The sequence below is a fragment of the Mesoplodon densirostris genome, chromosome 14, assembly GCF_025265405.1.
Source record: "Mesoplodon densirostris isolate mMesDen1 chromosome 14, mMesDen1 primary haplotype, whole genome shotgun sequence".
In the NCBI taxonomy this organism is placed as follows: domain Eukaryota; kingdom Metazoa; phylum Chordata; class Mammalia; order Artiodactyla; family Ziphiidae; genus Mesoplodon; species Mesoplodon densirostris.
This window is the reverse complement of record NC_082674.1, coordinates 19,002,138-19,238,965: the sequence shown is the minus strand read 5'-3', so window position 1 is coordinate 19,238,965 and position 236,828 is coordinate 19,002,138. Positions and strand designations below refer to the sequence as shown.

At 39.9% G+C, this 236,828-nt stretch overlaps 5 protein-coding genes and 1 pseudogene across 17 annotated transcripts; 3 read left to right on the top strand and 3 right to left on the bottom strand.

Annotated features, from left to right (window-relative positions):
* The first annotated feature begins 4,467 nt into the window (after nt 1–4,467).
* Nucleotides 4,468–169,655, top strand: ITSN2 (intersectin 2). 8 transcript variants are annotated; one of them, XM_060116782.1, is made up of 39 exons: nt 4,553–4,624; nt 31,110–31,170; nt 52,940–53,032; nt 55,146–55,209; nt 56,423–56,586; nt 57,905–58,111; nt 58,245–58,341; nt 59,166–59,305; nt 64,570–64,633; nt 65,173–65,310; nt 65,753–65,838; nt 66,532–66,794; nt 67,877–68,026; nt 70,242–70,382; nt 70,816–70,903; nt 76,645–76,784; nt 87,703–87,839; nt 91,487–91,623; nt 92,665–92,762; nt 101,368–101,537; nt 101,843–101,987; nt 104,570–104,775; nt 106,964–107,028; nt 109,257–109,423; nt 123,065–123,110; nt 123,191–123,312; nt 125,034–125,130; nt 125,555–125,746; nt 144,223–144,344; nt 147,285–147,391; nt 148,634–148,817; nt 160,985–161,083; nt 162,709–162,876; nt 163,280–163,495; nt 164,079–164,200; nt 164,929–165,011; nt 167,626–167,709; nt 168,157–168,330; nt 168,841–169,655. In XM_060116782.1, exons 2-39 carry the CDS (start codon nt 31,143–31,145, stop codon nt 168,996–168,998), a joined length of 4,962 nt encoding a protein of 1,653 aa, XP_059972765.1. In that variant the 5' UTR covers nt 4,553–4,624; nt 31,110–31,142; the 3' UTR covers nt 168,999–169,655. The 8 variants fall into 8 exon arrangements, with proteins under 8 accessions (XP_059972768.1, XP_059972765.1, XP_059972763.1 ...); XM_060116780.1 differs by lacking the exon at nt 4,553–4,624 and adding an exon at nt 4,750–4,823; XM_060116781.1 differs by lacking the exon at nt 4,553–4,624 and adding an exon at nt 4,891–4,970.
* On the top strand, nt 153,322–154,927 carry LOC132501805 (importin subunit alpha-1-like; annotated as a pseudogene).
* A 1,962-nt stretch (nt 169,656–171,617) lies between the features above and the next one.
* Nucleotides 171,618–183,717, bottom strand: FAM228A (family with sequence similarity 228 member A). Its single transcript, XM_060116924.1, is given in 9 exon segments — nt 171,618–171,860; nt 173,504–173,527; nt 173,530–173,650; nt 176,536–176,692; nt 176,811–176,898; nt 178,238–178,318; nt 180,259–180,447; nt 181,439–181,507; nt 183,542–183,717. Coding segments are annotated over 9 exon segments (1,062 nt in total). The 5' UTR covers nt 183,632–183,717.
* An 899-nt stretch (nt 183,718–184,616) lies between these two features.
* Nucleotides 184,617–210,457, bottom strand: FAM228B (family with sequence similarity 228 member B). Of its 6 annotated transcripts, none has more exons than XM_060116789.1 (8): nt 210,330–210,457; nt 206,042–206,110; nt 204,066–204,257; nt 203,314–203,394; nt 199,616–199,703; nt 199,365–199,521; nt 190,488–190,595; nt 184,617–184,921 (listed from the first exon to the last, which is right to left on the bottom strand). In XM_060116789.1, exons 1-8 carry the CDS (start codon nt 210,423–210,425, stop codon nt 184,915–184,917), a joined length of 798 nt encoding a protein of 265 aa, XP_059972772.1. In that variant the 5' UTR covers nt 210,426–210,457; the 3' UTR covers nt 184,617–184,914. The 6 variants fall into 6 exon arrangements, 5 of the variants coding, with proteins under 5 accessions (XP_059972772.1, XP_059972774.1, XP_059972773.1 ...); XR_009534199.1 differs by lacking the exon at nt 184,617–184,921 and adding an exon at nt 196,746–197,354 and having other exon boundaries at nt 190,523–190,595; XM_060116791.1 differs by lacking the exon at nt 190,488–190,595.
* Nucleotides 210,458–212,294: 1,837 nt separating this feature from the next.
* PFN4 (profilin family member 4) lies at nt 212,295–216,960 on the top strand. Its single transcript, XM_060116794.1, has 4 exons — nt 212,295–212,437; nt 212,727–212,864; nt 213,675–213,780; nt 216,763–216,960. Exons 1-4 carry the CDS (start codon nt 212,321–212,323, stop codon nt 216,789–216,791), a joined length of 390 nt encoding a protein of 129 aa, XP_059972777.1. The 5' UTR covers nt 212,295–212,320; the 3' UTR covers nt 216,792–216,960.
* Nucleotides 216,961–219,935: 2,975 nt separating this feature from the next.
* On the bottom strand, nt 219,936–220,714 carry LOC132501841 (chromobox protein homolog 1-like). The gene has a single exon (XM_060117594.1). It carries the CDS (start codon nt 220,602–220,604, stop codon nt 220,047–220,049), a length of 558 nt encoding a protein of 185 aa, XP_059973577.1. The 5' UTR covers nt 220,605–220,714; the 3' UTR covers nt 219,936–220,046.
* Between the last annotated feature and the right edge of the window lie 16,114 nt (nt 220,715–236,828).

Sequence of the window (236,828 nt, the reverse complement as noted above, 5' to 3'; positions counted from 1 at the left end):
TTTGAAATATTGTGAGAATTACTAAAATGTGACACAGAGACACAAAATGAGCAACTACGTTTGAAAAAACAGCTCCGATAGACTTGTTTGATATGCAGGGTTGCCACAAAACTTCAATTTCTAAAAAGGCAGTATCTGTGAAGCACAATAAAGTTCAATAAAACGAGGTACATCCGTAGGTGTCAAATGAAGCCCAAGGCCTTTTCCTGGACCCTGACCTCCCCTATTCCTGGCCTGCTTTCATCTGTTTTTATATTCAGAAACTAGGGCAGCCTCAGCTTGGTTTCCCAGGTTAAATTTGACTTTAGTTCTTTATGCAAAGGACCAGTCAGCACATCTACTCTTTCATGTGAGCTTTAAGAGGAAAAAGAAACTAAAAAAGGGACAAACCTTACTTTCCATCTATTTCTCAGAAGGGATAGAATCAATGTGACAGTATATAAGTGTGTGTGTGTGTGTGTGTGTGTGTGTGTTTGGTAGTGGCATGGAAAGACTGTGAGGTTGTGTTATTTTCTACAGGAGAACAGAAGAGACACCCTAGCTGGAAAGTACAGCTGCTAACAGCAGAGGCAGATTAACTCCTACCAAAGACAGAAGGTAGAGGGGGCACAGCTTTAGAATCATACTACTCACCACTTCTATCTCCAGGTGCCCTGAGGATCAGGAGGGTAGAGCCAGGTTTTTCTGGTGTTCAGTGGTGGAACACTGCTTCACTGCTAAAGCACATCTTACATGAACCCCAGATGGTATCAAATAGTCAAATATACATGTAACTGGAATGCCAGAAGGAGATGAGAGAGAATGGGGCAGAAAAAAAGTATTTAAAAAAATAAAGGCTAAGATTTTTCTTAATTTGATGAAAGACAGAAACTTGCAGATACAAGATTACAAATGAACACCATGCAGAATAAACACAAAAAAGTTCACGCTGATGTACATCAGAGTCAAATTATTGAAAGCCAAAGAGCAACTCTTGAAAGCAGCAAGAGAAAATAACATATTACACAGAGAAAAAAAATGATCTGCTCAACAGCCAACAGTCATCTGAAACCATGGAGGTCAGAGAGAATGGAAAAACGTCATTAAAATGCTGAAACTAAAAAAAACCCCTGGGCTTCCCTGGTGGCGCAGTGGTTAAAAATACACCTGACGATGCAGGGGACATGGGTTCGAACCCTGGTCCAGGAAGATCCCACATGCCACGGAGCAACTAATCCTGTGTGCCATAACTACTAAGCCTGCTCTCTAGAGCCCACAAACCACAACTACTGAGCCTGCGTGCCATAACTACTGAAGTCTGAGTGCCTAGAGCCCATGCTCTGTAACAAGAGGAGCCACTGCAATGAGAAGCCCGCACACTGCAACGAAGAGTAGCCCCCACTCGTCGCAACTAGAGAAAGCCTATGCATAGCAATGAAGACCCAATGCAGCCAAAAATAAATAAATTTTAAATAAATAAATAAATAACTCCCCTGGCAATCCAGAACTCTATATTCAGGGGATATATCATTCAAGTATGAAAGCAAAATAAAAATATTTTCAGATAAAATAAAACTAGGGGCTTCCCTGGTGGCGCAGTGGTTGAGAGTCCACCTGCTGATGCAGGGGACGCAGGTTCGTGCCCCGGTCCGGGAAGATCCCACATGCCGCGGAGTGGCTAGGCCCGTGAGCCATGGCCGCTGAGCCTGCATGCCGGAGCCTGTGCTCCGCAACAGGAGAGGCCACAACAGTGAGAGGCCCGCGTACCGCAAAAAAAAACACACAAAAAAAACCTAAAAAAAACTAAAAGGATTTGTAGCCAACACACCTGCACTATAAAAAACACTAAAAGAAGTTCTTCAGCTAAAGAGAAATATTATCAGATGGAAACTTGGACCATCAGGAAAGAATGAAGCACATCAAAATAAGTATCTGAATAAATTAAAAAACTATTTTTTGCCCCTTTTCTCTTAATTTCTTTATAAATTGTTTACACCACTGTCTTGGGAGATTTATTACTAGTAGAAGTATTACATATGAGCTCCAAGTTCTTCCTACTCTATATTTATCTTATGAGATGCTTAGAGTCTGGAATTGCTTCTGTACTCTACTCTAGCCTCTTTCCATTACTATGAATTTTTTTTTTTTTTTTTTCTTTTTGCGGTATGCGGGCCTCTCACTGTTGTGGCCTCTCCCGTTGCGGAGCACAGGCTCCGGACGCACAGGCCCAGCGGCCATGGCTCACGGGCCCAGCCGCTCCGCGGCATATGGGATCCTCCCAGACCGGGGCACGAACCCGTATCCCCTGCATCGGCAGGCGGACTCTCAACCACTGCGCCACCAGGGAGGCCCTTTTACTATGAATTTTTATGTGGGTTGACTGGGTAGGAATGGGGTGAAGGACAGAATCTTTGAAAACTAACAGAAACAGAGATTGCTAGAACATAGGATATATATGGTTGGGAGGGAGGATCAGTGCAGGGAAGGAAAACATACTGAGATTAAATGCTCCCATGGTAAAAGCTAGGTTACCAGGAACACGCCTTGAATCTATCCTAAATTGTGGCAGAACTTGGGGAAGAGAAATGCAACATACCTAGCCCCCTACCTAACTTCTCACCCTACAATAATTCCTAAACTTCTTTAGACTTGGCAGGTACATCTATATGCCTTAGGTACTATTTAGTTCCTCCAGGTATCTGATTTCCAGTTGGTGCTGGAGATGAAAAGAAGAGATGGTGGGATTTGGGAAATACTAAGGAGAGAAATTATAGATAGAGTTCCAAGGCATGCCCTATGGAGAGAAGAGGAAGTCAAAGACCTGGGATGGTGGAGGTGAATCATCAATGCTGAAGAGTAGGATAGGATGGACAAACTGGGCTCAGAGCTCTGAATGGAATGCTGGGATATAACTGTTTTAGTGTTTGGGGTACTATAGGCTCCCAGTTGTATTCAGGACCTCAATTTCCATCAGAGGTTCTTAGCTTTTTGGTCTATTTTACGAAGACTTTTAAAATGTTTTTTTACTTCTTTATAACCATTCCTTTCTATAAAGTTCATTTTTCTATAAAGTTCATTTTTGTCTTGCCAAGGAGTTGGCTCCACCTTCAGAAAGAAAGAGGACTCAGGGTGAATTGTATCAGGTCCAGAACGCAGAACACAAATGACATTGATCAAACGATGGGAGGGAAATGGAGACTGGCTAACAATCTGCCTATCGGGAATTAAAAACAGGTTTCACCTTACAAGCCAACTCTCTGGAGCACTACGTTGAGAAGGATTCAGAGGCCTGGACTGAAGTAGGGGCTCTGAAAGGAATCACAATTAACTGGTGATGTCTGTCATGGGAATGAGACCATGTGCTCAAGAGTGCTATCTCTAGCTTGGATGGTTTGTTTGCAGACTGATTAGTCCCCAGCAGATAAGGGATAGACTGACTGGTCCCTAGTAGATAAAGGACTTCCTAGGCTAATGCAAAGGACTCAGGTCTCTCTGTGTCACTGAAGCTCAGGACCTGTCTGTCAGGCCTTGGTCAGGTCCAAACCCAAGAGTTAGGAAAAACACTGAGTGTGAGAGCGGGAAAAGCCTGTTTATCATCACTGATGTTTGCTAAGTTCCTCATATACTTCGTTGACTAGTTCAGATAGGCCTGGGCTTTGGAGTCATGCCTCTCAAGCCAGCCTTGCTACCTTCACATGCCCCAACAGGTAGAATGAAAGCAAGCCATGGGATCATCTGATCTGCACAGATTTCTCCTTTTCCAACAAGTCATGGGGATATGAGTTTTGCACATGGGACCAGCCCCGCCCCTGCCTCTGAAAGCCAACAGAACTCTTGGGTCTCGGACCCCCACTCTGTTATGCCCAGAGGAACCAACGACTCCTCTAACCCCAACTAACAAAAAGCCTTTCTCTTGTAGGAGCGCTGTGTCAAGGGCAAAACCTTCATAAATGGCGGTGACTTGTGTTATCTAGTCTTTTGCGAAGAGACTAGGAGCTGAAAGGGGAGAAAAAAGAGACACTGAATTTGAGCTTCACCTGTCAGGCAGCTATCAGGCGGGGAAGAACGTCCAGCATCCGCAGACCCGCAGGTCGTGGAGTTCACGGAGAGGTGACTAGTTTCTTACTGCTCGGCCAGAGTATACAGGGTAGTTGCTCTGCGCGTGGATGAGGGTTGGAAGGCCCCTTTCTTGCCTTTTTTTGTTTGCGATGGAGGAGGGTGAGGAACGCTGCATGGACGACCGTTGGGTACGGTGAGTCCTTCTGCGCTACCTGAGGGAAAGGCCTGTAACACACCCATGAGCAAGGGTGGGAACAACCTCTTCCCGCCCCACTCCCCATTCCAGGGGAATCGAGCTCCCAGGTCGGCGAAGATACTGTAGTGAGTGAGAAGGCTCCAGGGAGAGCGCCACGGGAGGTGCCGCAGGCACGCACCACACACCATTTGGCCCTTTTCCAAAACTGTGGGGTCTGCGGTGGCGGGAAAAGCACCACCCAGCCTCAACATGTCACCTCGCGGAGGAGGAGCCAGGTGGGTCGGCGCCCCTCCAGGAAGGGCTGCCGCGTCCGGGCTTCGGGGCTTCCCCGAGGGGAGAGCGGAGCACTAGGACCAGGCCCGCGGGCTCCGCTGCCCTGGGGTTCTGGGGGTGAGGAGCCGCGCCCGGGCCAATTGCGGGTTCCCGAGGGTGGGGGAGTCGGTGCCCGGCAGCGGGCGGGCAGCCAGCAGCGCGGACCGTCGCCTCCCACCCCGCCCCCCGGCTTCCTGCGGAGGCCGCGGCCGCCATGTTGTTGTGGGGCTGAGGCGGCGCCGCGGAGCCCGAGCGGCCGTGACAGGCTGCGCAACAGGTTCGTTGGCGGCGGCCTGACTACGAAGCGGGCGCGGCGGCTGCGGCTGCTGGGCAGGGTCTCCCGGCGTCCGCCCGCGCCCGCGCCGCTGGTGCCGAGGGGCGCGGGGCCGCGCTGTGACGCGCGTGAGGCGCGGTAGCGCGCCAGGTGGGTGAAGCTGCTGCCGGGCCTGCTGCAGGGCGCGGGGCAGGTGCGGACGCTACCGTGTCCGCCGCGGGGAGACTGGCGGGCCGGGCTGGGCGCCCCGCACGACGCGGACGGGCCCTCGGGAGCCCGGGCGGTCCCCGAGCTAGGCCCCTGGCGGGCTTGGCGGCGCCGGGCGGAAACCTCCGGCGCCGGGTTCCTGTCCCCGCGGCGGGGCCAGGGCTGACGGCTAGGGGCCGGGGCCGGGCTGCCCCTTCTCCACGGCCGGGCTGCCCCTTCTCCACGGCCGAGCCCCGGCCCCCGGCCGCGGCCTCTTCTGGCAGGTGCGGACGCCGCGGCGGGCCGGGGGCGGCGTGCCCCCCCTCGCTTTCGGGGTGCGGGCAGAAGAGAGCCAGCCCTGAGGGGCACCCGCGTGCTTCCTTGGAGCCCCATTTTATTTTCACGGAGTTGGTTTTCCTTCTTGGTAAGGGTTGGTGCGGAATGTCAGGTGAGCCGCATCCCGGTGCGTCAAAGTAGCCCGAGTCACGAGAGGCCAGTGGGCGGATGCTCGGCGTCCACTGCTCAACTTAAACCAAAGTTGGGACATGTTACAATTTGACTTTGGCGTTATTGACTTCCCAGGGTGTACAGGAAGCACGGAGAGATGTAATCTCTTGGACCAGAGTAAAGTTTATTGCTTTTATAATTTTTTTTAAAAGACGCCTGCATATGCATAGTGAATGGGTAAACCGAGGGCTGAAACTGCAGATGGCTTTGCATTTTGTAGAAAGATGCTGTATTTGGATTTATTAATCCTGTGCTTTATCGTCGAATGATTGCTGATGGCAAGTATGCTTCATTTGAACCTTGTATTATTTAGGAATTAGGAATATTTTTGATGGAGCCAACCGCTTTGTGATAGGAATTAAGGTTAACACAAAAATGTTTGCTTTACTAAATGCTCTAGTTTGTTTTTACTAGTGTTTACTTGCTTAACCAGAAATAGGCGAGGTGTGCCTTGAAATTTTATGTTGTCCCAGTCAGCTTAATTTAGGCAGCCTAGACTCTGTAGGTTAAGCCTCTTAAGCCTCTTAAGAAAATTAATTGCCTCTCTCCCTGTGCTTGTTTGCTTTGTTGTTAATCAGTGGTAAAACCTAAACGCAATCTAGAAACATAAAGTAGAACCTTTACATAAATTAATAATGACGTCCCTCAAAATTTAAAGATAGTAGCAATTCTGATGTGCTAAGTTTCTTTGGCTGTGCCTACGATTTTCTTGTAATTTCTTTATTTCCCCCATCTTTACTGAGATATGACTGACATATATCCTTTATTATTTCAAAAGTATGTAAGGTGGAAGTTGTTTTTAAAAGCTTCGTTTAAGGACAGACAATTTTGTGGTTTTTTTGGAGGACATGGAAAAAACGTGCATGGCTGCTGTTTTAGTGTAGTATTAATGAGCCTCAGAAAAGGTTGCATTTTATACTTTAATGCATGTAATTGTTCCTTTTGTTTACCTTTATAACGAAAGGTAGAATTGTCTGAGAAAACTTGACCTGTACTGAATTATTGAGCAGGGAGGTACTATTGTTAGTTCAGCACATCTCAAGGATAAAATCCTGATCTCTCCTGAATATGAGGAAATGTGTTAGGCATGTGCTGGGATTGGAATTATGGTTTTAAAAATTTTTGTATTTTCACAAAATCAGAATAGTAAAAGGAACCGCTTATACATCCATCACCCAAACTCAGCAGCTTTCAAGATCTCCTTTACCCATTTCTTTCTTTCTTCCTTATCTTTATTTTTTAGTTTTTTCACTCTATATACTTATCATATCCCTTTGTTAAAGTGGAAATTTTCTTACATAACCCTAAGATTTTTATTTTATTGTATCTTTAATACAGTTTCACAAATTTCTTTCTAGTAAGACAAAAAGACCATTATTGGCCATCTCCCTTTTCAGCTACTTTCCTCAGTATTAAAATGTATTTACCATTCTTGTCATTTATTGAGCACTTACTGCCTGCCAGGCCTTGTGCTGTGCTATATAATCGTTTGAAGCTCACAAAGACCCTATGAGTAGTTCTTTCCCTCCCATCAAATAGATAAATGAAATGTTAACCTGAAGGTTAACTGACTACTCTAGGTTAACTGAGCTGCTCTAGGTCACTGAGCTAGTAAGTACAGGAGCCAGGTTGCAAACCGGGATCCTTCTAACTTCAGCACCTGTTCCCTTATCTGGTACACTCATCTTGGTTCAGAAATTAAAACAAAAACAAAAGCTTATTTGGGCATTCAATAAATATTTGTTGAGTAGATGAATGAAAGTACATATTATTCCATCGGTAAGTAACTAGCATTTTTATATACTATATTTATTTGTAAAGCATTTATATTAACAAGTTCTAGGAATGATTCAAAATAAACTAATTACATTTCTCAAAATGTGGTATTTTATTACCATACAACAGTGCCTTTTCTTGTTTTTCTTTTTTATATTCTGATCTTTTCAATACCTTATTTATGGAAAAATGTATGGAATAACTATTTATGAAGAAAAGCTTAAAAAAGGCAGACTTTTTTGTGTGTTAATTGTTAAAGGTGGATTCCAAGTATGAAGTAGAAAAATCATGTTTAGGATTAGTTCTGTAAAAGAATAGTTCTAAAGATGGAGATGCATCAGAAATGCTGTATCTTTTACTTGAGTTCATTCCTGACTTTTTATCATCCTTTAACTACAGAGCATAGCGACTAATGTTAGAGTCCTATTGAGTAAGAGTATGCATATAGGTATTGTTGAGAAGGAGGAACTGAACGGGCCTTAAAGGATCTGAAGGCAGAGAGGAAGTGGGGGAGGGGGGAGGAAACTGAGCAGAAATAGAAGTAGGGCAGTGAATACATCAAGAGATAATGTATTTTTACAACTCTAAGAGGGCAGCATATTTCATCTGCAAATGTATTATTTTGAGAGATTCACTTAAAAATTAATTTCACAGCTGTATCAGGACCCTGAATGATTTATTTATTTGTGAAGCTATTTATCCCTAAATTGAGACATTTAGGGATCTAATACCAGATGGCAGACATTTAACTTGTTTTACTTAAGCAACAGTTTCATGTTTTGTAGATCTTTTTCTTCACTAATACATATTCATTTTATGTGTTTCAATGAAAATTTTATTTATTTTTATCTTAACTGTGGTAGATAAGAGTACAGGCTTTCAAGTTAAGCCTCCTACTCCCAGCTCCAACACTAAATAGCAACCTTGAGCAACTTATTTTAATTTTCTAAGCTTCTGTTTCCTTATCTGTAAAATGGGGGAAGTAACATTACCAACTCATAGTGCTGTTGTATATAATGTAAAGTGCTTAGCACAGTGACTTCTGCTCAGTGTAAGTGCTTAATAAATGTTACCTGTTATTATTCCAACTTCTGTCGATGAGAAATTTCAAAACTAAACTTAGTCTCCTTTTTATTTTTTATTTATTAAAAAATTTTTTTAACCTAGTAACTGGAAAAGAAATTAGCTTTTTAGGCCTTAATTTTTTTTTAACATCTTTATTGGAGTATAGTTGCTTTACAATGGTGTGTTAGTTTCTGCTTTATAACAAAGTGAATCAGCTATACATATACATATATCCCCATATCTCCTTCCTCTTGCATCTCCCTCCCACCCTTCCTATCCTAACCCCCTAGGTGGTCACAAAGCACCGAGCTGATCTCCCTGTGCTATGTGGCTGCTTCCCACTAGCTAGCTATTTTACATTTGGTAGTGTATATATGTCCATGCCACTCTCTCACTTCGTCCCAGCTTCCCCTTCCCCTTCCCCGTGTCCTCAAGTCCATTCTCTACGTCTGCGTCTTTATTCCTGTTCTGCCCCTAGGTTCTTCAGAACCATTTTTTTTGGTTTTTTTTTAGATTCCATATATATGTGTTAGCATATGGTATTTGTTTTTCTCTTTCTGACTTGCTTCACTCTGTATGACAGACTTTAGGTCCATCCACCTCATTACAAATAACTCAATTTCATTTCTTTTTATGGCTGAGTAATATTCCATTGTATATATGTGCCACATCTTTATCCATTCATCTGTCGATGGATATTTAGGTTGCCTCCATGTCCTGGCTATTGTAAATAGAGCTGCAGTGAACACTGTGGTACATGACTCTTGTTGAATTATGGTTTTCTCAGGGTATATGCCCAGTAGTGGGATTGCTGGGTCGTATGGTAGTTCTATTTTTAGTCTTTTAAGGAATCTCCATACTGTTCTCCATAGTGGCTGTATCAATTTACGTTCCCACCAACAGTGCAAGAGGGTTCCCTTTTCTCCGCACCCTCTCCAGCATTTATTGTTTGTAGATTTTTTGATGATGATTAGCCCTTAATTTTTAAGCTTACCATCAAAACATTCCTAAAAGAAGGCTGGAAAATAGAGTAGAATTTAGCCACAATCCCATCTCCCAACAAAGAATCTGCCCTTTTAGTCCTCTTAATTTGGGGGTGGGGGGTGGGGAGATGGGGAAACATAGCCTGAAAGAAGAAAATGTTGTGTATCTGCAAAAGAAAAACAGCTTTGGATTATTACTTCAAAGTCTTTGAATCCATATGCTTAAATAACTTCTACTTTTCAGTGTGAGGAGTGCTTGGCTAGTGAGGTTGATAATGGGAAAGAATGATCAAGGACGGTGGCAGTGTGAAACTGCAGAGTCCACACAGATAAGGACCCAGCAGGGTTTGCTCCGACAGTTAGGAGGACACTGATAACTGTTGCTTTATCGTTCCATTTTTGCTTAAAATACGTATTTGGACACTTTCTTCACCCCCCTACCACTCCTCCTTCACACTTAAGAATGACTGCTTAAATATAAGAATTAAGTAGGTCAAGTTAATAATTTCTCAATTTATGTAACATTAGGTGTCTTTAATTTTAGTAAGTATGAGATACTTTTTGGTGAATATAAGTGAGAACTTCAGGATTAATGAAGTTTGCTGAGAATGATGCAGGCTGGGAACACTTGTGTAGCATTCATTCTCTAACTTTGTGGTAAGCCCTAAAAACCGGAATTGTAGAGGAGAAGCCACGGTTAAGACTTGAAATTTCATTTCCCTTACTCTGTTCACCTCGCGAGAAACATTTTAGGCTTTCCCTCTGCTAAAGTTCCAGTGAAATGCTTAGACAACCTGTATTGGAAGGCTTTCCCTCACCACCTCTCCTTTCTTCTGGTGTCTGGTCTTCACTCCATGATTCTGATGGGAGTTTTTGCCGCCTTCTTCCAGCTCACTAGCTCCTACCTCCAGGATCCGGGGTTCCACTGGGTCCTGGAAAGCTAAGTCACTTGGATGATTGAGATGGAGAGAGCCATTTAGGTTAGAGGCAGATAACCCCAAACTTTCTGAACACCACTTTCCAGTACCTGGGTTTTATCGTCTTTGTAACCTGGTGGTAATCCCATTTTGAAAAAGTACATACTGCAGCTCTCTCTTAAATCCATCTTTGCTATTGCTTTCCTCATTAGGTTGACTTTACCCCATCTTTGTCTTTCCAAGGGCTTCAGTGGAAAAAAAAAGCCCCTCTTCCCACCTTTTCTGCCACCTGCTTTAACTTTCTTTTCTTTTTTCTCAAACACTGTCTTTCCTCTTTAAAAAGTTAAACCCAACAGAAATCACTTGTAATTCTTGGTATCGAATTAATTCTTTTAGCAAATAATGAGTGTCTACATGCCAGGAACTGGCCCAACCACTGAGAATATAAACAGTGAAAAAAATACACAAAAACCTTGGCCCTTGTGCTACTTGTATTCAAGAAGGGGGAGCAGGGCTTCCCTGGTGGCGCAGTGGTTGAGAGTCCACCTGCCGATGCAGGGGACACAGGTTCGTGCCCCGGTCCTGGAAGATCCCACATGCCGCGGAGCGGCTAGGCCCCGTGAGCCATGGCTGCTGAGCCTGCGCGTCCGGAGCCTGTGCTCCGCAACGGGAGAGGCCACAACAGTGAGAGGCCTGTGTACCGCAAAAAAAAAAAAAAAAAAAAAAAAAAAAAAAGAAGGGGGAGCAGAGACAAAATGTCTAGGAGTTAGAATTTGTTAAGTGCCATGGAGAAAAGTCAGGTAGGAAATGAGGCTAGGGAATGTGTGGGTAGGTGGGTGAGGGTAAATTGAGAGAAGGAAATTGGCCTCATTCAAAATTATTAAGGAATTCAAGATTGGGGAAGGATTATTGTACACATTTTATGAGTAAACTTAATAGTATTTCAGGTCATTGTATTTAACAGAAATGTTTATCATTTACTATTTGGTTTGGACCCAGCAGATCTCAATATTTCTATTTTCTAGTAACTTAAGCCAGAAAACAAAAAACAAAAAACCTCAGGCACAATATGAACCTAGAGCAGAGATTTATCAAATAGTTTAGAATAGATACCTTAATTTGGTTTTTTCTAAAAGTGCTATGTTGTGTTTGTTTTTAAATTCTATAGACTTTTTGTTTGTACCATTTTTATTGTGATGAGTAATATCATGTTCCTTGTGTAAAACTGGAAAGCTGCAGGGAAGTTGAAAGAAGAAAATAATAGTCCCTAATTCATATTACCGGGAGAAATGTTCAGTGTTAATATTTTAGTAGATCTCCTTCTAGAAATTTTTCTTTGGGAAAAATGGAATTATATACTCTGCTTATATAATCTGCTTTTTAGCTTACTAACATTTATCAAAAACCATGGTTCTACTTTATTATATATTTATCTACAATATAATTTTTGTTGGCTAAATAATATTGCCTTGCTACTACAGTATGTTAATAATGTCTAATATTTATTGTGCATTTACTATATCCTGGTTATCAATAGTTTTGAGACACTTTACATATTTTTGCTCATTTAGTCTTTAGCCTCTCTATAAGAGCTGTTCTTTTATTATTTATTTTACAGCTGAGAAAATTGAGCAAGGACAGGTTTAGTAATTTTCCCAAGATCCCACAGCCAATAAGTGGCAGCAATAGGTTATGAACTTAGTCTGACTCTATATACTGTGCTTATATCATTGTCTCATATTGGTTCTCTAACATTAAGGTAGTTTATAGTTTTTTTGTTGTTATTTTAAATTGTGCCACAGTTAACATCCTTGTAACCATATCTGTGTTTACGCCTATGATTATTTCCTTAGAATAAATTTCTAGTAGTTGCAGTGGTATTGGATCAAAAGGTATGGACACTTCCTAAGGCCCATGTAAATGTATTGCCAAGTTGTCTTCTAGAAAAACTTGTCAGTACCAAGGTGTTCTCTTACCAGATGTAATCAGTCCTATTCCCCACATCCTCAGAAACACTGGCTTTTTTTTTCTTTAATAATTTGATAAAGACCCTTGTTTTAATTTTTCTTTCTCTGAATATTAATAAGGTTATACTTAAATTTTTTTTCTTTGAGAAATATTTGTCTTTGCCCTTTTCTCACTTCATTGGCATGTTCATCTCTTGGTTATTTCTAAGAATTCTTTATATATTAAGAATATTAACTCTTGCTTATAGGTGTAAATTTTTTTCCAAGTTTGTTTCTTAGTTTTGTAAATTGATTCTTATCAATGATAATGATAATAGCTAACATTTATGTAGTAATCCCCATGTGTAGCACTATTCTAATTTGTTATATTTATTAACTCATTTAATTTTTACAACACCCCTGTGATGTAAGTGCTATTATTAGCTCCATTTACAAAGTCCTCTGACATTATGTTTTAAATTTTCAAACAGTTTTTTCTTCTGTGTCCTTGACCATTTCTGTTCCCAATTCCTAAAAATCTGTTTTCTCTTCCTAGCCTACTGCGTGATACCTATTGTTTAGTTCTTCATTACTCAGTTTAGGAGTCATTTCCTCTGGGATTACTCATCTAACAACTTTCTAGTCTTAAGGCAAAGTTAGGTGCCCATCTTCTGTCTTTTCTTTATACCTATAGCACTTACATGCAATACTCAGTTTTGGTCTTATTCCTCTTGTGTATTCCCTGCACTTACACATCTTATACAGGTGCTATACCTCTGATGACTCTGTAAAGATTTGTTGGTTTGAATTGAAGGTGCTCATGATGATGTTGGTGATATCAAGAAGGAAATCAACCTTCCCAGTATGTAAAATAGAGAAACTTACACTGAGGAAGTAACCTTGGAACTGAGCTTTGAAGGCCAGTGGGGAAGGAGGGAGAGAGGGAGGGCCCAGAGACTAAAACCGAGTGAAAACAGATGTGGAAGTTCCCCATTCTGGGAACCGCAAGTTATTTAGAGTGATTTTGAGGATTATCAACCTTGCCTCTGGGAAAGCCTGATGAAATAAGTTCTTCTTTCACCCAGCATACCTGGTCTAGTGTTCAGAATATTTAAATCTTCCTTCTAGATTTCTTCTGCTATGAAACAGGGTTCAGTTTCTCTTCTGACTTCCCCCTTTTTTTCAGTGTGAGGAGACAGGGGAAGTTGGAGGGTCCTGGTGTAAACTTGGTAAGATCTTGAAATGCCCAGGGAAGTTTGGTGACTTGGTGGGGTAGGCCCACTGGCAGCCTTTGCCGGAAGTAGAAGCCTTGGGCTTGGGAAGAGAAGGAACCATGCAGCTTTTGTCTGTGGAGACTTGGGTTTCCTGCACACCTTTCCCTGGCTGTCAGCACACTGGATAAGATCTCAACTCCTTTTTTCTCCAGCGTTCATTACGTTTCTGTTCTTCTAGCTTTGATAAGAGACTAAGGGACATTCTCTTGTTCCACTAGCCTAATCTTGAGGTATACTGACTGCTGATCTAGAAGAATAACAAGTGAGCACTTTTTATATTAACAACGTAATTTATTTGTCAATTAATTTGATGTTTTTTCAGATTTCTTTCCTCTTTATGTCCCATCATGTAACTGAAACTTTTTTTCATTATGAAAATAATGCATGCTGATTGAAGAAACTTTGTAAAATAGAGGGAGAAAAAGTAGGAGAAAAAAGTTATTCCAAGTCCAACAACCAACGACAACCATATTTTGGTGTCTCCCATCCACCCTCTCTTTTCTCTTTCTTTTTGCATATATATTTTTGTACATGTTTTACAATACAACACTGTAGTTAGGAACATGGCTTGTGCTGTCTGGGGTTTTAGTTCCAACTTAGCCTTTCATTAGCTTTGTGAGTGTAACAATCTCACTAAGCCTCAGTTTTCTTTTCTTTAAAAAATGGAGATTTCATAATAATATTTATCCCTAGAGTTGTTAGGAGGATGAAGAGATAATGTATGTTTAGTGTGACCATCTCATAATGACTTTTCAATAAATGTAACCCTAATAATCAGACCTGTCTTTTGGTTAGGTCAGCTGGGGCTGCTCTGGGCTGTGGTTGCAGCGAGGGGGTGGGTCAGGGGTACTGTACCTTTCTTTTTTGAAATAATTAAAATTTAACTTCAAACTATTTTTTTTAATATTCTCAAGGGGCCTATGAACATGTTTACACTGAGACCTCCTTTAAAGTGTGATTTATCCTGGGCTAGCCTCACAGTGGGTGAGTGGCCCTGGGCCTCAGACTTCTAGGATGGCCCTGATAATGATGATATCAATGATAATGAGATAACAGTGACAAGAAGTAAAGACCTGAGTGTCAGGCTTGGTATTTGGTAAGTATTCAGTGATTGTTAGCCGCTGTTATTTTTAATAATGATAAATACACATTTATAGTATATCGTAAGTTATAAGAGGATAACCAGTTTCCAGGTGATTATATGTTCTAGCTGAAATTGTTTTTTAAAAAGTAGGTTATTGAGATATAATTTACATATCATTATGAATTTAAGTGGCAGCATAATACTTGGCTCAGTGTGTTCTCCCATTATTGGATGCTCATATTATTTCCAATTTTTTTGTGTAGTAACTAATAATAACTGCAGTGAATATCATTGTAAGTAAAGTCTTTCCCACATTTATTATTATTTCCTTATGACAGATTTCCAGAAGTGAAATTATTGACTTACAGGATAAGAACGTTGTTAGGATTCTTGCTGTATATTTTCACACTGCCTTCTGAAGAGCTCTACCAGTTTGCACCCGCATGAGTATGCCTGTAGTACTCATCTCTTCTCATGTTTGCTAGCCCTGACTACTATCTAGTGTCTGTTGTTGAGGGTTTTTAAAATAAGTTTATAAGGAGAAACAAAAGAAAACTTCATTTGTATTTTCTTGATTATTAGTGATGTTAACATTTATTAGCCAGTTTTATTTCCTCTTTGGAAAATCGTCTATGTATTTGTTTTCATTATTTTAGTAGTTCTCTGTATATTAAAAATAATGGCTGTCATATTTGTTGTGATTTTTTTCCAATTGTATATCTTTTAATTTTGTTTTCAACAGAAGTTTAAAATACTTATATAAATGAATTTTTACTGTTTCCTTTGTGTTTTCTTGCATGGCTTCAAAACTTAGAAAGTTATCTTTATTTCAAAGAGGTGATATTTTACTTGAAGTTGAAGAATCTACCTGAATTTTTTTTTTTTTTTTTTTTGCTGTACGCGGGCCTCTCACTGCTGTGGCCTCTCCCGTTGCGGAGCACAGGCTCCGGACACACAGGCTCCGCGGCCATGGCTCGCGGGCCCAGCCGCTCCGTGGCATGTGGGATCTTCCGGGATCGGGGCACGAACCCGTGTCCCCTGCATCGGCAGGCGGACTCTCAACCACTGCGCCACCAGGGAAGCCCTCTACCTGAATTTTTTCCCTCTATACTTCTCATTCAAGTAAATAGTTTTGCTTTAATATTTAGTCCTGATATGAGACAGAAGAATAGACCAAATAGCCAGCTCCCCCAACCCTCCCCTTACAGCAGTGAAGGCTGAGTCACAAGCTGTTCTTAGATGTTTTTTCCCGCTTCGTGTGGGTGAATTGTCTTGTTCAGAGTTGTTGACTAATTCTTCTAAAATTGGTTTAATTTAAATCTTTGATATAATTGGAGCACTAGCTACTTCAGTATTAGTTTACCATTCCAGTTCTTTTTTTTTGCCCTGTTTATTGGTTGATTCTTTGTGGGCTAAACTTAACATTTATAAAAGTCCAAACTTACAATTTATATTCACACATCTTAAACTGAAGATGCTAAGTTGAAGAACTAGAACTAAGAACTAAGTTTGTATAGAACAGTTCTCTTTTTGAAGCTTTTGAGTCTCAACATGCTTTGTGTCTTTGGGGCCCTAAGCCTCTCGGTAGAAATAATGGTCACCTTTTACTCAAATATAATCAATATTTGTAAGAAAAACATGTCCTTTTTATTAGTAATTGGTACAACTGTGGTTTGTTATACCAATTCAGTGAAATCAAGCCAACTACAGTAAATTCCCCACATACAAACGAACTCCGTTCTGAGAGCGTGTTCGTAAGTGCAATTTGTTCCTAAGTCCAACAAAATTAGCCTAGGTACCAAACTAACACAATTGGCTATGTATTACTGTACTGTAATAGGTTTATAATACTTTTTACACAAATAATACATAAAAAACAAACAATAAACATGTTTAATCTTACAGTACAGTACCTTGAAAAGTACAGTAGTACAATACAACAGCTGGCATACAGGGGCTGGCATCGAGTGAACAGGCAAGAAGAGTTACTGACTGGAGGAGGGAGAGGAGGTGGGAGATGGTAGAGCTGAAGGACCGTCAGCAATAGGAGACGGAGGGCAAGCTGCAATTTCACCCATGCCTGACGTTGATGGCGCAGGTTCTGGTTCCTTGCTGGATTCAGTTCTGTCTACCCTCTTGAAAAAAACGATCCAGTGATGTTTGGGTAGTAGCTCTTTTATTCTCGTCATAGATGACACGGTAGCACTGGATTGCATTCTGAACTGCTGCAACCTTCGTGTATGATTCTACGTTCAGGTCCTGTACATCAAAAACGAACAGTGCCTCCTCAAATAAAGAAAATCCCCTTGCCATTTCCTGTGTCATGAATCTCTTCGGTTCTTCAGTCACTTCTTCTTCCTCTTGTCGCTCCACTCTCTCAATTATTTTCACTTTTGTTTCCATCGGTATCGCTTGGCGCTTCTTAGCAGTACCAGCTACGTCAATGCCGCTTTTTCGCTTTCTTCCGGACATGCTGGGCTTGAAATAAAGATACTGTACTACTGAACTCTATACAGTACTGTACAGTAGAGTACACAAAAGCACAACCACTTGTAGAGGATGCACGCACGTGACAGTGTACACCTGGCACGTGAACTAACGTGATTGGACATGCAAACACATGTTCGTATCTGAAAGTTTGCAACTTGAAGGTTCATATGTAGGGGACTGACTGTATTATAGTTGAAAATCATGTTGAAATAATAGTAGTAATAGCCATCATTTATGATCACCTTGTGTGTGCCAGATGCTTTACAGACATGATAGGTGAGCCTTAAAACAGCCTGGCATTATCCACATGTATAGGTTAGGAAATTGAAGCTATGTCATGTGGAAGTCTCCTAAACTAAGAAGTAACTGCACTGGGATTAGAACTCCATTGGTTGATCTGCTTTCAAAGTTCAAGTTCCAGACTGTCAACTTGCTTGTCCTCAGTGCAGTTGAAAGGATGCTAATCTCTCAGAGTCAAAGCATTTGTGTTTATTAAAGGATATTTTAGTACCTACCATGTGGCTGACTGCTGAGCACTAGGTATATGAAGATGAAGAGACATTCACAGGAACTCACAGTCTAATAGAGGTGGGCAGGAATGAAAACAAAGGTTACATTACTAGTTGGTATGTAGTTTAATGGAGATATGTACAAGATAAAATGAGAATGTGGCAAAGAAAGCTTTTGTAAGTGGAAGTGTCACTGAGAAGGTAAGTAGTTACACAGATTCATAGAGAGAGGGAATAGGAATAAGATGGGGCAGAGGTGGAAGGGGAAGGTATTCCAAGAGTGGAAAAGTAGGCAGAAGATAAACCCTAAAACACCTTGTATGCCGTGTGAAGATTAGATTAAAAAAAATCAGATTTATTGAGATATAATTCATAAACCATAAAATTCATCCTTTTTAAGTTTACAGCTCTGTGGTTTTTATTAGAGTCACAGAATTGCACAAGCATCATCACAAATTTTAGAACATTTTCATCATCTAAAAGAACCCCCCTGTACCTATTAGCAACCTCTCTCCATTTCCCTCCAATACCCCAAGCTCTAGGGAACCACTAATCTACTTTCCGTCTCTATGAATTTGCCTATTCTGGACGCCTCATATAAATGAGAACATAGAATATGTGGTCTTTTGTGACTAGCTTCTTTCACTTACCGTAGTGTTTTCAAAGTGCATCCATGTTGTAGCATGTATCAGTAATTAGTTCCTTTTTATGGCCAAAGGTTCCATTGTGTGGGTATACCACATTTGTTTATCCATTCATCAGTTGATGGACATTTGGGTTGTTTCCACTTTTGGCTATTATAAATAATGCTGCTGTGAGCATTCGTGTACAAGTTTTTGTATGGACATAGGTTTATGTTTTTATTTCTCCTGAGTTCATACCTAGGGGTGGAATTGCTGAGTTTTATGGTAACCTATGTTTAACATTTTGAGGAACTGCCAAATTGTTTTTTGAAAGCAGCTAAATCATTTTACATTCTCACCAGCAAGGTATGAGGGATCCAGTTTAGTAGGAGATTAGACTTTATACTATTGGTGAGCAGAATCACAGAATCACAGTGGTTGAAAATTATTGGATTCTGTTGCTGCTTTCCAGATAAGTTCAAGACATATGCTAGGTCAGAAGGCTTTTTCTGACGAATGAAACTAAAATACAAGTCATTTCCTCAATTGTTGGGGGCTATTGTTATTCCATTTCCATAGTCTTTGATTTTTATGTATTCCTATAGTCTACTTAAAATCTGAGTTATTAAGGATTACTGAAATTTAGTGTTCATAAACTAAAACTAGCCAATTTCTAGAGCTTCCTGAGGGTTCTTAGTTTTCTTCTAAGAAATCTGTTAACTCTACAAAACTTTGGCAGCACTGAATTGAATTGAAAAATTCCTACTATGCACGCCCACACTGATGGATACTATTTTCAGTGCATCATTGGATTGTCTTGAGTTTGATTTGGTTCCCGTTTCTGCTACTCTTGAATTAACTGTAATTAAAGACTTATGTTAGATTGAATTTTGTTGACCATTTTGCTCTTGTGTAGCTGTTTCATTGCTATAATTTCTTCATCATGGAGTTATTTTTCTACTGGAAAACAGGAGCAAGTGGCTAGGTTGGATCTCTTGTTCCACTTAGGTGGGCCATGTTTAGAATAGTTTGAGAATGAATGGACTACATAATTGGACAGATTCTTTTCCACTCTATCCCACTCTAATAAATTTTTTTTTTTTTTTTGCCGTACGCGGGCCTCTCACCGTTGTGGCCTCTCCCGTTGCGGAGCACAGGCTCCGGATGCGCAGGCTCAGCGGCCATGGCTCACGGGCCCAGCCGCTCCGCGGCATATGGGATCCTCCCAGACCGGGGCACGAACCCGTATCCCCTGCACCGGCAGGCGGACTCTCAACCACTGCGCCACCAGGGAGGCCCTAATAAATTTTTTAAATGGGTATTAGTGTACATTTAATTAAGGGTCTTAACTATGGAATACATGAATCTCTGAAAGTCCACAGATTGGCTTCGGAAGCCTGAAACCTTTGAAATTGTATGCCACATTTTGTGCATTTGTGTTTTTTCCGAGAGAAACTGGGTTTGCCAAATTTGTTTTAAAAAAAAAAAAAAGAAAGTCCATTCCCCCTCAAAGTTAAAGAATTCAGATGGGTGAAGAGAATTTGTAAATTTGTGATTTGAAGTATTTGGGGAAAGTGAGACCTTACTTTGGTTAGGTGTTGCTGTTCAGTCATAAATGTTTTCTGGATACACTTTTTTTTTAAGTGTGACTCATTCCATGTTAGAATATCTCTATTTTATTCTTTCCTGGTAATTTTTGTCCCTGTCAGAACTTGGAGTTTGCCTTTAAAGTCCTCATTGCATATTTATTATTTTATATTCACTTTCTTGAATGATTGGGATGTTCTATTTAAGAGTGTTTTTGCTGCAGTGGTTGCATGCTTTACTTGAAATGTATTGATATTTTAAAAAAGAGTTAATTGGCTTGTCAGAGTAAGAAAATGGATGAATGCTTTTCTATCCATTGGCCACTAGTTTTTCTTTCCTTTACTTTCTTGTTCTGTTTGTGTTTTGGTGGAGATTGGAATTTACCAGTAACCGGTAGAAGCTCTCCCATGTGGGCCCTGCTCTGGTGTGGCATCAGTTTGGATTCAGTCTCTTTAGGCCTCTGCAGTACGGTGTGTGTCGAGTATACTTTTCCTGTTTTAGCACTGGATGTAGCATGGTTGGATTTGAGATGAGATTGGTAATTTCAGTTAAATGTTTTTGGTAAAACAGATTTGTTACTTAATATTGTTTAAAATAGACTAAGAAATTGACAAGGGAGAGGCTCTGGGTGATTGATATTGGCTATAGGGTTAAAAGATGATGTAGTGTAATACCAATATATTTGGTCTTTGTCCCTGATTCCTGGCACAGAGCTCCTAAAACCTTTGGAATTCCCTGAGTGATAGGAAATCTGCTTTCCATCATACATGAGCTTATGTTAATGAGGTGACTGAGAGGGACACCCCTAGATAGCCTCAGTGTAAGGCTGGACAACCAGAGAGACCTAGAGGATTAGAGAGTGGGAATTTTCAGCCCCACTCACCAACCTCCAGGAAGAGGAGGTAGGTGCTAGAGTTTAAACTGTTTTTACACATGCACACACACCCATATATAATTTTTATGTAGTTGTAATCATAGTGTAGATTTTTGTCTACACGTTACATGGAAGATTTTTTTTTCTGTGTTGTTTCATAATTTTCATAAGTTTTAATGGCTGTGATATTTTTATCTAGTAGTAGGCTATGATTTTTTAACCATACTCCTGTTTTCAGATGTTTAGGTTGTTTCAAGTTTTTTGCTATTATAAATAAAACTGTTATGAATATTATTATTTAGTGAATGTATAATAAACATTTATTATATATTTCCCTCAAGAGGTTTTCTTCTAATCCTTGCCATGTGCTAACAATTTTGAATATTTGTATCCTATTCTAGAATTTTGTATTTTTTAGAAACACATTGTATCATAAACATTACCTATCTACTGTGGCCTTGAAATTATCATTTGTAAATAGATGCGTATTATTCTAAGTTAATATAACTTTATTTTCTTGTTCCTTTCTCTGTTAGATAAATTACCTTATTTGTATTTTTTTCTACTGTTGATGACACTGTGATATGCATCTTTGCATTCTATTTTCCTCCTTTGGATTATTTTCTTAAGATAAGTTCTTACAAATGGGCCAAGTGGGTATTTTGTTTTGGATGACTGTTGCCAAATTTAAAGGCACATATTTTACCTTAAACCTTCTACTTCTGTGGTATTTGCCTTCTTTAAAAAATTGATACACTTTTTTTTTTTGGACAGTTTAAAATTTACAGAAAAATTGAGCAGATAGTACAGAGTTTCCCATATACCCTTGTACTCATTATTGATAACTTACAGTATCAATTGATAACGTATTGATAACGTACAGTACATTTGTTACAATTAATGAACCAATATTGGTACATTATTATTAACTAAAGTCCATGCTTTATTTACTTTTCCTTAGTTTTTACCTAATGCCCTTTTTGTGTTCCAGGATCCCATACCATGGTACATTTAATTGTCATGGCTTCTTAGGCTCCTCTTGGCTGTGACTGTTACTCAAACTTTACTTGTTTCTGATGACCTTGACAGTTTTGAGGGGTACTGGTTAGGTATATTGTAGTATGCTCTCCTATTGGAATTTGGCTGATGTTTTTGTCATGAGACAAACAACCATGGACCAAGCAGGCAAATGAACCAGACGTATTCATTGCAATATAAATTTACCAAAATGAATATGTTTCTTTTATATCAAAAATATATAAAGTTAGTATGTCATTTTTACTATAACCATAAAGTACCTAGAAATAAAGGAGATAAGAGGAGGGATCTACTGAAGGATGCAAAAATACGCATCTGAGAATAGCATCAAAAATTATGAAGAAATAGGATAGTGAGTAGAGAGGGATTTGCATATTTGAACACTATGGTAATTAGAACCCTGAGATAGGAGTACACAGGAAGACCCTCAGAACAAAAATATAGGCTGTGAGTAAACTTAGTGTATAAGAAAAGAGATGCATTTTAGATCAATTAGGAAAAGCAAATTATTTCATAAATGGTCTCAGAAAAAGTGATAGACATCACTAGTGCAAGAGTGGAGAAAATAATTTAGACCCATATTTGTCTTTCTGCTCTAAAATAAAAATCCAGATAGATCAAATATATAAATTTTGAAAAATATACAGGTACTAGAAGAAAATTTGGGCAATTTTCTGATGTGAGACAGGCCTTTCTTAGCATGATAGCATACTCAGTATTCATAAAGGAAAAGATTGACAAAAAGGTATAACAAAGTTGGTACAACAACGAACTGGATAAAAAGTATTTGTAACCTGTTACAAGTCTGGGAGACTGAAAGAGCGAAGTGTGAAATAGTTATCTAAGCAAGTGGGAAAGCAAATGGACTAGGGAAATATCGACTTGTCAGGCAGGACGTAGGGTCCACTTGAGTTAGTGCTCAGGAATCTAAAGTGAGACCAGTCAGCAACTTCATGTATATAGTCATGGAATAACTAGAGAGTTGGATTTAGAAAAGACTGAGATTTTGCCAGATCTGTAGTATGTAGGGAGAGAGGAGAGTGAAGTTGAGGGTGTATATAACTAACTCCTTATAATGGTGGACTGTGATATTTAATTTGGGTAAGGAGGGACATTAGGACATCAGGAAGGGTGTGAGGATATAAGGAAGATTGAGGGACAGTGAAAAGTTGATAAGACCAATAGTTTGTAGGTCCAGGTAGGGTTAAAGAATTGTTGGAGTTAGCGAACTGGAGAGATGGGGCTGTTGAGATGGTGCTGGTGAAAGGGGCATGGCAGACTTGAAATGGATTACAGAAGAGTACAGTTATTGGTAATAACAAGGCCTAGGGTGTGACCTGGGAGTCGATGGCTAAGATGGAGGGTAAGATTTTTGGAACAAAGGAGGTCAAAGACTTAGAGGCCAAGATATGGGCAGGATCATCTGTGTGAATATTGACATCACCAAGAATTATTTGGGGAATAATGCTGGAGAGTAGATGGTGAGCTAGGTGTTAAAGCAGTCAAGGAATTACTCTGGTGATTGTAGGGGACAGCAGTGAAGGAGGAGAGCCAGTGGTCAAGTCAGATGCATGAAGGTCAAAAGCTAGTTTTCTTTTTCAGCTTTTATTATGAAAAATGTCAAACATATGCAGAAGTTTGAAGTACAGTGATCATTTATTTTCTATATTACTTCATTTAGTAATCTACTTTTTACTTAAATGTGTTTTGTATTTTTGTGGGGGCTTTAATTCTTTTTGTAATAAGGCCGCCTATAAATATGTTTCCACATTCCTTTCCAGAAATGTTGTGCTGATTTACATTTGTTTTAGCTAGGTATTAAGACTATGCTTTCAGGGATCATTTCTGTAGTTCGTATTAGCTAAGTATTGATGCAATACTTACTTTTACAGCTATTCTTACAGTTCCTTGCATTGTTGTTAGCTCTTCAGTATTTCATATGAATAAGCTGCCGCCTATTTTCCCAGACCACACTCTTCCCTCTGCTTTTGCATGTACTATTTTACCTCTGCCTAGAAAATTTTCCCCCACATTCATTCATTTAACAAATGTTTTGATGTATAAGGCATGAGCTAATTTGAAATGCACATGTCTGGTTGATTCATGGGAACTGATTTGCATGTGACCCTCTCTTTTTTTGGCCTGTAGAGGAGAGAAATTTGTGTTTAGGCACCTGGGGCCCTGGGACTATTGTCCCTTTGAACTCTTGTCTGGGCCCAAAGAAAAGAGAGAAAGAAGGGTTGCAAAGAAAAGCTTTACTTTCTCGTTTTCTCAGCTTCTTTTTCCTCTGCTTCCAAACTTAATGTATATTCATCTTTACCACTTTTCCTGTCTTTTATTCTGTCCCAGAGTCTAACTTTATACTCTAAAGCTGTCAACTTCCACTTTCTCTGGACCCAGACTTTTGTTAGGTAACAACCTTTCCTTCTCCCTTTTCAAAATTAAATCTCTCCCTCTTCCTCTAAAATTAGTTTTGTTCTCCCATCTAAAAAGTAAACCCTTATAATCTTTCCTCTTTCTTAAAAGCCTCTTATCTCTCCTCCCACCCGTTTTTCCCCTTCCCTTAACAACATGCTTCTTAAGTCACCTACATTTCACCTCCCCGTTTACTGCCTAATCTACTTCAACTTGACTTTTACAGCCAGCTCACCATACTGGAACTGTACTCACAACAGATTGCCAAAACTAATGGCTTAGTCATGACTTCTGTAACTGTTCGTGTTTGATGAATAAATATGTGGATGAAAGAAAAAATGAATGAATAGATAGATGGGGAACAGGTATGGAGAATATATGTACTCTGTAAGTTTCATATTACTGCAGGAACTATAAAGAAGTAGGTATTTTGCTTTAATCATTCTCTCATGGAACTGACCTTGATCTCCTTGGGAATCAGATGGGGAAAGAACATTTTTCCAAACTAATCAGCAAGTTTGGAGAGTTGCCTTTTATGTATGTAGCACATGAAGTGGAGGAGGCACTGGAGAAAGTTTTATAAGATATGCCTTCAGGAACTTGATTATGTTGCGTTTGAATGTCAGACCTTCAGTCAAATTATTTACACTAATCAACATTCAACCAACATAATTCAAAGTATAATTGAAAAACCCAAGCCTTTCTCCTCATCCCAATAAAAAGCCTTTAGAATTCAATGGGAAATAAACCTTTATCTCTAAAAGTGTACTTACAAGAAAAAAAATAAACAAGTTACAGGAGGCCCATGTTGCAAGGAACAATTTGGTTTAAAATCCACAGCTCTGCTGCCTGCAGGGTTTCAAGGAAGTAGTTTGGAGCCTGCTCTGCTTTCTTACCAGTTTCTTTTCTACATACGTATTCAATTCAATACTAGCTTTCTCCATGCCTCCCTCACTTTCTTTTTTTTTTCCCCATATCTCAACCATCTTATTCATTTACCCAGTTCATTGTTTAGCAAGTAGATCTGGTTTAGGCACTAGGCATAGAGGTAAATAAAAATGATCTGTGTCTAGAACAAGTGAAACAGGCAAACATGGGAAATTGGGATACAGTATGATAAGTGAAGTTATTGTGGGATGAACAGTGTTATGGGCATACCTAGGAGATAGTGACTAACTACCTGAGAGGACATAAGTCTTCCAAAGAAGAGGTGACATTTGAGTTGGGAGTTGAAGAATGAGAAGAAAGTACGATGAACGTGACAGAGGGAACAGCTCTTTACAAAGGGATAGGGGAGTGAAAAAAGCCTCTCTGTTTCAAGGAGAAAGGTTGGTGTACTTAGGATATCTGAATCTAGGGGAAGTGTCTAGAGATGCGTGTGGTAAAGTAGATTGGGGTGGGATTTTGAAGGGTGCCATATTTCATACTAAGAAGTTTGGGCTTTAACTTGTAATCAGTGGGGGAATTTAAGTAGAAGGACATCAGTGGATGTTGTGGAAAAAACTAGTAGCTCTGTGGAAGGCAGGAAGACCATTTTAGGAGGTTCATGCCCTAATTAATGTAATGACCCACTTACTGAGTCACAACCTCCCAGTGATGGGCCTGGGAATCTGTAGAACTAGGAAATGTCCCAGGTGATATAATCAGGCAAGTTGGGAAACTTAAAAACAAAGCATTGGACATAAGAAATGTGGTTTCTAGGGCTTCCCTGGTGGCGCAGTGGTTGAGAGTCCGCCTGCCGATGCAGGGGACACGGGTTCATGCCCCGGTCCGGGAAGATCCCACATGCCGCGGAGCGGCTGGGCCCGTGAGCCATGGCCGCTGGTCCTGCGCGTCCAGAGCCTGTGCTCCACAACGGGAGAGGCTACAACAGTGAGAGGCCCGCATAGCGCAAAAAAAAAAAAAAAAGAAATGTGGTTTCTAGGACCAGTTTCGCTACTGACTAGCTATGTGAGCTCATAGAAGTCTTTTAGTTTTCCCATCTTGAAAATTGAGGGTTTTAGACTAAATAATTACTGTAATTGTTTCTTTATAATTCTGTGCTTCTAAACAAATCCAACCTTAATTGAACTACTTTTTATTTATAATGGCTACAATTTTTTTTCCTTCTGGGTCTTACTGACGCTTTGTAGAAGAAGGATTTCCTACTCGTATTCAAGCATTTCTACTTTTCTCTGCCTTAGTATGAATATATTTACCACATTCTCCAAATTGCATTTGGATTATATTAAATTGAAGCAGTGGTCTTTGCCTTATGCCTGCTATCTACCACACATATTTTCTTGGTTTCTAAAAGGTAACAATGTCAGTTCTCCACTTATGAGCAGGAAAATCTCCACATAAATATTCTAAAACCATTGATAATTAGCACAGTGTTCAAATTATATAACTGCAAACTGCCAAGATTGCCGATCGTTACATGTTACCCCCTTTAAGGAGTAGAGAGAGGTGTTTATTGGATGCTGACTTCAATCACACATGCCTGAAACAGACATCAGCCCTGTAACTGGGGAGATGCTGATTATCCTTTTCTTGCTCTCAGAGGGTTATACCAAGAGGTAAGAAATAATTAGCACTCCCTAATTTATGTATGTGATTGCTGTAGACCTAAGTGTTGGAGGGCGTCTCTGGCTTGTGTTTCTTTTCCATTAGAAATGTAGCAAGACTAAGTTGATCTGCTGCTTGCAGGAACCTGTGACCCACTCAGCATTAATTATTATCCCCATTTAGGAGAGGAAAAGGCAGATAAAGTCCATGGGAAGTTCATGGGCTTTAGAATTAGACAGGTTTAGGGTTGCATCCTGGCTTCATCACTTACTAAATTTTGGCAAGTAATTTAATCGTTCAGCTTCTTCAAGTGTGAAATGAGTAGAGTATCTCTGTCCTCCAGGGATATTGTGAGGATTATTAGTATTATCAAAGGTACCTAGCATTGTCTGGCACCTGTTAGACTAGTCTACAAGCTCCTGTGTGTGAAGCTCCTTGTACAGAACCTAAAGTATTTTAGATTCTCAATGACTATTGAACAAGATAGAGAGATAATTAATAAAGTGTACTGCATTGATAGTAAGCACTTAGTAAATAGTAACTTTTATGATTATATAATGCAAAAATGTTGATTTTTTTAAAAAAACATCAAATATATCTGTTGTATTTTTCAAAATTTCAATTGTTATTATTTCTCTGCAAATATAGATTAGAATTGTTAAGCGTGAAGTAATTATTCTACAATAGGCCAGAGAGTATTGATATAAACATAACAGATATGAAATGGTAGGCTTTAAAAGCTTAATGGTTCTATGGATGGACCAAGAGAATATCATACTAAATGAAGTAAGTCAGGCAGAGAAAGACAAATATTATATCACTTATATGTGGAATCTAAAAAAATAATACAAATGAATCTATATACTAAACAGAAACAGACTCACAGACAGAAAACAAACTTATGGCTACCAAAGGGGAAAGGGAGTGGGGAGGGATAAATTAGGAGTATGGGATTAACAGATACAAACTACTATACATAAAATAGGTAAGCAACAAGGATTTACTATATAATACAGGGAACTATATTCAATATCTTGTAATAACCTATAATGGAAAATAATGTGAAATATATATACACATACAAACATATATATAAATAAAATTTTTAAAAGTCATCTGAACAATCCAGATATAGTTGGGCAAATATAATATAATATTTTGCATTAAAAATTCCTAAATATAGCATATATAAAAGTTTTAAAAAGAAGCTTATTGCTTTCAACAAATTATGCTACCATATTCAGATGTTATCACAGTCAGTCAGATGTAACCTATGTACATACATGTTATAACGTGGTACCTGCATGCATGGGTGGCTAAACCCCATGTACCAGGTGAAGAATATTGTGTAATACCAGTACCTTCAGCTTCCCTAAGGGGATTTGCCCTCCCTGCCCCTCACATTATTTGATTTATTTTTTTGGTTTTATTTCAGGATTATACCTGTGATTATTGAGCATTTGTTATGTGGCATGTACAGAGTACATGATGACTAGCTAGAGATTCTAGATAGATGATCTGTAAGTTTTGGACCTAGATCTAACTGATAAAGGCTTTGTGACTGTGGGATCCTATTCCTTATTTGTCTTTTGTAAGCCTGTGCTTTTTCTTTAAGCTATCTTTGGAAATGCACATGCTTTTATGCAGTTATAAAATGCATTGTAGGTAATGCTTTTGGAGGATTTCTCCCACATTTAAAAAATCTCAGGAGAGGGGTGTGGGATGAATTGGGAGATTGGGATTGACATATATACACTGTTTGTACTGTGTATAAAATAGATAACTAATGAGAACCTACTGTATAGCTCAGGGAACTCTATTCAGTGCTCTGTGGTGACCTAAATGGGAAGGAAATGCAAAAAAGAGGGGACATATGTATACGTATAGCTGATTCACTTTGCTGTACAGTAGAAACTAACACAACATTGTAAAGCAACTATAGTCCAATAACATTAATTTTTAAAAAGTGGATGCAGTAAACATATTAGAGTGCAAAGTAAATAGTTTGCAATTACAAATTAATCAAGCAGAATGAAGATTAGAACAAAAAGGAGTCAAGGAAATCTTTTTTAAAAGTTATGGTAGCAATTATTGTTAACTCTATTTTCAGATATATTAAAGTATATTTTGCCTAAAAAATAAATTAAAAAAAATTAAATCTTGGGGAGAAAAATTCTCTCCTAATAAAATAGGGGTCTAGCTACTGCATATCTTAAGTCAGTAGTTTCTTTGCAAGATTTGGCTTATTTTGGTTTAACATTACTTATAAATAATTTAAAATTGGGGAGGTAAAAGTGTTATACTTGTTTGTAGAATTTTTTTTTAAATTTATTTATTTTTGGCTGCATTGGGTCTTCGTTGCTGTGTGCGGGCTTTCTCTAGTTGCGGAGAGCGGGGGCTACTCTTCATTGCGGTGGCTTCTCTTGTTGCGGAGCATGGGCTCTAGAGCGCAGGCTCAGTAGTCGTGACGCACGGGCTTAGTTGCTCCGCGGGATGTGGGATCTTCCCGGGCCAGGGATCGAACCCGTGTCCCCTGCATTGGCAGGCAGATTCTTAACCACTGCGGCACCAGGGAAGCCCCTGTTTGTAGAATTTCTGTATTTGAGGAAGTTGTAATCAAAACTTGATTTATGAAATTTCCTTCTGTGTTCACTTTATTTAGCTGGTGACACCACGCTTCACCCAGTCTCACAGAGTATCATTCTGGGAGTCATCTCTTTGCTTCCTTTTTCTCCATGATCTCTTATGTCTAAAGAGTCCTTGAGTTCTACCTGCTTTAAACACTTCATTGCTTCTCCAGTTCATCCCTTCTCTCTTCCTGAGGCCACTGTTCTAGATCAGGTGCCAGATAGCATTCTTATCGGTGCCAGATACTCTAACTGATCTCCCCGGTGCAGGCTTGGCCTTTTCTTCACAATTGACTGTCTTATTTTAAGTGAAATATGACTGTGTCCCTCCTTAAAACCTTTTAAAACTTGTCAGCCACAGGTTCAAGTACAAGGTTCTTAACATTATAGTTTTAACTAATTCTTACTCACCTGTTGAAGCTCTACACAGTACCTCCTCTAGGAGTTTTTGACCACCCCACCATAGTTTAGGTACTATTTTTCTGTATAGGAAGCAACTCCAAACCTGGAGTTAACATTACCTTTTGAGAAAGAAGTGAAGAAAACTAACTGGTACATGGGTAAAATGTCCTCCTTCCTAAGAAGAGTATAGTGACAGGTGAAGTCTAAGTGTTGTAAAAGGTTTAAAGTTCCATTGCAGTGAAGCTTAAAAAAAGAATGTGCACTTTGAGAGGGAGGGTGGTTTATCATGGTAACGTACAGAAAAGCTGGGAGTCAGAAGACTAAAACTGGCAGTGCCATTCCAAGCATTATTGGGGGTTTGCTCATCCCTACTGCCCAGTCCTTGCTTATCCCTGTTGTGTAGGTAGATGTGTTAGACTGCTGATGCCTGGTATCGTTAAACATTTTAATCACAGTTAAATCCCTTTGCTCACCACACAATGATCTGGCCAAAATTTAGTAGATGATCGTTTGCTTTATAGGAAGAAAAGCTGCTGTTTGTTCTCTTAGCCATTAAATTTATCGTTATAAATGAACAAGCTGGATTTATATACCAGTTCTTTAGTGACTTACCTTGGTGGTCCTACTGGTACAGTCATCTTTCCCCTTGAGCACACTGCATTCACTATGATACGGTACCTTGTAACACTTCTTGGCAGCTAGTCAGCCAACTTCTCTGGTGACACCTTCCACCACGACATGCAACTCCTTATGCCTTCTTTGTTCAGATGGCTTGTGCAAACATTTTTCCTCAGGCTTCTAAAAATGTTAATATTTAAATGAGAAGCCTGCGCACCGCGGCATGTGGGATCTTCCCAGACCAGGGCTCAAACCCATGTCCCCTGCACTGGCAGGCGGATTCTTAACCACTGTGCCACCAGGGAAGCCCAATATACATGTTTTAATAGTTACTTTTAGTCCATTTTTATAAACCTGTAGAACTTAATTACAGCTATGCTACATTTATTTTGGATATTTTTCTTGTTTGGGGATTTGTTTTGAAGAAGAAGAGTATTATGCATTTCCAAGTTATTGTACAATTAATTTATAGAGTTGGTTTCTTTGAAATAAATTCTTGCCTAGTTGTAACAACCCTCCTCTTTCCCAAATTTCTACAAAATTGGTTCATGCCAAAGGTTTCTCTTATTAAGTATTTGCTATTAAATATGACTGTTTTTCTTTTAAATAGTTTTATTTTAAAGGCAGTACCATTACCCAACAAAATCTCCTACCCTTCCCCAAATGTAAATTCTGTCTGTTCAGCAGCATCCAAAGCCCTGCATTGTTTTTTGTTGGAAGTGTGAGCTGAAGGGGACAGACATTCCTACTCCTTAGCGGAAGCACTAAGCTGCAGTCTGCCCTTGTTGTGTTATTAATGGCACAATGTTTTCATGTTGTAGATGGCTGAGTGCTAGCAAGGAAAATTCAGGACCATGGCTCAGTTTCCCACAGCTATGAATGGTAAGTAGCTTGCTTGTGGCAAGAGAAAGAGGTTATGAGATTTTTTTTCTTTGGTAGAGGTTATAAAATATCCATTTAGATATTTTTCCTTAAGCTTATAAATGAAAAACTTAAAGTATTCTTGTCGAAAGTATTTAGATAGTTTATTTCAGAACATTGCATGTATCTTCTATTAGAATAATATGCAGTAAATCCTATGGCTCAGTATAAGCATGTTCTGTAGTATCATCTGGAATGTGGTGCTTGCCTTTGAGCAGTTAAGGATAACCTAAACAAACATTGTGTTTAATGCGTAAAACTGGAGGACAAAAAGCTTAGTGCCATAAGTGGAGAATATTAAAGGTGTTTTTGATAGCATGAGATGATTGTAAACTGATTAAACCAGTAAATATTCAATTATTAATATGCATATAAAATTGATTCATTTTCCCTTTTATAAAGGATTATGTATGCCTATATCCAATTGTTTAATAGGAAACATATTAGAGGAAAATGTTTAGGTAATTTCAATAATAAAAAGTTTTTAAAGATCTTTTTTCTGATTCTAGCTTTATTTCCCAGATACACGTTAATTACCCTCAATAGGTCTTGTTACTGTGTATGTTATTTATAATTGAGAAAACGCATTTTTTTTTTTTTTTTTTTTTGAGATACGCGGGCCTCTCACTGTTGTGGCCTCTCCCGTTGCGGAGCACAGGCTCCGGACGCGCAGGCTCAGCGGCCATGGCTCACAGGCCCAGCCGCTCCGCGGCATGTGGGATCTTCCCAGACCGGGGCACGAACCCGTCCCCTGCATCGGCAGGCGGACTCTCAACCACTGTGCCACCAGAGAAGCCCGAGAAAATGCACTATATTTTTAAAATCACTAAACAAATCAAAGATGCTGAGTTCTTAATTTTGAGGTAAATTTTATTAGCTAATTAAAAATATAAAGAAATAGAGGGTCCAGTCAATAATTCTTTAACCCTTGAATTGAAAACCATAATAGTAAAGAACACTAGAAAGAAAGAAAGAGGAAAAAATCACCAATAATTCCACCACCTTCACAAAGGGATTGTGTTAATGTTACCATCTAGTATTTGATCAATTATATTAAAAAAAAAAAGTGTTCTCAGTCATAGGGCCAGATCAGTACATTGTTTTTTTGTTGCTGTTTTTTAAAATTAATTAATTTATTTATTTTTGGCATTGCTGGGTCTGCATTGTGGTGTGCAGGCTTCTCATTGTGGTGGCTTTTCTTGTTGCGGAGTACGGGCTCTAGGCGAGCAGACTTCAGTAGTTGTGGCATGTGGGCTCAGTAGTTGTAGCTCATGGGCTCTAGAACACAGGCTCAGTAGTGTGGTGCACGGGCTTAGTTGCTCTGCGGCATGTGGGATCTTCCTGGACCAGGGCTCGAACCTGTGTCCCCTGCACTGGCAGGCGGATTCTTAACCACTGTGCCACCAGGGAAGCCCAAATCAGTACATTGTTAGTAAAGAAAATATATGTTGTATATCTAAAGTTTTAAGACTCAGGATTGACCTTGTGAGATTTAGAAAAGTTTTAGAAAAATGAATTATTTGCATAAAAAGTAAAAATAAATTCAGATGTGTGATAGGATTCTGTCATTTAAGAATGGACTTGAGATAAGGGTTTTGTTGTTTTTTGCCTTTTCAAATGTGAGCCTTTCTCCTTCTCTAGAAATGGTATGGGATTATAATTATTTGAGGCCATGGATAATTTTTTGAAATTAATTTTTTTCCATAATGAGTGATAAATGTAAATTTAGAGTAAGGGTAATAATTGTAGTAGTAATGTGCTCCACTCAAATTTGAGGGTTTCTGTGCCCCATACAAAGGAGTTTGCTGTAAACACATTGTTTAGTTATAAACTTCAGCCAACATGTTAAGCAGGTTTATAAACAAAATGAACATGAAAGAAACCAGTACACACCTGGTCTTTCTTCATTTTTTTTTTCCATTCTCTGAACATTTACGGATCACTTTGTAGCTCATTGCATTATACATAAAATATTGGAAACAAACGATGTTCAATAACAAAAAAAAAGATTACTTGAATAATTGTCTAAAATGTTGTAAAGTTAATTTAGGAGTAGTATATAGGAATAAAGATAGTAATTTTTCTTAACTTTTTTTTTGAATTTTATTTTTTTATACAACAGTTTCTTATTAATTATCCATTTTATACATATTAGTGTATGTATGTCAATCCCAATCTCCCAGTTCATCCCACCACCACCCCCCTGCCACTTTCCCCCCTTGTTGTCCATATGTTTGTTCTCTACGTCTGTGTCTCTATTTCTGCCCTGCAAACCGGTTCACCTGTACCATTTTTCTATGTTCCAGATAGATGCGTTAATATACGATATTTGTTTTTCTCTTTCTGACTGACTTCACTCTGTATGACAGTCTCTAGATACATCCACGTCTCTATAAATGACCCAATTTCGTTCCTTTTTATGGCTGAGTAATATTCCATTGTATATATGTACCACATCTTCTTTATCCATTCATCTGTCGATGGGCATTTAGGTTGCTTCCATGACCTGGCTATTGTAAATAGTGCTGCAGTGAACATTGGGGTACATGTGTCTTTTTGAATTATGGTTTTCTCTGGGTATATGCCCAGTAGTGGGATTGCTGAGTCATATGGTAATCCTATTTTTAGTTTTTTAAGGAACCTGCATACTGTTCTGCATAGTGGCTGTATCAATTTACATTCCCACCAACAGTGCAAGAGGGTTCCCTTTTCTCCACACCCTCTCCAGCATTTGTTGTTTGTAGATTTTCTGAAGATGCCCATTCTAATGGTGTAAGGTGTTACCTCATTGTAGTTTTGATTTGCATTTCTCTAATAATTAGCGAGGTTGAGCAGCTTTTCATGTGCTTCTTGGCCATCTGTATGTCTTCTTTGGAGAAATGTCTATTTAGGTCTTCTGCCCATTTTTGGATTGGGTTGTTTGTTTATTTAATATTGAGCTGCATGAGCTGTTTATATATTTTGGAGATTAATTCTTTGTCCGTTGATTCGTTTGCAAATATTTTTTTCCCATTCTGAGGGTTGTCTTTTTGTCTTGTTTGTAGTTTCCTTTGCTCTGCAAAAGCTTTTAAGTTTCATTAGGTCCCATTTGTTCATTTTTGTTTTTATTTCCATTACTCTAGGAGGTGGATCAAAAAAGATCTTGCTGTGATTTATGTCAAAGAGTGTTCTTCCTATGTTTTCCTCTAAGAGTTTTATAGTGTCTGGTCTTACATTTAGGTCTCTAATCCATTTTGAGTTTATTTTTGTGTATGGTGTTAGGGAGTGTTCTAATTTCATTCATTTACATGTAGCTGTCCAGTTTTCCCAGCACCACTTATTGAACAGACTGTCTTTTCTCCATTGTATATCCTTGCCTCCTTTGTCCTAGATTAGTTGACCATATGTGCGTGGGTTTATCTCTGGGCTTTCTATCCTGTTCTGTTGATCTACATTTCTGTTTTTGTGCCAGTACCATATTGTCTTGATTACTGTACCTTTGTAGTATAGTCTGAAGTCAGGGAGTCTGATTGCTTCAGCTCCGTTTTTTTTCCTCAAGACTGCTTTGGCAATACAGGGTCTTTGTGTCTCCATACAAATTTTAAGATTTTTTGTTCTATTTCTGTAAAAAATGCCATTGGAAATTTGATAGGGATTGCATTGAATCTGTAGATTGCTTTGGATAGTATAGTCATTTTCACAATATTGATTCTTATAATCCAAGAACATGGTATATCTCTCCATCTGTTTGTATCATCTTTAATTTCTTTCATTAGTGTCTTATAGTTTTCTGCATACAGGTCTTTTGCCTCCCTAGGTAGGTTTATTCCTAGGTATTTTATTCTTTTTTGTTGCAATGTTATATGGGAGTGTTTCCTTAATTTCTCTTTCAGATTTTTCATCATTAGTATATAGGAATGCAGGAGATTTCTGTGCATTAATTTTGTACCCTGCAACTTTACCAAATTCATTGATTAGCTCTAGTAGTTTTCTGGTAGCACCTTTAGGATTCTCTACGTAGAGTATCATGTCATCTGCAGACAGTGACAGTTTTACTTCTTCTTTTCCAATTTGTATTCCTTTTATTTCTTTTTCTTCTCTGATTGCCGTGGCTAGGACTTCCAAAACTGTGTTGAATAATAGTGGCAAGAGTGGACATCTTGTCTTGTTCCTGATCTTAGAGGAAATGCTTTCAGTTTTTCACCGTTGAGAATGATGTTTGCTGTGGGTTTGTTGTATATGGCCTTTATTATGTTGAGGTAGGTTCCCTCTATGCCCACTTTCTGGAGAGTTTTTATCATAAATGGGTGTTGAATTTTGTCAAAAGCTTTTTCTGCATCTATTGAGATGATCATATGGTTTTTCTTCTTCAATTTGTTAACTTGGTGTATCACGTTGAGTGATTTGTGTATATTGAAGAATCCTTGCATCCCTGGGATAAATTCCACTTGCTCGTGGTGTATGATCCTTTTAATGTGTTGTTGGATTGTATTTGCTAGTACTTTTTTGTGTGTGTGGTACGTGGGCCTCTCACTGTTGGGGCCTCTCCTGTTGCGGAGCATAGGCTCCGGACGTGCAGGCTCAGCGGCCACGGCTCACAGGCCCAGCCGCTCAGTGGCATGTGGGATCTTCCCCGACCGGGGCACGAACCCACGTCCCCTGCATCGGCAGGCGGACTCTCAACCACTGCGCCACCAGTGAAGCCCTGTTTGCTAGTATTTTGTTGAGGATTTTTCCATCTATATTCTTCAGTGATATTGGTCTGTAATTTTCTTTTTTTGTAGTATCTTTATCTGGTTTTGGTATCAGGGTGATGGTGGCCTCATAGAATGAGTTTGGGAGTGTTCCTTCCTCTGCAATTTTTGGAAGAGTTTGAGAAGGATGGATGTTAGCTCTTCTCTAAATGTTTGATAGAATTCACCTGTGAAACCATCTGGTCCTGGACGTTTGTTTGTTGGAAGATTTTTAATCACAGTTTCAATTTCAATACTTGTGATTGGTTTGTTCATATTTTCTATTTCTTCCTGCTTCAGTCTTGGAAGGTTAGACCTTTCTAAGAATTTGTCTGTTTCTTCCAGGTTGTCCATTTTATTGGCAGAGTTGCTTGTAGTAGTCTCTTAGGATGCTTTGTATTGCTGTGGTGTCTGTTGTAACTTCTCCTTTTTCATTTCTAATTTTATTGACTTGAGTCCTCTCCCTCTTTTTCTTGATGAGTCTGGCTAATGGTTTATCAATTTTGTTTATCTTCTCAAAGAACCAGCTTTTAGTTTTCTTGATCTTTGCTATTGTTTTCTTTGTTTCTATTTCATTTATTTCTGCTCTGATCTTTATGATTTCTTTCCTTCTGCTAACTTTGGGTTCTGTTTGTTCTTCTTTCTCTAGTTCCTTTAGGTGTAGGGTTAGATTGTTTATTTGAGATTTTTCTTGTTTCTTGAGGTAGGCTTGTATTGCTTTAAATTTCCCTCTCAGAACTACTTTTGCTGCATCCCTTAGGTTTTGGATGGCCATGTTTTCGTTGTAATTTGTCTCTAGGTATTTTTTGATTTCCTCTTTGATTTCTTCAGTGATCTCTTGGTTATTTAGTAACGTATTGTTTAGCCTCCATGTGTTTGTGTTTTTTACATTTTTTTCCCCTGTAATTGATTTCTAATCTCATAGCACTGTGGTCAGAAAAGATGCTTGATATGATTTCAGTTTTCTTAAATTTACTGAGGCTTGATTTGTGACCCAAGATGTGATCTTTCCTGGAGAATGTTCCATGTGCATTTGAGAAGAAAGTGTAATCTGCTGTTTTTGGATGGAATGCCCTATAAATATCAATTATATCTATCTGGCCTGTTGCGTCATTTAAAGCTTATGTTTCCTTATTAATTTTCTGTTTGGAAGATCTGTCCATTGGTGTAAGTGAGGTGTTGAAGTCCCCCACTATTGCTGTGTGACTGTCGATTTCCTCTTTTATAGCTGTTAGCAGTTACCTTATGTATTGAGGTGCTCCTATGTTGGGTGCATATATATTTATAATTGTTATATCTTCTTCTTGGATTGATCCCTTGATCATTATGTAGTGTCCTTCCTTGTCTCTTGTAACATTCTTTATTTTAAAGTCTATTTTATCTGCTATGAGTATTGCTACTCCAGCTTTCTTTTGATTTCCATTTGCATGGAATATCTTTTTCCATCCCCTCACTTTCAGTCTGTATATGTCCCTGGGTCTGAAGTGGGTCTCTTGTAGACAACATATATATGGGTCTTGTTTTTGTATCCATTCAGCAAGCCTGTGTCTTTTGGTTGGAGCATTTAATCCATTCACGTTTAAGGTAATTATTGATATGTATGTTCCTGTTACCATTTTCTTAATTGTTATGGATTTGTTTTTGTAGGTCCTTTTCTTCTCTTGTGTTTCCCACTTAGAGCAGTTCCTTTATCATTTGTTGTAGAGCTGGTTTGGTGGTGCTGAATTCTCTTAGCTTTTGCTTGTCTGTAAAGCTTTTGATTTCTCCGTTGAATCTGAATGGGGTCCTTGCCGTGTAGTGTAATCTTGGTTGTAGTTTCTTCCCTTTCATCACTTTAAATATATTATGTCACTCCCTTCTGGCTTGTAGAGTTTCTGCTGAGAAATCAGCTGTTAACCTTATGGGAGTTCCCTTGTTTGTTGTCATTTTTCCCTTGTTGCTTTCAATAATTTTTTTTGTCTTTAATTTTTGTCAGTTTGATTACTCTGTATCTCAGCATGTTTATCCTTGGGTTTATCCTGCCTGTGACTCTCTGCACTTCCTCGACTTGGGTGGCTATTTCCTTTCCCAAGTTAGGGCAGTTTTCGACTCTAATCTCTTCCAGTATTTCCTCCGGTTCTTTCTCTCTCTCTTCTCCTTCTGGGCCCCATATAATGCGAATGTTGTTGCATTTAGTGTTGTCCCAGAGGTCTCTTAGGCTGTCTTCATTTCTTTTCATTCTTTTTTCTTTATTCTGTTCTGCAGCAGTGAATTCCACCATTCTGTCTTCCAGGTCACTTATCCATTCTTCTGCCTCAGTTTTGCTGCTGTTGATTCCTTCTAGTGTATTTTTCATTTGAGTTATTGTATTGTTCATCTCTGTTTGTTTGTTCTTTAATTCTTCTATGTGTTCATTAATTCTTCTAGGTCTTTGTTAAACACTTCTTGCATCTTCTCGATCTTTGCCTCCATTCTTTTTCCGAGGTCCTGGATCATCTTCACTGTCGTTATTCTGAAATCTTTTTCTGGAAGGTTGCCTATCTCCACTTCATTTATTTGTTTTTCTGGGGTTTTATCTTGTTCCTTCCTCTGGTACAAAGTTCTGCCTTTTTGTCTTGTCTGTCTTTCTGTGAATGTGGTTTTCCTTCCACAGGCTGCAGAATTGTCAGTTTTTTTAAACTTCTGAAGAATTGACAGCTAATGCAGACTGTAGTACTTAGGAGGTACTTATCCTCCTACTTAGTTTATAAAATAGCTGAAGATTGAAGATAATCTTGTATATATCTAATTTATGTCCAATTCAGGGTTTAAGATCTTATTGAAATAAGCATCCATGTATAGCAGAGAACCTTCAAAAGCAGTGTTTGCTCCTTTAGTAAATTCTCAGTTATTGATTGGGTTAAAATTTTTTCATGCCCAGTACCATTGGAACTTGTCTCTAAGTGCCCTCCCTACACCAAGCTGTTTGTCTAAATACTTCTGACATAGTCTTCAGATTTTGCCATGTCTACTTTATCATCCTGAGACTAACCACAGACATTTTAGACTTTTTTGGTTCTTCGAGCTGTGTTGTCTAATATAGTAGCCATTAGCTACATGTGGCTGTTTAAATTTATATTTAAATTAATAAAAATTAAATTTAAATTAAGAAAAGTTAAGTAAAGTAAAAAATTCAGTTCCTCAGTCACACAGCCACATTTCAAGTGCTCAAAGCCATGTATGGCTAGTGACTACTGTATTGGACAATGCATATACATATCAGAAAGCTCTGTTGAACAGATGTTCTTTTCTTAGTCTGTTTGCTTCGCCTCCCATCTCCTTAACAAAACTAAAAAAGATCATTGCATTGTATTTTTAACCACTTGTGATTTTTACTTCTGATGTCTTCTGCACCAGCAGAATCATCCTTTCCAAAGCCTTCCTTAATCATGGTAGGTTTGCTTTCTGCTCTTCAAAAATTTAATGAAATTTTAAATACACAGAGCATGATATATGAGCCATTAGGTGATAGGCAAGAGGCCACTTCAGATACATGTTGCTACCAGTTGACATTGTAGTTTAATGTGGCTTGTTTCAGCCTCAGAATTGTGGGGTTACTAAAGACTGTTTATGTGAGTATGAAGTGCTGAAGCCCATGACAGTGGCTCTGTCTAAAATGTGGAAGAGAGAAGGGAGAGGGAGAGAAAAGGAACAGCTAGTGGCTTTAGGAGGAAAAAAATACCGTTTTTAACTTTAGAGCTTTATTACCTTTTTAGAATTTTAGAGCTTGTTACTGTTTTCAACTGTGTAGTTAAGAAATTTTTGTTGAGCATTGGACCTGTAGAATCAGCTGTAGTGTTGTACTGCACATATAACCCAAGCATTTATTACTCAGGTCCCTACAGTTGAGACTTTAGTTCTATCTAGACCAGTATTCCAGTTGTGTTTTAGAGATTTAAGTTAGTACTGGGTCAACATATATCATTTGACTATTACTTTGAATTGGAGAAATGTACCAATGAAGACTATTTCTGATATCATTTAATTTTTATAGCATACAAGTGGGATATAACCTTTCTGAATCATGTATGTTCAGAACTATGTGTTAGAATACTGCTGTTCCACTACCCAGCTATGCAGCTTAACCATGTGGAACTTATTTGTGTGTGTGTATGAACATATGCATATGTATGTATATCTATATATGTAAAACAGGGATGACACTACTTACTGCATGGGATCTAGCATACTATGGATGTCCTGTAAATGTGTATTTTTCCTGCTACATAGACAATAAGAACATATTTGACAGAGCCAGTAGATGAGACTAAGCAACAGAAATCTTTATGAAAATACCACATTCTCAATTTAGTGATGAATTGGGGGGCAGTGGATAGAATTGTAATAGATTTCTAAAGTGATCATCAGACAATGTAAAAGATTTTATATTTTTAAGGACATATTGAAAACATCAACCTCAAAACTTAGGTTTTCCTGCCTTTCTATAAGACTTATGAATAAATGTAGATTAACCTTAGGATATATTTTACTTGAAGTTCAAAATAATAGACTGTTGGCTCTTTAAAAGGTTCTGTTAGTATATATTCTAAATAAGAAAGCTAGAATTGGATCAACTATTTTAAAATTGGCTTGGAATTACATATATTTCATAGTTTTCTTATTTCTATGTGACTTTTCCTTTCTGTAAAATTCTAGTGCATTAATAACTTATGTTTTAATACGGTCATTTTTGGGGAAGTGTTCAGATTTGAAGATTATTTGAATACTACTTAAAAGTTATTCCTTCTCATATGACTTAGAACATTTTTATTCTGTTAGTAACATTAATCATGATAGTATTTAATCATGATTGTTGTGTGTGACTCTCTTGGCTGGTGGTGTCCCTTAAATATTAGAAAGTCTCTGAGCTCATTTAAGGGGTTCATTTTATTTCTGTACCACTCGTCCTTACACACATTGGTGCCCTATAAATGTTTGTTGAATGAATGTACAATATATTGTAGGTGTCAGGGTTGCTGGTTGGACTCATGAAGAACTAAGCAGTAAGCATTATCAGATAGGGTGAGTTGGCCACTGCAAAAACAGGTACCCAAAGAAAGGTGAGGAGATAGTAGTATATAAGAAAGTGTTATAATGTGATAAGGATTGACACAGATTCCCTTCTGCTGAAACAGACTTCTCTGTAGTCTTAGGATAGCACTCTGTCACTGCCTGGGGATGATGTATGTTAGAGCAGCTCAAGCTTCCCCAACCAGACTGTTCAGACTTAAAATAGTCGTAAGGTTTCTGACTAAAAAGCCTCACTTTCAGTATTTTCTGGCAAGAGTACCTTTATCACTAGAAGAACCTGAGAAAGATTTTAATGCTCTGCCTTCTCCTTAATTATGTTGTTCCCTGGGATTGGGTTGAGTAAGGAAACTAATTTATTTAGCACTCTCCATGTGACAGGCATGTGTTAGATGCTTTATATTTTTGTTTTAAGTTGGGTTTATTGAGATATAATTCACCCCTTTTAAATACAGTTTGGTGAGTTTTGACAAATGTATATAGCCATGTAAATTGGGATATGGAACATTTCCATCACCTAAAATTTTCCTTTGTCCCTTCACCTTACCCTTAGCCACTGGCAACCACTGATCAGATTTCTGTCTCTATAGTTTTGTCTTTCCAGAATATTATATAAATGAAATACACAATAGGTAGCCTTTTGTATCTTTGTGGCTTCTTTCACTTAACAGAATACTTTTGTGATTCATCCATGGCGTTGCATATATTTCTCTTTCTTGTCAAGTAGTATTCCATTGTATAAATGTGTACCACAATTTGTTTACCCATTCATCTGCAAAAGGCATTTGGGTTACTTCCAGGTTTTGGAACTTTAGACATAATGTCTAAACCTGCTATAACCATCAGATGACAGATTTTTATCTGGAAATAGGTCTTTATTTCTCTTGAGTAAATCCCCAAGGGTTATTATTGGGGCGTTATTTTGGTAAATGTATATTTAACTTCATAAAAAGTTGCCAGACTTTTCCAAATTATCTCTTTGCCTTCCCACCAGCAATGTGTGAGAGTTTTGGTTGCCCAGCATCTTTGCCAGCAATTTTTTTTAAATTCCAGACATTCTAATAGGCATGTAGTGATATCTTATTGTGGTTTTTGTATTCACTTCCCTGATGATCAGTGTCATTGAACATCTTGTCATATGCTTATTTGCCATCTGTGTATCTTTGATGTGTCTATTCAGATCTTTTGCCCATTTTTAAAAGCAGGGATTGTCTTCTTATTGAGTTGAATCTGTAGTTCTTTAGATATGCTGCATATATGTCCTTTATCACATATGTTTTGCAGATATTTCCTCTTAGTCTGTAGCTTGTCTTTTCATTTTCTTAATACTGTCTTTATGAGAGCAGAGGTTTTAGATTTTGATGAAGTTCAATTTATCGAAAAATTTTTAATGGTTTGTGCCATTTGTGTCCTAAAACGTCTTGCCTTAACCAAAGTCACAGAGATTTTCTTCTTTGCTTTCTTCAGGAAGTTGCATAATTTAGCCCTTACATGTACATTAGATATGATCCATTTAGAGTTAATTTTTGTATATGGTACAAGTTTGAGATTCTTTTTTTTTTAATATGGATGTCCAGTTCTTTAAGCACAATTTGTTAAAAGACTATTCTTTCCCCAGTGAATTATCTTGATATTTTTGTTGAAGTCAACTGACAACATATTTGTAGGTCTATTTCTTTTTAATTATCATCAAGGTGCAGATTAAGACCCTTAATTAAGCCTGCATGGATTCTAATCCCGCCTTTAACATTTGCCGACTTTATTACCTTGGACAAATTATTTAATCTCACCATGCCTCTGTTTTCTCCTCTGAAAAACAGTGATAGTAATAATAGTTACCTCATAGAATTCTTGTGAGACTTAATAGAAACAATACATGTAAAACTCTTAGAAAAGTACCTGACACATGGTAAGTTTTGTTAAATGTTAGCTATTGTTATTTTGTCAGTCTAATAGATAAAAAATGATATTTAGTGTTTTTTAGTGTGGATATGTTACATATTACGTGTAATATTTACAACAACCCTGAGGAGTTAAGTAATACTCTTGTTTATAGAGGTGGCAATCAAGGTACAGAGAATGTGAGCATCTTATCTATATACATTGGGAGACAGTGTAGTGTAGAGAGTTCAGGCTACCTAGGTTCTAATCTCAGTTCTGCCACTTGTTAGTTGTGTGACCTTGAGCAAGTTACTTTACCACGATGAGTTTTAGTTTCCTCATCTGTAAAATGGGGGTAATAGTGCAGTACCTTATGTATAAGGTAGTGGTGGTAGTCAGTGAGTTACTGTCTTTGAAGTCCCTGACCGATAGGGCTCAATAAAGGTGAGTTGCTTCCATCTTTGTAATCCTTTTTGTTGTGGTCATTATTTTTTTTATCATCAGCATCATTTTTCCAAAGTCATACAGTATTAAATCAGTTCTGTAGCCACACTACTTGCCTTTCTAGTCACAGGAATCATGATTGGTTAATTTATTTATTTTATGATAAACTAATAAAGTAGGTTTTTTTTTTACCATTGTATGGTATTTATTTAACAAGTGTGTAGGGGGCTTCCCTGGTGGCGCAGTGGTTGAGAGTCCGCCTGCCGATGCAGGGGACACGGGTTCGTGCCCCGGCTCAGGAAGATCCCACATGCCACGGAGCGGCTGGGCCCGTGAGCCATGGCCGCTGAGCCTGCGCGTCCAGAGCCTGTGCTCCGTAAAGGGAGAGGCCGCAACAGTGAGAGGCCCGCATACCGCAAAAAAAAAAAAAAAAAAAGTGTGTAGGTTTAGCTATTTTAGGTCTTTAGTTCTTCAGTACATCTGTTCTTTCCTTCCTCCCTCTCTCCCTTCCTCCCCACCACCCCCACCAACCCCACCCCCAGTTCAAGGCTTATGGGATCTTAGTTCCCGGACCAAGGATTGAACCTGGGCCACCGCAGTGAAAGCACCAAGTCCTAACCACTGGACTGTGAGGACATTCCCTGTTTCTTTATTTTTAACTCTAATCTTAAATCTTGTCTTTAAGAGAGGATGTTTATAGATTTTTTTAAAAAATCCAGTCATTTAAGGCTTAGAAATACTAAATCCATCTAGTGTTTAAAATTATAGTGGGCACCTATATTTCAGTGATATGCATTCCTGTAAACAACTTGTAAGGCAGATTTTTATGGACTCTAGTCAGCAAATATGTGTGAGTTTACATACCTAAACATATTTGGTTTCTTATTGGTAGAAGCTGAGTAAACTGAAAAGGTAATCAGAAATGAAGTATAGATGATTATTAGCCATGTTGAATATATAGCTTTAAAGACCTCCACAGAAAGCTGATACAACTATATGTGAAGGATAGACAACAGAAATATTTGTAAATGACTCTTGTCTTTCCCCAAGCCCTGATCTTGCCTCTCTGCTTTTTCTCTACTCCAATTTTTTCAGACATTTATTCCTCAATCATTTTTAAGTGTTTGTGCTGGGTACTCTGCCAGTTCCGAGCATAGAAAGATAAACACACAAAGCTCTTGTCCTCCAAGGGCTCATAGTCTGGTAGAACAGATGGATAGAAAACAATTACAGAACCTTTTTAAGTGCTCTATAGAAGCATGGAGAGGTCTCTTGAGAATCTAGAGGAGGAAGCAATTAATTTGACCTGCAGGTGTCAGGAACCTCCTGGAGAAAGTGACGCCTGCCCTGGACCTTGAAAGAGAAAGTTTGAAATGCAAGACGGTGATATGAATGGCAATCCAAGTAAAGGGAACATATGTCATGGGATGAGAAAGAGGATGTTATGTCTATGGCGTTTGTAAGAATTTACTTTTCTGAGATAGGGATACACTACCAGCATTCTTGTTGTTCTTGGTTTTGTTTTGTATAGATTTCTTTCTTGTTAAATAGTAAATAATAGTATCACGATTTTCATTTTTCTACATATTTTTAATATAATCAGTGTTCAAATTTTTTTTTTAATTTTTTTATTTTTGGCCATGCTGCACTGCTTGCAGAATCTTAGTTCCCCCACCAGGGATCAAACCTGGGCCCCCTGTGCTAGAAGCATGGAGTCCTAACCACTGGACCGCCAGGGAATTTCCCCCCCAATTTTTTAAGATACATTATTCCAAGGGAAAATTTGGTTGCTTTGACATGTAAAAGAGACACATATTTTTAGATTCAAATGTCAATTTATATGTATCTCCTTTACATTTTGTTGCTGGTCTTTTTTTTTTTTTTTTTTTTTGTGGTACGCGGTCCTCTCACTGTTGTGGCCTCTCCTGTTGCGGAGCACAGGCTCTGGACGCGCAGGCTCAACGGCCATGGCTCACAGGCCCAGCTGCTCCACAGCATGTGAGATCTTCCCAGACCGGGGCACGAACCCGCGTACCCTGCATCGGCAGGCAGACTCTCAACCAATGCGCCACCAGGGAAGCCCCGCTGGTCATTTTTAAATTACAAAAATAATACTGCTAAAGTAAAATAAATATCAGAGTAGTCAGGGAGGCAATGTGGTGTAATAGTTAAGAGCAGAAACTTTGGACTTATACTCTAAAGTATAGGAAGATTCTAGCTAAAAATTAAATCAGCTATATGGTGTTAGGCCAGTTATTTAACTTCCCTAGCTTTGTTTTTTTCGTCTGTAACTTGTGTAAACCTTGTTCATGGAACTGTTGTAAAAATTAAACGTAATATTAATATGCTTAGCATGGTTGCTGGTATAAAGTAATAGTAAATAGTAGTTGCTGCTTCTACTAAGTACTACTATTACTCTGCTAATGTTGTTGGACTTTAAAAGCAAATGATAAGAGAGGGAAGGTTGTTTCTCTGAGATGGTCAAGAGTTGAGAGAACAGTAGGGTAAAGGGGATTAAAAAAAGATCTGTGTATATCTCTATGAGAAAAAGTAAGATGAGATTAACTCATCTTTTAACAGGATAGAATTGCAAGATGCCTGTGGCATCCTTAGGAGAAAGAGACCACATAATTCACTTTGACAGCCACCAGTTGTTGCCTTTGGACAGCATTATTTTCTAGTTGTCCTGAATTGGCCTAAAGGGTAGAGGTGGAGCAGAATATTCTTCGGAGTGATAGAAAGAAGAGGAGGCAAGGTGCAAACCTTGTTTGTATAGGACAGTGGTTCCCCACCCTGGCTGCACAAAAGAATCACCTGGAGAGCTTTTTAAAAATTGTGAAGCTTGTGCCTCATTCCCCAGAGATTCTGATTTACTTGGTCTGCTGGAATAGCTTTTTTTCTCCTAAAGCTCCCCAGGTGATTCAGCCAGGGGTTGCATCTCTGGTGGAGGACATTGGCTAGTCAAGTATTGCCTGCTACATACTTTATACTTTTGAAATCACCTTTACATACACCATTCTTACAACAACTCCTAGGTAAGGAAACAAAGGGTGAGGAAGTTTAAAGACCTGCTCAAGTCACAAAACTGGTTAGCACACAGGAGCAGAACCTCCACTGTGTTCCTTTATGCTCCACTGCTGTTTAGCTATGAAAGGGAGAGGGTGAAGATGTATTTGGGGGTAGTGAGTTGAGACTGGGTCTCATGTTCAGAGCAAATGGAAAGGATCATAAAATCATTATTTGTTTTTCATGGCTTGAGAGATCCTCAGACATTTTCAGATTTAGTAGACCATTGTTTGTTTTAACACCTCTGGTAACAAAAGAGTAATTTCTGGTGGGGTTGATTCCCTCTTCATACAGTCCTAACTTTCTTCAAAATGGTGGTCCTTTTCCTAATTCATGAATGGAAAGCAAATAACTACTTCGTATTCTGCATAACAACTTGTAGAAACACTTACAGTTGCTACCATGTCTTCTTTAATGTTTTTTTTTAACCTGAAGTATAGTTGATTTACAATGTTGTGATAGTTTCTGGTGTACAACAAAGTGATTCAGTTATACATATATATATATGTATATATATATACATATTCTTTTTCATTATGGTTTATTACAGAATATTGAATGTAGTTCCCTGTGCTATACAGTAGGACCTTGTTGTTTATTTTATATATAGTAATTTGTATCTGCTAATCCCAAACTCCTAATTTATCTCTCTCCCACCCCCTTTCCCCTTTGGTAACCATAAGTTTGTTTCCTTTTTCTGTTTCGTAAAGAAGTTCATTTGTGTCATATTTTAGATTCCACATATAAGTGATATCATATGGTATTTGTCTTTCTCTTTCTGACTTACTTCACTTAGTATGATCATCTCTAGGTCCATCCATGTTGCTGGCATTATTTCATTCTTTTTAATGGCTGAGTAATATTCCCCTGTGTATACATACATACCACATCTTCTTTATCCATTCATGTGTCAGTGGACCTTTAGGTTGCTTCCATGTCTTGGCTGTTGTAAGTAGTGCTGCTATGAACATTGGGGTGCATGTATCTTTTCGAATTATAGTTTTATCTGGATATATGCCCAGGAGTGGGATTGCTGGATCATATGGCAACTCTATTTTCAGTTTTTTAAGGAACCTCCATATTGTTTTCCATAGTGGCTGCACTAATTTACATTCCTATCAAGAGTTTGGAAGGGTTCCCTTTTCTCCACATCCTCTCCAGCATTTATTTGTAGACTTAATGATGGCCATTCTAACCAGTGTGAGGTGGTACCTCATTGTAGGTTTTTGATTTGCATTTCTCTAATAATTAGCAATGTTGAGCATCTTTTCATGTGCCTATTGCCCATCTGTATGTCTTCTTTGGAGAAATGCCTATTTAGGTCTTCTGCCCATTTTTTGATTGGGTTATTTTTTATTACTGTAATGTATAAGCTGTTTGTATATTTTGGAAATTAAGCGCTTGTCATTCGTATCATTTGCAAATATTTTCTCCCAGTCCATAGGTTGTCTTTTCATTTTGTTTATGGTTTCCTTTGCTGTGCAAAAGCTTGTAAGTTTGACGAACTTATGGTTACCAGGGAGGATTGGTGGGAGGGAGGGATGGTTAGGGAGTTTGGGATTGACATGTACACACTACTATATTTAAAATGGGTAACCAACAAGGACCTACTGTATAGCACAGGGAACTCTGCTCAATATTATGTAACAACCTAAATGAGAAAAGAATTTGCAGAAAATAGATACATGTATATGTATAACTGAATCTCTGTACTGTACACCTGAAACTAACACAACATTGTTAATCAACTATACTCCAATATAAAATAAAAAGTTTTTTAAAAAAACTTATAAGGGGCTTCCCTGGTGGCGCAGTGGTTGAGAGTCTGCCTGCCGATGCAGGGGACACAGGTTTGTGCCCTGGTCCGGGAAGATCCCACATGCTGCGGAGCGGCTGGGCCCGTGAGCCATGGCCGCTGAGCCTGCACGTCCGGAGCCTGTGCTCCGCAACGGGAGAGGCCACAACAGTGAGAGAGGCCTGCATATCAGAAAAATAAAAAATAAAATAAAAAAAAAAGCTTATAAGTTTGATTAGGTCCCATTTGTTTATTTTTGCTTTTACTTCTATTGCCTTGGGAGACTGACCTAAGAAAATACCGGTACAATTTATTTCAGAGAATGTTTTGCCTATGTTCTCTTCTAGGAGTTTTATGGTGTCATCCTATATTTAAGTATTTAAGCCATTTGGAGTTTATTTTTGTGTATGGTGTGAGGATGTGTTCTAACTTCATTGATTTACATGTGGCTGTCCAGCTTTCCCAGCACCACTTGCTGAAGAGACTTTCTTTTCTCCATTGTATATTCTTGCCTCCTTTGTCGAAGATTAATTGACCATAGGTGTGTGTCTATTTCTGGGCTCTCTATTCTGTTCTATTGATCCATATGTCTGTTTTTGTGCCAATACCACACTGTTTTGATTGCTGTAGCTTTGTAGTGTTGTCCAAAGTCTGGGAGGGTTATGCCTCCAGCTTTGTTCTTTTTCCTCTGGATTGCTTTGACGATTCTAGGTATTTTATGGTTCCATATAAATTTTAGGATTATTTATTCTAGTTCTGTGAAAAATGTCATGGGTAATTTGATCCCTATCACATAAATCTGTAGATGGCTTTGGGTAGTGTGGCCGTTTTAACAATGTTAATTCTTCCAATCTAAGAGCATGGCGTATCTTTCCATTTCTTTGAATCATCTTCAGTTTCCTTTATCAGTGTTTTAGTTCTCAGCATATAAGTCTTTCACCTCCTTGGTCAGGTTTATCCATAAGTATTTTTGTATTTTGGTGTGATTTTTAAAAGGGGTATTTTTTTTTACTTTTTCTTCTTTAACCTTTGATTATTCAGGCTTAATATCTTTAGTTCCTTAATTGCCTCATAGAATATTTCTAGACCTCTCATACTACCTTCTTCTCTGGAGCTGCTTTGTTGTTCCTATTGAAATATGCACTCATAACTCAACACTAAGTCTTGTCTCAAGATAGTGATTTAATTCTATGTTATTGGCCTTTCTCTTCCTGGATCCTATTTAAATTATCAAAGAGAACATAAAAAAAAAAATCCAAGGTAGCTTTAGGAAATCGTGTCACCATCGGTGTACCAGAAACTTTGAAAGTTTCTAGAAATTATGAAGCAGATTCGATTGGATTCAACATAGGCATAGGAGAGTCATGTTTGATAAGTAAATGGACTGATGTTTTCAGTAGAGCTGTTGAGTAAAGGGGGCTGGAATGCAGGGTGGAACATGGGACTGATGGCAAATTGAAGGATTTCTATGACTCCAGTGAAGTTGGAGCAGTTCTCCACAGAATTTAACCTCAAACTTTATGGATGCAAACAGTACTCTAAGTAGGGCATTTGTTACAGAAATAAGATAAAATTTCAATGAACTACCGAAAGACAAGTGAGGGCCAGCATGTTGGTGTGGAATAACTGGGGGCCATAGACACAATGGGAGTTTATACTTACAAGCTGTTTCCTGTGGGCATTAACTGGGTGCTCATGAGAAAGATGGAGGCTGTGCAGGAGACCAGAAAGAGCCCCCACCTCAGTTTCAAGCAGCTGTAGGCAGACAGACATGAAGTACCATGCATTTCCTCACATCTTTTTTTCCTATTAAGTAAAAACCTTAAGCCACTGAGAGTGGGTCAGTAAAGACTCACCCCAAGGACACAGGCAGAGACACATTGCTGCTGGGGTAAGGGTAGAAGAAAACCCTGTCTACCCCTGAGCGTGGGGGAAGGAAACCTTGTGTCTAAGATTCTATACCAATACCAAGCAGAGGTATTACTCCTACTACTGCTGGTGGAGCAGCAGGAAAGTGCTTCCCAAGACCAATCACAGATACAAGGAGAAGTTTGGATGCCCCAGGGTGGAGGGGCAGGAACAGAGAAATCCATACCCCTGGGACTCAGGTGCACATGACCTGCCTAAGACTGAGAGTGGATGAGGATCAGATGGTAGTGAAAGCCATCTGGTGGGGGATGGCAGACTCAGAGTCACATAAATTTTAAGGTGCTTCCAGCAGTTTAGGAGAGCCACACCAGCGCATTCTCCTTAGGGAAGAAGACGCCAGGGCCAGTTCTGAAAGAGAAAAGGTCATGCTTCTCCCACTCCCATACCTCTTGGGGTCTAAGGTATGTCTCTTCAGATGCCTGCTCGTTGCTGTCCGCTGCCAGAAGATCTCGGTGTTCCATTTAGCTATAACTTCACTATTTTCTAGTGATCTAGAAGTGTCAGGTGCAAGAGGGACAGGGACATTTTTGTAAACCCTAACCAGAATTAACTGTGACTCCTCTAGGTCCCTTTTTAGCTGAGCTGCCACCTGGAGGATGCACCAACCAGCTAAGAGGCGATGATGATCCCTTTCTTAGGGACAGCACATTCAGTGGCCAGACTGTCTTAGTTTAAGGAGTAAGGTGAACCAGGAGGAGGTTATGGAAGCAGAGTCAGACATCATCAATGCATTGTTGAACAGCTTTTCTGATAAATGATACATTAGCGTCAGTGCAAATAGTCCAGAAAGCTAAAAACATGACACAGATTACTTTCAAGGGCCGCAATAGTATGGACATAGGGGGCTGATTGGTAACCTGAAAAAGTGTCAACAGCTTGAGGAACCACCAGTATAGCCCTAGGGGGAGATCAAAAGTTTGATGTAGTCCATCTGCCAAGAGCCAAAAAAAGGGCAATGCCCTGTGCAGTGAGACCTCCCAGACAGGAATCATTAAGTCTGGCATGCAGTGGTATCCTCTGCATCAGAAACACAGAGTCAGACTTAATCAGAAGCTTGATTACAGTCTAAATTAGAGAATGGGCTCTTGCCATGGGTAGCTACATTAAGTGACCCAGACCATTCAATTAGCAATTAAAATTTGTTTTCAGTTTGCAGCCCCAAAGAGGCTACCTTTAATCTGTCAGTTGTAATTTTCCAAGTGGCAAACCAAACAGCTGGGCCACTGGCAACAGCCCAAGAATCTGAGTTCTGCCCACTGAAGAGAATGACTGTGCCTCCTTTTGGTTCTGCATAGCTCTGAGGCTGAACAGTCATGGCAGCCCAGTGGACCCTGTCAGCTTCAGCTTCTATAAACCATTAGTGAACCAGGCTGAGGCATTTCAGGGAACCTCATTGATCCAGTAGCTTTGCTTCAGACAGTGGAGTAGGAATAAAGTTTCCCCTCAGAGGATTGGCTGCCACTTTTTCATATAAAGCCAAAATGCTGTTGGGGCAAGGCTGTCCTGTATTCTTGAATATACCATTTCCATTTGGCAAGCAAGGCTTTTGGGGATCCTTCTCACCTTGTTAGTTGTGGAATTTAAGTTTGACCCACCCCCAAATGGGACTATCAGGCCAGAGAGTCACTAGGCCTGTCTAGATCAAGCGTTCAGACCCAGCTGGAGGCTGTTTCCCTTTGCCAAAGGCTCCAATTAGCAGAATCATCAGTAACAAAGATTTGTGCTGTTTCCAGTACACAGAGTCTAATTGTGTTGGGGTTCACCAGCTAGTCCTGCTGGTGGAGGTATTTAGTTTAGCCAGTAGTAGTATATCAGTGTTAATTTATGTGTTTTGACAAACGTGCTGTGGTTATGTAAATTGTTAACATGGTGGATATTGGATGAAGGATACACAGGAACTCCATACTATCTTTGCAACTTTCCTGTAAATCTAAAAGTATTTCAAATTGAAAAATTACTTTAAAAAGTACCAGATGGGGCTTCCCTGGTGGTGCAGTGGTTGAGAGTCCGCCTGCCGATGCAGGGGACATGGGTTCGTTCCCCGGTCCGGGAAGATCCCACATGCCGTGGAGCAGCTAGGCCCGTGAGCCATGGCCGCTGAGCCTGTGCTCCGCAACGGCAGAGGCCACAACAGTGAGAGGCCCGCGTACCGCAAAAAAAAAAAAAAGTACCAGATGGCACTCTGTAACTTCCAGTGTAAAGGTCAGATGAGGATGGTAGTTAAGACCCCTTAAAGTTAATTCTTCCTACCTATTTCTTAATCACTTTCCCACACTCACGTGGTGCTTTAGCTATTAGTCTACTCAGTGCAGTTGCAGTGTCTTGAACATGCCTTGACTTCTCATGCTACGCCCTTTTTGTATGAAATGCCCTTATCACACCTCTTCACATGGCAAAATTAAAGCCAAGCTTCAAGGCTGTGCCTTGGTCTTATCTTTCCTGTTAGCTCATCATTGATGCTTCTAACTCAGTACTAGCACAGCTTTTTGTATGCATTTCTGCTTAGGATGCTTCACAGGTTAACATTGTAAATGCTAGTAGTCATCTTCTAGAGTAAGAGTTCCTTGAGGATGGGAGTAATACTTTATTCATCTTTCCATTTCCAGTATTTAGCTTGTTGCCCACTTCCAGTGAGTCGTACACAGTAATTGTTCAAGTAGATGTTAATTGGGTGAGTGAGTGAAAAGCCTTAGGGCCATGCTATGTATGGTTATGATAGAGCTGTCCTTCTTGTGTCACTTCAGTATTAAGTACTGTCATTAAATGGATATTTGTGATTCTTGTTTACATTTTGGAATTGTATTTAAGTATTCTCGTGTATACACTATAAAATCTTTGTCTTTCATTTATGTTTTAGGAGGACCAAACATGTGGGCTATTACCTCTGAAGAACGGACTAAGCATGACAAGCAGTTTGATAACCTCAAACCCTCAGGAGGTTACATAACAGGTTTGTGTTTATATTTTATTTGTAAATTATGCTCCTTTCCATGTAGTATCTTTTAATTAGTTTTAATTTGACTGCCATCAATTTTATTATTTAATGATAAAATTCGTATCAATCAGAATTCTAGCATTTTTTTAAAATGTGACTTTCTTATTTTACCCGGAACCATCTTAATTTTTTGTCTTTGAATTTGGCATAATAGAAGATCTTTTCCTGATCCTAAACTTTAATTGTCCAGTTTCACATTTTAACCTTATATCTGGAAAATTTTCCATTTATTTCTCAAGGTAGTTGAGACTTTTTTCCCCAAGCAAATTTATTAACGTGTTCTTAATATGTTGTGCCAGTTACTAGTATAATGATCAGTATTACTAAAACCTAGTAGAAATATATATATCAGATCAATTTTCTTGAAAATAATCTAGAATTTTTTTTTCTGGAATCTGTTTTCCCAACATTTAGCCCTCTGTCTTTGGGAGGCTTTATAAGCATTGATTGTTGATGCTATAGCCCTTGTTTTGCAAGAAGTCCCCCAGAACCAAAAGAGGATTAATTTAGGTGTGTCTTTCAAATTTTTTTCTATAAGTGAAACTTTCTTTTCTATGCTAAAGCACCTTAGGGCTTTATTTACAGTAGTAGTAAATAGAATGGCTAATATTTACCAAATCTGTACTGTATTTCAGATACTATACTAAATACACTATCTCCTTTAACCTTCACAACAAGCCTGTGACGTTGCCCTGTCGTTGTCTGTATTTAAAGATGATAGAACTGAGACTTTGAGGTGTTCTGTAACTTGCCTAAGAGATGGTTAGTGGTGATCTGGGCTTGGAAACCTTTCAGTCTGACTTTGGAGTCCATCCTCTTAAACATTATAGTTTAATGTTATTTGCACTTCTGTAATAAAAACTACCTGACCTGGTATCCGGGTTGGGATTTGATAACCCTACTTACAAGGTAATAATTTGGTCTGTTACTGTCTCATGGATGCTGGCAGAAGACCCAGAATTCCTGAGTCAGAGACCAAGGACACTCTTTCTAATGGCACGGCTGGTAGCATGAGCATCGGCATATTTCTGTCCATTTCCCTCATCCCCTGAGTCACGTAGGGGCCATGCAGAGGGCCCAGAAGGATGCTGCATATGCAGTGGTTGTGTTATAGAAGAGGAACACTGGGCTTCAGGGAACCTACCATTTTTCAGCAAGCAGTAAGCAAGCTTATTCTTTGTCCCAGAGGGAAACATTACCTCATCCTTCAAGACTGCTCACTGCAAAGCCAGTTCTGAGACATGATCCAGGTAGAGAGCAATTAGGATTTTACGTTCTTGGCATACACAGCAGGACATATAGGACATATCAGACACCCATGAGGAGTATCTTTCCCAAACCTGGTATTTTTTAAATTAGAACTCGTCTAGGGAATAGTGTTTTTAACTGTAAATTTTATTAGATAGGCATATTATCAAATAAGACCCCAATTATGAGGAAAACCTAAGATGAATAATGTAATCTTTCATCACTGATTAATGCATATATAACTTCAGTTGTGACATTTTTGTTTTAAAACCTCTAAGTCTTATTAAAGTAATATAAATAATTTTTCTTTAATAATTGTAATTAGGGACTTCCTTGGTGGCGCAGTGGTTAAGAATCCTCCTGCCAATGCAGGGGACACGGGTTCCAGCCCTGGTCTGGGAAGATCCCCCATGCCACGGAGCAACTAAGCCCGGGCACCACAACTACTGAGCCTCTGCTCTAGAGCCCACGCTTTAGAGCCCGCACTCTAGAGCCCACGTGCCGCAGTTCCTGAGCCTGTGTGCCACAGTTACTGAAGCCTGCATGCCTAGAGCCCGTGCTCCACAATAAGAGAAGCCACCGCAATGAGAAGACCGTGCGCCACAAAGAAGAGTAGCCCCCGCTCGCCGCAACTACAGAAAGCCCGTGTGCAGCAAAGAAGACCAACGCAGCTAATCAATCAACAATCAATTTATAAAAAATAATAATTGTAATTAAATCAATAACATTGTTATTATTGGCCATTATTATTATTCAGAGGCATCAAAGTAATTCCATTTACTAATACGCTGTTTGATTTTTTTGTTTTTATTGTCTTCAGGTGATCAAGCACGTACCTTTTTCTTACAGTCAGGCCTGCCGGCTCCCATTTTAGCTGAAATATGGTAAAATGTTTTCTTTTGTAGATGAGCTTAACTTTCTGATAGTCTGACCTTGTTCTGTTTTTAATACTTAGTGTTAACATAAAGTTGTTTTTACTTGGAGTCTGTTGTTAATAAGAGTATTTCTGGGCTTCCCTGGTGGCACAGTGGTTGAGGGTCTGCCTGCCGATGCAGGGGACATGGGTTCGTGCCCCGGTCCGGGAAGATCCCACATGCTGCGGAGCGGCTGGGCCCGTGAGCCATGGCCGCTGAGCCTTCGCGTCTGGAGCCTGTGCTCCGCAGTGGGAGAGGCCACAACAGTGAGGGGCCCGTGTACTGCAAATAAATAAATAAATAAATAAATAAATAAAATAACAGTATTTCTTCAGCTTTTTAGAAAATAAATTTTATTGAGCAAATGACTAAAAATCAATTGGGGTTTTGTTCTATAGGATAAATTTCTAATGTCCTTAGAATTTCTAAGGAAAGGAAATTTCTAAGTGTTTTCCTATTAAAAAAACACTTCTTTACAATTTGGCAAGAGTCTTGATCTTCATTCTGTTATTTTGTAGTTGTTTCATTTATTTCATCATCTATAAACCCCAAATTAGCCCTCCCTTCCCTTATTCCTACCTTAAAGAAGTTGTTCTTTATAATATCTAAGGTTTTGGTTTTTTAATGTATTTACAATAAACATCAACCCCTACTCCATCCTTCTTTCCATTCAGAATATTCCCGTGCCTGGCAGAGTGCCAGGCACATAGCACGCATTCAGTAAATATTTGAACAAATGAATAAATTGTTTACAATGGTTATACTCTTGTATAATTTCTTTCCATCTGCACTGGTGGAATTCGTCCCAAAGGTATCTAGATACTATATAGACTGATAGTATTTTATTAGATACTATCTTTGGTCAGTATATATTAATGTACAGGTTTTAGCTTTTTGTTATACACATACACATATTTAATTAAGTGATGATCTACATGTAAATGCTATGTCATTGTTTCCATTTTGTCATCCTCCTCAAAAGTAATGTTGACCCTGAATAACAGTCTCTCACCCTCCAAACTAAGTAGCAGATGCATTAGTTTGATCTGCTGTCAGGTTCTGTGAGGAGGGCCCTGTTCCATCCTGAATAAAAGAGTGACTTTGAGCTCTTAAAATCAGGGGAGCTCAATACATCAAAACAAAACAAAATAAAACAAATCTACTGCCCTCATTGTCCTTTTAGGGCTTTATCAGACCTGAACAAGGATGGGAAGATGGATCAGCAAGAGTTCTCCATAGCTATGAAACTCATCAAACTAAAGCTTCAAGGCCAACAGTTGCCCGTGGTTCTTCCCCCTATTATGAAACAACCTCCTATGTTCTCTCCATTAATTTCTGCTCGTTTTGGTATGTGTTTATTAATTTAATTAGATGCATTTGATAGTTAAACTTGATTCCTAGGCATAATATTTGAGAATCAGAAAAAGATTTGTTGGCATAAAATGACAGTCCCCAGACTCCAAGTTAACTTTCATGTCTGAGACTAGAAATGTTAAGTTCGCTGTCATAGCTAGGGAGTCCATGTGTCCCAGTTTTCTAGGGACAGTTGTGATTATGCCTGTTGTCCTGGCATCTAGTCTGGTTAGTGTTCCCTTTCATAATTCCCAATTGGATGATAAATTATGTGATCTGCTAGTTATAGCTGATCCTAAATACTATTCTTAATTAGTTTCCTCTATACTCTGTATGCATAACAAAAAATGTGAACAATTTAAACTCGAAATGGTTTAATTTGGGGGGGTAATTTCAAATTATACATAAATAGAAATTTCTTTAAAGGTTAATTAGCCAGCTAAATTTAGGGCTAAAAGTTGGAGACTTTGTGCTATTTAATTTGCATATTCATCAGAGGTAACTAGTTTTCTATTAATTTTGATTAGCTATTTTCCTATTATTTGTGAGAAGCACTCATTGGAACGGAACATTCAATTAGATATCTCTATGTATCTGAAACATGTTCTTTCACTCCAGATGTTAGACCTTAAAATACTAAATTCTTTCACTATTGCAGTGAATTCTAGAGATAATATCAAATCCTTGTGTAACCATATTTATATAGTGTACTTCATATTCTGCAGTGAGTAAACAAATGAGTCATCACTTTGTTCCTTTTAAAGAACTGTCCTTGAATCCATATGTATTGTGTTACGTATAAGAAAACTGAAACGTGTGGCATGCTTTCTTCTTGCACGTAGTGTATATGCATAACTGGTTCTCTTAAAGTATGCAGTATTTAGAACATCCTTTACGGGAGAGGGGAGAGTTTGGGGAGTGAATGTGTGTGTGTGTGTGTTAACTCAACAGCACTGTATTTATTATCCCTACACAAAACCCCACATTTGATCAGGTAATACATTCTGTCATTGAGGATACTAATATTTAGTTGGAAAAGGCTCTTTAGTTTTATTCATGATACTAGAAGAGAATTTTTAACTCCTTAGTAGGCATTCACTTAGTTCACACAGGTCAGAATATTGATATTAAAAGCCGTGGCTTACCTCCTGCACTGCACTGGGTCCAAGCTGCTTTAGTGAAGTTTTTAAAACTAGCTTGCCGACTGTTTCTGTAACATAGCAGTTGCTCACTGTACTGTGAACTTGTTTTCTGTCATGTGTTTTATAATTGGTTTAGCAGCACTGGGGAATGTGTTCTGTTTTGTCCTTAGGAATGGGAAGCATGCCCAATCTGTCCCTTCCTCAGTCATTGCCTCCGGTCGCACCCATAGCAACTCCCTTGTCCTCTGGGACTTCAGGGACCACCCGTCCTCCCCTAATGATGCCTGCTCCCCTAGTGCCTTCTGTTAGCACTTCATCATTACCAAATGGAACCGCCAGTCTCATTCAGCCTTTATCCATTCCTTATTCTTCTTCAAGTAAGTGCTTTGTTTCTGATGACTCAGTATTTTATATGAAGAAACTGTTATATTTGCATCCCAATAGATAGATTTCCTTCATACTTTGTGAAATTGTTTAGTATGAACCTTTTCTTTTTTGGTTTTTTTTTAGCATTGCCTCATACGTCGTCTTACAGTCTGATGATGGGAGGATTTGGTGGTGCTAATATACAGAAAGCCCAGTCTCTGATTGATTTAGGATCCAGTAGGTATGAATACTTAAAACTTCCAACTTTTTAGGCTTTGAATAAGGAGTATTTAACAAATGACTTTTTTTTTTAAAGCTCTGAGCTTATCCAGGTTTTACTTTATAGTGGCCAAATGTAAACACTTGCTAAATTTACTATTTATAATTCACATAAAATAATTTTATTTAAGAATTATTAACTGTCTGTAGTATTTTACTTTTGAAAAATATATCTTATGTAAACTAAAAATATTCTATATTTTTAATCAGTCAATTTTTTGCACAAAGCTACATTTTTCTTTCAAAAATATTTCTCAAGACATCTCATAATCATTGTACGTTATTATTTCTCGAGCAAAAGCTGCTGATGGAGTGTCTTTGAAATTTCAGAAAGCACAAAAGCATCAATGTTCATTCATCACCACTTGTATAAATCACAATAATACTCTTTAAAGCAATGACCCAGAAGAACAATGTCTGCATCCTTGTTTAAACACTCACTGATTGTGTGACCTTGTTTTTCTCGACATCACTGAGCCATAGTTTGTCCATCTAAAGGATGGAGACAGTAATACTTTTTAAGTTTGTCATGAGGATTAGAAATAATATTTGTAAAAACCCTAGCACGATGTGGGGCCTGGCACATAGTAGGTTCTTGGTATATGATAGTTCTGTACTTCATATGGTATTTGCTTTCCTAAGAATAAGGATAATTGATTAAATTTTTTCAGTGTCAAGTATAAAAGTAATTACTGTTATATTATAGAAGGTATGATTCTTATTGTCTCTGACTTAACTAAACGTATTTTATTTAGTAACAAAAATTTTAAATAAATTTTGTTACAGCTCAACTTCCTCAACTGCTTCCCTCCCAGGGAACTCACCCAAGACTGGCACCTCAGAGTGGGCAGTTCCTCAGCCTTCAAGATTAAAATACCGGCAAAAATTTAATAGTCTTGACAAAAGCATGAGTGGATACCTCTCAGGTAAGCGGCATACGGTGCTTAAGACTGTGCGAGAGTTACGATTTTATATGGGCTTCTATTAAAGAAATTTTATTTGAAGTTGTATTTTGTAGCTCATTTAAAATTTTAACATCCAAAAATTTTAGCAGGCATTTGATAAATACAAATAATGTTTAAGTTGTGTAAGAGTTCAAAGTTCTTATAATCAAATTGAGCACACCCAACTTTTTGGAAAGAAGACCTCTCCCTTGAGAAGGTCAAACCTCATCCTCCAGTGCAGTGAATGGAGAACTTCATGTGATAAGAGAGTGTGGCACTAAGCTTCAGCTCAGTTTCCCTGAGTCTCCTTCCTCAATGGTTCTTTCTCTGCTTGTCCTTCCAAATACCTCATGTGAGCATTGTTCCCCCTTTAAAGCTCCAACCCAAATGTAGCCATAAAACCTGACCTGAGATCCCCTTAGAACATTTGAGTCCATGCTAGAACAAACATCCAAACTTCACTAATTGAGGATAGTGAAGGGGGACATAAACAGAGGGTAATAGGCAAGTAGAATTCCCATCTTCTAACTTTCGCCTCTCTCTTCACTTAACAACGAATTATAGTTTAGACAGAGTAAAATGAGTGTTTAAAAATAATAGAGCTTTAAAGTACTAGGGACATACAATAGGAGATATTAATACTGAAGAAATAAGATAAAACATCTTATAGGAAGGGAGCATTGAAGCCCTATCATGAAAGAAAAAAGTTAGGATTCATATAGAGATTGAAGGTGAGGGCATTTGAGGGTGACAAGGAAGAAATCCTAAGAGCAAAAAGTACACGACATGTTTGGAGGATGAAAAGCAGTATATGAAATGGGAGTATGGGGTCTCTAGTTGTGCATTGGGGCAAGGGAGCAATAAAACTTTTGGAATTGATTGGAAAAGCTAATACGCAATATGCAATATTTTCTTTAAAGATACATATCTATGTGATAAAATCTTTAAAAAAAACAAGAACAAGAGAATTACACACACAAAATTCAGGATAGTGGTTGCCTTTTCTCGGGGAGGCATGGAGATAAAATCAGGGAACACAGATAGCTTCAAAGAATTTAGTAATGATCTAGTTCTTAAGTTGTATAATAGGTTAATGGGTGACTTTTATTAGTATACTTCATAACTTACAACTATATATGTATCAAATATTATATAAGAACTGTAAATTTCTGTAACTTTGTTAAATTATGTGGAACTATACTATATATGTATATATTTTGTGTGTGTTTGTGTGGTACGCGGGCCTCTCACTGTTGTGGCCTCTCCCATTGCGGAGCACAGGCTCCGGACGCACAGGCTCAGCGGCCATGGCTTACGGGCCCAGCCACTCCGTGGCGTGTGGGATCTTCCCGGACCGGGGCATGAACCCGTGTTCCCTGAATCGGCAGGCGGACTCTCAACCACTGCGCCACCAGGGAAGCCCTATACTATATTTTTGAGTAATCCTTTTTTTTTTTTTTTTTGCATTTTAACATCTCTGAAATTGGGATGTGTATTATCATCAGTGGTATCTTAACATTGTGTCATGTTTTTTTTTTTTTTTTGGCAGTGATTTTTCCTTCTTAGTGTTACATAAAATAATGGGGTGTCTTATAATCAATGACATCTTAGATTCTGTGAAATGATATTCAAACTATAGTATTTAAGATTAACATAAAGTCAGGCAGTTCTCATATTTGAAAAAATGAACTTCTTTGGGCCCTACATTTTGCATGGAAGTTTCTTTTTTCAGATTAACAGAAGTGGGCTAAAAAGACATGTACAGAAGTGTTCATGGCAGCTTCATTCACAACATCCAAAAAATAAATAGCCTAAATGTCCATCAACAGGAGAATAGATAAATAAATTATGGTGTATTTCTTTAGCAGAATACCTTGCAGCAATAAAAATGAACTGCTGATACATGCAACAACTTGGATCATTTCACAGATGTTGCATGAGTCAAAGAAGTCTGGCACAAAAGATCCATAATATTTAATCCATTTATATGAAGTTGAAGAACAGGAAGCTGAATTGATGGTGATAAAAATCAGAATAGTTTAGTTACTCTGTTGGACAAGGGACCATGTTAGAACCTTCTGGGGTGCTGGAAACATTCTGTATCTTGAGGTGGGTGTTAGTTGCATGTGTGCATACTCATGTAAAAATCCGCTGATCAGTACACCTAAAATTAGTACCCTTTGTGTATGTACTGCAAACATAGAGTATAAACAAAAGTGGGTTTGTGTTGCAGTATGAAGGGCAGTGGGGAGCCCACTGTGAGGAAACGTTCCCTTAATGTTACTTTATTTGTATGTGACACATTGCATGAAGGGTGTGTATTGTGTTTTCAGAAAATGTTATTATTCTTAGACTTACAAGAGTAAAGCTATATATCGGTAGTTAAGGAAAGGATTGATTTTCTTTGAAAGAAGAAGTTGTCTCTGGTGTCCTGAAACTGAGCATGAGCCCCACGTGTATGAGGACAGAGCTAACCTAGACTTATGTGGTATGCTTTGTTCAGCGAATGTAGCAGTTAGTGGTCTAATTTTTCCCTTTTGTTCTTCCTCCTCTCTTCCCCATAAACCCTCAGTCATGATTTATTTAGATTGATTCATTGACTCAAATATTTCCTGAGTCACATATCTTCTGGGCACTCAGTATGACACTGGAATGCAGACAAGAAGACATGCTCCATGTCTTTTTTTTTTTTTTTTTTTTTTTTTTGCATTACGTGGGCCTCTCACTGTTGCGGCCTCTCCCTTAGCGGAGCACAGGCTCTGGACGCGCAGGCTCAGTGGCCACAGCTCACGGGCCCAGCCGCTCCGCGGCATGTGGGATCTTCCCGGACTGGGGCACAAACCCGTGTCGCTTGCATCGGCAGACGGACTCTCAACCACTGCGCCACCAGGGAAGCCCGGCCCATGTCTTTGAAGAACCCATAGTATAGGTCACATAATCTCAGTGAATAGTGGTTTAAAAGTGCTGTGATTAATATGGATGAGAAAGTGACTAATGCTGAGGATGTAAGAGAGCGTTTCACAGGAGAGGTGACATTTGAGATGGATCTTAGAGGATAAATAAACTGCCTGGTAGAGAGTGGGGGGACTAGCATTTTAGGCGCAGGAAATAGGATATCCAGAGTATTGGCAGACCAGTAGTGTGCATGCTCGAGTGAGCTTCCTTAGTGCAGCTTCCTCTGCTGCCTCTCTTTGGCCTCTGTGTTACTCACATGGCCTGCACACATTTAAGCCTTCTGCCAGTGCACTTTTAACCATTGCATTCCTTCCCTTCCTCCTGTTGTTTGCTCTGTTGCCTAGTGCGAGGGGTCTGCTTTGTTATCTTTGTCCAAGGGTTGAAACTTTAGTTATAGATCCTTTCTTCAGGTTTGAAATAGCCTGCCATTTCTTTATTGGAAGAATCCTCCTTTTAACATAAAAACCTCCTCAAATATCACTTTTTATATGAAATCTATTGAGACGTATTCATTGAGTGAGGCTGTGAGCTATTTCCAGTGTGTTTCCTTTATGTGATTTCTATTAAATGGCCAGACAAAAAAAGGATGGAAAAGATTTTAAAATTATATAATATAAACGTTTGATTGCTTGTTATAATATGTGGTATATTTGAGGTTGTTCCATATAGAATACGTAGCTTTGGTTATCCAGATCTCTGTGTTCAAAGCTCAGTGAAGCAATGGGTTGAACGGCATCTGTGCTGGCTTTGTAGTGCAAGTTGTTGCTGAGGAAGAGCTGGCAGTTGTATCTCTTCTGTGCAGAGTTGTTTGGAGAGTCCTTGACTCAGGCTAAATGCAGGGTAGGGCTGACTCTTCTGGCACTTGCGGCTTAGGCACCTGAGAGTGGGAGGTGTAGCACCTGCTTTATTGACTAGGTGACCTTCTCTAGAGAAGCCTCAGGATTCATCATGGTCAGAAAGCCACAGACAAGCTCACCAGGAGTGAATGCTCCTCTGAAGCAGAGAGGGATTTTCTGTTCTGGATTATATTCACTGAAGATTGGGAGCCTGTAACAGAGACATATTTTTGTTTTCTCACACTGAGGGAGAGAAAAGAAGTTGAACAGTTTACCATGCATAGTAAGCATTCAATGAATGTTAGCTATTGTTATTATCAGTTGCTATCACATAAGTAAGCCCCCGTTGCACCTTAGATAGAGGATAATTTTGGATTACAATTTTCTTCATTACTTTAGCAAATATTAATTAAGCATCTGTTTACTAGGTGTGGGGTATACATTAGTGGATAAAACAGTCAAGGCTTTTGTCTTCATAGAACTTAGCATAATAGGGGAAATAGACAAACAGGTAAACAAGCAAACGTTACATTACAAATTATGGTATGAGATATAAAGGAGAAAAGCAGGAAATGTATTGAATGGTAGGGTGGACAGAGAAGGCCTTTCTGAGAAGGTGACATTAGATTTCGACTTCACAGGTGAGAGGGACCTAGACATGCAATGATGTAGAACTGTAGGACTTGATGTTGGACATGGGTGTACAGGAGAGGGAAGGCGCAGGGGGGACTTTTTGATTTCTGGCTTGAGCCACTGGATGGATTGTGATACCACTCACAGAGAAGGGAGGACTGAGGAAGAATGATTTGGGTGAAGGTTAGGAAGGGAGGCCTGGATGAGGATTGAAAGAATACTTTTATATGTATTTGGTTTAATATGCTTATAAAATACATACATTGATTTTTCAGTTGGATATAGAAGTCTAAACTTAGATGAGAGGTTTGGGCTGTGGATGTACATTTGGGAATCCTCAGCCTCTAGGTGCTGCTTAAAGTCATAGAAATGGATATGAATGCACAGAGAGAAAAGAGTGCCCAGGATAGATCTGTGAAGAATGCCAGCATTTACAGGTCATTTAGAAGAGGAAGAGTAGAGACAAAGGAATGATCAGAGAGAGAAGAGAATTTCTGAAAATGCTTAAGGAAGCTGTGCTTTGAGAGCTTGGCCTCTAATACTCTGTGTCGCTGGCTTAGTCCTTCGTGTCAGTCACTTGTGTGTACCATTATCTTCTGAAAGGACACGGGAGCACTTGATTCTACTAACTGTACACTTTAAACTCCTTGGTCCAGGGAATGTGTTTGTTTTGATGACTACTGAATGCTCAGTGTCTGGTGCATGGTAAAAGCCGATGCTATCCCAGGATAGCAGCAGTGTTATTTCAAGGGTGCAGCTATTTAAGTTTGCGTGACTTTAAGAGGCTAAAGAATTTTTTTATGCTTTTTATCACACCATCAGGTTTTCAAGCTAGAAATGCCCTTCTTCAGTCAAACCTTTCTCAAACTCAGCTAGCTACTATTTGGTGAGTTTGCCTGTTGATTATAATTTTTAACTATACATCTCTGTTATACTGTTCCTGTAAAAGTTCGTGACTCAAAAACATTCCATAAAAGCGGCCATGTGAAAATTAATGCAAACCTGTAAGCAAATAAAATTGCTTTGTAAAATGTTATCCTCGAGAATTTGGCATTTAATTATTTTACAAGTAAAACTTGTTTGCTTTTATATAATGCCTTCTATGGAGAATTAGAGAATATCTCATTTTTAATGTGGAGCTAAATGTGATTTGATGGGTGAATTAACCATGAACCAAGACAAGCCACCTTTTCAGAAGGAATATTTCCCTTTCCATTTCAACGTTTCTTCCCTCTCTTTTGTGATATGAAAATTAAGGGTAAAAATTAGCTCACTTTTCTGTGTGTATTTACTTTTCACTAAAATATGTTAACCCAGCTGTTCTACTGTCATTAATCTTGTTTTAAAAATAAAAAATTGAACTCTTCTGAAAATATTTTACTCTAAATAGACTCTCTAAGTTGTGAATTTTCATATTTTCCTTAGGACTCTGGCTGACATTGATGGTGATGGGCAGCTAAAAGCTGAGGAGTTTATCCTTGCAATGCACCTCACTGATATGGCCAAAGCTGGACAGCCATTGCCACTGACTTTACCTCCGGAGCTTGTCCCTCCGTCTTTTAGGTGAGTGCCTCTGTAGATGAAGGGGTATTGTTTCGATCATGTTTGGCAGACATGATTATTACTTTGAGATTTCCTGAGGCCTCTGCTCTAGTTTCGTGGAAAATCAAACATTTACATTGCCATTTGATTTTGGTATTTAATGAGTTACACGGAGAGAGAATAGATATTAGAAGTAGGTGTGTATTTTCACCATATTATAGATAAGGAAACTGATGAGTAAAGAGATTGAGAATAAATTTACCCAAGAATAGCAACTGGCTGAACCATGACTTGAATCCACATCTCTCTGGCTTGATAATCCATATACTGCTGTACTATATTTTAAATATCTTTAATTACATTCTAATATTAAATTGCTCTAGTCAGTGGTAGTCTATATAGTCTTGTCTAAAAATTCTCAGATCACATGATGCTAAATTTATTTGTTGTTTACTTTTCTTAGAGGAGGAAAGCAAATTGATTCCATTAATGGAACTCTGCCTTCATACCAGAAAATACGAGAAGAGGAACCTCAGAAAAAATTACCAGGTAACATCGAGTGTCCAAGTTGTATGTTTATTGTGAGTTCTCTTAAATTTTACCATGAAATATAAATGAATATTTAGAATTTTTAAATTCTTAATATTTTATATGCTGTACGAGAAACTATTTGATGAATGGGATGGATTTCAACATCAGTAAAATTAAGATAGTCAAAACTGAGAGGAAGAGACAGGTGTGTATATTTGGCAAGAGTGTATGTATTAGGTGTCCTAGTTAAAGTGTTTCTCCCACTTTTGGAAAAATCATTATAGCAAGCTTTGTAACGAAATCTTGAGCTTTAAAAAAAGTTTAAATACTGGTTGAAAAAGTACATGTGTAGATATTTTAAAATATTAAAAAGTTAATGACATATACCAAATATAACAAATATATAGCCATACAACTTTGGTTATCCTTGAAGAAAATGCTGAGAAAAAAAACGAAAAGTATTTTCATTGGCAGGAATAGTAAAATTATTTTTCTCTTGGATGGACTCAAACTTAGAGATTTGTTTTCCAAAAATGAATTCTTGTAAGAAAGTAAATATTTTACTATTTACATTTGAGTTAAAATTATCCTTCGGAGAAGTATCCACAGAGAAGTAGCAGTCACGTGATCACGAGGCATGAGGACGTTGAAGCTAGATTACAGGATCATTAGGCTTGATGTTGAAGAATGCTTACAATATACCTTATCTAGTTACGTTCGAGGACAAGCGGAAAGCCAACTATGAGCGGGGGAACATGGAACTGGAGAAGCGACGCCAGGCCATGATGGAGCAGCAGCAGAGGGAGGCAGAGCGCAAAGCCCAGAAAGAAAAGGAAGAGTGGGAACGGAAACAGAGAGAGTTACAAGAGCAAGAATGGAAGAAACAACTGGAATTAGAAAAACGCTTGGAGAAGCAGAGGGAATTGGAGAGACAACGGGAGGAAGAAAGGAGAAAAGAGATAGAAAGACGAGAGGTTATTTTTTTAAGTTATTTTATTTCCCAGGAAAATCATTTCATTTAGTAAGTGGCTACATTTCATTTGATAAAAAATGGTAATTTTTCTTGTGCTTTTTCTCAGCAGCATTCGTTCATTCTTACCCTGTACGAATCTGAATCTTCCTTCTCCTGTGGAGAGATAGAGGGTCCTTGCTTGTGAGGGGTTTCAGGGCTGACAGCTGGTAGAGAAAGTATGTCTGCAGGTGATACCTCAGTCAGTGCCAGATTGGTTGCAAAGCTGAGTTGAGTGAGGAGCCAGAGGAAGAAGTCAGTGTGATCAGGTCATTAAACGAAAGAAAGCTTAGGATCCAGAGTAAAAGGCCAAGTAATTGGAGAGGCAGAAAGAAGAGCTTGGGGAGTTGAAGGCCTTGAGAGGGATCACGAGAGTGGGCTTGCGCAGGTCCTTGGGAAAACTGGTGCTGTGTGGGGTCCCTGGGAGGCCTGGCTGTGTTTTCAAGGGCTGTGCATGGACCACAGTAAATTACAGTGGCACTGAAATAAGGTAAATAAAATTTTTTTCTTCCCTGATGACAGAATAAAGGTACAGTTATTCCTACTAACATTTGCATTTATGAAGTCATCCTTTTTTTTTTTTTTTTTTGCGGTACGCGGGCCTCTCACTGTTGTGGCCTCTCCTGTCGCGGAGCACAGGCTCCGGACATGCAGGCCCAGCGGCCATGGCTCACGGGCCCAGCCGCTCCGCGGCATGTGGGATCTTCCCGGACCGGGGCACGAACCCGTGTCCCCGCATCGGCAGGTGGACTCTCAACCACTGCGCCACCAGGGAAGCCCTGAAGTCATCTTTTTGTTTATTAAGGGAAAAGTAACTACAGCAAGAGGATGGCCCTATGAAGCAATCAGAAAGTCTGGTGGATGAATTTGCTTTTGTGGAAGTCTTTAGTTTAGGCCCATTGATAAAACTAGGTTTGCCCAGTTACCCTTAGAAACTCAAGCCCACTAAGTGCTAAATGCTGCCTCATCTGTACTTTGTCATTCCATCAGTTTTTGAATGAGGCAAAATTGTTAATTTAAAAATTAACTTTAATTCATTATTTTCAGGCAGCAAAACAGGAACTTGAAAGACAACGTCGTTTAGAATGGGAGAGAATTCGTAGACAGGAGCTTCTCAATCGAAGGAATAGAGAACAGGAAGAAATTGTCAGATTAAACTCTAAAAAGAAAAGCCTTCATCTCGAGTTGGAAGCACTGGTATGGCTATAGGTTTAAGTGAAATTTATCTGAATGATACTTAGAGTTACCTGTTGAAAAATATTATTGTTTTTTAAATCTACCTCATGAATATGTTATGTTTTAATGTAATTAAATAGTCATATTTTCATATGTGCTTTTTAACAGTTTAGACAGTATAGTTTACTAAAAAAGGATAGTGACTCGAAATGCTGAGAATTCTGTTGTGGTCTTAGTTCAGATGTGGATAAACAAGGTACTCTTGGGCAAGACATCTCCCTTCTCTGTGCCTCACTTTGCGTGTCTATAAAATAAAAGTTTGTGCTGGTTCTGTGATTTTCAGTTTTCAAACTGGTCTCTGGAAGGTGGTCTGCGGAGGTGGGAGAGGAGAGCCTAGGCGCTAGGACAGCGTCTCCTCTCCCCACTTCTTCGTCCCACGTTTCACAACAGAGAATCACCACATTTATCTGCTGTACTTTTATTGGAGTTTTATCTAAAATTTGCTTGGAAAAAAGGATTCTACTGCTAAAAAGAAAAAATGATTGGAAACTGCTGACCTAAATAATCTCTTAGGATTCCTTTCAGTTCTAAAAGACTATGGTTGTTAACTAATATTGGCCATTATGCTTATCAGTTTTTATATATCAGATGTCAGAGTACCTGTTAAAAGACTTTGCTTGAAATGCAAAGTGAGAATATAGAAAGGGTCTGAGTAAGGCATACTATTCTACTACGACCCTGTAATCCCATAAGCCTGACCTGATAATACAGTAAGATTTTGCAGAAAATGCATGTGTAGCTATGTAGTAGAGCCATATTTACATCTTGTTTAATTGTAGTCTAATGTTTTATTTGGTTGATGAATTGAATTACATTTTTTAAAAAATCACAATATCTTTCATCAGAAAGGTACTATTTTATGCCTTCAAATGAATAGGAAAGCATACCACAGTTGTTAATCATGCCATAGTACTACAGGACAGTCCTAAAAACTTTAACTTCTTTGTGTAGCTACTTGGGTATCTGTCTGAACCGTTATCTTGACTGTGTGTTTTTCCTTAAAAATACAATGGGAGGAAACCTTTTGATTGTTTTTCCCTCAAGAACTGGGGTAACACACCAAGCAGTAGCACAGATTAATGTGCAGAGTCTGGAAAGGTCCAGGGCCTATACTTATATTTGCTGAAGATAATAACATGATATCCAGGGTGGACACAGCATATTCCCTTCAGCGTGTATTTCTCAAATATGAAACATACTTTTCAGTAAAAACTTTCATTGTTGGCGATTTTTAACCAGGAGCCTCATTTTTCCTCACCCCACTTTATTTGCTAAGGCTGCCATAACAAAATACCACAGACCAGGTGGCAATTTTTATCACAGTTCTGGAGGCTGGAAGTCCAAGATCAAGGTGTCAGCATGTTCGATTTCTTCTGAGGCTTCTCTCCTTGACTTGCAGATGGCAGCCTTTCGCCATGTCCTCATGTGGTCTTTTCTCTGCCTGTGCATCTCTGCTGTCTCTATCGTGTCTAAATGTTCTCTCCTTATAAGGACACCAGTCAGATTGGAGTAGGCCCACCCATAAGACTTCATTTAATCTTAATTACCTCTTTAAATGTCCTATCTCCAAACGCAGTCATATTCTGAGGTTACTGAGGGTTAGGACTTCAACATATAAATTGTGGGGGACACAGTTCAGCTCATAACACCTCACCCTTCTTATTAGCTTCCATTGAGAATCTCTGCTGTTTTTTGTTCTGTTTTTTTTTTATTCTCAGAACAAGGTGAAAGGAATATTGGTATAGGAGAAGAGTAGTGTGGCCCCAAAAGACCCTCCTGTACACTGTTTAATTAGAAGAATTAGATGGCAGCATTGAGGATAGAAAAAGTTCAGAGAATGTAATGCTAATTGTCATATGCACACACTTATTCCTCCTTATTATTCTAAGAGATTGTTTATATTTTAATATTATGAATTAGTGCCTAAATGCTGAGTTCAGAAAAAAAATTCAGTGTGTTACGTTTGTGCTTTCTCATCTTCACATAATAGGCTCTTAACACTCACAGCAGTACGTTTCCTGCTAATAACTCTCTTGAGTTAACTTGGTTTTAGACATTTATCTTAGACTGAGTATAAATGATAAATGACATTTAAAATATAAATAAAAATATTGTTCTCTTGATAAGAACATTTCCTATTAGCATTTTATGTTACCATATGTTTCTCTTCCTATAGAATGGCAAACATCAGCAGATCTCAAGCAGACTTCAAGACGTCCGACTCAGGAAGCAAACTCAAAAGACTGAGCTGGAAGTTCTGGATAAGCAGTGTGACCTGGAAATTATGGAAATCAGGCAGCTTCAACAGGAACTTCAGGTAAGTCCTTTGCTGCTGAATTGTCCTTAAACGTGAGCAGTTATTAGTAATTCTTCCTAATAGAGTGGTTTTCACTTTTGGGGTCATGAACCCCTTTGAGCCTCTGATAGACGTTCTTCCTAAAGGTATGTGGATACACACAATCTTGTATAATATCAGGAATCTCATGGACTCCCTAAAACTGTGCTTAACACCTGGTTAAATTCTGCTTAATATTTATACAATATCTGGGCATTTACCACTTTGAGTTTTAAGTCTTTAATAAATAAATACATCATTTAATTCCATTTTAGTTTATCCATAAGTTGTAAGCAATTTACATATCATTCTATGTATTATTCCTATACTAAGTTTCAAGAGTGATTAAATCATGTTTTTACATTTTTAGAAAATTCTTAGACAACATTACAGAGTTTCTTTTTCTTTTTATAAGGAATATCAAAATAAGCTTATCTATTTGGTGCCAGAGAAGCAATTATTAAATGAAAGAATTAAAAATATGCAGCTCAGTAACACACCTGGTAAGTCTCTAAGGTTTGTTTTGCCTCTTGTATTCTTTTCTGAATGTATCAGTTATATTCTGTTGCGTTTTAAAATAGCATTATTCTGTTATAAATAACATTTTTTGTCTATAGTTAAAGTTTTTTAAATAATGTGAAAAATATTACCTCATGTTGGAGCATTTTTAGCAATAAAATGTAAATAGAAATAAAATAACAATTGTGGTCTGACTTCCTGTCTTGATACCATTTTTATTTATATATTTCAAATATCAATCAAATAAAATGTTACATTACAGTTAAACTTAAATGTTACATTACAGTTAAGCCTCAGTTTGGCTTGAACACAAGACTGTGTGTGCATTTTGGCAAAATCCTGCACTAATTGTAAAGAACTGTTCGTGAGGGGACTTTTCTATGGAGCCAAACCTGTTGGATTCTAGGGTGATAGTGTACAGCAGTGATAGGCCTAAGCAGACTGGTACACTCTTCCCAGACCTTTTATATCATCTAACTTTGTGATTCATGTAAAGAACTTTACCACCTTGCCCCTCTGACACCTGTGGAACAAAATATTCCAGTGTAATTTATGAGAATATAACATTTCTCTTGATTCAAGTCTCAACCAGGAAACTGAAGAAAAAAAAAATCTCTACATTGGATAGCATGCCAATAACAATGTAGCGGAAGAAAGATTTATTTAAAGAAAAGTAACTCTGCAAATGTGTTAAAACTAGCTAAAGTATCCTAAATGTCTCCCACTGAGTATCTGTCAGTTTTTTCATTCTAGGGCTCTTTATTACACTTTTGGTTTTTTAGGCGGGCCAATAAATAGGTTCATCCCTCTTCTTTGCCCAAATTCTGAACAAATTAAGAAATAAGGCAAAGGAGCGAGACATGAGAGACCAGAGTATCACCTCATTATTAATAAAGCTGATGTTAGACAGCATGGCTTATCTGAGCAGTACAGCTGCCCCTGTAAGACACTGGGTGCATGAACAAAAAAGAATGCAGATTCCTGTAGGCACTTCAACCTCAAGAAAGCAAGGGATAGGAAAGGTATAGGGCTGTGTACACCCGGGTCCTTATCTTGATCTCACCAAGTATTTAAGAGTTAGAAAGAAGCTGGGACTGTTGTTCTAGTAAAGGTCCCTTTACATCGAAGGAATACCAGGAATAGAAAATTTGATCTTGTGAACTACTCTTATTATGTCTCCCACCTTCCACTGATGTCTCGTCTCAGACAATCTTCCTTGCACAGGATGCTTTTCTTGGCTGTTCGAAGTGTATCAGCTCCTACCTTACCCCTCACAGGCATTCCAGAAGCAGGATAAGGCAGCACTCCTGATCTGTGCAGGGTAGAAAATATATTGTCATCTTCATTGTTGGTATTTGGATTGTGAAGAGAATGTAGAATATGTCTTATTAGGGGCCTGGTAGAGCTACTCTTTCTCTGTGGAATGTGATCCAATTTAGCTTTTATAAATTTATTAATCTTTGCTGTAGTCCAGTTTAGAATAGGAAGCTTTTATTTGGAGTTTGCAAAGTACCCAGTATCCCTTAGATTCCTCTGTCCATAATAGTAACCATTTAAGATTATCAGGCATGTGCCAAGCACCATGCTAGGCAGTTTTCATGCATTATTTCCTTTCATCTTTACAACAGCCCTGTAAAGTAGTCGTCGTTATTTCCATTGTGCAGCTTGGGAAAACTGAGGTTCACAGAGAATAAGTAATTACCCAAGATCATGTAATAAGTAGGTCTCAAATTCTTGTGTGTCTGACTCCTAAAGCCCACCACACTACCATGTTGCCTCTTTCAGTTACCTAACACAGTGCTCGTAGATGTGATATGATCACATTCAGTATGAAAGCATCCATTTTTACTCATGCTCATTTTCAATACTAAGAATGAATATTCTTTTACTGTTATTTTTCCCATTGCTTGTCTCCCACCTTGACTAGAATAGGACTCATGCCTTATCCTTCACTTTTACCTACCATTGAACAAAGTGCAAGGCCTTGCATATAGCAGATGTGTAATTTAATGATTAAATATTTATTGAAATACTGGAAAACTGTTAGAATTATAAGACAATTTAACAAGGTGCCTGGATACAAAATCAGCATATAAAAATCAGCAACTTTACTGTATATCAAAAGTATTTATTTAGAAAATAAGGGGGAAAAAGATCTCATTCATATCAGCATTCTCATTGTTAAATGAACAAAGAAGAAATGCACAGCCATAAAACTTTACTGATTGACATAAAAGATTCCTGGATAAGTAGATACGTATTATATTCCTGAATGAACTTGCTCAATATTTTAAAGATGTTATTATTTAGTTCTCTACTAATTCATCCACATATTCAGTTTTATTCAGGTTTCCTTAGATGAAACTTGACAGATAATTCACAAATTAACCTAGAAGAGAAAATACACATCATGAGCCAAGACTTAAAAAGAAAAAACATTGGTGGGGGGAGGAGTCTAGCCCTATCGTTTACCGAAACATGAGTTTTGAAGGGTATAGTACCTAAAATAATGTATTATTGATCCAAAATAGAAACAACACTGGAACTAAATAGAGAGTCTAGAAACAAGCCCATTTATATATATATATATATATATATATATATATATATATATATATATATGGCAATTTAGGATTAGATAAAGTTGGCATTTAACATCAGTGGGGAAGGGATGGGCTTTTGATAGTTACTATCTCTTCATTAATTGATTTGAGGGATAGTTGAAAGGGGGGTGAAGAAGCTCTTTACCTCACTTTATGCAGATATAAATTCTAGGTAAAGTGGGAGGCTAAACATAAAATATAACTCTAGAAAAAAATGTTACAGAGGAAAACATTTTTATAATCTTGGTGTCAGAAAAGTCTCTTCAAACAATACATAGAGCTATGAAGGAAAATATTTAGTTTACGATGAAATAAAAATGAAAAAATTTTCATCATCAAGATGTCATAAATAGTAAAAAAAAATTGAAATATATATGATACAACAAGTATTTAGAGCTTCTACAAATCAGAAACTAAGACAAGCCAATAGGAGGGAAAAGCCAGCAAAGGTTGAGACGAGACAATTCAAGATGATGGCTGATAAATGTAAGTAGATGGCCATATAAATAGATGTTTATCTGATTTCAGTAGTTGTCAAGAAAATACAAATTTAAATGACAATAAGAATTTTTTTGCCAGTTAGCAAAAATGAAAAATGAGTGATACAATCTCAAAAATTTACAAGCAGCTCATGCAGCTCAATATCAAAAAAACAAACAACCCAATCCAAAAATGGGCAGAAGACCTAAATAGACATTTCTCCAAAGAAGATATACAGATTGCCAACAAACACATGAAGGGATGCTCAACATCACTAATATTAGAGAAATGCAAATCAAAACTACAATGAGGTATCAGCTCACACCAGTCAGAATGGCCATCATCAAAAAATCTACAAACAATAAATGCTGGAGAGGATGTGGAGAAAAGGGAACCCTCTTGCACTGTTGGTGGGAATGTAAATTGATGCAGCCACTATGGAGAACAGTATGGAGGTTCCTTAAAAAACTAAAAATAAAATTACCATACGACCCAGCAATCCCACTACTGGGCATATACCCTGAGAAAACCATAATTCAAAAAGAGTCATGTACCACAATGTTCGTTGCAGCTCTATTTACAATAGCCAGGACATGGAAGCAACCTAAGTGTCCATCGACAGATGAATGGATAAAGAAGATGTGGCACATATATACAATGGAATATTACCCAGCCATAAAAAGAAATGAAATTGAGTTATTTGTAGTGAGGTGGGTGGACCCAGAGTCTGTCATACAGAGTGAAGCAAGTCAGAAAGAGAAAAACAAATACCATATGCTAACACATATATATATGGAATCTAAAAAAAAAATGGTTCTGAAGAACCTAGGGGCAGGACAGGAATAAAGACGCAGATGCAGATGTAGAGAATGGACTTGAGGACACGGGGAGGGGGAAGGGTAAGCTGGGACAAAGTGAGAGAGTGGCATGGACATATATACACTACCAAATGTAAAATAGCCAGTGGGAAGCAGCCACATAGCACAGGGAGATCAGCTCGGTGCTTTGTGACCACCTAGGGGGTGGGATAGGGAGGGTGGGAGGGAGGGAGATGCAAGAGAGAAGAGATATGGGAACATATGTATATGTATAACTGATTCACTTTGTTGTAAATCAGAAACTAACACACCTTTGTAAAGCAATTATACTCCAATAAAGATGTTAAAAAAAAAAAGAAAGAAAAATGAGTGATAGTATCTGGTGATAGGGATATGCAGAAACAGGTAATTTGGTGTCATTGTTGCTGGTACAGCTTTTTGGAAGGGCAGTTTGGCAGTTTCTGTCCAAATTTAAAGTGTGCACATCCTTTTACATAGCAATTCTTTCACCTCCTAGCCTTTTAAAAACTTCCATGTGTGCATTAAAATGTACATACAAGTATGTTTATGGCAGCATTTTTATTTAATAGTAGAAGATCAGAAACAACCTAAATGGCAATCAAAAAGGGAACAGTTACATAAATTACGGAATAGCCATAATGTGGACTACCAGGGAGCAATTTTAAAGAATGAACTAGATCTAGATGTCTTTAATGGTGAGATGTGTTATTAAATTTAAAAGAAGTTGCCAAGCAGTGTAGACAGCGCGATCCCATTAAAGCCCCATGGAAATGCTGAATATGCACATATCAGGTACCTAAGAGGTGGGTAGGAGTTGAGATGAAGAGAGACTTTTTTACTTTTTACTCTATATGCTTCATTTTATTTGAATTGTGTACTAGATTTCTGTACTTTAAAAAATACAATAAGTTTTAAAATATGTACAGTTGACCGTTGAACAACGTGGGTTTGAACTGCACAGGTCCACTTCTATGCAGATTTTTTTCAATAAGTAAATACTACAGTACTACACAGATCCATGGTTGTTGAATCCAAGGACTTAGAACTCTGGATATGGAGGAACTGCACCCACGTATGCTGAGGGCCAACTGCAAGTTATACTTGGATTTCCAACAGAGCAGAGGGCCACCCTCCAATCGTTGTTCAAGGGTCAGCTGTATTTAAACAGATGGTAAGATTGCTGTCTTAATTTACTGAAATGCAATCTGCATCATATATTTCCATCCAGTTTTTTCATCCTTACCTAAATGTGTAAGAAAAGGTCATATAAAATGAAGCTCTCTGTTCCTACCTCCTAAAATAACACCACTGAATGATCCAGTTAGTAATATTTATTGAGTCCTTGTAGTGAATATTCCCCTATTCTTGGGAGCACTGAGAATAAATAGAAAGCTACTTTAACAATAGGTGCTATTAATTGAGTATTTACTATGGGCCAGACTCTGTACTAATGGCTTTATATCATCACCCCATATATGAGGTGGGTGATATAATGCCCATTGAATAGGAGAGCCTGCAGGTCAGATTGGTGAAGCACCTTACCCAGAATGGAGCGTCACTTCAAGTTCTAGTTCTTTTGAGTACAGAACCAATGCTTATAACATTTCCATATGAGGATCTTCCAAGATATGATCCGAAAAAGGGAAATGACTGCTGATTGTTTTTTCCCTTGAGTTGATCCACCTTATGTGTGTATAGCCTTTGGCTCTCTAGTTATACCAATTTGACCAGACAATAAATGTTAATTACTGGTAATGACAGGAACTTCTACCAAATGTAAACTGTATGATGTTTGTATTTCAGATTTAGGAGTCGGTTTACTTCATAAAAAATCATTAGAAAAGGAAGAATTATGCCAAAGACTTAAAGAACAATTAGATGCTCTTGAAAAAGAAACTGCATCTAAGCTATCAGAAATGGATTCGTTTAACAATCAACTAAAGGTATTTATCTTCTATTATATTCATTTTTAGTTAGCTGCCTTTTACCTTCCTTATTTTGATTTAATTGAACGAATAACTGAAGCTATTATTGTTATATGTAGTACATTTCATAATGTTTTTTATAATTTGAGCTATACCAGAATTGCAGGATTGTTTTTAATGTTCTCTGTGTATTATAAACATTAAGTCGTGTAAATAAACATATAATTTACCATAGTTTCCAGTTTTTGATGACTGTTTTTATTGGCACCTATACATTTAAAAAATAATTACCTTTGTCAGTATTAGGATTAGATTAGATTAGATTTGTCAGTATTAGATCTCAGCCAGAATGATCTTAGGCAAATTTGAAAATGGGAAATATGGAACATTTTAAATAGTCCAGGTTGTAGAGGCTCTTTTAACACACTAAATTCTTTTTTTTTTTTTACAATTTAATTAACCTTTGTGAAATAATGCCATAACCAATGAAATCCAAAGCATAATTTGGCACTAAAAATTTTGCATGAAAAGTAGATTCATGATTCATTATTTGCTGCAGTGGCAGAACAGATGTCCAAAACGTATACCATATGCTTATCATTCTGTGCAGTGTTAGTTGTATACTGAAGCCATGCCCGTGAAAGAAAATATTAAAAGCTAGCAACCAGAGTAATGGCACATGATTAGAATTTGGGACTAGTTTCAGTTACTCCCTTGCTAATGAAGCATGAAGTTTTTAGAGCATAACGTATTACGAAGCTTTTCAGGCAGCTCTCTGTCTCTTCATGTGACTTTCATTTTGCTAACTTATTTAGAATAATGTTACACCAACCATAGAGTAAACAGAATGGTAAAAGAAACCATGGTGGCTTCAGTTAAGAAAGGGAAGTTTGAGGTGAATAATGTCAATAATACATTCTACACGAGCATATATTCTGTAGGAAAAAAATTTAAAGAAAACCAAATAATTTGTCCTTGATGGACAGACAAACCAGCCAAGTTATCTTCCCTACATTATTTTTTTCTAAATCTGTACATAGTTTAATTGGCTTTTTATCTGCCTTATCTTACAGTGTGGGAATATGGATGACTCTGTTCTTCAGTGCCTTTTGTCTCTGCTAAGCTGTCTCAACAACCTCTTCCTCTTACTTAAGGTTATTTTCTAATATCTAGCTCCTTTTCTTTGAGTTACTTTACTATTTTCTTTTTTAAAAAACTAGACTATTCTTTGCATTTATCTAAATATCCTTGTTTGAAATAACATATACAGTTTAGACACTTTTCTTTCTGCTTGCTTGAGTATCCTTCTGCTGTCTCACTGCCTGTTTGAGTCTAATGCCAGGAATCAGTAGCGTTGCCCAGAGTAACCTTTCTCATGAGGAGCCCAAGACACTGAGAAATATTTCCTGGTTCCCGTACAACATCCCTGTGAGTTGGGCTAACTGATGGGATGATTACTCATTCAATTAAAAGGGAAACTAAGGGAGTGTGAGATTAAATTATTTACCCATATCACTGAAATTATTGTTTAAAGTAAAACGTATACCTTCTGAAATCTAGTGCAAGGTTATGTCATGTATATATCAGGCTGCTTCCTAATACTGCTATAAGATTTTTCTTTAAGAAAAATCTTAACCAACAATGCAGGTGCAGCTTTAGTTTTGTCTAGTTATCAGGCCTCATATTTAGATACGCTTGCACCACAGATAAAACTGTTTAAATCATATTTATAAATAAGTAGTTCACTTTGTCATGATAGCACAAAGAATATTTTAAAACATTCAATGAATTCCTATTTTAATTTAGTTTAAAGAAAGTTGCTTTATATTTACTACTTGCTGACCCTAGTAGAATTTTGACTGTATTCTACTCAGTACTAAAATGGATGGCAATAGGGCAATTACATATATATACCCAGTGAAGACGAGAACATAAGTAGAGCTCATTTGTTACCTAAGCAAAGGTAGGGCAGTTGGAAAGATGGTATCATCCTTTCCTTTTTGGTTATAGCATGAATGGCCAGATTATCTGGTTTTAGAACTTTTGCTGCAGATCACACAGAAATGTAAACCTAAGTGTTTCTTCAAGTATACAGTGCAGTTTGATGATATTTGTGGACTGTACTCACACACAGAAGTCTGATTCTTTGAGTTAGCATTTGATTCTCCACAGGCTAGCAGGTTATTCTTGTCTCTTGTTTCCCTTTCTTCCTTCTGCCTCCTGCTTTCCAACCTTTCACTGCTTGTTGAGGTTTCATCAGAGGCAATTTAGGAACGTAAAAGGGAATGAGACCTATACTGTCAGAGTGGTCAGGAGACCGAGTGTTGTTACAGAAAGCAAGGAAAGAGGCTTTCTGTAGTCATTGGAAATGATACAGAGCACTCAGTTAACTTAGTACTGAGAAGTATCCATTGAATTGTCAACAAGGAGACCTTTAAAGACCTTTCTCAAAGTGCCATCTCAGTTGAGTGACCAGCAGAGGCTGGATTACAGCAGATCAGGAATGAATGGAAGCTGAGGAGGGCTGGAGTGCGTGTAAACAACTCTTTAGGAGAGTGAAAAGAGAGCATGAGGAAAACTTTGTTTGTTTGTTTAGGAAAGATGACAAAGGATACAAAGTTTCAGTTATGCAAGATGGATAAGTTGTGAAACCCACTGCACAGCATGGTGACTATAATTAGAAAATTTCAACTATACAATGCAGTATTGTTAAGAGTATATATCTTTTTTTTTTTTTTTTTTTTTTTTTTTGCGGTACATGGGCCTCTCACTGTTGTGGCCTCTCCCGTTGTGGAGCACAGGCTCCGGACGCGCAGGCTCAGCGGCCATGGCTCATGGGCCCAGCCGCTTCGCGGCATGTGGGATCTTCCCGGACTGGGGCACAAACCCATGTCCCCTGCATCGGCAGGCGGACTCTCAACCACTGCACCACCAGGGAAGCCCAAGAGTATATATCTTAAACATTCTCCCACAGAAAGGGAGAGAGGAAGGAAGGAAGGAAGGGAGGGAGGGAGGGAGGAAGGAAGGGAGAGGGAAAGAGAGGAAGGGAGGGAGGGAGGAAAGAAAGGAAAGAAAGGGGAAAGAAAGGGGGGAGAGAAGAAGAGAAGGAGTGGGGGGAAGGAGGGAATGGTAACTATGAGGAAATGAATATGTTAATTAGCTTGATTATGGTGATCATTTCACAGTGTATATGTGTATTGAAGCAGCAAATTGTATACCTTAAATATGTACAGTTTTTATTTACCAATTATACTTTAATAAAGTTGAAAAATAAAATAATAATTAGGACCACCCTTGAAAGTGGTATCACCTTTTTGTGCAGCATATGGATACATGAGGAATGGATAGTTTCTGTTAGGACAGGAGAATGGAAATGGAGAAAATTAAGCTTTTTAGGTAACTAACCTTATCCATCTCAGTGTCTTAAAGATGATTGCCAGGCTTAAGCCAAATATTTCGTTGCTGAATTCCCAGCACCTAGAACAGTGCATGGAACATCATGTATGGCAATACACACTTGTCGAATGAATTAATGGTTTTGAATGTTCTCAGTCAGAAAATATACAGCATTTAGAGTTAGTATTGGTATATAGAGTTTATGAGAAAAAAGTAGAAAGAAATTAGTCAAAAAACAGAAAACCATGTATCCCAGGTTTTAGGAAAACTTCTGATTCCATGTAATTTATTCTTTTAAGTAAAGGCTATTTTTTAAATCAAAAAAAGGCAGAAAGAAAAGAAAGACAAGACTTAAGTAGAAGAGAGAGGAAGGGAAGGAGGAGGAAAGTGAGAGATTGAGATTGACCGTATAAAGTAGTGATAACTGATGGAGCAAAGTCCCAAGGAAGCAGATTAAGATATAATCTGGAGCATAGATTGAAGGACAAGAGAAAAAGAATACTTCCAGTGTAACATATGGGGATAAGATAGGTGTGAAGTCGGTTAAATTTGTTGGTGGAGAGTAGGAAGTTGATAGCTTCAAAACCTAAAATCAGAAGCAAGTTGGATCATTACAAGGAGTCTTCATGGGTGGTTGAGGACATGGAATAACTCAAACTAGACTAGAAGGAGATGGATGCAGATGCAGGAAGTTTTATTGTTTTTGAGATGGAAAAATGAGGGAATTCCAGTCTGGCTTAATGAGGCAAGATTATTGGCTGGTAGTGAAAAGAATGAATGGAAGATTGGGAAATTTCAGGAGTGAAAAGTAGGCATGAAATACACATCTTAGTGGGGGTGGGGAGTGCAAGCTTAATAGAGGAACACAGTAGGTGTCCTGAGCAATGTTGAAAGCCTATTTGAAGTTGGAGTTCATGAATTTAAGTAGAAAACAGCAGGCCTAATTGTGTCTTTTTTTTCCCCACCAAAGTTCAGCTGTTTATGTGTAAGTGTGGAAAAGGATGATGACATAGGTTAATAGATTCGTACGGGTTTGAGGTTTTAATAGACATGGGCAGAGAGGGAGGAACAAGGGAGCTACAGATCTTAACAGAGTAACTGTGATAAACATGAACTCTGAAATATGTACTGGACATGAAGGGATATGCAAAGAGGAAGGGGTGCTGATGAAAAAAGAGAGGATGATGGGGTCAGCAGAATGGAGGTCTCAGTGAGGTTGGAAACCTGTTGAAATGGATGTACCATATATAAGAAAAGCTTGAAGGATAAGAACTTACGTTTGGAAAATGGGATACTGATCAGTGGTAGTTCTCTTTGTGATGATGACAAGATTCAGGGTATAATAATGCAAATGGATTAAATGGAGTAAAAAAAAATCATTGTTGAGGAGATCAGTTGTTTTGTTTTTTCTTTTTTTAGTTAAAATGGGAAGTTATATTTTCGATGGATTTTATCACAGTAGAAAGTTATAATCCTCCTACTGTGATGCTCTTAAACTTTATAACCTTCTTAAACCATATATACTTTATTATAATTGTGTTTTATAAAGCTATCTATACAGAAGATCTATTGTCAGATACTTACATTTACATAAATCCTATTTGTGTTTTTCAGTATTTTTTTCAATAATTCTGAGGCAGGAAAGGAACAGTGCCAAGGGATAATTAAGCCTTCTTTTCTGTATAATATTCACTTGGAAAATTTTCCTCCAGTGTGCTGAAATACATATGTTTAGCCCCAAGAATGAACATTGAGAATGCTTTTGAATTCATAGTTTCTGGTCACTTAGAATGACTTAGCAGAGCTGCTCAAGTCCTATCAGCACCCTGGACACCAGTTCTTACAGTTTTCAACTCAGCATCAAATAAACCACATGCTCTTAGTTGTTATTTGACTGATATTTCCCAGGTTACTTTTTCAATCCCTACCTTTCTTTTTTTTTTTTTAACATCTTTATTGGAGTATAATTGCTTTATAGTGGTGTGTTAGTTTCTGCTGTATAACCACCTATATATGAATCAGCTATACATACATCCCCATTTCTCCTCCCTCTTGCGTCTCCCTCCCACCCTCCCTATCCCACCCCTCTAGGTGGTCACAAAGCACTGAGCTGATCTCCCTGTGCCATGCAGCTGCTTCCCACTAGCTATCTATTTTACATTTGGTAGTGTACGTATGTCCATGCCACTCTCTCACTTCGTCCAGGCTTACATTTCCCCCTCCCCATGTTTGAGGAGATCAGTCTGAGTTGAGGTTTTGATGGGGTCATCTACATTGATGTCAAAGACTGGAAGAATAATGAAAATGAATGAATGAGGATCAGTGACCAGGTGATCCATAGATGACAATAAAGAGGAATGGGAGGGTGGTACTGCTGGATGTTATTCTGAGCCTCAGAAAAAGATGGAGTTTGTAAGAGTAAGAAGAAATAATCATCTAGAAATGGCAATAAAGAGCAAAGAATATAGTCAGGCCAGAAACTGGTAAACCATCCTCAACCAAGCAGTCAAATTTAACATTACCCAAATGGCAGAAACTGACATTATGTGTCTCCTGATATGATGCACTGAAAAAGACACATCACTTCTTTTTTTTCTTTTTTTAAAGACATCACTTCTATACTATTTTTGCCAAAAATATTTCATCCGTATAAGTGTAAGGAAATAATTAGACAAACTCAAATTGTGGTTTGGTCTGTAAAATAGCTGACTAACCCACACTCTAAAAATGTGAATCTCGTAAAAGATGGAGGAAATCTTCTCACAATAACGAAATGAAGTGTATGGTCCTTGATTGGATTATGGAGCCAAAAAAAAGCTGTTATTAAGGACAGTATTTACACTATTGGGAGGGAACATCTTTTGAGTATGAATTCTGTATTAAGGTTATTATGTCACTGTTAAATTTCTTTAGTTTGGTACTGACATTGACACCGTAGTTACATAGAATAATGATGAAGTTCTAGGGGTGAAAGCATCAGCGTCTTCAACTTAGTCAAATTTTTTGTAGATCTGAAAGTTTTCAAAATAAAAACTTGGAGAAAAATTGCGTTGCAAAATGTTGTCAAATGTTTATGAAAATGAAATAGTAGAATAAGTCTATTTTTAAATTATAACAAAACACTGGAAAATGGAGAGGAGATAGGGGATAGTGTAAATGAGCAGATTCCCCATAGTCCATATCAGGAGTCAATAACTATTTTCTAATTCATAAATCAAGATATACTAATAATAGTTAGGATTTATTAAAGGCTTTATCTGTGACTGGCACTGTTCTAAATGTTTTACTTATATCAATTTATTTAATCCTTAATATTAACCCGATGAGGTAGGTCCTATTATTTGTTCACATTTCACATAGGAGTAAATTAAGTTGCCCAGGGTCACACAGGTAGCAAGCAGAAATTCAACCCAGAGAGTCAGGATTTGACCTTAAATGGTTATATATTTTTTAAAAAAGATGAAAATTTATAAGCTAAGTGTTCAACTTAAGAAGCTAGAAAAAGACTAGTGTAATAAAGGGAAAAAAGTAGAAGGAAATTAGTGAAACAGAACACAGATATTTAATACAGAGAATCAAGAAAGCCAAAATTTGACTCTCTTTATAGATTAATAAAATTATCAAACCTTTGGCAAGACTTACTTTAAAAGCAAAATAAAAATAAAGGAGTGAAAAGGAGCTATAACTAAATACATTGCAAACAATAAAAGAGAAGGGACTATTATGAAAAATTTTGCACATAAATATGAAAACGTAGGTGAAATGAACAAATCAGAATTTGCTGAAACTGGCTCAAGAAAAATAAAATATTTAGGTAGCTCTATTGTCACAAAATATTTTAATTCCATAGTTTAAAATCTTCCCTAAAAGAGAATCCAGACCCAGAATTTTACTGAAGGAATAAATAACTCCAGACTTATACATCTGTTTCAAAATGTAGAAGAGGGAATATTCCCAACTTATTGTATGAAACTATCATAAACCTCAAAATTTGATAAGAATAGTATGAGAAAGGATCATTATAGACCAATTTAGCATAGAGGCAAAAATTCTAAAGAACATTGAAAAGTTGAATGTGGAAATTTATAAGAAGGATACTCCATTATGACCAAGTTGGATTTATCTTAGCCATGCAAAGATGATTTGACATGTAAAACTGTTGACTGTAATTTGCTATATAAACAGATTAAAGGAGAAAAATAGTATGCTCATCTCACTAAATGCAGAAAACGTATTTGATAAAATTTAACATCTATTCATGATTAAAAAATGAAAAAGTTATTAGCATATTAGGAATAGAAGAGAACTTTCTTAACCTGAAAAGAATGATCTATTATTCCGTTAAGATGGAGTACAATTCTTTTCCTAAGTGCAGATTGTTTACTTCTTTTCAGTTAACTGATAGATTTTTTTTTTAATTGAAGTATAGTTGATTTACAGTGTTGTGTTAATTTCTGCTGTACAACAAAGTGATAGTTAACTGATAGATTTAACCAGGACCTCTTGGAAGCATGACTTAACTCAGAGGAGTGAGTGAGTCTAATGATAAGAATTTCTAGAATCATTGTAAGTCAGGCAGAGGAAATGTTTTTGGGAAGCCCTGTGGTGCTCTTCAAATCTTATTAATATGCATAGACTATGGTTTATGTATTTTCATGCATCCAGTAAATACTAATTAAATACTAATTAAATAACTACACTCTACCAGGCTTTCTCTTGGGTGGGGATACCTTGATGAAAGACAATCCTGTTGTCAAGAAACTCACTCCAGTGGAGACAGTCATACAGTCAGAAGACGCTGCCTGTGATAGGGGAATGCACAGAACGTCTTGGGGAGCACAAGGAAGCTCGTTATTTCACACACTGGAGGAATGGGCTAATGAAGGAAGACTTGGAACAGTATTTTAAAGGACAAGTTAGAGGGCTACCCTTACAGCCATATTAAGATCAGACATTAATTTGGCTCCTCTTCACTCTCCTTTTAAACTTATAATTCTATTTATGACTTCAGCCAATAATATAGCTAATATTTACTGAGGACTTACTATGTGCCCTGCCCTATTGTAAGCACTTTATATGTATTAACCCATTCAGTCCTCATAGCAGTGTTGTGAGGCATGTACTATAATTAACCCCATTTTACAGATGAGGAGGCTGTTAAGTAACTTACCTAAGATTATTCAGCTAGTCACAGATAGAGCCTGATTCAGACCTTGGCGTTCTTATTCCAGACCCGTGCTCCATGTGCCCTTATCACTAAACCACACTGCTTCTCCACAGATTGTAACCATTGTATTCTTCGCTTTTCAATAGAGTTGTTTGATGTTTTTTTTGAACGTTTTTTTTTTTTGATGTGGACCATTTTTAAAGTCTTTATTGATTTTTTACAATATTGCTTCTGTTTTATGTTTTGGTTTTTTGGTCGTGGGGCATGTGGGATCTTAGCTCCCTGACCAGGGATCGAACCTGCACCCCCTGCATTGGAAGGCGAAGTCTTAACCACTGGACCGCCAGGGAAGTCCTGTCAATAGAGTTTAGAGAAAGGTGCAACAAAGAGAACTACAGAAGCTGAGATCTGTGAAAACTTTGCTATGAATGTAGTATTTGTATTCTTGTTGTCTTAAGCTGCAAGTCTTGATCTTAGACATTTTGGGCATAGTCTCTGGATACCACATTTACTCAGATTAGATCTACCATTTCAATCAAGTTAAAAGGGTTCATCTATAAAATATTAAGAAGTAGAGCTTAGGTTGTTTTCGTTTGTTTGTTTGTGGTTTGGAGTTTTGTTTTTGTGTATAGATAGATGCCCCAAGACATCTTTTACCAAAAAATTCTATCTAAATGTTGTTGAAGCTCCCACCTTTGCCATGAAGTCTCTTTTGTTTACTTTAGGTTTTTGTGGGAGTTTCTTTGTTTTTTGTTTGTTTTTCCTCTTCCTTATCCCAGGCTTTTTCTACTCCCTTGTTCAGAATTCTATAGATTCCAAGTAAAAGAAATTCAGTTCAAAATAGTTAAGCTGAAAAGAGTGGTTATTGCAAGAGTACTAAGACCATTGACTGAATCAGTAGACGGGGCAGTTCCTAGACACAGGAATGAAGTTGGAGATTTGGTTCCCCCAGCACTCCCTCTCTCTCCAACTCTATCTCTAATCTTTGCTTTTCTCTTTCCTGTTTTGACTTCATTCCTACCCCTGATGGCCTCACTAGGAAGTGGGGCAGCTCCAGGTTTACCTTATCCCATTTTAATGAGTTTAGTGAAGGAAAGACTTCTTTCTCCCCTCTTCAGTATATCTGAATCCCGGGAAGGGATTGTGGCCCAGCCTGGATCATGTGCACATCCTTTGAACCAGTCATTCTTGCCAGGGAGGTGAGGTGCTGTGATTGTTTAGATCCAGTGACCACACTTGGGTGGGAGTAGGAGCATTGAATCTGACAGACTCATCAAAACCACATAGAAGGGTGGGATTGGGGGGTAAATCAGCTTCCCAAAAGGAGGAAGGGTGCAGTTAGCAGAAGAGGGAAAGGAAATGCTGAACAGATAATCACAAGTTTCTGCGAAGACACTTACCTATATCCCAGATTTTGGCACTTTACTTTGAGACTGAACTCTTTGAAGACAAGGACTATAGACTTGGGAGTCAAGACGGCCTTGGATTGGATCGCTGTGAATCTTTATAGCACTTTGCACAGAGCTAGATGCTCAATAAACAAATGTTTATTTTAATTCCTGTTTGGAATACTTTTCATTATTTTGGCCCATTCCAGTCATGGTTTTAGGTAGACGTTATCTTTTCCATTTTTAGTTATTAAATTATTTAATATATTATTATTTAAATTAAATAAATATTGAATAATTATTAAATTATTGAATAATTGCTTCTGTGTTTAGTTCAGTATTTTACTGGGTAAAAGTTATGGGTAACTTGGTTAAACTACATGTGTCAAAAATATGACTGAACAAAATTCCTCCTCAAATGTTATAATAAGCAAATTGTTTCCTCGTTTTTTTTTTTTTTTCTTTTTGCGGTATGCGGGCCTCTCACTGTTGTGGCCTCTCCCGTTGCGGAGCACAGGCTCCGGATGCGCAGGCCCAGCGGCCATGGCTCACGGGCCCAGCCGCTCCGCGGCATATGGGATCCTCCCAGATCGGGGCACGAACCCGTATCCCCTGCATCGGCAGGCGGACTCTCAACCACTGCGCCACCAGGGAGGCCCATCCTCGTATTTTTAATAGATTGCTTTTTTATTGAAAATGAAGTACCAAATCAAAGAATTGGCTTGTGAAAGATTCTATGTTCCTTAGAAATGAATTAATATAAAAGCAGATGATTTTAACATGCATTTGTCCTCATTGACCACATACCTTAAATACTTACTGTTTTCAAGAACTTTTCAATCATCTAGATTTTGTAAGACTTTTAATCTTTTTACTTTAGTTTAACTTGCTTTATGATTTTTATCTTTTAATGAAGTTGCCACATTTTTGCATAAGACAAAAGTATTTAAATCAATGCCACGTTGACTTCTTATTTTCTCCTTAGGAACTGAGAGAAAGCTACAATACACAGCAGTTAGCCCTTGAACAACTTTATAAGATCAAACGCGACAAACTGAGGGAAATTGAAAGAAAAAGATTAGAACTAATACAGAAAAAGAAACTAGAAGACGAGGCTACAAGGTAATATAATTGATAAATTTATTATACTATATTGCTATTAGAATTCTAATTTTGTTGCCCATATTTTTAGTTTGACTATGAAGAATTAAGGGGAATAAAATGATTATCCTAAGATGCTAATTAGATTCTAAATTTTAGAAGTTCAGTCCTTCTTTTGTGGACTGAGTTTACAGTAACCAATTTTACGTTCCATTAGTGAAAAATACAGACTTTGGAGTCAGCCCTGGTTTAGAATTCTTGATCTACCACTTACTATCTGGATGATCTTGGTTAAGTCACTTTACCTTTTGGAACCTCAGTTTTTCCATCTGAAAAACAGGAACATTAATGCATACCTCATAAGTAACTCAGAATTAAATAAAACTAAAGAACCAAGTATAATGTTTTGCAGGTAATAAGCATTCATTATTTCTGTCTCTCCATAATAAATCCATTACTGTTTCCTGAAAAATTATAAAAACCAAGTACTTAATTTTATAGAGTGTAATACTGAGTGTAGAAATGCCATGTTGATGCAGGCTTCTTTGTATATATCTGAGCTATATCAACTGCCTACATTTATAGCAAGGAAAAGTGAGGCAGTTGTGGTATCTGAAGCTTAGAACCATTCATTTAGAGACTTTGCATGATTTTTTTTTCTATCGGTAAGATTCTATTTCTGATATGTTCCTTTGTTTCTCCCAAGTTCTCTAGTGTCAGAAATTATTATAATTAGTTAACAAGTATCAACAAACCAACATTTCTTTGCCCTGGAGAAGAGTAGACAATAATGTCTATGAAAGAGCTAATAGTTACTGGGAAGGCAAGAAAGACCCATTACCATATAGCAGGCCTCTTTTCTTAATGGCTTTAGAATAACCACTTGAACACATTTTTACTGAGTGGTCACTGTTGACTGCGATGCAGGTAGACTCTGGGTTACGGTTACTCCTTGCCCCTAGATTTCTCATAATTCTAGTAGGAGAGTCAGACAGCTAAACAAATAGCTATAATATTCTTTATTCTAAGACCCCTACTTTTGTGATTCCCCTAACGAGATCCCAGAATAATATAGACATGGAGACAGTAAAGTTCAAATTAAGGCTTTTATTTGCCACCTAACTTGTGCCACTTAACATTGCACAGGGGAACTGTGCAGTGCTGCACAACTAGTCCCTGTGTTAGAATTTTCTTTTTCTTTCTTTTTTTTTAGTTCTATTTGAATTTATTTATTTTGGGCTCTCCCTTAGATATAATAAGTCCATTTCTAAAAAGTAAAATGAGTAGTTGTCAAAGAAGTTGACAGTCATCAAAATAAATCATCAAAATAAATCACAATAAATTAGTCACATGCAGAATGTTCCACAAATATTATTTTAAGTCTTCTGAAGAGCATCCTCAAATAAAACGACTTTTATTCATTCATTCATTAGTAGTAAATAATCTTCTTGATTGACAGAGATGGAGACTGTCATGTGCTAGTAAGAATTTTCTGTTTACACATGCAAGTATCTTGATATCTCTCCATCACTGCTCACAATTCCTTTCAGGCCAACAGACTGTATTAGTAATACACATTTTCATTTTATTCATTGTCCTTGCACATTATCCTGCTTTAGTAGAGGGAAGAAATCAGAACATGTAGAATTGGTCCAGAGCTGGGTCTTAGTACTACATCTTGATTTCTTGGCCATTTGCTACGGTATGTTGCCTTCTCATCCCAAGCTATTGGTAATAGTCAGGTTTTCACATTGTAGATGTGGCCTCTTTGTCCAACTTCTGAAGCATCTTCTGGCCGTGGACCAGTTTCTCATCCACAAACACGCACATAGAAACTTTACCAAAATTTAATTTTTTATTCTCTTAACTCTCTAGTCTTTTCTTTATCCCAGTAAATATGTGGCAGGTACTCTGATAGTGGTGTTTATAATGCTATGGGAATTTAAATAAAGGTAGGTTGGGTCATCCTAGGCGTGGGAGAGTGTCAGGGAAAGTTACTGGAACTGGGAAAGGGAATATTGGTCGGAATTGCTTAAGGACTGCAAGAGAAGCATGCCTCTCAAAGGAGAGCTGGGTGTCAGTTACGGAAAGTGCTAGAGAAAGCACTCTGCAAAGTGATAGAGGGTGTAGGAGGATTTGCAAAGCGTTGAGAGGAAGTTAGTTGTGGGATAATGAACCAGGAGTATGAAGTATAAGACATTTGGGGGATGAGGAGGAAGGGTTCATGACTGAGTGGGTGTACAGTTTTTGGAATTATCCAGGATTTCCAAATTCCTCCAGGAATTATAGGAATAGAGATATGGAATTAAGCCAAGACTTTCACCTTGGTGGGGCATAAATGCCCCCAAATCCTAGGGATGCATCCAGTCACAATCTTCTTAGCCCCTGATAATGTGTGCTGAGACTTGAAGAAGGTGCTAATTAGTGGTGACTGCTCTGCCTCCAGTAAGATCATAAAAAGTATATGCAAGAAGAACTCCAGTGAGCATTAATTCTAATACTAAAACAACTAAGCTGATCTTAGACCATCTTGACCAGCTAGAAACCAAGCTGCAGCTATATCAAATGTCATAGAAACATGTACAGAAGTATGGACCTATAGAGGAAAAATGCTCTATTATCTAAAATCCAACAAATGAAAAAGACTTTTAAGTGATAATATAAGAAGTAGATAATCTGTCCAGCAGCATTTCCTATTTTCACAGCAATGACTCAATCCTGAAAACAGGGATTAGCTAGGATAGTGGGAATAAGAGTTTGACAGCAGTCCTTGTGAAGAATCTGGAGACGAGGGAAGGAAATTTAGATATAATTTTTAGATTCGTTTTCTGAACAATTCCATTACAGTTTTTTTCCACTTTTTTTCTTGGGTTTGGGAGGTTGGCTGGCAGGAAGAAATTTGAGAGTGTGAGAAATTGTTAGTCATACTCCCTAGCTCATCTACTTGTGCTTAGTTTCTCTCTTGATTAATTGATTGATTAATTGGTTTTCCCCTTCAGCCCTGATCCCCATGGTTTCTCCACACCCCCCTACTAATATGTCTTTGCTATATATAATAAATACATAACTGTATAAGATTGTATTTTTTTTATTTTGTTATTTTTGGCTGTGTTGGGTCTTCATTGCTGCACGCGGGCTTTCTCTAGTTGCGGCGATCAGGGGCTACTCTTCGTTGCGGTGTGCGGGCTTCTCATTGCGGTTGCTTCTCTTGTTGCGGAGCACAGGCTCTAGGCACATGGGCTTCAGTAGTTGCAGCACATGGGCTCAGTAGTTGCAACATGTGGGCCCTAGAGCACGCAGGTTTCAGTAGTTGTGGTGCATGGGCTCAGTAGTTGTGACGCACAGGCTCTAGGGTGTGTGGGCTTCAGTAGTTGTGGCCCATGGGCTCAGTAGTTGTGGCTCGCAGGCTCAGTGGTTGTGGCGCATGGGCTTAGTTGCTCTGCTTCATGTGGGATCTTCCTGGCCCAGGGCTCGAACCTGTGTCCCCTGCATTGGCAGGCAGATTCCCAACCACTGCACCACAAGAGAAGTCCCTAAGATTATATTTAAACATATAAGAAATATGTAATTTTTCTTTAGTTTGTCAGGAACAAGATCTTCTATTACATTTTTATTTTGCATAAAAAAAATTTAGGACATTATGCAAACTCTTTTTCTTTCATGTAAAGGAAAGCAAAACAAGGAAAAGAAAACTTATGGAAAGAAAATCTTAGAAAGGAGGAAGAAGAAAAACAAAAGCGACTCCAAGAAGAAAAAACACAAGAAAAAGTTCAAGAAGTGGAGTGGAAAGCTGAGGAGAAACAAAGTAAGGATAAGGATGAAAATAATTGATTTGATTTTTCTGAAACAGAGCAACAAAAGCGAAAAGAAAAAAATAGACTCTGATGAGGTTCAAAAAAAGAAGAAAATTAAAATGAATGCTAATCCTTAGAGTCAGAAAAGACCTTTTTCTAAATTAAACTTGGAAGGGTTTATTAAAACAGACTGAGGAAAAAAAAAAAAACAGACTGAGGGTAGAAATCTTAAAGCAACACAAAGAAAAGAAGATAGGCGTCACTAACAGTGCATAAACCCTGACACAGTTTTCATAAATGAAGTAAATAGTTTAAAATATTTTATTCCGCCGGTGTAACTAAACTGTTTATTTTAATGAAGCAACAGTAAAGTTTTAAGCCTTTGCATACTGAAATTTTCTCAGAAGATATACATTGTTTTTGATACACCCCAGAGTGCATTTCTAAAATACTTTAAATATTATTGTATTTCTTCTGAATGCACAAACCTTTGAATCCTTATTAATGATACAATATGTTGAAAATTTTCTAAGTTAAAGCATTTATTCTACAAATGAGCAAAATAAAATATCTTTCATCTATTGTCAAGTACACTTGTGAACTCTTGTACTGTTTTTTTTTTTTAGAACCATACTGATACATCTGTAGTCAACCCTGTTTACTGACTAACCTTCTGTCTGTGACCTCCCTTTTGTGCTCTTCTTCCCTGTGATATTCTGACCTCCGCAGATCAAATTAAGCCTCTTGCAACTTAGTCTCCCTCCACTTGACACAGCTCAATTACCACCCCACCTTCCTTCATCCATGCTTATGGCACACCCTGCAAACTATCTCTTTGTTTTACTGACTCCTACTTAAGAGGAATATCCTTGTTTGTTTTTATATTGATTCTGTGACTATTGAAAATATTTAAATTCTAACAAGCCTAAATTAAATGGATTTTCATGATACTGTTTGATGCTCAGTTTTTTTCTTTTCAAGCTCTTTATTGAGTCATAGCAAAGATGTGTATATATGAAAGAAGCAAATAATGACAATTATCTTCTCTTTAGGTGAGCCAGCCAGTGCTTTGGTAAATTACAGAGCATTATATTGCTTTGAAGCAAGGAACCATGACGAAATGAGTTTTAATTCTGGGGATATAATACAGGTGGGAAACAAAATCTTTTTTTCTCATGAATAAGCTGAATGCAATGTACTGTATTACTTTCTATAATAATATTGAGTATACTATTATATAGTGATTTACCATTTTAAAAATATACCCTAAGCATTACCTCATTTGGTTCTTATGACATACCGCAGAGCTGCATAGGACAGTTATTATTACTGCCATATTCTAGGTAGGAAGACTTAACACAAGTTGTAACTGTCAGCAGCACACTGGCAATGTGGGGTGCAAGTACATGTCTTTTGATTTCCAAAACCAGTGTTCTTTCCACTCTGCCATACTGCTTTATGTCATAAAAGGTGATATTTTGTTATTTTAATAAATTACCAGTGAAATTTGGGGGAGCTGGTTATTTTCTGGCAACCATTAAAAGAGTTGAAGGAGTTAGGTTCTGTAGCTCTAATTAGATGCAGACCCTTGTTCCTTGGAAAAAAAAGATTTTTATTGTATAATCACAAACGATGTAAAATGAATGAATAAGAGAGGATGCAGGGAATAGCATTTGACAGAGCTATGTGATTTACTAGAAAGAATACAGGCTTTAGAAGCATACCGACTTGATTTTAATCCTGGCTTCAGTTTTCTTCTTAGTAAATAAAGGCAATATTGCCTAGAATACCTAGCCAGTGTCTGTTTTCTTTTTTAACCTGCACTGTCACCAGTTTGGTGTATTTTATCAGGTAGCAAATGTTTAATGATACTTGGAATAAGGTTTACTAGAACCATCTATTCAAATGCTCAAGACAGTCCCCAGCTACACATTCCTTCTGTTGCCATTGCCACACTGACAGTGCCATAGCTGCTCCTCAGCTGAGGAGCTTGAGTCCACAGTCTTCTGGTCCTGCCCTTCCTCCTCTTCTACTTGGTGATGATGAGGTAGTGTCCAAGAATGAAGCAATGTAGCCTAGCTCTGGGCATGTTTGATCAAGAGCTTACTTATATTTTTGGTTATATCCTTTATTTGTTTCAGCAAATACTTGTTGGGAGCTATGATAGGCTAGGGGTATAGTGAACAAGACAGTCTCTGCTCTCAGTGAGTTTATAGTTTAATGAGAAAGACAGACATCCTAAAGAAGTAGAGGAAGGAAGGGTGTAGACTGCTACCAGCTTTAGAGCAGACATCTCCCACGGTCAGAGAGCCAGTCTGGTGGTAGTGACAGCAGGAACATAATGTTAGCTGGAGTTTCTTGAGTGCTTCTGTTCTCTGCCGAATCTTTGATGTAAAGAATGAGTCATGAGTTACTACCAGATACCTGATTTGGACAGCTTGGTTGATAATGGTGTTCATTCATTAAGACAGGAAGATTAGAAGGAGGAAATTTAAGTGGGAATTATAATGAGTTCAGTCTGGGATGAGTTTCAGATTTCTAGGCAGCAGTTGGATATCCAGAGATATCTAGAAGCCAGTTTGGATGTCATCAGTGTGTTGTGATGGTTATTGAAGACGACTGTGGCAGAGCTCATCCAAGGGTGTAATAAAGAAGGGGGAAGATGACTGAGGATGCAATCCCTGAAAAGCACAGACATGGAAGGGATTGTTAGAGGAGGGGGAGCCATAAAAGAATGACTAGAGGTAGGAACAAAACAGAGTTTAGTGTCAGGGACATTTGAGAAGAGTGGTCCACATGTAAAATAAGACAGTACTAAAAAAATAACCATTAGATTAACAACAGCACAGTTATTGTTAACCTTGAGGAGAAGAGTATTAGTTGAGTGGAGTGGTGGGGGAAGAAGCCAGATGTCAGTGAGTTGAGGAACAGTTGGAAGGAAGGAAGAGGAGACAATGAATATATGAAACTCTCTGAAGGAGTTTGACTTTTGAAAGAGCGGAGGGAGCAAAGGTGGTAAATAATGAGGAATGTGGGTTGAGGGAAGTTGTTCTTGCTTTTTGTTTTTTGTGTTTTAACTTGGCAGAAGCCTGAGCAAGTTTAAATAATAGAAAGGATCTGCAGAGGAAAAGGGTTAATGATACCAGAAAGAGTAAATCACTAATGGAGGGAGGTGTTTTTTCTAATTAAAATGTAATTTACATTGAGTGAAGTACACAACCGCAAGTGTACAGCTCAAATAATTTGTACATGTATATAGATCTTTGAAACCACCACTCAATTCAACACACAGAACACAGAGCGCTCAGGAAGGCACCTCATGCCTCCCTGTCAAACCTCTCTGTTCTGACCAATGGATGGAGAGGAGGAAGATCCATGATAATCTGGAGGGCTTGGGGTCTATAGCACAGGAAGAGGGAGAGGTGGAAGGGCTAGATACATTTTCCTTTGTGATTGGAGGGCTGGACGAAGGGATGGATGGGATCATAACTTGTGCTGAAGTAGAGGTGAGGTCAAATCTGAGGGCTTCTGTATTGTTGGTAAGATAGGAGGCAACATCTGGTCAACTTAATGAATGAAGGTGGCCGAGGAGGTTTGAGTGAAAGTGAAAAAGATGATAAATTCCACTGAACCATGGCAACATTTTTCATGGCAACCTATTTTTCTATCCTTATCTGTTAATGCTATTTTTGAAGTAATAGTTTCCCTAGGCCTGTGAGAATTTATGTAAAATTTTCTAGTTTAACTCTCTATGTAAATTGACAACTAGAAATCAGTTAGAATTGTAAATGACAGGTATGAAATTGGTTAAAATTGACCCCTTACAGAGCCAATCTGGTCTAACTCTGAATAATAAATGATTGGGCCTTTTCTTCTTCAGAAGGTTGAAAACATTAGGAAATAGTATTAAAGAAATTTTGCTTTTAAAAGTTTGTAAGAAAAGGAGGAAGTTAGTGTTTGAATGCCAGTACTCATACCTTTCAGTGATTCCTTGCCTTTAGACCAAATATTTAAATCAGGTTTAGGTTGCATATTCCTCACGGTTTATTATGTTCTTGCCTTCATTTTTAGTGCTCTGGATTAGCTATTTTAAACTAGTCTTAACTAGATCTACAGTATAATATTTTATCAATGGTTCCTCTTGTTCTATTTCAGAACACCATTTTATTGTAATTAGATAGTTATGATATTATCTATGTAGTTAACCAAAGCAGCTTAGATTGAGGGATTTTTTAAATATCTCATTCATGATGTAATAAATAGCCAGACATATGGCATTAAAATGACAATTATTTACCATAAACACAAATGAAGTTGCCCGATAATAAATCCATTGGTTATTAATTAAACTTTGAATCTGTTGTTTATCTAATTTAGAATAGTCCAAGTTAACATTTGTTGAGTTTCTAGCCATGTGCCTACTGGGGATATATAAAAATGAATAAGGAAGGCAAAGTTTAGGAAGAAAAAAGAAATATGTATAATTGTACAAAATATAATGCGATATGTTTAGATCAACCATTTAAAGAAATAAAGTGCTATAGGAGCCCAGAAGATGAAGCAATAACACAACCAAATAGCATTGGGAACATTTTCCCCAAGGATAGGATGGAGAAAGGGCTCAAAGTATTATGCTTTATACTTGTTTAGAGCTTTACAGTTTACTAAGCACTTTTATAAATATTCTTAATTTAATCCTCAGAATAACCTGGAGGAAGGTAGGGCAGGTATTTTCCCCCCAAATTTATGGATGAACAAACTGAGGCTTTAGATGATATTCATTACCTTACAGCAGATTACCAGCCACATGGCATGGCTAAGACTGAAACATGGTTCACTTAACTCCAAAGTCTCTGTTCTTTCCCCTAAACCTGACAAAATTCTGGCAGGAGGAATATCTTGAACAAAAACACTGAGCCTGGTGTGTTTAAAGAATGTCACATAACCATTTACCTAGAATATGGGACAAATATTAGGAGATGAAGCTAGAAAGGTAAGTTGGTACTTGACAAAGAAACCACAATTTCAGAGGCCTTGAATTCTACACTAAGAAGTTTGAACTTTGAAGAGCTTAAAACTAGAGAGATGGGATCTTCTAGGATAAAAATCGTAATGGATCTGCAGTGACTCAGCATAGAATAAAAGACATTAAGATTGGAAATGGAGGGGCTTCCCTGGTAGCGCAGTGGTTGAGAGTCCACCTGCCGATGCAGGGGACACGGGTTCGTGCCCTGGTCCGGGAGGATCCCACATGCCACGGAGCATCTGGGCCCGTGAACCATGGCCGCTGAGCCTGCGCGTCCAGAGCCTGTGCTCCGCAACGGGAGAGGCCACAGCAGTGAGAGGCCCACGTACCGCAAAAAAAAAAAAAAAAAAAAAAAAAAAAAAGATTGGAAATGGAGAAGTAAGATTTAATTTGCAGAAGACATGATTGTGTAGAAAATCCCATAGAATCTTAAAAAGAAAAAAAAAGCTACTAGAAGTAATAAGTGAGTTTAGCAAAGTTGCAGGAAACAAGATCAATATACAGAAATTAGTTGTATTTCTACATACAAGCAATGGATATTCAGAAATAGAAATTAAAAATAACATTTACAGTAACATAAAAATATGAAATGCTTAGATATAAAACTGACAAAAGATGTACAAGACCTGTTTATTGAAAATTACAAAGTATTGTTAAGAAAAATGGAAGACCTAAATAAATGGAAAGCTATACCATGTTTATGGGTTGGAAGACTCTGTATTGATAAGAAAGCAATTCTCCTCAAATTGTTCTATAGATTCAAGGCAGTTTCAATCAAACTCCCACCAGGCTTTTTTTTTTTTAAGAATATAAGCTATGCAGTTTAATTGTATACATAGGTGTTAAGATTTTTGGTCTTATTACTTGCGTATGTGATCTGTTTAACACTCTTTAAAACAGAAAATCATTGAGTAGCAATCACATTTCAAAAAGTCTTCCAAGTACAGCCAGACAGTTGTCTATGTGATATGCTACATATGACAGCATACAATGTACAATTATATTAACACAGACTTCTTTTCCAAGGGGTCAGTATTTTCACACGTCTAATAGGTCTCATGCACAAGATAACAGAAACAGCAATATCGGCGTCTCTCAATCACATTAAGTTCATCAGATGTATTAAAAGGGTAGCCCTTTTTAATTGAGAATTTTTATACATATTATTTATTTTTTAACATCTTTTTTTTCCTAAATTATCTCTGTTTTAGATAAATACAGAGCTTAGGAAATAATACTTAAATGAGAACAGTTTGGGAAAATCCTCAGGCTCTATCCTACAAGTGTTCCATTCAGAAAGATCTCAGTACTTCTTTTCCACTTTTTTGTAAAAATTTACAAGCTGATTCATAACCAAACCACTTTGGAAAAAGAAGAACAAAGCTGGAGATGTTATGTTACCTGATTATAAGGCTTGTTATAAAAGTTATAGCAATCAAGATGGTGTAGTATTAGTATCTAGATTGGAAAATAAACAAGTGGAACAGAATAGAATTTACAAGCTGATTCATAACCAAAACAACTTCGGAAAAAGAAGAACAAAGTTGGAGATCTTATGTTACCTGATTATAAGGCTTATTATAAAAGTTATAGCAATCAAGATGGTATAGTATTAGTATCTAGATTGGAAAATAAACAAGTGGAACAGAATAGAATTTACAAGCTGATTCATAATCAAAACAACTTTGGAAAAAGAAGAACAAAGTTGGAGATCTTATGCTACCTGATTATAAGGCTTATTATAAAAGTTATAGCAATCAGAATGGTGTAGTATTAGTATCTAGATTGGAAAATAGACAAGTGGAACAGAATAGATACATGGATCTACACCTGCATATTTATATAACTGATTTTTTATAAAGGTGCAAAGGCAACTCAGTGGAGAAAGGATAGTCTTTTTTTAAATATAAATTTATTTATTTATTTATTTTTAGCTGCATTGGGTCTTTGTTGCTGTGCAGGCTTTCTCTAGTTGCGGCGAGCGGGGGCTACTCTTTGTTGAGGTTCGTGGGCTTCTCATTGCGGTGGCTTCTCTTGTTGCGGAACGCGGGCTCTAGAGCGCAGGCTCAGCAGTTGTGGTACATAGGCTTAGTTGCTCTGCGGCATGTGAGATCTTCCTGGACCAGAGCTCGAACCCGTGTCCCCTGCATTGGCAGGCGGATTCCTACCCACTGCACCACCAGGGAAGTCCTAGTCTTTTCAAAAAAGCAAATGACATTGGAACATTTGGATATCCATAGGCACAAAAATGAATTTTCATTTGTTCCTTACAACATATATGAAAGTTAACTCAAAATAGATCAGAGGTAAATCCTGAAATGTAAAACCTAGAACTGTGGAACTTCTAGAAAAAGACATTGGAGAAAATCCTTACAACTTTGGGCTGCTCAAGGATTTCTTAGACTCTTAGATACAACATAGTACAAGGTTTCTTTTTAATAGCGAAGGTTCTATAATTGATTGTGATAATGGTTGCATAAGTGAATATACTAAAATCCATTGATTTGTGTACTTTAAATGGGAGGATTGTATGGTGAATTATATCTCAATAAAGTCATTATTATCAGTAAAATAAGTTAAACGTGCATCTACCATATGAGACAGCCCTCTCACTCCTAGATCTTTACTTGAGAGAATTGAAAGCATATGTCCATACAAAGACAAATGTTCCTAGCAGCTTTATTTGTAATAGCCAGAAAACTGGAAACAATTCAATCTTCCATCAGTAGGTAAACAGATAGACAAATTGTTGTACATCATACCATGTAATATTACTCAGCAATAAAATGAAATGAACTATTCACATTCACTACAACATGGATGGATCTCAAAATAATAATAAATAATAGGCCGAGTAAAAGTCAGACCCCCCAGAAAGGGATGTATATTGTGTGATTTTATTTATATAAAGTTCTAGAACATGCAGACTAATTTATAATGACAAAAAGCAGACCTGTGTTTTCCTGGAGATGGGGTGTGGGTCAAGTGGAGGAGTGGGAGGGAGTGCTTTCAGTAGAGCAAAAGGAGACATTTCGGGATGATAGATATGTTTATTATCTTGGTTGTGTGATTTTTCACAACTGTATACATATGTCAAAACTTATCAAATTTAATACCTTAAATGTGAATTTATAATATGCTAATTATACCTCAAAAAGAGTGTTTTTAAAAATCTTAATGGATATGGAATCACCATACAAATTCTACATGATTTTTTTTTTTTTTTCTTTTTGCGGTATGCGGGCCTCTCACTGTTGTGGCCTCTCCCGTTGCGGAGCACAGGCTCCGGACGCGCAGGCCCAGCGGCCATGGCTCACGGGCCCAGCCGCTCCGCGGCATATGGGATCCTCCCAGACCGGGGCACGAACCCGTATCCCCTGCATCGGCAGGCGGACTCTTAACCACTGCGCCACCAGGGAGGCCCCTACATGATTTTGATAGGTAAAACACTGTCAAATCTATTTTAGAAAGGTTATCTGAAAAGTGTAGAAAATGGAGTGGAGAACAGAGACATAGTTGGCATATTTATTCAGTGAATTAAGAAAATATGTATTATGCTGGGCAGTGGGTATCAATTAAAAGGCTCACAGACAAATGGAAGAGATACATGTAAATAAAGAATCACACAGTATGATAATGCATGCTGTCTCATGACAGTATGTATGAGATAACTCTGACCTAGTTTGGGGGCAGTTAACAGAATCTTAAAGGATGAGTAAAGATTACAATAATCTAGGTGTGAAATGAAAAAGGCCTGAAGTAGGTTAGGAGGGTAGGGTTGAAAAAAATAATTTGAAAGAGCTTTTAGAAGTGAAATCAACAGTTTGGATATGGAAGTGTGAGAGAGGTAAGAGCCAGAGATTTTTTTTTTAACATCTTTATTGGAGTATAATTGCTTTACAATGGTGTGTTAGTTTCTGCTTTATAACAAAGTGAATCAGTTATACATGTACATATGTCCCCATATCTCTTCCCTCTTGCATCTCCCACCCTCCCTATCCAAAGATTTTTTATTTAGAATGACTAAGTCTTTGATGGTAAGAATAACAGAGATAAAGTAATTGAGGAGAAGGAGTAGACTGGGGAAGAAAACAAGTTCAATCTTAGGCTTGAGTTGGAAATTCCTATGTATCATCCAGTTGAAGATATCTGGGAAGTAGTTGAAAGTACAGGCTTATCCCATTAGAGAAAAGAAGTCAGTTCTGCAAATATATCGTATAAAGAACTGATCACTATAGAAGTGAGTGGGCCTCTTCCAGAAGTGTATAGTGTGAAGTAAGAGAGCCAGTGATAAAACTTGAGGTATCATCAGTGTTTAAAGGACAAAGGACCAAGAAGCGGAAGAAGGGGTGCTGTGAGGACAGAGGATGCCAGACTGTAGGAAGGAAATGTCTGGGAGAAGAAATGAAACTATAAATCACCTCTGTGTTTTACCAGTTGGAAAACAGTATTCAGAAAAAGTTTTCTACTTCTCCTAGAGAGTTCAAAAAGACTCTGATAGGAATGTAAACTATTTTTATATATTAACTTGGATAAAATTAAAAATTTAAATTTAAAAAGGCACCTTGTCCGTCATTAGAGATAATAATCTACTGTAGAAAGGACTTTAGCTGTTTAGTTAGATGGACTAAATTCTGAAAATTAGGCTGCTGGACAGTGGTCTGCATCTCTTTCCTTTGTAAATAAGTGGCTTTCTAACCACTGTTAACCCTACTTTTTGTTTCCATAGGTTGATGAAAAAACTGTAGGAGAACCTGGTTGGCTTTATGGTAGTTTTCAAGGAAATTTTGGCTGGTTTCCATGCAACTATGTAGAAAAAATAACGTCTGAAAAATCTGTGTCGCCTAAGAAGGCCTTACTTCCTCCTACAGTGTCTTTATCTGCTACCTCAACTTCTGAGTAAGTTTTTAGCTAATAATGGAGTTTACACGTCTCTGCAAATGTGTGAACACCTAATATGTATTTGTGTCAACCTGCTACTTAATCATATTGTAATCTGCACTGGACTCTCTAAGAGTACCTTTTGTTCCAAATTTAATTCTGAAGTTTAATAAATATAAACATGGGTCAGTAGTTCATAAATTTTTTTTTTGCCTAAGTTGTGTTTCAACACAATGTATATTATATACAAATAGATAAATTGGTAGTACTTCATTAGATTCTAAACAATTAAGTATACTTTTGTCATATTGTTATATTTATAGATCACTTTCTTCAAATCAACCAGCATCAGTGACTGATTATCAAAATGTATCATTTTCAAGCCTAACTGTTAACACATCATGGCAGAAAAAATCAGCTTTTACTCGCACTGTGTCCCCTGTATCTACATCACCTATTCACGGACAGGTATGTATCTTTAATTTTCTTGTGTTTTATTCTTTGACATTGCTCCTGGTTCACATAAAATGGAATGAAGATTTTTGCACAAGGCCATCATTTACTCATCTAACCAAAGTTTGTATCATTTAGTTTCTTTTCTTACCATTCATATGTGATATGAGGTTGAAGAAATTATTATTAGAGGTTTCTCAACAGTTTATTCTCATAGTAGCAAGTTGCTACTAGCTAAGGTTTCTGAGCTCAAAATATCATTTTTACAAATCTGATTATAGTCTTAATTTGTAGTTATTGTAAGAAGAGCTTGGGCTTGGGGTTTTTTTGTTTGTGTTTTCCTTAAGTAAGTCATTTGTGTGAGAACTGTGTTATATATATGTTTAGCCTCTGGTTTAGATGTAACCGAGGTGCCAGCATTGTTACATTAACATTATTAAAAAGAAATTGCAGACTTCATCAGAATAGGGTCCTTCACTCAAAAAATGTTTATTGTGTGACCACAGGTTCCAGGCATTTATTATGTGCTAGAAATTTAATGGAAAAAAAAAAAACCTCTGCCATTAAGAAGTCATAATCTAATGAAGACAAACATATAAATAAATAACTGTATGAGAAGTGTTGTAATAAAGATATTTTATGAAATCTTGAGGGGTATACAGAGGAGAGAGCATTTCAATTCAATCTGTGGGAATTGGAGCAGGCTTCACAATAGGTAAGGCATTTCAGTCGAACCTTCAAAAATGAGCAAGCTTTCACCAAACAAAGAAGGAAAGTTATTCCTGTGAAAGAACAGTTTGGGAAAAGTCACTGCGGCATGTTAACAAGAGGAGTTTATAGGAAACAAGTATTGTTTATAGTGTGGCTAGAGTACAGGATTCATGAAGAAAGGGTTAAGTGAAGTTGGAGAGAGAGGTTGAGGTTTATTTGTGAAGCATTTAATACCATGCTAAGCAACTGGCAGTGGAAAGCCCATGAAGGTTTTTAAGAGGAGAGTTGAAGTGTATATTTTAGAAGGATAACTCTGGCAGTAGTATAGAGGCCAGATTGGTGGAAGGAAGCAAAGGGAGGAGACCAACAAAGGGAGGATATTACAATAGCTAAGTAACAGATGATGTGAACCAGTAATGAAAATATATAGAAGAGGAGATGGACTTAGAAGAGTGTTAGGAGTCAACATAAAATTGGCAATTCATTGAATGTGAAGAGTGAGGAAGAAGTTGGAGTTAAACATACCTCTTCAGGGTCTTCAGCTTGAGTAACTGAGAGGATGGCAGTACCGGAGGAGTGGGTTTTGTGGGTTCTAAAAGTGATTACATTTCAGACGTGCAACTTAGGTATTTGTAGGAGGGACAACCTGCTGGGAAGGCCCAGCAGGCAGCTTGATTTACAAGTCTGGAGCTCAAAAGATAAAGTTATAATTAAGATACAGATTTGAGAAATCATAGGCATAAATAAGATTAGGGAAATCATGTAAAACAGGAAGGGAAGGAGACTGGACCAAAGAGGAGCCATCAATCACCAGAGAGTGAACTTCACGAACTGCAGGGGTTTTAGTGATGTCAGCACTGTTCAGAGATCAGAGAAGGTAAGGGTTTGCAAGAAGCTTTTGGCTCTGATGTTATCAATGATCTTGTCAAGAGATTCAATATTGTGATGGTTGCAGAACCTAAATTAGAATGGACTGAGGGGTGAAATTGGAAAGCAAGTTTAAGACTGTTCTTTCTTTAAGGAAGTTAGAAGTAGAAGTAAGGGGACTTCCCTGGTGGTCCAGTGGTTAAGACTCCACACTCCCAATGCAGAGGGCCTGGGTTCAATCCCTGGTCAGGGAACCAGATCCCGAATGCCACAACTAAAGATCCCACATGCAGCAACTAAGATCCGGTACAGCCAAATAAATAAATAAATATTTTTTAAGAATTAAAAAAAAGAAGTAGAAGTAAGTAGAGAAGTGGAAAATTAAAGATTCAAGAGAGAGAATTCACAGTGCTACAAAATATTGTTAGAAGGTGGGAAGACATGATAGAAAGTTTAGAGCACAGGTGAAGAGGCTAGCCCTATCAACAAAATGAAAACACTCCTTCCTCTGAGAGGAGAAGGAAAGAAAGAAGGATGAATAAGAATACGAAGACGTTATGAAACAGAAAACAGAAAAGTGGAGGGAGACCCATCACAACTGCATCTCCATTCCTAGTGGAATAAACAGAATCCACTGCAGTGAGGAGACCTTGGAAATTGGAGGAGAGAAAGGGTTTCCCTTTTCATTTGTTCTATGATACATACTTGATGGATCTATGAGTACACTTCTTGCGTACCCAGGGTTCACCTTCCATACCTGTGATACTTAGTGCCAAGATGTTTCCTTGAATGGTAGGTGTTGGGTCTTTAACTTCACAGAAGGCTATTCAGGTGATTGTCTGTCATATATAATTTTAAGTTGGTTATTAGATTAAGTCACCATTGATATTAAGTCACCACCACACCAAACTGGTCTGCTGTTTGAACAGTAAGTATGTTATATACTAGAAAACAAAAATCATGGTTACCATTGTGTTTTTTGTTTGTTTGTTTTTAATTTTGTGATTTTGATTTCACAGGGACAGGTTGTAGAAAACCTAAAAGCACAGGCCCTTTGTTCCTGGACTGCAAAGAAAGATAACCACTTGAACTTCTCAAAACATGATATCATTACTGTCTTGGAGCAGCAAGAAAATTGGTGGTTTGGGGAGGTGCATGGAGGAAGAGGATGGTTTCCAAAATCTTACGTCAAAATCATCCCTGGGAGTGAAGTCAGGCGGGAAGAGTAAGCTTTTTTTTTTTTTTTTTGCGGTACGCGGGCTTCTCACTGTTGTGGCCTCTCCCGTTGCGGAGCACAGGCTCCGGACGTGCAGGCTCAGTGGCCATTGCTCACGGGCCCAGCCGCTCCACGGCATGTGAGATCTTCCCAGACCAGGGCACAAACCCATGTCCGCTGCATCGGCAGGCGGACTCTCAACCACTGCGCCACCAGGGAAGCCCAAGAGTAAGCATTTTTGTGTGTTTACATGAGGCGTGGATGTTGGTATTTTCACTGATGAGTCAGCCACAGTACAGTTGTCTGTGCAGGAAAATTAAAAGTTTATGCTTGAGTTTGATACCAGAAGGGTGATTCCTAGAGTAAAAAAAATCATACCTCAGATGATTTGTACCAATTTTTGAATATCTTTTATTCTAGTTATTTCAGATTCCTAAAGTTTTCAAAGTGCTTAAGATTTTAGATCTGTTGCTTTCTTTGTACTAACATCAGGTCAGTTAGAGAAGTTATTTTTCATTTCCTTTGGAGGTTTCTCCCTTATTATTTACTGTAAATTGTCAATATTTAGACAAATCAATACCGAGGGCCTCGCCTTTGCCAGAGTGAGGCGTTCCCGTCTCTGGGCCTCCACAGTTCCCTGAACATCACGTTTCTTATGGCTCATGACACACTGTGTTGTAGTTATTTACTTTCTTACCTATATCCCTTATTAGGTCATAAACTCCAGGAGGGTGGGATTCACGTCTTTTTTGTTCATTTTTCAGTTTTTCCATACCTAGTGTGATCTTAATGCATAGTAGCTGCTCAATCATATTTGCTTAGTAAATGAGGAGAAAAGCGAATGAAAGGACAATCAAATGAATGAACTTTTGCATGAACAAAAAACAAAACCAGATAAGGTCTCTGGCCTTTGTTTCCCAGTCTGTAAGGGAGTCAGGTCATCAAACATCTTTAGTACAAACAAATAAGTACTTTAATATAGCTGTGGGTAATTATCACTTGTGTTTTATATGGAAGTTGATCTAAATAGAAAAGCAGAATGATTTATTGAAAAGGAATAGGGTCTTTGGAAATCAAGAGCCTTGAGTTCTGATTCTGCTATTTTTGCCAGACTGTGTAGGGTAACCTGCTTGGTCTCTAGTTTTTTAATTGATTGAATGAAAATAATAAACTAAAAAATCTTTAAAAATCCTTTCAGTGCTAAGGTTCTATACATCAATTTTCAGTTCAAATGCAGAAATTTACTTTTCAGACTGACATGGAATTTTAGATTTAGAGTGTGTAATAACAGTAACAACAGTAATACATAACTGATGTGTATGCTGGCACTGTGCTAGACCCTTTATAGTAATTATCTTTTTTAAACTCCATGACATTTTACAGAGAAGGAAAACTTAAACACAAAGGGATTAAGTTTAAATGCCTTAAAGGACATTTCTTCTAACTTTTCATTCAATTACTGATCTTTTCTAACAGATAAGGCATGCAACTCGAAATGCTGCAGTAAGGAGAATTCAGCAAGGCAGTCCATTCAGTGTGCCCATGAGTTGTAGTAAGGGTTCCCTCTTCTAACCTGTAAACTGCTTCACTATACAATTTACTCACAGGTCCTGGAAAGCCCTGGTGTATTCTACAGATGTCTAGTTCTTAAATGCCACAGTTTTCCAGATTTTTGAAAACAGTTTCCTGGGTTAAGTTGGAAATAAAAGCTATGTATGTTCCAAAATGTAAAAATAAAGTTTTGTTATTTTTACATATTTTTAAATGTACTGTGCTCTAAACAAGTAGTAAAATTTATATATTGCCCTTATTTTTCTCTAAACCAAGCCAAGTCCCATGTGTGCTTTACCAAATAATTGCCCATTTACCAATGCCTCATGTCTTTTAAGTTACTTTAGAAAGGCAAAATATCTCACATTTGAAAAACTATTTATAAATCATATTGAAATTACCTCAATAGATTTAAAAAATTAAGTAGTTTGTAAGTAAACAGTGCTTAATCCACTAGGATTTTGCGTATGAGGGTATTTCTAGCCTGTGTACTGAGACAATATTTCAATTAACTTTAGCCCTTAAAAGAATGCACTGCTAAAACCTCCTGTTTTCATCAAATCACCTTTTTTGTTTATTTACTTGTTGATGTCTTTTTTTGTTATTTTATTATTTTTTTAAATCTGTTTGTGTGTATATTTGGCAGACCAGAAGCTTTGTATGCAGCTGTAAACAAGAAACCTACCTCTGCAGCCTGTACAGTGGGAGAAGGTGAGCTTTTGGCAATTTATAAATTAGATGGAAGTCAAATTAGCTACTGACTTCCCACAGTTGTTACTCTCCTTGTTTCTGTGTCTTCAGTATTAAAGTGAGGTTAGGAAAACCTGCTCCCGCTCTATTTCACATGAATATTGAGGATATAGAAAATACATAGCTGAAAATACTTGATGCTTTTAGAAAATCAGTACTATAAAAATTCAGCATAGACGGTCTCAATAAATAAGATCATAGATAAGTGTTGCAATGAGATAGCATGAAGTTTTTTGTTTTCCTTTTATTATATATCTAGATTATAGATGTTTAGAATATAAGGAAATTTCAGTACATTTAGTTGTTTATGAATTGCACTTGTTTGTTGTTGTTTTTTTGGCCATACTGCACGGCTTGTGGGATTTTTAGTTCCCTGACCAGGGATTGAACCCGGTCCCTCAGCAGTGAGAGTGCAGAGTCCTAATCACTGGACCGCCAGGGAATTAATTCCCTGAATTGCATTTTAATTACAGTGTACCATATAAATCATTAAGTAGGATTTGAAATCAAGATACACTTTTTTTTCTTTTTTTTTTTTTTTGCGGTACGCGGGCCTCTCACTGTTGTGGCCTCTCCCGTTGCGGAGCACAGGCTCCGGGCACGCAGGCTCAGTGGCCATGGCTCACGGGCCCAGCTGCTCCGCGGCATGTTGGATCTTCCCGGACCAGGGCACGAACCCGTGTCCCCTCCATCGGCAGGTAGACTCTCAGCCACTGTGCCACCAGGGCAGCCCCAAGATACACTTTAATCATAAATAGTACAAAGACATTTTTTATTACCCTTTGGGTTGTTTGAGTATCTTAATTTTGATAATGTACTGAAAAATGTCTACCCTTATTTCAGATAATATTTTTATTTAATAGTTGTATAGGTTTATAAATAAATGAATTATATATTCACTGTAAAATTAGTTGAACAGTTTAAGTACATTTTGTTTATATTGCTCAAGAAAATCAGTATAATGGTAAATTAAATGGTTTATTCAGTATCTACTACATTAGAGATTGTGTGCTACAGCCTGAAATATACACGGATGAATAAAATACAACTTCCCAAGTGCTCACAGTAAAATGGGAAGGCTAGGCATATAATTGTAATAAATTCTATGATGAATGAACAAAAACATAATTTTGAGTAGGACCTATGAATCCACAGAGGTGTTGAATCATCTTAAACAATGAGTAGGTTCTTGCTTAGTGACGAAGAGAAAGCTTGGTGGACAGAGGGAAAGGTATGAGCCAAGGCTCAGCTGTGAAAGGTTAGGCAACTCGAGTCACCAGCAAGGCTGCAACCAGAGGTTTACTGTGGAATAACTGCAGTGGAATGATCCTAGGAAAGTGGTGAGGAGTATTTTGGAAAGGACCTGGCTTGTTGCAACATACCTTAACCTTGTAATCATTTTTCATCTTGTTAAGTCAGCTAAATTGAATAATATGGGAATGTGGATAGTAAATAGTTTCTGGCCATCTCCAGTTTATGATCTACAGAGCAAATTTCATGTCAACAAATACAAATAGTACTAGAAGAAAGAAAAAGACTTCTAAAACCTGGTCATTGACTGTTTCTTCTAAGTACTAGGAATCGTCTGAACAAAAAAACAAAGCCGGTATAAAAACTTAGACATTTTCCTTAAGGTTATTCATGAATGAACAAATATTTATTGAGCATCTATTCTATGCCAAGCACTGTGCTAAGAGCTGGGCCATTGTGATGGAAATTGGCCTCTCATACTGATGTCAGCTGAATAGTGGGCATTTCCACAACTATGTAAAAGAATTAAAGAGAAAAGAATTTAACAGATTAAACTATATGTAAGAAGGTTAAAAAAAACTTTTCATGTCTTGACTCTCTGTAAAAATACTGATACCTATTTGTAGTTTTGGGGTTATTCTCTGTGACATGATGATGATGATGATGGTGATGATGATGGTGATGATGATACAGTTGGGGAAAAAAGAAACCCTGTGATAAAGTTTTATGTTCAGTCAAAGACGTAATCTTTTTCTAAGAAATTATTAAATAATTACTTCATTCCATTTTCTACCTTAACATCTCTTTACATTAAGTTTCCTTAAGTCACAAGGTCTTTTACAGCAAAATTACTCAAGATCTTGGAGATCAGCAGTTTTTTTTTTTACTTCTGTAATCTTGCAACCAAAACTAGTTTCTTTTTGCTTTGTTTCCTACAGAGTATATTGCACTTTATCCATATTCAAGTGTAGAACCTGGAGATTTGACTTTCACTGAAGGTGAAGAAATATTGGTGACCCAGAAAGATGGAGAATGGTGGACAGGAAGTATCGGAGATAGAACTGGAATTTTTCCATCAAATTACGTCAAACCAAAAGATCACGAGGTAGAGTTATTTTGATATAGAAACAGAAGCATTCCGTTCCTGTTGATCAGAGTTCATATTTAAAACAGATGCATGTATATGGTTTTGGTCAGGCTGCTTTGGTTACAAGGAAACCACTTAAGGTAGCTCCAGTAAAATGTAGTTTATTATAGGGATCCTGTTAGAGAGATAAGGGCAAAACTATTTCTGTGAAATTCCAAGGACAAGAGCCATAGATAGGGCTGGGCCTCATGATAACTGAAGTTAGGGAATGGTCTGGATTCAGGGAGGCTTACAAGGGACCGCCTTGAAGAGTCTGTAAATCTTTAAGGCTCTGACATTAATGTGACCCAGCCCACACTCTTGAGTTCCTGCTGCTTTTCATCCCACCACTAGTATGATATAGTGTAGCAGTTCTCAGACTTTTTGGTTTCAGGAACTTTTTACATTCTTAAAAATTATTAGGCACTCCAAAGTTTCTGAAAATATATGGATTATATCTAGCAATACTTTCCGTATTAGAAATTAAAACAGAAATTTAAAAAATATTTATTAATTCATTTTGAAATAACAAAATTAAACCCATTATATGATGACATAAATAACTTGCTTTTTAAAAATTTTTATTTATTTTTTTCTGTTTTTTTAAAATTTATATTCTCTTGCACATAAAAGTCATAAGCACGTATGTATAAATATATATTTTTTTTTCCTCGTTTTAAGAACCTATCCCACTTTATTTTATTTTTTATTTTATTTTTTTTGTATGTGTCCAATGAACGTTTATTATTACTATTATTATCATTACTGTTACCACTACTTCTCCCCTTTTAGGAATACAGGGAGAGAGGAAGTGTGCATGTAGGTAGAATTTTTCTGCACCTATACTTCTGACAGACAATTTGAGGTTTAGAAGCCTCTGGAGCAGTAGTTCTTAAACTTTTCTAACTCAAAGAGGCTGGTGAAAATTACAACCTCTCCTTGAATAAATTCACCTACACACAAAATATTGTACACAATTTTGCGAGTGGGATAAGGACCCTTAGAAGGGATAAGCCCTTTTAGCATAAACTCTAGACTTCCCAGGGTGGTGGGACAAGGAGCCAGTTGCAGTTCTATAGACAGTGTTTACAAGCACTACATTACATGTGGAGATAGAACACAGACACATTTAAGAGAGACTTTAAAATAGCCACTAACCTCATGTAGCCAACATTCAATGGAGTAATAATTAATATGTGTCCAAGCCTCTGTTGAACATTCTGGAAAATGCAAAGATCTATAAGACTCTAGACCTCAGGGTCTCAGATTCTTGTGGTGGAGAAGTACTAGACCAGAGACATGTTCAAAGTCCAGAGGCATGGAGCCAGGAGCCAGCTTGCTGGAAGTGGCAACTGAATGGCTACACTCATTACTGTAAAACTAATGATGAATTAAAAACATATTTACTGAGCTGCTGCAGTCGATAAAAGCCCCAATTAAGGCACCATTAAGGGACTTAACAGCGTAGTGGTGGGGAAGCATTCCTGAAAAGGTTTAATGATCTCAGATCCTGACATAGCCGGGAAGTCGTTAGTCATTAATGCCACGTCTGGATCTCAATTATGAAGTTCTCTGTAAGAAAACACTTGGCATATAATAGCACACAAGATTATACCTGATTTGTTACAGAGAGCAAGATATACCTTTTCAAACGTATTTTTAAATCCGTATGTGTTCAGGTAAGAAAAGTGGCCAATTATGAGCAGAAACTGCCTAGTGAAAATCCATAGCATGATTGCATGCCAATTAGATAAGCATTACCACTCAAGTAAAAAATAATAATAATGAAAATACAAAATGGAACATGGTATTGTACTGATTAATAAGACTGTGACTGTGCCTATAAAGTAATTCGATTAATTCCCAGTGTAATGTGTGGAAACTCCTTTAACATAAAACTACATTGAATCTAGAGAAAATTAAGCAGGTAGAGTCTCTGCCTTCTTAAGTATTCATGCACTTACTCGTTCATTCAACGGCTGTTCACTGAGAGCTGTGTAAGGCTTGGTCAGGGGCACTGGGAAACAGGTGAACAAAGCAGTCAAGGTACTCATGAAAGGTACAGTCCAAATAAATGATGATCGACTGTGATAAGTACAGTGAAGGAACAAACATGGTGCAGGTAACAACAGACTGAAGATCTTTTAAGATGAGCTGGTCAAGGGAAGGCCTCTGAGGAGCTGGTTCAACAAAGGCCTGAACTGTAAAGAGGCCAGTCTTGAAAAGGCAAGCAGGGGAAGAAATGAGGGGTGGAACTTTTTGGCTATTTAACATCTGAATTCCTTCCCACGGTGTGAGTCTTGGTAAGGGGCAGGCTTCTCCAAAGCCCACCTACTCACTTTCCTAGCCTTCCTTGCAGTTAGAGTTTGGAAACATGACCCAGGCTTGGTCAGAGTCATCTGTCCAAGGCAGTGAATCAGGAACTGGTGATACCAAAAAGCAGAGCTGAGAATTTCTTTTGGTGGCAATGAGTGTGTTAGCAACATTCAGTTTTTGGAGCAGTGATTCCAAGATATCCTTGTCTAAGGGAGCATTGCATTCAGAGGCAAAGGCAACAGAGCCCTCTTCAGGCTGGTTCTGGGTGTGATTTTGGCTGAAGTTCTGTTTGTCCAGCCTTGCTTTGTCTCTTCCTAATCTCCAAACCTCGTATTGCAGCCTTCCTGGAAGTTCTGTGAGCCACCCAATACACTCCGTTTGTCTTAGGCTTAAATCAGCCAGAGTCGGTTTCTGATGATTCCATCTAAAAATCCTGATAGACTGGAGTACGTTGCAGGTAGATGCATATGCAATAGCCCTAAGGTGGGAGGAGAGGGAGAGAGAGCTTGGAGGAACCAAGAAAACCCCCCAGTGGCAGCATTAGTGAAAAAGGTAGCAAGTGAATAAGATGGCTGCAGCCGGCGAGCCAGGCAAGAGCCAGAGCAAGCAGGTATGCGTAGCAGAAGCCGGAAATGTGCTGGGCCTAGCCTTTTCTCAGGGACACTCAACTAGCTCCCATGTCCTCATGGGATGTGTCTCTACTGGTCTCTGAGGACTCTGAGGCAGCGCTGAAGGGTTCTGGTTGGGTGGTTGCCACTCTGCTGTGCCAAGGAATTCCAGACTGTTCTCTACGGAGAAGGCTAAGCCTGAACTTGCCATTTCCAGCTCTGTGAGATGGCTCTCTCTTGCTCTCCTTGAAGTACCAAGATATGTATCTCCAAAGGCATTTATAGCATTAATTTGGTTATATGTTTTTGAGTGTCATATCCATCATTAGACACTAGCTAACTCCCTGAGGTCACAGTGGGGAGGTGGGATGATTGCATGCCTTGGATTAAGACAGATCTGGATTTTATCTCAGACAAGTTGCTTCACTTCTCTGAACCACAGTTTTCTCATTTGAAACATGAGGATACTAGTACCTCATTGAGGATTACATGCCCTGTACGTTGCTATACAGTGCCTACCACATAGTAGGCACTCTGTGATACTACTCCTTTGTTCCTTAGTATTTCATGGAATTGAATAGAATCTTCTGCAGCTAGGAAAACAATATAAAATCCTTGCTTTTGTGCTTACCTTATTGTGAAGTGCTAATTTAGAATAAAGTAACTTACATTGCTTTCTTAGTTCAGAATTTGTTCATGAAAATATCCTTTTTCTTAAAAATTCCCTAAAGAGTTATTGCCATTTATTCAGTTCACTCCAGCAAAATTACTACCCCCCGAGAAAAGGACCATTTTTCCCCTTCCAACATCCTTATATTAATGATGTAGACTACAATTAAAACACTGCATCCAAAACCAGAAGGTAGATTTTGGTTTTTTTTTTTTTGCTGTGGCCCCTCCCATTGCGGAGCACAGGCTCCAGACGCTCAGGCCCAGCGGCCATAGCTCACGGGCCCAGCCGCTCCACGGCACGTGGGATCTTCCCGGACCGGGGCACAAACCTGTGTCCCCTGCATCGGCAGGCGGACTCCCAACCACTGCGCCACCAGGGAAGCCCAGATTTTGTTATTCTTGGGAAACAGAGGAAGATATTACTCAAGCCTGATTGTCTTAGCCAAAATATTCCCTTATGTAATATTCCTTGGCCTTGAGTCTTTTTCATTTTAAGCACTTGAAATCATAGATGTTCTATAGGTTTGTCATTGATTGACCAAATACGTAACTCAGCTCTGAAGATATTAAAAACTTTAAAACATCACAAAACAAAAATCCTAGAGCCTCCCAAGCCCCTTGCTTACTGATTTGAACACCTTAATTTAATCTAATGAGTTGACAGTCTTAGAATCCTTTTCTTTCCTCCTTGGCTGCTGGTCTTTTTTTTTTTTTTTTTTTTTGAATTTTTGAATTTTATTTATTTTTTTATACAGCAGGTTCTTACTAGTTATCAATTTTATACATATTAGTGTATACATGTCAATCCAAATCTCCAATTCATCATACCACCACCACTTTCCCCCCTTGTTGTCCATACATTTGTTCTCTACATCTGTGTCTCTATTTGTGCCCTGCACAATGGTTCATCGTACCATTTTTCTAGGTTCCACATATATGCATTAATAAATGATATTTGTTTTTCTCTTTCTGACTGACTTCACTCTGTATGACAGTCTCTAGATCCATCCACGTCTCAACAAATGACCCAGTTTCGTTCCTTTTTATGGCTGAGTAATACTCCATTGTATATATGTACCACATCTTCTTTATCCATTCATCTGTCGATGGGCATTTAGGTTGCTTCCATGACCTGGCTATTGTAAATAGTGCTGCAGTGAACATTGGGGTGCATGTGTCTTTTTTTTTTTTTTTTTTTTTTTTTTTTTTTTTGCGGTACGCAGGCCTCTCACTGTTGTGGCCTCTCCCGTTGCGGAGCACAGGCTCCGGACGCGCAGGCTCAGCGGCCATGGCTCACGGGCCCAGCCGCTCCGCAGCATGTGGGATCTTCCCAGACCGGGGCACGAACCCATGTCCCCTGCATCGGCAGGCGGACTCTCAACCACTGCACGACCAGGGAAGCCCCATGTGTCTTTTTGAATTATGGTTTTCTCTGGGTATGTGCCCAGTAGTGGGATTGCTGAGTCATATGGTAATTCTATTTTTAGTTTTTTAAGGAACCTCCATACTGTTCTCCATAGTGGCTGTATCAGTTTACATTCCCACCAACAGTGCAAGAGGGTTCCCTTTTCTCCACACCCTCTCCAGCATTTGCTGTTTGTAGATTTTCTGACGATGCCCATTCTAACTGGTGTGAGGTGATACCTCATTGTAGTTTTGATTTGCATTTCTCTAATAATTAGTGATGTTGAGCAGCTTTTCATGTGCTTCTTGGCCATCTGTATGTCTTCTTTGGAGAAATGTCTATTTAGGTCTTCTGCCCATTTTTGGATTGGGTTGTTGCTTTTTTAGTATTGAGCTGCATGAGCTGTTTATATATTTTGGAGATTAATCCTTTGTCTGTTGATTCATTTGCAAATATTTTCTCCCATTCTGAGGGTTGTCTTTTCGTCTTGTTTATGGTTTCCTTTGCTGTGCAAAAACTTTGAAGTTTCATTAGGTCCCATTTGTTTATTTTTGTTTTTATTTCCATTACTCTAGGAGGTGGATCAAAAAAGATCTTGTTGTGATTTATGTCAAAGAGTGTTACTCCTATGTTTTCCTCTAAGTTTTATGGTGTCCAGTCTTACACTTAGGTCTCTAATCCACTTTGAGTTTATTTTTGGGTATGATGTTAGGGAGTGTTCCAATTTCATTCATTTACATGTAGCTGTCCAGTTTTCCCAGCACCACTTATTGAACAGACTGTCTTTTCTCCATTGTATATCCTTGCCTCCTTTGTCCTAGATTAGTTGACCCTACATGCATGGGTTTATCTCTGGGCTTTCTATCCTGCTCCATTGATCTATATTTCTGTTTTTGTGCCAGTACCATATTGTCTTGATTACTGTAGCTTTATAGTATAGTCTGAAGTCAGGGAGCCTGATTTCTCCAGCTCTGCTTTTTTCCCTCAAGACTGCTTTGGCTTTTTGGGGTCTTTGTGTCTCCATACAAATTTTAAGATTTTTTGTTCTAGTTCTGTAAAAAATGCCATTGGAAATTTGATAGGGATTGCATTGAATCTGTAGATTGCTTTGCATAGTATAGTCATTTTAACAATATTGATTCTTACAATCCAAGAACATGGTATATCTCTCCATCTGTTTGTATCATCTTTAATTTCTTTCATCAGTATCTTATAGTTTTCTGCATACAGGTCTTTTGTCTCCCTAGGTAGGTTTATTCCTAGGTATTTTATTCTTTTTGTTGCAGTGGTAAGTGGGAGTGTTCCCTTAATTTCTCTTTCAGATTTTTCATCATTAGTATATAGGAATGCAAGAGATTTCTGTGCATTAATTTTGTATCCTGCAACTTTACCAAATTCATTGATTAGCTCTAGTAGTTTTCTGGTAGCATCTTTAGGATTCTCTACGTAGAGTATCATGTCATCTGCAAACACTGACAGTTTTACATCTTCTTTTCCAATTTGTATTCCTTTTATTTCTTTTTCTTCTCTGATTGCCGTGGCTAGGACTTCCAAAACTATGTTGAATAATAGTGGTGAGAGTGAACATCCTTGGGTTGTTCCTGATCTTAGAGGAAATGCTTTCAGTTTTTCACCGTTAAGAATGATGTTTGCTGTGGATTTGTCGTATAAGGCCTTTATTATGTTGAGGTAGGTTCCCTTTATGCCCACTTTCTGGAGAGTTTTCTATCATAAATGGGTGTTGAATTTTGTCAAAAGCTTTTTCTGCATCTATTGAGATGATCATATGGTTTTTCTTCTTCAATTTGTTAATATGGTGTATCACATGGATTGATTTGCATATATTGAAGAATCCTTGCATCTCTGGGATAAATCCCACTTGATCATAGTGTATGATCCTTTTAATGTGTGGTTGGATTCTGTTTACTAGTATTTTGTGGAGGATTTTTGCATCTATATTCATGAGTGATATTGGTCTGTAATTTTCTTTTTTTTGTAGTATTTTTATCTGATTTTGGTATAAGGGTGATGGTGGCCTCATAGAATGAGTTTGGGAGTGTTCCTTCCTCCACAGTTTTTTGGAAGAGTTTGAGAAGAATAGGTGTTAGCTCTTCTCTAAATGTTTGATAGAATTCACCTGTGAAGCCATCTGGTCCTGGACGTTTGTTTGTTGGATGATTTTTAATCACAGTTTCAATTTCATTACTTTTGATTGGTCTGTTCATATTTTCTATTTCTTCCTGGTTCAGTCTTGGAAGGTTAGACCTTTCTAAGAGTTTGTCCATTTTTTCCAGGTTGTCCATTTTATTGGCATACTTTGTATTTCTGTGGTGTCTGTTGTAACTTCTCCTTTTTCATTTCTAATTTTATTGATTTGAGTCCTCTCCCTCTTTTACTTGATGGGTCTGGCTAATGGTTTATCAATTTTGTTTATCTTCTCAAAGAACCAGGTTTTAGTTTTATTGATCTTTTCTATTGTTTTCTTTGTTTCTATTTCATTTATTTCTGCTCTGATCTTTATGATTTCTTTCCTTCTGCTAACTTTGGGTTCTGTTTGTTCTTCTTTCTCTAGTTCCTTTAGGTGTAAGTTTAGATTGTTTATTTGAGATTTTTCTTGTTTCTTGATGTAGGCTTGTATAGTTATAAACTTCCCTCTTAGAACTGCTTTTGCTGCATCGCATAGGTTTTGGATTGTCATGTTTTCGTTGTCATTAGTTTCTAGGTATTTTTTGATTTCCTCTATGATTTCTTCAGTGATCTCTTGGTTATTTAGTAACATATTGTTTAGCCTCCATGTGTTTGTATTTTTTACGTTTTTTCCCCTGTAATTGGTTTCTAATCTCATAGCGTTGTGGTCAGAAAAGATGCTTGATATGATTTCAATTTTCTTAAATTTACTGAGGCTTGATTTTTGACCCAAGATGTGATCTCTCCTGGAGAATGTTCCGTGCGCACTTGAGAAGAAAGTATAATCTGCTGTTTTTTGATGGAATGTCCTATAAATATCAATTAAATCTGTCTGGTCTATTGTGTCATTTAAAGCTTGTGTTTCCGTATTAATTTTCTGTTTGGGTGATCTGTCCATTGGTGTAAGTGAGGTGTTGAAGTCCCCCACTATTTCTGTGTTACTGTTGTCCTCTTTTATAGCTGTTAGCAGTTGCCTTATGTATTGAGGTGCTCCTATGTTGGGTGCATATTTATTTATAATTGTTACATCTTCTTCTTGGATTGATCCCTTGATCATTATATAGTGTCCTTCCTTGTCTCTTGTAACATTCTTTATTTTAAAGTATATTTTATCTGATATGAGTATTGCTATTCCAGCTTTCTTTTGATTTTCATTTGCATGAAATATCTTTTTCCATCCCCTCACTTTCAGTCTGTATGTGTCCCTAGGTCTGAAGTGGGTCTCTTGTAGACAACATATATATGGGTCTTGTTTTTGTATCCATTCAGCAAGCCTGTGTCTTTTGGTTGGAGCATTTAATGCATTCACGTTTAAGGTAATTATTGATATGTATGTTCCTGTTACCATTTTCTTAATTGTTTTGGGCTCCTTTTCTTCTCTTGTGTTTCCCACTTAGAGAAGTTCCTTTAGCATTTGTTGTAAATCTGGTTTGGTGGTGCTGAATTCTCTTAGCTTTTGCTTGTCTGTAAAGCTTTTGATTTCTCCATTGAATCTGAATGAGATCCTTGCCAGGTAGAGTAATTTTGGTTGTAGTTTCTTCCCTTTCATCACTTTAAGTATATCAAGCCACTCCCTTCTGGCTTCTAGAGTTTCTGCTGAGAAATCAGCTGTTAACCTTATGGGAGTTCCCTTGTATATTATTTGTTGTTTTTCCCTTGCTGCTTTCAATAATTTTTCTTTGTCTTTAATCTTTGCCAGTTTGATTACTGCGTGTCTCGGCGTGTTTCTCCTTGGGTTTATCCTGTATGGGACTCTCTGTGCTTCCTGGACTTGGGTGGCTATTTCCTTTCCCATGTTAGGGAAGTTTTTTACTGTAATCTCTTCAGATGTTTTCTTGGGTCCTTTCTCTCTCTCTTCTCCTTCTGGGCCCCATATAATGCGAATATTGTTGCATTTAATGTTGTCCCAGAGGTCTCTTAGGCTGTCTTCATTTCTTTTCATTCTTTTTTCTTTATTCTGTTCAGCAGCAGTGAATTCCACCATTCTGTCTTCCAGGTCACTTATCCGTTCTTCTGCCTCAGTTTTCTGCTTTTGATTCCTTCTAGTGTAGTTTTCTTTTCATTTGTATTGTTCATCTCTGTTTGTTTGTTCTTTAATTCTTCTAGGTCTTTGTTAAACATTTCTTGCATCTTCTCGATCTTTGCCTCCATTCTTTTTCCGAGGTCCTGGATCATCTTCACTATCATTATTCTGAATTCTTTTTCTGGAAGGTTGCCTATCTCCAGTTCATTTAGTTGTTTTTCTAGGGTTTTATCTTGTTCCTCCATCTGGAATACAGCCCTCTGCCTTTTCATCTTGTCTGTCTTTCTGTGAATTTGGTTTTTGTTCCACAGGCTGCAGGATTGTCTTCATTTTATTTTATTTTATTTATTTATTTATTTATGGCTGTGTTGGGTCTTCGTTGCTGCACGTGGGCCTTCTCTAGTTGTGGCGAGTGGTGGCTACTCTTCGTTTGCGGTGTGTGGTCTTCTCATTGTGGTGGCTTCTCTTGTTGCAGAGCACAGGCTCTAGGCACACAGGCTTCAGTAGTTGTGGCTCATGGGCTCTCGAGTGCAGGCTGAATAGTTGTGGTGCACGGGCTTACTTGCTCCGAGGCATGTGAGATCTTCCTGGACTAGGGATCAAATCCACGTCCCCTTCATTGGCAGGCAGATTCTTATCCACTGCACCAGCAGGGAAGCCCCAAATAACATGCTTTTAATGAAAAACAACTATGTATTCCTCTCTCCCCAAAAAAGTATAGTGAAAAGAATGGTATATTCTTTTGGTTGAAGTATATGAAGAAAATTCACCCTCACACAGATATGAGAGGAAACAAATATATTAATAACATTTGCAGATATCTGCAGATACTCTTCTTCGATATTACTACATCAAAACTTGAGAAGTGCTAAATTGTTGTAGGTTAGTTGCAACATGGAATCTGAAGCCATATCAGTGAACATTTCTTATTGTAACATTAGATTCACCAGTCTGTTTTGCACACTGAATATGATAACACCATTCATTGGTCATTTGGGAAATACTGAATCACTGAAGTATGCAAATATTCCCCATATTGCTACATTTCATCATATAATATTAAGAAAATCACATTTGTGGCCTAAAGACTGAAACATAAGACATGACACCATAAAACTTCTTGAAGAGATCATAGGCAAAACATTCTCTGACATTGATCGTACCAATGTTTTCTTAGGTCAGTCTCCCAAGGCAATAAAAATAAAAACAAAAATAAACAAATGGGACCTAAGCAACCTTACAAGCTTTTGCACAGCAAGGAAACCATAAACAAAATGAAAAGACAACCTACAGAATGGCAGAAAATATTTGCAAACAATTCAACAGAAAAGGGCTTAGTTTCCAATATATACAAGCAGCTCATACAACTCAACAACAACAAAAAACAAACAACTCAATCAAAAAATGGGCAGAAGACTTAAATAGACATTTCTCCAAAGAAGAAATACAGATGGCCAATACACACATGAAAACATGCTCAACATTGCTGATTATTAAAGAAATGCAAATCAGAACTGCAGTGAGGTACCACTTTACACTGGTCAGAATGGCCATCATTAAAAAGTCTAAAGGTAACAAATTCTGAAGAGGGTGTGGAGAAAATGGAACCCTCCTACACTGTTGGTGGGAATGTAAATTGATTCAGCCACTATGGAGAACAGTATGGGGAGGTTCCTCAGAAAACTAAAAATCGAATTACCATATGATTCTGCAATCCCACTCCTGGGCATATATCCAGACAAAACTGTAATTCAAAAAGATACATGCAGGGGGAGGGATAAATTGGGAGATTGGGATTGACATATACACACTACTATATATAAAACAGATAACTAATAAGGACCTACTGGGAACAGGGGACTCTACTCAATACTCTGTAATGACCTATATGGGAAAAGAATGTAAAAAAGAATGCATGTATGTATATGTATAGCTGATTCACTTTGCTGTACAGCAGAAACTAACACAACATTGTAAATCAACTATACTCCAATAAAAATTAAAAGAAAAAAGATACGTGCACCCTTGTGTTCATAGCAGCACTGTTCACAATGGGTAAGACATGGCAGCAACGTAAATGTCCATCAACAGATGAATGGATAAAAAAGATGTGGCATATATACATATATACATATATATATATATATGTATGTATGTATGGAATGGAATTCTACTCAGTCATAAAAAAAGAACGGAATAATGCCATTTGCAGCAACATGGATGCAACTAGAGATTATCATACTAAGTGAAGTAAGTCAGAAAGAGAAAGATAAATACCATATGGTATCACTTATATGTGGAATCTAAAATATAACACAAATGAACCTATCTATGAAACAGAAACAGACTCACGGACATAGGGAACAGACTTGTGGTTGCCAAAGGTGAGGGGGTTGCGGGAGGGTTGGAGTTGGGAGGATGGGGTTAGCAGATGTAAGCTACTGTATATAGGAGTGGATACATAACAAGGTCCTACTCTATAGCACAGGGAACTATATTCAATATCCTATGATAGGGACTTCCCTGGTGGCACAGTGGTTAAGAATCCACCTGCCAATGCAAGGGACACGGGTTCGAGCCCTGGTCCGGGAGGATCCCACGTGCCACGGAGCAACTAAGCCCGTGCACCACGACTACTAAGCCTGTGCTCTAGAGCCTGAGAGCCACAACTACTGAAGCCCGCACGCCTAGACAAAGAGTAGGCCCTGCTTGCCGCCACTAGAGAAAGCCTGCGTGCAGCAAGGAAGACCCAATGCAGCCAAATAAATAAATAAAATTAATTAATTAATTTTTTAAAAATCCTATGATAAACCATAATGGAAAAGAATGTTAAAAAAAAGAATATATATGTATAACTGAATCACTTTGCTATACAACAGAAATGAACACAACATTGTAAATCCACCATACTTCAATAAAAAGTAAATCACATTTGTTAACATAGAAAAGTCCTTTAAGTACTTTGAAGCTGTCAAGCTCATGGTGGTAGATACCAGTTTTCCCAAATTTTAGTTTTCCCTTGAAAGCTTGAGTTTTATTGTTGGCAAAAATCCTGTCAGCTCTTTAACTTGAAGGGACAGGCTTACTTTATTCATCTTTGAGCAAATGTCTGCCAAATCTCAAGTCTGAGTCATTTGTCATTAGTCATTTTTTCAAATAAAAACGCTGTTCCATGAGAAACCTAGTTTAGGACACAATTTAATCACCTAAGGCTTTTCCGTGAGACAACCCTTGTACTTAGTGTGCAGCAGAAATGCTTTGGGCACTTCATTTAGTCACCCAGCCTCTTTAAAAGATGTGTATCTGAGGATTAGGACTTAGTAAAATGTTTACTGCTTGATCAAGGACATGCTTAAGTGAAACTGGCCTTGTTTTCCTTTGAGCACGTGGCTGTGACGAGTATTACGACTACTAGTATTATTTGGCACCACTGCTGTGATTTGTGCTAAGACATCAGCAATTTTACCCACCAGTGTAACTGTCAATACAGCAAAAGAGGCAAATAATAATGTCTTAGTACTGTTATGAAAATAGTTTTTATCTTCCAGACCCCTGAAAGGGGCTAGAAGGACTGCCCCCAGGGATCCACAAACCACCCATTGAGAACCACAGACTGCTTAGTTTGCCTTCTGGCTCTGCCACTTAGAGGCTAGGTGACCTTGGATAAGTTACTTCACCTTTCTGTGTTTCACTTTCCTTCTCTGTAATATGGGGTTGATAATCATAATTACTTAATACTGTTATTGCAAAAATTAACTAAGTGAATATATGTAAAATTCTTGCAACACTACCTGTTACATAGTAAGTACTCAAAAAATGTTAGCTGTTGACTACCATCAACTCTGCTTGGGTGCTTTTACTACAGCTGTGTTCACTAAGAGAAAAAGAAATTTAACCGCTTCCCTTGTCTTGCTCATCCTATAAAGTCAAACAGGTCATAGTTGCTGGGGTATGCATTTTTTGTTCTTAGGTCAAGTTCAGGAGGAACATGGCAAAAAATTTAAAATAACATTACCTTGTATGCAGCAGGAGCTAAACTCACATATGCCTTAACATACCCAGAGCACATTTGTTTTATGTGGTAGACATTGATTCTAACCCCATTGATAAATGAAACGTATTTGTGTTTACGTTTAATATTCAGGAAAGATTCAGAAAATGAGCTATTCCTGTTGAGTCAGTGGATGCCAACATCAGCTACTTGTATATAATGTATTCTGTCAGAACCAGATCTCCCCATAAGTGTTGGATTCTTAATTTATTTGATTAATGTAAGATTAATCATTATTTTGCTCTTACTTGAAAGAAACAAGGACCCTGGGAATAGAAGTCTCTAGTTCCTAATAGCCTTTGTACTTTTACATCTAGATTGTTGGAAAATAATAAAACAGTATATCTTTTCCTTACAGGATTTTGGGAGTGCTAGCAAATCTGGAGCATCAAACAAGAAACCTGGTATGTATAGTAATGAAGCTGGAAAACTACTAAAGTATTTAATAGTCTTGAATTCAGTTTCTTATTTTTCTTCTTTTCAGAGATTGCTCAAGTAACTTCAGCATATGTGGCTTCTGGTTCTGAACAGCTTAGCCTTGGACCAGGACAGTTAATATTAATTCTAAAGAAAAATACAAGTGGCTGGTGGCAAGGGGAGTTACAGGTAATAACCTTTAAATAACGTTTATTAACTTTATTATAAAAGTAATGCATACTCATTAGAAAAATAAGGTTCATAAAAATTTTAGATCACCTATAATCATACCACTTGGAGGTAGTCATTATTACCATTTTAGTATCTTATGTTTCTCTCTTGTCTTTTGCCTGTTTATTTTTAAACAGTTGATGTTACAAGTAACAATAGGAAGAGTAATTTCCCTAAAGACATAATTGTTTTCCAATAATAGCTGTTTTAATAAACCACAGGACACTTTCTTAAAGGAAAGCTTAGCATCATCTTTGCCTGGGATAACCCCAGGCTTGCGGTATAACTTCCAGGCTGAGTGCTAAGAAAATACTATTCACTGGACAGTCCCCCCTGCCCCCATAGTCTTATGTTTTTGAAACAGCAGTGCAAGGAAAGGAACTGCAGGAGTAAATGAGCCTGTTTTTTTCATAAAATGTTAACAGAGATAGTAATTGCATGTTTTGATACAGAAAGAAGAGTTTTTTCTCATTCCTAAAATTTCCTTACTAGTTAAAACTAAAAAGCATTTTAGGATTAAAAGATGATGACAGGTGTAAGAGCTGGATTTTTACATGAAATTGATATATGATTGTAATATGTAGGATTAACTTAGCATCATTCTTGCAAATCAGGGTCTTACACTTTCTAAAGAAAAGTAGAGGTTGAAAATTCAGTATCTTCTTGACTAACCCCCTGAAATTTCACCTTCTGATTTACTTTGAAGATTGACCCAACTAAGTGGGAGATGTGGCTTTCCACAAATTTTGTTTATGATCTCCTGATTAATTATTAACAAAGCCCCAAGAGGTATTTACTGTGAGCTATATCATTAAGTGTTGACTTGAACTTATTAGGAGAACATTAGAAAGGTTTTTTTAGTTTATAAATGTTATTTATGTGGAATATGCAGAGAAATTTGAGCCTGAAAGATCTCCAAATAGACTTCTACAAATAGTGTTGAGATGCATATTGAATCTTCCAGTTGTTTAATACTGACTTGGAAGGCCGATGCAGAATTCAGGTGTTCACAAGACACCCTCACTTCTAACACCAGTCATAAGTTTGGAGGTCCCCAAGACCACTCCCGAGTTCAGTAATTCGCCATAAGGGCTCACAGAAGGCTGTTATATTCATGGTTATGGATTATTACAGCAAAAGGATTTAGATTAAAATTAGCCAAGGGAAGAGATGTATGGGGCAGAGTTCAGGAGGATTCCAAACACAGAGCTTCCAGTTGTCCTCTGCCCATGGAGTCATGGACATCATTAAATCTCCTGGCAACAATAGCCATGGAGTATTGCCAAGCAAAGCAGCTCACTTGAGCCTTGGTTTCCAGAGTGTTTACTGGGGCCCCATCACGTAGACACAGTTGACTGCCCACATGGCTGAACTCAGTCTCCAGTCCCTCCAGAGGTTGAGTTCATACTATGACCCAGAGGGCCCACCATAAATCACATCATTAGGCTATCTGGCATGGTTAAGGCCCCCACATAAAGTGAGACACTCTTAACAGTCAAGACCTTCCAGAGGTTTAGAGATGACCTTATTACCTTCCAGAAGCCAAAGGCAAAGACCAGACCTCTCTTTGGGCAAGTTTAAATTCTTTACTACACAGCCAGGGTTTTTCTCATTTTTAGTTTATGTCTCAATAATTGTCTTTAGTCTCATCTTTTATATTCTTTTTGCTAATTTTATAGGCCAGAGGAAAAAAGCGACAGAAGGGATGGTTCCCTGCCAGCCATGTTAAACTTTTGGGTCCAAGTAGTGAAAGAACTACACCTGCCTTTCATCCTGGTATGGAAATGGGTTAACTTGTATTTCATCTTAGAGAAGTTTTGTTAAAACTTAGCCCTTCTTAGATTAGCTGATTCTTTGAAAAATATTTTAGAATTTTTTCTTTCCTTACCTCTGCCTAAAAGTAATATTTCAATGAGAACTTCCTTTCTAAAAAGTTCTGTGTAGAAACAGCCAACTGTTCGGTGATACTTGAACTACCTCACTCCTTGAAATATTTTAATTGCTATACCATCATACTTTAAAGCAAACCAGCTGCTTGGATTTCTAACTGCATTTGGGAAATTCTTGTTTTTGTAAAACAGGGAATGGGGGAAGGAGGGTGGGAGAAAACAGCTAAAGGGAAATTTTAGCTGTACTTTAACATATGATCCTTGTAGGAATAATTATTTTGTTTGTTACTTTGTTGTTCTTTTTCTGGTAGTGTGTCAGGTGATCGCCATGTATGACTATATAGCAAATAATGAGGATGAGCTAAACTTCTCCAAGGGGCAACTTATTAATGTTTTGAACAAAGATGATCCTGACTGGTGGCAAGGAGAAATCAATGGGGTGACTGGTCTCTTTCCTTCAAATTATGTTAAGATGACGACAGACACGGATCCAAGTCAGCAGTGTGAGTAATATCAAATTATTTACTTCTTAACTAGTGCATAAGCTTTAATGTGCAACATTGCATTCATTACTGCTCTGAATCAGATCTTAAACTTAGCACTCTTAGCAAATGTTATATTAACGTTTAAAGTAAGAAAATATAACAGGAAACTTTCACAAGTTTAGAAGTTATACTTATTTTTTTTCAAATACTTTTTTCCTAGCTTCAGACCCTACTATTAGATTTTATCTGAAAAAAGTTCTAATTCTCTCATGGGTTCTTTGGTATGATAACAGTCTATACTGCAACTTCCCTTTACACCAGCCTTTTTCAGCTTAATAAAGAGTAGCTGGCAATTACCCTATTTACCTATTCAAAATGACCCTTTTAGTGCACAGGTGCTATTAATTTTGCAACCTTCTCATTTATTTCCCACATTTTTACATATCATCCAGGTTAGGAGAAAATTTAAAAGAAAATGATAAAATTTATTTTATAAATAAAGTGCTTGCAAAACTCATTAGGTGATTTTTTTAGGTAGATAACTCATACTGCAAGAGATATATGAATTAAGATCTATTTCACTACTTTTACAACAAGGGTCCAGATCTCAATGTATGAGATTTGGTATTACATAAAATTATCTCTTGGTAGTTACCTAGCCTTTCTTATATTTGAGAATAAACATAGCATTAATAATTAGAGAATAAACAGTACTTGGAAATATTTTTTACTTTTATAAAATAGATGTCACTTTTCCCCACCCTTTTGATTTTTTTGTCTTCTTAAATAAAATATGTCATGATTTATATTTTTCTCATTCTTGTGAAATTATCTAAAAGCTTTAGCCTTTCGTTTTAACTTAGCTTCTAAGAACATATAAATGGTAAAAAGCTGAGATGTGTTTATGATTCAGTGCAAGTATTGTGAATTTACTTTGTACTATATAATTTTAAAATATTAGTGCATTATTTTCACTTTAGAGCTTATAAGATCGTTCGGATTTTGGGAGAAGACTTTTCTTTAGATAAAGCAACTGAATTTCCCAATTTGGAGGTGGAGTCCAGTTTTTTATGGTTTGAATATTCCTAAAAGTATCTCAGGGTTTTAGGAGAGGTAGTAAAGAAAATTATAACAACTTGGATTACCTAAATGAATGACCATTTTTAAACTCTGCTGATGGTTTGGCAGTTTTCAGTGCTTGCCAGTTTATCTGATTAATTAGAAATACCTGAGGTGTCTTTCCTGGACCTGAGAGAGGAAGGTACTTTTCAAACCTACTGGGTCTGGAAGATCTTTGACTAAGTGATCCCTGGAGGCATTCTGGTTTGTCAGTACATTTGGCTTTTATAGTGTCTACAATGTAAAGTGATAGTTTTCCAAAGGTTTTGTTGTTGTTTATCTTGTTTTTCAGTGGCGGAACTTTTTTCCAATTAAGTCGTATATAATAAGGAATACAAAGAACAGATAAAAGCTGTTCTAAAGGAAGAACAGCCAGGAGTGTATGAGTCAGTGAAAACTGCTTAAGTTTTAGACTATCATTTGTGTTTCTGTAGCCCTTATAAATATTACTTGCATTTTATTATGTAGTTAGGATGTTTTCTAAAGGTTGAGAATTTTAATAGTTCAAATTTGTTGATGTGGCATGTAATCAGTAGAATTTTTTCTCACCCACTTGATTTACTTTATGTTCATTTTATTCCTCATTTTTCTTTTTATAGGACCCAATGTTGTCTTCCAGTGTGAAAGCACCCCAGAGACCCACTATCCAAGTTTGACTCTAGCGTGGAGGCAGGGCAGGCAGCCCTGGTCAAATATCTCCTACACAATTCGTTAACTTCGTTCGAATGTTAGAGCCACTTGTGATTATCTCTTCGTGTTTCTAATTTACAGTTAAAATTTACTTGTAACAAGTTAAAGGATAGTGGGTCTTTGTGTGGCTTTCCCTGCTGTTCACTCTGGCATCCTTTAGCAGTTTTCTTCTTTTTTAATTTGGTAATTGTAGGTCATTAGCATGCATGTTGAGTTTGCCCTTACATGGTGGGAGTTCAAACACACAAAGACCCACTATTTGCACAAACTTTTCTCGCTGGTTTGGAATGGGCTGCCATGCTTTTCTAATGTTATTGCAACATGTATATTCATTACAGAATTCAGAATTGCTTATGTTTTGCTATTATGTTTGATCTAATCCTAATCACAGTGAGCTCTTAATTGGTTCAATATGTGATTTGTCCCTCAGTATGCACTGTTTATTACTTTCTAATATGCCACTATGAGTACCAATATTTAAATTTGTTTAAAGGCCAAGGATTGGAAATATCCTTCTCTCTATTTTCTGTGTATTTTGGGGTGGGAGCAATAACACTTTGAGGGAACTTTTCTTATCTCACAGAAGAGGAAAGTGGCCTGCCCCAGCACTATGTGCAGAGCAGGGTATGTTTTATCTGTTCCGGCTGCCCAAGAATGAGTCCTGTACATGGGAGTTCGCTTGGGATCTCTGTGGTCTGGGCTCATGAAGAAGCTTCATGTGCTGCAGCGGTCAGTTGTTACTTCTTTACTAATGAGCTAAAAATGGATTATTTTTGAGGAATGAAAGGCTCCCTTCATTGACCATGAGATATGAAACCTTCCCTTCCTTAGAGCATTTATATCTGTACATTTTGAAGTCAAAATTCATGTTATCTATTTTAATTAGGTGACTACTTGTCCCAGGTCACAAAGGGACATTGGTTGACACTCTTCTTAATGTATTTAGTAAAGATCATAAGGAATCCTTGAAGAATTTAAATGCCCATGAAGTAGGCAGACAGTCTCTGTCTAGTTGAGAATGAATTCAGTGAAGGAAAGATGTGTGAGAGCTGGCATTCCTCTATGTCCATGAAGCTGCTTTGTGGCTAGAGGGTTGATTTTACCATTCAGAATTCTCTGGCTACTATCTATTCTTCAACCACATTGGCTACTTTGGCATAGGATTTTACTTCTTTTCCTTGAATGGAAAACTTTAAAGATAATAAACATTATTATAAACTAATAAACGTGAGAGTACTTAGCTGAAACAAAAGGGAGTTTTAGTGGTCAGTATTAAACTATATTTGAAAATCAATGAGAAGTTTATGCAATTTAAAATGTTTACAAACTGCAGTGCAATCTACTGTTTATGAATGTCCAAGTATTATCAGGAAAAGTGTACATACAATCACAGAGTCTTATTTCCTCACACAGTTCTTTAAGAAGAGTGAAATATGTTTTTATATATCTGAGTTTTAAGTTACAGGCATATTTGTGCAATATTTGTGTAAATGAGCCTATTCATTATAAATGAATGATTTTAGTCGTACATTGCCTAAATCATAACTTTACAACACTTGAGAAAGAATCAACAGTTTAGTTAGAACGTCACAAAGTTCAAATGTCTGTGTTCCAAAATACTTCACATCATTGGGATGTATGGTGATATGTATGTGTGCTCCCTGAGGCAGGGATTTCTAGTTATTAGACCACCTCAACTTTTAGCATTTGGCATCATCATGATACTTTTTTTTTTTTTTTTTGCGGTATGCGGGCCTCTCACTGTCGCGGCCTCTCCCATTGCGGAGCACAGGCTCTGGACGCACAGGCCCAGCGGCCATGGCTCATGGGCCCAGCCGCTCCGCGGCATGTGGGATCTTCCCGGACCGGGGCATGAACCCGTGTCCCCTGCATCGGCAGGCGGACTCTCAACCACTGCGCCGCCAGGGAAGCCGTATCATGATACTTTTATAAAATATGACATATAGGAAAGCAATAATACCATTTTACAGGTGGCATAACAGATTTGCCTGCAGTCACTAAAGGGTAGAGTGTAAAGACTGAGTCCTTGTGAATTCAGCTGATCTTCTAAATTGTACAGTTTACTTGGTCTTGCCTTTTATTTTCTGAACTTTTTGCTTTTGCAACCATTAGTTGGGTTCAAATTAAGGGCAGTTACTTTAAATCCATTTTAAACCCTGAGGTTAGAAATTAGACCACTTAATTAGTCACATGATTTGGTATAACATTTTCTCCTTATAATTTTGAATTTGGGTTTATTTAATACGCTGATAAATTATTTCAAAAGTATTTTTGTAGCTCAAATTGCTTCACTTTTACACTGATAAATATAGATTATTAAGAATGACATTCAGGTAGAGCTTAGTATCTGTAAATCAGTTTGCAAATAATATATTCATCAGGTACCTATGGACTAAATCACATAATGGCATATTTAAGCTGAGTGTCTAGGAAATAAATTTACTGTATTTACAGAAATACCCCTCTTTGTTTAGGTATTTTGTCATATATTTGAGAAGAAACTAAAAGCAAAGGAAATGGTATGACATATAATAATAACTTGTCCTTCTTAAAAGAGCATGCAGTCCTTTGCAATACCTCATATTCAGCCACATATTTGTTCTCATTCAGTATAAGAGGCAGCTTTCCATTTACTTAGAAAGCAACATTGGAAGGAGTTTATCAGGAAAATAAAATTTTAGAATGAACAAATCTGAACCCTGTAGGAGGTAAAGAATGAAAATTTATTTAAAAATTGCAATATGTGCTAATCATTTTTAAAATTTACTTAAAAATTGCAATATGTGCTAATCATTTTAATCACATATATGATTAAACCTGATGGGTTTTTCAGCAATGAAAAAATCAGTTCTAAGACCAAAGCTGATTTTTTTAGAAAACTTGAAAATCTAAATCAACCCTACCTGTTGTATAGTTTCCTCTAAAACTTTATCCTAAGGAATCATTTTAAAATAATACAACTATTAAAACAAGGTAACTGCTATTTTAGTGTTTTAAAATATAATATGAATACTGATAGTTTAAAATAAAGGCACTGGGGGAAGGAAAAGTAGAGAAAGAAATGCCAATTTCAGTCCAAAGCTTTATTTGCCAAGTTTTCTTAGGATGAATTTTATCAGGTTATAAGTTCTTGTAAATAGAATCTATAATGGAAATACTGAGAGACTTTTGCCTGAAGTGGCATTATTGGATGCTGCTGTGATGCTACTGTAATGTAATAAATTATTAAATTGTTGCAAAGTGCTGTTTTTTTGCCTTAAATTTTTATTTCGTGCGTCTTGAAAACTATAGTATTAAAGGTCTTGAGATTGTGCAAATGCTGGAAACGCTTGGCATGAGGTCATCCGTTTTTATTTTTACAAAATTGTAATATAACTATGCAAGTGTGTTTATTAAAAGGACACAAACTACATTACTTGTATTGTGTATTTCTTTTGAAGCATCCTTTAAACTAATTGTTTATATGTAGTCCTGGTTGAATTTCTTTGGAATGTCTCTTTTTCCTTAACATAGTCTCTGGGTCCAGACCAGCAAATTGTTTTATAGTAGGGGGACAAAAGAAAATTTTAAGTGGTAAAGATTGAGATTTTGATCCAAGATAAGCATATGTATCTCAAAAGCAAAAGAAATTTTGATTTGAAAGTAAAAGAAAATATAATCTAGGATAATAATAGACTACTATGTTATTTATAATTTTTATTCCAACTTTTTCTCCAAAAAGATTGGAAGGAATTTACAATACTCACTGCAAATGTAGACTAAGATATTTTTAGTACAAAATAAGAGTCTGTATGCAGTGAAAGAAACTGAAGTGGTTGCTTGCGGGGTACCAGAGTTAAGCAGAGTTTTACAGTTAAATAATCAAGTTGGTGGTTTCACCTTGAGTGAAAAAAAACATTGATCAAAATCCAGCCCATCCATCAATGTCTGACATCAACAATCTCTTTCCAAAATCTTTCCTCATCTCTGGAAAGTCATTCAATTAACATATGTTGAGTATTTGCATAAGCAAATGCAGAGTACTAGGTGCTGAGAATATGCAAATGAGTGCCAGGTGATCCTGGTCTCAGGTAGTGCCTAACTCTGTGAGGGGATCAGGCACGTACACAGATAAGTATAAAACAGCCTGCTAAAGCACACTGATATTAGATATTACTGGGCACCAAGAGAGTACAGAGGAGGAATACCTAACTCAACCATTAGATATTAGATATTAGATATTACTGGGCACCAAGAGAGTACAGAGGAGGAATACCTAACTCAACCATAGATTGGTGAATTAGAGAGGACTTCCTGGAGGAGGCAACTACCAGAGTCATAAGATCAGTAGGAGTAAGCCAGATTGGAGGGTGGGATGGTGGAGAGTGTGATGGAGACAAGCAGCAGCCGGGCGGAGGAGGAGAGGTGCGTTTATAAGGAGTTCATTATTGCTGGAGTGGAAGTGGAAAGCCAGCAACACTGAATGCTGACGCTTGAGAGCAGACCGAGGGCTAAACCAGAGATTCCTAGCTTGGCTGCTCACTGGAATCACCTGGGGACCTTTAACTAGCTATTGATGCCTGAGTCCCGATTTAAATGGCCTGTGGTGGGGGCCTGGGCGTGGGGATTTTTAAGAACTCCTCAGGTGATTCTGATATGAAGCCAAGGTGGAGAAAAAGTCATGAAACTGAGTCAAGACTTGTTTCTGAGGGAACCTTGGCAGGAGTTGGGGATTGATGGGATGCATGGTCAGGTGGAAGGTCACTTTGACTCCCAGGTTTGTATCTTGGTGACAGGGCGGAATCATGGTGCCACCAGCTACAGTAAAGAATCGGAGCTGGGGGAAGAAGATGAGTTTGGTTTTGACTACAAAGTACCTGTGGAACATCCAGATAGAATTGTCCAGCAGGTAGTGAGATATAATTAAGATATACAGCATCAGATATACATCAGCTGGTGGCATGAATGCCTATTGATAGTTTTTGAGCCACTGAAAGTAAATGAGATGACTCGGGGTAAAAATCAGACCTTTGAGGGTATCAGCAGTTAAGGGTTGGGTAGTGAAAGGAACCCATGAAGAGGAAACAAAGGTTCTGGGGAAATAAAGAGATTGTTGTGCTAATATTGCTACCATTTTTATAAAGTAATGAAGTTCTAGCTATATAACCGTTGCTCATACCAGTAAAAAGAAAAGAGGAAAAGTGCTCTTTTTTTAAAGATTTATTTATTTGTTTGTTTGTTTGTTTATTTATTTCATTTATTTTTGGCTGTGTCAGGTCTTAGCTGCGGCATACAGAATATTCGTTGAGGCAGGCGGGACCTTTCGTTGTGGCGTGCAGGCTTCTCTCTAGTTGTGGGGTGCAGGTTTTTCCTCTCTAGTTGTGGCATGCAGGCTCCAGGACGCGTGGGCTCCAGAGCACAATGGCTCTGTAGTTTGCGGTACACAGGCTCTCTAGTTGAGGTGCACAAGCTCAGTAGTTGTGGTGCGTGGGCTTAGGTGCCCCGTGGCATGTGAGATCTTAGTTCCCTGACCAGGGGTCAAACCCGCATCCCCTGCATTGTAAGGCGGATTCTTTACCACTGGACCACCAGGGAAGTCCCAGTGCTCTTTATTGAGTACTTATTAGTCTAGGCACCTTTCTAAGGCCCTCAAATGTATTACCTCATAACTATTTTCTTTTTACAGGCATGGAAATGAAAACACAGAAGTTAAATAACTTGTTCAAGGTTACATAGATTGTCATTGGTAGAGCTGGGTTCAAACCCAAGTGGTCCGACTCCAGAGTCCATGCTCTTAACCTCTACACTAGGGTGCTAATATTGCCACCATTTTCATAATAAGGAAGTTCCTGAAGTATAACCACCACCTGAACCGATGAAAAGGCAAGAAGAAAAATCAGAAGAGATGAGGAGGCAAGGACTGAATTTAACAAGCAAGGATAAGAATCTCTAAGAATAACATCTAGAAGGCTAAAGCTGAACATAATCACTTTTTTGGTAACAGCTTTATTGAGATATAATTTACATTCCATACAGTTCCCCCAACTATACCAATTCAGTGGTATATTCACAGAGTTATGCAACCATTACCACAGTCAATTATAGGACATTTTCATCACCTCAAAAGGAAACCCAGGGGGCTTCCCTGGTGACGCAGTGGTTGGGAATCCGCCTGCAGGTGCAGGGGTCACGGGTTCGTGCCCCGGTCCGGGAGGATCCCACGTGCCACGTAGCGGCTGGGCCTGTGAGCCGTGGCCGCTGGGCCTGCGCGTCCGGAGCCTGTGCTCCACAGCGGAAGAGGCCACAGCAGTGAGAGGCCTGTGTATCGCAAAAAAAAAAAAAAAAAAAAAAAAAAAAGGAAACCCAGAACCCATTAGTTATCACCCTCGCATCTTCCTGTGTACCCTGCCTGCCCTGCAGCCACAGCTAAGCTGTGTTCTGGCTCCATATATTTGCCTACTCTGGACATATATAAGTGGAACCATAAAATGTGTGGGATTTTTGTGATTGGCTTATTTCACTTAGCATAATCTTTTCAAGGTACATAATGCTGTAGCACATTTCGGTATTGCATTGCTTTTTATGGCCAAATAATATTCCATTGTTTAGATATACCACATTTTATTTATCCATATGTTAATTGATGGACATTCGGGTTTTTACTTTTTGGCTATTATGAATAATGCTGCTATGTACATTTGCATACAAGTTTTTGCATGGACATACATCATCCTCTTTCTTGGGTATATACCTAAGGAGTGAAATTGCTGGGTCAAATGGTTTGACTTTTGGGGGAACTGCCAGACTGTTTTCCAAAGTGGCTGTACCATTTTATATTCCCACCAGCAGCGTACAAGGGTTTCTGTTTCTCCACATTTTCACTGATGCTTGTTATTATTTGGCATTTTATTAAAGCCTTCCTTGTAGGTATGAAGTGACATCTCATGGTTTTGAATTGCACCTCCTCCATGACTAATGATGTTGAAAAGCCGTTGGCCATGTTTATGTCTTTTTTGGAGAAATGTGTGTTCAGATCCTTTGCCCATTATTTATTTATTTATCTATCTATTTATTTATTTTTGGCTGCATTGGGTCTTTGTTGCTGTGCACGGGCTTTCTCTAGTTGCAGCGAGCGGGGGCTACTCGTGGTGTGCAGGCTTCTCATTGTGGTGGCTTCTCTTGCAGAGAACAGGCTCTAGGCATGCGGGCTTTAGTAGTTGTGGCTCGCAGGCTCTAGAGCACAGGCTCAGTAGTTGTGGCGCATGGGCTTAGTTGCTCCGTGGCATGTGGGATCTTCCCGGACCAGGGCTCGAACCCATGTCCCCTGCATTGGCAGGTGGATTCTTAACCACTGCACCACCAGGGAAGTCCCCTTTGCCCATTTTTAAATTGAGTAAAGTATCTTCATAATCACTTTTAAAACTTTATTTTAAATGAGAACAACAAATTATGAAAGATGTGCTTAAGAGAAATGTCTTAATGCTGTTGTCAAAGGCAGAATCAGTGATAAAATCAAAGAGTGATAAAATGAGTGTAATGGGAAGTGTAGTGGGAGGGCTGCTTTGGATCATGACTCTATGAGCTCACCCCTAGGAGCCTTAGCCTCATCTGTATAATGAAGATAGTAATACCTGTATTACAGATGAGACTTAAGGGATTTATGAAACACCAGTTCAGTGTCTAACACATAGATACTAGAAATTACAGTGAACATTTACCAAGCATTTGCTGTGTCCTAAGTGATGGACTAAACATTTTGGGTGTGTGTCTGGGTTAGTAAGTGATGGAGTTAAAACTTGAGTCAGCATCTGACTCCAAAGCTGGTGCTCTTAGCCACCTCTCACTAACTTGGAGTTGCTGTTACTTCAGATCACAGAATTAGAACAATCATCATTAAATTCCAAGATATAGGTGAGAAGAGAGTAAAGAGAATTACCTAATTCATTCTTTAAATGAATTCAGGCTGGTCAAGTTACATTTCGAGGTACTGGGAGGACCTGCTACTGGGATCCCTGTGTCACCAGTGCTCATCTGTTAACCACCACGAAATCAGAGTCAGGCAGTGCCATAGAATTAGTGTGTACTAGACTCAGCAGTTTGGGCACAGTATTATGTAGTCATAAACAAGTTGGAAAATATGGGTTGTATAATCATACCATTGGGTAAAGTAGAGGCGTAGCAGTCTGCTTAGTAATACCAAGAAAAAAACATATGTGCATATGAAACCCCTGTTGCCCCTGGTCAGTACTGTGGTAATGGGCGTACTGATACAGAGTACTGAAGGGTACAGTCTATTTGAAATAAGCTGTTAGATACAAGCTGTTAACTGCATATACAACCAAGTAGAAGGGTATGTAAAGGGACCAATTATGTTACGTAGACACAAAAAAGAGTTAAAGGCGAATAAGGGCCCTGTTGGTTTTCAGTACTTTGAGCTCTTTGGCATTCCAAGTATTTATACTAAAACATATTTTCCTCTAGAATTCAGTTCAACAAGCATAAGACCAGGTTAGGTTTGTACACGCTGCTGTCAGAGTTTCACCTCAACTAAGATTGCAGTGTAAGCATCATTTAAAGTGGCCTGGCATTTCAAAGTGTAAGACTTGAATCAAGAGACCTAGATTTAGGTATTTAGTAGCTCTAAATTCTACAGTAAGTTACTTAACCACCAAAGCCTCAGATTCTCCATGTATTTATACAGTAGGAGTCAAAGTTATATTTGTTAATCAGAGAATTGATCAGAGGTTGTAAATTGTGACACACATGTTGGTTATTAGTATTGTTAGAAAGAAGTTCTGTGCTGGGTGAACATGAAGAAACTACTGTTTCATGACATCTCTTCGTAATATTCTATATTCTGAATAGCACATTAATAGTTGAGTCAGTGATACAGGGTCAAGTCTGGCAGACTAGAAGGTGATGCAAAAATCAGCTTGAATTAATTGCTTTCTGAGGCCAAAATCTGCACTTTTGACGCTTGTTGTGATTGGCTTATTTCACTTAGCATAATCTTTTCAAGGTACATAATGCTGTAGCACATGTCGGTATTGCATTGCTTTTTATGGCCAAATAATATTCCATTGTTTAGATATACCACATTTTATTGGGGGAGTCTTTGCTGTCTTTAGGCTTATAGCATTTTACCGTAGATTCAAAAATAAAAATAAAAAAAATTTTTTTTGATAAATGCAAATCCACTTGCATTTATCAACAGAGCTGCTTTTGTAAGTTCTAGAATGTGTCTGTTTTCTGATAGTCAAATGTTTTGCTTTCTGATGGTCTGCAGCATTAGAATCACACAAACAGCCCAATTTTATAACACAAATAGCCCTTTTTGTGCTTAAACAAGCAACCTAATACCTGATGACATAGAACTTGACAGGCATCAAAAAAGACACAAAAACTTGTTCAAGAATTATTTAAATTTCCAAAAACGAAACCACAAATATGTATGGCTTCATGATGCTACCTGGTACACAGTTTGCACTCAATAAATATTTGCCAAGCAGATAAAAGGCTATTCTCTTACAAAATAAGATACCCAGTAATTTCCAGTGCCCTGATAAAACTTGAGTATTAAAGGCAGCCTTCAGAAAATGCGTGCAGTTGAGTCGTCTGGATTTACTGTTAAAATCTCATCTTTTCACTGAGCTTAAACACAGTGAGACTGAAAGCCATTATGTGATACTTTGGCTCTTAATTTTGGGCACACAGAGAATAGCATTGTTCAGAGGCGTTGGTCTCCTCAGAATGGGCAAGGACTATTCTGGGACTTTATGACATAATCTGAACAAGCCCTCTTTGTATCAGTCATCACAACTTGCCTTTTGTCCTTCACTTTTTGGAATCTTCGCAGATCTTTCTCCTCCTTTCTAAGCTATCTTGTTTGCTTGCTTGCACTGTAATTTAGAACGGTGGTTCCCAGCTGTAGTGGGACACAGTTTTCATAACCCTTATTCATTATTCATGTTTTGCCTCTCAGTCTCCACATCCTAAATACAAGTGTCGGGGGTCTTGTGGCCCAACCTACCGCTAATGATTCCTCTGGGAACTTTGACCTGGTAGTAGCCCTGATCTCTCATTTTCCCTGCTTTTCCGTCCTTCCTGTCCACCAGAAGGAACTTCCCAGGAAGTTTTCATCCTTCTCTCTGACTGCCTGTAGTTAATATCAGTGTACTATCTCAGAGCGTGTCTTCGTATCACATTCTGTAAATACTTGTTGAAAACCTATTATGTGTCAGTCATAGCAGATTATAAAATGTACAAAAATTCCTGCCCTCTGGGAGCTGACATTTGAGTAGGGTAAGACAGAAAACAAACAAAACAAAGGAGTATGTCTTATCTTAGAAAAATAAAGCAGGTTAGGGAAAGGGAGTGATGGGTGGGGAGAGGTGGATCCAGAGGGATTTCAGTTTTAAACAGGTTACTCAGATAAAGCTTCTCTGAAATGGTGACTGTGTGAGCAAAGACTTGAAAGATGTGCTGGCTATCTGGAGGAAGCCATGTGGATACCTGGAAGATCATTCTAGGCAGAGGGAACAGCACATGCAAGGAGCATGCCTGTAACGCTTGAGGAACAGCACAGAGGCCGGTGTGGCTGGAACAAGGGAGGAGCAAGAGGACGAGGAAATGAGGACAGAGAGGTGTCTGCGGAGACGGGGGAGGCCGTCTAGGTTCTTGTGGGCTGATTGTGAGAAATTTGGCTTTTGCTCAGAGTGAGAAGGACCCATTGAAGGGTTTTGATCAAAGGAGTGACAGGATCTGCTATGTTTTAATAGGATAGCTCTGGCTTGCTAGATTAAACTGGAGGTTGGGGGGCAGGGGTCAGAGCAAAGAGACCTGTTAGGAGGTTGGTTCAGCAATCCAGGCAAAAGATGGCAGTGGCTTGGATCAGAATGACAGTGGTGGATGAGGTAAGAAGTGGTCAGATGATGGACCACTATTATCTATTGTGAAGATAGAGCCACAGGGGGGTTGAATGTGAGGTGTAAGAAGAAGGAAAGTGTCAATCCACCTGTTGTGTTAGCTTCAGGTGTACAGTAAAGTGAATCAGTTATACATATACATATATCCACTCTTTTTTAGATTATTTTCCCATATAGGTCATTACAGAGTATTGAGTAGAGTTCCCTGTGCTATACAGCAGGTTCTTATTGTTATCTATTTTATATGTAGTAGCGTGTATATGTCAATCCCAGTCTCCCAATTTATCAGGGAGGTAATTCTATCAGTTTTTTATTTCACACTTTGAGGCTCTCCCATTAGTTGCAAATAAGAGTTATTATATTTCCATGAGTTTTTGTGATGTCATCTTATACAGATCCTTGGAAGCCTCGTTTGTCTGTTGCTAATGAATCCTCCCCCACTGCTCTTTTATATTTTGCATTTGTATAGTTTTTTGCAGCCCTTTCCTTTTTTTCTTTTAGGTCATTCATTCATTCATTCATTCATGTTGGGCCTTGTCATTCCATCCTCCATGTCTTTTAGCTTTCATTTTATGTTTTCCATCTTTTTGTCTCCTGGGCTACGTCCTAAGTAACTTCTTCAGCTCTGTTTTCAGATTTACTAATTGTTTCCTCCATTGTGCTTGATCTGCTGCCTCATCTATTAATTTATTATTTCCTTGATAATGTTTACCTTTTTATTTGTTTCTGTTTCAGATCTTCCTGTTGGGTTTTTTAGACTCTAATTAGGGTTTCAAATCCTTCATATATGTCTCGAGTTATTTTAAACATATATATTTTACATCTCCTTTGGCTCTAATCCTCAGTTTTTTTATGAATGGTGGATTGTTCCTTGTTTTTTGTCATTTTTTACCTTGAACTCATCTTTAGCGAGACTTAGTTTTTCTCTGTAAATCCTGTGGAACCAGGGTCGTGAGAGTGACCCTCCAGACCAGTTGTACATTTTCTTTGGCCAAGCACCCTGAAGTTCTCACCAGCCAGGGACCAATTTTTGTGTTAATTCATCAGCTGAGGAGTTCTTGAACTCCAAGTTTATGTGAGATGCAGCCCCAGCACTTCTCAGCAGGGACTAAATGCTTTCTTGTCCCCTCACCCTTCTGGCAGGAGGACTCTTTCCCTAGTCCACCCTGTAGTCTTCAGTCTCCTCTCATTAGCCAAACCCAGGCAGAAGTCAGCTAAGAACAGAGCTGACAAAAGCGGCCTTAGAGGTTGGCCTCCTTGCCGTGTGGAACAGAGCAGAGGAAAGATGAGACATGGGTCTGGGGACGACACAACAGTCTTCCGCTCGACAAGTATCTCCTGACCTCGGTGGTCAAAACATTGCTAAGCGTGATATTACAGACTGTGTTAGACACAGTCCCTCACCTCCACTGGGACAGAAGGACATAGTGACGATATACAGGAGAACTACAATACACGTTACCTTGTGGGAAGTATTTAAAATATAGATGCAAGCCAGTACCATGAAAACACGAAGGAGAGGCAGTCTGGGGACGGGGATGGAAAAGGTTTCCCCAGAGTAGGATCATGTGAGCTGCACCCTGAAGGGGTAGTGAGATGGCTTCTGTGCAGCAAAGGGCCGTGGACAGAGGCAACAACAGGAGTGGAAACAGCCAGGCCGTGGACCGTTGGTACAGCACATCCTGAGGACTGAGCCCAGGCCAGGGTGGATAGAAGGTGGGCTGCATGGTCAGAGGCAGGCTGCTGCTGGATTACGGAGACTCCGGAGCCCTGTGCTCCCCCCGAGCTAGGACTTCATTCTGCAAAAAACAGAAGTCATTGAACATTCTGTCAGGGAAAGAACATGATAAAAAATGTAGAGGCTGGCTTGAGCTGTTCAATATAAATATAATGTAAGTCACAAATACAAGCCCATATGTAATTTAAAATTTTCCAGCAGCTACATTTTAAAAAGTAAAAAGAAAGAGATGGAATTAATTTTAATAATTATTTTACTTAACCCAGCATTATCCAAAATATCATTTCAGTGTGTAATCGGTATAATAATTTTTGTACTGATGCATTATTTTACATTCTAGGGTGTTTCTACTGGGTCTTTGAAATCCGGTGTATATATATATATATTTTTTCTTTTTTTTGCGGTATGTGGGCCTCTCACTGTTGTGGCCTCTCCCGTTGCGGAGCACAGGCTCCGGATGCGCAGGCCCAGCGGCCATGGCTCACGGGCCCAGCCGCTCCGCGGCATATGGGATCCTCCCAGACCGGGGCACGAACCCGTATCCCCTGCATCGGCAGGCGGACTCTCAACCACTGCGCCACCAGGGAGGCCCTCCGGTGTATATTTTATACTTACAGCTCTTCTCTGTTTGGACTGGCCGTGGTTCAGGTGCTTAGTAGTCACATGTTGCTAATGGCTACTGTATCGGACAGTGCAGGTGTAGAGGATGGCAGAGGGGTGTATTCTGTCCACAAACCCTAATTCCTCAGTTCTCAAAAGATTCACTCTCCCCTCAAAACAGAGGGTTCTATGGTCAAATAAGTGTTGGGAACTCTGGGTTCACTCAAATTAAATGTTTCTTTAGAGCAGGGTTTCTCAGAGCATAGTACGCGGATGTGCCTTGTGACCCTAGCAGAGAAATGCAAAGCCAGATTCGTTTGACCTTGCAGGTCAGGAATGCCAGGAACACATTTTAGTATTTGCTGGATTGGGGGAACCAGAGAGCCTGGAGGCAGGCAGAGGCAGAAATGCAGAAGGAAACACCAGGAAGAGGAGAGTGACAGAGGCTGAGGGAGAGACTCGAGTGTTGGAAGCAGCAGCTCATCACAGGTGTCAGGGCTCTGGGCAGGTGCAGGAGGACGCCAGCTCCCAAGGGGGTCTCTGCATTGGGCGATGCTCAAGGTCATCATTACCTTCACAAGAGCAGTGTCAGTGGAGTGGTGGGAGAGAAACCAGAGTACCTTAAGTTGGAGAAGTGACAGAGAGAGCTGGGGGCGGGGGGCATGCGTGTCAGGCCCCTCTACTGTCAGACATTTGACAGTGAGGCTAGAGACAGGTGTTTGTGGAGGGAGCAGGGTTGCGGGAAGGGTGCTTGTTTGTTTTCAATATTGTGGTAGGAGGGACACAACCATGTTCATAGACTAGAGGGACCGGTGAAGACTGAAGATGGAGGTGTGAGGGGCAGGGAAGGGTCCTGCAGGAGGGGGCGCGTTAGGGATGCTGGCTTTAGAAGAAGTAGGGGCCCCTCACCCCCAGCCACGGGAAGGAAGTACAGGCATGAGTGAGCAGGAAGGTGGGGCTGGAAGTAGGAGGGGCAGCAATCATGCCTTGATTTTTTTCCCCCTGATGTCAGAGGTGAGAGCATCTGAAAGGGGGGTAGGGGTCAGGTTGGAAACTTGGAGAATAAAAACTTAAGAACCATTGTCATGAAATGCAGAGGTGTCAGCTAGGGTTGGAGTACAAGGATTGTCCCACATTCATCCCGATGAAGCTAATGTCATGTACGTCCCAGCCTTAGAAACGATCAACTACCTGAGACTTTTCCTGTTATCCCAAGATACTGAATAGATAGGCCAATGCTTGTGGGTTTTAACATCAATCGATTCCCAAAGTGTGATATCCTGGTGGTGCACAGCACAATGGCCCACAAAATAGTGCCCAGGAGGACTCGAATTATTTTAATGGTTATATGTTTATGGTAGTGACTATTAGAAGAAACATAACCATCACATGAAACCCATGATTTCCTAGACATTTAGCTCAAATATGAACAAAAATATTACACAAATAATAGTAGAGATAATACGTGGATGTGGCAGAATGTGAAGAACCGAGATCTGTAAACCGCTAGCAAAGAGGCGGGGCGACCCTAGAGACTGTTGCGATTGCTCCACCAGCGTCAGCTGGATGGCGACGTGATCAGCAACATTCCCCGTCATCAGGCGTCGGCCTTGGCATCCAGCCTCCTGGCTGCACATAGCCGGGTCAGGCAGGGACCTGTGTTAGCCTTGCTCATCCCTAGCTCTCGCTCATTCCTGCAGGTCTCCTTGGCAGAACAGGATGGAACACAGTCCCCAGAAAAGCTGGATAAGTCTGAACATGAGTGGCACTGCGATTTCATCTTGGTAGCACCAAACGTGACTTTTGCCTTATTCAATTTTTTTTTTTTTTTTTTTTTTTTTTTTTTGCTGTATGCGGGCCTCTCACTGTTGTGGCCTCCCCCGTTGCGGAGCACAGGCTCCGGACGCGCAGGCTCCGGACGCGCAGGCTCAGCGGCCATGGCCCACGGGCCCAGCCGCTCCGCGGCATATGGGATCCTCCCAGACCGGGGCACGAACCCGTATCCCCTGCATCGGCAGGCGGACTCTCAACCACTTGCGCCACCAGGGAGGCCCGCCTTATTCAATTTTTGTTTGACTGTGGGAGTAATTTTTTTTAAAGCTGTCGGCAGCATGTGCAGAAAATAGAACCGCTGTCTTCGTGAGGACTCTCATGAAAGTCCAAATCTATACAAAATACATAAAAAAATCAAAAACAGAAAGAGAACCCCCCCCTTAAAAGGCCAGTCTGATCCTGGCGTTTTCCGCCTCTGTGGCTCGGTGCCTTTGTCCCCGTGCAGGGCGTCTGCCTCGGTCCGAACACTGCGGGCTGCGGAGGTCCCGCAGGGCCGGCCCTGCTCCTGCGTCCTCCGCCCCCCAGACCTTGGTGTTGCCTCCCCGTCTCTCCCGCTTCGGACATGCACTGCTACCGCCTCATGTTGTCCCTTGCTGGGCACCTACCTGCTTTTTCTTTTTGCCTGAGGAAGGGCTTTCTGAGGTGTTTCCCCTCCCACTGGGCGTACGGCAGGCCCTCAGCTTCTTACTGAATGACTCTGGGTTAATGTCACTTCCCAGTGTGACAGTGAGCTCAGCTCCCATGTGCCTGTACATTGATCCGAAGTGACTATGGTACTTCTCACTCTGATGCCATGCAAGATGGCTGGTGACTGCCCTCAAAGCCCCCGTGGCTGCAGTGTACCCCAAACCACCAGTTCTTTGTTCCAGTGGGTTAAGACAGTGCTCTTGCTGGGAACTGCTGGGCCCTGGAGACTTCAGGTTTCCTAACTGAGCACTTAACTTTGAGAAATCTAGAGAAATGTTTCTCAAACATTTTTTTAAACAGTGGCTCACAGTAAGAAATACATTTTACATCCTCAAATACATACCTAACTAAAAATTTTCACAGTACAATACTGACAGATCCTGTACACGTGGTAATTTCTAGTTATTTATTTTGTTTTGTTTTTGTTTAAAAAAATCGATAGAATGGCCCACAATAGCTCATGACCTGCAGTTTGGAAAACACTGGTCTCCAGCATTTGATTCACTTAATCATTACAATGCTTTGAAAATGTCTCAAGATGGTGAGAATAGCATAGATTCTTCACAAGGCTCCACACCGTTCTGGTTTCTTTAAGGCCATTTCTGAAAATCCTTCATTCTGTCATTACTTATCTGGAAAAGAAATTGGGACCACAACGAGCATTGCAGGTGTTGCAACCAGTTATAGGCGTTGCTAATTTGCGGCTCTGGAGCTCTGGAGTGGCCGGTGGTTAATCCCGCTTCCGCAGGTGTGCGCTGTTCGCCCGAGTCCCAGGGCCCTTTGGCAGGTCATGTGGTTCTTTCCCGGCAACGTTTGCAAACCCCGTGTATCTGACGATTCATGTCTGTTTTCTCCGAAGAAGATAAAATAATATTTTGAAACTCTAGCCTGCTTTTCCACAGGGTGTGCAGATCTCCAAACCCTGGACACCATGCAGCCAGTGGAGAGGAAAAGGCAGGGCTACATCCATGAGCTGATGGAGACTGAGGAGCGGTACGTGGATGACCTTCAGCTCGTAGTGGAGGTGAGGGCGCCGCGGGCGCTGTGGGCTGCTTAGGGGGTGGGGCCTCGTAGTGAGGTATCACCTTTGGCGAGTGAATTCTCAGGCAGTGACTGAAGCGCTCACACCCTCAGAATGCTTCCTCTGACCCTTGGAGAGGCCTTGAAGATCTCAAGTCTCCAGATTAGGTAATTCAGAGTGAAGAGAGAGAGAAAAGGCACTCAGTGCCTCAGTCGGATGTGGTAGAGGCCCCATCAGGAACGACCAGGGTACGGAGTAGGTGGGAAGGCTCTACAGCAAATGTATCTGCCTCAGACTTTTCTCTGACGATGTCTGCACTGCTCTTTTGGCACCTGACGCTTTCATAAAGTTTAGTTATTTCCAGAGGAATTGTGAGGCAGTGGGAGTGTTCACCTAACCTTTATATCAGTTTGGAAAACCAAACAGTGTTATGTAAAATAGCTCCCAAATCTCATATATTTACTGTGTTTGTGACTATTAATGTTGCCAGTGACCCCTAAGCAGACAACGGCCGTTAGAGTGGCAGTTTTAAATGGTTCGCGTTTGAGCAAAGTAAGATTTTATACTTTTTTTTTTACTTTTTTTTTTTTTTTTTTTTTTGCGGTACGCGGGCCTCTCACTGTTGTGGCCTCTCCCGTTGCGGCGCGCAGGCTCGGCGGCCATGGCTCACGGGCCCAGCCGCTCTGCGGCATGTGGGATCTTCCCAGACTGGGGCACGAACCCGTGTCCCCTGCATCGGCAGGTGGACTCTCAACCACTGTGCCACCAGGGAAGCCCCAAGATTTTATACTTTTATTATGCTTTTGTTTCCATGGCTTTCAGTTTCCACAAAATGTGTCAAGGCCCTCAGATGAGACCAGTTTAAAAAAAAAAATCTTAAAGAGAACAGGTGTCCCCACTCAGGCCCAATAGGTGCACTGTTTACGTGGCCGTGACCTTGAGAACACACAGTGCAGAAGCTGAGTCCTGCATCTGCCCCAGCAAGGCCTGCCCCCGATTCATTCTCTCCCCTGAATTCGGGCTGGGATCTCAGACGTGGCCCACTTGCTCCTCTCAGACGTTCACTGTCCTGCACTTCTCGGTTGATAACGTCTGTCTTCCCCCAGGCTGTGAGCTCCTGAGGGCAGAGACTGTGTGTCCTTCGCCCTACACCCCAAACGTAGCCTGGCCCTTGACAGGCCTTCCCAGCAGGACTGAATTTATGTGTGGCTAGGTGTGTTTATGTCTGCCTGCACTTCTCTCACCAGGATGGATGGCCTGGAAGAAAAGCCCATCTTTCTGATTAACCCCTACAAGTGTCAGGCCTGCTGCCGGTCAGGTTCCAGTCCTAAGGGGTTGTAAATGGGTGTGGAGAACCGCTCTGACTAGCACAGAAGGTGAACGGGGGCCAGGTGCTCTCCCCGTCTCAGGCCAGCCTCTTAACCACTTGGGCTGGGTTATTCTCACTCTGCGCACCTCACAAGACGCTCTGGGGGGTGAGGCATCATGTGGGGGTTGGGGGTCAGGGTAAAAAGTACTGCCCACAGGCAAAGGCTTCTCATTACCGTTCCCGTGGAGGGCCCTGGAGGACCCAGCCACCTCGTCCTCTGCTTACCTCACTGAGGCTGGCACAAAGCAGGCAGATAGAATGAATAAACAGTAACAAATTAATCATTAATCAGCGAGTGAAAGAACAGACAATCAGATGCTTTCCCTGTCCTTCAGGAGCAACCTCAGAGCTGATGGACCTTGTTTCCAGGGCTCTCTCTCATAGGAGTGTCCAGACATCTTCAGTCTGATTCTGGAACCGTAGAGTTTTAGAGACATTAGTTCATAGCACTTTTATCTGAGTTCTTTGAATCCAGGTTCAACTCAATGCAGTAAACATTAATTTAGAACAGTTTCAATGGAGAGTAACGTCATGTGTATTTTGGAGAGATTTCACGTGAGGAGAGTTGTCTCAGATGACTTCACCATTTCCGTGAGGCTTTTAAAGTCATTCCCTAGTTGTTTAGTGGAAACCTGAATGTAGAATCAAAATGTTGTTTTAGTTCTGGCTCCTCCACATTCTAGCTTTGTGACCTTGAGCAAATTACTCTCTCAGCTTTTATTTCTTCGTGGGTCAATTGGGAATAATAATACCTGACTCAGCATGACCTACATCATCTATGAAGTTAATTGAGAAACACACACACAGGTGTGCATGTACGCACACACAAGCATATGCATGTATGTGCATATCAGAACTTTGTGAAACCTTAAGTGCTATGGATTACCGAAGTGTTATCTTTTTTTTTTTTTTTTTGCGGTATGTGGGCCTCTCACTGTTGTGGCCTCTCCCGTTGTGGAGCACAGGCTCCGGACGCACAGGCCCAGCGGCCATGGCTCACGGGCCCAGCCGCTCCGCGGCATGTGGGATCCTCCCAGACCGGGGCACGAACCCGTTTCCCCTGCGTCGGCAGGTGGACTCTCAACCACTGCGCCACCAGGGAAGCCCCAAAGTGTTATCATTTAACCCCTGAAATCCACATGTGCTTGGTGGCCAGTCTTGAGGATAGGATAAGGCATCACTCTTGTGGTGCACTTCTCACAAACTGCTTCCAGACCCCTGGGGTGCTCAGCCTGACAACGGCCGTGCTCCCTCAGTTCTGCAGGCTCTTCCAGTGTGTGGATGCTTTGTGCCCATGGTTTATTTAACCTGTATAACACCCTGAGGAGGTAGGTATGAGAATCTCCTCTTCTTGATGAGACTACTGGATTCAGTCCTTAGAATCAGCCCTGATAGGAAACAAAATAGCAAAAAGTAGGGAAATTTTGCAATTTAAAATTTAACAGTCACAATATGTTTATTTAAAAGTGCCATGATCTTCCTAGTTTTAGTGTATGAAGATAATGTTTTATTTAGACCACACAGGCTGTGTACTGCACTTAAGCTGACTTCTTTCCCGTGTATTCTGAATTTAGGTTTTTCAGAAACGAATGGCAGAACCAGGTTTTCTCACTGAAGGAGAAACGGCCTTGATCTTTGTTAACTGGAAGGAGCTCATCATGTCGAACACGAAGCTGCTGAAGTAAGTCGCGAGCGTCACCTGTTGTTGCCGCGGACGCCCCCAGCCCCAGGGCTGAGACTCGCACCTAACTCTCTGCAGCCAGGGCTGCTTAGCAAAGAACTTTCACTGTTTTCTGTTCCCTCGGGCTTTTTTTTAAATATAAATTTATTTATTTTATTTTTGGCTGCTTTGGGTCTTCGTTGCTGCACGCGGGCTTTTCTCTAGTTGTGAGCGGGGGCTGCTCTTCATTGCCGTGCGCGGGCTTCTCATTGCGGTGGCTTCTCCTGCTGCAGAGCCTGGGCTCTAGGCACACGGGCTTCAGTAGGTGCGGTGCATGGGCTTAATAGTTGTGGCTCGCAGGCTCTAGAGCACAGGCTCAGTAGTTGTGGTGCATGGGCTTAGTTGCTCCATGGCATGTGGGATCCTCCTGGACCAGGGCTCGAACCCATGTCCCTTGCATTGGCAGGTGGATTCTTAACCACTGCGCCACCAGGGAAGTCCCTCCCTCAGGCTTTTAATTTTATCATCATTTTATGAAATGCTCTCTAACTCTGAAATGCATAATTATTGAAGTAAAGAAATATAACAAAGAAAATATTTGATTAAGCAAAGGAAAAGTTAAATCATTAAACAATATATCAACATATGGTTCCAAAATATACTTGACTCTGCATCAGATAGAGTCAGGAGAGAAGCTGCAGCTCATGGCCTAGACATAACTGGCTGGTCTGGCACTCTCCTAAGTCCAGTGTGAAATTTCGTTGCCTGTGGTGATTTTCTGTCCCTTACGCCCGTGAGGACAGTCTCCTGTGGGGAGGCATGAGCAGTCCCAGCGCTTGCTGCCTCTCCGCCCTCCTTGGGGCTCAGCAGCTCTCTGGGAACGATGCTGCCTCCACACATGGCCTCTGGGCTCCTGCTCCCTTTTTTCCCTTACAGAGGGTGGACATTTTTTTCTTCTTGGTTCAGCTGAAAACAAGTTAGAAAATTTTCAAAAGAAACTTTGCTAAGATACTAAGCTGAATCCAAAACAATTCCAAAGACCTAGGAACACCCAAGTGCACAAACTTCATTTTCTTCTTCTTCTTTCTAGCAGCTCACCCAGGTTGGCTGGGCAGGCAGGGCTTTAGGCCCTCGCTGCCTCCTCCTAGAGGTTTTTAGGTAACTCGCTGGTTGTCATTACCATTAGTCTCGCAAAGTATTCATCCTTCATTTGCAAAGCACATTCAGTTAGAAACGGGAAGTGAGAGTGTGTGTTGGTTGCAGGGCCTTGCGAGTACGGAAGAAGACCGGGGGTGAGAAGATGCCCGTGCAGATGATTGGGGACATCCTGGCAGCTGAGCTGTCCCACATGCAGGCTTACATCCGGTTCTGCAGCTGTCAGCTGAATGGAGCAGCTCTCTTACAGCAGAAGACAGATGAACACGCAGACTTCAAAGAATTTTTAAAGGTAACTCCATTCTGGGAATGTAAGCAGGTCAGCCTTGTTCTGAGCCAGGAGGCAGGGGTGTATGGCGGCATGGTGGGGAATCTCAGCAGTGGAGAAGGCCATCTCCATCACCTTCCAAAGGAAACAGATACGGCAAAGAATTTTCTGATTGCTTTGAGTTGCCTTTAATGTTGAATTGATTTTTCTTGGCACTGGGACCATGATTTTGCCCATCTTAAATAGCAGAGTGTTTTTTTAAGCCTACTTACATACAGCAGCTACTTCATACTCCAAAGAAGTCCAGAATGTCACTTTATTAATTTTGTAAATTGTATTTATTTTATACCCATCTTATTCCAGAAGGAATATAAAATAGCTCACTTAAACATATAAAATTCAACAAGATAAAAAAAAATTTTTAATAAGTGGATGGGGAGTTCCCTGGTGGTCCAGTGGTTAGGATTTGGTGCTTTCACTGCTGTGGCCCGGGTTCAGTCCCTGATCGGGAAACAGAGATCCCACAAGCTGCATGGTGTGGCCAAAAAAAAAAGTGTATGAATAAAATGGGACAAAAGGAAATGAGAGTGGGAAAAAAAATGGTGACACCAGGAATTAGGATAATAAATAAAAAGCGCATCTGTGATCGTATACATATACAAGAAGTGTATGCAGCTGTCATAAAACCTTCCAGAAACCAATGAGAAGACAGAAAACATTTGGTTCTATGATGCCATGGTCATAAATTAAAAACAAGCAGCTGGTAAGGAGAAGTAATGCTAGAACTGTACTCAGAAAGTACACTATTTGTATATTCACTGTGTATAATATAATGAGTCAGCAACAACCTTACAGTGTTACAGCAATGAGCTTCATATGTCTGGTTATATCACTATAGAAAATCACATTTTGATAAGTCATTTTTATTGATGTTGTTCAGTAATAGAAATATTACTAAACATGTTAAAATGATGAGGGAAATGAAAGAAAAATCTGTTTTCTTTTTTTTGCATTTTTGTTGTTGTTGTGAAGTACTTTATATTGGGATATATTATACAGCCACAGTAGTACTTTATGGGAAAGTGCATAATTTAATATTTTTATTATCAGAAAAGAATGGAAAAATAAGCATAAAATATAAGATATATAGGCAGAGGATAAAATTCTAAGAGGAAAATAGAGGAAGTAATAAAGATAAAAGCACAAATGATATCAATATGTTTGCAAACAGGTACAGCGAAAAGAACTGATAAAATATAACTCCGCTAAATCTAATAGAAAAAGAGAAAAAAAAAACACAAGTAAAAACAAGAATAGATACAAAGTTATTTCTTAAAAGTGTATATAATTCAAAATATATGCTAATAAATATGAAAACATTAACAAAACTTGTAGTTTTCTATTAAAGTTTGAAAACTGATTCAGTAAGAGTAGAACATCTAGAGAGAGTCAGGCTCATGCCATCTTGCCCCCACCGTCCGCGCCCAGCCACCCTTTCCCTTTAGACACTCTCAGCCCCCCACCCGCCCCTTTCCAAGCATGTCCCAGGCCACCGCCGCAGAAACCGCACCATCTCTACCCACACATTCTCCGTGTGGGACGTGCAGCCAGGTCTACAAATATTCTTAGAGCAGAGATGAGCTATCTGGAATAAAGCCAGCAAGTGACCTGTCCATTTAAGCCACAGATGAATAATACTGCAGCCAGCCCAATGTCTACTGCCACTTCAAGTAGTGGAAGAAGTACAGGGAAGTCTATAAGCTTTGCAGCAGAATTGCACAGTATGCTGTTTTTGCTTACAGATTAAAGACTTGAACATAGACCTGAAACCATAAAACTCCTTTAAGAAAACATAGGTGGTTTTCTCTAGGTGATTCTAGGAGGCCTCTTCATGAAACAGCAGTTTGGGTAGAAGATGTAGTATACACTCAATTAATTAACCTCCTTTGTGGCTGACAGGGTCTTGGTGCTCTGGCCTGGTGTCAGGCCTGAGCCTCCAAGGTTGGAGAGCCGAGTTCAGGACATTGTACCACCAAAGACCTCTCAGCCCCATGTAATATCAATTGGCGAGAGCTCTCCCAGAGATCTTCGTCTCAATGCTAAGACCCAGCTCCACTTAACAGCCAGCAAGCTCCAGTGCTGGATGCTCCATGCCAAACAACTAGCAAGAGAGGAACACAGCCCCACCCATTAGCAGAGAGGCTGACTAAAATCATTCTAAGTTCACAGACGCTGCAGAACGCACTGCCACATGTAGCCCCATCCACCAGAAAGACAAGATTCAGCCCCACCCACCAGAACACAGGCACCAGTCCCCTCCATCAGGAAGCCTACACAAGCCACTGACCCAACCTCACCCACTGAGGGCAGACACCAAAAACAACAGGAACAACAAACCTGCAGCCTGTGAAAAGGAGATCCCAAAGGGGTCATAAGTTACACAAAATGAGAAGCCAGAGAAATATGCAGCAGATGAAGGAGCAAAGCAAAAACTCACCAGGCCAAACAAATGAAGAGGACATAGGCAGTCTACCTGAAAAAGAATTCAGAGTAATGATAGTAAAGATGATCCAAAATCTTGGAAATAGAGTGGAGAAAATACAAGAAACGTTTAACAAGGACCTAGAAGAACTAAAGAGCAAACAGACAATGATGAACAACACAATAAGTGAAATTAAAAATTCTCTAGAAGGGGGCTTCCCTGGTGGCGCAGTGGTTGGGCGTCCGCCTGCCAATGCAGGGAACACGGGTTCGTGCCCCGGTCCGGGAGGATGGGCCCATGAGCCACGGCCACTGGGCCTGCGCGTCCGGAGCCTGTGCTCTGCAACGGGAGAGGCCACGACAGTGAGAGGCCCGCGTACTGAAAAAAATTCTCTAGAAGGAATCAGTAGCTGAATAACTGAGGTGGAAGAATGGATAAGGGACCTGGAAGATAAAATAGTGGAAATAACTACCACAGAGCAGAATTTTAAAAAAAGAATGAAAAGAATTGAGGACAGTCTCAGAGACCTCTGGGACAACATTAAACGCACCAACATTCAAATTATAGGGGTCCCAGAAGAAGAGAAAAAGAAAGGGTCTGAAAAATATTTGAAGAGATTATAGTTGAAAACTTCCCTAACAAGGGAAAGGAAATAGTCAAGTCCAGGAAGTGCAGAGAGTCCCATACGGGATAAATCCAAGGAGAAACATGCCAAGACACATATTAATCAAACTATCAAAACTTAAATACAAAGAAAAAATATTAAAAGCAGCAAGGGAAAAGCAACAAATAACATACAAGGGAATCCCCATATGGTTAACAGCTGATCTTTCAGCAGAAACTCTGCAAGCCAGAAGGGAGCAGCAGGACATATTTAAAGTAATGAAAGGGAAAAACCTACAACCAAGATTACTCTATCCAGTAAGGATCTCAGTCAGATTCGACGGAGAAATTAAAACCTTTACAGACAAGCAAAAGTTAAGAGAATTCAGCACCGCCAAACCAGATTTACAACAGATGCTAAAGGAACTTCTCTAGGGAGGAAACACAAGAGAAGGAAAAGACCTACAAAAACAAACCCAAAACAATTAAGAAAATGGTAATAGGAGCATACACATCGATAATGACGTTAAGTGTAAATGGATTAAATGCTCCAACCAAAAGACATAGACTGGCTGAATGGATACAAAAACAAGACCCATATATATGCTGTCTACAAGAGACCCACTTCAGACCTAGGGACACATACAGACTGAAAGTGTTGGGATGGAAAAAGATATTCCATGCAAATGGAAATCAAAAGAAAGCTGGAGTAGCAGTTCTCATATCAGATAAAATAGACTTTAAAATAAAAACTATTACAAGAGACAAAGAAGGACACTACATAATGATCAAGGGATCAATCCAAGAAGAAGATATAACAATTGTACATATTTATGCACCCAACATAGGAGCACCTCAATACATAAGGCAAATGCTAACAGCCATAAAAGGGGAAATCGACAGTAACACAATAATAGTAGGGGACTTTAACACCCCACTTTCACCAATGGACAGATCATCCAAAATGAAAATAAATAAGGAAACACAAACTTTAAATGACACATTAGACAAGATGGACTCAATTGATATTTATAGGACATTCCCTCCAAAAACAACAGAATACACTTTATTCTCAAGTGCTCATGGAACATTCTCCAGGACAGATCATTTCTTGCATCACAAATCAAGCCTTGGTGAATTTAAGAAAATTGAAATCGTATCAAGTATCTTTTCCAACCACAACGCTATGAGACTAGATATAAATTACAGGAAAAAAAACTGTAAAAAATACAAATACGTGGAGGCTAAACAATACGCTACTAAATAACCAAGAGATCACTGAAGAAATCAAAGAAGAAATCAAAAGCTACCTAGAAACACCATCCTCAGGCTGAAACACCATCCTCAGGCTGACCATGGTGGACATTTTGAGGGCAGCTGATCCGCAGCCTGTGCACCCCACACCACTTCCTGTGGAAGCTTGAGCCAGCTGTGTAGCTTTCTCCCTTTGTCTCATAACCATGTCCACCAATGAGAATTCTAATTCACCAGCTGCCCATCTTAACAGATTCAAGAACAAGGGGAAAGACAGTACAGAAATGAGGCAGCACTGAATAGAGGTTAATGTGGAGTTCCGGAAAGCTAAGAAGGGTGACCAGACGCTGAAAAGGAGAAATGTCAGCTCTTTTCCAGATGCTGCTGCTTCTCCACTGCAGGAAAACCACAACAACCAGGGCACTGTAAATAGGTCTGTTGATGACATTGTCAAAGGCATAAATAGCAACAATTTGGAAAGCCAGCTCCAAGCTACTCAAGCTGCTAGGAAACTGCTTTCTAGGGAAAAACAGCCCCCCATAGACAGCATAATCTGGGCTGGTTTGATTCCAAAATTGTGTCCGCCTTCTTGGGCAGAACTGATTGTAGTCCCATTCAGTTTGAATCTGCTTGGGCCCTCACTAACATTGTTTCCGGGACATCAGAACAGACCAAGGCTGTGGTAGATGGAGGTGCTATCCCAGCATTCATTTCTCTGTTGGCATTTCCCCATGCTCACATCAGTGAACAAGCTGTATGGGCTCTAGGAAACATGGCAGGTGATGGCTCAGTTTTCCGAGACTGGGTTATCAAGTATGGTGCAGTTGACCCGCTGTTGGCACTTTTGGTGGTTCCTGATACGTCATCTTTAGCATGTGGTTACTTACATAATCTTACCTGGACCCTTTCAAATCTTTGTCACAACAAGAATCCTGCACACCCCCTTAGATGCTGTTGAGCAAATTCTTCCTACTTTAGTTCATCTCCTGCATCACGATGATCCAGAAGTTTTAGCTGATACCTGCTGGGCTATTTCCTACCTTACCAATAGTCCAAATGAATGGATTGAAATGGTTGTGAAAACTGAGGTTGTACCCCAACTTGTGAAGCTTTTAGGAGCTACTGAGTTGCCAATTGTGATTCCCACGCTAAGAGCCATAGGGAATATTGTCACTGGGACAGATGAAGACTCAGGTTGTAATGGATGCAGGAGCACTTGCCATCTTTCCCAGCCTGCTAACGAACTCCAAAACTAATATTCGGAAGGAAGCTATGTGGACAATGTCAAACATCACGGCTGGCCACCAGGACAAGATATAGCAAGTTGTAAATCATGGATTAGTCCCATTCCTTGTTGGCATTCTCTCTAAGGCAGACTTTAAGACACAAAAGGAAGCTGTATGGGCTGTGACCAACTATACAAGTGGCAGAACAGTTGAGCAGATCGTATACCTTGTTCATTGTGGTATAATAGAACCATTGATGAACCTCCTAACTGCAAAAGGCACCAAAATTATTCTGGTTATCCTGGATGCCATTTCAAATATCTTTCAGGCTGCTGAGAAACTAGGTGAAACTGAGAAACTTAGTATAATGATTGAAGAATGTGGAGGTTTGGACGAAATTGAAGCTCTACAAAACCATGAAAATGAGTCTGTACAAAGCTTCATTAAACTTGATTGAGAAGTATTTCTCTGTGGAAGAAGAGGAAGATCAAAATGTTGTGCCGGAAACTACCTCTGAAGGGTATACATTCTAAGTTCAGGATGGCACTGCTGGGACCTTCAGCTTTTAGATTGTACCTCTGAGGCATAAAATTGTTTGTTGTGTACTATGTTTAGTAGAAGTTTGTCTTACTGTTTCTCTACTAAGAACTCTTTTTACATGTGGTTTGTTGTAGCACTTTTTACAAAGAAACTATGCTTGAACATTTCCAAACTGTACATACTGTATGAAGCTTCTCTCAATGGGTTTCTTATTTCTGTGTGGGATTTCATATCTTGCAGTGTCCTGTAAATAAAGATTACATTCCACCCTTTTCTTTACTTCAAAAAAAAATTGCCTAGAAACAAATGACAGTGAAAACTCAATGACCCAAAACCTATGGGATGCAGCAAAAGCAGTTCTTAGAGGGAAGTTTATAGCAATACAGTCCTACCTCAAGAAAAAAGAAAAATCTCAAATAAACAACCTAATCTTACACCTAAAGCAATTAGAGAAAGAAGAAGAAGAACAACAAAAAAAAAAAACCCAAAGTTAGCAGAAGGAAAGAAATCATAAAGCTCAGATCAGAAATCAATGAAAAAGAAATGAAGGAAACAGTAGCAAAGATCAATAAAACTAAAAGCTGGTTCTTTGGGAAGATAAACAAAATTGATAAACCATTAGCCAGACTCATCAAGAGAAAAAGGGAGAAGACTCAAATCAACAGAATTAGAAATGAAAAGAAGTAACAACTGACACTGCAGAAATACAAAGGATCATGAGAGATTACTATAACAACTATATGCCAATAAAATGGAAAACCTGGAAGAAATGGACAAATTCTTAGAAAAGCACAACCTTCCGAGACTGAACCAGCAAGAAACAGAAACTATAAACAGACCAATCACAAGTACTGAAATTGACACTGTGATTAAAAATCTTTCAACAGGGCTTCCCTGGTGGTGCGGTGGTTGAGAGTCCACCTGCCGATGCAGGGGACACGGGTTCGTGCCCCGGTCCGGGAAAATCCCACGTGCCGTGGAGCGGCTGGCCCCATGAGCCATGGCTGCTGAGCCTGTGCGTCCGGAGCCTGTGCTCTGCAACGGGAGAGGCCACGACAGTGAGAGGCCCGCGTACTGCAAAAAAAAAAAAAAAAAAAATCTTCCAACAAACAAAAGCCCAGGACCAGATGGCTTCACAGATGAATTCTATCAGACATTTAGAGAAGAGCTAACACATATCCTTCTCAAACTCTTCCAAAATATAGCAGAGGGAGGAACACTCCCAAACTCATTCTATGAGGCCACCATCACCCTGATACGAAAACCAGACAAAGATGTCACACACACACAAAAAAAAACTACAGGCCAATATCACTGATGAACGTAGATGAAAAAATCCTCAACAAAATACTAGCAGACAGACTCCAACAGCACATTAAAAGGATCATACACCATGATCAAGTGGGGTCTATCCCAGGAATGCAAGGATTCTTCAATATATGCAAATCAATCATTGTGATACATCATATTCACAAATTAAAGGATAAAAACCATATGGTAATCTCAATAGATGCAGAAAAGCTTTCAACAAAATTCAACACCAATTTATGATAAAAATTCTCCAGAAAGTAGGCATAGAGGGAACCTACCTCCTCATAATAAAAGCCATATATGACAAACCCACAGCCAACATCGTTCTCAATGATGAAAAACGGAAACCATTTCCTCTAAGATCAGGAACAAGACAAGGTTGCCCACTCTCACCACTGTCATTCAACATAGTTTTGGGAGTTTTAGCCACGGCAATCAGAGAAGAAAAAGAAATAAAAGGAATCCAAATTGGAGAAGAAGAAGTAAAACTGTCACTGTTCGCAGATGACATGATACTATACATAGAGAATCCTAAAGATGCTACCAGAGAACTACTAGAGCTAATCAATGAATTTGGTAAAGTTGCAGGATACAAAATTAATGCACAGAAATCTCTTGCTTTCCTATATACTAATGATGAAAAATCTGAAAGAGAAATTAAGGAAACACTCCCATTTACCATTGCAACAAAAAGAATAAAATACCTAGGAGTAAACCTACCTTAGGAGACAAAGACCAGTATGCAGAAAACTATAAGACACTGATGAAAGAAATTAAAGACGATACACACAGTTGAAGAGATATACCATGTTCTTGGATTGGAAGAATCAACATTGTGAAAATGACTACTGCCCAAAGCAATCTACAGATTCAATGCAATCCCTATCAAACTACCAATGGCATTTTTCACAGAACTAGAACAAAAAATTTCACAATTTGTATGGAAACACAGAAGACCCCGAATAGCCAAAGCAATCTTGAGAAAGAAAAATGGAGCTGGAGGAATCAGGCTCTCTGACTTCAGACTATACTACAAAGCTACAGTAATCAAGACAGTATGGTACTGGCACAAAAACAGAAATATAGATCAATGGAACAGGATAGAAAGCCCAGATATAAACCCACACACATATGGTCACCTTATCTTTGATAATGGAGGCAAGAATATACAATGGAGAAAAGACAGCCTCTTCAATAAGTGGTGCTGGGAAAACTGGACAGCTCCATGTAAAAGAAAGAAATTAGAACACTTCCTAACACCAAACACAAAAATAAACTCAAAATGGATTAAAGACCTAAATGTAAGGCTAGACACTATAAACCTCTTAGAGGAAAACATAGGCTGAGCACTCTGTGACATAAATCACAGCAAGATCCTCTTTGACCCACCTTCTAGAGAAATGGAAATAAAAACAAAAATAAACAAATGGGACCTAATGAAATTTAAAAGCTTTTGCACAGCAAAGGAAACCATAAACAAGATGAAAAGACAACCCTCAGAATGGGAGAAAATATTTGTAACCGAAGCAACTGACAAAGGATTAATCTCCAAAATATACAAGCAGCTCATGCAGCTCAATATCAAAAAAACAAACAACCCAATCCAAAAACAGGCAGAAGACCTAAAGAGACATTTCTCCAAAGAAGATATACAGATTGCCAACAAACACATGAAAGGATGCTCAACCTCACTAATCATTAGAGAAATGTAAATCAAAACTACAATGAGATATCATCTCACACCAGTCAGAATGGCCATCATCAAAAAATCTACAAACAATAAATGCTGGAAAGGGTGTGGAGAAAATGGAACCCTCCTGCACTGTTGGTGGGAATGTAAATTGATACAGCCACTGTGGCAAACAGTATGGAGGTTCCTTAAAAAACTACAAATAGAATTACCATATGACCCAGCAATCCCACTACTGGGCATATACCATGAGAAAACCATAATTCAGAAAGAGACATGTACCACAGTGTCTGTTGTGCAGCACTACTTACAATAGCCAGGACATTGAAGCAACCTAAGTGTCCATCAGCAGATGAATGGATAAAGAAGATGTGGTACATATATACAATGGAATATTACTCAGCCATAAAAAATGAAATTGAGCTATTTGTGGTGAGATGGATGGACCTAGAGCCTGTCATACAGAGTGAAGTAAGTCAGAAAAACAAATACCGTATTCTAACACATAATATGGAATCTAAAAAAAAACAGAAATGTTTCTGATGAACCCACAGCAGGACAGAAATAAAGACACAGACGTAGAGAATGGACTTGAGGATGTGGGAAGGGGAAGGGGAAGGGGAAGCTGGGACAAAGCGAGAGAGTGGCATGGACATATATACACTACCAAATGTAAAATAGATAGCTAGTGGGACGCAGCTGCATAGCACAGGGAGATCAGCTCGGTGCTTTGTGACCTCCTAGAGGGGTGGGATAGGGAGGGCGGGAGGGAGGGAGACGCAAGAGGGAGGGGATATGGGGATATATATACATGTATAGCTGATTCACTTTGTTATACAGCAGAAACTAACACAACATTGTAGAGTTAACTATACTCCAATAAAGCTGTTAATAAAAAAGAATAGAAAATCTGAAGATAATATTAAACAAGGGAAAAAACTGAGTAACCTACCCTAAAAGAGGAGCTAGTTTCACTTGATGGATTTAATGGTGAATTATTTACAACAATAAAGGAATAGATTATTCCATTTTATATAAACTGTTACAGATCCCAGAAAAAAATAGAAAGCCTACCTAATTCATTATATAAGACAAAAGTGACTCTAATGCCAAGGCCCATTTTTGTATTTGTGTTTAATTACAAAAATGAAAAAAAAAGTTATAACCCAGTATCTTTTATAAATATAGTTGTTAAAATCTTAATTAAAATAACAGTGAATAAAATTAAGCATTACATGAAAAGAAGAGTCTGTCATAACCAAATAGGATCAATGCCAAGAGGCAACACAGTTTCATGCTCAGGACAAGACAGCCTTCAGAATTGGACTGCTCGGGCTGAAATTCCAGCCCCATCATGGTCCACTGTGTGACCAGGGCAAGTTTCTTAACATTTGGTGCCTTAAGTCCCCTCATCTCTCACCTGGAGATAATCAGATACTACTTTTAAAGTACTTTAGCACAGAGACCAGCACATAGTAAGCATTCAATAAATGCTAATTTTATTTATTCATCTTATGATGATCTCAGGGATGTAAAAATGGTTCAGTATAAGGCACTGAGGGCAGAACCCTTCAGTTGGTGGGAGGCAAGGTGTTGCCTAGAAAGGAACTAGAAGAAACATGGAAAGAAACCAAGATCACAGAAACAAACGTTAATCAGAATAATTACATAAATGTGGAATTATGAGTATATGTGAACATTTTAACATAATAGAATTAAATATAGGACGTTTACCTTCTAAAGCATAGTAAAAGGTTTAAAATTTTTTCAAATAGTGATAAAAATAGGAATTAAAACAATAGGATGTAAATAGGACGTCAGTGTCACCACAATTGTAACAATAGCAAAAATAAATAAAAAGTGTTTAGTCTCTTAATGAAAGGCGTGGTGTTGATTACATTAAAAAGCAGATCTAACAAGCTGTGTTCTAAAATGTTACTTTTTAAAAAGACTCAGAAAATATAGAAATAAATACCATGAAGATGCTTGTCTTAGAAACATATATATATCCAAAAACAAAAGGAGGGGGGTAATTTTAATATCCCATAGTGGGAAATGATTAGGTAAATTATAGTAAATGTATTATTTTTCAGTCATTAAAATGATCATACTAGAGTACTAGCTACTCTGTTAGGTCCTGTACTAGTCCTAGGAGTAGAAGCAAATAAATGTGGTCCTTGGCATCCTGGAGTTAACGGTCTGGGTGGGAGGTATAGAGACACCTCATATGTGATGCCTCTACCTGTGTTACCCAGTCCAGATGTGGCACGATGATAAAGGAAGCCTTGGGGGCTTGAGAAGGATCACTGAAAAGGAGGGGAGGCGTGAAGAAGGGGAGAGCCTGCACTGGAGGAGGCTAATCTGAGTCTTCAGAGATGAATATGAATTAGCCAAGTGAAGGAAGAGCAGAAGGGACATTGTGAGCCCGGCTCATAGCAGGTGCTCAGTAAATGTATTGTTATGAATGAAGCAGGGTGATGAGCAGGCAGAGATGGGGGAGATCAAGAGCTACTTAGAAGACAGACTGGCATCAGTGGTAACTCCTAGGTATGTGCGGGGGAAGGTGAGTGGGTGAAGAATGGTGCTACCAACTCTGATAGGAATAGGGGTGGAAGAGGATGCTTTTATGAGGGAAGATGAGGACTCCACTTGGGGGTATGCTGAGGTATTGAGGTGCCTTTGGGACATCCAGGTGAGACCGAAAGTAATTTGGCAAGTGTAGAGCTCCACAGCTGGTCAGGTCACACTGTGGGGCTCAGTCGTGTGGGATCTTGGGCAGAGGAGAGGAAAGGAGTGAGGAAGACTGAGAGGGTCAGTGGGCTGGGAAGACAGTCTGGTTCCGGAAGCACTGGGAGGGAGGGATCGCACAGGCTGTCAAACGCACGTAAGAAAGAACTGAAAGCATCCGCTGGCTTTGGCACATGAGGTGGGATATTCCTGCTGTTAACCTGATACGTACAATTTTGGATCCTGAGTTTTTAAAAGAAGTTAGAAATCTAAAAGGTGGTCAAAGTCAGGAGAATAGCCAATGTTTCCTTGTTCTCCTTGGGCTATGATTTCCTCACAAGCCTCAATTATTTTGCAGAAGCTGGCATCTGACCCTCGATGTAAAGGAATGCCCCTTTCCAGCTTCCTGCTGAAGCCCATGCAGAGGATCACCCGCTACCCCCTCCTCATCAGAAGTGTGAGTGCCCGGCTGGGAGAAGCAGGACCCTTTGAGGTTCACAGAGGCTGATAGGGAGCCTTCAAATGCACCAGCCACTCACCCACCACATGGTCCGACTCCACTGTCTGCTGGACCAGGCACCGTGTGTGTGCGCGTGCACGCGCCCATGGACACACATGCAGTCTGAAGGGATAAATCCTTGAAGTGGGCAAATAAAAGAGGTATCCATGGTCATTTGGGTTACCTGTCCTCCCCCTTCCCAGGAAGCTCCCTGGCCTCTCGGGGTCATGAGTGTATGTTGTCTAGGCAGGGCAACGCCCTCTAGGTCTCCAGCTGTGGAAAGAGTCCACAGTTAGTATGACCTTGGAGTCCAGTCTTCCTGCTGAGATCTGAATTCATCTACCAACTGAATATGTAACCTAGACGTCCCAGCAGTCTCCAAGTCAGTGTCCTAGATAGCTCATCATCATCCCCTGGCTGTATCCTACCTCAGCTGGCTGACTACACAGTCCCTCTAAAATTCCATTCATCTTTTTGACACAAACAATGTTGGCCTCTCGAGCTGATATGCCTTCTAAGGAGAAGGCAGACTTTCAAAAGATTATTCCACAGGTAATCATTGAGGTAATTTTAATCATCTGACAAAACAGTAGAAATAATATAAGACTGTTGCTTTTATTGATTATGCCTTAATCTCTGGCCTGTAAGCCATGTTAACTCAATATAGACCTTATGTTACAGAGCTAATGTCACAGTTCTGATACCAAATGGACCCATTAATATACATTAATCCACAGTCCCTTACCTGAAATATTTGGGGCCAGATGTGTTTCAGAATTCAGCATGTAATTCAAATGCTGTATATTACATGACACCCCAACAAAGCCTGGGCAGCACTAATAAGCAACACATTAACAGTCCTCCAGAGAAATTCATGAATAATCTTGATAAGTAGACTTAAAAAGTTCATCTCTTCAGTTTAGGTCAAGTTTTGCCACTAAATGAGTAATGAAAAAAGCTTTAGGCTTTCAGAGCTTTTTCACATTTTGGAACTGTAAATGAAGCACAGGAGTCATCTACTGATGGGCCCGCTCATTTCCAGAGGGACCACACAAATTTGCATTCTCTATCCCTTTACCTTTGGAACATTAGTGTGAAGTCACTTCCCAGTGAAATGAATGCATTTTCCTACATGCTGACAACATGGTTTTATTGTGTTTTTTCCGTGGCAGGGGATTCATTGCTTTCAGTAGATTTCTCAGAAGGATCAGTGACCCCAAAAATATAATGAAATGTTGCTATTCAGCAAGTTAACATACTTATGAAAGGTGCAGCCAGTTTATACTGGGGGGTTCACCCTAAAGGCACATGGCTTAAGTTACTGGGGGAAGTAAGGAGGCACCCTTACGCATACAGCCTATCCCCAGAGCCACCAGAGACCCACAGGGCACTTGGTCCATGTAGCGCTTGGCCCACCCTCTTGTCACTGAGTCACCTGTCTCCCCGAGAACTCGGGGGCCCTGAGCCTCTCAAGGGTAAACGACTGTCTCGCCCACTATTGTATTTCCAGCGCCCAGCACCCGGCTGGCAGGGTAGGTGGAAGACGTACGACATCCCACATGACGCAGCCCCCTCTCTTCCAGATTCTGGAGAACACCCCAGAAAATCACGTAGACCACTCCTCTCTGAAGCTGGCCCTCGAGCGGGCAGAGGAGCTCTGCTCGCAAGTTAATGAAGGAGTTCGGGAGAAGGAAAATTCAGACCGACTGGAGTGGATCCAGACTCACGTGCAGTGTGAAGGTCTCGCGGAGGTGAGGCCTGTGGGGCTGAGCTGGGTGCCGCCAGGCAGGCTCTGGGTGGGGAACCAGGTTCGTGCCTTCCCCTAGTGTAGACAGTCTGTGCCTCAGCTCAGCCCATGCAGACTCACCATCCTGCCCATTCTTGGGTTGTCATCTTCCTTTCTCATAAAGAGAGATGTTTTGAGTTCTTTGAATTCAGCCGGTAGAATCAGTATTCTGTGGTTTTGTAAATAATTATTTTCACTGTGCCAGTTTGAACTTTGAAGAGAAATAAATGTAAGGATCTTCTGTGTAAAAGTGAATGATTACAGCCACATTCCCACCTAGAAGGTCTACTGCACCTCCCTCAGGTCCAGGGCACTGGCCTCGCCCGGGGTGCTGGGAGTTACAAAGTGACAGTTTCTTTCTCTTTAAGCAACTTGTTTTCAACTCCCTCACCAACTGCCTGGGGCCCCGCAAGCTCCTGCACAGCGGAAAGCTGTACAAGACCAAGAGCAACAAGGAGCTGCATGGGTTCCTCTTCAATGACTTCCTGCTTCTCACCTACATGGTCAAGCAGTTTGCTGTTTCCTCGGGCTCCGAGAAACTTTTCAGCTCTAAGTCCAACGCTCAATTCAAAATGTATAAAATGGTAAGTGTCACGTTCCTGGCAGTAGCATCAAGAGCACAACGAGGTGTTTCCTTTACTTTAAGGACCTCCTTCCCAGCCTGAGCCTTTCCTGTCCTCATGGGACTCTCTCCACCTGCCTCCAGACGGCTCACGCTTCCTTTGTCACTTCCCAGGGAAGAAGCCTAGTGTGGCTGGGCCTTCACTGCCCTCTGACATCCACCAGCTGGATTCCAGCTATGGATTCCAGCTTCCTTCCCAGCAAACACGATGTGTGATCCCACCTCCGTCCACATTCAGCATCGGGTCTCTCCGTAAAACCAAGGCTGACGCGAAGGGTCAAGTGTCAGTGCCTGGAGGAGAGACCCTGTCACGTGAGCTGTCAGACACTCGGAGCTCCTGTCCCCACTTTGGTAACATCTGATCTACCCTAGATATTTACTTCCACGAAACAGAGGCAGTTTCTTGTCTCCTAAGTAAAGGACTCTGGAAGCTAGACCCCTCTACTTCTCAACAAGGCTCTTCACAACAGACAATTCTCTGGACGTAGGAGGGTGGAGTGTTCTGACCCATTTCACAGCCTGTGTTTTGGCCCTAATTCTTTCAGCCCATTTTCCTGAATGAAGCCTTGGTGAAACTGCCCACAGACCCTTCCAGCGATGAGCCTGTCTTCCACATTTCTCACATTGACCGGGTCTACACCCTCCGAACAGACAACATTAACGAGAGGTCAGTCCTGACCACGTGTGACCTGCCTTGGGGCCTAGGAAAAAGCCTGACCTCTCCCTCCGCCATAAACCCACCTCCCCTGTGCTCACGCCCTACTAATTCCCCCTCCACCACAGTCCCACTGGCAGGCCTTGGTTTAGACGTGCCAGGTTACCGGAAACGCCTCTAACACACTTCCCTGCCTCCAGCCTCTCCTCGGGCTCTCCTGAAGTGGGAGAGCCGACACCTCACTTCCTACTGCAATCCCTCAGGGACAGTCTGTGCTCCTTCGCCTGCTCTCTGAGGCCGTCCTGTGCCTCTGGGTCTCAGTCCCATCCCTGCACTCCAGCCGGATTGACTGCCCTCTCCCACTGCCCTCTGCATGGGTGCCTTCCTCCCTCCCTGCCTGGCCAGCTACACGTCCTCTGTCCTCTGGGTGTAGCTCCTCCTCCGCTGTGTGCACAGCTCTCTGTGCAGTAGAACCTGTTACTTGTCGTGCTGAGCTGCCATTGCATCTTCCATCTCTGTGCACCCAGCACCTGACAAGTGCTTGGTGCCGTCAAGAACTTTCTAGAAATTCTCAGCTTGATCCTCAATTAGCAAACAAGTCCTTCAGTTGAATTACTGTGAAGTCTATGATTGGGAACTTCTCAAAGCCAAGGTTAGCGAGCACAGAGCTCTGGGGCTCCTGGTGGACCTGTGAGACGTGTGAGAAATCTGCCCGATGGCGCTCTCTGCTTCTCCTCCAGGACGGCCTGGGTCCAGAAGATCAAGGCGGCATCTGAGCAGTACATCGACACCGAAAAGATGAAACGGGAGAAGGCTTATCAAGGTAGTCGGGGGCGGGGTGGGGGGTGCCTGGGAGGGTTGGAACCAGCCACCAGGGGGCCCTGGGCAGTGGGCGAGGTCCCAGCTTCAGGGCACAGGCTGCTGCTCCTGCAGTGAGGGGATAAACAGGGACAGCCTGAAAGACCAGACTTGCTGCGAGCGAGCTCGGCAGAGCCCGCTCGGCCTCCCACAGCCGTTTCAAACCTCCTGGGGGCCTCCCTGAGCCACCCCTGCCACTGCCCCCTACATAGACGGGGGTCATCCAGTGTGAGCCCTGGGACCTCCCTTCCCTCTGTGGCAAGGTCTCTGTCCCTCCTCCCCCCACACACTCTTCACTCCTGTTTCCAGGAAGAGGGGTCTGTCCTTTGCATAACCAGCCCCGCCTCTGCTTGGTCCATTTTGCTCCATCAAACTTCACTTCTACGGCCCGTTTCCCCTCAGCTCATCCACGCTCTGCTCCTCCCCCACCCAGCCTCTACCCCAGCCCTCCTCCAGGTCCAGCCAGCCTCCCTCTCCCAGCACTGGGTCCAGGACCCCACACTCGAGCCTTTCACTCCGCTTGCTGTCCCACCACTCTGTGCGAATGGCTTGCTCACACGACGTCAGTGACCACCCCCAACAACTCGGCTCGCTTTCCCCAACAGCAGGAAATTGAGGCCCCTCCCTCCCCCGGACCCCATGACGCCCCTGAGGGTCCTTCTACCATCAGATCTTCTTTCGTCATCTCCTTCCTAGCTCTGCTTCCTCCCACCTTCCCCGGGGGTTCTGAGCCTCTCCCCCTCATGTCACCCCAGCTTCAGTGGTCACGGCTGGCCTGCTGTCCCTGCAGCCCCTGCTCTCCAAAAACGCCTGCACCGCTCCTCCTGTGGGATTAACTAACCTCCTTCCAGAAGTAGCTCCTCCCGAGAATCTCAGCGGACGGTAGTATTGTCCTTGGGCGCACACTGGAAAGGTGCTCTGACCACCCCCATCCCCCCGCATCTCTAGACAGTTGCTGAGTCCCGCATGTTCTCTCCATGGCTCTCTTCCCCATTTGCATAGTCCTGTCCTCTCCTGGTGGCACAGCCCTATTAAGACCCTCCAGTCTCCCACCAGACTATGGCACGAGGCCCTTCCCTGACCAGTCCTCCCACTTAGGTTCCTGGCTGCTGGAGTTGCAGCTCTTTGTTTTTTTATTCAGGTTTCCCTTATTTTGTTACATACTCCTGAAAGGTATACGTAAATTGGCTTTTGCTAATTGAATCTTATTTTAATGGTACTTTAAAGGCATGCTATTGAAAAATGATTGAATCTTTTCAGAAAGCATATAATGATCTCTTAATTGGTCGAAGATAAATCGAAGTTTTTCTTTACACCATTATCTGTACATATTGTTATGCACTTTCCATGTGTTGCATTCTTTAGACATTTCTTACTTACTCTGTGCCAGGCCCTGTGCTAGGCTTAACTGGGCCTACAAAATGAATATGGCCCAGCCCTGCCTTCAAGGGGAACTGAATGCCAGTGCCTGCTGGGCGGGTGGGCACATAGGAGGGGTGGGCCACTTCTCACAGAGAAGGTTCTACTTGCCCTGAGCTTTGAAAAGTCAGTAGCTCACCAAGCAGCTTTTCTGTTAGTTTTTAAACCCCTAAGGGCAAACCCTGCTTAACTAACTTTATAGTTACCAAGATAGTCTGAGTTCACTAACTCATTTCTCTCCATATTAAAAGTGTTTCTGAGTGCCTCCTTAAATAGAATAAGGTCTTAAGTTTATAAGCTAAAGTGTTTACATGTAATTGGAATTATGGTGAGTGGTTAAGAAAGTAGACTTTGAGGACTTCCCCGGTGGTCCAGTCCACTTCCACTGCAGGGGGCATGGGTTCAATCCCTGGTTGGGGAACTAAGATCCCACATGCCACGCAGCACAGACAAAAAAAATAATAATTAAAAATAAATTCTAAAAAAAGAAAGTAGACTTTGGTATCTGATGTTTTTGACCTTGCCGTTTAGAAGCTCTGTGACATAAGCACGTTATAGTCATTTCTAAGACTCAGTTTTCTCATACATGACAATGGCAGTTATAAAGAGCTACCTTGTAAATGTGCAGTTTAAGTATTATAACTTATGTAAAAGTCGATCACATGCCTAACACAAAGTAAGTATCCAATAAATGTTAGCTGCTTTTAAGTGCTGAATGAATATAATGTATGATGAGGTTACTACTATTACTACTTGCTAGGCAGTTGAGGGGTTAATACTAGGATGAATAAACAATCTGTGCTCTGCCACGGCCCCTCCTGACAGAGGGGATGGACTGGCACAGGAAGTTCAGACCCAGCAGGCTGTGGGACGCACAGAGGAGGGAAGGGATCCGGGAGGTGAGATTGGACCTGCATGCTGAAGGACGTGTAGGATGCTGATGGGCAGAGATGGTGGCGAGGTGCCCTAGCAGGCGACAGCCTGGGCAAAGTCACAGAGCAGCCAGATGCTGCCAGGCCCAGTTCAGTGGCACGTGAGGCTGTGGAGTGCTGGGGTTGGTCAGAAAGACAGGACTGTGAGTATCTACAGCTTAGTGTCATCACTGCGCTGTCTACATTCTCAGAGAAGAAATTCACATCACTCGTCTTCCTCTTTTGTAGCTCGCTCTCAAAAGTCTTCAGGCATCGGGCGTCTGATGGTGCATGTCATTGAAGCTACAGAACTAAAAGCCTGTAAACCAAATGGTAAATGCTTCTTTCATTCAACTGGTGTGGTAACTACCCTGCTCTTTGCTGATGACTCTTCTGAACATTGAATAACGGGACACTTTTTAAAAGTCAGTATTTCCAGTGCCACTAAAATGGTTACTGGATCAAAATTATTATCACTCTAGTTTCCCAATAAATACCGATGCCTCCTTCCTCAGTGCTTCTGAGTGGAGAAAGCAGGAAGCAAGCTGCACTGACACATGCTCCTGGGGAGCAGCCCTGGCGTTCGAGCCCACAGTCAGTCCCTCCCCAGGTTTATGATGCCATCAGCACTGGGAACAGAGACCACAAGGCAGATGCAGACCCTCAGGCAATGACCCCTGCGGCCATGGTCTATAGAGAAACATCTGTGTAGATCCTGCTTCTGCTCAAAGGCGGCCCTGTTGTCACATGCCACATGTATATTGGTTTGTTTTTGTTCAGGAAAGAGCAATCCATACTGTGAAATCAGCATGGGCTCCCAGAGCTACACCACCAGAACCCTTCAGGACACACTAAATCCCAAGTGGAATTTTAACTGCCAGTTCTTTATTAAGGATCTTTATCAGGATGTGCTGTGTCTTACCATGTTCGACAGAGACCAGTTTTCACCAGATGGTAAAGTATAACTCGGGGGGAGGTGGGGGCGGGGATATGAAGTTTCCCCCATACTCTAGGATCTGGGGTCTGGAAGCAGGGTGCTTAGCCTTGTTTTCACCCCAAGACACCTAAGGGCAGTGACACAGGCCATGGTCCTCAGCAGCTCTTAGTGGCTGCAGGTGGGGTACCTTCTCAGGGGAAAGTGGGGGTGGCCTCAGGTGTGTTTCAGGTCTTTGACCCCAGTCACCCCTGCTTACCTAATGGAAACGCTGTGCTCCTGGCACCTACCGAATGGGTGAGCCATTCCCCGACCAAAGAGGCTTGGATTCCCAGCAGTTTGAGTTTCCCTCACACAAATCCCTTGTTCTGCATGCATCCATCCATTCACAGTATCCAACAGCCATTAACCAAAAGTTACTTGTTTTGAATTTGAAAGTTTTATGAATCCTGTTTCAGACGCTCCTTCTGTGATAGTTTTTTAACAGTTTTTTAAAGAAGACTTTTGACTCTCACTTGTCTATTCACCAGATTTCCTGGGTCGCACTGAAGTTCCAGTGGCAAAAATTCGAACAGAACAGGAAAGCAAAGGCCCTACAACCCGCCGACTGCTGCTGCATGAGGTCCCCACTGGGGAGGTCTGGGTCCGCTTTGACCTGCAGCTTTTTGAGCAAAAAACTGTCCTGTAGGGGCCTTAGGGATCCGCCCACTAGGCTGGGGCTGGAGAAGATAGCCGGTGCTGCCCCTGAGCTGGCGGAGCGTCCCGCTGCTTCATCCATCACAAGGCCACGCGTGCTGGGGCCTCTATTTTATTGCACACTAAAATCGCTAGCAATCTATGCAAACATGACCTTCCCTATAAATAAACCAAACCCCATAGCACAGTGCCTTGTATTAGTGTTAACATGTTCGGCTGTGTTTAGATGCCAGGATTTCCATTTTCAGGGCTATAAAAAGTATTATGTGGAAATGAGGCATCAGACCACCAGACGTTACCACTTGGTTGAATGTGTCCACTGTGGGTGGTTTGGGTGACGCTGTAACCACTGCACCCCACGTGACCTCTGCTGGGTCACAGCCACTCAGGGGGTGAAGGACTGGGAAGAAATGCTGCAGCCTCAGCGTGGGAACAGCCTGATGACGGAAATGGTGTCCACTTGTGCACTGAATAAAAACAGAAACTTGATCAGTTTATTCCTGAATAGATTTTATCATTCTCTGCTGAGACAATATAGTTTGAAATCTAAGGGGGAAAGCTTGATTTATTTTAAATACTGTGAACTCTGATGCGGAAAATATTTTTCAACATTAATTTTCTGAAGTATAAATTATTTATGTAAATTCCTTGTTTTTGCATGTCATAGGACATGCATCTTTAAGCTTTATCATTGCCAATATGTACAGAAAGAGAATAAAAATATAAGTTTATGAATGTAACTTCAAAGCCTGACTGATTTACTTTCTATGTGAAAGGCTTTTAAAAGGTAATTTCAGGGGCTGCTTGTAATGAATCCAAATCTCCTTTCTGCAACGGTGAGAAACACCAAGGACAGAATGTGGCGGGGGGAGTAGTCAGTCAGGAGACCCCAGAGCCTCATCTTGACTGCCATTGACTTGCTCTGTGACTCTGGTCACTTTACCTACTGTTTCTGGGGCTTGGTTTCTTTGATGGCTAAAATGGATGAACTCTGTGGGAGCTAGAGTGTTCCCTTTTGAGTGCCTCTGTTTGCCTAGCTGAGTAGACACCTCAGGGGTAACTTAGCCGTGAAGAAAATGCACAAATATTAAAGATCATCAGCAGGTCCCTCAGCCCCTCCAGCTCCAGAAGCACCTGTCTCCCTCCCCTGCCCCCATGCTGTCAGAGACACATCCACACCTGTCAGAGCTGTTTACTCAGCCTCTGGACTTTGAAATGTGAACTCTGTCTTGAACACTGATAAAAATAAGGTCTTTCTTACACACTAAATCCCTGGGTTAATGAGTACAACTGGGAAAAGATCTGCCTTTTGGAAGGAATCACACAGGCTGCAGAAGCCCTGATTTCTCAGGGAGCAGGTATCCTCTAGCAGCTATAAGGAAGGATTCACATGTCCCCCCACCACAGCCCCTGTTTCTGCCTAAACATAATCACTGGACAAAGAAAAACTGGAAAACAATTCAGAATATTCAAGGAAAAAAAATCCATCATTCCAGGTATTGATCCTGGGCACTGATGGGCTAAAACACAGACCTAAAAGAAATACACCCCAGTGTCAAAGGAAGAGACACTCAATATCTGAACCCAGACAATTAAGAATGTTGCTCAATTTAGGAAAAGTCTGGCTGCTCAGGCTCAGCCGCACTGAGCAAAGCAAACTGCTGATCTTCTACAGGGTTCTGAGACTTGAGCTGTGTTGGTTATGGAGGCAGGTGTGGGCTGATGTTCACAAGTCTGCCTCTGACCCGCTGACTTTCAAAGCATACAGCTGCCACTGATGGGTCAGGCAGGCTTAAAACCAGTCCTGGGGTTACCTGTGACCATAGCTATTGGATAATCCTTTCCTGGGACTGTGGGACTTCCTCACTGGGATGAACTGTGGCTAGTGCCATGTCTCCATGTCTAGATATGTTAGCGTTCTTGTGGGGCTTAGGACAGAGGAGCCTGCAAGAGGTGAGTCAGACAACTATGAAGTTACAGAGGACAGTTAACGGCAGTACTTCCAGCAACTCCAGTCACCCCCTTTGATGGAGGAACACGGCACTGCTCCTGAAGACATCACATGCTCTCCTGACAGAAACGGGAGCCTGATTTTCTGAAGGGCGAGGAAGGGACTACCTTGCACTACCTACCCCTCCGGGGGAAGGACTGAGAGGCTGGAGGAGGGCCCAGCAAGCCCCTCCTGTGCTCTTCAGGATCAGGGTGCCCAGGCGGGCAAGCGGGACAGCTCCACCCTCTGAAAAGGGACCCAAATTCTGAGCAGTCTAACATCACAAAGTCTGAGTGGCTTCGAGGAGATCAAGTGCCCTGGTGAATGACCATGTGCTTTGGCACCAGAGGGACTGGACGTGGGATAGAGAACACCGCCACTTTCAAACCGTGCAGCTGACCGGGAGCGAGTTAGCAAACCTCTGAGCTTTGTGTAATGGGAGGTGATAATACTACCTTGCTGGGAAATTTTTTAATTGAACACACAGTACCTCACACAGTTCCTGATTCACAAGGAGAGCTCAATAAACATTAACTTACTGTTTGGATACTCCTCAATTTAGGCAAAGGCTGGCTGGTCAGGCTGAGTTGCACTGAGCAAAGCAAACTGATCTTCTACTTTCTATTTCTTCTGTTTTTCCACTTCTGGAGAGAAAAAATGTTGGCAGCGTTTTAACTGTTGTAGAGACACTGCAAAGTAAAGGTCAGCAAACGGCCCCTCATGGGGCACAGTTCCGGGGGCAGCCAGGTGCCGCCCCAGGACCTCTGCTGTCATCACTCTTCTCTCCACGGGCTGTGACCTCCGCCTCTGCTGGCCTTCCCCAGCCACCCAGGATCTGGGTCTGTGCCGTCTGGTTCCTAAAACCTATTGACAGAAGAGCTGAGTGTAGGGTGGGGAAGAGGGGCTCACGGGACAGGGAGGAACTTCCCGGCTGATTCCAACTGACACTCATCTTCCAGGCTGCTTCCCAGCCAGCCCTCCCCTCACCTTACCCTCACTCTGTCTGGGGTCTGCACCTCTCAGACAGGGCTTCCCGTGTCTCTGGACTCCACACAACACTGACCTTCTGTGGTGTGGCGGAGATGACCAGCTGTCCATGAGATGCCAGCTCTCCCTGCCATTGTGCTCTGAGCAGCAGGGACTACTCTTCCCAGCACCCACTGCCCCCTGCAGTTAGGAGCCGCCTTGTGACTTGGTCTTGGGGGCCCACCTACACCCCCAGGGCAGACCTCCTCCATGACCTCTTCCCTTTTCAGGTTGACAGGAATGAGTTCCTGGGGCAAGCTTGGCAGCCAGGTGCTGGAGATGAGAAATGTTCCTACAGCCAGGTGCCCGAAAGACTGCATGAAAGAGGGACGGCCTGCCAACCTGCTGGCCCACCGGCTGTAGGAGCAAAAAATAAACTTCCAGTGTACGTAACCCACACTCCACTTTTTGATCTCTTGGGAGCAACAGTTAGGCTGCCCTACCATAAGGGCCTGGCTGACCACAGTCACGTTCAAACCTGACTGAGGGGCTGGCTCCCCGTGCTCTCAGAATTACGCTCAGCGGTAACTTAGCACATAAGAGGCATCCGTTTCTCTTGGGACAGACAGGAGAACAACGGGATTGGGTAGGAGTTGGGTCACAAAATACCTATCTAACAAGGTTTTCAAGCTAAAGAAAAGGACAGCCCCTCACGCTTTGTGTGTGGTGGAGGGAAGGAGCCAGGCTGGTGAGTGAGAGACGCAAAACTCTACGGTTCACTCAGAACGGCAGGAACCCACTACCTACCAAGTGCTCGAAGCCTTCCCTGGAAGCGTCCTAACCCTCAGGCTTCAGGGTACAGGATGTGGAAGAGAGAATGGAGGGGGAACTAGACCGTGAGCTGCTAGCTGTGCCAACCGGGGTGTGAGCTCTGGGTGGGGAATCTGTGCGTGGAACTTTCCTGCACGGAAAGGCCTTTCATATATATAAACTATGATTTTGCCCTAATTTTTTTTAGTATAAATTTTAGTATAAATTTCATTTCAAAAGATTCCCACCTATTGTGACCAAACTATGGAGAACAAAATTTTTGGTCTGATTTGGATGTAATAAGCAGTAAATGGTAGGAAAATGGCAGCAGAGCAAAAACTCAGAAAAAAAGAGCTGAGGATATCTTAGAGGGAAGATCCCTTCTGGCCAGGTTTTCCCTCACCTTATGAAGGGCACAATCTGTCCCCCAGAAGTGGGGTCCGGGGTCCCACAATCTCCTTTCTGAGTGTCTTCACCCAAGGCTCTCCTGCTAAAGGGTGCCTGTCCACGCAGCGGTACTGAGCCCAGAAGAGACCCCACTTCTTCTGCGTGAAATAAATCCTCCCTCTGCCTCCGTCTCACTCCCTTCTTTGGCTACTACTGCCTGTTCTGCCCTCGGAGTCTGTCTGAGAGGAAGGGATTTGTCAATGGATTCTGGACTCCGCTTGCTAGCGGTCGGATGTTATACAACTCTGCCACCCGAGCCCTGTTCCCCCCAGATCTCTGCTCACCAGACTCTTCTTTTCATGCTTTTTATACTCTCCTGGCCAAGCTTCGAGGAATAAAACTGCCTTTCAAAAACAGTCTGACTTAGGTCACTAGTCGTTTTCTCTTTATCAGGCGGATATTTCTCTTCTGCACAGACAAGCTTTTCAGGACTGCGAAGAAAAGTAGAAAAAATTTATCTTAACTCAGTATAAACAGAATTGTACCATTCAATAACTGTCTGAAAATTAAGTTAATGAACTCGATACTCACGTTATGAAAAAGAGACTGAGAAAACATCACTTGGTGGCCGTCAATCAGTCTGCCCCACCCACACCTCTGCTGATGCCACTCTTAGGCAGTAAGTCATGTGACCTTCTCAGGCTGTGGCTGAGGCACCTGACCCAGAGCCTCAGTCCCTAGAGTTGTAATTGGGACAGAGGGGCTCCAGGCAGCCTTAGAGGGCTCAGACCAGAAAGGCAGGACGAGGGCATCCATTTTCCAGGACATGCACGAGAAAGCAGAGAAAGAGAAAGGAAGCAGGTTCACAAAGAGAAGCTATGATGAATGCCACATAGTCCCAAAGAGGAAAGGACTGGCCTCGTGGTCCCTCAAGTGGCCTGGCTATCTTCCTGACTGCTATGGTCTGAATGTTTGTGTCCCCCCAAAATTCAGATGTTGAAACACAACCCCCAGTGTGATGTTATTAGGAGGTGAGGCATTTGGGAGGTGATTAGGTCATGAGGGCAGAGACCTCATAAATGGGATTAGTGACCTTATAAAACAGGCCTAAGAGAGTTCCCTCACTCCCTCCACAGTGTGAACCAGAAAGCAGGTCCTTACCAGACACTGAATCTGCCGGCACCTTGATCTTGGACTTCCCCGCCTCCGCAACTGAGAGAAATATATTTCTGTCATTTATAAGCCACCCAGTCTCGTATCCTGTTATAGCAGCCTGAACAGATGGAGACACTGACTGTGGCTTCCTAACAAACCCAGGCCCCCTTGCCTTTTTTTTTAACTTGAGAAGGACTCTGCTTTTTGTTCAAACTGTCTCTAACATAGCCGCCTTGCTCTTAAGTCCTTTTCTTACTTTATTGAACAGCCACCTGAGGCACCTCCAGGAGTGTCCTCTCAGAATGTTCCCAGGGCTGTCTCCTCTCCTGCCCTGGGAAGCCCAGGCCTATCTAGAGAAATCACCTCCTCCTTCATTCCTCCGTTCCTTCCTTCCTTCCTTTCTTCATTCATTCATTCATTCCTCCCACAAGCATTTACTCATCATCTACAATGTTCCAGCTAAGTGCTGGGAGCACCAAGGTAAGTGAGCAGCCCCTGCCCTCAAGGGGCTTGCTGCAGAGGCAAGAGGCAAATGGGGGAGCAGAGGTACATCACCGTGTGATAATCCTCTCAAGTGCTGACTTGACCCAGATATTTCTGTGCTTTAGTATATTTCTTTTCTTTAGGGAGTGGGGATTTTTTAGAAGAAGCCAGAAAAGGTGGCAGGGCTCAGAGGGCACCTTATGTGCTATGTTGAGTCTGGACATTATTGGAAGGGTTATGGGAAGCTACTGAAGGGTTTTCTGTTGGGGAGGGTTGATCACTTCAAAAAGATGCAGAGGTAGAGAGTCCATCAGAAGAGACAGACCCAAGGGCAGAATGCCAGTTAAGGAGCTATGACCATCTACAAAGGCTGAGGAGCCAGAGAAGGGAGATGAGGAAATAAAGCAATATAAAGTCTTTGTCTTGCTAGGGGATGGGGAGTTATATAATTATTGACATTTAAATAAAAATATTTGTTAAAACTGATAAAGAAACCATGAAACCAGAAATAGAACATAAAACTTCCAAATCACAAGAAAACAAAGTAGTGTTGTTCATTCCAGCAGAACTCAGGATGGGGGATAAAAAGGAAACACCAAGAAAACACAACAGGACTTTTTCTTTTTGTTCTTTTTCTTTCTTTCTCTCTCTTTTTTTTTTTTTTTTGTAGAATTTATAAGTCTGCACAGACTGACACTCCTGCTGCAAAAACTAGAGAAAAATAAAAAGAATTCACCTCCTCCCGGCCCCACAAAATTCATATTTTAAAGTCTTTGGACAGCAGTGTAAACAAATTCCAGAGAGGAAAGAGCCCTTCCAGAATGAGCTGGCAATCTCTGGCTACTTTGTCCCCTGGGAGCTTTGGCCAACATCAGGTAGCAGGGACTGACTCCTCCATGCCCCCGGCATACCTCTGGTGGGTCCTCCCAGGCCTGGTGCTGTCCTGGAAAGTGAGTAGTCAACCTTGTTCTGAACACCACCCCCCCCTGGGGAGGGGGGAGTCAAGCCAGGGCACTTGAAATAGGTCCCCCCAGGCCCTGAGTATAGACAGCCTTCCCCAAAACCCATCTGAAAAAGAACCAAATAAAATGCTAGAACTATAAAAATAAAACAATTGAAAATAAGAACTCAGTGGGTGGGTTTAACAACAGATTATTAGACACAACTGAAGAGATAATTAGTAAAAATACCTAGTATCAAATATGGGGCAACAAAAAGGATGGGAAATACACAAGAAAGGGTAAGAGACAGTGAGTACAATGAGAAAATCTAAAATATGTTTAACTGGAGTACCAGAAAGAAAGTAGAGAGAGAATATGGCAGAGGTAACAATCAAAGAGAAAATGAATGAGAACTTCCCAGAACTGACTGAAGATATCACTTTACAGATACAAAAAGACCCATGAATCCTGAGTAGGATAAATAAAAAGAAATCCACATCTAGAGACATCATGGAAAACTACTAAAATCAAAGACAACAAGAAAATCTTAAAGGCGTCCAGAGAAAAAGATAATTATCTTCAAAGGAACAACAGTAGGATGGGCAATTGAAAGAGCAAAAGACAGGGGGATATAATATGTGTTGAAAGAAAATATCTGCCAACCTAACATTCTTAATCCTGTGAGAACAGCCTTTAAGAATGAAAGTAAAATCTTGAAAAGGCTACATACTGTGTGATTCCAACTATATGACATTCTGTAAAAGGCAAAACTATAGACACAGCAAAAAGACCTTTACCTGCATTTGCTACGAGTTTTGCTTCCCACAGGCCTTGCAGAAGCTTTGGGCTGCTCTTTTGGAACCACTCTGTGGAGACTGAAAGTCAGCTGGGGCAATCTGGCATACTGCCTGGCCTTCTCTAGTTCTTTAAATTCTTTTAAGGTACATCGTTTTCCTACAGGAAGATAAAAATCTAAATCAACACTCTTAAAGTCAACTCCAGTCACTCTTGGGGTAGGAAATCACTTGACAATTGAAGTCTCTAAAGACAAAGCCCCATGATCACAAAGTACCCGTCTTATACTGAAAAACAGCCCTCCGCTCTTCATCCAACTCTTGCTGTCTTCTAAACAGAGGATCACAGAACGGTGGGACCATAACCTGCGAGAAAATGACTCTTTGAGGATCCAAGTACAGTTTGTATTAAGCATTTTAAATCTGTCTGAGCATTCGAGTGTGGCCTTACTCTATACCAACTCGGTTGAGAATAAGGACCCAGGAATAATGTCATACATACAGAGCAAGGGAAGCGTAAATGCCACCTGCCTCACACTAGGGTATTTCACTGAGCCTTAAGTGGCTGAATGGAGCAAGGGCCACCCAAAGAGAAGACACATACTCCTGTTCAGAGTTCTACAGTATCACTGCATCAGTCAACAAATATCTGTTAATGCCACCGCGTGCTGCATCCCAGCAAGGTCCTGTCCTTGGGGATCTCTCAGTCTAGAACAGACAAGTCATAGACAACGACCACCTTGTCCTGAGAGGCATCAGCTCGGGTGCTTTAGGAGCACAAGGCAGAGCCCTAAGCCGGCTTGGGAGGAAGAGCGCCCCCTTGGGGGCTGACCACTGGTCTCTAAGGGCCCGTGAGAACCGCGGGGCAGGCGAACATCAGTGTGCTGAGGGTCAGGGACCAGCTACAGAGGTCGTGGAGGAAGGTGATTTTCTCCTCCCCCATCCTAAGTATAGGCTTTAGACAGAGGGACTATTTCCCCTTGTTTACTTCCCCACACACTTGACCTTGACCCAATGCTATTTGCAAGGACAACATCCACTGAATGAGGAGACAGCATAATGATTGCCCAACACAATACAGTGAGTCCCCCAGAGCCAAAAGAACCTTCCTATCTTCACAACCATGATCTGCCTTGGTTTTCGGGAGAAGCAAAATAAACCACTTTTCTCTTCAGAGCCACACACATTTTTTTAATGAATAGTTATTATCAGATGGTCACTTTTGCTACACAGGAGTAAAAAACCTGAAACCTACATCTCAAAACTTTAACGCCTACATTGTCGGTTTAAAATGTGAAGAGACTCATTACAAGTTCAACTACTGGCTCCCTGGGTGGCCTTTCTTGCATCCCTCCTTTCACCTCCCCCAGAAAGGAGCTCTCCCTGCGCTGGTTCTATGACACTCTCATCACACTCACTGTCCACTTATCTTCCCCTACCTCCTGGGCTTCCAGTTTGCTGAATGTGAGTGGATGGATGAATGAATGAATGGACGAATTATCACACACACGCAAGTGCCTTTTTCACGATGTCAATTCCCAAGTAGTCGAAATTACTTTGAGTTCCTAATCTAAAACTCAGAGGAAATGCTTTTGTGAATTTTTTTTAAATGAATGCAGAATAACTGAGACCTCTAAAATGACCAGGTTTTCCCCAACCCCAGAGCTTCTAAGAATAAATAGGTAAACGTAAGAAACTTACTTACCTTTCCATAATTTGAGTCCTTTTTTGTCATATAAAAAGGATTGTATACTTCAGGATCATAGAAGTCTCCAAATATAATTTCCTTTAAAAAAAATACACTTAAGAGCAAAGCATTGCATTTAAACATGTTTTTGCAAGATTCAAAAAAGCCAAATACTTTATTCCATTTCTTATATAAAATCATAGATTCAAAGGGTTGGAAGAAACCTCAGAAGTAATTGAGATTGCAGTGAGAGTCTACCACCTTCTGGGAGAAGTAATCATCCAGCTTTAGTCTCAAGTCGTCCACTAGCCTTGTTTGAGAACCTTCTGCTCCATTAGGCAGGTACTCTCTTGGTCATTCTAACCACCAGAAAGCTTGTCCTTAAAACAGAGCTGAAGTCTGCCTTGTCACTGCCAGTTCTCCCCGTGAAGCAACACAAAACACAACTACTCTTCATCCACATGTCAGCCTTTTACAATATGTACTTAAAGGTTTCACTTCCCCTTGTATCATCTCTGCCTTGGGCTAAATATGCTGTATTTCCTTCCACTTCTCCTCCTGTGAAGTGTTGTCCAGCTCCACCCTCTTCTAAAGGTTCTGTAACTGGTGACTATCCCCAGGTGGACAGGTTGGGCCTGATGCTTCCCATTTGAAGCACCGCCTCTCAATACAGCCTAAGAGCTCAGATGGTTTCTTGGAAGCCAGCTCACATGGCTGACTCACATTGAATTTACTGTCATTTTAAATCACTTGGACTTCAACACATGGCTTTTCTAAGGCATGGCTTCCCCATCCTACACTTGTGTGACCACACTTCTGGGCATACTTGTAAGACGTTGCACTTTGGTTTCAAAGTGACCTGGATTCAACCTTGAGCTCTGTCTCTTAGGGCATTTAGGGAAGTAGTTAACATACACATCCAGAAATTTTGCTCAGTAAATATACCTAAATGCTCTAACATTCCAGTCAAACTACTCTAGATCTCTGCTAAATACCTGGAAATTTAGGTGGGCCTTAATGTCAAAAGAGGGTCCTGATCTCAAAGTTAAAATAGAAAAATCTTCCATAGAAGAAGCCAAAATTTTGTTCTTGTTTTGTAAAACCAAACTGAGTAACAGAGGGTATAAACTGGTGATCCCTTCACCTAATGGTTGTCTAACTCAACAGCCATGGAAACCGCTTCTCCTTTGCCCACAACCTATTAGAGAGATTGGAAAGGCACACACTCTTTCCTGGCTCTGCTTTTAGCTAGGACTTGGGGTGTGACCCAGTTATGGCCAATGAGACCTGAGGGGAAATCTGCTAGGAGCTTCTGGGGACTCTTTTTGCTTCCTGATCAAAGGATGAGATGAGGTGTAAGAAAAGGACCCCCTGGCATCATTTCTCACCCTTTCTTCCTGCCTTGAACACAGACCTAACACCTGGAGCTGTAAGCAACCAAATGTGCTTTCAAATGTGAGGGTGACGGGCATAAACTGAAAATATTCAGGATAGCAGAACAACAGGAAAAAACCTGGATAATTAATGAATGACATTGTTATGCCGCCAGAACCCACCATGAGACCACCTATCCCTCTATTTCTTATTAACCAATAAATGTTCTTATGGTTTAAGCCACTGTTACTCTATTAACATTTACCTAAAATCATTCCTGATAAATCTAGTTCCAAATCAACACTTCTATTCCCTCTACCTGGAATTTCAGGTTTAAAAATGCAGTAGGTTGTATTATAGTTCCATGATTTCATCTTAGATACAAAAATAAATTTGAGACTCTTTGTATAAATAAAAATGCTGACCCAACTTTTCAAATAATGCTTCATTAAAAAAAAAACTCTCATGGGATTTCCCTGGTGGTCCAGTGGTGAAGACTCCGCACTTCCACTGCAGGGGGCACGGGTTCCATCCCTAGCTGGGAAACTAAGATCCCACATACTACATGTCTCGTGGCATGGCCAAAATAAATAAATAAAATAAATAAAAATAAAAACCCCATGTTCCAGTGATTCTAAAGCTGCCAAAAAAAAAAATTCTCATACCGTTTTATTTGTGTGCTTTAAAAAATATTCAGAATTCTCTTGTTTTGTTTTTTCCAACCCTTTATATGAAATTACTTTTTCCAGAATTCTCTGAAGAGGCTTTGCAACATTTTCAGTCCATTTTTTATGTAACAACTCTTTTCTTCTTTCCTTAAAAACATCCAGATGCTGAAAATACGTATCCAATCTCTAAGGAAGTGATACAAACAAGGAAAACAAATTATTAAGAAGTTTTCCATTTATTTTCATTTGAATAAGCGGTGGGGGGGGGGGACACTTGTTCCCACTCCGAAGCTCTCAGCACATTCAGGCTGCAAAGTCATAGAATAAGATATGTGAAGAACAGTATAAATTTCAGAAAGAGAACCTGAGAGCACAGAGCAGAAAGAACCCATGAACAAAAAAAAAAAAGAACCCACGAACAGTTCTACACCACAACTGTGCCTCCAGATTAAACCACATCCAAACCACTCCTAACTCAGAAAACTCCTGCTTCTTTTTAAGAATTCAAAGCATTCCCTGGTCACCATTCCATGTCTCCAGCCTTCATCATCAGTAAAGACTGTGATAAAAGTGGTAGAAGAAAAAGAGCACTAGACTTGCGTCAGCACCTCTCTCTGACTCTTTTATAAAGGAGGGTAAACCCACCTACCTCTTTTGATGCTCAAATCAGAATATATGTAAATTTCCTTTATAAATTATAAGTCACAGTACAAATGTTAACGTATTATACACCAAATTCCAATCCCTCTCATTGAGATGAAAACCTCCTTAAATTTATTAATTCCATAGTGACGATCAGTACTGATTGGTCATTATCCTTAAATACTAATTCATCTCTCATGGCTTTACATATTCCCACTGTGATGTGGGAACATATAGAGAGAGGTAAATTTTAGGAAGAATTTCTACTCAGTATCAGGACAAAGACGGGGAGCAGTTAGAACAATCTCTCAGATCCCTTAAGGATAGATCTGGGACTCCCAACCTCTTAGTGATTCTGCAAGGAGATGGCACAATCTCAGATCTATGTAGTATGAATGGGTGATTTAGAGGAGGTTCATTCTCCCAGAAAAATGAATCTCTCTGACATGGTAACATCCTCTTGGCCACACTGCTCTGTATCACTCTTGCTTACCTAGAACACACTTGGAATCCACTCTCTGTAGCCAACTCTTACCTTCGCAACATAATTTTTTCTAAATAATATCATGTACACAGCTTCATCAATGTCTTCTCTAGCCAATGCCTAAAATTACAGAATATTAGCGTTTAGATTCTGAAGAAACAAACCAGTGACAAAATACAGTGTATTTTACCAATAGTTTTGAGTGTAAATCTAACATCTGTACCTCAAAACATATTTTGTAACTTTTTATTACGGAAATTTTCAAACACAATTCTCCATGAACCCATCACCCAGGTTCAACAATGATCAACTCAGAGTCGATCTTATTTCATCCAAATGCCTACTCACTCCCCTGCCCCCCACCCAGATTATTTTGAATCAAATCCCTTACATCACACCATTATTTTTATTTTTTTATTTTTTTTATTTATTTTTTTTTTTTTTTGCTGTACGCGGGCCTCTCACTGCTGTGGCCTCCCCCGTTGCGGAGCACAGGCTCCGGACACACAGGCTCCGCGGCCATGGCCCGCGGGCCCAGCCGCTCCGCGGCACGTGGGATCCTCCGGGATAGGGGCACGAACCCGTGTCCCCTGCATCGGCAGGCGGACTCTCAACCACTGCGCCACCACGGAAGCCCACACCATTATTTTTAAAGTACCAAGAAAGCTTACTAATTAAAGGGATCCTCTATAAAATGAAGCCTCTTTATAGGCAGTCTGTAGGTGTGTTTCAAAGGCCCTTGAAGTTTCCTGACTTCTGCTAGGTCTCTTTATAAGTTAAAACCTATTTATAAGTCAAAACTACAAAAGTTTGATTTAGTTCAACGGGTCCAGAGCCAATTAGCTGGGAACTCCTGGCTGAGGACCAAGATGGTCTTACAGCTAGGGACTTGCTGTTTCCATTATGAGCTTGGGTAAAGCTGATGCACTTAAATCCTTACTTTAGGGCTTTTCATTTGGATCACTATGAACTGATCTTCCAGCTTTTACTTTCATAGAACTAAGTAGGGACAAGTGGAAAGGCAATAAAAATTCAGCATCTGGAAGAGAAATTCTGTTACCTAAAAGAATTATCTAGTGTAAAGTGATACAGGTTCTTAAAACTATGTTATTCAATCTCTGGCTCATCTTTCAGTTCTGCCACAACGAGTGCATCAAAATAAACTAAACCTCAAACTCAAATACCAAATCTGTGAATAAGAGAAATCTCAAAACGGAGAGTTGTATTTTTACTGGTATATTTAACAGCTTCACATGAAATCTAAAATGATATTCAGACAGCTAACTAGGGTCTTCTCCAAAATACAACCCTCTTGATAATATAAACAAACAGACTCTCGCTTTAAAATAAAGCCTTCTTACACTTAAGATGGAAATTGAAAAATCATGTAAAACAATTAAATGTTTTCCCCTAATACAACACAAATTTAGAATAAATCTATTTACCTGAAGTAGAAACATACACTGACAATCATCTTGAGAAATCACATTTTTTAGCCATCCTATTAACATTATTAGCAAATGTTATACACACTATTGGTTGTATGTCAGATTTTTGAACCACCTTTTCTTCGTTTAAGGAAATAGTTTTTGATAGCTCCTTCTTGGTGATTTTGTCAGAAAATATAAGGAAGATGTTAATGATTTCAGCAGCACTTTTGAAATCCATCTTTCTGTGTGCGTGCGCACACACACACGCACGCGCGCACACACACATTCTCTCACCACTCTTACTGCCACCACAGTAAAAGGGGTAAAATAGAAGAAAGATCCAAGAGCTTCTCTCTATAAAATAATTAAACTTTATGAGAAAATCATTGCTTTACCAGACCCTGGAGTATCAAGAATTAACTGGCAAGCCCAGACCTGGCTTCCCCCACCTCTCCCGCAGGGCAGCTCAGGGACTGCTGTTTACCCACAGCCCGCCCTGTTGCTGTCCTGACGCTGCGGTGACCACGGGAAACACTACAACCACCCTGGGCCAAATGCGATCCCTGGCCATTCCCATTCGGCAAATTCTTTGAGAGCCATGTCTATGTCAGGCGCTCTTCTAGTTCTGGGGAAAACAACTGTGATTAAGACACAATAGATCCTAGTATCAAGGGATTTATGTCCCACCACCCAAAGGTGGCCCCCAAATGCCACATTATTGTACCTCCATCAAAGCAACTGACTCTGGTTCTGGCCACTTTAATTGTTCTGGCCCAAAATGTTTATCATAGTTGGACATTTTCGTGGCAGCCATAAATAACAGAATCCCCAAAAGGAAGAAAGAGTAAATTGAGGAGACAGGTGATTACAGTTGAAAAAGTGAGGCCTTTCGAATTCAGAAAGCAGTGTATCCTTGCTCTGCCACTAAGTAGACTCGGTAAGTAACACAAACAAAAAATAAATCCTCAGGGCCCCTAAACCTGTTTCAAAAAGTGGGTGATTATAGGCTCCCCGACCCGTGGCCTTAAGGACCCAATCAGGCAGCGCCTCAGGGTCTGCCCGGGGCTGGGCCCCCCTGGGCCCCACCACCAAGGGGCCACCGCAGGTGGTCGCAGGCCTGGGCTGCCCTCTGCTCCCCACCTCGGGCTCTGCGTTCGGGAAGCTCCGGGGCCGGTGGCACGGCGACTCACTGTTCTGGGAGGGGAAGGGGAGCTCCTCTAAAAACAAATTAGAGCACTATGCTTAGACCCCAGCCCCTTCCCACAAGCCCCCTACACCTCTCTCCACAGGGGGCGCAGAGAGGAAGGAGCCGGCCCCCCCACCCCACCCCCACCGCCACCCCGGCCCCGCCGCACGACACGCCTTCACCCGCCGGGCCTTCAACCGTCCAATCCGACACCACCCCAGGTTTTAGTTAAAAATGTACATATATATAAATTTAGGCCATGTAAATTAATCCTAAAGAGAACTTACCATTTATCTGTATGATCCAGGGCTACAAGTAGAAGCGAGGATTGATTTTTAGTGCCCCTTTTGCCTAAGGAAAACAAAAGTCTCTCCTATGCTCCAGGTCCTACTAAGTCTTCTGTGACTAGGAGTTAAACTCAACAGGAGCCAGAGGGGTAATCAAAATGAATTTTTGTAACTTTGCAGACTCAGAATCAGCACGTGGGTAATCAAAATGAATTTTTAAATTTTCTAAAGACTGTTGGAGAAACCTGGGGAGAATATGTGGGTGCGGATTTTAAGGGTGCCTGACAATTTAGGGAAAGAGCAAGTGAATTGAGATGTGTGCTAAGTAAGGTAGCTATTAGTATTTTTATTGTATCTTTCAGGCAACATTTCTTAACTCCTGGGGGGAAACACATTTGCGGTAACTGTCAATATACAGTATTGTCATTTCTTAATTATCATACAGACACTGGACTCAAAGATGAAGTTTACTGCAGATGCTCTTCTCAGACATAGAACAATTCTTGAGCGCCTTTCTTGGTCCTCATCCTGAATGATTCCTGCTGGCAGATGGTTTCCTTTGAAGCAGTCTTCTTTTGTGTCCTCTTTTACCAGCCAAGGCTCAGGGTGTGTGCTCCTTGGTTGCTAAAATCTTTTGAAAATGACAGAAAAGTGTAATTGATACAGGGATGAGGGGCTTACAAGAGCAGAAAGAATTCCTCTGCTTTAGCTGAGCTGATCTCCCTGAAACCTAGCCCTCCTGTTGGCGATAAGTGACTTGGAGGCAGGGTCCCCACCTAAATCTCCTGACTCAGCCTCTCCTCATTCTATCTGGATTCAGAAACAAGGAGCTTCTGGGACAGAGCTAACCCTATTATAGGTGGGGTAGGGCACTGATGTGTGATATGATTTGAGGGTCCCCTGTGGTCCTGCTTTCTGATGTCAATATGCCTGGAGTGCTCATTTACACTAGGATTATTGTGATTTATAAAAGACTAGGTTCCCTTCTTCCCTTCTCTTCCCTTCCCTTCTCTGAATCTCTGCCCACCTTCACTATCAGCTGATGGATGACCTTCTGACTTATGTGAGAAAACGAACTAAACAGAAGTAAACAATCTTCCTTCACAAAATTCACCAAGCTGGTTTCATCTATGTCTATGCCCTCTGCCTTCCTTCCTCTTATAACGATGGACTGTCCTGACCTCAAGTCCTGGATCCTACCTCTCCACAGGTAAAGGAGATGGGAGGGTGGAGGAATGGATGAGGGAGAGTATTGTAAGTAGAGAAGTCAGAGAAGACTTCTCTGGAGAGATGATGTTTGTGCCGAAGTCTGAGTGACCTGAGAAAATGAGACATGGAGAGATCTGAGGAAGGAGTGCTCCAGGCAGATGGACTGGCAGAGGCAAAAGCCTGAGATGGGAGTGAGGTTGGCACGCTCACACAACAAGAAAAGGAACATAGTGAGCGTGGAAAGAATGGCAGGTGATACGGGTGGGGAGGAGGCAGGTGCCCAATCGTATAGGAGGTTAGAGGCCATGATAAGGAGTTAGAATAAAATTCAAAGTGTGAGGGGAAGCCATTAGAAGGTTTTGAGTAGGGGAGAATTCTGATCTAATTAACATTTTTAAAAGAATATGGTGCTGCATGGAGAAATGATTATACAGGGGCGAGAGCAGAAGCAGGAAAACAAGTTAGGAAGCTAATGCAATAGGCCAGGTAAGATCACAGAGGCTTGAACCAGTGGTAGTAGTGACGAACTGAGAAGTGAACGAGCTAACAGAGCTCATTACCTATAAGACATGGGAAATCAGTGAAAGCAAGAAATAAAAAATGACTCCTAGACTTTTATCCTGGGGGTCCTTTCTGGATTATAGTCCTATTCACTGAACTAAGAGAAATTTGGCAGGAAGAGGGGCAGAAGTGCAAAATCAAGACTAATCCTCAGGACTTCCCTGGTGGTCCAGTGGTTAAGCCTCCGTGCTTCCACTTCAGGGGCCACGGATTCGATCCCTGGTAGGGGAACTAAGATCCCACATGCCATGTGGTGTGGCCAAAAAAAAAAAAAAAAAAAAAGAATAATCCTGTTTGGGGCTGGTTATATCAAGAGACCCATAACCAGTACAGTACATAAGAAGGGTGTGTAGGGTATGATTACAAAGCAACTTATTGTATTTTTTTTCCTCACTGTCCATTTAAAACTGTTTGGTTGGGTAGTTCTCCAGCAACTTCCTGTTTTATTTTCCTCATTGCAATTACTAGCTCAAGTGATATTATATATTTGCCTGTTTACTGTCTGTCTCCCATCAAAATGTGAGCTCCTTAAGATCAGAGATTTATCTGTTTTGTTTACCTCTAGTCTCCAGCCTTTCAAACACTGCCTGGTTCAGAGAAGGTTATTGTTAAAATTTGAGGAAGAAAGCAAGCAAGCACATGGGAGGATACTAAAACATGACAGTAAAAGGAGTGAAACCACAAAATTAAATCTTAATACATTTACTGTGAGTTAAAAAAAAGTAGCCCCCTTATCCTTTAGGAGTGGGGAAACAGAGTCAGAAAAGAAGAATGATAGATTGACTGTAGATTCAGACAAACGAATCATTTCCCTATTGATTTCTAACTGGGAGATGGGGAGGATAGGCTGTGACTTCTCCTTCAAATCCACTCCTAACAGAAGCTACACTCCAGAGACTCGGGACACAGGGTGTAGAGAAGAGAACTGAAGGGAAGTGGCCCCTAGACTGGGAAGCAGTAGGCTAGCCTAGACAAGTCAAATGGCACCAAGTTTAACCAGAGTCACCTTAGGATGAGAAATCTGTGCTCTGTGAACAACTACATTTCTATACATTTTACACTTGGGGACTTTTATTTTACTTTTTAAACTTTAGACTTTAATTTAGTATATGGTCCTTCTGAAAATTTTTGCCTTTCTTGGCTAAATAAAGGGGAACAAAATTTGGGGCCTGGCTTGGGTGTGGTAACTGGTAAATGTAGAGAGATGGTAGAGATGGTGGAGGGATGGAAGAAGGGCAAAATCAGGAGAGGGAGCTGGGGAAATCCTACAGTCCGCCTTCTAGAGGACACCTCTATTGTGCAGCTGCCAGGGGCAACTCTCTTCATTCCCTCTGCATCAAGGAAACCTGCCTCAGCTTCTTCTACTCACTCTCTTTTGGCAGGGCGAGAGGGTAGGGAGGGTGGCCCACTGCCTCCTGTCTTCCGGGAAGACTGCCATACAATTTCTCTGTATACATACAATTTCTCAGCAGCTCAGATTTTGGTATCAGCAATTGCTGCCTTGTGTATTACAAAATGGAACTACACCAGCTCTCACCGCATCCTGGTCCTCATCCCTGTCTACCTCCTAGCTCAAGAAAGTTCAAGGAAGAAAAGTGCCCTTTAAGAGTTGGCCTCTTTGGGACTTGGATTCTATCCCTCCTGATAACACAGAGGTTCTTTTTCCAGAAAGGATTACCCTGTGTTTCCAGAGGGAGGAACCGGAAAGGAAAAAATTCTCCTCTCAACTCAATTGTAGCATTTAATATTTTATTTAAATTTGAAGCTGATGAGTTCTATACGAATTTACAGATTTTTATGAAAAATAAACCCAAATAAATAGCATTAGCTTGCTCTAGTAACATTTTCATCTGAAATTTCATTGCTGCTTTATCAAATAGCTGCGTGAGGGTTCTCTGGCACATATGACCCCCTCACAGAGATGTCCACTGTGGCTTCCCTGGGAAGGTCTAACTCTATCAAAGACAAATATGCGTCTTCCACCTCGATGCCGTAATTGGTATGCTTCCCTAATTCATGGAAGAAAATATAATATTCCTTCTTCCTCCAGGGGGAGCTCGTGAGTTTAAGCCTCTAGTTTAAGTCCCTAGGTACTCCAACAATGCAATATTCTCCTTCATATCTGAGTCACACTCTGCTATAAAAGACATTAAAGGACAAAACCTCTCCTTTTATACAATATATAAAAATTAAATAGGATTAAGATGTTTATTATCCTAAAACCTGACTCATACAAATATGTATGAGACCATGGCAGTTACAGATTGCAGAGGAACTTATTACTCTTTTGGAGCCTAACAGACAAGAGTGATGCTAAGGCATTCCATCTTTTAAGGACTTCAGCTACCAAGAGAAAAGGGCTTAATTTCAATACTTCCTATTATCCCTCAACTTCAGCTCCCGTTCAAAAAAGCAGCAAAGTGTTAAACCACACCTCAAGAACACTGAGAAGTCCACAATGGCCAGCACCATCTCTAACAGTTATCTGTTTCTACTTTAAATCACTAAAAAGACCCTCATGAGGCAACCAGCTGTCCTCTCTGCTGGACATGTCAGAATCAAGCACCTCTAAGAGCCCTCTGGCTTCTGCCACATTGTATTTATTCAACAAATTCTGAGTTTATTCAGAATGAGGAAAGGGAAACTACTGCAGCTTACTTTCGGGCTTTTTAGGAACAGAGAATTGTAAGCCAACCTCCTAAACATCATGTAAGCTCACTTATCTTCTGCCTTGCTGGGTTCTTTTTTTTATTATTATCATGTTTTACTAAGATATAATTCATGCACCATAAAATTCACCCATTTTAAATGCACAAATCAATGATTTTTAGTGTATTTCCAGAGTTGTGTAACCACCACCATGATCTAATTTTAGAACATTTCTATCAGTCCAAAATCTCATGCTCACTTACAGTCACTCTCCATTCCCAACTCCAGCCCCAGGCAACCAATAATCAACTTCCTGTCTCTATAGATTTGCTTTTGCTGAACATTACACTTAAATATAAATAGAGTAAAAATTGTGATTGTATTCTTTCACTGAGTATAATAGTTTTGAAGTTCATCCGTGTTGTATAGCATGTGCAAGTACTTCTTTTCCTTTTAATTTCCAAATAATATTCCATGTATGGATGCACCACATTTTGTTTATCCATTCACCACTTTATAAACATTTGGGTGGTTTCCACTTTTTGGCTATTATGAATAATGGTGCCATGTACACCCACTCATACACAAGCCTTTATGTGGCCATATATTTCCATTTCTCCTGGATAGAAACCTAGGAGTTAAATTGCTGGTCACTTGGTAATTTAATGTTTAACATTTTGAGAAACTGACAAACTGTTTTCCAAAGTTGCTGCACCATTTTACATTCCCTTCAACAATGTCTGAGGGGCATACACCCAGAGAAAACCATAATTCAAAAGGACATATGCACCCCAATGTTCACTGAAACACTATTTACAATAGCCAGTTCATGGAATCAACCTAACTGCCCACTGACAGATGAATGGATAAAGAAGATGTGGTACATATATACAATGGAATATTACTCAGCCATAAAAAGGAACGAAATTGGGTCATTTGTAAAAACGTGGATGGACCTAAAGTCTGTCATACAGAGTGAAGTCAGAAAGAGAAAAACAAATATCGAATATTAACACATATATGTGGAATCTAGAAAAATGGTACAGATGAACCAGTTTGCAAGGCAGAAATTGAGACACAGATGTACAGACCAAACGTATGGACACCAAGGGGGGAAAGTGTGTGTGTGGGGGGGGATGAATTGGGAGGCTGGGATTGACATATACAATAATATGTATAAAATAGATAACTAATAAGAACCTGCTGTATAAAACAATAAAATTCAAAAATTCAAAAAAAAGAAGTTAAAAAGAAAACAATGTCTGATGGATCTCATTACTTTTAATCAGATACTTAACCAGTTATATAACTATGTAGAGAAATCTCTTACTTTTAATTCCATTAACTAGTAAATTGAGATGATTCACCATGTTACACACACAGTAGTATGTAGCACTTTTCTGCTTATAACCTCTCTTCACTCTGGGTACAATATTGTAACAGCTACTACCAGCAGAACTAGTCCAAAATTCCATTTTTACTGCTCCAATTCAATTAAAAACCTCCTAACCTTTAACTTTAATATGAGTTGTTAACAACTTTTTTCTATGTCTATGCTTGTTATTTCTGAATGTGTCAGCTGTTTGTTCTTTAAAACCAGAAAAAGCTGAGGAAAGTTGCCACCTTTCCCAGTGGTGGGAAATGCCTGATGTCCAGCCACAAGAGTCTGGTGTATTCCTTGGCACCGACTCCAGCAACTTAAAATGATGGCAGGGGAGGAAAACACAGTCAAGCATGTTAAATGAAAGAAGGACAAAGCTATGGAATAACAGGCTTACTTGTAAACAACTGCTTTTTCTTCTTGCTGGGATTCCAGAAGATGAGGAGTTTTTGCAGAGGGTTTCAAGTCAAAACTACTTTCGTTAAAATTCACTTTTACTTTTAACCTTTAATAAGATAACAGGTGTGAGAGGATGTCCTGAAAACAATACTAGCTTGCATTTATACAGAAATCATTGTTATACATTGACTGCTATGTATATTGTCCAAAATATCATTACTTCAAACTGGTGTGCATTCTTGGGTGTTTCAGATTGCTGAAACTATGATAGAGACTGGTTTACTATTTACTGAGACCCTAGAATCAGCTAGGCAAAATTTAAAGTATTCCCTATATCCTACGGCTTATACTCTAAATGTAAAAAGAGCTACAGAGATTGTCATTTACAAGCATAAATGTAAAATGCTTTTCCTAAGAAAGAACCCAAACACCCCATTGCCCAGTCTCCCTTGCCATAAGGTGGCAGGCAGGTGCCTTAGATCCCTCTAGTCTTGCCCCAATCAAGAGTTGGTTGGAGGACTTCCCTGGTAGTCCAGTGGTAAAGAATCTGCCTTACAACTCAGGGGACGCGGGTTTAATCCCCGGTCAGGGAAACTAAGATCCCACATGCCACTGGGCAACTAAGCCCACACGCTACAACTACTGAGCTTGTGCACCTCAACTAGAGCCCACGCGCTCTGGAACACGCGCGCCACAACTACAGAGCCCACACGCCCTGGAGCCAGCACACCACAACTAGAGAAGAGAAAACCCACAGGCCACAGCTAGAGAGAAGCCCACGCACCACAACGAAGAGCTTGTGCACCGCCAGGAAAGATCCTGCGTGCCGCAACTAAGACCCGACACAGCCAAAAATAAATTAAGTAAATAAATAAATAATAAATAAATCTTAAGAAAAGCGTTGGTTGGAAGGGTGATACTGGCCCTGTGAGGAGCATCCATTTTGCTAGCACAGATTACAGCAGAGCTGGTGGGGTTCTAAGCCAACCACTAGAGCAGCAGCTTCCTGATTCAGCAGTTTCCCGATCATAGCAGAAACACATCCCTTGGCCAGCCAATTCTACACTGTGATTTTGGGAGTTATTTCTTAAATTCAGCCCTGTTTCTTAAGACCTCCCAATGATTTCATGAGCAGTGTTAAGTCCTCAACAAATGAATCCTTTTCTGGGGTGGCTTCAGTTGTCTGAAACCAAGAGCCATTATCATAACTAACATACCCAGTACACCTAGCATGCAAATAGCCACACAAAGAATTAATGGAAAGGATCAGTCTGATCCTGATTTAATCAGAATGAATCTTCCTAGAGAATGTGGATTTTGAAATATGTTTTGAGTAAAAGAAATCGGTATGGCAAACATTTAAATTAGGGTATAAAGCACTACTAACAAGAGGACAAAAGGGTTTCCTGTGTTAATCTATCTGAGAAGGGCTAACGCAGTGGCCCATTTGTCTGCAGGAACATTCTTAGGCAAAGCTATCCTGGGGCAGAACCTTGAGATGAGAGTAAATACTAAGGGTACCAAACGATAATGAAAAGGTTGGAAGAGAAGAGTATTACTGGATTAGACCTTCTCAACTACCTCTCCTTTTGCTCAGAGCAACTAAAAGTAGGGGCAGGAATGTCCTTAGTCAAGGAATCCAACGGCTTCCTCCCAGTTCTCTGTATTTGGCATAGTGCCTGATCCTTCTTGTCACCCTTTCCTCTCCTGATATCTGTGGCAAATCACAGACTGCTTCTTCTGTCTTCTTTTCTTCTTCCCACCTCCTATATTTTATAGCACAACCTTTCATCTCAGTATTTTTCTTCTTCCCAGTATTCTCTCCTCAGCCTCTCTAATCCATTCTTAGGCTTTTACTCTCATTTCCAAAGTGAACAACTCTTTAATTTACTTCTCCAACCTCAAATCCCCTTCTCCCTTGAGCTGTTGTCTCACTTTTCCAACAACCTGTAATACATCTTTACTTGAAAGGACTACCAGTATATAAAACTCAGTATGAACAAAACTGAACTCATCAATTGCATTTCTGAATCTGCTCCTCCTATGTTCCATCTTCTGCTGATAGCACCTCCATCCTTCCAGTGACCTAGATTTATATAGCAGGGTCTTTGGCTTCCCACTCTCCCTGCTCATTACTTCATTAGTCCATGAAACAAGCACTTTATGCCACTCCATTACTATCCTCAAGGAATTTACAGTACTTGTAAAGATATATGTATATATATGAACAAAAAATATACTATATATAATAATGGCTGACTAGGAGCTCTGAGGCAGTGATCTTCAAGCAGTTTTGTTTATATACTCCCTAAAAGAGTTTTGAAAAACCACATAACCCCTTGAACATTTTAAAGCTGTCACCTACAATTTTTCATTGAAAGTTTAAATAAGTTTGTATCTTGTTAATAGATTTTTAAAAATATCAAATATTCATTAAGATAAAATGAGTATTGGCCTTACAAGCAATGAAAATTTTAGGATACTATGTGATAAAATAGATTTTAACCACCATATTAAATAAAGCACACCAAATCTGAAAGCAATCACAAAAAACTGTTATCAGAGGATTATAGCTATTATATTTTGAAATTCTGACAGTACCAGAAAATATTCCAGCTATATTTAAAAGAAGCATCGGGACTTCCCTGGTGGCGCAGTGTTTAAGAATCTGCCTGCCGATGCAGGGGACACGGGTTCGAGCCCTGGTCTGGGAAGATCCCACATGCCGCAGAGCAACTAAGCCCGTGCGTCACAACTACTGAGCAACTAGAGAAAGCCCAACGCAGCCAAAAATAAATACATTTTAAATATTAAAAAATAAATTAAATTAATTAAATAAAATAAAAGAAGCATCACTAAATTATATAGCTATAGCTACTCCAAATTCAAAGCAACCCAACACAGACCAAGTACCCTGATTCTGTAGCATGCCTTTAAATCAATCAATTAATCAGTTAATTAAACTAAAATAAAATATATATGACAGGGAAATACAGAAAGACCTGTGGGTTAAGTTTTCTTGCTTCATCATTAAAGGAAGTCTCTCAAAAGCCAGTATTTTTATTTGTCCCTTTATTTGGTACCTTAAAATTTTTTATAACCAGGTTGAAAGATATGCCTCTCTTTTAAAAAGTGGGATAAGAAGTCATATGAATGCAGGCTTGTTCTCAGGCAGATCAACTTTTGGAAAGAGTACACACAGACTTCAGAATCTGGAAGTTGAGACCCTTAAAACTATCCATGCCTATGTATACCTCGGTAAGTCTTTACAAGCCATTACTGTATATTTTGAAATTCACAATTTGAAATTCACTGCTTTGAGGGAATCCATTTACTTCAAACAACTAGACCCTGGATAGAATGTACCCTTTGAGGTGTCACTAGTCTTACAAGAGAAGGAGGGGGTCTTTAAGAAAAACACACACACACAAATGTAGTAGACGCTAGAGGTGTGGGAACTTAGGGCCATAATGGTGGGCAGCAAGGGCAGGTGGAATAACAGATAATAATCCTTGAGGGCAGATGCCAATAACATTGTTAACAGAATACTGAGCCCTGTCTATGCCAGCTATAAGGTGGGGACACTACACTTCAGACTGCCACACTGAGCCTAGACATTTGAAGGGAGCTGGCTAGGCCCAGGTTGATGGCATCCCAGCTACTGGCAGAGGGAGAAACAGAAGCAAATCATCTGTGTAGATAGAAAAGTTTCCCCAATTTAGGCCAATAGTACACCCAAAGATAAAATGAACTCACAAATAAAATTCACTAAGCATACGAGAAAGCAAACCATTATAAATGAGAAACAGCAGAGAAAAACAAAAAAGATTTATTAGCATCCCCCCAAAATACAGAATTTGGAATTATCAAATATAGAATGTAGAATAGCAATATATAAAATGTTTAAAGAAATAAATAATCCAATCACCAAGACAAGAAAACAATAAGAGCCTATCAGAAATGAACAAGTATATGGGGTGGGTATGGGGAGAAAATTTCAGAAATTAAAATTTTAATATTCAACACAGTGAAAAAAGAATAGTAAACTGGAAAATATATCCAAAGAAATTACCAAAGGCGATGGAAAATATGAAAGAGGTATTAAAAGTATTAATATATAAGATATTTACATATGATATATACAAAGACTAATATTTAGTACAAGGGCTCAGATAAGCCAGTCTCCCCCCAACATACTAGCCTCCACGAGAGTGGAGCAATGTGATACATAAAGAAAAATCCAGAAAATCATCCAAAGAAAACATTTTCCTTACCATATTAGTCATCGCCAGAACCTTCCTTAGGATGAAAATAAATACTGCAGTTGGAACCTACCATATGCCCATTATTAGCTCACTATAAAATCAATATTCTCAATATCATCACCTTCGCATACAACCTGAGTTAAATCCGTTATGAACAGATTCCTGGTTTGGGTGGACCCTACCTAATTACTAGAGTTAGGCTTATGATTCTCAAAGACAATGAAAAAAAGTAGAAAGCCCATTCTTTCAGAATTCTGTCTTAAGGTTTATTTCTGTTTTATGTAACATTTACAGTGCCATTTGTAGGAAATTTTTTAAAAATAAGAAAATTATTAGAGTTCTGCTTCCATTTAAGGATGAATCAACACTGGTTCACAAAATGTAACAGATGTACCACACTAATGCAAGACGTTAACAGAGGAAACTAAAGTGGGGAATGGGGAGGAGAGAATATACAGAAATTCTCTTTCTGCTTAAATTTTTGATAAACTTAAAACTGCTCTTAAAAATAAAGCCTAGGGGCTTCCCTGGTGGTGCAATGGTTGAGAGTCCGCCTGCCGATGCAGGGGACACGGGTTCGTGCCCCAGTCCAGGAGGATTCCACATGCCACAGAGCGGCTGGGCCCGTGAGCCATGGCCGCTGAGCCTGCGTGTCCGGAGCCTGTGCTCCACAACGGGAGAGGCCGCAGCAGTGAGAGGCCCGCGTACCGCAAACAAACAAACAAACAAATAAATAAAGCCTAATAATTAAAAACAAAAGATATCAGCTAAAATTTTAATGAATGCTTAAAGGCCAAGTGTGGGCTAGCATGTCATTTTGGAATAGCTGGGGAGACCTCATACAAGAAGTGTTTACACTCATGAGCAAGCTCTTTTCCATGGGCCTGCACCAGGTGCTAACAAGAAAGACTGGGCACAGAGCAGAAAACCAGAGAAAACCCCCACTAGTGGCAAAGATATGCAGGAAGAGATTGACAGTGCTAGGTAAACAAGTGCCCTTCCCACCTTCCTGGATCCTTCCCCCCTACAAAGCAAAGCATTAAGCTGCTGGGGTAAGGGAAGCAAACTCTTTTTCCCCCAGGGTGATAAGCAAAGATCTAGTGCTTCTGGGAGAGGAGTAAAAGCAAAATCTATCTACCTCTGGAGGAGGGATGAGAAGTCCTCTTATATACAGGACAGACTTAAGGCTCTATTGTTACTAAGATAGGGATAGGACTAAAAACCCTCTGCCCCAGGAGGAGGCACAAGAAATTGCCTTGTGCCCAGAATCCTATACTTATACCCAGCAGAGGTCTGCTACTACTGGAAGAGGGGCAGGAAACTACCATCCAAGAACAACCACAGACATAAGACAGTGTTTGGGTGCTACAGGGAGAAGAGAAAGGAACTCTAAGAAAACCCTACTCCTGAGGCCCAAGTATATAGGGCTTGCCTAAAACTGAGGCTAGGATAAAGAAAACAGAGAACATTCCTTTACCTCCCTCTTTGAGCCTACCAACAAGCAACAGCAGAATACTTCTGGAGGGGGCTTCCCTGGTGGTGCAGTGGTTAAGAATCCACCTGCCAATGCAGGGGACACAGGTTCGGGCCCTGGTCCAGGAAGATTCCCACGTGCTGCAGGGCAACTAATACTTCTGGGATGAAGCAAGACCATGGAGACACCTCACTCCCTCCACCTCTGTGATGCAGCCTTGCAGGGATAGCCAAAAACTGAGGAGGGCACAGGGACACCTGAGAAAACCCCTCAGGTACCCCAGCCCCTACCCTAAGCACAAGGTAACAACAGCCCACCACTAGAGGCATCTGAAGTCTGTGATGCATTGAAAGTAACAATAGCAATAATAATACCTAAACCCAGCTCAATTTCTGACTAGGTAAGCCCAATTCTCCATGCTAATGCCTGACAGAAGAAAAGGCATATTCATTTCTAGACATAAATATTCAGTCTGTACTATTCTACCTCTAATGCTTAGCATTCAATTAAAACTTACAAGACGGGCTTCCCTGGTGGCGCAGTGGTTGGGAGTCCGCCTGCTGATGCGGGGGACACGGGTTCGTGCCCCGGTCTGGGAAGATCCCACATGCCGTGGAGCGGCTGGGCCTGTGAGCCACGGCCACTGGGCCCATGCATCCGGAGCCTGTGCTCCGCAGCGGGAGAGGCCACAGCAGTGGGAGGCCCGCGTACCACAAAAAAAAAAAACAAAAACTTACAAGACATGCCAAAAAAAAGCAAGACAAATATCCCACTGTCAAGAGATAAAGCAGTCAACAAAACCAGATTCAGAATGAACCTGAGTTGGAACTCTCAATTGAGGAACTTAAAATAACTATGATTAATATGTTAAAGAGTCTAGTGGAAAGATGAACAATATGTATGAGCAGATGGAGAATTTTAGGAAAAATTAAAACTATGTGAAAAAAAATCAAATGGAAATACTAGAAATAAAAATCATCACATCAGAAATGGAGAATTCCTCTGATGGTCTCTTCAGTATGTAAGACAAAGCTGAGGAAAGGTTCATTTGATGGTGATCAATAGATGGGACACAGCTGAGGAGAGACTCAGTGAACTTAAAGATAGGTGGGTAGAAACTGTCCAACTGAAATACAAGAAGAAAAAATACATAAATAAATAAAAACAGAGTATCTGAGAACTAAGGGACAATATCAAGTGGTCTAACATACATATAACTGTAGCCTCAGAAAGGAAAAAAAAAAAGAAGAATGGAACTAAAAATAGAACTACCATATGACCTAGCGTTTCCACTCCTGGGTATCTGAAAAAAACAAAAGCATCCCAATGTTCACAGCAGCATTATTTACAACTGCCAAAATATACAGTCAACCTAAGTGTCCATCAACAGACGAATGAGTAAAGAAGATGTGATACACACACACACACACACACACACACACACACACACACACACACACACACAATGGAATACTAGTCAGCCTTGAAAAAAAAGAATGAAAATTTGCCATTTGCAACAACATGCATGGATTTGGAGGGTACTATGCTTAGTGAAATAAGTCAGACAAAGAAAGACAAATATGGTATGATATCACTTACATTTGGAATCTAAAAAATAAAACAGGGGCTTCCTTGGTGGTGCAGTGGTTAAGAATCTGCCTGCCAATGCAGGGTACACGGGTTCAGGCCCTGGTCCAGGAAGATCCCACATGCTGCAGAGCAACTAAGCCCATGCGCCACAACTACGGAGCCTGTACTCTAGAGCCCACAAGCCACAACTACTAAGCCCGCGTGCCACAACTACTGAAGCCCACGCACCTAGAGCCTGTGCTTCGCAACAAGAAAAGCCACTGCAATGAGAAGCCCAAGCACCGCAACAAAGAGTAGCCCCCACTCGCCTCAACTAGAGAAAGCCTGCATGCAGCATCGAAGACCCGACCCAACACAGCCAAAAATAAATAAATAAAATAAATAAATTTAAAAATAAATCAAACTAGTAACTAAGAGGCTTCCCTGGTGGCGCAGTGGTTGAGAGTCCGCCTGCCGATGCAGGGGACACGGGTTCGTGCCCCGGTCCGGGAGGGTCCCACATGCCGCAGAGCGGCTGGATCCGTGAGCCATGGTCGCTGGGCCTGCGTGTCGGGAGCCTGTGCTCCGCAACGGGACAGGCCACAACAGTGAGAGGCCTACGTACCGCAAAAAACAAACAAACAAACAAAAAACTAGTAACTATAACAACAACAAAAAAAAAAACAGACTCACAGATACAGAGAACAAACTAGTGGTTACCAGTGGGGAGAGGAAAGGGGAAGGGGCAAGTTAGGAGTAGGGGATTAAGAGGTAAAAACTACTATGTATAAAATAAATAAGCTGTAAGGATATTTTGTATAGCCAATATTTTATAATAACTATAAATGGAGTATAACTTTTAAAAATTGTGAATCACTGCACTGTGCATCTGAAAAACTTATATAATATTGTACATCAACTATACTTAAAAAAAACACGAAGGAGAGATAAATTGGGAGACTGGGATTGACATATACACACTACTATATATAAAATAGATAACTAATAAGGACCTACTGTATAGCACAGGGAACTCTTCTCAATACTCTGTAATAACCTATATGGGTAAAGAATCTAAAAAAAGAGTGGATATATGTATATGTATAACTGATTCACTTTGCTATACAGCAGAAACTAACACAACATTTTAAATCAACTATACTCCAATAAATTTTTTTAAAAACCACACAGGAAGAATGGGGCATAAGAAATATCTGAAGTGATAACAGCCTAGAATTTCTCCCCAAATAATGAAAGACATCAAACCACAGATACAAGAATCTCAGTGAACCCTAAGTAGGATAAAACAAAAAGAAAGGAGAAAAAACACCTACACACATCACAGACTAGCTAATGAAAACCAAAGACAAAGAGAAAATCTTGAAAGTACCCAAGAAAAAAGAAACATCACATACAGAGGAACAAAGACAAGAATTACAGTAGACTTCTCACTGAAAAATGAAATATTTTTTAAAAATCATAATTATGACAAAATATATATCACTGTCTCAAGAAACAGTTTTCAAATTCGAAGAGGTTCCATAATTTCTATCATACTAACCATTACCTGCTCCTTTTACAAAATTCACTCTCTATGTAGTTTGTAGGCAGTTTAAGCCACTCATTTGGAGTCATAAAGTGCCTTGAATTAGAAATTGCTGGAAATCTGGAATGCAGTTTGGCCTTCTCAACCTCTTTAAATTCTTTCATTGTAAATATTTTGCCTGTAGGAAGATGAGCAACCTAAATTAGCATCCTTAAATGCAACTCCCATTGCTCTTGGGTTATGAAACCACATAACAATTAGAAACTAAGTACCAGTCTCACACTGAAGAAGAATTCTTTTTCCATCGTCTTTGTCATATTGTGCCTTTTTCAAAGGGTCACGAAATGGTGGGATGGTAACCTACAAGAAAAACACTTCTTTGAGGACTGGGTTCCAGCTCTTTTTCAGTCTATTCTAAGCATCCATGTATGGTTCTTATGCTAGAAGAATCAAGATTACAAACTAACAGCAATCTAATTATTATATATATTTAACACATTACAAAGAGATGGCGGCACTCCAATACATCTCCTAGCAAGGCCCTTCAGCCAAAGAAGCATGGTTAGCTCTTGTTTTAATAGCCTTTTCAGATCACTGTGGATATTCTTTTTAGATATCAATATTATAGCCAAACTCAACAAGTGGCAGCTTCTTAAAGGTCAGTTATGATGTAGAATCTGAAACCATATCAATGAATTATTCAAACTCTGCTACATTAAAATCCATTGGTCCATCTTGAACTTGAACTCTGAATGAATCTTTTATCCATATCATGAATTGGTTGTTTAGAGAAAATAAGATCACTGAGTTATGTGAGGTCTTCCAAATGATAATACATTTCATTATACAACAATCACATTCATTAATATCATCACCAGTCTCATCAGTAAAGTCTTTGAGTATTGGAACACTGTCACACAGGATGGTCAGTATGATATTTCAAAAATTCAAATTTTTGTTTGAAAGTTCACATTTTATCATTGGCAACAAATATTGTCAGTTGTTTTTCTTGAAGTGACACTCACTTCATTAATTTTCCAGAAAATGTCTACCAAACACCCAAGACTTAATGAACATAGTCTGTAAGTCATTCTTTCAAGTAAAAATGATGTTCCATGAAAAAAAAAATCAGCCAGTTCAGCTCACAATTCAAACAATCATACTGTATTTTCAGTATGCAGAAATGCTCTTTGCATACCTCCCATTTCATCACAGAATATTAAAAAGATGTGTAGAAAAGACCAAGACTTGGAGGGGAGGGATGAATTAGGAGTTTGGAATTAGCAGATACAAACTACTATGTAGAGTAAAACAGATAAACAACAAGGTCCTATTGTATAGCACAGAGAATTATATTCAATATCTTGTAATAAACTATAATGGAAAAGAATCTGAAAAACTAAAAAGCCAAATCACCTTGCTGTACACCAGGAACTAACATAACACTGTAAATCAACTATACTTCAATAAAAAAAGGGGGAAGTAAGACTTCCTTAATAATTTTTTTACTGTTTGATCAAGGACTTTAAGTGAAATTGAATTTTTTTTTTTTACTGTGAGTGCATGACAGTGAAGAATATGAGTACAGTACCAGTATAATTTGGTAACACTGACTTAAGTAGTTTCTAAGGTACTAGCAGTTTTACCCAACATTGCTTTTGTACCATCAGTGCAAATGTCAACACAATGAAAAAGGCAAATAAAATTTGGCACTATTATGAAAAGTTCTGGCCTAATGGACCCCCTAGAAGGGTTTTGGGGCTGTCAAAGGTCTATGTACCTCACTTTGAGAACTGCTGCTATAACCTCAAAGTGCTCAGCTTACCTTAAGAGGTCACCCATCAGCTTCATTTAGAGCGGCAACATGGTGAAAGAACCCAATGCAATTCTGGTATCCAAAAGATCTGGTTTCAGGCTTCCCTAGTGGTGCAGTGGTTGAGAATCCGCCTGCCAATGCAGGGGACACAGGTTCGAGCCCTGGTCTGGGAAGATCCCACATGCCGCGGAGCAACTAAGCCCATGTGCCACAATTACTGAGCCTGTGCTCTGGAGTCCGCGAGCCACAACTACTGAAGCCCGCATGCCTAGAGCCCGTGCTTCACAAGAGAAGCCACTGCAATGAGAAGCCCGCGCACCACGACGAAGAGTAGCCCCTGCCGCAATGAGAGAAAGCCCACAAGCAGCAATGAAGACCCAACACAGCCAAAAATTAAATAAATAAATTTATTTTTAAAAAAAGATCTGATTTCAAATCCCAGTTCTAACCCTTACCAGGTATGCTACTAGTTAGTATGTCTAAGGATCTAACTCTAAACTCTCAGTTTAACTCTGACCTATAAAAATAGGGACAACAGCACATACACACACACCCCAATTTGGGGAAAAACTTAAAAGACCTGCTTTGCCCTGCAACTACCAGCAGTTTAAAATGTCTATGATTCAAGGTAGGTTTTTTGTTTTATTTTCTTTAATAATATCCACTATTAGCAAAAGTGTGGAAAAAATAGATTCTCGGGAGGAGGTACAAATTTATATAACCATTCTGGAGGACAATTTTGTGATATGAATTAAAATCATACATAATTTTTTTTTTTTTTTTTTTTTTTTTTGCGTTACGCAGGCCTCTCACTGTTGTGGCCTCTGCCGTTGTGGAGCACAGGCTCCGGACACGTAGGTTCAGTGGCCATGGCTCACGGGCCCAGCAGCTCCACGGCACACGGGATCCTCCCGGACCAGGGCACAAACCCGTGTCCCCTGCATCGGCAGGCGGACTCTCAACCACTGTGCCACCAGGGAAGCCCCCATGCATAATTTTTAACCCAGCAATTCTACTTCTAGCTACTTACCCAAAGGAAAAAATTAAGAAATAAATAGTTACAGGGATGTTCATCATAATGTCATTTATAACAATAGGTCAAAAACAATCTAGAGGTTCAAAATAAGGAATGTTTTGGGCTTCCCTGGTGGCGCAGTGGTTGAGAGTCCGCCTGCCGATGCAGGGGACATGGGTTCGTGCCCCGGTCCGGGAAGATCCCACGTGCCGCGGAGCGGCTGGGCCCGTGAGCCATGGCCGCTGAGCCTGTGCGTCCAGAGCCTGTGCTCCACGACGGGAGAGGCCAAAACAGTGAGAGGCCCGTGTACCACAAAAAAAAAAAAAAAAAAGGAATGTTCTTAAAAAAAAAAAAAAAAAGATGGTATAGCAGGATAGTATACGTGTTTAGAAACATACCCGTACTCTGCTATTTACAGCTGTGTAACCTTGGACAAGTAACTTAACCTACCCGTGCCTCACTTGCCTTATTTGTAAATTAGCAGTGAATGCTGAAATAAAGTGAAAAGAAATCTTAACATTTGGTTAAGCCCTCAGTGCAAGTTAGCTATTAATAACAGAATACCATGCATTGATTACAATTGTATATTTACATTTATTGACAAAGAAAGAAAGCAAATCATAAACTACTGAGAAAAAAAAAGATTTTAAAACCTAATGCGTGGTATGATCTCATTCTTGTTAAATAAAAATGTGTACATATACCTACACATAGAAAGAAGTCTTTTTTTTAAATTGAAGTATAGTTGGTTTACAATTAGAAAGAAGTCTTGAAGAATATACAGAAAAATGTTCATGAGTTCATTCTGGGTAATGGAATTGTGAGTGGTCTCTTATTCTTTATTTTAAAATTGATTTTCTCATTCATATATCATAAGAATATATTACTTTTGTAACAAATTTAAAAGTCTGAAATTTTTTAACATTATCTATCACCCAATTATTATACAATATTTTCAAATTTTACAGGTTTAATTTACTTTGGACTTTGGCTTTTTTGTTCCTTTCTAAGATATGGAGATGGGACATGATTCTTAAGATTTTACTGCATTCGTTGGAAATCCCTAAAGGACTACTTATATATTAGGATTGCTCAAAAAAACAAACCACATAATACCAAAGTTAAAATTAGAAATCTACCTTCAGAAAATTCGGGTCCTCTTTGTTCATGTGAAAAGGATCATATTCTTTTGGATCATAATGCTCTATAAATGCATTTCCCTATAGGCAGGAAATAAAACCACATATAAGAACAAGAAGTCCGTAATTAATTTTGAGCATAACAGGACTCAAGAGTCAAACACACAGTTTCACTCTTATGCTTTGAAATGGCATCAATGACAAATGCAAAAGGGAAGGGAAGACCAAATTGGAAATTAAATTTAATGTATCTAAGTAAGAAATATTATAGTGATAGAAGGAATCTACTTAAAATTTGCAAGATTTTAATAAAGGATGTTGGAACACTAAAAGATACGGGAATTTGTTTTTAGATACTTAATATTCAAACATCTCAGATCTCTTAAAAATGCCAGGAGAACAGAAATATTTTATAGCTTTGTAAATAATCAAATTCCAGAATAAAAAACAAAAAAATCAAAAAAATATATATCTTGAACCTAGAGTCCAATTTTTTTTAATTGGTATATAAAATTAACAATTACATAGGAGAAAGAAAGAAAAATTATTCTAATGTACACATTTAAATCCAGACCTAACCCTTTCCCTCCATCCTTTCCACATGCCCTGGATTTAAGAATAGTATGTGCTATAACAGGGTACAGATTACACAAATACAGAATTGGGAAGGGCAGGCTGTTTGGATGATTATAAAAAAAGATAACAATAGTTTTTAAAGCAACTGAAAAAAGTAACAAATGATCTCTTAGTACCTTTTTATTTACGTATTTTAAAAAACCATCTAATTCCTCTTGTCTCCTTTTTTTAATCTTCTTATGTGAAGTAATATTTTCTATAATTTTCTTCTGGAGAGGATCCGCCACACGATCAACCCATCTTTTATATAGTATCTCTTTTCTTCTTGCATTTAAGAAGTCATGATGCTTTAAATACTTATCTAGTTCCTAGTAAACAGTGATAGGAAAGACAAATATATTACCTTAAAGTTTTCTTGTTCCAAAATTTAAACTTAATTTACATTCATAAGAATAACCCACAAAATCATCCACTAATTAAATCATATGGTTGGCTTGTGTGTGACACACACAATACTGGAACAAAGAATACATGAATAAATTAGACAACATGCCTGCTCTCCCTGGAAGACAGACTACAAAACAAATCTACAAAACAACAGGAGGAGGGACCATGTAGCAAGAGATATATGGGGTTCAAACAGATACTAGTATACCGGTGTTCACTGCATCATTACTCACAATAGCCAAGAGGTGGAAATAACTCCAGTGTTCATCAACAGATGAAGGTATAAACAAAATGTGGTATATACATGTAATGGAATATTATACAATCATAAAAGGAGTGAAGTTCTGACACATGCTACAACATGGATGAACCTTAAAAGCAATATGCTAAGTGAAATATGACAGACACAAAAGGATAAATATTGTAGGATTCCACTTATATGAAATGTCTAGAATAGGCAAATACATAGAGACAGAAAATAAATTAGATGTTACCAGAGGCCTGCAGAAGGAGAGCTGGGAAGTTACTACTTAATGAGTACAAAGTTTTGGTTGGGGTGATGAAAAAGGTTTAGAAATACATAGTGGTTACGGTTGCTCAACACATAAATGTAATTAATGTCACTGAACTGTACAATCAAAAATGGTTAAAAAGCAAATTTTATGTTATATGTATTTTACAATAGAAAAATAATTAAATTTTTAAAAGATTTCCAAATTGGTAGACATTTGGGATGGGCCTTAAAGAATACAGTTATCTAGGAAGAGAAGGAATGACACAGAATGAGGAAGAAGAATATTCTATGGAGGGAATTCCCTGGCGGTCCAGTCATTAGGACTCCACACTTTCACTGCCAAGGGGCCGAGTTCAATTCCTGGTCAGGGAACTAAGATCCCACAAGCCACATAGCGCAGCCGAAAAAAAAAAAAAAAAAAAAAAGAATATTCTATGGGGGAAAAAAAAAAAAGACAGAACAGTAGCACAACCTGGTAAAAATGACAAATAGCCTGCAAAGAAAATGCCTAAATTAGGCTATAAACTAAATCATTCTCACCAAAACTTCTCATATACCTTTCATCTAGCGAATGTAATCATGTGATTACTAGGATCAACAACATGAAATTTAAAATGAAAAAAATAAAATAATAAAAACCCTGTAATCTTCTCCAGGAGATATCCCTCCCTAACTTCAGGTCATAGCACATTTCAACCATTCTCAGTGACCAGTTCCTTTCCCTTTTAAACAACTCTAAAGAAAATTCTTAAAAACAAAAATGGCTACCCACTCCAGTGTTTAGTACACTTCACATAGACATTCATCTTATCTTATAATTAGGCCCATCCTGCTACAGTTAAAGCCTTGTTCTTACTTATGTATACCTGAGTAATAATTGGTCAGCGTGTTCTAATAACAGCTCTTAAAGCTTTTAACAATATATAGTGACTCCACAGAAGCCCCACTAACATGAAGGAACAAGTGAGTAGGAGGAAACTCTTATAAGGTATCTATAAAAGAGTCCTCACAAAGTATAGGAAGAGAGGATCTAAATTAAAGCAATCTCAGAGCTCTTTTAAGTTCAATCCTAAAGGCTAATGAGTGTTTTGTTTTCTATATTTTCTAAAATTTTTATAATGACAATGTACTACATCTGAAATGGAAAAACAAAATTTAATTTTTGAGATACATTCTGCAGCCAATTCTTACCTTAATTATATAATTTTCTCTGTATAATATTGATTGAACAGCTGCATCAATATCTTCTTTAGCTAATGCCTAAAATGACAGAATGACATTTTGAAAATCAAATATTTGAAAATTAAATTATTAATACTACCTAGACTCATAATATTTTATGTGACATACATATCCCTGGAAAATTCTCTGTAAATCCAATTTTTCTACTTCAAATCATATCATCAGTTTTTTTTTTTTTTTTTGTGGTACGCGGGCCTCTCACTGTTGTGGCCTCTCCTGTTGCGGAGCACAGGCTCCGGACGCACAGGCTCAGCGGCCATGGCTCACGGGCCTAGCCGCTCCGCAGCATGTGAGATCTTCGCGGACCAGGGCACAAACCCGTGTCCCCTGCATCGGCAGGCGGACTCTCAACCACTGTGCCACCAGGGAAGCCCTCATCAGTACTTTTTAAAGAGGATTTGAATCTTTCTGCTCTCAGCTACAGTTCATTCTAGGGAAAAAATAACTCAGATCACAGACATTTTGAGTCCCAACATGGTCAAATGACTTTGCCCAGACACACATGGTAGGTAAAACCCACCTTTTTTCACATCCTATACAGTGATATAATCAGGCCTCTATTTGAATTCATTTACTCATGAATGAATTCTATTTGAATTCATTTAGTCATTATAGCTATCAAATATTAATACTTTTTATGAACAAGCCACATTTTCAGTATTTTAAAGCAACACAATCTTCAGCAAATAGCTCATAAAATTAAATTTTTCAATTTTCATAACAAATCTTCCACAATTAAACATGTCAGAAAATGCAATAGGTTGATTTCTAGCATACATGTGAATGTAATTAACATCACTGACTTACACACTTAAATAGTTAAAAAGAGTAAATTTTATGATATAATTTTTCCACAATGGAAAAAATGATTAATAATAAAAGAGTCCCAAAGTAGACATTTGGGATGGGCCTTTGAAATCCTCTCATAATTACACAAAAATAAAATATTCTCAAATTAACTGTCATTGGAATTAGTTGTCTTCATTTCCACTACCCTTGTTTTCCAGAATAGATGAGTAAAATCTCAAAATCTAAGAACTAATCTTCCTCACTAACACACAAGGAAATTAAGGCTCAAGGGAGTTAAGCAACAATCAGAAGCCTAGAAAATCCTGCACTGGGCCCAGAATTCAAACTCAAACGTATCTAACTACAAATTCATTTTCTTTGTTCTTTCTGACTCACAGAGTTGCTATTCCTAGCAAATCTACTGCTCTCAAAACCAAGATGACTACTGAAATATTAAAACAACCACCCGAAGACACTGGAGACTGACCCAGAGCAGGAAGAAACTGAAGGGTAGTCAACACTTGGAAAAAGAGAACAGCACTGGAAAAGTTTTCAGTTCTTTATGGACTTTTGTCTAACAGCAGGCCTCAGTCATAGCTAAACAAGGTAGCTCAAACACAGACAGAAATACACAGTTTTACAGATTCAATAATTAGAAGACAGAGTTCAGGGCAACCATAGCAGCAGGAACATGAAGAGGAGAAATACCTGAAAGGAGAAAGCCATAGACAGAATGCCACAAATTCTGCAGACCAAATCTCTGGCAGACCCTTGAACTACATAAGCACAAAGCAGACTCTGTGGAGCCCAGCTAAAGCTAAAAAAGACTAAACAGTGATTTCACCTGCTGCCAACTGCAGGAGAGACAAAGTTCAGAGTTCGTGTTCAGCCAAGTTAACTGCCTGCTAAAACAAAAACTCAGTATTAATCAGAGGAACATAACAGAATCCAGACCCTTTACAATGTATCTCTCATAATGTCCAAAATCACTAGACAAACAGGAAAACGTGACCCATACACAAGAAAGACAATCAACTGGAGACCAACTCTGAGATGGCCTGTATGTTGGAATTAGCAGACAAGGATTCTAGGTCAACTATTATAGCTATGTTTAAGAAGTTATAGGAAAATATGCTCATAATGAATGAATAGAAAACCTCAGCAGAAAAATAGAGACTGAAAAATAACCAAGTGGAAAATACAGTTCTTAAATTTAAAAAACAAACAAACTTAAATGGGCTTAACAGCAGATTGAAGATGACATAAAAAGAGTCAGTGAACTTGAATTCAAATCATTAGAATTTATCCAGTCTGGGAAACAGGAAGAAAAAAGATTGGAAAATGAATAGAGTTGTAGCAACTTATGAGACAATAGCAAAAGGTTCAACAAGTTGATAACTGGAGTCCCAGAAATGATAAATAAAAGAATGGAACAGGAGAAGAAAGTTAGGAAGGAAGAAAGAAAGAAAAAAAATAATACTGAAGAACTAACGGGTGGGATGAAAACCTCCACTTTCAGACAAAATAGAATAAGAGGGAACAGATTTATCCTCCTACCTTAAAAAAAAAAAAAAAGTTAAACAACAGTTTTCAAGACACTCGACATCAGGCTATGAAGGACAGTGGCCCCTGAGATACAGAACACAAGGTGAGCCTTAAAATAGCTCATTAGAGCCTGGAGAGAATTTCCAGACTGTGGCACACAGAGGAGGAAATCAGGTGGAATCCACCTGTCTCCCTGAAATGAGCAGGGGAGCTGGGAGTCTGGGGAGGCCAGGGTAGCTACAGTTCATAGAGCACAGTACCAGAGGGAAGAAAGTCATACAGAGAAAGAGCTTTGGGGATCTGCAGAGGATTAGAGCTGTAGAGGGTCCCCCTTGCATCTTCAGGTGAATGCTGAACACTGTATGCATGTGGGGAAACTACCGAAAGAAACACTGGGCAAAGAAGTACCTGAAAGGATTAGGGGAACAATCCCTAGAGGTCACACAACCCCAGGAGTTATTCCTCTTAACATCAGCCAGGGTGACAAACTTTATGGTGCACAAAACAGAGTTGAGTACTTACAGGGGTTTTACAAAATAAGTACTAAAGCAAAATTGGCCATACACTAAATGATACTACAGTTCTAACAAAGCTTGGTGGCAAGACATGAAAAAAATCAGACTGTGTCCAAGTAACTTAACCACATCCCAAAACAAAGCTCAGCATATTTATTGGAAATCAAAGATATCCAGCACTCAACAAGGAAAAATTCACGTCTGGCATCCAATTTAAAAAATCACCAGGCATACAGGTCACGGAAGCAACCTAAATGCCCATCGACAGACGAATGGATAAAAAAGTTGTGGTACATATATATACAATGGAATATTACTCAGCCATAAAAAGGAACAAAATTGGGCCTCCCTGGTGGCGCAGTGGTTAAGAGTCCGCCTGCCGATGCAGGGGATACGGGTTCGTGCCCCGGTCTGGGAGGATCCCATATGCCGCGGAGTGGCTGGGCCCGTGAGCCATGGCCGCTGGGCCTGCGCATCCGGAGCCTGTGCTCCGCAACGGGAGAGGCCACAACAGTGAGAGGCCCGCATACCGCAAAAAAAAAAAAAGGAACAAAATTGAGTCATTTGTTGAGACGTGGATGGACCTAGAGACTGTCATACAGAGCGAAGTCAGAAAGAGACAAACAAATATCATATATTAACACATATATGTGGAACCTAGAAAAATGGTACAGATTAACTGGTTTGCAGGGCAGAAATAGAGACACAGATGTAGAGAAGAAACGTATGGACACCAAGGAGGGGAAAGTGGTGGGGTGGTGGTGGGGGGATGAATTGGGAGATTGGGATTGACATGTATATATTAATATATATAAAAAATGGATAATTAATAAGAACCTGCTGTATAAAAAAATAAAATTAAAAAAATAATTAAAAAATAAAAATAAAATTTAAGAAAAATAAAATAAATTATAGTGATAGAAAGCAGGCAGGGAGGGGGCACTCACAAAGGGACACAATGAAGAAACTTTGGGAGTATTGAATATGTTCACTGTCTCGACTGTGGTGATGGTTTCATGTGTGAATACATAGCTAGGAATTTATCAAACCGTACACTTTAAATACATGCAGTTCATTGTATATCAAGTATACCTTAATAAAGCTGTGTAAAAAAAAGGATCTAAAAAAACAAAAACCACAACATACATAAATTTGGGTGATGCAGTTAAAGCAGTGCTTCAGGAGGAACTTTATAACTTTGTTATACTAGAAAAGGTATATAACCAATGTTAAACTAGAAAATGGAGAGCAAAGTAAACACAAGGTTAATAGAAAGAAAGGGATAATAAAGAATAGAATAGAAAACACAGAGAATAATATATTTAGCACAGGCCACTTGTCAATGCAACCATCCAAGTATAAACTTCAGAATGCCACTACTACTGTACCTCCATGAAGGAAAGCGGCTGGGGCGCCAGCCATTCGTTTGAGCTCTTGAGCTTGGGAAGTCTGTCAGTTATCACATCATTGTCTAAACTTTTCATTGTGATCACAAATAACAGAGCCCCTAGAAAAACTAAAAAATTAGCTTACTTAGTAACGAGAATTCAGATTTATTCTCTCTTCTATTTGATTCATAATCACCATTCGTGACCGTGAACGGACGTGGAACGGATTCTGAACTTTAGACACCCACGCTTTCCCTAAGGAGAGGGGCCTTCACCCGGGCTTCTGCTGGTGTCTTCCGAGCCAGCCTCCTTTAAGCAGGGGAGCTCTCTCCAGACCCACCCGCCGTCCCCTCGAATCCCAGGCTTCCCACAACTTGGCCCAACGGAGCCGGTGTGGCAACTCTCGCCTGGCCTCTAGGAGTCGCATCTGCAGTTTTCGGAATGGGCAGAATTGCAGCCTTCTGGCTCCTGAAGCACACCCAGGATGGGCTTCTTAGAGAAAGAAGGAAGGACTTTTGAACACAATTAGCTTGTCTTCAAGCTCTGAGAGGCCCAAACCGCCACCCCCAGCCCCTCAGCCCCGTTCAGCCCGTGCCTGAGGAAGGAGCACTCACGACCCCGCCCCTTCCCTCCTACCCCGCTGGCAAGGTGCGTGTGGCCTCCGCCCGGCCTGAAGGAAAAGCTGCAGGCCGCGACAGGTACCTCAGCTCCCCTCCCTCGACTAGCAGGGCCTTCGGTTCTCTGGCACCACGACAGGGCCGGGCCCGACAGCCCAAGGCGCCTGAGTCGTCGGCTGCGGCGGGAGAGTGAGCCCGTCCCACCTGAGGCCCAGTCAGCTCGAGCCCGTCGCCTCGGTAGATTAAGAACGTTTCGCGTCCAGAGATTCGGTCGGAGCACCCCGCGACCCCTCCGCCGCGGCGGACAAGGAGCCCGCGCGCCGCCGAGGCGGCCGGAGGACTCCGAATTCCGCGGGACCACCCGGTCCGGAGACTTGGCCGCTGCGTCCCTGAGCCCCGCGCAAGTGTGCTGCCGCAGACCCGTCTGGCTGAGAAGAAACGAGAAAACTCGTAGCTCCGGCGCCAAACGGCTGGTCGTGGTCTGCGGTTGCAGCCGTAGCGCTTCTTTGTGACGGGCAGCTGCCGCAGCCAATAGCTGCGCTCGTCGCCCTCTCGCCCCGCCTCCCCCCGCGTCCGTTGACCGCCGCATGCGCTTCAAGCCAGCTTTTGGTTGAGTGTTGGGCTCCTTCCCAAGAGCAAGGGGGCTTCTCCTGGTCCGGCCCGCCGCGATCCCCCAAACCCTCTGCCCCTCCTGTGCGTCTCCGCAGCCAACCAGACTGGACATTAACACACCCTCTCTCGCCCTCAGTAACCCCGCTCCAGGGAACCCCCGTGGGCCAAATCGCTGCGAAGGGAGTGGCGGGCTAGGGACTCCTGCCCTTAGGATCCCTTGGAATGACAAGTGTTTGTGGAGTTTGTCCCGATGAGGAGGGCCCAAGAAGACTTGGGAACCTGTGCGGGAAATGTCGCTTTAGGTGCCTTAAGGTGTTTTTAGTCCCCTGGGGTATTGATCAGTGTTCACAGTTGGTGCTGATGTTGGTCAGTGGGAAAGGAACGTGCGGACTCATGACCAGTATAACTCATTTAGTCTTGTTTACTTCAGTAGTTCTCCATTTCGTCAGGTTTTTTATTTTTTTAGTTTTAATCCTAGGTGATTCTGATGCAAACCATGACACAGATAGAAAATTACGAGCTGTGATTTTCCAAACTCATAACCCTCTCTGTGAACTGATTTTCTATGATTCTGTTTTCCTCTTGAGTATTGGTGGGCACTGGATGATGAACTCCATTTTCACCCTTCATCTTTTCAAAGTGCACATGCTGATATTAAAGCTGTCCAGGGTGTCTTAGGGACATTTGTATTCACAGGGCTTTTAAAAGCTAGCCAGAGCAGATCGTTTCAACTGCAGTTCCCTTTTTCAGGGCTGAGGGAGCATGAGCCATTTGCAGAACTTACTGTTAGATACACTCCTGGGAACAAAGCATGTAGACAGTGCAGCCCTCATCAAACTCCAGGAGCAGAGCCTATGTGTAGCATCACGTGGATTTAATGTAAGAAAAAAACAGGTTTGGGCATAAAGAGTTTAAATCTTTTTCTGTAAAGGCCATAGACAGTACATAAAAGAATGGGAGTGACTGTGTTCCAATAAAACTTTATGAACACTGAAATTTGAATTTCATGTAATTTTTACATATCACAAAATATTATTATTTTGATTTTTTCAAATACTTAAAAATGTAAAAACCATTCTTCATTTGCAGGCCTACAAAAACTGGTAGTGGGACAAATTTGGCCAGTCCACCATAGGTTGCCAACTTCTAGTCTATTTAACCTCCGCAGGTAATGCCCAGTGATGTCCGAACACTTGTGAATGGATTTGCCAAGAACCCGTTGAAAACCAGAAGAGAAGGATTGTATTTCAAGGAGAAAGACTACAAATGTGTCCGGGCAGATGACTATTCTCTTTATGCTAAGAGTGTGAGTGTTCAAGATTTGAAGACACAACTTTGTAAAAACCTTAAGAAAAGAATTTGACTCCAATTTTCAGTGCCTCTCCTGATACTATCTTTAAAACAGACTAAGCCTGTTACTGCAGTGGCAGTCTTTGAGATAGCAGTCTAGTGCCAGGAAGGCTCATGTAAAAGAAAGTACTAACAGAGAGCCTAGTTTTGAGAAATGTTCATTCCAGAATTTATCATCTGAACCTTGCCTGAACTGTCTCTCTCCACTGCAATTATCCCTCATACTCTACATTCTCGTTCTTTAAAAAACAAAGTGATATTACTCTTGTGCTTAAAACGTCTGTTGGTTCACTCTTGCCTATAAGGAATTAAGGGGATGACAGTCATATTTCTGTATGCCCTATATTATGGGTTAGGCACACTTCACCCACATTATAAACTAGGTAGCCTCATTTACAGATGAGGAAACTGAGGCTTAACCAGGTTAAATAACTCTTCCATAGTCATACAGCAGAAAATGGAGGTGCTGGGATTCAAGCCCAGTGCTATCTAGTTCCAAAATGTATTTCCTTTCCATGACATCTGTTGTTCTCACTGGGATAGGGGTATATTACAATCAATTCAGGAGCTTTTTTCAGAATACACATGCTGTTATTACAACAGTCTAAAACTTTTTGACAACTAAATTAGTGAAAAAGAGTGGAAAGTCCAAAAACAAACATAATGAATATGGAAGTCAGGAAACGGCGAAAAATGTGGCTGGTGCGTAACTTCTTGTCCTGTAATTAGAACCAAGAGAAGGGCATTCTGTTTTATTTTTATTCAGGAAAACACTGGTGTGGTTGTTGTGAAGACCCATCTGTATCTTCTGGTGGCAACTTACACGGAGGGCATGTATCCTAGTGTCTGTGTGGAAGCCACAGAGAAATTGGGTAAGTTTGCTCCCAATGCCTGTCTTTGTTCCTCGTGGTAGTCAAGTTTTCTGACCGCAAGTAACCCAATCAAACCAGCTAGGGTAGAAAGGAGGAATTTCTTGGAAGGGTGCCAGGGTTACTTATATAACTGGTGAAAGGACAGAGTGCAGCTGAGCCACAAGGAAAATGGATTCCAGGGACTGGAACACTGCTAGCACTCTTCTCTAGTTTCTCCTCCTAAGAGGGTCAGCTTTGTTCCATCCCATTGCAGACTGCCTCCTTTCCTGGTGGTGTCATGGTCAAGCCTTGCATCCTATCTCTTAATTTCTTTTAGAACCCTGATCTGACAAGTCTTAGATCATATAGTTTACCCTTATATCAATCAGCTGGGGTTAGGAGGTGGGAGGGGCAGGGTTAAAAAGCAGAGATGTAGTTGCTGGGGGCCATCCTCTATAAAAGGATTTTCTACAGAAAAAGAAATTACTGTGAGCCAGGCTTATTGGTGTCTGCTGCATTCCCCTTCCATGTCTCTACATTTTAAAATAAAGATCTAATGTAGAACTAACTGGGAAACCATATCTATGAGAGTTGAGCTTAATAAACGATAAATTGTATCTGCGTTTAGATTTTTTAATCTAAATTTAAATTTCTTTTTTTTTTAGCAGTTTTAGTAGTCACTTTTTAAAAAAATATTTATTTATTTGGCTGCGCCAGGTCTTAGTTGCATCAGGCGGGCTCCTTAGTTGTGGCATGCGAACTCTTAGTTGCAGAATGCATGTGGGATCCAGTTCCCCGACCAGGGATCGAACCCAGGCCCCCTGCATTGGGAGCGCAGAGTCTTATCCACTGAGCCACCAGGGAAGTCCCCTAAATTTAAATTTCTAAAAAAAAGTTTTTGTTGGAGTTGCTTGAACACTCCTTTGAGATAGTAGAATCCTCTATCTACTTCTGCTAGTGAGGAAAGCAGCCAATCTTTCATTCTTTCAACAAATTCTCAGTGACGACCTACATGTATGTGCACTGCACTATCCTAATAAACTAGGAAATCAAAGCTGGTTAAGATAGTCTCTGCTTTCCATGCCTCTATACGATATGTGCTGCCCTATCTGCCTGAAGTATATTCCCTTTCTGTCCCTGCCCTTTCACATCCAGTTGGCAAATTCCTAATCATCACTGAAAACCCAAATCAGACCTTGGGCTTCTCTCTACTATGCTATGTATTTTATGCATACCTTTATTATTACTGACATTAGAGTCCTTTGTTTACCTTGATTGTGAGCCCCTAGAAGGCAAGAATTTCGTCTTAATCCAGTCCCTAAAACAGTGTCTAATGATGAGTAGGAAATTAATGCATGTTTGATGAACAAATAAAAGAATGACCTCTGCCTAGCAGAATCTGGGAGGGCTCCAGACAGCGGAATCTTTTTTTTTTGATTAATTTTTATTGGAGTATAGTTGCTTTACAATGTTGCGTTGGTTTCTACTGTACAGCAAAGTGAATCAGCTATACGTATACATATATCCCCTCTTTTTTGGATTTCCTTCCCATTTAGGTCACCACAGAGCGTTAAGTAGAGTTCCCTGTGCCATACAGTAGGTTCTCATTAGTTATCTATTTTATACATAGTATCAATAGTGTATATATGTCAATCCCAATCTCCCAATTCCTCCCACCCCCTCCTTTCCCCCATCATACCCATAGTTTGTTCTCTACATCTGTCTCTATTTCTGCTTTGCAAATAAGATCATCTATACCATTTTTCAGACAGCTGAATCTTAAAGGATTAATTGAGAAATTAACTACCATTACAGAAACTAAACACACACAAAATGTATATAAGTACAGACCTTCACAGTCGTCATAAATAGTTCCCTGGCATGGATTGTCATAAACCATGCTACACGGCTGGCAATGAGGTATTCTAGGAGCAAATAGGACTGAGCATAGGCAAGACACAACTTAGGAAGCACTAACAGGAGGGGTGATCTCCAACATGGGAGGAACAGGCAATGACAACCACCAAGGATCTTTCCTGAGCAGGTGTCAGGATTTAAGGGAGGTTCAGTTTCAGTAGGGTAGGGCAGGAGCAGGAGGACAGAACGGAGACTTGTATATCTGGGCTAATTATCGAATTAAAGCTATCCAGAAAAGGAAGCCAGGGAAATGAGCAATTAGGCTCTAAAGAGGCCAGATGCTATCCTATCAGCTGTGGCCCAGGGCTAATTCCCCAGGTATCCTGTGGAGCAGACCAGAGAAGTTGCCTGACCACTGTAATGTAGATTCTGTGGCTGGCACTAAAGAGTGCTTAGGGCCACAAGAGACTCCAAAGAATGTGTGTTATTTAGAAGGACAGGGCTGACATCATTCCACTAAGATCTCACTACTCTGGGAAGGGATAGGCTATCCTGGAAGTGACTGAGTGCTCATGAGGGATGGATGAGGCTGATATCCACTCAGGAGCCAGTTACTTATCTCATGTCTCAATTTTTTTTTTTTTTTTTGGCTGTGCCCACATCGCTTGCGGGTTCCCCAACCAGGGATTGAGCCTGGGCCACTGCAGTTTAAGCGCCGAGTCCTAATCACTGGACCTCCAGGGAATTCCCTCATTACTTCTATTTCCTTGACTTGTTTTTCTTTTAATTATATTTTTCTCTTTCAAAAATTATGCATGACAATTATAGAAAATTTGGGAAATAAAGAACTATTACAATTTTTTATTATGAAAGATTCTAGGAGCATTGCGTGTGTGTGTGTGTGTATATATATATATATATATATATATATATATATATATACACACAAACATATATCTCCCGTAATAGACAATGAACTCCTTGAAGTCAGGGATTGGGTCTTAACTATCCAGTCATCCTTGTATCTCCAAGTACTTAGCACAGTGCCTAGTCCATGGTAGTTACGAACGTTTATGGAATAAATGAATGAATCATATTGTGATAATGTACTGTTCATAAGTAATACCATATTCTCTTTTCTTTCAGGAGAATATCTAAGAAGAAAAGGAAATTAAGTCATCAGAGGACTATGAAAGACAGCTTTTATGATTTTAGAAGAAAACTATAGATCCTAAAGAAAAAGCAATGCCTTATATTGTGGTTGAAAAATACTAGGCAGAAGATACTGAAAAGGAAGAATGAGTTAAGGAAGCAATTTTTCTTATTTCAAGAGATCCTCTTCTTTAATTGGAATTACTTAGTCCACTTTATTTGTTCCTTTTTTTTTTTTTTTTTTTTTTTTTAGTGTTGGTCATTGGCATGAATGTGAGGCGTTTCACAGGGCATATCTGTTGGGAGACTCCTCCATGAGTCTCTGTATTCCCACACATCTTGCTGGGTATTCCAAGAATACAAGGCCCTAACCACTCTTCATGCAGACCATTTCAGGGTTATGTTGCAGGAAGCAACCTTGAAAAATGAAGTGATGTCTCCCTACAGAACCAAGAGCAAGCTTGCTTACCGCTTGCTCTGAAAGAGGTAGATTCCCTGAATTCAGTGCTCCTGTCCTAGAGTGCAGCTCACTGCATGTGTGGCATCTATCTGGTCCACATCACCTCTGTGGGACCTGGGGAAAAGGGGAACCAATGTAAAGACCACCCAACAACAGGCCACTCGTCAAGGTATCTGAGGGACATTCCGCACTCCCCACCATCTGCAGGCATCTGATTTTGTTGAGCACTGGAAAGGTCTTCCCGAAAATCAACTCAAAAAGATTTCTGACTCCACCTCCCTCACTTCCTCCTAGTCCACACCACTTAGTGTGGTCAATGAATACAACCTTCCCCAGAAAGGGTTCATCTTCTCTTGGTCACCTCCTGGGTGATCAGAACTATGAGGGTAGAGAGTATATATAACCTATTTTGAAAATTCAGGATTCTACCCTGATCATTACTGGCCATGGTGCATCTTTCTTTCTCCTAATAGCAACCCCAGGCCAGTCTGCTTGTACAGCCTCCAAGTGTCCCTCAGGAGGGAATACCATAGGCCACTGGCATTTCTTGACATTATCATGCAGTTTTCTGAATTCCAAAAGCATGCTATCTGAGGCAAAGTGTCTTTCGTTAATGTTTATAAAATTCTCCCACTTTCAGGTTTTGTATAACAGCCTTTGAAGGAGCTTACCTCCAATACAATTCCTTTTCTGAGCTTGGGTGCCAAGAACTACAGATTTGTTCTGGGTCGTCAAGCTGACCACCAGTCCGTTCATTCATTTATCTGTTCAGCTGCTTGATTCTTTTCTGAGTTAGAGGTAAAAGTACATTTAAAATTTACTTATTTAGCATTCGTTGAGTAGCCTACTGTGTGCCAGGTACTGTTGATACAAAAGTAAATAATATATACACCCCACCGCAGAAAGGATTACAATTTAGTGAAGAAAATTTATAAATGAGTCACATTACCATGTGATAAATGCTGTAACAGATATAAAAAAAGAACTGTAAAGCACAAAGCCTAAAGCAATCAACTGTGCATTCAGGAGCCTGAAAATGCGTTTGAAGTGAATCTGGAAGAATAAGTAAGTATAGAAGAGAGCAAAAAGCATTCCAGGTTTAAGGAATAGCATATGCAAGTTCCTGTTGTGCGAAAAGAATGGTGAGAAGTTCAGTGTGGCTGGAAAATTGTATGTATGAGAGAATGATAAATGAAACTGGGAAGATGGATGGGGCCAAAGGAGAAAAGGCTACTTTCTTCAGGGTAACCCAAAGGACATCAAGCAGTGCTGCGGTATAAACAGTACTTATATGAAACTTTAATAATTTTGATTGCAAAAGTAATATACATTCATAAAAACATTTGAGAAAATAAGTTACTCATAATTTCACATTAAATGAAAACAACTGTTGATAGTTCTTGTTATTTTCTTCCAGTCTTTTTCAGTGCACATAATATATACATTTAAAAAAATAAATCTATAGTTTTATTGAGACAAAAACTGACAGTGTTGGTATGAAGTTTAACACTTCAACAAAAGTTTTCACAGAAACCTAACACATGCCTAAAAAGATTTCACAACGGAGTTCTAGATGCAGGTCTAAATGATGTCAAGAACTGATGGATCTCATGATTCAAGACAGCATTTTGGGTTTTAGTTAATTCTTAGGATTAAAAAAAATTTGTTTTGTTTTAAAGTGAACCACTGCCCCAGTATGAAAATTTAATCTCCTGAGACGAGGGCTTCAGAAATCTTTCAACTCTTGAAGTGACTCAGTGAACTTGTGCTGTCAGTGACCGAACCCTGCCACCAATGGTTTCAAAGTTCAAAAAACAGAGGCTCCAAGAGTTTTCCACCCTAAGAGCACCGGCCCTTGTCTTTGCCTACTCTCCCATCTCCTATACCACCCTCTGCCCTTCCCCAAATACTTCAGCCAGTGGCTTGGATGGAGAAGCTGATATTTATAACTTCAAAATCGGGAAAGAAAGGGTCTTCTTGTCAATTTCAAGAATTAGCACCTCTAAGACAGAATGATCTGCCTGTGTATACACTCCAATAAGACTTTTCCTCCTCAACCAGTTTCCATCCCCCAAATGGCAACTTTGGTAACTTCTTAACTGGGAAGTTAAGAAGTTACCAAAGCTTAATGCTTTTTGGGAACAGCATTAAGCTCAGGCAGGGAACACCTTGGCTTCTAAGTTTCAGGCATTCACAGCTTTTCAACAGTCTCTCACAGACCTCATTTAGGTTGCCAATGACATTTTTTGAAAGGATGAAATATTCTGGACCCAGAACCAAATCATCATTAGTTGTTCTTTCTTTTGTTTCACCATTTCCTCCCAACAGGCCCCAAATTTTAACAAAAATGACCCTAACCCATCTCCCTTCTTTCCCACCCCATCCCTCCCACCCCAAATAATACACAATAGCCAAAAACTACATACATGCTACGCTGTAAAAATGCAGAGTTAACACTATTGGGAAGAAGGCTGTGGGTGGTGGAGATGCTCTCTGAAGATCTACAGTATCTTTTGCTCTCCCACATCCCATTCTGCAAGTTTTGTCCTTCATAGAAGGCCCTTTGCTTTTCTCAGCAAAGTTCAGAATGATTGCCTTGAAACACTGAGCCTCCTTTCCCTCCACTGGGATGGGTGTGCAAACTATACAGCATGGAGTGGCTTTAAAGCACTTGGGCTGCTGTAGGGCACAGAAACTATACTGGCTCTTCAAAGGACATCTTCTCAAGCCCGCTCTACAGTGTCAAGACAAGTAGAACTCCTTCTTTCCCCACTTGAAACCCACAGTCAGATGTGACAGGGTCTGGTACTCAGGAGAGTTAATTTTTGTCATCTTTTTTGTCATCATCCTCCGAGGGGTAGGAATGCCACGTCAGCCTTTCCTCATAAGAGGATATGACAACCTGTGGGCGCTTGACATTGGCTTCCTTGGCAGGGATCAGGTGAGCCTCATCAGAGTTTTTCCACTTCATTAGGAACATGAGTTCTCCACTGGAGTCTGTAGCTCCAATAATCCGCTCCGATTCCAAACCCCCGGCAAAGCCTCGTGGCTTTTCTGACTCTTCTTTCTTCTTCTTTGGTTCGCTCTCCTCCCCCTTATCTTCCGAATCAGAATCAGCTTTGCACTTGCCTCCCTCTGATTTATCTGTCTCGTGTGCTGTTTTCTGTGACTGCAGGAACTCGGCAATGAGGTCGGGGCGATCCAGGTTTTCTTCTGGCTCCCATATGTTGTCCGCATCTGAGAACCCCTTCCACTTTAGGAGGTACTCCACTTGGCCCTTTACCACTCGACGGTCGAGAACTTTTTCCACCACATATTCTTCTTCCTCTTCTTCTAGCACCTCCTCCACTTTCTTCTTGTTTTGTTTTTTCCCCATAGTGCCCGCCAGCTTTCTGGTATAAAGGGTGACGCTGCTCAGAGCAGCACCCACGAGCCCGAGGGGAATCGGTGCCGCGCTACTGGCGCGTCTTGTCGGGCCGGCCAGGGGAGTGGCGACCATAATATATACATTTTAACCTAACCTAAATCATCAACACATATGGTTGACAACCCACCCTGTTCATATAGCATAATGTTATAAAATCTTGTATTTCATTTAAAATTGCTTAGAAATTTTTTTTTTTTTTTTTTTTTTTTTTTTTTTTTTTTGCGGTACGCGGGCCTCTCACTGTTGTGGCCTCTCCCGCTGCGGAGCACAGGCTCCGGACGCGCAGGCTCAGCGGCCCTGGCTCACGGGCCCAGCCGCTCCGCGGCATGTGGGGTCCTCCTGGATCGGGGCACGAACCCGTTTCCCCTGCATCGGCAGGCGGACTCTCAACCACTGCGCCACCAGGGAAGCCCTTAGAAAATATTTTAATCATTGCATATCACATAGTATTCCTCTTTGTTAGACATTTGTTATATCCACTTTTTCACTTCGTAAATAACGCTGCAGTTTACAACTTTTACGTAATTCTTTGTGTCTCTGATTATTTCCTTAGGTCTGGAAGTGGAGTTTCAGGGTCAGAGTATGAGCAACTTTACAGCTCTCTGTAGTTTTGTTGTTGTTGTTTTGTTTTGTTAACAGAGAAGTTTTACACTACAGTTAATAAGAGGCAGGGTTTTTTGTGGGGGTAGGTGGGCGGGGAGTTATATGTAATTCAGCTGTTAACTCATCAGTTTCCTATGCTTGTGGGATTGGGTCTGAGGCAATCTTACCAAGTGCCTCAGTAAATGAGAAAGAGAGGAAATGCAGTCAGTTGAACCGGCTGAGTCAGAGACCAGAGAGGCAGGTTACTACTTGAATCCAAACAGTGCTAAATCATGGTGACATTGGACAGTTGCTCCTGTATGATATAGAGATACTCATGAGGTTTGCAGGACAAGCCAGGAAGCATTTGGGGACTTCTAGATACAACTCCAAAGGAGTCCAGGCATGCCAAGGCCCAGAGCTAAACAGAAGGCTGGGCTATCAATGCTTCAGGCTAAAGTCACACTATATTATCAAAAGAGTGGACTAGAGCAGAGACATGCAAAGAATAACACTCAGGCCCACAAGACTAGAACATCTGAACATGCTGATGTGTGTAGAAGGGAGATGTAACCATAAAAAGTGGAAGCTGGTCAGCCAGGGAAGCCTAGATAAGGAGTCATGGGAGCAAAGGCTGGCTGGGCCATTCCAGGTGGGAGGATCTTTGAGCAAACAATTCAAGTTGCCTGGTATTTTCTAGCAGCAACCTTCTGACAGCAACTGGGTGTCCTACAATTCAATCCCATTTTGAACTAACTACCTGGGGTTAGTGCAGACCCTACAGGTTAAGGGGCTCAGCCCCGTAAGACTGCCTTCACCTCAGAAGCCAGCCACAACTCCCAGGTCCTCAGGTTACCCACACTTCTGACTTGGCTACAAATTTGGGGGTTCCCTTGACGACCCCCGCTTCAGGTTTGATAATTTCCTAGAATGACTCAAAGAACTTAAGTGCCATACTTATGATTACAGTTATATTATAAAGGATACAACTCAGGAGCAGTCAAATGTAAGAAATACTTAGGGCATGGTACTGGAGGTGGGAATGGGCTCAGAGCTTCCATGCTCTGGTGCACCACTCTCTCAGTACATCACTGTGTTCACCAACTAGGTAGCTCTCCAAACCTCATTGTTCCAGGGTTTTTATATGGTGGTTTCATTAGTGGGCATGAATAATTAAGTCAGTGGCCACCTGACTGAACTTAGTCTCCAGTCCCTCTCCCCTCTCCAGAGATCAGGGGTTGAGGCTGAAAATTTCAACCCTCTAATCTAATTGACTAGTGACTAGCCCCCATTCTAAAGATATCCAGCCCCTCATTAGCATGAATAACAAAAGACACTCCTATCATTCACAAAATTCCAAGAGTTTCAGGAACTCTGTGCGAGGAACCAGGGACAAAGCCTAAATATATTTTATTATATCACTTCTGATCTTAATGGCAAGGTTGTACCAAGTATAGAGGTGGATATATCTTGCTGTCTTAGCCAGATTCAGTATTAAACATTCAATTCATCTCAGATTCAGTATCAAACATTCAATTCATCTCAATCATCCCACCTTGTCCAGAATCTTCGCTCACCATTTGGCTTTCCATGTAGATCTACCTATAGATTTTGGGGTCAGACCTCTTGACAATGATTTCTCCTTTTAAATTAGCACATTGACATCTGAATGTTATAACTTAGTTATGTGGACTGTACACCTACTCTCCACATGCTGACAAGCTGGGGTTTTGAGCCTACAGGGCAGAAGGTCTGACCCTGGATCACAGTGATCTCTAAAGTACTGAAGGCCATCATGAAGCCTCTTGGCTACTTACCAGCATTTCCCAGACACACACACACTGCACTGTTGGGTGCCTAGTGGGAGCCTTTTTCATAAACTTCATCAAGGCAAATGCCTCATTGTCTGGAACCCTCCTATATAAGGTGGTCCAGTTGCTTCCTACAATTCTCACTACAAAGTTCCAGTTGGACTTAGCTACTCAGGGAGACCCACAAAAGGGACCCTTTGATGGTAGCTACACAATACCTGTAGAAGTGCCCAGGGAGCAGGTGATCTTCTGAAATAGCAGTCTCCAAACCAGGGAAATGTGTCCTGGTAGTTCACAAAGACTTTAAATGGCACATACAGGCATGAATGGATTTAAGGGGTTCATTTTTCCCAGATCTTCAACTTCCATATGTACTTTCCTAAAATGTATCTGTTGTGATTGAGCAGTAATGCCAGTTCTTCTCCTCCACCTCCCATGTCCAACCGCCTTTCTCCCAGTATACAAAAGAAAGGCCTACTCTCATCCAGTCCCAATCTTACTGTGATGCTTGGCTTGGAGGGTAAAAACTGCAGGGTGCCAAAGGAAAGGAAAATTCTCAATATTTTTAAATTTAATGACCTCTTCCATCCTCCAGTGTCAAAAATACATCATATGTGAAGAAGAGTCCCAAGAGAATATTGCAAAAATAGCATCACTGAGAAACAGTGAAAATCTTTGTATCATAATTCATCTAGGAGAGAAAGACTCCTTGTCTTTATGTTTCTTAAAATTCAGAAGCAAGACAGTTATCATAAGGACATGAATTAATATGATTACTTGAGGGACTTCCCTGGCGGTCCAGTGGTTAAGACTTCGCCTTCTAATGCGGGGGGTGCAGGTTCGATCCCTGGTTGAGGAGCTAAGATCCCACATGCCTTGTGGCCAAAAAAAAAAAAAAAGATTACTTGAAAAATGAGAAATTCTTCTGATAGAAAGTAATTTGACTTGGCTGATTAGTTTAAAGCAATGATGGCTGGCTTTGCCAATAAGAATATCACAGCTGTTTTTCATAAATGGGTTAACTCTACAACTCCAAAATATTTTGTTTGTTTGGTTGGTTGGTTGGTTGGTTTTTTTGCGGTACGCGGGCCTCTCACTGTTGCGGCCTCTCCCGTTGCAGAGCACAGGCTCCAGACGCGCAGGCTCAGCGGCCATGGCTCACGGGCCCAGCCGCTCCGCGGCATGTGGGATCTTCCCGAACCAGGGCACAAACCTGTGTCCCCTGCATCGGCAGGCGGACTCTCAACCACTGCGCCAGCAGGGAAGCCCTACAACTCCAAAATATTAATAAAAATGTATTTAGTTTTTAAATTAATTTTTACTGGAGTATAGTGACTTACAATGTTGTGTTAGTTTCTGCTGTACAGCAAAGTGAATCAGTTATACATACACAGTCATCCACTCTTTTTTATATTCGATTTCCCATATAGGTCATTACAGAGTACTGAGTAGAGTTCCCTGTGCTATACAATAGGTTCTTATTAGTTATCTATTTTATATATAGTAGTGTGTATATGTCAATCACAATCTCCCAATTTACCCCTCCCCTCCCCTAATAAAAATATATTTAAAGCACATGATAAGGTAAAAGGATTTGGCCCAAACAATTATCTTAGCAAAAGTGTATTGGAATTAACACTTTTACTTTCCATATCCTCCTGAGTATATCAGTTTAAACAAGGTGCCTCAGGGCTTCCCTGGTGGTGCAGTGGTTAAGAATCCGCCTGCCAATGCAGGGGACACGGGTTCGAGCCCTGGTCTGGGAAGATCCCACATGCCGCGGAGCAACAAAGCCCAGGGGCCACAACTACTGAGCCTGTGCTCTAGAGCCCATGAGCCACAACTACTGAAGCCTGTACACCTAGAGTCCATGCTCCACAACAAGAGAAGCCAAGGCTATGAGAAGCCCACCCACGGCAACAAAGAGTGGACCCGCTCGCTGCAACTACAGAAAGCCCACACACAGCAACGAGACACAATGCAGCCAAACATAAATAAATAAAATAAATTTATAAAATAAATAAACAAAAGTAAACAAAGTGCCTCTAAGTGAAAAAGTAGCAGAAATAATTAATAATCATTTGCTAAATCTTTGCAAAGATTTGTTGGCATAATCCCAGAAGCTGAGAACCGGAATGACACTTATGACTGGGTAACTAATCCTTTACAGGTTGAGTGGTTCCCAAATCTTTGCTTTCAACAGAATTGAAGGAATACCTAATTAAGTTGCCAGCTAATAGATCACTGAAAATAGTTTTTGATGATAGATCATTATATGGTTTTTATCCTATAACTCAGAGGTATTCAAATAATTGGCTGACATTCCTATAATGAAATGTCTTTCCCATCTAATTTATGCAAATTCGGTTTCTCAGAGCTTGTCCATAAAAATGAAAAACAAAAAGAAATTAACGTTGAGCCCAGTCTCATTCTAGCAATAATTAATATTCATCCACAGATATAATTATTTAGAAAAATTCAGCTTCACCAACGGTCCAATAAAATTTTACTTTTTATGTTCAATAATTACTAATATTTAAAATAATACTTATTTTTTTGGCCACATCATGTGGCTTATGGGATTTTAGTTCCCCAACCAGGGATTGAACCCAGGCCCTCGGCAGTGAGAGCACAGAGTCCTCACCACTGGACTGCCAGGAAATTCCCCTGAAATAATACTTTAAATAACATAAAAATAATTAAAAATAATGTTGTTCTGATCAGCTGTGTACTAATAGTATTGTAATGATAATTAAATCCAGAAGAAATTTAACACTTATAGTCCTATGATCACAAAAAATAAAATATATGTCAGATTACATATATTTTGTTGCAGATAAAAATGATCAATAAGGCATAAAATATAGCAGGATGTAATTCTTATGTAGAATGAAAATATAAATATTGGAAGAAAAATGAAATTTTAAAACTTCTGTTTAAAGAAGAACTTGTTTGGGTACTTTTTAGTGGATAGTTATAGTATCAAATTGCTCTGAAATCTGAAATCCACTTGACACATTTAAAAGCCTGATATAAGAGTTTTAAATTCAGTATTTATGACCAGAAATCATATCTTTCACACTACTTAAATTTAAGATGAAATATTTTAGATCTCAACTTAAAAATGTGAGAGGGGACACATAGTTTTTGAAAAGGCTTTTTGTCTATTTGCGAATAAAAAAGTGTGAAAACCACTGCCTGGAGTAAGAAATGTCTTGAGCCCTGAGCGTTATGGATGCCCTGGGCCCATAGGCCCAGGAAGATGGCAGGGGCAGGTAACCAAACAGGCAACTCCACCAAGCGGACTCCAAGTCTTTTCCTCTCCTAGAGCCTTCCTGAATCCCTGCTCCTGGGATTCGCCCTGCCAACCTAAGGATGGAGTACCCATGGAGAGAGGGGAGGAAGAGCCCAGAGAAAGTCATGCAGGGACAGAAGCTGGCACAGTACCCAGAGGTGAACTGCCCCAGCTTCTCTAGGGAAAGGTCAGCCCTTAGGCTGTTCCAGAACCATGAGTCACCATTGAGCTGCTGGGCTGCCCTAGCTTGGGCTTGGTTACCACAGAAACTGCTGTGTTCAGGTGACTCAGCAGAACTGCGCAGAACCCTTCAGAGGACATCTGGGAGAGATTATAGCCCCACCCCCATTTACCTTTCAGGATAAGCAGCAGCAGCAGCTGTACCCTCACATCAGCTGGGTTTCTGGGACCCACGCTTCCACCTCATTCCTAACACAGAAGATCTTTCTTGTTCTGCTAAAACATGTACCTTTGGGGAGTCCTTTAGAGGCCAGAGATGTAGAGGACTGTGGAATACTGCCACTGCAACCAGTTCATCTGAAAATACCACCCAATCCCAAAATTTATATTTTGACAAAAAGGGGTTGGAGCAGGGGATGTTTTGTTTTAAGAAAATCAATCTTGGGACTTCCCTGGTGTCACAGGGGTTAAGAATCCGCCTGCCAATGCAGGGTACACGGGTTCGATCCCTGGTCAGGGAAGATCCCACATGCCACGGAGCAACTAAGCCCATGCGCCACAACTACCGAGCCTGCCCTCTAGAGCCCGCAAATCACAACTACTGAGCCTGAGAGCCACAACTACTGATCCCGTGTGCCACAAGAGAAAGCCCAACGCAGCCAAAAATAAATAAATAAATAAATAAATAAACATATAAAATACATTTAAAAAAAAAGAAAATCAAACCTGTTTTCTGGGGTTTGCAGAACTCTCTGCTGACCCTTTGGGAGGTTAGTGCACTCAGAGATGGAGAAAGTCTGTGTAGCACCAAGGGAAACCTCATAAACTCCCCTACAACTTTGTAGCAATACCTCCTTCTCTCTCCTGTGAGGCCCAGCTATTTCTACAGTGTCCTTCCTTCTCTCCACTTGTTGCCCTTTTTCCGCCTCTTTCAATGGAAGCCTTTAGGTGAGAGTGTTGCTGAGACAGCCTAACTCAGGAGTCCTGAGTTCAAGCGGCTGCTCTGCACTGACTAGCTCTGAGGTCCTAGAAGGCATTTAGCTCTGAATCTCAGTTTCTCCATCTGGACCTCATAACCTGCCTGCCTCTTTGGGGTGTTGTGAGCCTTCAGTGAGCACAGCCACATCCATGACTTGTGACCTGTCCCCCAGCCTTCTTCATCTTCCATCCACAGTCTGTATTGCCTCTTCTCTGCCCACTGCAGGGCTAGCACAGTACTGGACAAAAGATGGTCACCCCTTCCTCTAAAGGTAGGTTATCTGCCCTTTAGGGCAGCAGCCAGAAGGGAAAGCTGCGGTCCTTCCACCCTGTCATCTGATGCTGACTGCTGACCCCAACTCAGGCCTCAAACTGCCCTCACCCTCAACTCTGAGCCCCTCACTGACGCCGCAACACACCCTGACCTCTAATCCCAGGGCCGACCAGGACCTGTCTCCCATGGGGACAACTATGGACAGTTTTTATGACGAATGTAAGACAGAACTAAGGTTCTCAGCCTGATTAACTCCGAAACAGAGCTGAAGACACACATATCAAACCAACTGCTTGACATTTTCCACTCAGATGTCTCAAAGGTACGTCTACTTTTTTTTTGGCCGTGCTGCCCAGCTTGCGGGATCTTAGTTCTCCAACCAGGGATGGAACCTGGGCCTCAGCAGTGAAAGCGCTGGGTCCCAACCACTGGACCGCCAGGAAATTCCCTAACTTCTACTTTAATATGTTCAAAATTTAACACATAATCATCACCCAACATCTGCTCCTCTCCCAGGGCTTCCTGTCTCTGAGAATAGTGCTCCCATCCATCCAGTGCAGAATCCAGAAATCTCGGGGTCGTGCTTGATACCATTTTTATAACTCCATATCCGAAAGATCACTAAGTAGTCAATTTTATTTTCTAAATACCGTTCACTTTTCCCTTTCTCTCTGTTGTGCTGCCATCTCCCCTAGTCCAAGCCACCATCACCTTTCACCTGGGCTACTGCAATACTTTCTAAAAGATTTCTCTACACTCGCTCATCTTTTCTAACCCACACACTATGCTGCAATAAAAGTGAGCTCTTCAAATGCAGATTTAATCATGTCACAGCCCTGCTTAATACACTTCAGTAGTCTTCCATTCCTTCTAGAGTAGTAATAAAAAGCTTACAGGGCCAACAAATCTGCATAGACTGACCCATGCCTATCTCTGCAGCCTCATCTCCCACCCTGTTCCTCCTCCAGCCACAGGGCCTTCAAACATCTTTCCTCTATCTCAGATCTCTCTACCACCATCCAAATATCCATCAGGAGGGGACTTGTTGAATAAACTTTTGTATATTCACACAATGGATGTAGCTATAAAAAGGAACATAAACTGCTATAGAGTAATCTCCAAAATATGTTGTTCAGAAAAAAGCAAAATACAGAACAATATATTTGGTATGCTACATTTTTATCTTAGAAAAGGAAAATATGTGAACATATCTATACATATTTGCTTATTGTTTAAAAATAGGAGGATAAAACAAGGGACTTCCCTGGTGGACCAGTGGCTAGGGCTCCACACTTCCAATGAAGGGGGCCTGGGTTCAATCCCTGGTCAGGGAGCTGGATGCCACATGCCACAACTAAGAGTCCACACACCACAACGAGGATCCCACGTGCCACAACTAAGACCCCGAGTGCCAAAACTAGGACCCAGTGCAGCCAAATAAATAAATAAATATTTAAAAAGAAAAAAAGAATAAAACAAAAACTAAGGTAAGCCAATGTTTACCTTAGGGAGTAGGAGGAAACAGGGTGGAAGGGACAGGTATAGAAGCTAGATTTCTCTGAATGTACCCTGTTTTTTTTTTTTTTCCGGTATGCGGGCCTCTCACTGTTGTGGCCTCCCCCGTCGCGGAGCACAGGCTCCGGACGCGCAGGCTCCGGATGCGCAGGCTCAGCGGCCATGGCTCACGGGCCCAGCCGCTCCGCGGCATATGGGATCCTCCCAGACCGGGGCATGAACCCGTATCCCCTGCATCGGCAGGCGGACTCTCAACCACTTGCGCCACCAGGGAGGCCCTGAATGTACCCTGTTTTGAAGATTTAATTTGGATACCATGTAAATGTTTTACATAATTTCAAAACAAACTTAAAAATGTAAAAAAAAAAGAATCTCTAAAATTCAAAATTAAAGAAATAACCTTAATTGCGTTTCCAGTTGATAGGTTAGCCACACAGAAAGGAATAATTTCAAGTGATGCTAAATTAAAAACACAATAATTTGAGTGGTATGTCCTTATTTGGGGATATATCCCAGGAACAAAAAGAACAGCAATGACAAGCCTCTTAGATAGCCTCATCCACCAGAGGGCAGACAGCAGAAGCAAGAAGAACTACAATCCTGCAGCCTGTGGAACAAAAACCACATTCACAGAAAGATAGACAAGATGAAAAGGCAGAGGGCTATGTACCAGATGAAGGAACAAGATAAAACCCCAGAAAAACAACTAAATGAAGTGGAGATAGGCAACCTTCCAGAAAAAGAATTCAGAATAATGATAGTGAAGATGATCCAGGACCTCGGAAAAAGAATGGAGGCAAAGCTCGAGAAGATGCAAGAAATGTTTAAAAAAGACCTAGAAGAATTAAAGAACAAACAAACAGAGATGAACAATACAATAACTGAAATGAAAACTACACTAGAAGGAATCAATAGCAGAATAACTGAGGCAGAAGAACAGATAAGTGACCTGGAAGACAGAATGGCTGAATTCACTGCTGCAGAACAGAATAACGAAAAAAGAATGAAAAGAAATGAAGACAGCCTAAAAGACCTCTGGGACAACATTAAACGCAACAACATTCACATTATAGGGGTCCCAGAAGAAGAGAGAGAGAAAGGACCAGAGAAAACATTTGAAGAGACTATAGTTGAAAACTTCCCTAACATGGGAAAGGAAGTAGCCACCGAAGTCCAGGAAGCGCAGAGTCCCATACAGGATAAACCCAAGGAGAAACACGCTGAGACACGTAGTAATCAAATTGGCAAAAATTAAAGACAATGAAAAATTATTGAAAGCAGCAATGGAAAAACGACAGATAATATACAAGGGAACTCCCATAAGGTTAAGAGCTGATTTCTCAGCAGAAACTCTACAAGCCAGAAGGGAGTGGCATGATATACTTAAAGTGATGAAAGGGAAGAACCTACAGCCAAGATTACTCTACCTGGCAAGGATCTCATTCAGATTCGATGGAGAAATCAAAAGCTTTACAGACAAGCAAAAGCTAAGAGAATTCAGCACCACCAAACCAGCTCTACAACAAATGCTAAAGGCACTTCTCTAAGTGGGAAACACAAGAGAAGAAAAGGACCTACGAAAAAAACCCCAAAACAAATAAGAAAATGGTCATAGGAACATACATATTAATAATTACCTTAAACGTGAATGGATTAAATGCTCCAACCAAAAGACATAGGTTTGCTGAATGGATACAAAAACAAGACCCATATATATGTTGTCTACAAGAGACCCACTTCAGATCTAGGGACACATACAGACTGAAAGTGAGTGGATGGAAAAAGATATTCCATGCAAATGGAAATCAAAAGAAAGCTGGAGTAGCAATACTCATAGCAGATAAAATAGACTTTAAATAAAGAATGTTACAAGAGACAAGGAAGGACACTACATAATGATCAAGGGATCAATCCAAGAAGATAACAATTATAAATATATATGCACCCAACATAGGAGCACCTCAATACATAAGGTAACTGCTAACAGCTATAAAAGAGGAAATTGACAGTAACACAATAATAGTGGGGGACTTTAACACCTCACTTACACCAATGGACAAATCATCCAAAACGAAAATAAATACGGAAAAAAAAAAGAACAGCAATGAAATTTTAAACTGTTTTCAGTGATCATGTTACTATTAATAATAATTGTATTCTGAAACAATTATATGAATATAGCATAGATTAAATCAAATAAACAAGTATACTAAGATCATTAGAAGCCCTGATTTTCAGGAAAAATATATATAAACTCAAAGGAGTTACATTAAAACCCTATAATCCTAAATTTGACTTGGAAATATCAGTTGAAACTCTTGATGTTTCTTTTAAAAAAATAGCGATTTCCTAGCTCTGTCCACTAAGAAGGACTAGAAACAAGAGCCATAACAATCAGGCATCCCTTGTGTACAGATTGTGGTCTCTAAATGTCATCTTCCAATAATAGGAACCAGGCTCCTTTGAGAAATGACTGAATCCAGATTTGAGCAGGAAATGTACAAGATGAGCCTGAAACATCTTGCCATACCAAAAAGCAAGGCCTCACTGGCCAAAAATGAGACAAGTTGAGCCTCAAAAAGAATAATAACTGTGGGGCTTCCCTGGTGGCGCAGTGGTTGAGAGTCCGCCTGCCGAGGCAGGGGACACGGGTTCGTGCCCCGGTCTGGGAAGATCCCACATGCCGCGGAGCGGCTGGGCCCGTGAGCCGTGGCTTCTGGAGCCTGCGCGTCTGGAGCCTGTGCTCCGCAACAGGAGAGGCCACAACAGTGGGAGGCCCGCATACTGCAAAAGAAAAAAAAAAAAAAAAAAAAAAGAATAAGAACTGTAATGGGTTGAAACTCCTCAGCTATGCTGAAGTCTATGATTTATAATGTTACTTTTTAAAAAAAAATCATAAGTCATCTTTGGAAGATGCCAGGAAATCAAATCATTATTTTGAAGCTTGGTAAATACTGTTTATCTTTTTTTTTTTTTTTTTTTGGTACAAGCTATGGCTCACAGTAACCAAATATTAGTTACTGAAAGAAAGGAAAGCCCTAATGAAATAATCTAGGCCCCTGCTACTCCAAGTGTGATCCATGGACTATCAGCACTGGTTTACCTGAAAGCATGTTAGAAATGCAGAGTTTCATGCCCCAATTCAGACCTACTGAATCAGAATACATAGTTTAACAAGATCCCCAGGTGATACCTATGCAAAATAAAGCTGGAGAAAACTGATCTACAGAATGATCATCAATGGCTACTGAGCGATCAGGTGAAAAACCTAATGGGGGGAACTTCATAATGAAGTGAGCCACCTGGCAACACCTGAATGCAGGATGTCTTACAACATGAAATGAGACTCAACCAGACATTATGTCTCTCCTGATGTGACACAATAAGACTGCCCAGGGGTTAACTGATGAAGCTGAATGACAGGCATACAGAGGTTCATTATATTATTCTCTATACTTTTATATGCTTTTTCCACTTTTCTAGTTATTTATTCTTAATTGTGGTAAATAATACATAACATAAAATTTACCATCTTAACCATTTTTAGTGTACAGTTCAGTGGCATTAAGTACATTCACATTTTTGAGCAAACATCACCTGCGTCCATTACCAGAACTCTTTTCATCTTGCAAAACTGAAACACTATACCCATTGAACACTAACTCCCCATTTCCCTCTTCCTCCAGCCCCTGGAAACCACCATTCTACTTTCTGTCTCTATGAATTTGACAACTCTAGGTACTTCATATAAGTGGACATATAAGTGTACTTTTGTGACCTTTTATTTCATTTAACATAATGTCTTCAAAGTTGAACCATGTTGGGACTTCCCTGGTGATCCAGTGGGTAAGCCTCCACACTCCCAATGCAGGGGGCCTAGGTTCAATCCCTGGTCGGGGAACTAGATCCTGCATATGTGCCACAACTAAGAGTCTGCATGCCATTACTAAGAGCCCACATGCTGCAACTAAAGACCCCATGTGCTGCAACTAAGACCCGGTGCAGCCTAAATAAATAAACAAATATTAAAAAAAAAAAACCCTGAGGGCCTCCCTGGTGGCGCAGTGGTTAGGAGTCCGCCTGCCGATGCAGGGGATACGGGTTCGTGCCCCAGTCTGGGAGGATCCCATATGCCGCGGAGCGGCTGGGCCCGTGAGCCATGGCCGCTGGGCCTGCGCATCCGGAGCCTGTGCTCCGCAACGGGAGAGGCCACAACAGTGAGAGGCCCGCATACCGCAAAAAGAAGAAGAAAAAAAAAAAAAAAAACCCTGAGACTTAAAAAAAAGGTTTAACCATCTTGTACTATGTGTCAAAATGTTCTTCCTTTTTACTGCTGAGTAATATTCCATTGAATGTATGTACCACATTTTGTTTATTTGTTCATCATTGATGGACACTTGGATTGTTTCCACTTTTTGGTTATTGTGAATAATGCTGCTACAAACATTGGTATACAAATAGCTATTTGAGTTCCTACTTTCAATTATTTGGGGTATATACCCAGAGGAGGAATTGCTGGATCATAGGGTAATTCTATTTTAAATATTTTGAGGAACTGTGATACTGTCTTCCATAACAACTGCACCATTTTATTTTCCCACCAGCAGTGCACAGGAGTTCCCCACACCCTTGCCAACACTTATTATTTTCTGGTTTTTGATAATTGCCATCCTAATGAGTGTGAAGTGGTATCTCACTGCAGTTTGATTTGCATTTCTCTAATGATTAGTGATGTTGACCATCTTCCCATGTGCTTATTGGCCATTTGAATATCTATCTTCTTTGGAGAAATGTTTATTCAAGTACTTTGCCCATTTTTCAATTGGGTTGTCTTGGAGGTTTTTTGCTGTTGAGATGTAGGAGTTTTATATATGTTTTGGGTGTTAACCCCTTATCAGATGTATCATTTGCAGATATTTTCTCCCATTCCATGGGTTGCCTTTTAATTCTGTAGATGTGTTCTTTAATGCACAAAGTTTTAATATTGATGTAGTCCTGTTTACCTATTTTTTCTTCTTTTGCCTGTGCCTTTGTTTCATATCCAAGAAATCATTGCCAAACTGAAAGTCATGAGCTTTTCCTTTATGTTTCCTTCTAAGAGTTTTATAATTTTAGCTCTTACATTCGGTCTTTGATCCATTTTGAGTTAATTTTTTGTGTATACTATAAGGTAAGCGTCCAACTTCATTCTTTTGCATTCTATATGTTTGAATATTTCTATTTCAAAGTTTTAAAAAAAGGTTTCTTTAAGTTATTAAAAAGTGTTCTCTACTTATATTGCCCAACCTCCCATACCTCATCATTTTATCCCATCACCTTGCACGGTGTTTATCAAACAGTGGGCATTCAATTTTTATCTGTGAATAAAATGGATGAATATTTAAAGTAAGAAAGGGAAGGAAGGGAGGGAGGGAGGAAGGGGGAAGGAGGAAGGGAGGGAGGGGGAGAAACAGATTGGAAATATTGTACATATTCTAGCCCATGCTAATGGCCTAGTTCTCTGAGCAGGTCTACCCTGAGAACAGTTCCTTACCCACATAGTGCTCAGACCTGCAGAGGCCAGACTCCATCCTCAGCAGACTAGACATCACAAACTCCTTGAGATTTGAGAATCATTCTTGGTATCCTAAAGTAAATCATTCTTGGGTCAAAGTAAAAGGGCTGGGTGGAAAGGGGGCTGTTTTTTTGCCCCCCTGGCCTACAGAAAAGAGGGGGTAATTACAGCAGAGATGCAGCTGTCCCCACTTCTCCCATGGATTTTCTCTTCTTAAAATGCCGGCGCTTCCCTCGCTGGCCTCTTTCAATGGCTCAAACTCTTCAATATCCCAAATAAATCTGAAATCATTCATTCAGTTAACAAATCTCAACTGAACACTTATGTGATAGGCACAGGGGATACTGAGATGACTAGGATACTCTAGAGATCCCCAGTCTGGTCAGGAAGAAAGTCAGATAACAGAGTGCTACAAGTGTTATTAAAGATGTATTATGATAGAATAGAGGAGAGGAGGCCTCACTCTTCTTGAGGAGCCTTTCTGTATCCATTATCTATTGCTGCATAACAAACAACCCCCAAATATTAGTGGCTTAAAACAATAATCATTTTACTTGCAACCAATTTTGTAGGTCAATAATTTGGTCTGCGATTAGTCAAGAAGTTCCTCTGCTGATCTCACGGCAGGTCATTCATGTAGGTTCAGTCAACTGGCAAATCATCTGGGGCTATTTGGCCCGGGAGAGCTCAGTTCAGACAGCTTGTCTCTGCTCCATGAAGTCTCATGCTCTGGTAGAGTAGCTCAAGAAGCTTCTTCACATGACAGTGAAAAAGTTTCCAGTAGCAAGAGCGGGCAAGTTCAACATATAAGCGCCTCCCCACCTTTTTTTTTTGGTCGTACTGCGTGGCTTGCAGGATCTTAGTTCCCCGACCGCTGGGGAATTCCCTATAAGCACTTTTCATTGTTCCATTGGCCAAAGCAAGTCACATAGTCAAACCCAAATCAGTGTGCAAGGGGACTACCCATAGGCTGTGATTACAGGGAAATATGGTTCAGTGGGACCATTCAACGTTCCTCAATTTTTTTTCTTAATTTTAAAGGCTTATTTAATTTCTTTTACATAGCCCTACATATAAAGTGCTTAAAAGTTATACTTTTTTCTCTTTTCATTTTTTTATTGTTCCTTACCTCCCATGACATCACCCTCTTCCAGATAACCCCAAACTTACATATAAAGATAATGATATATATATAAAGATTCCATATCTTTTTTCATGCTCATGTAACTCATATGTGTATGTGTGTGTGTGTGTAGTCATGTATATGTGTATGGGGATGTTTTGTCATTATTTTACCACAATGTTTCTCTCATTAAACAAATGTTTCATGTAAATCCCTCTGTGACAACTGCTATAACTCTTGGTCATTTTTCAAATGGATGCACAGTATTCATCATTTATTCAGCCATTCCCCTAGTGTTGGGATCTATTTTGTTTCTAGATTTTTGGCACTGTGATCAATGCTGCAATAAACATTTCTCTCTGTCGTTATACATTTGTGTTTTTTATTTCTATGGAACACCTCAGAAGTAAGTACTATATTGTCATTTTATCATCATTACAATATTTTCTGACATCTGGTAATATGTCTTCCTTACTATTGTTTTTCATATATTTCTTGGCCATTTGGGGGAATTTATTCTTCCACATACTCTAAGATTTCATACAATTTAAAAAGACGCGGGGGAATTCCCTGATGGCCCAGTGGTTAGAATCCGCCCGCCAATGCAGGGGACACGGGTTCGAGCCCTGGTCTGGGAAGATCCCACATGCCACGGAGCAACTAAGCCCATGCGCTACAACTACTGAGCCTGCGCTCTAGAGCCTGTGCTCCACAACGAGAAGCCACCGCAATGAGAAGCCCACACACTGCAACAAAGAGTAGTCCCTGATCACCGCAACTAGAGAAAGCCCGCGCAGCAACGAAGACCCAATGCAGCCAAAAATAAATAAATAAATTTATAAAAAGACCCGGGCTTCCCTG

What these genes read in the sequence shown, in the direction of transcription:
- ITSN2 (XM_060116782.1), top strand. Translation starts at nt 31,143, where the DNA reads ATGGCTCAGTTTCCCACAGCTATGAATG. An exon ending in ATTAATTTCTGCTCGTTTTG is followed by an intron (nt 56,587 to 57,904) that starts GTATGTGTTTAT and finishes TTTTGTCCTTAG; the next exon opens with GAATGGGAAGCATGCCCAAT. An exon ending in CATTCCTTATTCTTCTTCAA is followed by an intron (nt 58,112 to 58,244) that starts GTAAGTGCTTTG and finishes GTTTTTTTTTAG; the next exon opens with CATTGCCTCATACGTCGTCT.
- FAM228B (XM_060116788.1), bottom strand. Translation starts at nt 210,425, where the DNA reads ATGAAAAGTTTAGACAATGATGTGATAACTGACAGACTTCCCAAGCTC. An exon ending in AGCCGCTTTCCTTCATGGAG is followed by an intron (nt 206,111 to 210,329) that starts GTACAGTAGTAG and finishes CTGTCATTTTAG; the next exon opens with GCATTAGCTAAAGAAGATAT. An exon ending in GAGAAAATTATATAATTAAG is followed by an intron (nt 204,258 to 206,041) that starts GTAAGAATTGGC and finishes ACTGTTTACTAG; the next exon opens with GAACTAGATAAGTATTTAAA.
- PFN4 (XM_060116794.1), top strand. Translation starts at nt 212,321, where the DNA reads ATGAGCCATTTGCAGAACTTACTGTTAGATACACTCCTGGGAACAAAG. An exon ending in ATTCTCTTTATGCTAAGAGT is followed by an intron (nt 212,865 to 213,674) that starts GTGAGTGTTCAA and finishes ATTTTTATTCAG; the next exon opens with GAAAACACTGGTGTGGTTGT. An exon ending in GGAAGCCACAGAGAAATTGG is followed by an intron (nt 213,781 to 216,762) that starts GTAAGTTTGCTC and finishes CTTTTCTTTCAG; the next exon opens with GAGAATATCTAAGAAGAAAA.
- LOC132501841 (XM_060117594.1), bottom strand. Translation starts at nt 220,604, where the DNA reads ATGGGGAAAAAACAAAACAAGAAGAAAGTGGAGGAGGTGCTAGAAGAA.